We start from the raw sequence: 209,509 nt of genomic DNA, 5'->3' as shown, positions 1-209,509 counted from the left end.
TACAAATGGCTAATACAGATTCATAGTATAAAAGGGAAAGTCACCAAATAACAAGAAGTGATTTCTTGGGATCATGCCCCTCTGTGCCAAATGGTAATCAATCTAGAATAGATATAACCGCCAAACTGTCATGGTGAGTGAAGTAATCAACACATGAACAGGAGGAGAGTTTTTACTGATCAATCAATACACACATTCATCTTTTTTTCTTAACTGCTTATCCAATTCAGGGTAACAGAGGGATTGGAGCCTATCGCAGCTGTCAGGGGGTGAGAGGTGGGCTACACCCTAGACAGGTTGCAAGGAAGTGGTTTGTCAACAGTGATATGTCACCAGTCAAGGCTACAGGGGAGACAGACAAGCGTGAACATGCAAAGTCCACAGAGAAAGGCTCCCGTCAGCTGGCAGATTCAAACCCAGGACCTTCCTGCCTCACCACCATGCCACTCCAAACACACAATGTCACTGTACCAATCAAGATCCTGGAATCGAAATTATGTTGATGCACAGAGCAGGTTCCCCCCATGAGAGACCCAACTAACAGCAAGTGTTAACTTTGTAAAAAAAAAAAAAGAAAGAAAGAAAGAATGAATTAAAAAAAATTTCTTCCAACTGCTGGACTTAAAAGTGAATAAAACGAAAAGTACAATTGTATCCACTATCTCAGTTTTGCATATAGCAATATACTTTAGAGTCAGAATAATAATGTTAAATAAATCTACCAGTAGTTATTCCCTAAAGGGTTATGGTTTTGTGGTTAGGTAGAGTTTATGTAAAAGTACTTTTTTAAATGTCACTTAAATGTAACAAAACTGTATTACTCTATAAATGTACAACATAAATGTGCTTATATGTGTTATATCCCAGCATATACAGGTAAGTCCTTCTAGAAAAAGAGTATCCCTTTTAAAAGCAAAATGAATAAACGTGTTAGTACAATCCTCAAAAGATCAAAGGGACAAACACGAATTATGTTTCGTGTCTCTAGTGTCCATAAAATTAAATGTACCAATACTCTGAATTATTGTGTCTGTGACCTGAGTTCCAAACTTGGTTTTACATAACAGTGGTCTCAGTAGGATATTTCTATTGCTGCACTGATTAATATTTAAATTAACAGTGTTGAGAGTTAACTCTTTAAACAGTAAGTCATGTCTATCCATTATGTGCCTCAAAGGGATAGGACTCATATTAGAATCCCTGAAGGTTAAGTCACATCAGCTCACAAAACTAAATGCTGGCAAATAACTGTCAATGCATGTTTTATGTCTGCGAGTACAACTTTTCATTTTGAGATCTAAGTGCCTTCAAATTGGTGCTTTTATTCTTCCATCACACAGCCATAAAGTGTCGGTTCTGAGGGAAAGGACTTGTTTCATTTCCATTTTGTTATTAGACTAAAGTAGATACCTTATGTTGCCTAAATTTACAGTCATTTGTATGATTCTCACACACTCAAAGGAAGTAAAATCTGTCACAGCAGCATTTTTTTCAAGCATTTCATTTTTTTTTCAATTTACCTGTCAAAAATTACATTACTTTAACATAAACAAATAGCAGTCTTACGATGCACTTGTATCTGTGTGTGTGTATGTAAGTGCATGCTTGCGTATGTATGTACGTGCGTGCCTGCATGCGTGCGTGCGTGTCTGTGTAAATGTGCGGTTATGTTTATGCTTGTGTGGAAGATGAATATTGCAGCACAAATTGATCACTCTGTAGAGTTAGAAATTTGATTAAATGCTCAAGGCTGATTTCCGCAACAGCTCGTGTATAAGTCATGAGAGCACTTTGGGGGAAGTTAAAACTGTGGAGAAAACAAAAGCCATCCATTTACCTCATTAGTGTGCGTGGAAAATCTTGACATGCTTTGAAGAGAACGTGCTTGTGTAGCAAAATCAGCTTAAGGGCCCAAAGCAGACATACAAGGGAGGCAACCAAACATCTTCCCAAAGTGATAAACAACCTCGCCTTGCTTGGGAGGACTGTAAAAAGAGACTTTGCTCCATTTTTCAAGTATTATTATTATAAGTTCCTCAGCTAATCTTCCTCTTTGCCTTCAAGCCAGCATTAACATGGCTGATGACAGGTTTCGGTTGATTCGCTGACGACAGTTCTATCACACAGACATTAGCAGGCACACGCACGCACACATGTATAGGACAAAGACTGACACAAAGCTGTTTGCAAGGGCTGTCTACAAAGGCAACGACTGCATCAATGCCTCTGCAAAATCTCCCATGTAATAACAGAACAAAACCAATTTAAGGTGTTGACTCTTCGGTTCAGTAGAACAAAATCTGAGAGGAAGGAAATTCCCTCAAATGTCAAATACAAAACTTGGCTGATTCCCACGCATGCCAGGTTAATTCTCCGCCTTTTGCATGAAACCCTTGTTTGTTTTGGCAATGAGTGTGCAGCACGCTCCAGACACATCTCTCAATGATATAAGCCTCATTAAAATGATTTGCTCAAGCTCTGTTATTAATCAAGCCAAGCAAAACGACAAGTGGAAAATAATTTTATGGAAGAAATCTCAAAATTCAAGTCCTGTTAAGGGCACAACCTTTCCCAAAATCTCATTTGGTGAGCTATGCTGGTTTTCATCAACACACAGCTCAATCTGAAAACCAAAACTTCGTCATTTAGTTAGTTGAAGACAGAGACAAAAATAACTGTGGCTGCCTGGCAGTAGGCAGGTGAACCATACAGATACACAGCAGTACATTCTTAAGCAGGCCACAGAAGTGGTGTTATATATTCAATTCACACCATGATGATTCCCAGGTTTTCAAGGACAGATTTCCACAGTGCACTTGAAAGTAAAGGCACGCATTCAGAGGTGGAGGTATTCATTTGACCACCACAAATAAAATACCAGTTTAGTAAATATTTGTGATAATTTCCATTCTTAATTCTGTAAGGATAGAAAAAATTGGCAAAACTGATAATTGATGCAAACTGGGGGTTTTCTTTGCAATTTGATGATTTGTGTTTTTAAATTTATGTAAATTTATGTATCACAGCAGAATGAGTAATCTGATTGTTCTTTTCTCTATTTTGTAAGTATCTCTATAAAATTATAAGTATCCAGGGATTTCTAAGAAAATTCTTTTATATTCAGCTGTGTTATTACTCTTTATTCTAAAAACTGCAAAGCCATGCTGTTACCTCTGCTAACCAGAGACATATCATATACAACCACATGATGGCAGTACTGCATCTGAAATATGACAAACCCCAACAATGCTTTTGCTTTTCAAAGAATGATTTATGGACATAGAGGTGTGTATAGTAATGTGAACTTAGGTACCAAATTTGCTGTCACTGCCTGTCATGCTTTACTAAAACATCAATGAAGGCCTTTGCAAGGCTTCTAATTAGGTTATATGCTGAAACTGACATAAATTATGCAGCAGCCTTAATGAACTTGAATCAATAAACATAGGTTCCATAATGAAGTCACGCAAGCTGCTAAAGGCTAAGTGCTTCTTTACCTTGGGGCTACGTCTCTACCAAACTGACACAACTGCCACGAATGGCTAAAACATTTGCATTGATAAAATGCATTTTCACACTGCCTTTGTGTGTTTATACCATAGCACTGCTCTCTAACACATGGCAACATTTCACGTATGTATATTTACTTAAAACACATTAAGGGGTGAAGCAAACATCTGGGTGGTGATGATGATGGACAGGAGATGAGAAAGAACACTGAGAGTTAAAAGCAGATAATGAAATAAAGAGATAAAGCGGAAAAAATATTGATTGATATCAGTTTAAGTATAAAATTCTTGAAAAAACACGGAGCTGAAACACCTCGAACCCTCTAACCAGAGCAATGTGTCTGTAAGTCTGTAATGGCAGATTTTCACAGTAGAGAAAAGTAATATGTGATAAACAAAACTGAAAAATACTATTGGAGAGGTGGGCAAATATTTAAAAATGTAACACTAACACTAATAAAGAGTTGGTTTTTTTGTTGTTGGGGTTTTTTTGGCATGACAATAATGCAGGCAAGCTTTTGCAGTTGATTTGTGTTGCAGTGTTACTCACTTGTTCCTAACAATGCCTTAATACACTGAGCACAGCTTTCCAGTAGCACTGCCAACTCTCTTGGCTGTGCAAAAAAGTCAGATAACATCACACACATGTAATTCAGCATGCTTTGTTAACTAAGTCAATTTCCTTCCCAAAAGCACCCTAACAGTTATTTAAACTCAAGTGCAAGAGTGCAACAGATCTAACAATCTTCAAATTAAAATCAACAGTTTCTGACATTTATGCGCCTTTCCTTATTTCAAAAATTGTCAAAACACACAAAAATGTAGTGGACTTTTCCAACTGGCAAGTTTAGAGACTGAGAAATTAATCCAACATAGAAGCGCCATGGCCACCTGCATAAATCCCCATAGACTTCCATATAACTGCACGGTTTTACACCAGAAAGAGACATGTTTTCAGGCTGGTACAAAACCCAGTTTTGGTGTCTATCTTGAGTAAACATTTTGTTTTGACTCATTTTTTTAGCATGGCCCGTTTGACTAGCTGGTGTTTTCAACTGATCCATCGGCTGTGTGCTAGCCTTGGCCACAGCTAATTTAAGCCACTGAAGTGGACAGTTTGTGGCAACACCTTTGGAAGAATTTCTAATGTTGTCTGTCAAATATCATAGATTTTTGTGAACATAACTGTGCTGACAGCCTGTCTAAAATGCCTGTGCTGCAGTTTTACTGAGTGGAGTTACTTTGTACTAATTAAGTAGGTATCTGCATCTCTATGAATCACACATACAGTCTCTGAACGTACTTTGATAACCAAGCTTGTTAGCATTTGCTGATAAGCGCATTTCCCTCTCTTGTCCAGAAATGCTCAGATGTTTCTCAAAAAAAGAAATGATACAGAAGATCAATATCCTTCAGAAGAGTTTACAAACCAGTGGGTGATATGATGGAGATTATAGCAACACCTCTAAGGATTCTTCACTCAAATAATCTAGATTAATTGCCATGGAGCAAAATGGAAAAATATCTTACATATTTTGTTCTTAAAAGCAAAAGCACAACTTCAAAACCTTTTTTTTTCCTAAAGCTGGTGGAACCTAACCATCAGTTTTTCTGACACAAATAAAGCTGTACAGCTTCAGTTTCCTTCACCTATTCGAAAAAATAAAGCACTTCTTCTCAAACAGAAACAACAAATATGTAGGAGGAACACACTTCATTCTCTCCATAAACAAGTTGAGATCCCCTGCCAGTTTAAAGCTGTTTGGTTTTCTTTATCTATTAAGGTGTATCACGCATCGCAGTCAACCTTTGATTTTTAAAAGCAGCCTTATTCACTTTGGAGTCACCCTCAGAGTTTCAACAGCACTGAAAGCTTTCTCGCCTTCTTTTATTTTCCCGTGGCAGGCAGCTCTCACAAACTCCCCACCCTCCCAAAAAAATGCAGCCACTGTTTTTCTCTCTCCTCCCTTTCAAGGAGAGAGGCAAGCTTTCAATGAATCACCCCCTGCTCACGCCATGTTCTGAACTGTGTCTTCCCTTCGTCAAACAGCATGAGTGATGGAAGTGACAGAGAAGACACCTGCCCTGAACCACCACTGATAGAGAGGGAGAGAAACAAGGAGGGAAGAGGAGGGAGGGAAACGCACTGCCTGATGGGAGAAACACACAACGAGGCAACAAACTTGCAGAGACTATCACTTATAGTGACAGGCCAGGAGGTGCCGTGCTATTAGCAGGCCGTAGGGTAGGCCCTGAGCGCAGCCCGTCCTACATAGGATGGATGGGCCTCTCTCTCGGGACTAAATTAATACTGGGAGTCTAGTGAATTGCTTTTGGAACAATGTCCTCCTAAGGAGCTAATCAGACAGGAGTTATCTAGAAGTGCCTGTAGGCTGGCTGGCGTGGCTGCAGCGCTGTGGCTGCCTGGCAGAAGGCAGGTGCACCACACCGATTCACAGCAGTTCATTCCTGAGCAGGCCACAGCAGTGGCATTATATATTAGACTCTGGGGATGATGAATCTCAAGTTTTCAAAGACAGAGAGATTTCTACTATGTACTGAAAGTGAAGGCACATGTTACAAGAGGGGGAAGTTCTTGTATGAGCATCACAAACAAAATATCAGTTCAGTAAATTTGGGGGATTCTTTAAAAACTAGTTTTTGTTTTTGCAACAAAGGAGAAGCAACTTCGCGCTTGTGAATATCAAATAATTCCCCTTTAAATATGATATTATTGACTTTTATACCCAACTAGGGGGCAAGGCTACAACAGTGAACAACACTGACATGTTTTCACTTAATTGCAAACTAATAACTTTTTCCAGCATCCAACAGAGCAGATTTAGCATTCATTTGAAATCAGCTGCTCCTTTTCTGTCCATTAACTCCAATGCAAAGTGAACAAGCAGTTTGTTAGTAACTCCGTGAGCCAAAAAAAGGAGGCTGTGGCCTTAAAACCCAAAATATACCACAGAGATATGGAGCATGGTTCTGCTGGTCATTGATGACCTTATTTATCTTCTGCATTGTATAGTTTGGTAATATAAAAATATCAATACATGCTCCAACTACTAAATAAATTAGAAAAGGAAAACCAAAGTAGCAAGTTGTAAAGTTTCGATATGCGATGTATGAGCATTTTAGATACAATTCAGAGATTCAATCCGACAAAAAGAAAAAAAACAAACACAACAAGGAAGCAATGATTCAAAGCCAAGAGTGTTTTGCTACAGCATGGTACTCATCTACAGTGAGATATAACTAGGAGCAGGTTCAGCTGTATGTATAAAAAAAGAGAAATGACAGGTTAAAATTAATGGAATGGATTGACATTTATATAAAGCTTTCAACTACAAGCCGCAGTTAACCATATACAAACGCAGGGTTTTATTCTACATATTTTAGCACTCTATGTAGTTCACAGCCAATTTAGGATGACTAGTTAATCTTACATTAACGTGTATGTTGTTTGGCTATACTGTGCTCATTCCTCAAAAAAGTAATGTATCACACTTACTTTTTACTTTTTAAAAAGTAATGCATTATATCTTTTAATTACTCCCCAGGGAAAGTATTTTTTAATTGCATTACTTTTAAATTATTCTGTAAAATGTTCTGAAATGCACTGTCACATAATTACAGTTAACATCATAAATCTTAGGCTGTGGACTCACACGCCAACGCAAATCTTTGTCCTATGCACACAAGCTGAAATCAGCTGACTGAAGCTCAAGAAAAAGGCATGTTTGATGATTTTTTTTCTACCGTTGTGCAGATAACTGAAGAACCTTTGTAACACAGGCACATAATTGGCAAATAACTGTAATGTGATTACTGTGATTTAGGATATGTACATTATTGTATTACCATAATGTGATTACAGTAGGTTTGATCCCTGGCAAGGGCTTTTCTCCATACAGAAAAACCCTTGCCAGGGTTCAAACCAGTAACCTTCTTCCTATGAGGCTACCATGCTAACCACTGCATGACCCTGCAGTGAGCTTAAACAGGTGAGCCAGTGGTATATGCTGAAGAAAGACAAGCAGAGACTACACTGTAAAATCTAATTAGTTCCCAGAACTCAAAAAAATTATGGAAACTCGTTGCCTCAAAAAAATTGAGTAAAGCTTAGCTAAAAATGACTAAGTTAGGACAACTTATTTACTTTGAGTACTCTGTACAAGCTCATTTGTTCCCAGAACTCAAAAAAATTGGATCAAGTTTACGTAAAATGACCAAGTTAGGGCAACTTACTCATTTTGAGTACACTGTACAGCCTTGTTAGTTCCCAGAACTCAAAAAAATTATGGAAACTCGTTGCCTCAAAAAAACTAAGTAAAGCTTACTTAAGATGACTGTTAGGACAACTTATACATTGCAAGTCTGCAGTATTAACAATAACTTGATATTTCTGACTGTACAATACTAATTGTTTACCTACTGACAAACATGTTAAGTTCAACTAAATGAAAAAACAATTTGTGGTAACCTGAATATGATTAAAAATAATTAACAACAATTTTTGTAATGATGTTAAAATGAGCCCAACTTTTATTTTCAAACACAACAAAGTATAACAGCCAACATACTGGACACTGTTCTGCTGAACAACAAACAATTATAATCTTACAATGAAACAAAGTCTCAGATTTAATTATTCTGAAAATAAGTTTAGGCCTACCACAAGTTTGTTTTGTACTTACATTACTTATATAATCAAAATAAAATATTTATTGTTCTGTCACAAGTGCAGTCTCTAATTTAAACAACACATTTGTTTTCCATCCCAACACCGGAGCTGGAATGTTGTATTATTTTAAGGATGCTCGTTTCCAGTCCAGGCATTACTGCCTGAATGACTGTCATGGATCGAGGTGATCCAAATGTAGGTGCAGAAGAAAGTCTTTAACTTCCCTTAAGTACAGCGGCAGTGGATGTGGGTTGGAGATGCAATGAGCTTGAACCTGCAGGCGACCATCTTCACTGACCACACCATCTGTGACGGAGGACTCATCTCTCCTGTTGTCCTGCAAGCAAACAATCATATTTTTTGGAACATGAACTTAATTGCTTTCTTAAAACATTTTTTTCTGCATTTGGTATAGAACAGACTCCAATTTAGACGATCTCAGGCCCCCTCCCCACCGGAGAGGTGACATTCAATGTCCCAAATTGTCAGTCTGGATAGCCCTGACCACCACCCAACACACAATAATGTCATGAAAGCATCATTTTTAAAAAGGGCTATGCAAACATGGCCAATAACTTTCATTCTAATGATGTGCAAAATGATTTTGGGCACAAAACAAATTTTGCTGTTAGAAAACTTGCAGACTTCACTATATACAGTGTAGACCCTCTAAACTAAGTTTGGGGGATGTGATCTTTCAAGAAATGCAGACCAAACTGTTGTTGTTTGTTTACTTACACAGCATGTCTTGTAGAATTAACTGGAGTCACCAGCAACAGCATAGTGCAGTCATATCTCAAGTCTAATAACAGAAGTCAGGAAAAGATCAGTAAAGAAACAACTTCCCCAAACCAAAGCACAAATAAAACAATAAGTAAAACAGGCTGATCTAAAGTATGATTAAAGTTCAGCCTGATTAATATAAATGTCACTGACAGTTGCTAATATATTGGAAAACCAAAATACTTACTGATGTCTTTCTGTCCAACAGCAGGAGTGCTGGTCCCGAGCCTCAAAGACAGTAAGAAGCAAGCAGAGGGAGAAAAAACAGAATTTTTTTCAGAAACTGATTTGATCCTTAATGGCTGTGCAATCATTGTAACATAGAGTTTGCTTATGTTGTTAAATAAAGGCTAGATTTGACATTAATAGATGCCACAGATGTTCTAAAGCTGCCACAAAACATGAAAAAAAAATAGACGTCTCCGAAAACGTCGGAGCATTTTTGCAAATATGTGATGTCTTGATAAATCGAGCAGATATTTGAAATTTACACAGCTACATTGTCGCCTGAAAATATCTTAAAAGTTTATTTTGTGACCCAGAAAAAGTAATAAGTTTTTCAGCGGCGCTCCTCCGCCATTGCCGCGCTTACAAGTAAGCACAGGCTCCGACAACCGTGGCCGACAAATGCGATCCTCCTTTTCCCCAGATTACCCTTTCTGGGTCACAAAATAACCTTTTAAGATATTTTCAGGCGACAATGTAGCTATGTAATGCTCAAATATCTACTTAATTTATCAAAATATCACATATTTGCAAAAGTGCTTCCACGTTTTCGGAGAGCTCTGTTATCCACCCCCCACACCTACCCCACCCCTAACGGCTGCACCTCCCGAAGAATTTTGTCTGGGCTCTTATCTCACTTATTTATTTCAAACAATCAACAGAAAATTTCACCACATAGTTTTATGTAAGGTTTTTAAGGCTGTGGTGCTAATTTTTAAGTAACATGAGCCCAGCGGCAGCAGCAACGCTAGGCTAACACTAACTAGCTAGCAAGATTTTAAACCTGGTGCTAAACTAAGAGAAGCCACAAAATCAGTTTGAATAAGAGTAAACATTTACTCACCAAGTCAGTGTATCAGGTAAAGATCCACAGCAATGACAACAATAATATCTTGAGCTGACGCTTCTCCAGGTTTGCTCAACATATTCCATAAAAAATGCACCGTGAACATGCGGACTGATCCGAGAGGGAGGAGGACGGTAGTGACGCGGCATTTTCAAAACACATCTTTCATCCTTCCGCACTGAGAAGCAAAACTTCCAGCTTACTTAGTTTTTCTAAGTTAAGACAACTCAAATAAATGGAGTTTATCAGCATTTTTGCATAAAAAGTACTGGTAACTTATTTAAATTGAGTTCTAATAACAAATTGATAAAAATTGAGTTCAGCCTATTTAATATTTTTAATTAAACACAATATTACATTTTACAGTGTATGATTAAAAAAACACTTTTCATGCTCCACTTCTTTTATTCTTTTGTATATTCAGCTGCCTACACTCCTTCCTGGTTGAAGAATTGTAAAAAATATTATTTCTATAGTTATCATCACATTTTTACAATTAGCTGACAATGACAAGTGCTGGAGGAATTTTACAGAGCCATTTATTTAGTAAAAGCAATAAAACACTATGAAAACACATCACGACACATAAACTGTGTATTACTGGCATAATGTATTGGAAGTAACAGTAATTATTCTGCAGAAAAATGTTCCTTGTCAGTGTAATATGGATTAATATTACTGCTGCTGATATGTACAGTTGAGCTCATTTTAAATATACAGTAATATATCAAAATCATGTTTGTAGTGCCGCTGTCCTGCGAGGACCGCATATCTCGTAAAAAAAAAAAAAACAGTTTTTACTGCACTTACAAACAAATGCTTTCAGTTTGATTTTAAAGAAGTATATTAAAATACATGAACAACAAAACATCCGCTATATTATAAGGCTTGAGCACTGTGTGACATGGTTAACTACCAATTTCTACAAGGGAATTAAAAATATTAATGAAAAATTAAGATGAGGTACTGGTGAAACAGCTGATTAAACTTGGTAGATTTAAAGTATTTCTAGGAGACGCGAATCTGAAAATGTGGGTGGAGCCTTCACCTGTTCAGGTCACCATGGCAGGACCTAGCGCCTCCGGTCGAGCTTCAAGGCTTTTCTCACTAACGTGCTAAAGGAATTATTAAGTTTCTTACGTGTTGGGCAAGGTAAGACTAACTTATCTGTTAAGAGGTTAGATCACAAAAACATTGTTTACTCTGTACCTCTGTTTCCATACCAGTCGCGAATGATAGTGAGAGCAGTGAAAGCAGAGCCAGCAGTAGCTTGTCTTGTACAAAGATCTTCCATCTCTTTTCCGTCCGAGGAAGGTTTATCCGGCATGCGCATGCGCAAACAACCGCAAAAGCCTACTGGATTCTCAGCATGCACAAGCTTTTGTTAACAGACAGTATAATGTTAACGGGACATGGAAAGACCACTGAAATCGAGAACTGTTACAGATTTCAGTAGAACTGTAGGCGAGCAGAGTTTAACCACCTTCCAGAGACACATTCCAACAGCCACAAGAGGGCAGTAGACTAATTTAAAGGATGAAAAGCTCAATGACTATCACTTAGGTTTTAATTGAGTCCTGGTTTTATATTTCACTGGACAAGGAGTGCCTTCTATGCTGACCTGATAGCCAGGAAAAAAAAAGACATATTAAATTCAAGGCCAAAATAGGGGTGGGGGGGGGTGGCAGTTAAAATTATGTATGATAAGCATTTAACAATTTTTATTTTGTTAAAAACGGTAGGTGTTAAATGGAATAGTAGGAGTTATGAATACATATTTTAAATAGTTTGGCATAATTGATGAACGCTTAGGTGAACGTTATTCCTTAAAGTAAATGATAACCTTAACATAGTCCAGAAAGAAATAGAATTAGTTCATGCTTAAAGGTAACAAAAATCTGAAAGTAATGTATATATGTTAAAGTATGTAAATAATACTAGTGAATTAATGGGTCAGATAAAGCCAAACATTGACCGTGTGACTAGATGAGACCTTTCACTATTTCACTAACTCTAAACACCACTAAGATTCACTTTATAATGAAAAGTAAGTTGATGCTGATGAAGGGACTGGTCTTCACTGCACTGCACCACTGGTTACAATCATTTATCAGGGGCATAAAGTGATTCGATGAGGTCTGAGCTGAAACAGATGAGAAAGCACTGAGACCACACACATGGCTGAACAGTAATTATGTGTAAGAGAATAAACTCCGCTTTCAGCACATAATACACACCCAGTATTACTTATGGCCACTTAACACAAAGTGTTGGTGAAAGAAAGCAATGTCTATGAGGTGCTGGCTTCTTAGCCTGCACCAGCCCAGGCTGAGAGAGAGCAGTGCCTCTGGCAAGCCCCAGTGTTAGCACTGCCTCACCTTCTGGAGGACAGCTAACACATTCAGACTGTAATTCACTGCACAAAACAGATATATCATGGGTTAACTGGCTCGTAACACCCTATTCAGCAAAACCCAGATGTTGCATCTTTTTACCTTGTATAAATGATACTGTATTATGCTGCTTAGAGAAACTCCAGTGACGAAGGAAAAAATTAATAACCCGACATTGTCAAAGCACTTTAAAAGTCATGCATTTTATGCCAGAAGATGGGTTTCTAGTACTGTAGCATAAGCAGAACTTTACTGTTGTAGCTTGGTGATAGTAAGGTAGTCTAAACAAGATGAGGTCATTAAAAGAAAAGAAAAAAACAAAGTCAGGTTTATTTTTTATTTTCTATTAACTATTTCATTACTGTACATCTTTTTTTTTATAACATAATTGATGACACTTTTTTATCCATCCTAAAATAACAAAAGAATGCCTCAACAATCCACTTAAGTACAGAAATTAAAGAATGCTTAAAAATGCTTTTTTTTATTTTATATCATTTACTCATATGTGATGTTTTCTTAGTTCTTTTTTGTAAAGTGTAAGCTACAAAAATACTTTTAATAGTGTGTTGTGCTTCCATATGTTATGACTTAAGTTTTTTTTACCAACCACTGCTGTGTTTCCTGTAAAAGAACTAAAACTCAAAGGACATGATGACATGCAAAACTGCGTCATTCTTTGTGTGGCTGTAACAAAAAAAGCCCAAACAAAAAACCCACCACCATTGAGTATATGAAAACTGGATTTTCACCAACTAAAGTTGGTTGGATTGCATGTTGTGACCATAAAATGTCATCAGCCAGCAGCCTCAGTCCCTATCAGGCAGTCTGCTGCACAGAGCACTCTCCTCTAGCCTTGGGCGCTGGCCGCACTAGCATGCACCCTTCCCCCATTGCCTCTCTTCTCTCTCCTCCTCTGTCTGTCTCTCTTTTACCAGGCTGCAGTGACCCACCCTTCCCTTCCACCCCAACCCCACCACTCCCCTCCATGTCACCCTGCGGCACTTAGCTTCCATAGTGTCAGTGCACAGGCCTCAGTGTTGACAAAGCAGCAGGCCTTCAGAAGACACATCAAACCCTGTCCCTCTACTGTGCTGTTAGGGAGCTCAGCGCACAACAAAAGGACAGGGACTCAAGCTTCAGTCTCAGGCCATTACTAGTCTCAACAACATAGCTACAGACAGAAAAAGGCCCTCGAGGATGTTGTACGTACCAAGACTTACAAACATGAGCTGGATCAGCTCAAACCATTCAAGACTCAATCCATGTTTTCTGACTGTTGTGATGACAGTGCTGTGATGGATGATTGTAAATATAAAACATAAGTCAAGGCTGTGGGTTGATGCCATCATGACACATGCACTCTAATGAGGACTGTGGGTGCTCTGCAATGCCAGGGACTTCCCCCAAGGCACATTGAGCGGGGGGAATGCTATGTGATGCATACCAGATGTGATTGGAGACATCACACTGTTCACGTTGTTACTGCTAACCAAATAGTAGCAGCAACAAAAGCAAAAGATCATTTTTCCTCTGTTTACACATTCAAGGCATGAGGCTGGATGCTTGTAAGACTGGTTTGAGCCAGAAGCAGAATAACACATTTCAGAGGATTTTGTTTTTTCCCCAAAGAACTTCAGAGAGGACTGCACATAGAAATGAAAATTTGGTGACGGATACAAGAGATGACATAAAACAAAGTTACATTATCACCTCTTCTCCTCTGACAAAACAGAAAAAATGTCTAATTTCTTGGCATTTTGGCAAAGTTTCATAAACATTCTCATGTTCTAATTTCATCCTGTACTCACGAATGCCTCTATTACCTGATGACCTCCTTCACAGGTACTTTTTCATCAGTTTGTAAATATTTAGAGCTTTAGACCACATGATGGCAGCAGATTTTGAGATTTTAGACAATTCTTAAAATGTGGAAAATACATTTTCTGCTTCATTAAAATGTCAGATTTCTTTTTTAATTTATCTGATCTATAACACGCCAGAATGAGAGGAGGATATTTTCTTTGCACAAAGAAAAAAAATAAAAATAAAAATACAGGTAATATAATATATAAAATTATCACAATACTGTATTTTTATAATCGATTTATTGGTCTATATGGGAAATTGCCTTTTTTCTGAAATACTTTTATTTAAAAAAATATCCAGTTGATAAGATGTCAAAAAAGGGGGTAGAATATGTAAGATTTTCCATTTTTTAGTGAAGTAATATTAAGTACCATGATGGCATCAAAGTACACTGCCTTTTTCAAGGTTCAGAGTCTAGCATGTTTGGGGTACTCTGCAGGCTTCCAATTGGCTAATATTTAGTAAATGTCTCAACCAATCACATTAAGATTCTGAATAAACAAAGACTGAACTTGACAGCATCAGAGTCATTGCAGTTTTACCTGTAAAAGTGGAACTGTCTCATAACAGCAACTCTCAGAAGTACACAGAGTGTACACACTCTCCTTGTGCTCAGCTTTTTCTGAAACTTAATTGCTGGCATTAAGCACTTGAGGGAATTCTGAGCTGTGCTTGTTAGGTGTTTGTGAGCAACACAACTCCATACGTTCTATTAATAAACTGACACCTTTTTACCTTCTCTCCCTCTCTCTCTCTCTCTCTCTCTCTCTCGCTGAAATAATGAACAATAAGTGTCGCTGCTGCACCTCAGACACACACCAACATCAAGCAGAATGTCAAATGGCTGTAAGAACGGAGCGATTGACAGCAACCGGGCTCCACAAGGCATGCAGATTACTAAAAGCAAGTTCTGAGCGTTCTTTTCAAACTTTCTCCACACGCCAGAGGGGCAAGTAGAAGTGGAATGCTTGAAAGAGATTCTTGCAAATGCTCACATTTAGAAGGGCGGATGTGACTGTATTGTGCCTACTGTTTTCACCTTTGTGCACATGTAGTACAGTTGTGTGGGTGACCTGGGTTATGTGGATCAAAAAAAGGACATGTTGGCCAAATGCCCTAAAGGCTTTAATTGAAAAGTAAGAATAAAAAAAGAGAGAATAAATATTAAAAAATAAACCAATATAACCTATAATAACCTATAATATAAAAGCCTATTTAAAACATTTAATGAAATAATAAGTAGTACAGCATATGGCTTCAAAATGACTGGTAAATGTGTGTTTTATCATTACCCATCACCCTTGTACATTAATACCAACTTTACTGATTAATTATTATTGATGATTACTGACTGTCAGATTCCACCATATATAGAAACAATATTACACCTGGTCCAAAAATTATAATGTACATTTTTATGCAGACGGCACTGTGTTATGCCACTGGCTCTTCCCTTGAAGCACATGCGATCATCTAAATGTATCAGTGAACAGTTCATTAGACCTTTTGAAACACCAATCAAGAAAATGATATTTATATTTCTTATGGTGATATTGTTTATATTGATGTTTCTTCATCCACCTTGAAGCATCTTGATTCTTGCATCACAGTGCATTGTAATTTACCAATGATAAATTGATGTAGGCCTTTCTTACTCTTCTATGAAGAAGTAGGATGGTCAACCTTAGGAAACAGAAAAAAGTGGCAGTGTGTGGTGTTTATTTACAAGGCTCTACTGTGGAATTGCTCGGTTACATGCAATTTCAGGTCACAGAATGTGCTAACATTACCTGTTATTCACAGTGAACCTGGAAAAACTATTTTTCATTACGTCTGTGATGGTTCTCAGTCATCCAGGTCATCGTAGTCTAAGGAGCTTGGAAAGAAAAGCCTCTGGACTTCTGTAAGTTTCCTTGAAGATGTTTCACCTCTCATCCGAGGAGCTTCTGTAGAAACTTCTTGGATGAGAGGTGAAACGTCTTCAAGGAATTTTTTCATTACTTTGCTGCCTACAAATGGATTGACCTATGAAGCTTCATTCTCTGGCTTTATTTGAACATTTTTCAAAGGTAAAATTTATGTTTATGCAAAAACTAGAGGTGGCTGGATAGACCCAGATATTGAAAATATTAATACCAACACTGGCATTGGTATTGAATTGATACTGACAAGTTAGGATAGATACTTTATTTGTTTATTGCCCGCTGAATTCTGTTTATTTATTTGTTTTTACCTCAAACATGCACTATGAAAAATGTCTGAACCTTAAATCAAAGTTATATGTCAAATAGAAGCTATAAATCAAATAGATGTGTTCCAGTCACATCTGTTTGATTTGTAGCTTATAGCACATTTGAACAACAGAAGATGATCCAAAGTGATTTAGTGACGGGCACATTTACATTCCAGGTATCCAAAAAACCCAGCTTTAAAATCCATAAAAGGTGAAAGTTGTGTTCTGTGTTAAATAAGTATTGGGGAAAGTAAAAAATCAATTTGAATTAGTGGTCATTCAAGCGTGTTCTGAATTTGCAAATTGATGATTCATCTTATGAATCATGACACGTGGCTCTCCCCTTGATAAACTGCCTTTATAGCTTAAAAGTATCAGAATCGGCAATACTGACCCTGTATTTGCTTGATTTTAGATCAATACCAAAATTTGCAAATCCCACAGTAAGATCCCTTGTACATGCTTTTTTTAATCCTCTGAGATCCTCTGACCCCAATGCTAGTATCAAATCCAACCCTATGTTTTTGGGGGGGAGGCTGGATTAAAAGAAAAAAGTTGATGTCATAATTGAATATGTTTTTTATACACAGGTTTCTGTTGAAAACGATGTCTTGATCTCAATGAGACAGCATGTTTAAATAAAGGATTTAATAATAGTTAAGCTCATCAGTATGCAGCAGAGTATTCATTGAAAAGGGTTTTTTGTTCACAGTGTTACACCTAACCAGCAGATGGTGCCATGTTCCATCTTTCATTTGAGTAATAAGTATATCCTCCAGATTAAAAAAAAAAAAATACCAGCATGCACTCATTCATTGGTGTCAGATATCTGACCTGCTTGCAGCAAAAAATAAATGTTAAAAAAAAAAAGGTAAGCATGTGTCTGTACCACAAAAAAGAAGGTGGAATAAATTGTTTTTAATTAAAAAAAATAGTACAATTTATCCCTCAGAGGCATAAAGCATACAATACACTGTTGATGCTGTGATTAATATATAGTAGAAAAAGCTTTAAAAATCATATATAATCCTCTTGTGATAAAGCTGGAGAAAGGCACAGCATTGTCCTCTGTGCCACTTTAGGCAACATAACTAATAGCACCTTGCATTTGAACCTAGAGGCAAAGTTATTCTTCTCGGGGTCATGCATTAATTCATATACTTCATTAACATATGTCTGAAGGAGACTTTGAAATTTTGACTGATGTATGCAGTTGAACGCTTCACGTTGCAGCATAAACATCTTGACTCAGATTTGAGCAAAAATCTATGTTCATTTTGTAGTTTTACATAAGTAAACATTTAAAATAATAGAGAAATTATGTGGAATAATCCTTTAAAGAAAACTAGAACAGAGCTGTTATCTCTCTCTGTGCCTGCATCAGGGAGACCAAACATCTATAATCCCGTTACCTGGGTCAAATAGTACAATCAGATCTACATTTTTAACCCTGGAAACGAAGAAAAAACACTAATCGTAGGGACAGTTTTTTGGACGGTTAGCAAAATAGAAATGGAAACCTGTCTGTCTTCTCACTTGCTGAGGTGCTGGTCAGGAGGACAGATGTTTAGATTTGGGAAATCTCAAAGCTGCATGCAAATCCTCAAGATGACCTACTTCTTCCCTTCCACATAGACACCGATAAAATCCATAAATTAAGGAAATTAACTGATGGGGCCCGGGGCCACTTTGTAAGCTATTTAAATCTTTAAATTTACAACATCCCTGCATACTTCATGTAATTGAACTAACTCCGGGCTTGTTTCCTTTAATGAGAAAAAAAATCCCGCTTTCCCTCCAGTCTGTACCTCTGGAAGCAACAAATCTGTGCCAGAGGGGAAGAAGGGAGCGCTTGAGGCACGCTGAGGTCTCTCTAATTATAAAGACTTCACTTGCTTCAAGGAGAGGCGCATTCTCACACATCCATCAGCTTGCTGTCAAATATCACCAGCACTTTTTAATTTTATATTTAAATATCCGTTATTTTATGCCGATTTTCTATAAATCTGTCTCTTTCTCTCTGTCTCTCTCTCTCTCGCTTTGTTATACACACACACACACACACACACACACACACACATACATATATATATATATATATATATATATATATATATATATATATATATATATATATATATATATATATATATATATATATATATACATATATATATATAAGATAAGAAAATGTTAGAAGAGTATCATAGTGATATTGCTTTGGAAATCTATGTGCTTAAAAAGAATGTTAATACTATTCGGTATAAACGAGGCTCCAACATAGTGAGTGAATTGATGTATTTCCTGTGGACCAATAATAAGTTCCTACACTGGTTGGCGCCAAATATCAAGAAACGAATATTACACCCCTCTCACGATTCTGGTACAGAGTAATTACTGGGCTCGATGTTGCATCAATTATTCACAGTTATTTACCCGCAAATAAACAAACATGCAAATAAATAAATAATAGTTTCCTTGGCGTGAGCACCTGCTTGACTCCTTCTTCCCCCTTTTACTTTGTGCTGAAGTGGCGCAACACTTTAGCGCTTCATCACTTGCATTGTGTCTTTCTCTGTTGAAAAATAACAATAATCAGGCACAATCTTATTTTCCAAAAGTCTGGAGGCTGCCTCCTTTCATTGTTGAGTAGAGAGGGGGGTGTTCTGGGCAGATATCTCCATCTAAGCCCTGCGCTATAATTGAAATGGCGCATTTGGCTGCAGGCAGGTTGTGAGGGCGCTTTCTGCAGCAGCATGCATGCATGTCCATAGACGTCATTTGATTTTAATGGCCTGCAGGAAATTTGGCGTTACAACTCCAGACATTAAGGCAAGAGAGAGAGGGAGAGGAATAGAGAGCGGGAACACGGGGGAAAAATCACGGCATGAAAGATATTGGTTCAAGGATATCGCTTCATTTTCAACATATTTTTTCCTGCTGAGACTTTATCAACAAGTTATTGCGTCTTTATTATATGTTGCCTGAGTAAAGGACTATGGCAGCCCGCCCGCTTTAAACTTTAAATTTAGCTTGGAGATGGAAATGGAAATGTAATCCTACTAGCTGGACAGCCTGGGGAACTATTACATCAGACGAAATGACAATGATTAAAATCTGCTTTTTGCTGCTCTAAATCTATTGAGCGACAGACAGTTGCCTGTTAGGTTTCCTACCCCCTCGAAATCACAACTTCACACCGTTAAGGGGATCGGTCTACTTTTTGCCGGAAAAAATAAGATAAGTTATTATATCTATGTAGTCATAATTTCGGGAATAGAGGGTATCACGTTTTCTTCCTTGAGAAAATTGCCTGGGTGAGAGAGTGTAGTTGAGCTAATTGTAGCCTAATCCCTGGCCCAGAGGCGCTTGGGCAGCCCGGAGCAAGATTTTTCTTTTTTAGCTCCGCTCTGTTATTTAGAGAAGGATTATTGGCTTTCTTCTTCTCATAACAAACCACAGGGGCAGTTTCATTTAGGCAAAAAGGCAGACAAGAAGCCGAAATACGAAGCAGGATTCCAATAAGAGCGCACATTTTACGCGTATCCAAATAAGAGCAGAGAAGGGGAAGGAGATCATCTCATCTATGTTCAAGGTAAGGACGCTTCCTGTGCGCTTTGGTACAAAGAAGCTTGGTGAGGACAGGTCGAGCCAGCCTTGCAATTGAGCCTTTAAAGCCACAGAGACTCTTTGCAGTCGATCCTGGCCACAACCTAGCGTCTTTTAAAAGCAGTTTTGTGTGGGATACAGAAAAAATACTTGGCTTTTCCGTGCGGCAGTATAGGTATTGGAACTGGACGGCGGTGTAGTTCGGTGACAAACTCGGGGGCATTTGGAGAAAATATTTGAAAATTTTTGGGGGTTACGCGGACAGCAGCTGGGACTGACCGCCGGCACGGATTTCCTCCGGACTCCCTACAATGTTTGAAACGGTAGGGTGACAATTTAATATTACAGAATCCAATGTTTTTTACGCACAGTGTAGGCTTAGGCTGTACAGTTTTCGGGAAGGACAGTTGAACTGTGCTGGAGAGTCCTGCATAGGGCTACTGCTCGACCAAAGTGTATTTTCTGTCTTTTCTGCCAGACTGTACCCTATAGTTAACACGTGTGTGTTTTATCAATCGGGTCGTGTATTACACGTGTCGGGATTATGCTTTTAATTGTACAGCAGCAATAAGACGCCATGTTGAGCATTTGGTAGATTAAAGGCAGAGCACGGGCTTGTGGTGTTCCTGCGGAGGGAGTGTTGTATCGCACCGTTTCTTTTTCAGAGATTTCTGTGTCCTTTTTCGTGGTTGTTTTAAAGATCAGTCGTCAGGTTTATGTCGCTGTCATTAAGTGTGTGCTCGACAGCAGTATGTCTGAGCAGGGGTCAGCGAAGGGAAGCAGCAAGAAAGCAATTCAAAGAAGGAAAGTTGAGTCTCTGTAGCTGCTGTGATTTTGTGAAGGAATTTATGTGTTGTGTGTCTACGTGTGTCACTCACTGTTTGTGTGTATGTAATAGGGAACAAGGGAGTTGGGAACGACAGAAATCAATGAGAATGTGATCGGGATAGTAAGAAGATTTCTATATTTATTTTCCACATTTGTTCTTCATTGTATATCAGTGTAGGGAATTTATTGCTTAAATGGTGGATAAGTAGGAACGAGGAAGATACCCGCGATGGGACAGACCGATGGGTGTCCGTGTGTGTCTTTGTGTATGTGCCCTAAACTTCTTAAGTCTGTATAAGTTTTTTCTCTGTTCCTGGGTTTTGAAATGTAATCCCGTCTTCTTGTAATCGCATTAAACGAATACGATACTGCTGTGAGGAGGTCTATATAAAAAAAAGTCTCCTGTCTCATAGTGTGCCCACTGGCATTTCTCTCAGAGCCGCGGGGATGAGCTGGACTTTGGCAAAAGGTCTCCCGTCTGTCAGTAATGACAGTGCAACAGCCCATATGTGCAACAGAAAACTGATCAGTTCACATAATTTAGTGAAAGCTGGGATTTTATTATATCAGTCTGTTTAAACACACACATGTGTACTATGAAGCTCCTATTATTGTTTTAGATTTCCTCAAATGGAAGGTCTGTATTTCAACCAGAGCCTGTAGGCACGGACTAGTGGTGATAAAGTGGAGAAACGGTGACCTTTATTTTGTGATTATTAAAGAAAATGGACTAAGAACAGTATATCTTTGTTTACTTTTCCTTTTAAAAAAAATAAACTCAGCCACTGTGATGTACAATATGCTTCGTAACAGATAATAGTAACACTGAAATGTGGCCATACTGAGGTTTTGTGGTTCACCTGCCGCTGTTGGCAAACAAATTACGCACCAGTAGGGTTGGATATAAACGCCTCCTCCGCTCCTCCTGAAGCAGTGCGGAATCAAATGACGGCGTATCGAATTGAAAATATTTTGTCAAACATTTCATCAGATAATCTAATTCAGCTCAGCACTGACCTCGGAGTGTTCCGGCGTGCTCCCAGTAAGCCCCAGTCCCAAATATGTGCACCCACAGTCTGTATACAGTAGGCTCTAGTGCCATGTACTTTACTTGTAAGATTATTTTAATGGTTAATCAACGACACTGAGCTACACCAAGTACGGAATAAGATACACAATAGTTTGGCCTGCAAGTAACATGATACTTCTCCTGGTTTCGACTGAAATCTGGTGCGTTTTTGTGCAGTACATGAGGCCCGTGTGCCTCAAACTATCTGCGGACACATGACAATCTTAATCTTTTTGTGTACTGAATGAATGCGTGTGCGTGTTAGAAGAAAAGTTGAAAGCTCCCTCCCCGTCGAGCTTTCCTTACTCTTAGATTGGTGGTTGGTGTGTCTGGGCGCATCACGTCTAACACATAAGGCGACCTTTAATTAGAATATTGCAGCAGCAGTTTATTTTATTCCCCTGGAGGCTGACACCTAGCATTCCTCTCTCTCCCCCCTCACCCTGTCTCCCTCTCCCCCTCTCTTTTTCTATCTGTCTATCTCCTTCTGTCTCTCTCTCTCTCTCTCTCTCTCTCTCTCTCTCTCTCTCTCTCTCACCCCGATTCTAATAAGCATCCTCCTATCCTCGCCTGCGGTGCTGCATGAAAAGATGCAAACATACTTAATTAGAGCGGTGGCAATAATTTCCAGGCTAAATATGCGACCAGACAGACATGGAAGTGATCTGATACCATTCAGAAAGGATACTATCTACTTCCCTGTTTAGGAGCACTCTGCTGATTTTTTTTATTTCTTCTTTACCTTTATTCCCATGGCTTTTCTCTATACTTGTTTTCAGGAGGGAAGAAGCATGTCAAGGCTGTCTCTGACCCGGTCCCCGGTCTCTCCTCTGGCCGCTCAGGGGATCCCTCTGCCGGCTCAGCTGACCAAGGCGAACGCCCCGGTGCACATTGATGTCGGGGGACACATGTACACTAGCAGCCTGGCAACTCTCACCAAGTACCCAGATTCAAGGTAAGATCAGTCCCTGCCTCTAGCATCGCTGCTGATCTTAATGTATTAATTCATAGCTTATCTATTTTTTATTTTTTTAAATCAACTTTAAGAAATATGAGCAAACTAAAGAGTAGTTTAATCTGTCTCTTGCTGCTTTTGTTTAAAATGTGACACAGTTATGCATTTATTCCAGTTTAACTAAATAATGGAAAATGTTTCCTAAATAAATATTCAGTTAGATTTCAGTCACTTTTTATCTTAGTAGCTTTATGTTGCATTTTTCACAGTGAATCGTTTAAAAAATAGATTTGACTGGCGGTTTTGTTAATGAAGTCTAACAGAATCTGAAATGTTAGCAAGTCATATAGCTGACTGGCATTGGGACACCACCAGTTAAACTTTGGGGACAATTTCCCCATATATCTTTTCAAATCATGTGGGGGCATTTCTCTGCTCTTCATTCTTTCAACTTCTTACATTAAAAATGATACATGTGATTGCTTTTTTGTTTGTTTGTTTTAAAGGTGATTATTTCAATCTTCCAATAAATACCTCCGAGGGTTTTATTTTTTATCTCCTTTCACATGGTAGCTGTTATTGAAAATTCAGCTGCTGTGCAGAACCTTACACATGTTTTACTGCTGATGTGAGTAGTAGTGTTTGTGTGAATTCACACCACGCAGAACATTTTCACACTACGCCCCCTTTTCAAAGTCTTTATTTATTTATTTTATTTTATTTTATTTTTCCCGCAGATCAGAGTGCTGTTTGGAATACTAGAAAAAAAAATAATGACGTAAGCGTCCAGAACCCCCTTAATCAAAGTTGATGTAAAACAGCTTCAAATGTGATTAAAATCATAGCATGTTACAAGTTGTAGGGGGTTTTTTTGCAACCACCATTTATCATGTGTTGCAACATGACCTTATCAATACATTTTAATAAAAAGTTGCATGACTTATCCTTTTATCTTGTGAGCTATTGTTTTCATTATATTTTTTGACGAGTTTAAGCTGCAGCTTGAGCCTAAGAGATGAATGATACCGAAGACAAACTTTGAATTGTTCACCGCAGCAACGACTTTCTGTATATCAGGTACATGTGTATGTGCAAAAAAAGCTCCTCCTGCTCTTTCAGACATCTGATTGTTATAGTCACACATGAAGCATTTGCACTTGTAAGAAAAAAAGCATGATGATTCAGGCTGTGTAAGAGCTGATGGTAATCCACCATCCCACATTTTTATACACATTTTTAGCTCCATCCACAAACAAGGTGCCACTACTAAAGGAAGCAAATTCAAATAATGATAAAATGACTCCGTTTTATGCTGATTTGAATTACCCCTTCCGTATTTTCCTCTAATGCAGTGTGTCATTTATTGCATTATGCTCCCTGCATTTCGGCATCAGCTGAATCCCATGTGGGCCAAGGTAAACATACACCAGGTTGTTAGAAAACCTGCCAAATTGGCTACAGGAAATAATCCGCATAATCCCCTGGTAATAAAGTCTTGATATTCATAGAGTCCGCTGACAGGAAATCCCTGACAACTCTCTTTTTATTCCAGTGCAACATGTCATGAGAAAGATAAAGCTTAAACCAGAAAAGGGTTTATCGTTGTTTGTGTTATTAAGACAATTTTTTTTGTCCACTATTTCAGTGTCATAGTCAGTTTATCCAGTGGACAGATGGTTTTTACATTTCTGTGTCATTTGTATTCGCAATTGTGCATTGCTATTGTGTTCCTGTATTTATTATGCTCTGATGCAGCTTTACACTTTACAAAGAAGTTATTCACTCTGAGATGCACAGGGTCTTTACTCCAAATGCAGCACAGAGTCATGTCAGAGCATCCAAGCAGTGTTTTTACAGTAAAGACCGGATATCAGTGTGAGTGTTGGTTTGGTTGGAGTGCTCTTTCCTCTTTCTTTCTCCTTCTCTTTTTCACACATGCTCCTTTGCTCCTTCCCTCTCTCTCCCTCCCTCTGTCTTGTGCTGTTTCTTTCTCACTCTGGATCACACACAAACACACGCGCACACATGCACATATTCACATGCATACACTCACTGTTTCTCTCTTTCTCCCAGCCTCCTCAGCGTACAGTTGGCCTCGGGGCTCCACTTTCCACTGGAGCCAGTGGAAGGAGGGGCCCTTTTGTGTGAATTAGGATAATGGCTGACAGCAGAAAGCAAAACAATTACACTGGCATAACCGCATATGCTGTGTTCAGCTACGTCCGGTCAAGAAAGGCGCACGGGCAAAACTGAAAACGTGACGACTGAAAGAGCAGGGCTAAAGAGTTTGAAGTTGCTGATTACTTTTAATAGATTGGGTTCTAAATAATGCAGGGTGCCAAGAGAAAGTTAGTCTAGTAACTAATGTGTGGATATTCATCTTCTTCTGTGTGGGCCATATTAAGGGACAAGGGTCATGAAACATTGATGTGCACTCTGTGTAGCTCTCAAAGAGGACAGTCTCAGCAGTCACTTGAACAGAAGCTGAGGAAATTAGGGGAAATGTTCCACAGACAAGGAAACTATTTTGAAAGGACCACTGGACATTTTTCTCTATGAAGACGAGACTTCTATGTCCAGAGATGATAGATCTGTACTGGCTTTATGCTTTTTCAGTGGTCCTCTGTTTCTGGAAATGTACTTTTCTATAAGCTGAGCTCAAAATATGCAACAGAATTTTGGAGTTGTGTTATTTCATTGCTATTTTGTTTCATTATCACAAGCCTCTTCTTTTTTAGTACCAACACACCACCATGAGATAAAGCTGAAGCTTTCAAATAAATCTTTTACTCTGTTCACTTAATGTTAAATATTAACAGGAAGTAATTGTTGCTCCGGAGTAGAAATAGCCGTATTATACAACCATAAAGTAACAGATAAGAAAACAGAGCTGCAGGCAAATATTGGCAGTACCAAAGTGGAGATGTTTGCATTAATACATTCATGTTTATAGTATTTTTTTGTTTAAATCACATAATCTTGCCATTAACCCCCATATGGACAGATACTGAGCAACTGAGCTATACACAGTGAAAGTTATTACCAGAGAACCAACGAATTCTGTTGCTGCTGATTGCTTTGACATGTCAAGATTTTCAAAGGCATTATAGTTAGGCTGGAACTTGAGTTAAATGTTCTCATTTATTTTCCATAAGTCACGATCTTCGGAAAAAGCGAAAGTGTGTTTCCTTATTTTGAAACCTGTATCACCCTTCCTTTGGGAGAGCTTGTTTGGAGAACCATGAGTTTATCTAGTATTTCACAGTTGCTTCAAGCATGACTTTGCGAATCAGAGCCAGGGACTGTAGCGATTTGGTTTTGAACTTTCTTATTTGACTTTCCCTACTCGGAAGCCATTGTGGGCAGCCTTTGATGTCAGGTTGGACAGCCTCACCGAGATCCCTGGGTGTGTTTGTTTCACTTTCCAAGAAGCACTGGGTGCTTTGTCTTCGTTAGGGGTCCACAAGTGATACAGTTTCCACACATTGTCGGTTCAAGTAGAATCAGTGTTACCTGGGTCCTATTCCCAACCTCGCGAGGATGCGTCTTTGGCAGCTCTCAGCCTCTGGCTGGCTTTAACTGGTGAAGCAAACATCCTGCCAGATATTGCCCACCTACTGCCCCACTGCCTGCCCTCGCTTGGCACCACAAGGGTAGGAGATCTGAGCCATCCGTGATAACCTCTAACACCCACCACCTCCCTCGTTTTCAGTGACTAGCACGCATTATCCAAGTTTTTTAGTTCCGTCAAACCTTTTTCTCTCCCACTTTATCTCTCTGCATTTCTCCTGCATTCTGTTTGTTTCTTTCTGTGCTTCTTTTTCTTTTCTCTGTACTTCTGTGTTTTTGTACTTTCGCCTATCGTTGCTTCTCTTGCAATGATATCTCGTTGCCTGTCTCTTTGTTTTTTGGCCCTTCTGTTTGTGTATCTTGTCTCTTAATTTCTCTATACAACCCCCACTCCCTGTGGACACACCCTTTTCTCTCTACCTACCTGTTAAAAACAGCCCACTCTCCAATTCAGAGATTTAACAGAAAAGGGAAAAATGAGGAGACCAACAGAGAAGACAGCGAGACACAGAGAGAGAGAGAAAGAGAGAGCGAGAGAGAAGGGAGTTGGAGAGAGGGAAAGAAAAAGAAAAACAGGCAGCATTTTAATTGCTTTTTAAAAAAGTGGAGATGAAAAACAGAGTTAGCCTGGAGGGGTATGGTGAAATTCTAGCTGGAAGAATTGCAAGACCATATGAGAAAGGAACACCTCGGGCAAAACAGGGAGATGAGTATTGGTTTTTTATAAAGCATTTTGCATCGATTTCCAGAGAGAAAGCAAGTAAGGGAGAAGGATAGAGACAGAGAGAGAGAGACAGAAAGAAGGAAAGTCGGAGAGAGTGAAAAAGAGAAAGGATGGCAGGAGGGGAGAGAGGGGGGAGAACCATCTTTGCTCTCCTTCTTCACACAGTCAAGTCAAAGAAAAGAGACAGAGCAAATTTGATTTGATAGCTTCTGTGTGTTGAGCCAACACATCAGGGTCAGAAGATACCTGATACAGCCAATAACTACAAGCTCATACACTTTTACAAAGCAGCCGATTGTAATTGTAAATTCAAGCGAAATGAGTCTGTGAGTAAAGCCTTGGTGTTTGTTCATTGACATTCCCACTACAGCTCCCTTCCTCTGTCATGTAATAGAGTTTGACAATGCCAGTGTTCAGGCAGTGCTTTGTGTGCGTGTGTGTGCGTGTGCTGGTCGGCACATTTGCAAATAGGTTTTATGATTTTCTTTTGTCGCACAACTTTGTCAGCCAACCTAGAAGCTGTTGTTGTGATTAAAGTGCTGATTACTTCAAAATGATGATAATAACAGCAACATAGCTCCGTGCCAAGAGCTGTTTCTCTGCAAGACGATGTACTGTAAATGTGCACGGAAAACGTTAAAGAGGTTACGTGCAACAGATTTCTCGTGTAAATCAGCGGTACAGCTTATTTACACTGCGTAGGCATTCCAGGTTTCTCTGCTGAGGGTGAGTTTTGTTTAAAAATGAGTCACCAAATTAAATTATTGCACTTCAGACTTCGGAAAGTTTAGCGAAATGGGACACTTGCACATTCTCAATATTAGGGAGATGCTAAAAAACTGTTTTTTAATTATTAAAAAGGGGATATTTAGTACTTGGAAATGAACAAACAGATAAAGTGAAGGTGCCTAGATGAGATCATTAGACCAGCGAGAGAGGAACCTGCAGGTAAGCGGCAGGAAAAGCACACAAATATTAGGGGAAATGAATATCTGTCCAAGGGTATCTCGAGGCGCGGCACCAGCATGGTGTGATGAAAGTTTAAAGATAACAGCAATTTCCACTCTTTGCTTTGATGAGCCCCTGTAGCTGGCTTCAGCCCAGCCCTTAATCTTGCAGTAAACTGAAGGGGTTAAACATGGGATACTAGGAGGCAACAAGTGTTTTATTATTATAGCAAAGTCTTGTCAATATTTAGTGAAAGCTTAAAAGTATATATCTATTTACTGTCTTTAGTTTATCATTATTCACATCATTTGGGCACTGATATTTACATTATCTTTGAAGTTATTGTGTCCTTGCTTCAACATGTGGAAGAGATACCTCTGTTGACTAATATAGTTATTTTAATTCGTTTTAACCAACCCATTTAATAGAGGGAGAAAATGAAAATTCAGCACACTTTGTTGGGTTCTGGTCATGTTTCTCATCTTAAAATGGATTTCTGAAAACAAATTCAAATATTTAAAGGTCAGTCCATTCTCAGTGGGGTGGTTCATATTGACAAATATAAATGTATATGTTTTAGATCAGAATTATCAGCTGGTGCTTTGTCTTTTTATTCTTCTACAAAAAAAACTTGCACAGATTGCAAAGAAAGAAACGCTAATATACTATAATTCCAGCTGCAAGACAATAATCTTCTCACCATTAAAGCGAACTGCAATTACATACATTAACAAAATTACGTTCTGCAATTTTCCCTCATACTAAGACAATACAGCACAAGAAGAGTGTTATTACAAGCTGTAACACTGTATTAAATTAAAGCAGTATGGCCTACAGTAGGATTGAGTCTGTCCGAATTCCCCTTAAATTAATAACGAAATCAAACTGTAAAAGTAAAATATCTTTTTCCACATATTCTCACATTAATATGTGGCCCGTCACCATTTCCTACCTCTGTTTCATTTCCAGCCCTCTGACAGATGGAATAATAGAGCTGTAATGCTACATTCATGCCATTAATTTCTGTAAGTACAAGCAGCAAGCGTGTGTGTTGTTGTAATCTCTCTACAGAAGGGACACTTCAAACAAGTCTGGAATGGAGGAACGGTGCCTTAAGCCCCTTGTTTCAACCTGGGATGCTAATGCATTTCAAGCTTAGTGCTAATAAAATTGAAAAATAAATGGAGGGTAATTGTTTCATGCATTTGAAGGGAACTGGCTCATTCCATTATGTGGTTGTGTTTGTGTGTGCGGCTGTCTGCGTGCGTGTGTTTGTGTGTGCATTTCAATTTCCAGAATCAGTCGTCTGTTCAATGGCACCGAGCCCATCGTGTTGGACAGCTTGAAGCAGCACTACTTCATAGATCGGGATGGCGAGATATTCCGCTACATTCTCAGTTTCCTCAGGACCAGCAAATTGCTCCTTCCAGATGACTTCAAGGTATGTGTCTGCAGCACAATATACTGTATTGTGTGTACCTGTCTGCACCATCAACTCACTGTTTGAACAACATAACATAAAAGGCGTTTGCCCAGACATCAGCTCACACTGTGTGTGCTTCTTTATTTTTCAAAAGATGGCACATTTAGGTGTGAATACTTCTGTATTTATTACAGTTTCTCTGTTCTCTAATTGATAGTGTGTTTTCAAAATAAACCTGATACCACAACAGTACAACTAGTTGTGCACGATACAGCCTTACCCCCCTTAAATGTATCATATGAATTATGTGTAGTAAAAACATAAACAGTAGTTAGGAAACTTTAAAGAGGAAAAAATGGATGCAGCCTGATTATTAAATGGTGGAAAGGTAAAATGGTCTGGTGGTGTGCATGCCAAAGCCTTGAGCTGTTGTTTTTCACCCAGTGTAATTTCTATAGAAGTGGTCCCAGGTGAAATAACCCCTTATGAACTTCTGCTCAGCTGCAGTCCAATGACAGAGCCCCATGCAGACAGTAACTCTCACCCAGAGTCTAGAATTGGAAGGGAAAGGTGCAGTTTAATACCTGGTGCCCGGTATATGTATACTTCTTTGCACTTGCTCTTTTCTCTTTGTGAGACACTGAATCTGCATGCATGTGTGTCTTGTTTTAGTGGCATGTCAGTATCTATTGCAGACAATGTAGGTGCTTTGTCATATTCCTGTATTAAACAATTTAAAGCACATGTTTGGGGCGCAAAAACAAATTGTGAGAAGTTTTAAATTTAAATGTGTTATCTGTACAAGCTTTTTTTGCATTTTCTGTATTTTTGTGTTGTGAAGGTTTCAGTTTGATAGAGTAAACCTTGTGTGTGTGTGTGTGTGTGTGTGTGTGTGTGTGTGTGTGTGTGTGTGTGTGTGTGTGTGTGTGTGTGTGTGTGTGTGTGTGTGTGTGTGTGTGTGTGTGTGTGTGTGTGTGTGTTAGCTGTAAAAGTTGTGTAAGAAGCTGATGTGAGAGAGTGTTTGCAAACTTTAAACATTAGCATTTCACTGAAGTTGTGTTTCTGGACACCTGCCAATGTTAGTCCAATAAATCCAAACTATCTGTGTCTTTAGTTGCTAAATTCTTCCCTATGTTCATTAGTTGACTTTGTCTACATGCTGTTTGCTTCTGGCCAGGTAACATTTAGTTGGTGTAACAGAGCTTTTTTTTTTGCCTCCTGCTGCTACTGCTGCTTGAAATGAGGGTGATGAGAGTGAGGGGTGAGCGTAAACCAAAATAGAAAAGCTACAGGCTGTGAAACCAAAACGATGATCTAAAAGATGCTAAAATGTGTAGTTGACCCTGAAAAAGGCTGAAGAGTTAGAGGGATGATCACTACCTATGACCCCGCTCACATCGCACACATGCCATTTAATCTACTGTGATATAAAAGATAACGATTAAATTTATTTTTGGCACTAGTACAGCGTTAATCTCACCCAACAAGTATTCATACAATCATATGTGACGTTGTCAGAATGATTATCTGCCTACAGCTTCTTCCTTCTCGAGGTTTTCATTCCATGATACAGTTTCCTAGGTGTATTCTACACTTCACTTCACGTCGACCCCACCTTAGTTTTCGTGACCTTTTCACTGCACTGGCACTTGTTCATCATTCTGTACGAGGTAACAAGGCAAAGCCAAGCCACTGAGAGCCAGGGGCAAACTCTTTGGGCCCCACGGATAGTCTGAACAAGAGCCAAACCACAGACAACAGAACATGACATGAAAGCCCTGCATATTTTGGCAAATGACGGCCTGACTCAGTACCGATTAGATTTTCCCTTCTTATTCATACACCCCTCCTCCCCTCTGTTAAATCTTGACAGTCCAATCAGGCACCACAGTGGAAGAGAATGCATTGGACTTCATTGTTTCAACTCATTACGATCCCCTCGCATAAGCCTGTGTTGATCTGCATACCTTTCAATTTGCGTGAAGCCGGGGAAAAAAAAAATGCAAATAGTGCGAGGCGGAATTGAGCATGTCCTTATCTGAACACAATCAGGCTTGCCGTCGCCCCAGGGCTGGGTCTGTTCTGCTGCTGGCAGCCACGGCGCTGTGTGTTTTGCTAAATCAATGTGAAAGTCTGAGCAGAATAGGAAAAGAAATTCTTCAGCCTGCATCACTGGAACAAAATATTCACTATTAATATCCTCCCTCATCACATTATTCAAACTACAATTAATCACGAGAGAGTAAGCAATGCTCAGTCATATTGAGGGCATGGTTATAAACCGGTAAGAGTTACTGTTTTCTGTTATTATTCAGGTTTTGCATTACTCCTTAAATTGATTATTTTTTTTAATCTCAGATGCTGGAAATGACAGAAAGGCACTTTTATAATGATTTTATTTTATTTTTGAGTGACTTTGTTAATCAACAACCTTGAACTTCTGCTTTTTTGGGGGGTCATTTTTGACCAAAACCTACATTAGGTCTTCACTAGTCCTCTAAACTACCTTATAGTGACATTTTCCATCATTTTCTTCTTCTCTTTCTCTGTCTCTCCCTCCCTCCCTCTGTCCTTCCCTGAAATGTTGCCTTGCCAGTGGGCGATCAGGTCGGATCATTATTTTGAAGCTCAAACGGGCTGTCTGGACACAGGATTGGGGGATGAATTGTCTCGTAGAGCTGGCAGCAGTAGCAGCGGCTTCAGCAGCCAGGACGGAGCTGTTGGCCCTGTCTCCCTCTCATCCTCACCTCAGCGCTTAGGATTACTCTGTTGTTTTCTGCTCTACTCAGGATGACTAAAGTGCCTCGCAGACAGACCCCTGTTAAAAACATATCCATCCATGGCTTCAGACCTGTGAAGGATGAGGAGTAGCACTTTGATACAGAGAGCTGCCTGAAGGGGAGCGTCTCAGTATGAGTTTTGTCAGCTGCAGCAAGAAGGCCAGGAGAAAAAAGACAGGGAGAAAGGGAGAGAAAAAGGGAAAAAAGGACCTCCACCCCCTCTTTTCGCATTCTGAAATCTTAAACATTAGACCGTCAGCTTAAGATGTGTTGCGTCAACGCCGCGTCCAGATGGAGTTGTATTTGGGTGTCGTTCACATGCCTCGGATGAAGGCACAGTTTAGATGAAGGGGTAAAACAGTGAGGGAGGCTTTTCAAGGCTAAAGAGTCTGACAGAAGCAGCAGGGTTAATGAATATGCTGTTTGCTGCCATGCTCTGTTTCTGTGCCCAGCAGTGGTCTTGAGAAGGAAAAGGGGAAAAACTCTTTCTAGATCAGGGCTCTCTGCCAGCGCCGACACCCAGACACCCAGAGCCACCAATGATGCAGACTATATGAAACATATGTTGTTTTTGCAGCACAAACACACATTGTCTCACTTGGGTGTTTGGACTTTGTTCTACGCAAAAACCAGCAACCTCTTTCCCGAAAATGGACACTCACTTCTTTGCTTCAGTTTACTATGTCCATTCATTGAATTAAGCTGTCATTGTTTGCCACTGTGAAACATTAATCAGAACACAGATTTATTAATTACTAATTATTTAGCAAAAAGGTTTTGCAGCATTTAGGTGTAACCTAATTAAATCTTGTTCTAATAGGAGCTTAACATCGGGCCACAAGCCTTATTAACATAAAACTCCCTCCATGTGAGGAATACATTAAAAACCTCCTTGGCTGATGATTGTCCTCATGTTCACTTGCACATATCTTTTCCTCACCTCCCGTCTGCCTCCAATAGCGAACCTCCGCCTTCCCGTATTTTCTGTGGTAGTGGTGAATGATGGTGCCATCTGGTCTTGTGGGAAATTAGAGGCAAGAGCGCAGGGGCAAATGGCCCCCAGCAAACCCTGCCCAGGAGGGAGAGGCAGGCAATCTGCTGCAGACTGTCTGTGCACAGGAATGCACCATCCCACTTCACCAGAGCCCTACTGACGGCCTTTCTGGAGTCGGCTCACTAAAACATGCTAAAGGCTAACACCACTCTGCCAAGAGCTACTGTGGAGGAGAGCTGCAGCATGGCTATCCTTTGTTTATTGAGAGTGTTGTCCTGCTGGTCCGAGTCCATCACTGATCTTGGTTTATTGTTCTTCAATCTGGTCGACGTATTACATGAAACCAAATGCATTTTTAATTTATTTTAGCTCACATTTTTGTCTTATATTAAGATTAATTTGTCATTTGTGCAAGTTTATAAATTTAAAATCCTACACTGTTATTTTGCCATTTGTAAAAAAAAATTGAATTTATCCATTCGTCACTGTGCAATTAGTTATTAGATCTTCCATGCGTTACCTTTGCTACACAGGTAACACACACTTCACTACAGTGGAAAAGTCAGAGTTCATATACAGCAAGAACCCACTCTTGGAGTAATTAGAGGTTAAGTGTCTTGGTCAAGGACATCATTAGCTGCTGTGAGGAAGCCATAAGGAGTCCCCCAGATATACTTTCCTCTGTCATATTAATGTTGCACAATACTGTATATGTGTAGGGTTTCTCTGTGACCTTGGTGATGAGTTGCAATCCAGGGAAAGTCATAGTGTGTTAGTCACAGATATAGCCAAGAGGAGTATAATACACATGCAAAGTCACTGCTCTCATCTGTATGTTTGTCTGCCTGTACAGGACTTCCACCTGCTGTATGAAGAGGCGCGTTATTACCAGCTGACACCCATGATCAAGGAGCTCGAGCGCTGGAAGCAGGAGCGCGAGCAACGACGGATGGCACAGCCCTGTGACTGCCTTGTGGTTCGTGTCACACCTGACCTGGGCGAGAGGATCGCCCTGAGCGGAGAGAAGGTCCTCATTGAGGAGATCTTTCCTGAGACTGGAGACGTTATGTGTAACTCGGTCAATGCTGGCTGGAACCAGGACCCAACACACGTCATCCGCTTTCCCCTCAATGGCTACTGCAGGCTCAACTCCGTCCAGGTAAGACACTGAAATGCTTGTCCTTTGTTTGTACTTTTAATTTTTTCTGGAAGCACAAAAAAATCTCCTTCTCTGCCCATGATTTATTTATCACATTCTAGACTTGTGTGTGAAACACATTACAGTGTTTACAGTTTTACTTGAGTTAGATTGTCCTGTGTGTACACCTCTGAGTGTGGTGCCAATATAACAAATATGTGCTGATATCTAACAATGACTTTTATGTGTAGTTATTTTTTCTGTTACATTTATTCACTAATAAGCGTGATATCATGGTACTTGCAGAGAATCAAGAGCAAAATGGCTTTGTGTAACAGAAAGTTTTGATGTGTGTCTAATATGTGACTGCAGCATAGTCACAGTCTTTCTAAAACTGGAGGCGGCATCATGATAAAGGCTGTATTCTGTAGCTACCAAATCAGCTAAGTTAGGTAACTGACAGCTGCTCTTCCAACACCTCCTCACCTCAACTGAAAAGGAATAAACTGTAATCTTATAGATGCAACCTTTAAAACTTTAATTTTTAACTTGAATATGCAAAGATCCAACTTACTGGCTCACTGCTAACAACAAAACTTACAACGTGATCATGAAACTAACAGTGGTAGTTAATATGAACATTGTGCAATATGCATGGGGGAAAAGCCACAAAGTAACTTTAGTGGCGCACAGGAAGAGTCAGAAAGTGTCAAAATGCCTATATGCATTATGTTTCATTATCTTTGCTTACTTTCAACATGAAGATAAAATATTGAATATTTTTTTTATTTCTAACTGTCACATAGTGAAACTGTACACAATGTTTTATGATACTGTGCTTGTACACCCATAAATCTCTATTTTCTTACCAATTCTTTATTTAATGTTAGCCACAGGATGCAGACTCCAAAGAGGAACTTATGTATTTATCTACTCATTTATCCAGCAAAGTATTCTGCTTGGCAAGCAAACCATTTTTCACACCAACTTTCAACATTTTCATAAACATTTGAACACCTGGCTGGGATTTGCTCAACCTGGGCTTTTGTGACCACTCTGCAGATCCACTTAGCTGTTTTGCTGAATGGCACACGATGGCATCTGCTGAGGGAGAGGAGGCTTTCTGTTGGTCACCTTCTGTCTGAGTCCTGTGTCAGCCTGCAGAGTTTATTTTCAGGTTGCTTTCCCAGATAAATGCTGTTATATACACTGATTTTCTTCAGTAACAATAAGCTGGAATTACACCTCAAAACTTTGCTGTAAGGCACTTGGCATGATTTGTGGCCCTCTATATTGCATTTTGCCACAGTAGAGATAATAGCTTGTTGTCAATAACTGGCATAATAGCCACTCTGGAGCAACAGCTGGAGTGTGCAGGTGTACAAAAACCTTTGGAGTTTTTCATTTTGTCAAACGATGGTCTTTCAGTTGGCTGTTGGGGATGAAAATGATGCAAAGCCTCAGCACGGTATTACCATAAAGCAATTTACCGCCAATATCATATCAAATACGTTTGCTTTATGATCTGCATTTGAATAAGTTTGGCACCGGTTTGAAAAATGGTGTGAGATGAACATCCGTCTTTGGTCAAGCAGAGTTGACAATGTTGTGGAGTCAAGTAGTAAGAGATTAAAAGCAACTTCAGAAAAAAATAGTTTTACAGTAGTGTTACCCTGCGAGGTCTGAGAGAGAAAGAGAGGACGGGGGGAAACATAACAGTCTGACACCACAGGCTCGATATAACACACTTGAGTGCCCACAGCCATGAACAAACCTACACATAGAAGAGCCTTCACCCCTTCAGCACCCAGAGAGAGCCTCTCCCAGGCAGGCTAGTGCACTCTGACACCTCCACCTCCTTCCTGCCAGCGTGAGAGACCACCTCCAGGGAGGAGAGCGGAGCGAGTGGGACAAAGCACGTGTGGACTGCGGCCATGTTTTCCTGCGAAAAAATGAAGAAGAGAAATGGAAAGGGGGGGAAAATGATATGCATAATTTACGCTTTACTCCTTTTTAAGACACAGCTCCTTTTTTAAAAAGACTCCAATATAACACCGCTCAAGGCAATTGAAATACACGTATTGCATTTTTTAATACCATACTTACAATTTCTCAAACAGCCTAAACCGGTTTATACTTCTTTTATAGATTTTTAAATGACTTACAATATAATTAATTGGCCGCATCAACTAACACAACATTTTCCCACTCTGTTTACCAGTGAGACTGGTTATGGGATGTGAGCACATCTGACTAACACAATCTGAACGGCATCTTTATTGTTTAGGCATTTATTGGGCTGTTCTTCTGAAGGCGAGGTGAGCTGAAACCCTTTTCTCATACAAACTCGTACAAGGCGGATCTGCGAGGTTTCCTGTAAGCAGCGACCCCTTCTTGTCTCATATTCTGGCCTCTCTGTGGTGTCTCCTCGTGAGCCCTCTTAGATACAGCTCCATGGCATTCGTTAAAAAAAATAATGAAAAGCACAAACACACACACACGTACATACGCACACACAGTGAAGGGGCCCGGCTCATTGAGTCGATGTAGATGAGGACACAAGGAGCAGATGGAGGTGTTTTTTTGTTGTAAGGGGAGATTTTTCCAAACAACTTACTCATTCTGTTCTCTTTCATTGTTGCGTGAAGGAATGAAAAGGTTAGGAAAATAATCCTTGTCTTACCTGCCAGACAATGAGCCTCTGATCTGATTTCAAGCCTGGACCCTGACCCAGGGGAACACACACACAACCACACCCTGCCCACAGAGGAAGTTCAGGGAGAGCATGGGGAGGCTGCGGCAGTACCGTCTGAAACTTATTTACTGTGTGATTGGATCAGTTTCAGAAGAGGTCTTGACAGGAAAGAGATGGATATATGATGACATTTAAATGTGTGCTGTTTTCACTTTATTATGTCAGAGGTGTAGAGATTTTATTGGAGCTGAGGTACTGTTGCTTTCGTGCCCCAGGCTGGACACTGCTAGACCTTGTTATAGTTGGTCACAAAATGATAACACACATTTCTCCATACCTTACTGTACACTAAGTATATCAACCTGTTTTCTAAACATTTAATATTCTGTTTTAATAAGATAAAACATGAGGATAATTCATGAGCATTGAAAAAATTTCCATGACTCAGTTATCATGCTTTTAAAATTGGTGATATATCATTATACTGTATCATCTATTTATAGTTTGAAATGTGGCAGCAGTAATTCTTTGCATGTTGAGATATATATGTAATCTGTTGCCTTGCAAATTTAGCCCCTTTTTTAATCTGTTGTCTTGTGTATTTAAATGCGAGAGAGGGAGAATAAACAAATCCACCTTGGCAAGTAACTCTCCATGAAGTCATGAATGGAATTTCGGGAGTAATGCAAACCACCTGCGCTGTGATGTAGATCCAGCGGGGGGAAACAAAAAGCAGCAAAGGCACTGAATGCAGGGAAAACATTTAGCCAAAGAGCCACAGAGGTGTACACACACGCGTCCCAGTGCTAGAGCTGGGCCTGCTGCTCCATACATCACCATGATGAAGCACTCAGATCAGACCAGAGCCAATCCGTCCTACATCAATGTGACAGCGGAGGCAGTCGTAGAGAAGGGTCCCCTGTCCCCCTGCTGCCCAGGCAGAGAACGCAACACGTCGCAACACTCTCTTACATGTCACACTGCCACTCCATCAATCCTGCGCTGGGTGAAAAGAGAAAGCACAGCTCATCAGAGCCGACACGGCCACACAAACACCTCCGCTGCGCTCCTCAGTGGCCCGAGTGGCAGAGTAAGACATTAACACTACTATGACTTTGGGTCCCTTGACTTTTTGTGTGGCTCTGTGGGTAAAGCACAATGTCAAGATTAACAGTAAGCAAGCCAGTGTGTAGAGAGGATTAAAGCTGGGCAGTTCTGGCTGCTGACAGCTTCAGCAGTTGATGCCAGAAAAATCTTTAAAAAATTGTTCTAATTCGTTTGTTGGACACGGGCTGATTAGGTAGTGGAAAGTAAATCAGAATAATGACAGAGAAGGACAATTCAACTGAAGACAATTAGGTGATTACCAAGTATCGTAGTTTAATCAAATGAAATGAATCAAATATATGGCACTTTTTCCTGTGTTACATTTTATTGATCAAGCATCACAAAATCTTTATCTCTGTAGAAATGGCTCATACAGTAAGTGCACTGTGAATGTGAACATTAGAGAAGTCAAATGCTCCAATGAGAATATGTTTCACTACAAATTAAACTTATTTATTCCAAGTCTAATTTAAGGAAAAGATGTATTATCAACAAAATGAGCTTATAAAATATAAAAAAAGAGATTTATAGAATATTACATTATTGCTTATGGGCTAAGCGATAATTTAATATTTATTATTAATAGCTGATCAAGATAATTGTAACAGTTATATACACTCCAGGATTGTTTTAATCTATAGATTGGATGATGGTTTGCATTTTCTGTAACTGGTGCGGGAGTATAAAGTGGTATAAAATGTAAAGGATTTTAAAGATTGTGCTTTTATGTAGTACATGAGTATATTCACAAAGTTTTCTTTGATGATGGCTTTTAGTGTCTTAAATACGAGAACAAGTAACTAAAATTGAAATAGAAAAGGTCACCGGATGAGTCAGGTGGAGCCCTTGTGTATTTAAGTCTCCTCAGTTTAGTAGTTGAACTACTTGCAGTCCCTTTGAGGACTGACCTAACCCAAAACACCTCTGTGCTTAGCGTGTATTTACTGTGCCAGGGTTAAGTGTTGCATTCCCACAAGGGTCACCTGAGCTAAAAATCCTCGGTGAATCACAATGCTTAAAGACACTTTAGAGTGCCTATTTGTAATGGAGCTCAGTCAGCTGCAAGTACTTTAAGAATAGACTGTTCTGTCAATGTGTTTTTGCTGTCTGTGACTCCTTAAAAAGCTGGCAGATGGCTTAGAGAATTAGAAAGAGTTGGAGCTTCACGGATGTTTTATGCCAGATGCTTGTGATAAGCAGAGGATACGACGCAGAGACTGCAGTTAGTGCTCCTTGTCACATATTGAAGACTGCATAGTTAAACAAAAGCAACCCCCTGAGTGTGGCGCCCATCTCATGCTACAGTGTGTGTGTGTGTCATAATGTGTCAATCATCTCTGTGTCTTGTGCCATGAGGAGCAAGTGTCTTACAACTCCTCCTGAGAAGTCTTGCAAGTGTGTCTGTGCACTCTGGTGGCCATCAATATTGTATTGTGCTCCGGTTTCCAGGCCTGAGACTCATCCACTTTGATGCATGCCTCGCCATCTTGGCTAAGATGCTGGGAGGTTAGAGGAGTGAGGCTGATGTATACCCTCCTGATCCCCGTGGTGACTCCAGGTTGAGTGGCAGCTCAGATAGATGGTTAAATGCTGAATGGTGTGCGTGTGTTTGAGGGGAGATCCCTGTGCGGCCAAGTCGACCGTGCAACCGCGAGACTGATTTCAAATGCAGGATCACTGGAGATGAAGAGGCTGAAGAGACACTTGTATTCAGCTTCAATCACAAAGAGAGGAGAAGACAAAAGGAAGTGCTTGATTTCATAGAACAACTAGAAAACTTTGGTGCTGCAATATCCTCTTCACTGCTATTTTGATTTCCTGTTTTGATTATTGTGGTGTCGTGCTGAAAAGAAGCCTGTCTTTAAGTTGAAAGTGGTGGACATGAAAAGGGGAAAAAAACAAAAAAACAAAACAAAGACTGCTAATTAGCTGTAATCCAATTTCGTGGAAATCACCGTGTTAGAGATGAGGCGTCGACCAATGAGGGTGCCCACATGCAACTCGCCGTTAGAATATTTTGTTATGGTTTCGCTCAAGTGAGGCAGTAAAGGAAGCAAAGAAATCTGCATAAGTACAACATAAGCTGGGATCTGAAAGCCTGCGGTCAGAAGTATGTTCTGCAGAACTGAGAAACCAGACATGTTTTAGCTTTTTAAGAGGGTGCATTACTTTTCCTTGTCAACAGAGACTGATTTCGGGACATTGTCCTGTGGACATTAAAACCTTTTGCTTGGATACGTCTTAATTATTCACTATATTGTTTATTCCCCCATGGCACTAACTCACTGTGTCAAACTGAATGCGAAGGTTTTTTTATGGCATCTTATAGTCATTACAGTATCCTTGAGTCAGTTACAACTATCTATAATAATATCCTTAAGTCTTTTGTGTTGCCATGCATTAATGATAAAAGTGTTTTCAGACTATCTTTATTGATCAGGCCATTCTCCTCTGTGACCAAATTCATTGCTGAACATGATGGAGTCCCACATGCGTTAAGAGATGATGGGGAAAAATGCAATGTGATGCAATGATCAAAGAAGGCTATGTAATATCATTTCCATAATCGTTAGGCTCCTCCGTCGTCTGTCATGGATTTGGGAGTGTTTGATGCTTGGGCAGGTCTCTTAATTAGCCATCCTCACCATCAGCTGTCTGCTGCCCCTTCTGTCTCACAAATTACATAGTTTGTTGTTGTCATTTTGCTAGAGGACAAAAAGGGGGAGGGGGTTAACTTTTGCAAGTGGTCCTTTCTGCTTACAAGTAGCATGTCGGTGCACATTTAAGTTTTAATTTGAAAGCGGATGGGTGCTGGGGTTTTTCAGGTCTGTTCAACAAGTTTGTATGCATTTGTTATATTTTGGTTTTGTACATTTTAATTCTTGCACGTTGTGTGAGGTTATCTGCTCTTCTTCACTGTATCCCCAACTGAGGAGGCTGCGGCCCTTTGACTTGCAGGCCTAAACATTCAACCACAGCACGCCAATGGGGCCTAAGCTGTAATTAGAGAGGTCATCCTTCGCCACGAGTGCACGTATCCATGTGTGTGTGTGTGTGTGTCTGTGCGTGCGTGTGTGTACGAGCATCTGAAGAAATCATTCTGTTTTTCGTGAACTTCTCTGGCTCTCTATCTGGCAGAAAGAGTTAGCCTTCGGCGAGACCTTTCATTTCCATGCGCTGCACACTTCTTTAAAAGGAAGGGGGGATAAGTAAATACACGGCACTCCTCTCACTGGGATTTAGATCTATACCCCCTCCAAAAAAACAACATCCCACATGGATTACCCCAGATGAGGAGAGAAAAGTGATGCTGAAGTTCACGCGTTTGAGTCTGAGCGCATCTCTTGTTTGGACTAGTGTGTGTATCACTGTCCAGACTAGAGGGGTAACATGAACCCCATCTCCTCTTCTCTCCCTGCAGCTCCAACACGTTGTCCACACTCAGATCACCCATAACTCCTTATCGTCATTCCCCACACGTCGCTCTCTCTTTCGCTCACGGACCTCACTTCTCCTCTCACCCAAGCCTCATTACTCAAATTAGGAGCTCCAGTAATCACCACGCTGAGCTACACTCAGCCTCTTAACACACCTCACTCACTCTCAGCTCTCCTCATCCCTTTGAGCTCATGCCCTCAGTTCGGTAGCCAATCTAGCACAAGCAGCATGAATATTGCAGAGATGGTGTGATGTCGGAGTGCCTTCTGGTTTTATCTCATCACTGTGTGCGATTGGAGGTGGGGGAGGGTTAATGACACAGGGTGCATGTTGTGACTGATGAACATCGGAGGTTGATGTCTGTTGACTGGATGTGTAGATATCAAAAACTGGTACTGCTGCTCATTCATTAGTAAAAATGGATAGCAAACTTTATTTTTACAGTGGAAAGACTTGGCCGTGGCCAGACTCTGGAACAACAAAATTGTTATGCAAAAACAAACAAAAAAAGATTTATCACACAAAAAGTTAAAGTTAAAACAATGAAAAAGTCCAATTCTTGGGAAAATACACAAAGTTGTTTAATTGTTGAGAATTACGTTATACGTCTTATATATAAATACTAAACTATAATCAGCACAAAGACAAAAAACAAAAGGTTAGCCAAGGAAATTAACCTACCAGCACCTCTAAAGATGCTGTAATCTGTTACTCTGCACTAAAACTGAAGTATAAACTCAACAAATTTTTCTCATTGGTTACAGCCCAAAGCAGTTATGAGATCATTAACTTTCTGGAGTGTCTGGTGGTGGCTTTGGCAACTGTTCCTCACCAAGACATAAAGCAGAGCACAGAGTAATCCCTTGTAAAACAGGGAATTGTTTTGTTTTTACTCTTTGGATTTTGTGCAGATTAAACAAACAAAATCTAAAGTGTTAGTGAGCTTTTGAGGTGACGGGAGGACAAATTTGTTATTGAACAGAGCTCCACTATTAATCTTTCCATCTTGGCAAGAATAAGCATATTTCACGAAACGTCAAACTATTCCTTAGAGCTGTATAAAACCTGAAACCTGCATCCCTATCTGTAAATGGTTTCATTTAGACTTGTGCTTACTGACATGGTACCTTTGTTGTAAATGCCTTCTTCTCTGTCCTCTCTGCAGGTTCTGGAGCGTCTTTTCCAGAAAGGTTTCAGTGTGGCAGCATCATGCGGAGGTGGCGTGGACTCGTCCCAGTTTAGCGAGTATGTGTTGTGTCGTGAGGACCGGCGAAGTCTCTCCATTAACACGCCCATCAGGATAAAACAAGAACCCCTGGACTAGAGCGTTCTGGGCGAGGGACTGCCAACACCCCCACCTCCCCCTAATACTCCTTCCATCTTCTCACACCACCCCACCCCTGCCTACTCCAACTCCCTTCCTGCCCTAATAGGACCACAACCACCCCCAACATACCTAAGTATTAGCAGAGGCTTGTTAACCTCACCAGGTCTCTGCAAAAACTCTAAGGGGAATGTAGTACCAAATAAAGGAAAAAAAAAAAAGCATCAGCAACAAAAGTTTTTGATTATGTTAAACAACGCCCAAAGAATCTGGGACTGTGATGAAAACAACAATGACAAACGGACACCACAGCAGCTGACAGCTCAACATTTTAGCACAGTGACTGGTTGTTGTTTTTTTTTCCCTTACCTTGTCATAAAAAGGTGTCCTGAGACTCTTGGAGGGACACAGTTTTCCCCCCTCCCATGCCTTGAACTCCAATCCACTTCATCATCAGCATACCACATACACCCCAACCCTCTATCTTTCGTTTCGTCCGTGTCTGTGTGTGAGGCCTCAGTCTTCTCTGACTGGTGACAAGTCTGGTCTATTGTGGGACAAGGAAGATTTGGCAGACAGGATGTTTTTAAGGATGACAACAAGAGGACATGATTTAATGTTGTGAACTCCCACCCCCTCTCCCACAACCCCCAAGATCCCACGACCCTCACCCCACAGGCCTGGCTTCAACTGTCAGGACCTCGCCAAACACGACATCGTTTGCCAACTGATTGTTTATTACAATTTTTCATTGTTGTTTCTAAAGTATGTTCTTCTTGCTCCTTTTGCTGTTCTTATCATGACATAGTGTAAACAATTATTATTAATAGGATTATTTTTAATGTCTCTGTTTTTTCTTTCTCCAATATGAAGGATGTATGAAAATTGTATTCATTAGGCTCTGAGAGCTTGTGAGGGAGCTTTTCTTGGCAGTAGCTGCAGAAACTCAGATGTCTGCAGGCTATGTGGCTAAAGCAATCTGACTGGCAATGCATTCAGAGCCAGAAAAAGTCCCATTGTTCGAACCGGAATGGAAGAAAACCTGGATGTTTTGACATTGTTTTTAGTCAAATGTGTAGCACACATGAAAAAAAAGAAGTGATCCAGAATTTCTGCTTATTAGCTCTAAAACATATCTCGGGTCTCTGATTGGATTCTCTCACACGAGCAGAAAGGATTTGTTCACACTTAGTTAAAGAACATTTGTAAATTTGAAATTCAGGTCAAATTTGCACACGCTCTAAGTGTATTGCAGTTTTGTTGAGTTAGAATGTTAAAGACTTGAGGACCAACTGAGAAAGCTGACGTTTACCAGTATATCTCATAATCAGCACGAGATGTACTTTAAATGCTAAATGTTTCTTTGCACTTCAACATTTCCAACAGAGCTGCTCGGACCTGCTCCCTCAACACACTTGCTGGAGTCCAGTGAACGGCACCAAGTCAAGCTGATTCTCCTCTCGTGTTTTAGGAGACTGTGACATTAAAATATTTAAAAACAGAAAGAAAAAAAACTCCAACTGAACAAACACTCTGGTACCAAAGTAGACAAGGTGCCTGTTTTGTTGATTGTACAAATATAAAGATGTTCTTTGTTGCAGTTTATAGCAAAATAAGACTAAATGCATTATTCAGAGCTGTATGAAGGGTACCAATATTTGATCCTCCAGGCTGCCAGTCTTGACAGTTTTCTTGAGAGTAGCTCACAGAACCTCCAGACCAAGTTTGAAAGACAAGGTCTCTGTTTCAGGATTGTCACTTCTAAGTGAAGATTATTTCATCGGTTCTTCACATGTATGTATGGCAGAACCCAAACTGAACTATACTCACAGCATCAGCATATTATTCACAAAGAGGCGTGTGGGCGGCATTTACTCTATCCTGCTCTCATTCTTTTGGTCTTATTCTCAACATTTCTGGATCAAAGACAGAAACAAGAAAGGCCAAGTTTTCATGCTTTATATTTGTGTGTAACTTACAGATGCTGTTTCTTCCATTCCAAAAGACTGAGGAGAAAAAAGAAGCCCATTCTGATCTTTGTGGGTGCTGGCAGTTTTTTGAGTTAAACTGGGGTTGTTTTTAGCAGTCCATTAAAAATGGGCGGCGGTTGTTCAGACTATGTTGTTTGTAATAGAATATCTAGTTTTTCTGGATGCTGCTGATTAAAAGAGGCCAATTAGTGGGTGAAGATGGACTGAGTATAAGTGTTGCTTCAAGTCAAATGCAGTCCTCCCTGCGGGTCTTTTTTTAAAAATATACAATCAAGCCCTTTGTTCTGACCTGCCAGTGGCCTGCGCCTTTGTATCTAGTCGCCTCAAAGGGAATGGTCAACCAGCCCTTTCATGTGCCAAGGCATGTTGGGCGCTTCACAGTCATCTTCACCCCCCTCTGCTTCCCTGAAGGCTCCAAGCTCAGTGGTGCCAGTAGAAACACGGGTTGTACCCCCTGCTGCTGTGTCATCCCTCATGCCCCATTTTCAAAATGCCCTCCTACGCCATAGCTCGTTGGACCACACCACAGCAAACCAAACAAACTGATGAGTCAAAATACGAACATACTCCGAGCAGACTGTACTGTGCAGCCAGTCCACTTTACTGTGGTGTAGATGCGAAGATCTTTGATTCATGTGATATGAGGTGTGGAACTCCATCTGGGTAGTTTCTTGAGGAAGAGTGGTAAAAATCAGTGATCAGTGTTCTAAAACTACACGTACAAGAACAACTTTTTCAGGAAGGAGGAAAAGAAAGCAGTTTTAGTTTGCCTCCCTGAATTGGTACGTTGAATTATACAGTGGACTCTAAACAACTTCCGAGAGCTAAGGGGTTACGCATTTGAAATAAAAAATAAACAAAGATTTGTATTTGTGAGAAAAAAAGAGTAGATATGGGTTTCTGCAATAAAACCTCAGTATACAAATAGCAGGTTATCTACAGAGACAGGAACGTGTAATTGGACTGGAAAGTTCATAGACATGTTCACACACCACCCATTAAGTTAAAATACTGGTCAGTGTTCAGCCTGTCCACACGGCATTTGCTCCACTTCTGAGGCGGGTCAGTTGTACAGTTATTGTAAATTGAATTATCAGGACGCTGGGTTTTATGGGACCCTCGTGTTTTTAAGAGACATCTCAGTCCTCTTCAGAAAAAGAATGAAAAGAATTCAAAGCGTAACATTGTGTAAATATGGATTAAAACATTTCAAAGGGTATAATAAGGTGCAAATGTATATTATTTAAAGTGTTTAAAAACCATTAGACTGTGGTATTAAAGGGCATGTGTTCATTTACAGTGTCTCCATTTGACTTTTCTTGCATATTTGCGATAATAAAAGGATGTACTGTATATCTGACATGTGTCGCATTGCTCTCAAGTTTTTCAACAACCCCTATAGAATGAGAAATTTCAACTGTGTGTCCTCTCTCACTGAACTGATGCAATCTCACCAGCCTTCCTCTACCCAAGCATGTGTGTGCTCCCCGTTCATCATTTTTGCAAAGGGGGAAGGTCGTCTTCAGGGCTGAATCCAGATCAGCACTCTAAAGCTCCAGAGGGACCAAGGAATAGGCCGAGATCTTGAAAAAAACCAATATGCTCCTAAACCCCAATATTTTGCACTGAGTTAAACGGTTTGGTCTTTTCGAAAATGCTTCTGCTTAATTAGCAGCAGAAACCTAGAGGGACTTTTCATAGTTGAGCAGCAGCGCTTGACTCAGTTTGTACTTAGCATGTGCAATGTTAGAAATGGAAATGAAGCAGGCTGAATTAGTAGTTGACTTTGGTAAAAATGAAAAAGAAAAACATAGCATAGCTCATTCTCCCTTGAAAATCTAAAAGGTGAACACATTGCTTAGTTGTTTTATTATTTTTATTTAGAGACATTTTAGAGTAAAAAGCTCCTACCTACAAAACATGTTTATGCATACGCTGTTAGAATGACACAAGAAACTGGAAAAAGTCGTCTTTTCAGTTTAGCAAACAGCTTATTTATTCCTTTACAAAATAGGTACAAATACATAAGTATTGTTTTTCACACAAACAGGAAATTTTCAAGATATATACAAGAGTTTACCAAAAATAACGTGGTTCTAATAAACACATAGTTTTGTAAACAATATTTACAAATCATCCTTACACTGAAATGTTTTTCCCCCATCTGTTTACACAGGAATATTGTCCTAATATTTTGGCTAAAAAGCTGTAGTAGTAGTAGTTGTTGTTCTAGGAGTAGTAGTAGCAGTAGCAGTAGAAATGCCCTCCTGTGAAACGACCGGAAACCATAGAAATAATTCATAAAATCATCTGAAATCACTACAATAAGTACTGTTGTGCTTGTTCTTAAAACATGGCATTTTAGAGATAAAGTTTATGAAAATGTGTTGAGCATAAAAGACAATCTAAAAAAAAAAGCAGAACAGAAGAAATATATTAATTGTTAAAAAATAAGTGTCTTTTGACAGAAAGTGGCAAATACTGTTTCTCTGCTATAATACAATGACAGCTTTCAGTTGTCAGGTAAAATAGATATCAAAAAAGTGCCGTCGAAATTTACAATGCACGACTTTTGCAAATGTCATCAATATTTAAATAAATTTCAATATGACAAGAAAAGCTGCATAGAGGCCAAGATGTTTAGTTAAATAGAGAAAACAAACAACAAAAGAACATAATGAATGCCATTACATAACACAATAAGGAATGGGGGGATGAAAGTAATACGACGAAAATGCAAGACATGTAGAAAGGACTTTCTGGTCAAATAGTGTTCTTCAGTCAGTGATATTGCAGAAGAAACAACAACAGAAACAAATCAGAGCTGCTTGCTTCAGTTTACCATTAGTTTGTTGCTATGACATTATATTTTGGACCAAATTTCACACAAATATAAATGTTGTGCACTAAAACATCTCATGGATTAATTTTGCCATTCAATTAATATCAAAGTGAGGGTGTGGGTTGCTTTGAAAGTAGTTAAAAAGCGTTTTTGCCAAACATCAGTGATATGCAGAAAGAACTATGAACGTGGAAGATAGAGGAATGTCTGTTTTCATTCTTCCATGCCACTGATGCACCTAGAATAACAGCAAAATTGACCTTCGTAAACCATTACTGTGGGCATGATACCATAAGACACAAATTACAAACAGCTAGTCATAAAACAATGTTCACATTATGTGTTTAAAAAAATACTGACTCACTCAACAAGGGAAACCAGTCTGAAACTGGTGTCACATAGTGCCGTATGTGTTTTTTGTTAAATGACCTTTCAAGAAGGCTCAAGAGGAGTCTCCTTTGTAACAACACTCTACAGAATAAACCATCTAAATTTGACTCTTTCAAAGCACGTGGTTGTACAAAACATCAGGTTTCATAATATTGACACATGGATTATTCCTTTTCTTACAAAGCTTACATGTGATAAAAATATACATGCTGTAAAATAATTCAAAAAGAACTATTTACACATATAGTAAGGAAATTGAATTTACTGCTGTTATTTGGAATCTGGATGTTTCAGAATTATGAGTTGGTCTAGAAATCTGTAAAGTCCCACTTATTAGGTTCAGCTAGACTACATTCATTGAACTGTGTTCAACAAATAACTCATGGATAATATTGTAGGCTGTATCAATGTGCTATTATATTCTCTTAGCCAAGGACATTTCTACTTTAAGGTGGTTCACTGAAGCTTCTGCCAAGAACATCAAACAAACAGCTACCCAGTACACATGGAAGAAGGTCTTGGTCAAGTCCTATGACGTAAACACATCGTTCCTCTGGCAAATCCAACTTCAGCAATAAGAAATGATGGGGCCCTTAAACTGAATGATCTAACTACACACTGTGAAGCTAAAGGAGAAGACACGGAACACCAGTTTTATTTGTATTTTTTTTTCTGTCTATATCTCTCTCGCTTTCTTCCTTGTTATTAAAAGCTACATCAAACATCACACTACAATACATATGGAGACACAGAGCTGAAACATTAGACCTGATCTGAAGGCACGTGGCTGGGAAGGAGGAGGAGGTGGTTGAGGTGGGCGCTGAGTGGAGCAGAGGCTACTTGAGCAGGGCACGGTAAAGGAGGAGCGAGTGGGCGGTCTCTCTCTCCTGCTCCATGTAGAAAATTAAGTCCCTGAGGTTGACACGAGTGATGCGCTGCCGCGTATACTGGCGTGATGAGGTGGATGGGGCGGATGAGCTGGCTGGGGAGCCTGCTGTACTGCCGGAAACCTGGAGACAATGCAGAGGTCGAAAGGTGAAATGAAATAACTCATACAGGATTTGTTGATGCTTTTCATCAAGTGCTATATTATCCATGTAAAAGCCAAGTTCTGCAGTTCTGCAGCAGTAAAACAGTAAAACCCTCATCCAATTTAAGTAAAAGCTACTAAACACTTCAAGGTCATCTCCTTGTGCAGCCATACACTGTTCCCAGCACTCCTGCTACATTTGGATTGCTGCCGTTTTGACCCCTTTTATTTTCACATTTCAAACTTGTATCAAGAGCTAACATCAACTTTTATACCATAATGGTGCAGCTTTCATATTGAGGTGCTACGTCTCTGGCTTCAAATCTGAGACCGGACACACACGTTTTTCGTGGTTCAGTGTGAATATATTTATGTATGTATATGTATATACATATATATATATATATATATATATATATATATATATATATATAACATGGAGTTCCATCGCAATGTCCCGGCATTAGAGGGACATTCCCTGCCCAAAACCTGAACTACACAGCATGTGTCCACTGACAGCACATTTCTTGGTGAAACCAATACAATCATTGACAATGACAAGGCAAACTTGCTAGATTTTGTTTCTTGTGACTTCTTCCCCTAAAATAAAACTCAAATTGAAAGGTCTGTTGTATGACACAGTGGATCCATGCTTTCTAAACAAATTGAAACGTGCATCTTAGCATGTGAGCATTGTAGCAGGCTGACATTATGGCTTAATCACACTAGAATTAAAACAGAACGGTCCCCTTGTAACTAAGAAAAGTTGGTGGTCAATACTGGTTTTTTTGTGTGCATTTCATCACCAAAGAGTTTGGATGATCAACTGGTTGCCCAGACATTGCACATGCAAAACCCTCAAGCTCTGGGCAGCCACTTTGAATTGTGAGGCGACTGCATGGGTCACCTGGGGGTAGGCAGCCTGTCTCTGAACTACTACAGTCCGACTCAGTCTGACTGCAATTACTTTCAGACAGATTGACAAAGATTTGCAAATAACTGCCATCTAATTTATAAATGCAAACAGATTGCAAATACTTTGCAGTAAATCTGGTTCCGTCTGCACTGATAAGCACAACTCATCTGCAATGTGTCTCTTTGCAAAAGGGGACTAAACGCAACTGGTTGCCAGCTGGCTGTATTTTTGTTATATTTCTATATAACAAGAAGCTTGCCATGTGCCTATGCCATTCAGCAGATAAAAAGGTTTGCAATTTTCATTAATTTATCACAGTTAATTGCCATATGGCCACATAGAGACCACACAATTGCTCACTTGACCCCATTCAATCGCAAACTGATAGGATGACAACGGATTTACTTGATCTTATATTACTTTCTAGAAACTCATTTGTGATTTTGTAGGAATCATGTAGCTAAAAAGAAAAGAGAATACTTTTGTTTTTGAATGGCAAATTGTGATGAGTAAATTCGCGGTGTATAATGATAGATTTTTCGCCCCACATTGGTGTCTGTTTACGTACTTTGGCTATGCAAAGAGAGGGACTGTGGGAATTCAACTAATGCGGCAGCTACATTGCACTTGTGCATGTAATGTAGCTGTTGCCATTGGATGTTTTTTTCATTTAAAAGGCTAAAAGCATAACAGATTGCCAACTGGTTGAAAGGTTGGCTTGAACAGAGTGGGACAGACAGTAAAGTCCACCACAAAGAGGAAAAATTGCAAAAAACACATCAAAGATAGCATATAGCTGAAATATAGACAGATTTCATTATTTTTGGTCTCACCTCACTGCAAACAAGCTTTCTGTATGTTTTTTTTCACAGCTAAGCTAAAGTCCCAACTTAACCAAGAGTAGCCAAGTTTAGTGGTTGTTCTGCGTATTTTTGATACTGTCACTTGGTGACAATGCAGCTACAGCTACAACATGTACATGAGGTTCTGCAAAGCCCTGTATACCACCTCCTATCAGTGCACCATCATGCTGTGACCTCAACTCAAACCCCAAACTCAGTATGACTTTTTTTTTATTGTTTCTTTTACTGAGAGTTTTTCCCTCACTTTTTTTTCAGTAAGGACACAAGTCTTTGGAACAGTTTCTATAGTGAAACACAAAACTGTTTAGAGTCAAGCAATATGTGGTTTCCATTCAGAAAATGAAGTAATCTTTGTTCAATGGCAAACACATTGACAGTATCAATAGTAAGGAATGTGGCCTCTAAGCAAGTATACACCTCCAATAAAGAAAAATAATCTGTCTTGAAGAGCTGGATGAGATCAAAAGACACACTAATATTGTCCAGATCTTCAGATGCGGGCAAATGTTCAAAAAAAAAATCTTTAAACTTACAAAACAAAACATTGGCAACATTCACCAAGGGCCAGGGAAATCATAATTTTTACTCATGTATGTTTTATGGCTCTTTACATTGCCTGGACTATGAACAGATTTTTCCTCTAAATAAACAACTCTGCTGACATAGATCTTAGCTGACGTTCCAGTCTGAAATGGAGACCTTGTTGTTTGTATTTGATCCAGGAAAAATGAGAACGATAAAAAAACAGGGAGTGTATACAGAGGCTGATACAAATCAAGAGATGCATTTACATTTGGAAATGAGAAACACTGGGAAACAAATCCAGCGAGTGCCCACTTGAACCCAGGCACAGAGAAATAAGACAGACATTTCAGTCAGGAACACCCTCTCATAATTACATTGATTGCACCACTCTGTAAACACAGAGTACAGACAGGCCTTAATTGCAAACATATGATGGGTATGAATTTACAAGAACAAAACCAAAGTCCCTCCAGTACCCACCCCCTCATATGCTTGTGTTTGTGTACAATGTATGATGATGCCTTGTCTCAAATTACCCTTAGAACACATTTTGTCCCTTTTTGGAAGCTGTATGATGATTGAGGCTAGCCAGACCACTTCTCCTGCCAACATACCTCAACCACATCTAGGGGCAAGTGGGTACAGCATGCTCCTCAGCACCCTGGGGCACACCAGACCCTCACTTTGGGGAGCAACCCCACTTTAATCAGGTCAATCATAGCTGACCACATGTGAAAGATGGGCCTGCCTACTGCCATGCCAATTACTGCCACTCACAAGTAAGGTTGACGACAGGGCCACAGATTTTACCAATCAAAGCCATCCATCCACCTAGATGGATGGGCAGCATTGGCCACAGGCAGGCAGTCAGTGCTGGGGTGGTGCTGTGGCTAAAGTGGGTGATGGTGGGGTGGAGGGAGGCAGAAAGCACAGATAGATCATGGTCTACAGGTAGTGCACTGCAGATCCCAGAATGCCTTATTCCCTTTGGGGACAAGGGCAGTCTTAAGTGATTGAAATAATACAGGCAGAAAGTCCAGCGCTTATAGAGGAATTCATTCAAAACAGCCTCTCCTCTCCCCTCTGTCTTTATATGCTGTCGTCATAAGGAATGCCAACAACCCAAACAGTGGTATGTTGTTGTCAGTATCTATGGAGACCAATGCCTCTCACCAGTACACACAGGAAATAATGTTGCAGAGGAGGGAGGAGAGGGATGGGCAGGGTAAACACCAACGCTAAACAAAGCAGATGGTGGAGTGTCAGTTAGAAAGGGAAGTGAGACATCAATGACTATTTGCTCCTTGTCTAGCAATTACACTGTAATTGTGTTTGAAATTCAATAAAAAAAACAAAATGGTAGACTTTTGTAAGGTCATGGTTAATGAAAAGAAAACATGAGCAGAGGAAAGAGTACGAGAGCAGAGTCACAAAGACAGACAGAGGAGTACAGCAAAAAGGAAAGTCTCAAAATCAGCTTGGCCAAGAAAGATCCATGAGGCAAAAAACAGCATCTGTCATTTTATCTGTGATGGGTGCTCGGAGGCATTATGTCATATGACATATCCATCGTACAGAATGCGCAGGGATACTTCGATACATCTCTTCAGACATTTGACTTGTTTGGAGCGGGGGACAGACAGAAAAAACAAAGAGAGTGCGGTGGATAGAACCTGAGGAGGGGAGAGCAGAGGCTTTAAAGCTCATCTGTAATAAGGCCTCTTTTGCTGGCTCTGGTCTTCAGCACAGTGTGCTGACATACATGACAACGCGCCAATGGTCCAGACACATTATTTTACACTATTTAATTCCCTGTGGTTTCCAGCACATATGTGCATGCACACAAAAGCAGAAACAGCAAGTCTAAATGTGCTTTATCTATCTTGCAATTAGCATAATACACTAAGTGGAAAATAATGAGAGAGCGAGTGACTGAAAGAGGCACTGAAGCACAGAACAAGTCCTGCACATTCTTGGGTTGTGACCCTATAATAAGGCAAAAAATAGTTTCAGCAATTTCTTGTGAAGCTAAACTTCAGATTAGATTTATAAATAGAACATGAACGCATACTTTAAATGACTGAAGGAAGATTTCCAGAAGTTATTCACAATAAATATGGCCTGATATCAGGCAGAATTTTCAACTTGTTACACTCAATTTCCTTCGTAAGTTTGACAGTTTATCCCCTCTAACTGATTTATATGGGAGAGGAGATTTGATTTTCCCTAAACAATGACTAGAGACCAGCTGAATTTAACATCATTTTAAACCAAGAATGGTGCATAGCCACGTCAACATGCTGGTATCACTGTGATTTTAAGAGTGAACTGGAACATATTAAAACCGTTCCACATGTTCCTTCATTTATCTTTTATTTGTTTGTTTAGTAGAGAAACCCACTGTTTCATCTGAGCAGACGGTTTGGCAGAATACACAGATTTCAAGATAATGACAAAGGTAACAACAAATACAAGGCTTGTATTATTTAGTGTTATTATCTTCTTAAGTTGCAATGCAATTATAAAATTATGAGTGAGGGCAGATTTCATCAAAATGACAAGGCTGGTATGTTTGGACATTACTTTTTTCCTACTTTTACATGATAATCAGAGATTCATGAAAAAAATAATATTTTACTAGAAAGGACAAAGTCACCAAATCACAATTTCAGATTATCAGATCATAAATGGACTGCAAAATTCATTTTAACTTTGACAGAACTAAAATGAATTCATATTTTGTTCAATTTACTTTCAATGCATATTTCTATTTACACTCTCTCTGTCTCTCTTAATCTTCCCCTTATTTTTGACTTATTTTCTCCAATTGAACAGTAACAGTAGTGGTGCTTGTATGTGTATGCAATTTACATTCAGTCCTTTACTGTTTAAGAAAGGGAAAGGGGGTAGGGCAGTGGGTTTCTTGCTGATCTGTGTCTTTGAACCCTGAGTGGCACCTGTGCCTTGATGCCGAAGCCAATATTGGATTTGGCCCAGGTCACACCTTAGGGCGGTGGGTTAATGGCCCACTTTGCCAGGCACGCAGAGCTGCTCGGCCCTTCACAGTCCAACCTGCTGTCTCAGCACTCCACTCCTCACGGCAGAAGTTGCAGACAGAAGCTGGTGGTGAGAGAGGGTGTATGTACAACAAAACACACTTACAATCACACTGTATTAACTAAAACTACAATATGGGGAGAAAACACTGCTTAGCTGTCATGCTAAAAGACAAATACTAGACCCTTGGTTAAGAAAAATAGAAGCTGTTCATAATACAACATTTATCTTTTACTTTGGTGGTGAGATAACTCTCATGTCTAAGCCTCAGGCAATGAGGACATATATAGAACAACAGTGAAAGACTGCTGATAACATAGACAAATAAGTGAAGCAAAAGCTAAACCAGGTAGTGTTTTAAAGCTAAAAACAGGGTGGAAGTTAATGATAGCTGCTATTTAGTTGTGAAAATTTTCTCTTTCATATTTCGGTCACTCTTAAGAGCACAAAGTCATCATTTAGTGCTCCAAATATATTTGCATTAGGTGTTTAGATCCTTTAAATTGGCTTGCAGGTCCTACTCCTGTTGGGCTTCCTCACGTGATGAGTACCTGATGTGCTGACAAACTATCATGCATGCTGGCTGACTGAGGGCCTCGCAGATTTGCTGATTGACAAACTGAAGACCTGACTGTTGGGCTGACTGGCTCAGAGCTTGACTGACTCACTGACTGACCGACTCATTTACTGACTGAAGGGCTGACTAACTGACTGCCTGGTTGACTGACTATGTGCCAGGATGCAAAGCTTTCCCACATGTTTTCCTCCATGCTGCATTTCAGTTGGGGAACGCTGCCTCGTCCCTTCAGTGTTTACAGTGTGTAGCCCAGCCGTGGGAGTGCAGCCCCGCTCCATCTCCACACTCGGCCTGAAACGCCTCTTCTCCGGGCGCCATTAATCAGCAACAGAGACTTTCTCTCTCCCTCTCTCGCCTCTCCCTTTTCTCGCTCTTCTACGCCCACAGACATGCTGGATGAGGCCATTTTGAAAGAGTTAACAGATGTCGGCTGATTTGCCCCAGGCTTTCTGACATTGCCCGAGTGATGTATTTGATGTGGAGTTTATTCAGCTCTAATAAACGTATAAAGAATTAGAATAATAATTCACAGATGTACATACCCAGATTATATGCCGGAGCTCCCCTTTGAAGCAGACAAGGCAGCCAAGATTAACAGAACCAGGGGAAAGGATGAAAAGGGTTTTGGTTCAGTCCACCAATAATCACAGAGGTCAGAATGGACTAATACCACAGCTTTATGTTCATGCACTGACGCAGATGGCCTTTGTTCCTATCAGAGGTTTCTAAATAAGAGGCAGCCATTGTTGCCATGCTTTCAAAAATGGAGGCGAGTGAAGCCCATTTGCTATATATTTCTTTTCTTGTCACAAACATGTTTTTTTTAATTTGTCATTTTGTGAACAGCAGAAAGAAAAACTAAAAGAATAAAGGGTAAAACACAATGGGACAGGAGTGAGGTCTAGCATTCTGATCATGGCAAAAAGGATGAGGGAATTACTTTCAAAACAAACAACTTCCATTTGCTTCACAACTAAACAACAACAAATCTCAAAAATGGCCAGTTGCAGAGCATCTTAATACCCACATAAACCATAAAAACAGCTACACAGCTCCATGGCAATGCATAGCAACCGTGCAGAATTTCAGTCAAGGAGAAAGAAGGCAAAAAAACACCTTATTACTTCTAACTCCTGCAAGCCATTTTGGTCTCCAAAGGTTTTAGAGCGCCGCAGGCCATGTGTCTGCAGTGTTTCGGGAAATGACTTGCCTTCGCACGAACACTGCTATGTTCTGCAGCACTGCTGCCCCCAGCATCCCCGCTCAATTTCTGTTTAACCCTTTCCTGCCTTCCCTCACACTGACTCACTGCAACAGAGAGCTCACACCCAGCACAATACTGTCACATTGTTCAGCCTCCCACAACCAAAGCGAATCAGACCAGCTTTTTCACGAGCTAACACATTAACTCCACGTCTAATTTGGCTACTTAAGCATGTGATGGCTCTTGAATAACATGGTGCAGGAAAGGCGTAAGGTTACACGAGGAAGAGAAAGACGAAGAAGAAAAAAAAGTGCTCCATTCCACTTGATCTACTACAATGTGCGACACAGTTTGCACACTTGAGTGTGTATCAACGGTGGATTAAATCTGCAAACTCGTTGACACAACACATAATTAAAACATCTTGCTCGAGGTCAGGAATTTTCTAATTAGTAGTGTACTGACAAAGCTGCAATTCCATCGCCCTGAGTCCACAGGTTACTGCTAAGATGAAAGCCGACCCCGGAGCACTATTCTGCAGGGCTGCTCATACAATTCCTCAGAAGACAGTCACAGGGTCACCAAGCTAAACAGTCTGCTGCACCCGGAACCTTGCTTCCAAACAAAGAACTTCAAACTTTCCTGCCTGGAAACACAATCTTGCTTTTGTTTCCCCTCTCTCTTTCTTTTCAACCTGAAAGAAACAAAAGATTGTGTGAAGGCAACTAGAGGAAGAAACCATAACACCGTTTTTAATCTTTTTAATTAAAATGCTCTAAGCCTGGCTAGCTGAACAACTTGTTAAATAGTACAAAGGCTTTATTAGGTGGGGCTTTGTAGCTTAAGTTGGCAACCCCGTTTAGGATTTGGGGGTAATAACATTTGTTCACATATTGCCAATTATTATCTGCTAAATGACAGGAAAGCCATATTGTCCACAACCAGAGTAGTACACCAGCAGAACAGCTAACATAACAAGGATCCAGATGGTGAGTTTGTTGCTGTTGTGATTAATAAATCAGTTTTATTTGTCTGAAGATCATAATCCAACCAATAACCCACCAAGCAATGTGTTCAATGTCTTGCTTCTCTGGCACTTTAAAAAGTGAGGGATAGAGTGGCTACGAAACTGCTAACAGCCTCCCTGATAACCTGGACAATTAACACAGGCCAAGTATCTTTGGCTACATAAAGTATCAGAAGTAGAACTTTTTCAGCATTAAATATTCAAGGCGTTTCATATATAAAATGAACCCAATTAGAGTTAAAATAGGAGAAGTGTAATGAGTCTCTAGTCAGAATGCTTGTCTTCAGAACTACTCGCTAATGAGCCCTTGTTGGTTTTACACACTTTACTTTCAATGGTGTGGCACTGTCATTTCTGCTGGTTTTTAATTTTTAATTCAAGTTGAATGAGAGGGTGGTGACTGAGTTAATAATCAAGGCATCGGGGTGTTTTGCAGCCGATGGATAGCTGGGAGAAGTTGCCAAATGAGGCTTGTGGTCCACCCTTTGATGTCTTTGCGAAACGTTCCAAATAGGAATAACCAGTTAACAAAAGCCTATCGGTTCAGAATGGTATCAAACATAAATGACCATACTAAGAAGAACGCATCCTGCAAATGGCCTAATTAGGGAAAATGGTACACTAGCAAAATAGCATGGCACTGAATAACACAGAACCCCACGCGCAATAACAGACATGGACTTGAGCACAGGATGAGACACGAAAAGCAGCACAACAGTTCCTGCTGCTCTGCAGACATGTGCTGTATCCTGAGCTGTCAGTCTTCACATAAATCCTCATATGAGCAGTGACACATTTCACTTACAAGAAAAGGAACACACCAAGGAGCCACAGTAGATTTGCAGATGTGGGGTTTTAGAGAGCACATCTATGGCAGAGGTTCACGCTATGAATCGGCCCTTGATCTTAAATTGACATTAATGGGGCCATTTTTGACATCACTTAGCCATCACAGGCTCGCTCCCACGCTGCTGACACTGGTCCCCGTGCACCTGATGCTGCGCCTGCTAAGATGAGCAGCAGGAAAATGGCTGTCTGAAGAGCAGGTCTGATTAAAATCCACGCTCTTCAGGGGAAAGAGTAGAGTTTCATGTTTTATATAGATGGCCCAGAAAGACGAACCAAAACTTAAATAGAGTGTCTCTGTGAACATTCGTGACCCCCAGTGTCATTGCTTTTTATCCAACAAGCTGAAGGGGAGAAGCTGCCAAAGTTTTCAAAGCTATACTGAAACAAATCTCTTTACCATTCTGGAGCTTTATGGTGTTAAATCAACTTACAGTAAAGTTAGAGTAAAATGCCCTACTTATATTGTACTTCTACTAGTTTTGTTGTTAAGCAAAAGTCTTTTGATTAACAATATGGTATGTGACACTTGTCGAAATTCAAGCTGTATAGAGTAATATGCAATTAATTTAAAAAATCCAGATGTGTGGGAGGCGAACGGGGTAAAAATGGTTGGCAGCTTTGCAAAATTTCAACGCAGTTAAGGAGTTCCTCATTATGGTTTTGTTGGCACTTTTCTGGAGGCCTCATTCCTCCCATCAGATTGCTCTTCCACAGGCCCAGAAGGCTTACTTCCTACCTGCACAGCATTTTGGCAACCTGCTTTATTATACCACATACAACAGCATCCTTTTCCAAGCAGCTGTGTGTATATATGTGTGTGTGTGTGTGTATAGTGCTTATCTACATATTGACTTGGTATAAATCCACACTCTTGTCTGCCATAATAATTACACATCTTGTAAAAGGAAGTACTCAATTCTTCCTGCACCTGAGGCGGGCAGCTGCAGGAGCTACCCTTCGGCGCCCAGCAAACACACCTCCGGCGCTGCCTGGTATCCAAACAGCTTCAGCGTGCACCCAAAGCCATTGCCTTCCATGGTGTAATGGCGCCTTTCTATTAGATTCCAAGTGAAGAGAAAATGCCAACGCAAGCACTGGTAAATGTGTTTCTATGTACTGCAGGAACAAAGCAGTTAGGACCGGCTGAACAGGTAATAAAGACAGCAGGGGCCTGTTTTATAGTTGTCAATGAGTCAAGACCACACACGCATAACTGCACATACCTCGATACAAATGTATACGCAAACACACAACAAAGCCATCATGTGTAGTGACAGAGGCCAGCCCAGGAGGTATGTTTGCATTCTGTGGCTCTCTGGACCTTGTGGTATGTGTATATAAAAATTTCTCCAAAGGCCAGACAAGCCTTTTAAAGCCAAACCACACCTCATTGCTCAGAAATGCCATGACATGTAATCAAAATGCTGATGCGGGCGATAGGGACCATAGCCAGCTATTCACAACTCCTCCAAAGTTCTATCAGTGGAGGCCGTTCATTAGTCCAACAAATACATAATTTATGCAATCTAAAATATACATGTGATCATGAATCAAAATGGGAATGAGAGGCACAGAAACACTGAGGCTTTCTGATGATGCCAATTCCTTTTTTTGGAAAAACGAGTAGTGGTCAAATGTTGCCAAACATGCCCAACCGCAGCATCTTTGTTCTCCTTCTTAGAGGCTAAACCAAAGCCAGCCCTGGTAATATTAAAAGTACCAGCAATCTATGGTCATTACAACTCTTTTCTTATTCTGACAAGATTGTTTTGTATTTGTCTATCGTCTGTGTCGTAGTCAAGTACATTATTAAACTCAGAATACACCATTCAGCAGCAAATGTGGAATTTACAGGACGTGCATGTAAAACATATTAAGCCAACCTGTGAGACAGTAGGTTAGAGTGAATGCCACTTGACACAAAAGAGAAAAAGCAAAATTGATGGGAGTTCACACATTTCCAGCAACACAAGCAGGCATCAAAAAACAGTGAAAGAGCCATAAGCCTTTATCCTTTCTTCATTCAGGGCTCATAACATCTATGTGCATGGTGATGTCTGAATTCTGCTGAGATTATTTGTCAAAAATGCCTGAATTTCACAGTTAATTGGCCTCCCTAATTAGCACAGGATGTCTAATTCCCATTGCAGTCAGTGTGCTAAATGGTAAAGCTTTAGCAAGCGGATGCCATTCCTTTTCATTTGAGCAGAGAGACTCCCTGTGCAAACCGAGCTACACTGTACATTACACACTCAATGATCGATTCTAAATCTTAATTAGGGAAACGACAAACAAGCAACGGGACTTAATGAACTGTGTACCTTGTCAAACAGCTGGCTGATTATATTTATTGAGATATATGTTAAATTTAATGATTTGGGCAATTAACTGTTAGACCCCCTCTGTAATCTCTGAGGGACATAAAGAGGCCAGGGAGTTGAGCACAAGGGCCAGAGACCTAATGGAAAGCAGCTGACAAATATTTGTCGTCCCCGGAGTGCTGAAATAGGCATCGGCGACTCAGAAGACCTTGTGCTTCAAAATAAAGATGTCATATACTGAGAGTCAACTCCCTTGTCTGCTTCAATCACTAGTGCTCCTGGTTAACACAGCTCTGATGGTGTAATAAGACATGTTTCAGACACTCCTAGCTTTGCTGGGACCTCAATTCATTTAATGATGTGAGATGTTCTGCACAAACAATACAGAAACATAACAAAAGACATCTGAAAGTGTGCACAGCCTTTATTATCAGTGTCGTTTTTTTCATGGCCATCCATTTCTAACTTTTTTTTCTAAATTGGTCAAATGGAAAGCAGTGAAAAGCGAGGAAAAAAAATTAAGCTGAGCCGAAAAGTGCGACTTGGATTTAATATTTTATAATTGCCAAGGGACATTCTAAGATCAATGAATTTTTGCCCGGGACGCACATCAGAAAGAGATGTACTTCAGTCTTTTTAGGGAACATTGGTCTATTTAATTCCAGTGTCTGATGCATGTGAAATATGCCTTCCATGGCCTCCTTCTTCTTCCCCAGGCACTGCTGCAGGCAGACATTACCACTTTTAATGGGCCGCCATGAGAAGAGGCAAGTCAGCCAATAACCCATCCTCACTAATGGATCGCCTTGTTTGTTCTCTTTTACCATTTTCAGAAGCTAATTTTAGATGTTCTGTTTTCCTGTTAAAATACAAAATAAAGGACACTGTATCACAACAACATTTTAACAAAAACAATGAAACAAATGAAGAACAGCAAGGCAGCTGTAACAGATATGATATTTATGCACGGACATTCTCTGCATGTAAATCATGTGGTTGTTCATCCAGGTTATGAAGGGTAGCTATTGTGTAACTGAAAGCCACAACAGGGTCTGTCTCAGAGAGGGGGGTTACAGAAAAGGCTTCAATGGGCTGTAGTAACAAAGTCAGACTTGACTTATGGTGGGTAGAAAACAGCAGTAGCTTTTAGGAGTAGTAATGATCAGCTGTTTGATTGGTTTAAGCCTGGGACTAAAATATCTGCTTGTCTTAATCTCAATTTAGCCTTAACCTTTAACTTTTTAAATAAATCTGAAGCTTCAGTCTTAGCTACGGATATACAAATTTTTTGTAGACCAAGAATAAATAATATGACTTTACACCTGCTGATACTGATTACTGATATACATACTAATAATAATGAAAATAACAACTTTTTTTTTACTAATTGAAATTAACATAAAAATGCAAAGAGCACAGCTGTTACAGCAGAACTAGAGTACAAGCTCCAAAACTGCTTTACAGTATGAGTAGTCAGGGAATATAATTAACATCAATCCACCTCACAGTTAAGCTGATAAAAGGCACTGAGTGGACACGGGTGGTTAAAATATCCATCAAATATCTATGGTGAAGCTGAAGCCCAAGATGTGTTAAAACATGTTTTTGGTTTTGTTTTCAAAATTAGGACAAGTTCAGTTCTGCCTACCTGCTCAACCAGTGTGATGTTAGTATAATACTGACAATAACCATGATAGGTGAAAATTAAATACACTGACATTGGCATCATGTTAATAATAGAAAGTAGATAAAATCACATAAATTATAATTTAATTGTTCTTTCTATATTGCTTTCTACAGAACCTTATAAATCCCTGAATAGCATTTTAAGTGTAAAACACACAGTAAGGTTGGAGGACATGGAAGAATTTCTGTTTAACTCCCTCATGAATGTTTGTACAATGAAAAACTTATGTTCATGTTATAAGAGTGAAGGCATTTTAAATTATATTTTTAGAAATAGTGACTTGGAGTTCTTAAATATTACCTCGATTAAGAGCAATATATTTTTAATTTTTCTAAAAACATTAGAATAATGTGATATTTGTAGTAAAAATAATATCTATCATGATAGATTATATTAAATTTAACAATGTCTACCTTTTTAAGCAGTTTATAGTATTATTTAAATTTCAAGGGTTCATTTCCACATACATTCCCACATACATTATTAAATACACAAACAACTGTAAATGTATGTCTGTAGGTTACACAGAAACTATTTCTGGCAGAAAAATAGGAAAGTGCAAACTAGTATAGTTCAACTATTACACAGTGAAGACTGTTCTAAATTATTTAGCACTGACCTATGAGTGGAGAGGAACTGCTTACAGGATGCGTGATGTGCACCTCCATAAAGTCGTTGTTCTATGCTCTGAGCAGGCATTTCTAGCATCTAGTTGTAGTTTGCCATCTCTATACATACAGCTACTCTTCCTCCCTTCTTGGCATTCTTCTGCCCTCCTACCAGCATCTTTACTATATTTTTCTTCTTTCTTTCCCTGGGATCAAACCTAAACCTAGACCGCTGACAATGGAGTGCACATAAAATAACAGTGAAAGACAACAAACCTAAATACATAGCAACATTAAAATGCACTCCTCCTTTGTAATGCTAGTGCTGTGCTGCAAAAGGCAATCAGGGTTAAATCTAACAGCATCGCAGGAGGTCCTATAAATAACGACAGTAAGTCACACAAAGGCACAGGAGTTTCTTAAGTGAGCCATAACAAAAAGTACTCTCTATGTATGCCTCTCCAGGGCTCCACCATGTAAGTTTCAGAGGCTCTATGTTGACAACTTTATTAGCAGCTCTTGCGTTCTCGAGTCATTCGATGCCATTCTCACATGTTAAGAATAAGAAACTTGAGGCTCAGAGTTTCCATCTCCTCCAGGATGGAGGAAATATAAGCAGCACAGAATGGCAAAGAGTGATTGAGGCATTTTCACTGCCTATCCCTATGAGTGGTGAAAGCGTAGGATGAGGAGAGTGGGTTTGCACAGTGCGGTATAGCACAGCATGGGGCCCACGATGTTAGGCTGTCCCCATGTCCCTGGCCAGCAGGCTAGCTAGAGAGCCAGCCATTACTGGTCCGCCTCCATAACAGCGAGGCGGAGGGGGAAAAAAATGCAGCAAATTTCATTCTTCAGAAATTTAATTATATCAAGATTAACAAGGGAGGTAATTAATTTCTTTAAGATGGGTATCTTTTAAGTGCCTGGGGCTCAACTTTGTTGTCAAAACTGTATATTTAACCATTATTTCAGGGCAAAGTTTTAAAGGCAGAAATGAGGGGGATATCTACTTTGGCATGAATATGAATATATAGAAGCCTCTTATCTAAATAAGGAGACTACTGTGTTAAAACTACCATGTACATGTATAGATGTATGCTCTATTTAGGAATCACTAACAAAAAGACATTGGAACTTTATAATTATATTTTCAATGTAAACTATATTGAGCTACTTTTATTTTTTTAATGAACTGGTTGTAGTTGTAGGGAAAAGAAAAGAAGGTGATACACCCATATGAGTAAGATCTTATATGCCCCCTAAATATGTTCAAATATGTAGAGGTGTAGAAACAAACAGGAAACAGGCTATTCAGAAATAAAAGTACACTAAACTCAGTTTATTTTAATCCTGCCATCATGTTAAAACAGGATAAGCAACTGCACAAATATTCATAACTATTATCCTAAAGCAAGAGGCCATAAAGAAGATAACAGTTTTTGAAGTTTATCAAAATCTTTATTAGAAATTTGTGCTTATTTATCATCTTAGCAGCACTGGTTTCATGTAAGGCAACGATGGCTGGATAGTTGGTCATTTTGCTGTTCCGACCCTTTGGTGCTGACTGAGATGTCTCAAAAACTGTTGGTCTGCCATTAAATGCTGGACATGCATATAAAATGCCCAGAGGATTAATCCTAAGACTTTGATGATCTTGACTTTTCTTGAATTTCTAGTTAAACATTTTCATATATAACCATGGTGGAAAAAAGTAGGAACCCGAATTACAACTTTGTGATCCTGTGACCTTTCCTGCAGCACCTCCAGCAGTAAAAGGTTTTACAAAATTTCTCAATATCTCAATATCTGCTGGATATGTACATGTACAAAACTGAGTACAAACATTAGTGGCCCCCAAAGAAGCAGTCCAGAGACTTGGTAACAACAATTTTCTCGTGGTGTATATTAAACACGCATGCAAGGTGTATCAAAAAGAATCATCCAATTTCAAACTGTTTTAACTCTAGAGTCCAGTAATGACTGAAACATACTATTAAAAAGAGGGGATTCGTGACTTTCATGTGTTGCCGGTAGGTTGCATAACAACAGCAGTGGCTGAAGTGACTCCAGACATGCTCGCAAAAGTATGTGACAACTGTGACTATTGTATGGAGATATGCCATCCCTTGGAAATCGGTCTATTGTTACCTAAAACTAAGATGCTGGACTTCTGACTATGATTTTGAGCATTTCAGGTCAATTCATATCTACTGATTACATGAATTTCATGTTTTTATGGTTCACATTAGCTCACAATAGAACTGAATGGGAGTGGAAAGAAAAGTGTTTGATATAATTAAAGCAAAAACCAACAGTTTTATCTTTCCATGATATAGCTGTATTTTAAATGCTTTAACCCACAGAACACAATGTTAAAATCCTAGTGGGTACAACTGTGCTCTGTATTGTGTAGGGGAAAAGAAAGTTGGCTAAGTTCACCGTGTTAAAGCTCTAAAAACGGATGGCATCTGGCCAAGAAACCCCTGTAACCATTCGGAAGATTCAACTCTGTCTCCTTTGTGTCCTCACTAGTAGAAATACTGAATTGCCTTGAGACGTAAAGTCAAACTAACATTAAAATCTTCTTGACATTATGAAACCAATAGCAGCCTCTCTGTGCCCTCTTTAATCATATTTATGTAGTATGTAGAGAAGGGGAGCTCACACAGGAATCCTTATGCTTCACTGCATCCTCATAGAAGTCATGCTAAAGTCGTTGCATTCGTCTCAGATCCCACCCTTATTTGCATTAGAGGTGAAAAAAATCTTATAAATGCAAGAGCTAATAAGGGGTTAATGTCAAGGCTCCCAGTGGACTTAACAATAGGCTCTGTTTGGTTAAGGGCAAAAACAGAGCTCCACAAGAAGGTTAAGTTAGCTGTCTTTTCCATTAAAACCGTCCACTTTGTGTATGCTTCGGACTCGGAGAGGAGAACAAGGAAGGTACAAAACAGGAGGCAGCTGCTGTGACTACATTATATTTGCTCATTACTTCCCCTGCTCCTTCAACATTAGCAAGTAGGCACGACTTTCCAACCATATACTAACCCCAACAGATTCTGGACAGAGAAGGGAAAAAGATGGAAAGGAAAAAGCGATGAGGAGGAGGAGCAAGTGTTTTCCTTTATGCTGTGCCTTCTACTATCATTCGGTTGGCCTGTCTCCTTCTTAACCAAACAGCCTGGTTGGTCCTAGTCCTCTGAGTCCTTACACACCCCCTCCAGCTCCGGAAGCCTTGTACTCTCAGAGTTTCCTGTTTGTCTGGTTGAAGACCTGGACATTTCACTCCCAGGCGGCACATTGGGAGGGACATTGGAGGAGGAGGAGGAGTAAGCAAAAGAGAAAAGCACAAGAGAGAAGGACAGAGGGGAGGTTGGCGGGCGAAGGCAAAGGGAGAGACACTGAACACTCCCGAGTTGGGATTGATTTACTTCATTAACCGAGATTACAAGTTTAACTTACAAACCAGAGGTCAAAATTTCTCATTAACAAGGGGACCGTGGAGAACCTCGGGGCTTGGAGACCACTCTTATTACTGACTACACATTTCAATCTGTCTTTGATGTTCCATGTCTGCCTTTCTACCCCCTCTTTCCCCCTCCTATTTTTTGGCAGCGAGGTTGATTTTAATTGTAGCTATAGAACAGAGCATAGTTTGCCTGTAAGCCAGCCTCCACATCTGTAGTGAGTGCAGCTTTAGTGATATTGGGTGCAGTCCATAGCTTGGGGCTAATTTTAATGGTCCCCCCCCCCCCTCCCTCCTTCATTGGAGACTCAGATTGTTTTCCACGTGATTCCTGTTAATTTAGCTGGAGGAAAGGGCATCAGTTTTCCTTGTGCTTTTCCCCCTCTCTCCCCATGCCTCTCACTCTATTGCCTCACTCCTTCTTTCTGATCTACAGCCTCAAAGAAAGAAGGTGAAATGAATTCAAATGGAAAAATAGACTGTGCTCACTATTAAATCGCTCGCCTACCTTTGTCCCTCGCATTGCGCCTGGTTGAGACAGATAGGAGAAAGCCAGAGTGGCTGTACAAACTGGGGCAATTTAGCTGCTATTGTCGCTTTTACGTCAACAAACAAAGCTCTTCCTTTGATGTGATAAATGGCCTAAGTGCCTGGATGATAACTCAGAGCTCATAAATGTGTCAAGGATGTTTCAAAGCTCTGAGCATGTTTAACACTGCAGGACATTGTGCACTGAGGCACAGTTTACATCGCAGAACCTTTAATGCTAACCTTAGATGTACAGAGGAGCCTCTGCCTCTCATAAGCTAGCAAAACAGCAGCAACTCAGTTCAGACAGGATTCACCATATGAGATGAGAGGAGATCACAACATACAAAAATCAATGGGTGGAAATGAAACAGTAAAGTGTTCAAATCGTATTAAATGTGTTAAAGGACGGAGTACAGAGGGTGTCATGGAATAATCATTATAAACAGAGCTATTTTTGACTTGTCTGTCTCTCATCCTTTATTCACTGAACTCAAGTCTACCTTTACCATCTTACCAGCTTTTACATACAATATACAAATGTTGGTGGCTGGAAAAAAGAAAGGAATATGGAATAGAGTTGACTTTTGTTTAGGATGTAGCAGTAATGTGTAGAAGTAATGATCCTAAAAGTTAATTCCCTTTCATTCTATACTTGTTAAAGCATTCATGAGGCCAAAGGTCATTTCTCCATACAACTTCAAACACCCTTTGCTAGCACACGTCATCACAAACTCCTAAAACTGGTAGCTCACCCTTGACTTTTGTGTTGAACCTGTGTGTGCTGATAGCTGGGTAAGGGTTGTAGGATTGGGACAATTAAGCTGGAGGCAGAGTTGGAGTATGTGCGCCTGGGCACCCTCTGCCTGTGTGCTGACCCACCACTGGGGCCACAGCAGGCCCTCTTCCAGCAAGCCAGCCAGCAGCCCCAGCCATTGGTTCCTTGGAACTAATCCACCCCGAGGAGCCCTGTAAGACCCCCTTTGTTCCCTCCTGCAGACTAGATCAAGCTGGAGACAGACACTCTAGTCTTGACTGGCTATCAATTTCACAGCTTCTAGCGATCTACATCCAGGCACAGGCCCAACTGCGGCCAAGCAGCCATCACATTAAAGGTGATTGAAAGGGGGGATCGGGCTGCGGGGAAAGAAGCAAAATTGTGTCACGTGAATTCCGTCACAGTCCAAACAAGGTGGAAAGGTGGTCTGTTTAGTGAAAAAATAAGCAGGAGTAAAGGAATATAAAAAAAAGAGGATTTCAACAGGAGCTATGCCTCTCAGTGAACAGAACAGGATCTCAACAAGGCCATTATCTGGCTCCTAATTTGAGCTCTGGCACAGCACTGAAGGGCTGCCTTTGTCTAGGATTAATGCGGAAAGCTCAGGATGCGATGTCAGAGGGAAATAATCAGCGTGGGCCCTTCATAACGTTGGCTGCTTGTGCTCCTGGCCAGGGCCCCCGGCTCATTTTTGTGGAGATGAAATCTATGACAAGCCCCTCAGTGAAGCTAAGAGCAGGCAACAGTCCAGTAACACCCACAGGCCTCCAGGCATCCTGTGACCCCCTTAGAAAAGTCACATTCACTTTGCTCTGGAGAAGGGAAAGAGAACGCCGCAGGCGATTCCAGCCCATGTGAAATGAAGAAATGTGAGGAGGTGAAAACGAAGTGAAAATAAGTTAAGATTCCTCCTCCGCCCCCTCTGCAATCACTCCAGAGGAGGGGCACACTGTGGCTTCACTTTATTATGCCTTCTAATTAAACATATACAGGACATTAAAAAAGGGAGAAAAACAGAAAAAGCCAACAACTCTGCCATAATGTATATTCATGTTTATGTTGTGTAACTGCATTTAGGAAAACAGTTTGAAAACGCAGGGTTGGGGGTTTTTTTTCTAATGCAGCATGAGGTCGGGGGCTAATACCCATCAGGGTAAAACATTCTGAAAGAGGTTGGCACTGTACCCAAGGACCAGAAATAATGCTTTTATTTTGTTATTTATGCTTTTTTACCGTTTGCATTACCATGCTCCTCTGCAGCATATTGCTGCTAAGCGAAGGATGTGAAGATGCAACTCGATAAGCAGGTTATTAAAATGACCAATTGACATTCAAAATTCAGGCTTATTTTAGATTCATCATATTTACAGATGAATATGTGGAATTTAAATGTTTCCCCAGCTGCCTAAAGGAAAAATATGATTTGGTACAGCAACTAGGCATGACTTCATATATAACCCTGTGCTACAGAAATGTGATACTAAGGTTGTTGCTTTTGGAACCTGCAACGGGAGAGTTTTCTTTGTAATACCAGAGTTCAGGATAATTAAAACCACAACAGGCAAGTCACATGGAAGTGTGTCGCCGTGCTCTCTGTACAGTGCAGATATTTCCTTACATCCATCATGTCATGCTTCCTAACTTTGAGTGAAACAGGTTGAGTCTAGATGTATCTCTAAACTTAAATCATTCTTAACAGTAGAAGAACACAATTGATCTCAAAGATAAAGACAGGCATAAATAAGACCAACAAAACTAGTCTGCAAGACAAACCTGCTTCCTGGTATTTCAAGAAAAGTACTGTCTCATCACTCTAAAGATTAAGATTTTATCCTCTTTATTTACTCACTCCTTGGACATTCCTTTGTAGGTAATCATCGCTGATCATTTGATGCACACCACAGGCCCGATTGTTTTTGAAATGCTCTGTTTCATTCATCTGGTACTGAAAATCTGGCCCTCGTCAGAGTCACTCAGACTAAAACTGCTAATTTCTTCTGCATCTAACATAGTGACTAAAAGAACTGACTGTTCGGAGAAAAAAAAAAAAGTTCCTCTGCTAAAAAAATGAACTACCTGGCTCAAAATGTTCATAATATGTATTAATTGATGTAAATATGAAATAAAATGAATAATTTTAGTGCAGAATGACAATAACCCTTTTGGAACCCATATAAACCCCATGTGAATGTCACACGGTCAATGTGGCTTGTCACTGCTGATCTCGATGCCTGTTGTGTCAGTAGTTCTAAAACTATGCCTGCTTCTAGTGTTGGTAACGTTACTTTTAAAATGTATTCCACTACAGATTACAGATTACATTTCATATCTTGATTTCTGACTTTTTGTTTACATGGTGTTTGGCACTTTGCTAGACTTCATTTACCTCCATTTTTTATTTTCAGTTTCATTGTTGTGTCTTCTTATTCCTTTTGACACTTTAAATACATAATTTTAAGAAACCAAGAACTTAAATAATGTTTTCGCCAATAAAATATTAATAAGTAAAGTAGGTGGTTTAATGAAAACAAAGGATAAGAGGATAAGACAACTACAGAAAAGAGGCCACTTTATTGTATCAGCAGTGACAGAGGATCAGATGTGTCGAAGGACAAGATGTTCACATCCACCGCCTGAAGTGCTCATTGATGTAAATATCTAATCAACCAGCCACAAGGCAGCTACTCGATCCATATAGACATTTAAACATGGCCAAGAAAAACTGCTTAAGTTCAAACCAATGGGGCTAGAAAGGTGATTTAAGTGACTTTAAAAATGGCATGGCTGTTAGTGCCATCTGTGCTGGTCTATGTATTTCAGAAACTACTGATTTACTAGGGTTTTTCCAAACGGCCATCTTTATTGTTATACAAAGAATGGTCCAAAAAAGAGATCTATATATTGCATGGGCTCATTTGAATTATACAACAGAAACAGGGCCATCTGAAGAAAATCTAATATCGCGACACTTTTTGGTAATATCGCGATACATGATATATATCACGATATGTTAAAATAACCTTCAAAAACAAATGTTATTTTCAACCATATAGTGCCTAAAATTGCACTGGTATACTCATTCAAATCACTGAATACTTTTTTTCTACATGGAACACAAAAAATCGATTGAATACATGACTGAATGAATGATTGAGTCTTTAACCATCAGTTGCACACAGAGGTTTTTCACAAATGTCAATACTGTCACAGTAAGTCTCTTTCTGTGGTCAACACTAGACCTTTAACAAACAAACGATCATAGCAACAAAAAAGTACATCAAGCAAGAATTAATGAGAGAAAATAAAACAACTGAAATTTAAAAAGTGCTCTTTGTGCTTATAACATATTAAAATAATAAAATAAAAACGATAATAAAAGTCTAAAAACGACTGACCAAGAACAGTCACAGCTATCACAGCTGGTTTATTTAACGTTTCCTTTGGTGTGTGAGGAGACGTTGACATGCAGAGTTTAAAACAGTCTTCATTTTGCAGTCGATGACTTTTCAGCTGGTGGAATAAATTCGTGGTACTGCTAACTTTTGCGGCAATCGTTTTATGCCACGTTTTGCAAGTTACCGCATTTTGTTCAACACCCTCCTTGTGAAATCCAAACAACAGCGAGTCTCATTCCCTCGCTTGTTTGAAACTTACGCTGTCGCCATATTTTCCCTATCTGGTAGTATATAAACACGCATGCTCAGCGCAGTCTGCCAGGTAGACAATTTTCCGGTTGGATTAATGATGCATTTGCAGCATGTGGGAGAAAAAAGAACTCACAGTAAATTACATGCAGACAGCTTAATATTGCCATGGCAATTTATACTCGATGATTACCATAAAGCTATTTCAACAAACATACATTGAAAAACTCGCAATACATCAAGTATATTCAATATATCGTCCACCCCTAAACAGAAGGTTGGAAAAACATTCCTTTATGAGTCTTGATTTTTGCTGTTACATTTGGATGACATTATCAAAATTTGGCTTAAGCAAGATGAAAGCATGGATCCATCCTGTCTTGTATCAACAGTTCAGTTTTGTGGTATAATGATGTTGTGGATATTTTCATTGAACACAATGGGCCCCTTACCACCAACTGAACAACAGTTAAATGCCACAGTTTACCTAAATAATGTTGCTGACCATGTCCATCCCTTATCACCACAGAATACCCGCCTTTAATGGCTGCTTCCAGCAGGATAACGCTAGATCATGTCAAACTTTTTTCAGTACGACTGTGGAGTCATAATTTGTATTAGCAGATATGACCATCGCAATGACCGAAAGCTCATTGCACTCAGATGGTTTTCACTGTAGCCAAATTGTATTCAAGAAAGCACTTAGGGGTGAAGTTGAACAAGAGAATTGAGAGTCACATTTTTTTTCATAACCTGGCCTCACGTGTTGCATTTGGGTGCCCTCTATAGCAGCTGCATCCAATACAGTTCATCAGAGGCTTAAAATTTGCAATAATTAATTTTTTTTTTCATTACCGAGTGCCAAGTTTATGGCTACCAAAAAAACCTTGAACATTCTGTGAAATGTGAAAAGTATGATTTAACAAAAACATGGTAATTAGATTCAGGAGAATAGACGGCATTAAAAACTTCTCAAAAAATAGAACACCTTAGATGTGTTCCAGCAATCTGACCACCAGCCAGTATCAGAAACCACAACATTACCTGCAGTTATCCATTGTTATTCTTATTCACTGTCTTGCAGATAAGATATTCAGTGACTCATTTTTACTATTGAGTACTTACCGCAGTTGGGGATGACACGACTATGTAAAATTACCACTGAATACTGCCTACACAAGAAATTTAAACAAAAAAGCAATATTTTGGGGAAAAACAATGTCTTTAGGTAAAAATCTAATACGCTGTAATGCTTATTGTTATCATATCAAAAGGCAAAAATGATTTTTTTGCCTTTTGATATGATATGAATTTGGCAAAAATGAATTTGAGTTCAAACTAGTTAGTTAGTTATAATTTAATAGTTAAAAAAATATTTTTACCACAATGAATTGTGCTGTTTGTTTTATTTTTAGCTTATCAGTTCCTCATAAATAACAAGAAAGTGCACAGATTTCTGTCAAATAAGATAACAATGTCATTGCCTAGGCATGTCCACTAACTAGAAATAGTAGAACATGATTGATTAAATTAGATTAAATCCAAAATTCTCTACTGTTAATTTCCCAACGATCGATAGCAAGTCAGCATTACAAACTGGTGATGACAAAAAAAACAATAGAGACAATATAGTTCTCACCTCGGTCCCTGATGGTGTGGCCCCTGGTGAATCCACTTTACGTTTTTTTCGGGGTCCAATGGCGGCTAGTGCTGTAAGGTTGGCATCCCGCTGCCTCATCTGGGCCAGTTCCTGTTGTTGCATCTAGTGAGAACATAACAAGAAACAATCAGACCTTACTATGAACATAAGATTCACAATCTAATATTTTCACATTTTCACATGTTGTTCAGTTCTTCTAAGTCTTATGCACATGATAAATTTGCACCATGGCGGTGCATGCAGGCACATTAGCTTAATGCTCCTCCCAAATGTACTTGCTGTTGTTGTACTTTTTGTTCTTTCATATTGCTGAGAGATCTGTTATTTTATACTTCTTATGATATTCAAGATTCAAGATTCTTTATCTTGAATATCATAAGAAGTATAGAATAACAGATCTCTCATCAATATCACTGTATTGTTTTAAATGTCACTCTCAATGTTGACATATTCCTAATTTAACTGGGCTTGTTCATTGAAAATAAAATGTTGAATCTCGATCTCGAACTCTGAAATGAAACTTTTGACTTGTGCATACTGATGGTGCAAACCTTCAAAATATCACCATCTCCCTGTCATGAACCCAAAACCAAATAAAGGGCCACCATAGCAGTTACCTCTAGCCAGTAACAGTAACCCTCAAACTGCAATTTGCAATCAGAGGCTCAAAAAAACCAACAACAACTGTCACGCACATAAGATTAAGATCAAATATAAGAATAAGAATTAAGGGAGATTGCAAAGAAAAAAAGATCTCTTGAACTTCTACTGCCCGTCCATGTATTGTATAAGTAGAATTTCCTGAGCAAAACAAAATGGTAGACTGTTTTCAGCCATTAACCGAGCTCCTCTCAAAGACTATGTGTGTGTAGTCACATGGTTCTAAGGAAGTGTGGGGGTTGCGGGGAGGCACTGCCCAAGGTAATGTCATGCCTACCCTCGGGGTTGAGGGGGAATCCAGCATTGCTGGGAGCTGCCCTTTATATTGGGTGGAGGTGTGAGGGCCTGGGGCCACGGTACAGAGGGTGTCAGCACTCCCTTCAACATGCAAACAAAGTGTACAGACACACACACACACACACACACACACACGCCTATCAATCTTGGCCACAGCACAGGGAATGCCTACCCACCAGCTTGCCTGCGTGTCTGCCCGCTGGGGGAGAGAGGCCTGGGTTGAAGCGTACAGGGACAATCAATGTGCGCCTTGATGTCTTTCATGTTCTTTTATGTTATCTCTCAGCATGTGTTCACTGGGCACTGGTGTTTGCGTGAGGCATGTATGTTGTCTGATCAGGGGAAAATTTCATGTTACTTTCAGATGGCGCTCTGTAAAAGGTTGCTTTGGTGTACAAAGTCTGATCTTAAATGTGCATGCAGTTGCTTCTGATTTTTTCCTAAAACCCCGCTGGCAAGGCATGCCCTTTAGGGTGTTGCCACTTCACATTTAGCACGGCGGAATGTTGAAAGATTCAAACACGCTGACAACACAAAGTAGGGGGAATAATAGCAGCAGTACCAACCAGCTCAATGAATAAACTACATTTACTTATTCCTTTTACATTGGATAGTGGTCAAAATAAAGATTTTGACTAATAGTAACAATCTGGACAAATGTTGAGTCAGTCTTAAAGTCATGCAAATGTATACAGGCATTAGAATAGAGTCACACACTAGGGATTGTGGCTGGATATGGCAAACAGAGTGGATATGATTTTTGCCCCTGTCTACATGGAAAAGATTGCATTAATATTATCACTGTTATCCTTATTAGGCTTTGCCACAAACAACAGACAAACCTCTTCAGGCCTGACCTTAAAGAATCCCACTGAAAAGTGAGCTGTGACAGAGCATAGAGAGTGAGAGTGAGAGACACAGAAAGAGAGTGAGTGAGGTCCGCTATCTCACTGATGGCACCAGGATGCCGGCAACTCTGGCTGGCAGTTGGCACCAGGCATGGGCTCCCAGCGCCCACAGCAACTGCCTGCATTTTCAGATTTATGACTGTATGATGAATGTAGACTTCATTTTACCATCTGCAACCCTCCAGTCTGCGTTTCCCGTCAGTAAAGTGGCCGCCGTGACAGTGGGAGACTTATTTCTGATTTCAATCTGGTGCCATTATGCAGAGTCTACCTTCCTTTGTTGACTGCCAGTGGATACAAGCCAGAGTTGAGCAGGGCTGGAACAGACTTGCTTTGCCTTACAACTTTCTCTGGCTACCCTTAAATGTTTACATATGTATGCTCATATGGTCACAAAGAGGTGTACAAATGCTATGAACTCCCCTTTTGTCAACCTTTCTTGACTGTCTGTTATATGTTATATGTAGCACCATGGTCTTGAAGGAACGTTGTCCCGTTTCACTGTGTACTGTACCACTGCACGTTTGGAATGACAGTAAAGCCACTTGACTTGAAATGGTAGCAGCAAAAATATTTACCTTTTCCAAGATCTAGTAATAAGGTTCTGACACCATACTGTTAAATACACCGTCAGTCTCTTCTAGTATGTTTTTACAAACAGAGCTATTCATCTTTCCTAATGATGTTCCTGAAAAAGATTTTACAGAGTGACAATGCTGCTGAGGACATCTTTTTCACATTCTTTAATCTTGTAGAAATACAAAAAAAGCAGAACTGTGACTTCTAAGTGCAATAATCGCTCTGAACCTTCTGGAGTACGCTGTTAGCACTGTTAAGCGATAGGTACAATCATTGCCAAAAACTGCAAAGGTCACCATTGGAATTCTTCCCGGACTGGAAAAATAACCAGCTGACAAGATGCATACATTTGCCAAGTCCGATCAATGGTACCACATAAATATCTGCTGTTCTGAAGTCGCTTAAATACCAGTGCTTCCAGTCTGCCGGTATGCCCTTTGTAGGCAAGGAAATGGGACTTGTAAAGTCAAATTATTAGCAAAGGTCAGGAGATGTAGAACATTTCTGAGATAACCCAGAGAATCAATCTACAGCTTTGCTATGAGATTTAAGTTTATATACGTGCAGGTGGCAATTATAAAGTCAGTAAGGTAAAACAGTTAATGAGAATATTACAATTGTTCTAAATAAACTGTTCCTTTGCTTTTGTAAATGTAAATTATGACTACTGGATTTAAATAGCTTTTTAAAAATGATTTATTATAATATTGTACTGCAGATTAAGTTCCCGGGATAAGAAGAAACCTGTTGTATAAGCATGTTTAAAATTTATGAAGTTCACGTATTTTATTACTCATAGTTTTAATAGCAAAAAATAGGAAAATCCTCTTGATTTGATCTGTGATCAACTGTACTGTTTTTTCTTCTTTTCAGTCACCTGCTTCCCAACATCATGAATTATTTACAAGTTAACTCGAGCTCTGCGCCCTTAATAGATTCGTTAAAGTATCTGTCAAGACCTAAGTAAGAAATAACATGGGTTTTTCTTATCACAGAAGAAAGAGCAGTATGCCGCCTTATGATGCAAAAATGTCTAAAATACAGAAAGAACCTTAGAGCGGTCTGACACGCTTGGAGTGAAGAGGAGGATAAGCTGTAGGAGCCATGATGGCCAACCTGCCGTTTTCCATCTCTGCTGTTTTTAACAAAGTCTTTTCTCTCCACTCCCCCTGCTCCTGGCCTGGGGGACTGCTTGCGGCCCTCCAGACGCTTACAGACAGATGTCCTTGCTAGAGCAGAACATGCTCTGCTTGACGTCACAAGCAGCTACGGGGCTGTGAAGGAAGCTAAAGGGCTGTTCGCCCTGCAAAGCCCACAATATAGTGTATAAGGATCATGGGTTTTTGGGTTTTCAGTTAGTGTCTGTCCTAACACCCCCTCCAAACACCCCTCAAAAGCTTTGATCCAATACAACAAAGCAGGCAGCTTTTGACTATATAGACAAAGCATATGTTGTATTTGGTGAATGTCTTTCTTGGACCCAAGGCCCCTGGTGCAAACATTTTTTAAACAGAGATGGGTACAAACTGTGCTGTTTTGCAGTTTCTACATTCATTCTTAATCTTCTAATAGTGTAAAAAAGTTTGAGGGACAAAAGTGTACCAAAATACTACAACCACAGCATATTGTCTTTTGCTCTTTTAAACTACCCAGTCTCAATAAATTTAAAGTGTATCACTTTTTTCTTAAAATACAGCCAAATTGCCAGCATTAAAAATAAGTCATCTGGTGCTGACTGCATAAAAAGTGTTAAATTAATGATAACAGTAGTCAATGCCAGCAGTTTAAGAGAAAGGCAGGAAGGCTTTAACTGGCAGTGTGTCAACTCACTAATTGTAAAAAGATAAAAAGTCTGCACACTGATTTACAGAAACAGTCTATGGTCTGCCTCTAATACACTTGTGGATATATTATACAGCTTCAAGTATATACGTCCACAGGACCAGGACATAATCAAATGCATGCAAAATGTATTTATAAAAAACTATATTTATTCTTTTTTTAATGGAACCATAAGTAAACACAATAAGGTTTTAGTTTTTAGCTTCACTAGCAGTATGGTTCCAGGGATCGCAATGTCAGTCTTACACGACTGAAATTTGTAACATTCTGTTAGACTGTCATGTGACCTTGTGTAGATGACACTATTTTGTATTATTTATTAATGTAGTAATAATAAAATTAATATAAGGTAAAAGAAAAAGTAATAACTTTTGATTGTTCATAAGAATGGTTTGGTATTTTGTAATATTTGCATGAAAGATAACAAAATCTCTGCTAAATCAATGCAGACATTATCACTGGGAAACTATTGCATGCCTATATGTAACTGTGTATAGCAGTGTAGGTCTGCAGAGCAGACAGGATATCTATAGATTTTTGTCTTTTCAACAGACTGATGTTTATTTAGTATTTAATTATTAATAATTAATACAAAACAGAAAAAGGATATGTGCACATTAAATATTTTTGATTATATTATATTCATTTCATATGAATGAATTAATCTGATGCAAAGGCAATGTCTTTTCTTCAGCATGAATTCGAATAATAGATTTTTTTGTTTGTTTGGTTTCTTAATAAAGACTGCTTTTGAAATTCAGGTATTCATAACATTGCGAGTTCCTTTGTCTAAGTTTCCCACTAACATAAGAGTGTGTGTGTGTTGACATTTTATGTATGTTTTTTATGTATGTCTGTAATCCATGCAACTCATTCACCTGACACCCACATGGCCGACATTACGTGAACATCTGTGAGCCGCATCTTGAGGCCTTTCTTCATGTGAAGTGCCTGGCAGTTAGTTTGCTGCAGGCAGAGGGGCCATTTGCAGTAACCAATCAGGTTTCCCTTCTCCATCTGCACTCATACACTACAAAGAGACGAGTTGAGCCACGACCTGCTAATGTAGGCAAGTGTGGATAGAGACATGTTTGGCTTCATTAGACAAACTGAAATGCAAATGGTAGAACGCCATAAAATATTTTGTATTATTATTATTATTATATTGAATTTATATTTAGAGATTTATAATATTTATAACACTTAAAGTTAAACTATACGATATTCAGTGTGCATTACTAATATGTTCTGACACATTATAAACGGCACTTAAAACTTTGGATTTGCACTACAGTTCAGATACTAGTCTTTCTGAATAGAAAGACAATAGATAATATAGACAGATAGATAATAGATAATAAATCACCCCAAGTTAAAAATGTAATAACAAAGGGACATAAACTGTTTTGAAATTCAGTTTCATCATAAATTCTTTGCACATAAATTGTGATTGTGGTATTTTACCTATGGAGCAAAATGTGCAAGATCTAATAGTCTTAGTACAGTGTGTTCCATTTCCTCTGAAGTTGAGTATGTCTGAAGTCCTTCCAGGGCGAAGGACCAATTATTTAGAGCCCTCAGTTGTCCCTGGAGCTAAGGTCATTATGTGAGTGTCACTATCACAGCCCTGTGGTTCTTCTTCATATGCAACTTATTTGCAGGAATTAAAATGTATAAAGGGACACTGCATGAAATACATGAATAAATTGAATGTGTCTTACAGACTTGGTGCCTTTACTTTGGAGTAAGTAATACTTCTATAAATAATAACATTTGCACGACACATTTTGCCAAGGAACGGTGTTTAATGAAGGAGCCAGAAATCAGTGTTAAGCAGATTCTGACAGTGTTACACCGGAGCGACAGGGGAAGAGGAGTGATCATTAAAAATACTGCTTATCTAAGGGAAAATTTCCTACTTTAAATGTTCTCTCGCTTTGTCTCGTTCTATGCTGCTGTGCTTCGTCTAGCAATCTTCTCTCTCCCTGTCTTGCTCTCTTTTTTTAACATTTAGATTCGCCGCTCGTCACCTTCTATTGATCACGCCTAATTTGCATCCAGGAAAAGATGAGAACTCAGATATTCACACTCCGAGAGAGGACGATCTCAATGATTTATTCATTTCCAAATCAAAAAAAAGGAGTGAAAGGAAGGTAGATGAGAAGGGGAATCTTCATAGGCAGCAGGCGACTAGGAGGCTCTGAGGCTGGGCTCTTCTTCCCCACACCGCCCCTAGGCACATGGTGTGCAAGTCCTCCTAATTAACAAGGTGAATCATGCTGCCGCTCTCTAATTAGCCAACATGACAATCTAATGGAAACATGCAGGCCGAGCTGGCACACTTAGCATCACCTCTCAAAGACCCCCGCTACTGTCCTTCCCATAAGATTTCCACAAAAATGACTCTTTAGATTTTAAATGAAAAAAAAGAGAAAGGTGGGGCACAGCAGTTCAGGGAAGTGTATTTTTGGGAAAGGTCAGGAGGGAGAAGGTAGCTGATGTGGGCAAGCTATTTTTTCCCCTCTTCTATCCTCTGTGTGCGGTGTTTGTTGCCTAATTGAAACATGTCCTGCCTCCTGCTTCCCTCTCACTTATATCCCAGGCAAAGGAGGCTGGCACCTCGCCACCAGCATAGCTCAGCATAGCTCAGCATGCCCAATTCCCTTGTCGCTTGAGTCCCAAGGAGTGCTCCGGCGCACAAAGAGAAAAGTGAACCTACAGGCTTGTACAGCAACTAGACGAGTCGCTATCTCCCTCTGAGGCAAAAAAAATCTCCTTTTTTTGTTGTTTTCCTTCTCATTACAGCACTTTGTAATATTCGAAAACACACAGGAACACCAAAGGTACTTTTAAAGCCTGTTTCTATTTTTTTTTTTTTCATGTAATATGTCTTGAGGTGAAGAAAAAAAAAACTGAAGTTGGAACTACAGACAACAAAGCAACAAATAAAAAATAAGGTTACAGTGTACTATTAAGTAGCCTGCATATCTGGAGGACCTACAAAACAGACCTTTCTTATGTGATAATTAAATTATCCATCTTAACCTGTTTTGTGATCTTTCAGAAACATAATTGAAATCAAGTTGAAAACATATTAGATTAAAAGCACTTTTGTTAAATTTTTTTTTTTTTTAGAAAAAAGAATTTTTAAAAAGAACCTAATATATAAAATATACTCAAGAAGCACACATGCATGTTCCTGTAACCATGATTGTGCAAGTTGACCACGATAGCTGCTGCTCAAGTGAAATTAATGTATTGTGTATCTGTAAGGCTAGAAGACAAGAATATAATAACTATGAATTGGGACACGCATAACAGCAGGAATTCTCTTTGAAAGTCAGCATGGAGAGGGAGCAAATGTGGAGGAGGGTAGCAGGCTTTTGCCCTGGGGCCTACCTAATGGGGGACAGCGCTCCTTTGAGCAGAGCAGTTTGAGGAGGGCCAGAGGATGAGAGCCTATGAACTCGGAGATATAACTGGCCTAATAAAAAGCAAGGGGCTGTTACATCGTCTTCTGACAGAGAAGTGTGAGGCTGCAGCTGATGGGGCTCATAGTGTGGGTGGATTCCAGTTTCTCCACGACCTGGTCACTTGTGGCGAAGGCAAGGCCAGTCATACACATGTATACGTGCATTAAGGACTGGCTGAACAATCGGGTACGATCTAAATAACACAAAAAATTAATGCAAACAGTTCTTGAGGATATAGGCAATATATGGGTAAAATATATTCCTTTGAAAAAGGCTCTGCATATCTCACGTGAATAGTGGTCTAACTGAATTCAGATTCTAACATATATGTTTGCACCTCAGGAAGGATATATACCTGCAGGCTTTTAATTGGAGCCATGCAAGGTTCAAAGTTGAGCAAGAGCAGAATTAATTTGGTAGAGGTTCAAGACATTTCAAGCAATGCTGCTGCGTCAAATGGGCAAAAAAAATCTCTCAATGCCTGAAGAAGAAAAAATATTTGAGGAAAATTATTCTAACAAAAACCTTTGAGATTCCCATTGGAGAGCTCTCGGTTTCACACAAGTCTTCTGGAATCACTCTAAGCTAGAAGTGGAGTGTTGCTGCAAGGGCATGGTAATGTGGAAGAATGGAAAAAGAATGAGAGGAGAGAAGAGGAGAGGAGAAGACCATGTACTCCCTTACGCTCCCTCCCACATCATCTAAAGGTCTGCCAGTGATTGGGCTGGCAGTGGGAGACAGACTGTGTTAACCATTTTTTAACCTTTATTTATCCAGGGAAGCTTGACTAAGCCCCCCGCTGCTTTTAAGAAACACCCTGTTACTAAATCTCACCACAGAGTTCTACTGTGGAAACTAAAAGAATTTGAATCAAGTGCTGAAAATGTGCTGAATGTTCACTTTTAGTAGTTTCTTCTGTAGTTTTAGGGCTTTCTGTGGTGTTAATTTCCTTTCCCTTTGTGCATCTCTCAATCCTCCTGCGGTTTTCGTTTGTTCCAACAGCACACAAGCTTCACGTCTGCAGTTGTCCAAGCATCTTAGCAAAAAAAACTAAAATTAAGCCCTCAGTGGCTTAAGTGTTAAAGGTGTTGACCATGAGCTCCCTCAACTTCCCAGCCAAACACCTTTGACTAATGTCATTGTCTTCCCACTTATTTGTTTTTGTATTATTAACAACATCAACTGCCTAATAAAGGCATAAAATGCTGGGAAATCATTTTCAAGATGTATGTAGATCTCTTTTCAATTTAGAGAAGAATACAACCATGTGACGGCAAGTCAATATCTAAGTGTTTTTTGGGGGTTTTTGTTTTAGGAACAAGAAACACTTGTTCGACTAAGTGTAAATCCACATTCACTCTCTATGGGATATCACAGCCCCTTGAAACCGATCTGAAAACATCCTCTATTCAGACCCTTAAGGACATCACTTGTGATGACAAATGTGAAGCACTTCCTGGAAAACATAGTTAAATTTGTTTTTATGCTATTCTATTATTCCTCCACAGGGCTGGACGAGCAAGCTACAAGTAGTCAGTCTGGCTGCCCACGGAGCACAATTTTTTTTAAGTTTTTTTGAAGTTCACCATCATCATCTCTACTTTTAAGATTAGGCTTAAAACTTTCCTCTTTGGTAAAGCATATAGTTAGGGCTGGACCAGGTGACCCTGACTCCTCCCTTAGTTATGCTGCAATAGATGTAGGCTGCCGGGGATTCCCATGATGCATTGAGTTTTTCCTTTCCAGTCACCTTTCTCACTCACTATGTGTTAATAGACCTCCCTGCATTGAATCATATCTGTTATTAATCTCTGTCTCTCTTCCACAGCATGTCTTTTATCCTGTTTTCCTTCTCTCACCCCAACCGGTCGCAGCAGATGGCCCCGCCCCTCCCTGAGCCTGGTTCTGCCGGAGGTTTCTTCCCACTGTCCCAAAGTGCTTGCTCATAGGAGGTCATATATGATTGTTGGGTTTTTCTCTGTATCTACTGTACAATATAAAGCGCCTTGAGGTGACTGCTGTTGTGATTTGGCGCTATATAAATAAAATTGAATTGAATTGAATCATTTTTGAGTAAGATCACAAAGCCGAAGCAGTCTTCCAATGCTGCTTATCTTTGCACACCAAGATTCAGGACAAGGTATGTCCAGTCTGGGGATTGTTCACAATAGGAGAGCCAGCTGAGCATCAGCCAGCTGAGCATCAGACTTGTCCTCAGCTTCAGTATTTAATTCTGGAAAATGCATGTCATATTTCTCGAGATGTTGAGAAAAGTCTTGAGTCCAACACTGAGGAGCTTTGAGATGAAGTCCTTGCTGGTAAGTGGGCTGACCACATGGAGTATATTGAGGGGTTATTTGACTCGGAGCCCTTTGAGAGTGCTAACCAGCCACAGTAGGAGATAGCCAGTTTATCAGAGGATGAAACCTGGTAGCAAAGCCCTGGCTCTCATCTCTTACTCTATATTGGGGAGTGTGGATGACTTCACGCTTACCGGGAGGGAGCCTCTTTAATAGCTTTCAAGTGTGTTGTGAACAATCAACTACTTGCTCCTTATGTAGCCATAATTCTTCTTTCTAAATAACACTTATTTTATAAAGGGCACTCATTCAAGCAGTGGTGTAAAGGACAGAATTATTCAGACTTTTTTAATAGCTTTTTGAAGACATTCTGTCAATTAAAGTCTATTTGGCAAGTGGGTATTTCAGCCTATGATGTTGGGTCTGAAAGAATAAGGCCAGGTGGTTCTGCTCTTCTTAAGTGGGTGTGCTGGCTGGTTAAATTGGAAATAAAGCTTTTTTCAGCTTTTTTCAGCTTTTTTTTTTTAGCTCATTTTAAAAACAGAAACATCGGTTTTGTGTTTTGCACACAAACTCGTCATTACAAACATATGTTTTTAACTCCCTATAATTGTTTTTGTTCAAGATAAGATTTTTATGGATATTTTTTAATATAAAACTGAACTGCTTCTCACTTCCACAAAGGAGGTGGGCAACCTCCATGTTTTATTCTTGGATTCGAATTTCCCCTTGGATTGCCAAGATCACGTTATTTGCTGTTGGAGATCATGGATTTGTTAAGTGTAGGCTGTGTGCAGACAGGAAGAGGACCCAAAGTGCAGACTACGGAGACAGACGTGAACTCAAAACAGCTTTAATGCTGAACCCAAAAGTGTAACAAAACTAAGAATACAAAATACACTTACGTAGACAAAACACACAGCAAGTTAAGGGTAGATCGCGACAATGACAAACTGAAACACAGGGCTTAAATACATAGAGGGAGCAATCAGGGAATGGGCAACAGGAGGGAAACACAGCTGGGGCAAATCAGGACTAACGAGACAAGGAAAGCAAAACCAGATACACAAATATGAAACACGGACTTTCAAAGTAAAACAGGAAACATAACACAGAGACGCGAACTTAACAAGGGGATACAGCCGACAGGGGAGACAGAGCAACTATAGAACACAGAGACATAAACCATAAGACGGAACTCTAAGAAACCCAAAGACTAGAAATGATAAATAATATAATAAACTCAAAAGCCCCGGGTCAACGACCCAGGCATCCTAACAGTACCCCCCCCTAAAGGGCTGGCTCCCAGACAGCCCAAACCAAAACACCAAAACAAAAAACAACCCAACCAGGGCGGGCGGCGGGGGTCTAGGACGGAGGGACCGAAACAAACTAAACACAAGGAGCTAGAAAACAGCAAACACCAAAACCCAGAAAACTACTCCAAACAACCAAGAAAAGGTTCACAAAAGGTGCAGGCGGCCAGGAAAAACAGTTCACACAAAGTTCAGGGGGCCGGCCCGGAGGACGACGGCCCAAGAGTCCAGAAAAAAAGTTCAGGAGGCCGGCCGGGCGGGAGGCACCGGCGGCGACGGAGCAGGTCAGGAGGCCGGCCGGGCGGGAGGCACCGGCGGCGACGGAGCAGGTCAGGAGGCCGGCCACGATGGCGAGGATGCCCAATCATCGGCCTGGAAGGGGGCCGTCCACGACGGCAATGACGTCCAATCATCGGCCTGGAAGGGGGCCGTCCACGACGGCAATGACGTCCAATCATCGGCCTGGAAGGGGGCCGTCCACGACGGCAATGACGTCCAATCATCGGCCTGGAAGGGGGCCGTCCACGACGGCAATGACGTCCAATCACCGGCTTGGAAAGTGGCCAGAAAGGACGAGCAGGCCGGACAGGACGTGCAGGACGAGCAGGCCGGACAGGACGAGCAGGACGAGCAGGCCGGACAGGACGAGCAGGACCAGGACGTGTAATCAGAGGCCTGGAAGGAGGCCGGCGCTGTAGAGGCGCAGGATGTGGTCCGGACGTCGGCGTGGCCGAGGCAGGACCAAGCGAAGCTGTAGCCGAGGCCAGACCGGGCGAAGGCGAAGACTCGGAGGCCGGACCGGGCGAAGGCGAAGACTCGGAGGCCGGACCGGGCGAAGGCGAAGACTCGGAGGCCGGACCGGGCGAAGGCGAAGACTCGGAGGCCGGACCGGGCGAGGGTGACGCTGCAGGCGACGATGAAGCTGGACCAGACGACGGCGGAGCTGAAGCCGTAGCTGGACCAGGCGACGGCGAAGCAGAAGCCAGAGCTGGACCAGGCGACGGCGAAGCAGAAGCCAGAGCTGGACCAGGCGACGGCGAAGCAGAAGCCAGAGCTGGACCAGGCGACGGCGAAGCAGAAGCCAGAGCTGGACCAGGCGGTTGTAGCCGGCCGGACCAGGCGAGGACGGCCGTAGCCGGCCGACCAGGCGAGGGACGGCCGTAGCCGGCTGGACCAGGCGAGGACGAAGTTGCAGGCGACGGCGTGGGAGCCGCAGGTGGTGGCACTGCAGGCGAAGGCGTGGGAGCCGCAAGTGGTGGCGATGAAGGCTGGACGGGCCCCTCGGACCCTCCAGCGGAGGCAGGGTGCTGTGGCTGGACGGGCCCCTCGGACCCCCCAGCGGAGGCAGAAGGCTGGTGCGGTTCTCCAGAACCCCCAGCGGGAACAGAAGGCTGGACGGGCCCCTCGGACCCTCCAGCGGAGACGAACAACGGCTGGTGCGGTTCTCCAGAACCCCCAGCGGGAACAGAAGGCTGGACGGGCCCCTCAGACCCTCCAGGCGAGGCAGACGAAGGCTGGACGGGCCCCTCGGACCCTCCAGCGGAGGCAGACGAAGGCTGGGCGGGCCCCTCGGACCCTCCAGCGGAGGCAGGCGGCTGGACGGGCCCCGGACCCTCCAGCGGAGGCAGACGGTAACTGAGCAGGCGACTGAGCTGAGAGGTGAGCTAACGTTCGAGCTATGGATAGAAGTTTAAGTTTTATTGACTGTTGTAACGATGGTAGTAATGGTGGGTTAGGTGGTGGATTAGCAGTAAGCTGAGCTAGTTCCCCTGAGCCTCCAGAACCTGAAGAAAACCGCTGGACGGGCTCACCTGAGCCTCCAGCGAGGTCAGAAACAGGTGCAGGTACCTGCCGGATACCGCCTCTCCCACCCGAGGAGAAGGTACGGGTGCCGCGACAGGCACCGGAGCAGGGACCAGCTGGACCTCAGCCTCCCTCACCTGAAGCACTGAAACAGGTGCAGGGGAATGCTGGGCCCGAGCTGCCCTGGGAGCAGGAACACAACTGGGCGAAGGAGCAGGGTCAGAAAACACAGAATCCTCTAAAATGTTTTTTAGCTTCCTACCACCACCATGTGTAATAGTCTTAACAGTCTCAGTTTTAGCAGTGTTCATATGATTGTCTTTTTTTCCAGCTTAGAGGGAGCAGAATGAAAACAGTCATTATAACTCACCACGGGAGTGGCTCAGCAGAGACAGAGTGGCGACTGCGTGAACGCCGCTTTCTCCGGGAAGTGGGAGGTGGCAAACTGGGCTGCGAATCCTCCAAAAGACCGGGCTGCGACGAGGAAGCAGAGAGTTTGTGAAGCTCAGAACGTGGCAGACCCAAAAACAGAGCGAAGGATTGCAGCGGAGTGAGTCTAACGTCCGGCGTCACGTAATCCCTCTTCCTCCGCCGCTTAACCTTCTTGTCGGACTGGTAATCCAGGGGTGGAGGCGGAGGTGTAGCGACTGGAGAGAATGAGCACGTGCTCAATCTGATCGCCCGAGGCATAGGCGCCGGCTCGGCCGTGGCCATGGCAGTTTGGAGGCTGCGGGGCCCTCCGAAAGCCAAACGAGACCCATAGAAGGGTGACTGGAGCTCCTGGGCACGCTTAGCCTCCTGCCTCACGCTCTCCTTGAGGAAGGCAGAAACTGCGGGTCGCCGATACCAAACGGAGTCTGCTGGGTCCATAGTATGGTCGCGATCTTCTGTTAAGTGTAGGCTGTGTGCAGACAGGAAGAGGACCCAAAGTGCAGACTACGGAGACAGACGTGAACTCAAAACAGCTTTAATGCTGAACCCAAAAGTGTAACAAAACTAAGAATACAAAATACACTTACGTAGACAAAACACACAGCAAGTTAAGGGTAGATCGCGACAATGACAAACTGAAACACAGGGCTTAAATACATAGAGGGAGCAATCAGGGAATGGGCAACAGGAGGGAAACACAGCTGGGGCAAATCAGGACTAACGAGACAAGGAAAGCAAAACCAGATACACAAATATGAAACACGGACTTTCAAAGTAAAACAGGAAACATAACACAGAGACGCGAACTTAACAAGGGGATACAGCCGACAGGGGAGACAGAGCAACTATAGAACACAGAGACATAAACCATAAGACGGAACTCTAAGAAACCCAAAGACTAGAAATGATAAATAATATAATAAACTCAAAAGCCCCGGGTCAACGACCCAGGCATCCTAACAGGATTTTTATCCCCAGAAGTAGATCTCTATCTAAACAGCACTTTCTTGATGTGCTGTTTGAATTCTTGATTGTCAACATTTATTTCTTCATATAACTTATTTTTTCTTTATTTAAAAAAATGTTAATAATGACTCGAATAAATATCAATTACCAAAACATAAGCATACCTAAATATAATAGCATAGTAAAGACTTTCTCAAAGGCTTATAGTCACAAAGGTCTTCCTTTACCTCACTTTCACATAGGGCAATTTCGATCAAGGCTAATGTAACATCATAGATTCTGTTTAAAGGGATATAAACTTGCATCTTGCTGCACCCTGTTGGTTATCACTGCAAACCTGTCTTTAGTTCCACCATGTGTATGTGACAGCTCATTAGGCAATTCATCCTACCTGTATCAGGTCTATGATGCACTAGTGTGCTTGTGGCTCAGCTGTAGTCTTGAATCCATATCCAATAAAATATGTATTGTACTAGATTACCTAACTTAAAGAGAGGCACAAGGTACAGCAAATAATGGCCCTGCTGTGGAACTGGGCTTGGTGAAGACAGACAACTGCAATGAGTAATGACCCTTAGAAGTTATGTACATGTGTACAGGGGGGGGCTCACATACAGATGACACTGGTCATCTGACTTGATGAATGCTGTATCCCATAAAATATGTGCCTACACTGTTCTCTCCTTCAAGGAACACAAGTTAAAAACAACATTTTTTAACAACATGTACTACAACACATGTGGATCTGTCCATTTAAAACAAAAAAACCTTTTTGACTCTATTGGAAACCTATGTACGACATACACCAAAGAGTCACACTACACACCATTACAAGCCTACTTAAGAACCAATTGCCAAGTATGATCAGGTGGCACTTGAGTTATTAACTTTCTCCCCAATGCAGCAGTTCAGGTAAAAATTACCTGTAGCTGCACAGCTGTAAAATCAATTTCATCCCAAGTCAGCTCGTATTATTATGATTATCATTTGTCCAATTTGAATCGTAGTGGAAGCTGAGTAGGTACTGCATAATGCTTTAGTGACAGTTTTTAATCAACTTATATCAACTGTGCCATATAGTGGAAATATTACTGTTCGTGGCTTTATTTGCTTTCGGGGTCGAACAAACTCAAACAGGAGCTTTTGGCCAGATTTTGGCCAGCTGTAGTAGCCAATTTGTCTTTTCTCTCTTCCCTCGTCTCTCTTGTCCTGTCCTCTCTCCACACCTCTTCTCCACTTCACTCGTTTCCTGCATCCAGTTGTGCCTGCAGACGCGGTTGTGATGATGAATCTGTGGCTGCAGTGTGTCTGTGTTTCTGACATTGTGATGTATCTCCACTGGCCTTAACTCCCTCTCTATCTCGCCACTGCCCCCACCCTCACCCCCAGTATTCTTTTCTCTCCATCTCTTTGTCTCTGTCTCTCTGTCTCCTCCTTTCTCTCTCTCTTCTCTCTCGCTTATTCTCTCACTTTCAATGATCAGGCATTGCTTGGCCCCCTGCCTCAGTGACGGAACAGACAGAACACACAGACCCACCAACAACAAAAACAAACAGGAACTGAGCTCCACGATTTGCCGATTGATTTTCACTGGGGGCATTTCTGAAATAGCCCATCTGACCTTTCGGCCAAATGGTAGTGAATAGAGGAAACAGAAGTGCTAAGCCTATCGCACACAAAACCTCTGCCAACAACTATCTGACCAGACTACACTGCTGGTGACAAGGTTGAGCTTCAGGTTGTTGGTGTATATACATAAGCACAATCAGAGGATTAGCTACATAAATATACAAAACTAAAATCCTGCAGCTCAGCTGGAAACACCTAGAGCATAAGATGTTCATTACAACCCATACCCAATAGAACACTGTATTTTTTTTGTATTCTGGCATTCTTTTTTTTTTTTTTTAGTGAAGTTAAGTCTGTCCTAAGGTTAGGGCTAGAGGAAAAGATTGTTGCATAATTAAAAAGAGAAGGTTTTATCCCCTTAGAAACACAGATCTAGTCTCTGTAAACTTAAGAACAAAGTGCCTAAATTATGAGACAGTCTGAACAAAGTTCGTGTTTTGGCCAGCAGAAAGCTCGTGGATTGTTCAAAACAGAAATGGTTCATCAATTAGAGAACATTTAATAAATGTCGCAGCAATCTGCTTATTAAATTCAATTCTAAAATATCTTTGGTACAAGTCAAAGCTCTGGTCTAATCATGGCACTAATGGCACTAATCAGGCAGTGATGCTCACTCGTCGGGTTGAAGGTAAGTGGGGTCCTCAGGCAAAGATACTATGTGGGGCAAAAAAGACAGGTGCATGCTGGGAAGCTAAATATGGACAATCAGCAGAGACAATGCTGTGTAGTTAAAAACAATTAATTTCTTTGGCTTCAACAGGAGTCAAAAATGTTGTCTCTGCTTTTTGTAAAACTTGGTCATAACACTGATAATGAATGCATATTAAATATACATCCATCTATTTTCTCCTGCTTAACCAACCTATTAGCTGGGTGGGACACAAGGAGAACATGCAAAATCCAGAAAGGCCCCAAGTGGGCCACAACACCAGTGTCCCACCTATTACAATTCTTTAATGGTTTAAATAAGGGTAAGATGATGCAGTTGTTTTATATATGTATCAAACTCTATGAGGCAAATGTGTGATTATAAGTTAACTAGACATTCAGCCTGAGCATTTCGATTCGTACAATTTATTTGTGAGTCATGGTTAACACCTGGCTGTCAGGCTCCAGCACTGATTCAGGTCTGCAAAAGTAGTTTCACAGCACAATGTACCTGGCCTTTTTAAAAACAAATCATGCGCCAGCTCAATTTACATGCCAACACTTGGTTCGAGTATATAACACTCTGTAATTCCATCTCCCCAAAATGATGACTGTTTGGTGGTGGTGGTTGTGTGTGCGCGTGTGCATGTGTATTAGACTACGTGTGTGTGTGTGATCAGGGAGAAGGGCTTAAAGAGAGGCTGGCTCCTCTGCCCGTCGCCTGGAAGAGTAGCTCGGGCTCATTATCCTGATGAAATTTGCGCAGATGTGTGAGCTGCCGACAGACTCTGCAGTGACACAAACAGCCAGCTCTGTCCCCTTGAGCCAGTCAGGTGATGAAAACTGGAGAGGCACGGGGGCTGAGAAACGACGGCCATTAAGCAAAAAAGAAAGAGGTGAGGGAGGGTGGAAGAGGGGAGCTGAATGTGTGTGTGTGTGTGTGTTGGAGGTGGGGGTGGGGGCAGTTGGAGGGGTTGGTGAGTTTTCCTCGTCTCTATCTAGCGGGAGAAAGCATTACATAAAGTAACAATTTCCAAACCACCTTCTTAAAATTCCAGATGAAAATGAAAATGTGCATACATGCACGCGGCATCTCCTCACGAGGCACTAATCTGGCCGTATCCAGATGACGAGCGGACTGCCACTTAACAGGGAGGAGATCCACTTTGATCACATGGCCCCTGGGGCAAACCTATCGCGCTGCCTATTACGCTGCTTCATTTGCATATGTGGGGCTTATGGGAAGGCTGAGATCTAGTGTGAATGTTCTAAACTGCAGCAGGGCTCACTGTTGCTAGAAAGAAATGTCCGGAAGAGAAGAAGAGAAAAGATAGAGTGCCGCAAGTAGCCTGAGGTAAGTGCACTCGTCACTTTAAGGTCACAAGTTCAATATCACACTCTGGCTAAGTACATCCTAAAATTAAATATTCTGGCCAAACAACAATACAAGAGTTTCCGTTGAACGAGATAGATGCAATTCATTTTTAATATAAGTGGCCAAAAGTGTAGAACTGTGTGAGTATAAATGACAGTGTAAGTCAGAAAAGTGCATGCGTGCTCAGTAAACTTTACCTAAATAAACAAAAGGCTTGCTTCAAAAGAGTAAGCAAGTTAGACAAAACCCTGTGTGCTCCTTACATTCTACATCAACAACAACAACAACAGGTGAATGCTGCTCGTTTTATCCTCCTGCCTACTCAGACTTTTCAATGGAAGCTCCACACAGGGCTCTTGATCTTTGTTAGCAAGCCAAGGACTGAAAGCACCCAGTGAAGTTATTCGGGTGTAAACAAAAAAACAAGACAAAACAAAAAAACAAAAAATTAAAAAGGCAAACTTCCGCTGTGAAAGTGCTATTTCCTTTTCCTTTGCGTAAACAACATTAACCATCCACTAAAACACGGTGTGGTCTACTTTCTGAGCTCCACTGGGAATTCATTTTATACAAGGCCTGCACTTGAGATGAAGAGCCCCCGTTGTACAGAAAAGAAATGCACTATACCAGTTTAAACACTTCCCAGTTTGCAGAGCTAAGTGTTATGTCTTTGCCTGTTGGAAAAGGAAATAACTCTTTTTACTACTTTTTACTAAGAAAAGTTATTGCAGACCATGAACTGGTACATCTTAAAACCTCATTCATCATATACTTTTATGCTTTTGCTGAACTATGCATCGCTGCAACTGGACTAATTTACAAACAGATATAAAAAGTTAATCCATTTTGCTCTCTCACTATAAATTCTGTTGCACTGTGTAGGCTGAGATAATCGCACTTTTATGTGGCAACAAAATTTACATAAAATTAATACAAATGTACTTTTAAGATGAGATACAGATATGCCAAAAGTGAGTTGAGAAATTAACAGTAAATAAAGGACACCATCTACCGAAAGACACCGGGCCCAATGAAAAGCAATTAGTCAAAATTTACACTGCTGTGAGACGACACAGATGAGGAAAAGAAAAAAGAAGAGGAGAGGAAGAAGTGGAGGGTGTCTTGGGTGCGCAGAAAATCATTTTCCACACTTGGGCATCAATCGGTGCGAATAATTCTTCAAACTTTTTTAAGTCCGACTTTAAATGGCATTACATATGTAGTGAGGCATGAAAAATTAATACGTTGGAGTCGGGGAAATGTCAAGGGTAATGATCTCCGCTGCAGCTTACCTCCTTAGCTTTCTGTTTCAGTCGAGCTTGCTCTGGGTCTTCTTGCCTGGAGCGACTCTGTGGAGCAAAGGAGGGGGGGGGACACAGGTTAACAGCTGGTTTAAGGAGCCCACAACCTCTCCGCTACTCATCTGTTGCTGCGGCAGCAAAAATAGTGCAAAATGGGAACAGGATACAGAGGTGTCAAGGACATCGTATCTGAATTCAGAGAACAGCAATGGAGCGCCCCCCGGGGGGCAGTGGCCTTTAAACCCGCTCCAAATCCAGCCCTAAATAAGCCGCTGGAGGGGGATTCTAATCAAAAGAGGTTATTAAAAATTCTGCTCGAGCCAGCACGCACACACACGCACACACACAAGGGGGAAAGGATGTTGGTGACTATCAGTGGCAGTGGCTGTCTATGTGTCACTGAGAGCCAGTGTGGCTATCCGTTGCTTGTGTGTGTGTGAGTGTGTGTGTCCCTGGCATAACAACACAGCACTTCTATTTTAATCAGCTGCTAAGATCTGGGTGAATGTATTTGTCCCTGGGAATCCTTCACCACACAGCCAAATGTACATGTACAGCTGACCACTGCAGGCAACAGAGGCAGATTATGGCACTACACAGTAATTGCGTGTTGTTTGTTAATCTGGAAATAATCTATGCATTTGATTTTTTTTCCTATTAAAATGAACATAAGCTGATCGACCCTAACATTTTTGTGCAAACAAAGCACTCAGTTACTGTCTAACCTGATTTTAGTAGCTTTATAATGTCTTCATTTTATTCACTGAAACATTGCAAAAGGTTAATTGTGTAGGTCTACATATGTAGAGAACCTGTCAAATTTTATTTTTACAATACAGCCTGCATCTCAGTGAAGTGAAAAGCTATCTTACTTTCATCTAATTTCTTCAAACAACAAATCAGTTAGAACATGCGCCAGGCCATCCCTATTCCCTTCTTAACATTACCTCCCTTCCTCTCCTTATGTACTCTCTCTGATGGACGGAGACCTGCTCTTCGTAGCCTTACTGCTAATTGGCTTTAAATATATCAGGCAGTTCACGTAGTGGTCGGTATCTCAACTAAGACTAATGTGTTTGCCCTCCAGTCGGCCAGAGCATCCCTCAAGACTTGAGTCATATTTTAAATGGCTGGCATAGCAGAGGGTAAGGCTTGTTGTGAAGGGAGGAGGAGGGGGTGGAAAGGATTATTTCAGTGCGTTTCTTATTCAAGAGGTCAAATTAGCGGGCGCTCGAGCAGCAAAGAGGCAGGCAGGGAGGTGGGTGGAGGATAGGAGGGGTAGGTACAGATGGACTGTTTACAAAGGGCAGTGGTGCCACTGGCATGCTTTACATCTCCTGTGTCAGCTGCCCTGGTTTTCCCACTTACAGGAGTGAACAGAGTAGAGAAGGGAAAAGAGGACTGCGTACTAAATGCTGACAAGCTTTGTTGGTTTTGTGTAATTGAGTGTACTGTGCTTAAAAAATGCAGTGTAGTATAGTATACAAACAGTCTGGGAATGTATTCTGGAGTTGTTTTGTAATGTTGAAATTTCATTTTGTTGCCAAAAATGAATTATGAGAACAATCAGAGGGTTATTTTTCTTTGATTAAGCTCTGGGTTCTATGTGGAAACAGCAAAGTTAACATATTCTCCCAAATATTTAGAGCGAAACTTGTCATACTTCTTTAAGTTACCACTGATAGTATTTATAAATCTGATCAATCTTATTTCCTTTACAAATTAAAGGCAAAAAATAATAATATCCACCAACCAACCGCCGGCATCAAGCTTCACCGTAAATCTTTCTTTTATGAAACTTTAAGTCAATAAACGGCTCACTTATGCAATATGAGAACATAACATTATGGATTATTGAGAGTTTTAACATATTCAGTGATCTATATCTCTCAAATGAAGGCTGAATATGAAATACTATGTATGAAGAAGCTCCTTTACATTTTAGTGAACTGAGCCAAAAACATAACATTTAAAGTGAAATAGTTATTAGAAGAAGTCAGAAAAATCGAACCAAAAATCAAGTTAAATCATCAGCCACTCCCTAACAGTATGTAAGTGTTTTAGGATGGATTTTTCCTGCTTTCCCTTAAATCAGTCTGTTATATTGGCTGCAGAGTATCAAAGCAAGTGTACCATAAAACAGATGTGATACCTATAAAGCTGTAAAGGGAAAAAAAAGCAGGAAAAGTAAAACGAATACATGATTAAATAATAGAGAAAGTACTACAATATTATCAAGCACTGTTTGTGTAGTATATCGTTCAATTTTCTTTCCAAACTTCTCCTTGAACTGAAACGCCATGGCAACAAGAGCCAAAAAGCCACAGACATGGCTCTGAGGTGAAGTCAGACTTTCCTCAACGAAGCTCAGGCAATCCAAACAGCCCCGAGGTAAGCCCTTCTAACAGAACTTGGCTACATTTGCAAAAGTTCTTCAGTAATCCTGTTAATAAAGAGAGCTTTCCAAAGTAAAAAAAAATGATCAGAGTGTTCAACCATGTAGAACTGGGACCTGACAAAGAGGATCCTAAAGCTGCACTTTTTCTTTTTTAAACAACCAACTTTACAGTTTAGTTTCCTGCTGAGGCAATGTCTTTTTATTCCTTCTAAAAAAAAACACAAAACAAAAAAAACAGATAGGTCATGGGGTTTGGTGGCCCTGTTCATCAACTAGAGGATTTTCTAATATCCTGCATGGCAGGACTGGAGCGTAATAATGCAATTAAGACAGTGAGGTGTGCTGCAATGAGAATCTTTACTGTGGGACATTGGCTCCATTCAAAATTAATTAAATTAACCTAGCTTCTGCTAATGTTACACTGCAGGGCATTTTCATTTGCAAAAGATTCTCTTTCTTTTTCTGGTCAGTGGTGATCTTCTTTTACTGAGAGACAAATGTCTTTACATGCAGAAAGCTGAGATCAGAATACTGGCCATGTGTCAGTGCTACTAGCACCCCATTAGTTTTGAGTTTTTTTAAGGCTAGCGCAAGTAGTTCTGTTCTAAATGTCATGTGCTACAATGTTTAACTGGACGAAAGTAACCTTCAATCTGGAACAATTTTAAAGAACAGAGAATTAGGTGTCTAACTATTCTCCGGTTTCATAGTTCACCACCTTTTAGGCTTATGTATCATTTTTGTTTGCTTGTTTATAGAGGAGATAGATCATAATCAAAATAAAACTCCGTTATTGGATTTCCACCTTTACCTTAAGGATTAATTATTACGGCTTTAAAAAGGAAGGCAAGCTTTAAAGAGGGAGTAACAGCTCCACATGACTAACTAGCATAAGCAGGATAATCACATGGCTAATTAGCATATCATTACATAATGCACAGTAACAAGCTAATTCCAAAGCTGCAGTTTATAAAAACACAGTCTTAATTAAAAAAGAAAATTTATAAATCAGCGCGTATTTATTAGGTGTACTTTACCACAAAGACTGGCTAACATACCAGTTAGTTCCCTCCTCTCCCATACTGTCAAACAGAATTTTTGATTTGACTGTTTACAATCATGAACAGAGTTTTGCTGCACTAACCCTTGATAACATGTCTGTATCATGCCACAGTTAGTAACATGAGACCTCAACGGTCATGACGTTATTGAAGCACAATATTCAGATGCCTTATAAAAAAACACATATGTCACTCAAACAGCCTTGAACTGGACATGTATGGAAGACTTTGGCAACAGCAAAGATAGCGTGGAAGGGTATTTTATTAGCACAGTTGGAGCTCCTTGGTACCAGCTGAGCATCATTTGAATGGGACAGCCTACCTGAGTACTGCTGACCATTGCTGAGATAAGATAATGTGCTATGTCACAGAGATAAAAAGGTTAAGTTCACTGTACTCAAATGGCTTCCACAATCATCAGATCCACCAATCCAACAGAGCCCCTTTGGGATATAGTGGAACAGGACATTTGCATCATATGCAATGACAAATCAGGAGCAACTGTGTAGGTATACGGTAAAAATCTGAGCAATGTTTACAGCACCTTTCTAAATCTTTGCCACAGAGAATTAAGGTGGTTCTGAATGCAAAAAATGGTCCAACCCTGTCCTAGCAAAGTGAACCTCATCTGTCATCTGATGAATAGTTAATAGTTAAGATAAAGTGTACTCTACTTGCCAAACCCAACAAACCTATCAGCTTATTCTTTGATGATCTCCACCAATATATTATAGTTGCTATTGTTTTGTAAGTCTGTCAATGTGTGTGCATCATCAAGGCAAAGGCCTGGAAAAAATACTGCAGCGGGAAGTAGCTCAAAGGCAGTTCTGAGTTTTTTGGCAGATGTTCATGGAGACCGGCGACAAATTAAGGAAAAAAAAAACAAAGCAACAATAACACAAAGGGTCTTAGAAAGCTTTTGGGAGAAGTGCTGCCAGAACAGCTTTAACACACCTTGGCAATGATTGCACAAATCTCCTGAACTTCTACTAAAGGGATGGAACATCACTACTCAAACAGTTATTTAAGTTTTGATGATGGTGGTGATATTGTCCCAGAATCTAAGTAACTCCTTGTACCCTATAGATAGGTTGTTAATGCTCTTACCATGAACCATGTAAAGTTTGCTGCAATAGGTGTAAGGCTGCTGGGGGATTCCCAAGATGCGTTGAGTATCTCTTTTTCAGTCACTTTTCTCACTCACTATGTGCTAATAGACCTCTCTGCATTGAATCATATTTGTTATTCATCTCTGGCTCTCTTCCACAGGATGTCTTTTATCCTGTCTTCCTCCTCTCACCCCAACTGGTCACGGCAGATGGCCGCCCCTCCTTGACCCTGGTTCTGCCGGAGGTTTCTTCCTGTTAAAAGGGAATTTTTCCTTCCCACTGTCGCCAAAGTGCTTGCTCATAGGGGGTCATATGATTGTTGGGGTTTCTCTGTATGTATTATTGTAGGGTCTACCTGACAATATAAAGCGCACTGAGGCGACTGTGTTGTGATTTGGCGCTGTATAAATAAAACTGAATTGAATTGAATTAAGACCACTTCCTGGATTAACAGAGCACTATCCACACTTCCTACAACATACTGCATGGTAAGATTGGAACAGCTGTATAGGTGCTTCTGACTTCAGATACATTGTAGCTACTGCAAGGAGATGGCAAGAGAAAGCGATGTTTGATTCAGCCTATGGTAAATAGGGAACATAAGAGGACAGAGGATCGCTGTATAGCTTAAGGTAAACTGAGGTAATTTTGCTTCGTTCAATTTTTTTCTTCTTCCATTGTTTTATAAATCTTTCAGGCTATTTTTTTTTTATTTTTCAATTTCATTTTATTTAGTTGTCTCAAGGCACTTCCTATAAAAAGGTAAATAAAAAACGTTACATTATCGTTAGGGCAAAATGTGCCCCACTATATAACAGTCCCGGAACCCCTCACTGTAGGGGTCAAGTGTTCAGGTTTTCCCTTAATATGTCACTTACTTGTCTACAGACAGAATTTGTCAAAATTTCAATATGCAAAGACATTTTTTTTTTTTTACATGAGATCAAAATTAATTAAGTTTGAAGATATTTGAGGTCTGACCCATGACTACTGAGCACCAGTGGGTAAGACTAGATATTACTGAAGAACAGTCTTTAATTTCTAATGCTACCTTATTCTAAACAAACCCCAAAATGATTAACTTCTTGCACATCATTAGAAAAACATTTGCATGATCTGATTTGACTTGCTGTTTATTTTTTGAAAACAGCTCAGGTGATACAGATGCTCTGTTGCACCTGAGCTGTCAAGACTTGTGATAGAAGGATATTTTACAGGTAATACATGGTGCGGATAAGTGTGTTTGTTAGCTTCATAGTGCATGGGGGTTGTGTAAGGTATGGATTTTTCCCCTCCTTGCTGTGTCCGGGGAGGAAGAGCCAGGACAGAGGAGCCCTTAGGCCAGGAGCCTGGGAGGACACAGGGAGGTCACTTCATCCACTGGTGTCACACTCTAATTCATCTGTCAGGGCCTGCACAAGAGCAACATGCTCACACATGCACACACCGGTACACAAGTTCACATTGTTGCATGGGGACATAACTTTCACACACAAACACACACACACACACAACAGGATGATAAGGCGACAGTAACTTACTTTAGCGGCTTTCAAAAGGATCTCTCTCTCCTGCTCATCCTTCCGCTGCTTCTCGATTCTCTCCAGCTGCTCAAAGAAGCGAAGCTGAGAGCGAACGTCTGCAGACTGCTCGTAGCACTCATCATCCTGACAAGCAGATAGAGATAATTACTGTTTCAATGGTAATAGTTGAACAAGTCCCACTCAGCGGCTACTTCTAAGGCTTTAGCCACATACTTCAAAACTCTGGGTTGCCTTCAGTTCAGATATTTCAAATTGAAAATAAGGTCAAGATGCTTGTGATATCAATAAGAAAACAGAATATTTCAAATGTAAGACACTTGAGACTCTTCCTGCTTTCTATGTTTCCCTGTCTCTGTTTTCAAGTTTAATGTTAGTCTTCATGTTTCACTGTTAATGATTTGTTTATTTCATGATTTACATTTAAGGTCAGTCCTCTCATGTGTCTGCTAGTGTACATCTATATTCCCTGGGCAGCTCATTTAATACTACACGATTAGGTATGTAGGTATTTGGACAGTTACACAGTTTTCCGGTTTTCCACCACCTCAGTGGATTTTAAATCAAACAATCAATATGTGATTGAAGTACAGACCATCATCTTTAATTGGAGGGGTTTAACAAAACTATCACATTAACCATTTAGGAACTAAAGCAAGTTTTATACATTTTTAAGCACTCAAAAGTAACTGGACATGGTAACATAATTTTAAATATATGAACTGTTTTCAATACTTGGATGAAAATACTCTGCAGTCACTGACTGCCTGCAGTCTAGAACTCATGCACATCACCAAATGCTAGGTCTCTTCCCTTGGCATGCTCTTCTGGGCCTTTACTGTAACTACCTTCAGTTGCTGTTTGCTTGTTTTTCTCTCGGCATACAATTTTTTCTTCAGAAAATGAATTTCAACTCTCCAGATGGGACATTGAAGACTGTCCCATCTGCTTTTGCAGTATACTTTGGGTTATTATTCATTCGTAGTGTAAAGAGCTGGTCGATCAGTTTTGCAGCATTTTGTAGAATCTCCACAGACCATGGTCTTGTGCACTTGAATCCTACTAGCAGCCACACATGCCCAAGCCATAACACTGACTCCACCCTATTTGATAGAGAATATGGTATGCTTGGGATAATGCAGGCTTGGCCAACTCCAGGCCTAGAGGGCCGATGTCCTGCAGGTTTTAGATCTCACCCTGGGTCTACACACCTGAATCAAATGATTAGTTCATTACCAGGCATCTGGTGAACTTCAAGACATGTTGAGGAGGTAATGTAGCCATTTAAATCAGCTGTGTTGGATCAAGGACACATCTAAAACCTACAGGACACCGGCCCTTGAGGCCTGGGTTTGGACAATTTTTGGGATAATGCTTCTCCATACTTTTCTCTTCCCATCATTCTGGTACAAGTTAGTCTAGGTTTCATCTGGTTTCGACTTGGTTAGATGATTTGAAGTTACTGAGCTGGCCAGTGCATTCACTCTTTTTGAGAAAGTACCAGGTTGTTTATTTGGTCACTCCTAAATTTTGACATCTCTCTTCACTTACGTTGACGTCTATCTGGACCTCATATTAAGAGTTCTAGTGAAAATATACCTTCCGCAAGTTCAACACTTGGAATCAACTGCAGATGTTTTATCTGCTTAAGCTGTCATGCAATAATGAGGGAACAGTCCTCAACAGGCTGTGGACTGTTGTTATGCAGTGTCACACCTTTTTCAATATGTCATATCATTACTAATTACCTTAAAAACACTGATTATGATTTAATGATGTAAAAAAAACCCACCTAATTTTCAAATCCTTTTTCCCTAAACAGATAGGATATTTATCCAGCGCAGTGACTAACTGTAGTTCCAGATTAACTAAATCTTCTTAAGCTATTGTATAAAAAATTGCAGTAGATTGCCGTGACCATACAAATCTATATTTAAAATCAATTATTTGTTGAGAAGGAGTCATAATTCCTTCACCATTCTTTGGTTAAACAATGAAAACACAACTCAACTGGAACACCACCAGTCTGAACACATCAACAAACTTTTTCTATTTACAGACATTGCGTCTCTTTACCTATGTCACATCACTTCCCACTTGGGAGACGGAAAGGCAAGAGTAAAAACAACTTTTTTAGGCCATCAAAAGTTAATAGGATAATTGCTTATTTCTCATGTTTCTGTGTGACTGCATGTCTCTCATGCATCTCTGTTCTTGCTTGCACTTGATTTCTATATCACTCTCTTCTGTGTGTTTCCATGAGTGGATGAGAGACGCCGAGTGGCACAGAGCACAAAGACACATCAGAGGAGACTCATCACCAGCCCCCTTCCACTCTCCCGCCCCCCTTTTCCTTCTCTCTCTCTCATCCAGCTTCCCTCCTCTTTGTTGCAGCGCTGAGCCTGCACTCTTGCCGTAGCTCCCGCCGCCGCTCCTGCCGAAGCCCGGCTGCACTTTAAGGCCGCTTTGTCTTTCGGTCTTTTCTCTCTCTCTCTCTCTCTTTTTTCGCTGATGTCAACAGAGCTGGGCTCACAGTGCTTCATGCCTCCTTCACACACACCTCATTTACAAAACCACAAAAAAGGCAAAGAACGAATGGAAAGAAGAATCACAAAACAAGACGGGGACAGCAGTAGCAATGCTCTTCCTCCCTCCTCCTCATCCTCCCGTCTTGGCATCAAGAAAAACACATTTTCAAAAGTTTCTCCCCCCCGACACACCCCAATTTCTCATAACGATGCAAAGATATAGCCTTCCAGCGGAGATGAATTTGTGCTTTAATGTTTACCAATTAAATGTGGTTATATAGTTATATTTAAGGGCTACAAGAAGTAAAGTCACCAATAATAACAAAAGTATGCAGCTGTAGGTAGACAGGCACTTACAAGTTCTTTTATAAGTTTTGACTGGCTGAAAACTCTGAGCTCTGGTGCTTTGTATCAACTTAAAGGTAAATAAGATTTCTGACATTAACTTTTACGTGTTTATATTTCCATTTTTGTTTGTGAGTTAACAAGCAAAAGGAAAAAAATGCATGTGCATATGCCAGTGTGTATTTACATGACTGTTGAAGCATACAAATGCCTTCATATCCATGGCAGTTTAGTTTTGCATGTTTGCTATAATATCCCCATGGATTTTATTCCCCATCTTGAGTGTTTTGTAAGTTGTAAGTACAGTGACAGTCTAGCTAGGATTCATTTAGTACCTTTGGTGGTACTTGGTGGTACTTTGTAACATTTTATGCAGCCCTTGAACAGAAGAAGGAAAGAATTGTTGACTGAATCTTTCATTCATCAACAGTTTATGTCATATCATGATAAAGTGGTGCCAAAAATAACTACAGAAGCATTTCTCTTTAATTTCAGCTCTTGTGTTCTGCCCATAAAAGCAGTTTAAGGTTTATAAACACAGCAGGTGCAAGAAACCTATCTGCCCTCTCAGTGATGGCTGAAAAGACTATAAACCAGAACAAACATGACAATTACCAATATAAACCACCATGCTCTGATTACACATTACAATCTCAAACTATACAGGTGTGATGCGTTTGATGAGTTTTTTCTCTCCAGCCCTTAATCATATGGTAGCTACCTAAACAGGCACTTAGTCAGATTGTCTTATAATAAACCGGATGGTACTTGCTGCATGCTGGGGCATGTGTGGTAAGGGTGTGAGACACACAGTCACTCATTATACAGTATTATCGCTATAAAAAGATCTATAAATACTGTAATTCTACAACACATAGGTATATCCGTATGACAGGAAATAATTCCCATAAAAAGGAGAAAAAAATCCCCCCAAATAATCCATTTTTCATTGTCAGTGTATATCATTATTATTCAAATTTAATATATCCCATGTACTCATTTATTCTTCTGTTCACTCTACCCTCATTCACTGGATAAGGGCCACCACAAAAAAAACTCAATACTTGTTATAAAGTATGAGGCTCATAAAATTAAATCTTGGCAGGTGGCTGATCTGATCATGGTTTTCTTTTATTGTGTTTTGTTGTGTTTCAGTTCGTGGTGCTTCATTTGCCTCACTCAAGTGTCATGCAACAGTAACACAAAGGTTTCAGAAATGCAGCTGCATGATTATTACTTTTTTTCATGCTGAAACTGTACTAAGCTCAAAGTGACAGCCCTTGTCAAGTCCCTCAACATATCTTTTTTGAGTGTGTGTGTGTATAGGGGCAGAGCATATTTATTTGCAAACGTCCTACCTTACAGGAGTCCAGTCGGTGCTGTGCAATAGTAGAAACCTTTTCTACTACCGTCCGAAGCCGTGACTGCGTGGCGTGTGAGATGAATGTCACTGTCTCCATGGGGACTTCCGTAATTCCAAACTTTTTAGCTGTGAAAGATATATTAACACACACATTTAGGACAAGATGACATTTTTATGATCAGGTAGGGTTTTGCAAATATTTCTTACTTTGCCCAGGTTTATCAACAACTGCACAAATACATATGGAGATTATTTTCGGATTTTTATTTAGATATTTTTAATTTGTCTGAGAGAATAAGTCATTTTTTTGTATTTGTTCATTTTTTTTGTCACTAGTAAGTTAATGAAACACATTTCCGGTGTTGTGTTTTTTCAGTTCTCAACATTCCTTTCTCAAGTAGGGTCTCCCTCTACAGTTTAAGAAACTCTAACTCCACTATCTTGCTCTGCAACTGGCAGCAATAGCCTTTCTTCTTTGGAGACCCACTTCGAGGTGAAGGGCCACTTCAACCAGCACCTGCGGCAGCACTGAAGAACTGGTTAATGTGCCTTTACACAAAGAGAACAAGGACAATCACTGCCAGGCCAAGAAGGTGAAGTTGGAGTTCATGTGAAGGATGAGAGACTCACTTGAGAGGCCACTGATTGCAAACATAAATGGCGAAGACTCGTGCACATGTGCTCACATATATGTCCTAAAAACAGAATCTAAAACTCTGGGAATCACTGGATTAGTACATCATTAGTGTCAAACAGATGCATCTTTTGGAAACACCAGGTACAGCTAGTACTTTGCTTCTTATAATTTCATCTAATTCATTAAATCCTAAAATATTGATCCTCCACTTTACCAACAAGGACTTTTCTAATGTGACATCTGTTCCACATTTAATTTACTTAAGGTTATAAACAGGTCATAAGTCACTGTTATATCATCACTTAAATTGCTGCTAAGACTTAAGAAAAGCAGCAGATAAGCAGGTAGAAGAAAAACACATACAGTGCATCTGTAAAATATTCACAATGCTTCACTTATTCTACATTTAGTCATATTACAGCCTTATTCTGAAATGGAATCATTAATTTTTTCAAAATTATAAACACAATATCCCATAATGAGAAAGGGAAAAAAAAGTTTGTTTGATGTACTTTCAGATTTATTAAAAATAAAAAACAAATATATAACATATACATACAGGTTGATCCTGTTTCCACTGATATTTTATCAGATGTTTCTAAAACTTGATTGAAGTTCACCTGAGATAAAATCAGTTGTCTGCAAATGATTTGGAAAGACACACATGTCTATATAAGGTCATATCGCTCACAGTGCATGTCAAAGCACAAAAGAGCATTAAGTCCAAGGAATTGTCTGTAGACCTCCGACACAGGATTATATCAAGGCAACGATCTCAGAAAGTGTACAGAAAAACTTCTCCAGCATTTAAGGTCACAATAAGCGTAATGGCCTCAGTCATCCGTAAATGGAAGAAGTTTGGAACGACCAGGACTCTTCCTAGAACTGGCTGGCTGGCCAATCTGAGCAATGGTGGTAGAAGGGCCTTAAAAGAGAAAGGGAGGTGACCTAGAATACAATGGTCACTCTAACAGAGCTCCAGCGTTGCTCTGTGGAGAGTCGAGAACTGTTCAAAAGGACAATAATTTCTGCAGCCCTCCACCAATCAGGCCTGTACGGTAGAGTGGCCATATGGAAGCCACTCCTCAGCAAAAGCCCAATGACAGCCTGCTTGGAGTTTGCCAAAAGGCACCTGAAGGACTCTCAGACCACGAGAAACTCTTTGGACTGAATGCTAAGCGTCATGTCTAGTGGAATCCAGGTATCACTCATCACCCCGCCAACACCATCCCTACACAAAATAACCTGGTCCAGAGCCCTCTGGACCTCAGACTGGGGCAAAGGTTCACCTTTTAACAGTTACCCTAAGCACACAGCCCAAAAAAAGGGGGGGGCTTCGGCACCAGCCTGTAAATGTCCTTGAGTGGGCTAGCCAGAGCCCTTGACTTGAACACGATTGAACATCTCTGCAGAGATCTGAAATTGGCTTTGCACCAACACTCCCCATCCAACCTGATTGAGCTTGAGAGATCCTGCAAAGGCAAATGGGAGAAGCTGCTTAAAAATAGGTTTGCTAAGCTTATAGCGCCATACTTAAAACACTTGAAACTGTATTAGATGCCAATGGTGCTTTAACAAAGTATTGTGCAAAGGATGTGAATACGTCCGTACATGTTATATGTATGTTTAGTATTTTTAATAAATTTGCAAGAATTTGAAACCTCACTTTTTCACTTGGTCATTACGGGATATTTGGTGAAAGTGAACATAATATATTTTGGAATAAGGCTGTAACATGACAAAATCTGGAACAAATGAAATGCTGTGAATACTTTTCAGATCCAGTGCACGAGCTCGCACACCCCTCCCAAAGAAGTCAAGAAATAAAAGCACATCAACAGATGACCACAACCTTCATTGAGTACCTTCACTTATGCACACATATACACCCACTGTACTTACACATTCATACAGAAAAACTGTCTGGATTAGTATGTGCAATTAACTCCCAGAAAGAAGACTCATTGCACAGAAAAGTTAATTTGTTTCACAGTCTTAGTGCAAATTCTCAAGTGGCTTTACCAGCTAAGCTCCTTCAAGTGTGTAAACGACATTGACCATCTCTTTTCATAGAAGGATAATTTAGTTTCCTTGGAGCAAAACTCATCTGAAGTCATAACAAAAGAGAGGAGGACAGACTTTGGTAGGGTTACTATCTGTTTCCAACTTCCTTTTAAATTATTCCATTAACATAATTTTCTCTCTGGCACCCTTTTAAGTAAACCACACCAATTATTTAAATCAGCTGAACAATACATACACTTCTCAGCAGCTAAAGCTTTGAAACGGATGGAGGGAGCCCTGTTAGCCTTATAATTACAGTGGCAATACATGTGGCAAAGTCACAAGGTCAAAGAAAAACGCTAATAGGCTCCTGCTCCCTAAAAAATGCAATCTATCAGGGACATTAATATTTCAGACAAAGTTTAAGAGACTTAGCCGCAGAGAGAGAACAAAAACATATTCTTCAACTTGATACAGATCATTATTCTTCACCTAGAAAAAGCATGTAAAACAGCTAGAAAACGGCTAATAGTCTGTACAGCTTTAACATTTTGTTTAATTTTGACTAAAACAGCATTAAGAATAAAAAGAAGACAAGCACCAAGGACTGTAACACCTCCAGTTGTGTCGTTAATTCAACTCATTTAAGCTACCTTATGTACTATTGTTTTGCCAAACTACTGACACTAATGATGGCAGTGTTGTTCAGAGAAATAAAGAACTGAACATTTATATTGAAAACTGATATACAGATTCTACAAAGGTGACATTACCTCTGACATTACCTCCAATGCCAGTATCTGGAGAAAATTGAATTTATAAACAGATATTGTCAAAACTCACATAAACCCAACTCAAGTACATCCAAGATTGTGTAATTGCCTAACTTAGCATAAATGCAGCCAGGTTCTCAGAGCGCTGTGGTTTTTAAGACCTTAGAAATTCTTCTTCAAAACTTTCTCTGAATTCACAATGTGTTCCACCAAAAAATTGTTTAGGAAAAGATATAAAACTGATTTTTTAATATTTATTTATTTAATTTTTTTAACCACCATCCATGCTTCCTCGCAAGCAGTCTTTTTCTTTCTTGTCTGCATTGACATATTGCTAAAATTCCTATGAGTGCATATGAGTAACATATTAGTATACACAGGATAAGCAAAAAGGTAAACCACACATAAAAAAATAACAGGTCTACAATTCTCCTAAAAGTTTAAAAACCATTAAAAGATGATGACACGTCAATATTGTGTTCAAAACTTATGAGTTCTCTGAGTGGCTCCGTAACAAAAGTCCAGATGGCCAGAAATCCAACTGCAAACAAATAGTATACAACTAAACTCCCTGTTGGAGCTGGTTTAACTAAAAGAATATTTGTCTAAAAAAATAAATTAAATAAAATAACATGCTACACTGACTTCAGACCCCACCGGGTGACCACCTGTCCTGGGCTTTCTTTCCACATTATAACTTTTATTTACATGACACAGTAAAAGTCAGTTTTTAGAGTTTACTAGTCAGTAAACCAAAGTTAATCGAATAGGCTACAGTTTACATATTTGTGTTCTTCACTGCTAAATCTGCATGTATTACATGTCAACTCTGATAAATAAATAAAAAAAACATCATTTGGCTAATTGTAAGTTGTTTATTCATCTGCCAAATACTTTTTAAAACAACAGACATAGTAAAATCTCATGATGAGACTCAACCTGCATTGATACTTGGATTTTTTAGTTCCTGTGAAACTTGCTGGTATTGATTGGAAAAAGAGTCTCCCTGAAAAGTACCTGGCAGTGAAAATGGACAAGTCCCATCTGTTGTAGTTTATATCTAAAATAATTGCAACTATGTCATTCCTTCTCAAAATACACAGCCAGTTTCCATAACTGGTCCTGATATTTATTTCAGCATCCACTGACGAGATGGCCAGACCATAACTGACCACTACAAAGTCAGAAAAAAACTTCTCTACTGCACGTCATGAGTCAGTATTTAAGTAAGACCACAACAAGGACCACTCCATTCTCAAATGACAGAGATGCCATCAGGCAGAGTCACATTCCTGTTACAGGCACACCCATTCTACATATGCTTGATGCCATGCCAAGAATAGACCAAAGCAATTTCTTACAGCAAACGAGAAAAATTTACTCACAAAAGCAAAGTCTGAACACTGTACTACAAAAGCCAAGGAGTTTAAGACAGTCTTCTCTCCTCATCTTATGAAGCAGGTGCAGAGCCGGGAAAAAAAATGGGACAAAGAATCCTTAATTCTTTTCCGCAAAGTATTTCACGAACTAGTAAGAAAATTACAGAGAAACTCTGTTATACTCTGCACCACTATCTGCTCAGCTGTGATGATACTCTGCTACAAATGATGCAACGAGTCCTGATAGTACTGGAAACAACATCAACAATGGAGTTGGACAAGTATTTGCATGTTACACTAAATTTCTAAATTACCCGAAACATGTTTTTCTGCATTATGTTCGGGGGAAAAAAAAAAAAAGTTTTCAACTCTGGTCTTATTAGCATATAGTATCCATCCAATAACACTGGTCAACCAATATCTTAGTTCAGCTCAACTATAAACTGATATAAAAGATGGATGTAGCCACATCATCTGTCAAGGGCAGTGCTCAATGTCAAAACAAAGGACACGGCACCTTCATTTGGCTAACAACATAATAAGTAGATGATAAAGCATGCTTTGTTTTATTGCAATTATTGAGGTCTATCATTTAGAAAGTTAACTTCATGTTATATTTAATAACACATAATTGCATTTTGGCACTCAGAAATCAGAAAAGTTCAGAGAAAGAGAGCAGAGGGCTGTTTGCCAATAGACTTCTATACAGCTGGTAATCTTTCTATAACCACAGGAGTTGCACACAGGAGTTGTAGCAATAGTGATATTTCTTTCACAGAGATCACAAACAAATACTATTAGTGCTAAAAAGGTTAGTGGATTGGCATAACTACCTCATTCCTGTTATATTCTGCATAATAAAGCAAACTTAATAAAACAGATTTGGTAATGTTGCTTAAGAAGGTTCTTGTATTATTACTAAAATTTGCTATTTTGTACAAATTTGAAACAAATTTAAGCAGGCATATGTTCAATGGTTAAATATACTCTAATGCCAACCGTGTCTGTGTTAGCCACTTCAGGGTATGCAAGTTTCTTGATAAAAAGAAAAAAAATTAAAATGGGTTTGCAGCATTAGAGATCATTAACAGCTAGCAGGAAATACTATTTATAGATATTCAAAATACAAATAACAGCCAATAAGCCAGCAAAACATTATTTAATTTCATCTTAAGATTTAGCTTTGTAAAAAAATGAAAAAACAAAAACAACATTTTCAATAAATGTGTGCTCCCTCTGTATGTGTGTGTGTGTGTGTGTGTGTGTGTGTGTGTGTGTGTGTGTGTGTGTACCTTTAAGGTACCAGTGGACTATCATTACTTTGAGGAGCTTTCCTAGAGAACTCCAGCTGTGCCTGTGTTCTGGTTCCTGAGATGGGGGTGGAGTGCTGCTTTTTAGCTTTGCAGCCCCCACCACCACCACCACCACAAGCTCAAGGACAAGCCTGGAGAGTTATGAGAGAAGGGAGACAGGTTTGGGAGGCGAGGGCGGCCCAAGTGTTTGTTTGCAGGGGATAAATGAGAGAGGAGAGGAAGCAAGACACGGAGAGACATGAAGATGAAAATAAAGAAGGGGATAGAAAGAGCCAGTCCCCTCTTGAATTCACAATTCAGAAAATACATCAAAAGGGGGTTAGAAAGGGGAAATTAGGACATCTAAGAAAAGAAAAGAAAAGGAAAGAAAAGAAAAGAAAAGAAAAGAAAAGAAAAGAAAAGAAAAGAAAAGAAAAGAAAGCTACTACAGCCAGTGTTTTCATGGGGGCAACCAGGGCAGGAAAGGTCACAATTAAGTTTTTTGCGGGATGCTCAATGTTAAATCGGAACAAAGTTGGTGCTTTTGCAGGAAAGAAGAGCAGCCGAGCCTTTCTGATTGAATGGAGCTGGCAGGCTCGGTGAGCCTCCCTCGGACTGCTGTCAGCTGGGAGCGTGGAGGGGCCAATCACTGACACAACAAAGCTGCATAAGTGCCACTTCCCCAGCAGGGGGCGCCCTAGCCTCCTGCCCCGTATCATGCTGCGTGCCCCCCCGAGGAAAGATTTATATTTTTAAACAACTCTTCTACCCCAAGGTGACGGGATAACAACCATGCCAAGGGTCCACGTAATGAAACATGACCCGCAGGCCTCCATGCTACACTAAAGATACTTTAATTGAGATAAAAACAAGATGAGGGTGCTAGACTCCCCGTCACGTGGAATTATACTGTGTGTTTTTTGATCTGATGCACAGGAGCAAGATGCTAGGCACAGTTATTTTGAGCAATAATGCTCATTACACGTTTTCACAGGTTTTACTGTGCAGCTACAGCCTTAGGTATATATCAAGCAATGAAATGGATTGCCGCTAGCAAAAAGAGGTAATGAAGACACCATCACTCGTATGTGATACTGCATACAAGCAAGACTTCTCCGCCTATATTGATTAGCTCAAGCAATATCGTGTGCTTTTAGTGGATCTTGACACTCTGATAAGCCGAGAAAGATTCAAAATTTTACTGGCAAGTTACATCCCTCTAAACTCTGTTCCTTTAGTCCAGAGGACAATCTGACAGCCAGCCTTCAAAAGACAAACCCATAAAGTATTTATGCGTGTGCCTGGGGTCCAGTGAGTTCAGACAGCCACTGAAGAATTCATTAAAGGAGGTGAAAGAATTGTTAAGTGTATCAAATTTAAACCAAGGCCAAACAAGAAATGCTCAGTCTAAACCACAGAAGGAGAAAAAATCAAAACTGTCTGTAGTGATGACACAATAAATACAAAAACAACATGGTCCTTACACAAAAGGCAACAGAGAATCTTTTTATCATGACATGACATGAGGAATTTTCCTACTGCATCGGTAACCATTTTTATCTGCCATTAAGAACACCTAAGAGCTACAGTTCTATGAAACAGTATTTGCCCCTTCCTGATTTCTTATTTATTTTCCCCATTTTTGTCACACTTGCGTGTTTCAGATCATCAAGCAAATTTTTATATCAGACAAAGATAACTCGACTAAATAGGAAATTAGGTTTTTAAATGATGAGATTCATTTATTAAGGAAAAAAGGTTAATCAAACCTACCTGGCCCTATCGGAAAAAGTAATTGCCCCCTAAGCCTAATAACTAGTTGTGTCACCCTTGGCAGCAAGAACTGCAATGAAGTAATAACTGGCAATAAGTCTTTGACATCATTGTGGAGGAATTCTGGCCCACTTGTCTTTGCAGAATTGTTTTAATTCAGGCACAATGGAGGGTTTTTGAGCGTGAGCAACCTGTTTTAAGCTCATGCCAACCATTGCAATTGGACTAAAGTCCAGGCATTGTCCAGGCTGCTGGCACTAATCAGGCCTAAGTGTGAATAGTGAAATTTTACTCAGCTTTCCAGAAAGCATGGTTAATTACAGTTAATTCATGATTTAATTTGGGGGGGGGGGCAATTACTTTTTTCCCCACATAGCTTCCCCCCACCCTTAACAAATGAAATCATTATTAAAAAACTGCAAACTGCATTTTGCATTTACTCAAGGTAACTTTGTCTAATATTTAAATTTGTTTGAAATATTCAGGTGTAAGAAATATGCAAAAACAAGAAACCGGGAAGGGGGCAAGTCTTTATATGACACTTCTACACTGTGCGGTCAGGATTCACCTGTTTCTTGAATTCGTCGGTGTAGCAGCCCCGGATGAAGAAAGGCCTCGTCTTTACATGAGCGGATCTGCGTTCCCACGAGGTCAGAGTTGGTGGCGAGTATTCTGGCACTTTCCTCATTCAGGTTCACCCCAGCCATAGAAGCCACATCATTGATGTCATCATCGTCCCTGAAGGACGAGATGGTAGATGGTAAAAAATACGCAAACACACATTTTATTGTGGTACATTTTTACAACACATTTCTGTCGTGCAACGAGACAAAATAGAAACACAAGAGACGTAAAAGGTACATTTTCTCAAAATATGCATCTGTCCAAGTTTAACTTTAGGTAAAGTCCGTGAAATTTCCACAGTTCTCCAAGGGAGAACTTGAGAGGCGCTTGTCACAGCACTACTGACTCCTACTGGAAGCTGTGTTTAAACTATTTCCTCTTCTTTTTAGCTCCAGAATCACCAGGAAAATTCCTTTTGCACAATCCTTAATTGTGTATTCACGCCCTAACATTATATTGTCAACTAGGAGATTTTTCACAGGGATATTTGCCTGGACAAAATTATGCATTAGTTTTGTTACAAGGGGCTATACGTTGCTCATAATGGCACAGAAGTCCCATTCCAGGGTCTATTTGTGTCAACACTTTGAGAGTCAGGGAGATGAAGAGCGTTTGGAAGCTGTGTTGCTCGGTAAGGATGCTCCTGAGAATTGGCAAAGAGCTGCAATGAATCTGGCTATAGACTAATGTCAACAAACTCTATTTACACAATCATGTGCAACACACAGTGATGTATTTTCTCAGAGCACTGGTCATTTCTCATGGGCATAATGCAGACTTCACAATGTTTACACAGTATTACAGTTTAGCAAAGACAAAGGAGTATAAACATGCAAAATGTGTGCTATGGTCACTGTGTTTCTTTGTCAAAGAGGTTTACATATTCTGTAAAAGGCTGTGTGTTTCTTTGTGAGTTGTCACTGGGAAAAATTCCTTTACAATTATTATACTTGGCAAGTAATGATTATGATCCTGGCCTGAATTAGCAGAGCAGTGACATGTTGTGCTTACAGGACTGGCCTAGAGCGAGAAGCGGATTTTCTGAGTGGCTTTGACGGAAAGAACAAAGAACCACAGAACACACACAGAGTGGCCTCTTGCCACTCACTGGCTCACCTCCATAGTCATTTACGTTCATGCCACTGTTGTTGGTTGCGACAGAGTGTGTGTTGCTGTGCTTTTGCGTACACATGTGTGCAGCACGGGGCACCGAGTTCTTTCAGGCGTCTTGGAGTGTGGGCACACACCGTCAGCCAAGTCCACCCCACCGAGGCCCTCCTGCTCCTTAGTGCGGCCACGGAGAGCCGATATGAAACTTGACACCACGGCAGGAGGTTGACAAAGACGATTAGAGTAGCTCCCTGAACTCTACACACCTCAACCTTCTCTCGTCTTTTCCTCCTCTCCTCCAGCTCTCTAATTAAGCCTTCACAGAGAGAATCTACACACCAACGCAACCGTGGATGCATAGGATTATGATCTGTGTTGCACCTCAGGCTGTGCACCTTTCTTTATCACGTCCTTATGGATAACTTGACCTGGCTTAAAATCACACACACACCTTAGGCCATACTCAACCAGGTAAGTAAAGAAAAACTAAAAACTACACATCAGGCCAATGTCCATGATGGAAAAGTGACTACACAAGATCACTCAAAGCCAAAGTAAAATCTCAGTATCAATGGATCCAAAGAGATCAAAAAAATATCTGAACCGATGCAAAAATCTCTACCTGACGACAGGACATAACATCATACATTAGGTTTTGCCTTATATAGACAGCCATGTATCCATTGTCTTCTGCTTGTCTAATTAAGGGTCACAAGGGGGCTAGTGCCTGTGCCAGCTACCCCATCTGGAGTGAGAGGCAGGGTATACCCTGAACAGGTCACCAGTCTGTTGGAAGGCAAAAATGAGACAGACAACTATTCACACCTAGAACTGCCAGATAACCAAATATGTATGTCTTTGGACTGTGAGAGGAAGCTAGAGTACCCAGAGAGAACCCACAAAGCCACAGGGAAAACACACAAACTTCACACAGAAAGGCCCCAGATGACCCGTGGATTCAAACCCAAGAAACTCTTGGTGTGAGGCAGTAGCAGTGCTAACTACCCACCACCATGCCAATTTCACCACAGTCATGTGGTGCACTGAACTCGTGGTTCTAAAATTGATTCCTATTTTACTCATTTTTTTAATCTGGCTTCTTTTAGGTGAACTAAAAACATTGTGGGAAAAGGTACAGGTTATGAAAAGCTTTTCTTCTCAGGGTTGAGAATAGATGAATATATTTCTTGCATACTATAAAGACAGAAAGACGGAGAGAGAGCGAAATCTCATGTTGGCAGAAGACATCACATAGTCTTAGACTAGAAAATCTCTGCAAAACTGGCTAGGCTACTTTTACATGAACCGTTATATTACAGCAAACTGTGGCGTGGGCACTGAGCCACTCCAGGTGGGGCATAGAGCACCAGGGGAAAATATCGAATGAGACTAAGCTGAATTAATATGATTTACAAAGGGAACGATAGCTTCCCAAGCTGTATTCACTAAACTTCAACTTGGATCCATTTTTTATTGTTAATGATTGATGACAAATTAGAAGTGTAGGGCGTTCTTTCGGCTTCTGAAGTTGTGCATGTGAGATAAAGTTTGAGAACCACTGAATTAAATCAAGTACATTCAATTTCAGTACATAAAAAAGTTTTCTGTGATTCTTTTGGTCAATATTACATGGTTTAACAGTTAAGCATTTTATTATTAGTAGTATTATTTCAAATAATTTGACTAAAAATGACAAAGAAAGTTAACTTCTTTGGAATAAAAGAAGAATAAAGGAAAAAGATCTATTCACTGTACTAACGGAGTCTCGTTATCTGAGTAATAAAAAATAAAAAAAATACCATAGGGTCAAGATCTCCAATTTATACTGCAGAAAAAAGTGTTATTTTTAAATCAACAGTAAACTGAGTAAACAGAGTAAACTACCAACAGGGAGATTGGTTGACATTTTGTGTATCGGCAAACAAAATATCACTCAGTATCCAAAAATTCTGGTAATCCTTTTATCTTTGATGATCTGTTTTCAGGGCCATTTGAGATCACCAGGGCTGAAATCAAACGAGAATGCTAAAGACAGGTCTGACATTAAAAGGAGGGAGTGAGATATGAAATGCAAAATATTCCCGACTATATCTCTGCACTAATAAAGCAGATATGTAATTAGCTTCCACGGAAGCTAAAGAGCAGGCTCTCAGTTATTGGTTTGGGTTGGCTCGGGGACTCGGAGCCAGAGGCCACATAAATACATATGCATGTCGTTTCCACATCAAGCTTGTGTTTCAGCGAGGGCAATGCCATAGGAGGTTGGAGAATTGCACTTGCTGTTTAGAGGTTGTGTAGGTGTGGGGTGCATTCAGATCTCCTCCGCCCCCCTCCCCCGTCTCCAACACTACCATCACCACCTTCACACTGATCCACCCCCTTTATCCCTGTGGATAAAGGTCTCTGTGCCCAGGCAGGGGGCCCTGATTGATCCCTGTGACTAACACCCAGGCCATGCATGTTGTTGTGCCCACACTGAGAGACATGCGCCACTGGAGAAGTATTCTCCATAAAACAGCCTTAAGTTCAATGGGCAGCTGACAGGACATGTGTTAATGCCCAAAATGAATGATAGCACAGGCTTAAGAGCCTTCCAAAGACCAGAAGCAGGCCAAGTATTGTTTCATGTTTAATGGGTAAGTGTAATTAATTCATTACCAACACTCAGGCTGTTATTATTCCCAAGCACTTAAAATACCTGGCAAGGAAATGGTGTGATGTAGGTGACGATCTGATCAATGCTAAGAGACCTTTGTTGGATTCGTCAGCTGATAAGTATATTTTGTAGCATTTTAAACTTTCCTGCATCTATTTGGAGTGCTACCACTTTCTTTGGAGTTTTTGAGCATCTTTGTCGGCAGCTGGCCAGAGGTGCAAGCTACCTCTGCTCATTCTGAATGTATTTTTCCCCCAAATCTCAACATAATCGAATCTTGTGGCTGCCGTGCTTACAAGTGGCAACATCAACATTTTTCAGAGATCACTTTTAAGTTCTAATTGACTCAAATTTACTTTTAAAGTTCTTCTTAGCAAAACAGGCACATCACATAGCAATTTATAGATCAACAAAGGATATACCCGCAAAGCATAATGAAGTCAGTTTGCTGGTACATGATGGAAAAGAGCTGGTGGACTTTTGCGTCCACTGGCAACAGTGACTGATGAACAAAAACTTTTGATCCTAATTTTGCATGTGTATCTGTGTGTGTCTTTTCCTATGCAACCATGCCAGTATTTGTTAATGCGCAGGGATGTGTGTCCACCATGAAGCACAGGGTTGGATTTGAGGGGCTGAGGCTGAGCTCGGAGGTTGGCAGAGGGCTGAGGGCCTCGGCTGGCTCGCCAGTGATTACAGCGGATGTCGAGTGTTTACAGAGAGATGAGGAGGGGTAGAAGGGGGGGGCGCAGAGACAGCTGCTTTCACTCTGTACTGTAAACTACACACACATGCGCACACACCGACACAAGCACTTACACAGAAGGCTGTAGCTACATTGGAAACCCCACAAGCCCTGCAGTGTGTATGTGTGTGTTTGTGCTACAGCTGGCCGGCTGGGACCAGCGGTTCAGAGTGACAGCCATACACACATCAGTCCCAGACTGCAGCTGAACATGGTGCAGGCTGGGTGGGGGAGAGCACGGTGGATGCTGACTGACCACTGGTTGTTTTTTTTGCTTCTTTATTACAGTCAACAGATACCTTCTACACCCCTCTAATCCTGCTGTGGAAGCAGTTAGTTCAAAATGGCTTTCTGACCAAATTCCCCCTGATTTAGTTCACTTAGACTTTTTTGTGTGCGCTGGCCACTTGTCTTAATCCTTTTTTGATTTCTAAGTAATTACTGAAATTATGTCAGTGGCACACATTTTTTAATTAAATCTGACCTACTTGACTATTTTATGCAAATGACCTGCTGTTGCTGTTTAAATATTAGCTTCTTTAAAAGGCTGTAGAAACTCAAAATTAACTTTTTTTTTTAACAACTTGTCTGCATTTTTCAGCATGGTAAACATGAAAAACAGCGTCTGCTCACAGACACAAATTAGGAGCGACAGTGAGAAATGAAGATAATTCGATAATACGGAGGTCAACTCATCAAACAGTTAAATTTATATCGGACTCAGAAAAGTCATATGTGACTTCAAGTAACAGTATGATGGCGAGAAAGTTCAGCATGTATGTGTCGTTGGAAGAAAACGAAAGAGACAAATAAAGGGATGAAAACACAATACGTAGAGTGTCTAACGCATAAAATGAAGAGCAGGCAAAATGTCACCTGACCCGGATAAAGAGAAAATAAATTACAAAATATCATTGACATGATTCTTCCGTGACAGTGGTACTGTGTGTTATTGGACTTGTGTTGAAACCAGTGCATTTGTGTGTGGTGGGCCCCTGTGATCACCGCAGGGGGGAAAAAGGTCGCCAGTAACAAGCGAGCCTGACAGCTTAATTACCAACGCAGCTAAAGATTTATTGGTTTATCAATCAGAGCCCAGGGCGCTGCCTTTCCCCTCAGGAGATGGGAGCCATTACCATGAACCCGTTGGCCCATGTGACCCAGACTCTTCTTGCCCTGTCCCAGTCACACAGGGGCAATCCTAAACCTCCGGCACCTGTCAATACATGTGTACAAGCACACTGGATATGCACACACACATACACACACAAATTCTTAGATTTCTGGAATATACACATATGTTCATGTGCACCCAAGCAGAGACACAAACAAACACAGACAAATAGAGGAATGTATGCAAACATAAAACACATAAAGACTCACACAAAACATGGACCACAAAGGCCAGCATGTGGGCGATGAACCTTTTATGTTTCGAGACAAAGGCACAGCTGAAGCAGAGACAAGACCAGAGAGAGAGAGAGAGAGGGAGGAAAGCTGCAGGCTAAATACTGTATGTTTGACTTAACCAAAAGGTATTTTCAGAACCGCATCCAGAAATTCCAACCATATGGGCACAATTATCTTATTTCTAAATTAAGCTGTAGCTCATTTGGAATCCTGTCGATGAGTTGTGACAGTGACACAAGGAAGGCGATCGTGAGGGTGATCTATTAACTGACAGTGTGCTGCTATGTGGTGGGCATGGGAAGTAAGGACCACCGATCAACCAGTCGGGCAGGCAGGCAGCCAGGTGGCCAGGCAGGCAACTCAGATAAACACTCACAGTCTTAGCTGAGAGTGTAGCCTGTAGTCATGCAGAAGCTTTTTAGTGAAATGCTGCCCCCATGTGTTGGCAGCCGCAAATAACATGTTCCACAGTCACTCTCCTGGCGAGAGGAGTTGTACCTGAATGTGCCTCCTCCGGGGTCATTGAGCTTGTTTTTCTGATTCCCAGTGATCTGAACAGGCAGGCCCATGGGACTTTTGCCTGCTTGGATTATGGTTCCCTTTCCCATTGTGCCTGTTAAAGAAAGGGGGGAACAAAGAAGAAAACACTAAACAAAAAGGAAAGGAGTAATGTTATCATTGAAGTGTCCCCTTCTATCTGCATCAAATATTCATTCTGTCTAACGACTACCTTCAGCTGTCTCTGTCATCCTCACAGGGGCAGGGTGAGGGTGAGGGTGAGGGTGCGGGGCTGTCACTCTCCCCAGGTTGGTGCGGAGAGCGTCGCTCTGTCAATATCACTGCACTTCACCGCCTTTCCTTACACTCCTAAACCGCATCCTGCTCCGAGACACGTTTTCCAGAGAGGCACAAGGACTGCCAGAGTGAATTTAAACTTGATTTTAACAGGCATGTTCCTAGCCAAGAGGCACAGGAAAGTATTTTTAGAACTATCCCCGCATTCCAATTTATGGGCATAAAACAACCTACAGATCTTTCACTGCAGGCAATCTTGGGGAAGGGGGCAGATCAAATTTGTATGCACCTCCGATCGTACACACACGCACACACACACACACACTAACACAAACGCACAAGCACAAACAGGTACAAACACATACACTCATTTCACACACCACTTGAGAGCACAGAGCTCTCTTAGGGGAGCGTTACACCCGGTTGGTGTTGGGGCGATATTTGTGGGCTTCTGTGGGAAGAGTGTTTGTGAATCAGTGTGAGTAAGCAGTAGCGCAAATGTTTGAGAAGGCTTTATAACCAGACAGGAAAAAAAAAAAAACACAAAAAAAACACCTGTTCTCTCTATGGCTCCTGCCTGTTTACACATCCTTCAGCCTACCGAGAGAACATTTACGGTTTCACTAATGGCCATCTTAGGCTATATAACCTGTTTTATTGGTTCATTATTTAAAAAGAAATTTAAACTGAGGCTGAAAGTCTTTGAATATTTTTCCTGCAATGGTGTCTTAATCGAAGGATGTAAATATTGCATAACAGAATCGGAAGAAAACTGTGAGTCAAAGTTTCCAAAAATATAAAGAAATGTTTGTTCATTCTTTTATCTTTCTATACTTTAGTCCTCTAAATGCCTGATATAAGAATGGGGACTGTACATGTAATTGAATTCAATCAAATGTGTCTGTAATAGGCCTGCAGATGTCTTACCTTGCGCTCTGATGGACTGCGTAATCACCACAGGCATCCGGACCTGGCCACCAACAGCGCCTCCTGTCTTGACACCCTGAGGAAGCAAAACTTTATTGTAGCATTTCTCAGAAGGAAACAATTGGAGAGAAGGAGGAGGGAAAGAAGGGAAATTAAAAAGGATGAAACTGAATGCCTATTAAAGCATTGCTCCATTTTTGTGTGATCCCCAAAACCGAAAGTGAAAAAGCAAACTTTTTGTCATAGTTGGATAGGAAAAAAACACATAATCTGTAGACCTAGACCCACTTGAGTTTTGTATATTGATTTCTTTTCAATTGTAACACAGTGAAAATACCAGCAGTACAGAATAAATGCATAATACATACAAGAGTGGTGAATTCTCCACACAGTACAGAGAAACTAGAGATCAAATTAAATGCACAAGAAGGATGGATTTCTCCCACTGTATGTGACCTACATTTGCTTGCATTTGCAGATAAGACAAAGGCAATAAAAAGTCAAGGCCACAGTGAAAAAGTAGTTGGGAAGAAGAAAAAGTAGTAGAAGAAGAAGGTGCGGGGGGTGGGAGAGTATGCTGGGCTATTAGAGTCACTTCCTTCCTTGGTAGGAGCTACGGGCCGAGCCTCAGGCTCAGCCATCCATTCCTACCAGTTTGCTTCTTGCTGCATATTTTTTAGCCTTGTTTTCCATTCCCTGACACATGCTATATTACTGTTCAAGCTACTGAAAAAAGACAGAGGCCATTTTTCCCAGAGATCCACTGCAGGGGTCTGCGAGTAAGGGGGGGAAGGGGAGAAAAATACATTCAGAATGAGCAGAGATAGCTAGCACCTCTGGCCAGCTGGCGACACAGTTAAGAGAGGGAAAAACCTCAGGTAAGAAGTTTTAGAATCAGGGGCAGAAGGAATAACACTAAACCTAAACTGCTCATCTTTCATATGATTCATATTTCTTACATTTAACATCTAGAGTGATCTTAAATGTTAGATGTTTTTTTGATTAAAGAATAACATGTTAGTTTTATGTAAAGAGAGACAGATTTTAAACAATAATACAGAAAAATGCATATAAAGCTACGAATTTGCCGCTATTTACTATTTATATGTCTATTTATTATTGATTCATTATTCATTTTCCTTGCTGTTGATGCCCAATAACTTGACCAGCAAAGTTGGAATATATTATTTCAACCTCTTAGCTCAAACATCCATAGAACATCACACGTACTGACGCTGCACACTGTTGCAATGAAGAATGAACTGTTACGGTATGTGGTGGTGCAGCCTACTTACACCTCTCGAGTTTTTATCAAGGCCATTCACCTCATATAAAATTTGCCCCAAGGAAGTTTATGGTCTAGTTCCCATATAGCTTTTGGCACAATAAAAAAAAAAAAAAAAAAAAAAAATATATATATATATATATATATATATATATATATATATATATTATTTAAAAGTATCTAACTTTGATTTTCTAAATAATGTCTTTATCAAGTGGTCTATCCTCCATGTGTTTAGAAACATAGAATACTTCAGATGTTTTCTGCTAAAAGCAAATTTGATCAAATTAAACCCCTGACATTTGAAACACTGCATTGTTTCAAATGTTGTGGGTTCAAAACCAAAATGATTGTGGCTTATTGGATATCCTGGAGCATTAATTGTAATTAAATAAGAAACCTTAAATAATGTAAGCCCACATCTATATACCCTACTTTACTACAACAAGAAATCTTTCCCATACCACTGTAGTATGAACAGATATTTTTTTTAGGCTAATTCAACTAGCGTTCTGGTTTCAGACTGTTGATGTGCCAGCGGCGATCATTTACTAATGTTTTGTGTGATAGCTTATGTTGCCGTTGTGTGTGTGTGTGGAGGGAGAGAGAGAGAGAGAGAGGGAGAGAGAGAGAGAAGGGGGGAGCGAGAGACCAGAGGCATGTTCTGGACATAGACTGCGGCCGCCACATTGCTTTAAAATTGACCTGGGGCTGACCTAGTTACCTCGCTTCACCCTTCAACGGTTAACGGGTAGAGGGAGGGAAAGAGGGAGAGAAATGAGAGGGTGATGCGGGGGCAGATACAGTGAAAGAAGCTGTTGGAAAGAGATGGAGAGAAAGTGTGTGTATGCAAGTGACAGCCCAAGTAAATCGGAAAGAAGTGAGCGAAAAAAAACGGAGGGAGAAGGAAAGAGAAACAGAGAGAGAGAGAAATACAAAAGAGAGACCCCTCTAGCTTGCCCACTACTCTGCCTGCACCACACCAATCTGAGTCTGACCTCACTTGACCCATCTGTAGACATCTGGGCTCTGTGGGGTTGCATGATTCTCAATGTACAAGCACATCTGCACACACAGACACAAACACACGTTCAGTATCCACAACGCGGTTATTATAGTTAACTAAAACTAAACCACAATCTGAAACTGGGGATAGAAAACTAACAGAAAATAACTAACAAAAATGCCAAACCAATTAGAAATATAGAGGAAAGGTCCATATTATTAGTCTTTGCTAATATTGTCATATTATTCAATACATTAAGCAAAAGAAGGCATTGACTCTGAGCCAGGTTTTTGTTCTGCAATACCTTGTCTGAACTTCTTAAATCTGCTCCTGGCACTACCGACTACAGTATTACGATTATAAAGACTAAAATTAATAAACATTTTTTAAAACATTTCAAATATAACTGAAACAAGCAAATCAAATCTGGAAACTAAATCAGACAAACGGTAAAAAAAAGAAAGAAAAGGTAAGGCTGTTGCTTCTTGGTACAGTCCAACAGTTTCCCTCTGTCATCATACTGGGTCTTTGACCCTAAAATATGAATTTTGTTGGGACTTTGAATTCTTTTCTACCTTTAGGTGTAAAACTCGGCCTCTTTTTGTGACACTGACAAACAGACAGGAGGCCAAGCTGGAGGTGGCAGAGTAGAGGATGTTAAGATTTTCAGTAGGAGTCACCAGAACGGACAAGATTAGAAATGAGTATATCAGAGGGACAGCACAGGTTGAGCGTTTGGAGACAAAGTTAGAGAGGCAAGGTTGAGATGGTCTCAACCTTTTCTATAATCTCTTGTGTTTCTCCTAGCCTTCCCCATGGTCTCCCCTGTGTCAAGTTCAAGTGTGTTAGAGTCTTGTCTCTTTGTCAGTCAGTGACTTCCAGGTTTATTTTGGTAGTCTTTTGTCTTCTTGGTCTTGTTCCTAACTGTCTTAATTGTCTTCAGCTGTTCCTCGTTCCCCACCTGGTCCCTATTCCCCTGATTAGCTCTTAGAGTGTGTCAGTTTGTATAAATAGGCAACAATTTCACATTGCCCTTTTGTTGTAGTGTCTGTGTTTCCTCAGTGTGTGCGCTCAGCCCAAGTTTTGTGGAGTTTCGATGTTCTTGTAGATTTACTTCTTGTATTTTTTTTGAAACTCCTGCTTCTTTGACTCCTGTACACAAATAATCATGACACTTTTATAACCTGCAACATATGGGTGTGACTAACCATCACAGAGACTGTACTGCATATCAAGAATCATATCACAGATTTGGAGGACAGATGGTGTGGTGTTAAACTGTTTCCATTAAACTGGGGGAAGGATCTTTAAATAGCCCTTCAGAAAGCTCACAAAGACATATAACACAGTCCTATGTGTTAGGCATATGTATTCCTAGCTTAATGTAACGCCTCCAAAGGACTTCTTTGTGGAATAACTGAACCTTCATGTTTAAAACTACTGTAGTCTAACAACAAAACCCTCCAAATTCACTGACAAATTTTTCAAAATCCTACTAATAAAGACACAAACCTTACGTCATAGCTTTAAAAGGCCTACTATGTGGTGTTGTGTGGGTGTATTGTGCTGCTCTCTCCCTGAATTCAGGTGGCACAGCTGACTTCACTCAGCACTCAGCATTCACGTATAAAAAGCCAGTGAGAGCAGCTGGTCAGCCCAGTGATCGAGCTTCATAAGTGTTGGGAGTTGATATAATGCTTGTGAAGAAGTGTGGTATCAATGAATGATCTGTTAATACTTTATTATTATATATTATTCTGTTAAAAAGTTGTTTTATTTCTCCATATGCTTTCCCTGGCTCTTTTTCCAACCCAGACATTGTTATTAGTCCTTCTCACCTCCCATTTTGAGCAACTTAACAGTGTAACAGCAAAGTTTGTAAACTGAGTACCTCTAATTGGATACTTGTGCTTTGCCATCTGCTATGGTCAGTGCTTCTGCTCTGGAGCCACTTGCACATTATGCAAACAATCTATCTATGGTGTGAATATGTAAGTTACAAACATCTACACATTTTAGGATCGATCTTTGTATTTGCTATGTTTTACTTCAAAGATCACATGTAGTTTTATTTGGACTGTGATTTTGGGGAACAAACTCTTGTGTGTGAACAAAAGAGTTTTAAAAAGCAACTCCCAATTTAAACATTGTGATGACTGTGTCTGCACTGGATACTCTGGGCCACGTTATACATACCATTGCAGCTGCATGTCCGAGCGTCCCAGCGGGCAGTGCACTGGCACCCGTAGTGGTGCTGACACTATTAGGGTGGCGTATGCGGACAGCTGGCCCAGCGACGATGGCAGGAGGGGTGCCACAGGGTGCTGGTTTTAGTCCCTGCTGCGGGGGCTGGGTCAGAGACTGCTGACTATTCAGCAAAGACAGCCTCAGGGCTGGGAGGCTCTTCTGTTGATGGACAGAGGGCAGCCAGAGTTTACAGTCACACAGAGAAATAGACATGCATTACAAAACACCATACACAGCTGCAACAACTACTGCTGTGGTCACTGGCTAATTAAGCATAATGCTATCAAAAAAAATATGGCTATAGACAGCTAAAAAAACATCTGCAGATGCATGTGACCACATGCATGTAGAATGTTTGCACAATGATTCATGTCAGTTTTATTTGTTATTTAAAAAATGCTTATTTGTGACCTGAAATTGTTTAATTTGCATTCAGGATAATAAACCTACAGTATGCTTAAAACTGTATACAGTGTTACCATAAATATTAGCATGATAACTCACTGTCAGTTGACCTAAGGAGCTGATGTCGTTCCCTAGAGACTATTTTAGGGCAGATTTTTGACGTAAATGACCTAACATTGCCTGACACCATGTGTTTGTGGCCCTGTTGGGCGGGTGAGTGCCTTGATGTGATGCTCATCGTGGCTGGCTGAAAAAAACCTGCTGGCTACTGGAACGGCTGCAGGGGCCACCGTCACCGCAGTCAGAAGTCAGGCCAGAGGGAGGGTGTGTGTGTGTGTGTCTGTGTGTGTGTGTGTGTGTCTCATTCAACTGTCAGGCCAGGCTAACATTGACTCTGGTCCCATGCAAAGAACTACTTTAGGGGGATCATTTCAGAAAAATCTATGAGGGGCAGCTTAAGGAGCCAAGTTAGGGAATAATTAGAGGAGAAAGATAAGGGGCAGTTCAGAAAACAATTTTAGGGGTCAATTTCAAGTAGACCCCATGACCCTGAATTGGTTAAGCACAAGAAAATGGATGGATGGATGGATGGATGGATGGGAATTTCAAGTACCTACAGGTGCTATAAACTGAATAATCAGGCCCAAGGTGAAGAAGACTACTTGATGACAGAGGTGTAGGGTTCAATGTTAGACAGGCAGTTTCAGAGACTTATAAAGAAGATGAGCTCAATGAGCCATTGCATTAGTCAGTGTAGGAATCAGTTTTGTGGATGATATAGCTTCGGGAGAAGGTTAAAAAAAGAAGTTAACTAGCAAGAACCTCACCTTGAGAAAGGGTACCAGGTAAGGCTGCGGAGATGACTTGAGCTCTGTCTGCAGTCGGCTGGTGAACTCTTCCGGTTCGATTTTGGCATCCTGTCAGGTTAAGAGTAAAGAAAAAATTAAATTTCAAAAGAGAAGCCGTGCAGTACACCACAGGGTATAAGCACAGTTAGATGAAAGCCCATCACCAGAAGGAATCATCAACCATTCCATCCTGAAACTTCAGGGTACAACTTAAGGTGCACATTGTGTATGAGATGAAAATTCATGACACAGAAAAGAGACTTTTGGAAAGAGTTTCATGCTGCCATCTACAGGTTGGAAATATTTAATACAACGACACAGAAAAGTGTCAATTTTAATGTAAAATTTAAAATATGTTACACCGCAAAAAAAATGGGAAAAAACCCCAAAACAATGGACTCACACTTACCATGTTATGATTTCATTAAATTAGTTAGATGCATGAGTTAAAATTATTTGCCTACAAAAAAAAGAGGTATACGGCAGGTCCTTAGCAGTTTTTCTAAATCAAATACTTGCCCCAAAATTGTCAAATCTAAACAAGTGAAATTATTTTCCTATATGATATGAATAGTGTTTTTGTAAAGCTCACCAGCAGGTCCTGAACAAGAGCCTTGACGTTCTTAGACGTCTCGGGGGACGGAGAATTGTGAGATGCCAGCTTGATAAGTGTGGCCAGGAAATTCTTACACTTCTTAACATTCTCTTGCATTTCCTGTTGAAGACAACAAAATAACGATTCATTTTCTATGAAACGCACACGCACACACACACACACACACACACACACACACACACAAACAAACAAAAAAAACCCAATGACACCACTATTAACAAATCTCAACCTTAAAGTCGCTATGTAAAACAATAGATCACAACATAAGACAGAGAGGAAGTGGCCCTATAACTGTGCTGCATGTCCTTAAATATTAGCTTAAAGAGTGGAATTAACTTGGCTGATAAAAGGGGCTGAAACACATCAGTCACAACTCAGTGAATAGTGTACATTTAGGACATTAAAATGTAGCACCTGGGTTGATAGATATATGTGTGTGTGTGTGTGAGAATATGCATACATGTGACTTCATGGTAAATCTGTGCTTCTATGTCTTTCTATGTCCTTGGGTCAGTATGCAATAGTGTGAATGTATGAGCGCAAGTATGTGTGGGCATGTGCAAGACTCTTTGTCCATGGCCAGCTGTGTGACGTGGTGTAGCTGTGGGTCCGGGTCTGAGCTTGTGACACAGCCAGCCTCCTGGCAGCTGTGACAGTGCCCTCACCCTTTAGGGTGGAGTGTGGGTGGTAGTGGAGGAGGGTGAGAGGAGGGCAGTGTGGCAGAGGAAACAGACCTGGGATGCGACAGAAGCTCCAGAGGCCGTGGCGATTGCCGGCTGTGCAGGCTGCACTGGCTGGGAGGCAGGCTGGGCCGGGGCCTGGGGAGGCAAAACCACGGGGGTCTGCTGCGGAGCCGTCACAGCCACGACCGGTGCCACAGGGCCCTTCTGGAAGAGCAAGGAAGAGACAGAGAGATAAACAGGACGTGACGCCTCGCTCCCAGCAAGGCCACAGAGAACAGGAGGCAGGCGCCACAGCGCTCCTGTCACATCTGGTGTCCTTACTTTGGTGGACATCTCTTAACAGACAAGGAGGAAGAAGGGGAGGAGGTGACAAGCTAGAGGCTGGGAAACACAGGAGCCCATCAAAGCTTTTCTTAATCGTCACCTACCTGACTTGGAAGATCTGTAACAAATGTTGGCTACCCATAATGATGTGTGCGCAGTTGAATAAAATTCATAAACACAATTTTGCTCATGAGAGGAGGTGCCAACAGCAGTCTCTCACTCTAAGGCCCTCATCACCTCTTTTAAATCTCTCAGGGCCTGTTCACACTTGGCAATAAAATACATCTTATGTGACGTGGTCATAAGTGGACAGCTCTAAATACAGGTGTGAATACACCCGGATGAAGGGGACACATTAAGGTCCTATCATTTGAGTGACATATAGATGGTAACAAGGCTACGTGTACAGTTATATTTGTAATGCGGCTATGTAGTGTAGTATGTTTTTGGTTAAATCAAAACAGTCCAAATTCGATCTGGATCAGAGGATTCAGTGCTCTAGTTCCTTGCCAATAAGTGCCAGTATTTAGTACAGGTTATGTATTATGTGTAGCTAGGGCATCAATACAGGGGACTCATACTTTCCTTTTTTTGTCTGCACACTTTGAAAATAAATGGTTTGACCTTCTGAGACCCAAGGTCTTATTCTGGATTCACTTTTAAGTTCTTCTAGGTATTTGCAATTAACTGAACCTGACGTGCATATAATCTAAGCTTCCTCTTTCCTGTAACAACAGCAAGTTGTTACTTTGTTACATAATTGATATATACTTTAAAAAATGTCCCCATGATTTTTTTCTGTTACTAAATAAATTTTAGTTATAGTAGTGAATATTATGGCTTACAGCAGGTATAATATATACAGAAAAGGGTTTTACTAAAATTTCCTCCGAAATACTTGAAGTCATATCAGCTTGTACACAACCTGCAAGTAAACTTTAGACTCAGCCAGCACTATGTCTAGGCAGTTATCTGGGATAGCAAAGGAAGAAAATGCCAGGCAGAGGACTGAATAACATGTCAGGAGGAGTTGTCTCACTGGGCGGAGTGCAGGGCAGGAGGAGGAAGAAGAAGAAGAAGAGGAAGAAGAAGTCTGGAGGGCAGGGCTGGAAGGAGTAGGAGAAGGAGACGGTGCCATCTTGGCTGGGGTCAAAGGACATTGCCTGCTGGTCTGAGAGGTCACAGGAGATTGCTGGAAAAAGGAGAACACAGGAAAAAGAAAGAGGAAAAAGAGACAGAACAGGGAATAAATATATCAGAGGAAGTAGGTGAAGAAGGAGAAACAGGAGAGATAACTGAATACAAGCCATCTTAAAAGATACAAAGGAAGAAAAACAGCAACAGTGATGCTGTGCCAGTTTCAGCTGTGAAAGAAAAGAGTGAGGAGGAAGGATGGCAGCCAGAGAAAAGACGGGGGAAAGTGTGAGAGAGGGAGAGAGAGACAGAGCAACAGAATAAGAAAAGAGCAGTATCGTGCCTTGCAGACAGATGAGAAAAGGTCATGACAGCAGGAAAGAAGAAGGAAGGTGGCAGCATGTTGTCGACGTGAAGATTTAACTCAAGAAAGCACGTTTGGTCAGGTGGCACTGGCTCACAGTGTCGTACTACTGGGGTCTGATTCCAGAGGGGACCTACATCAATCAGCCACGACACTGAAACTACTGACAAGTCAAGTGAATATCCCTGATGATTTCATTACAGTGAAATGCTTTGCTGGGAAACCTTGAGTTATCCATTGACTAAATAAATGTGTGCTTTTACTGGGGAATTATTAGAACTTTAAATATAATAAAAAAACAAAAATAATTTTAAAAAGTAAATACATGTGAAAAATAGGTGGGTGTAGTAGAGGCAAACAAGGTCATACAGTAAGGAGTCTGTTTCGCAAGGACAACCATCACTTGCTGTCAGCTAACAGGTGCAACATGAGGCTCAGGGGACCTGCACGGACCTGTGGAGAGTAAGTGAACAACCAACAGACAGGTAACTACTAATGATCCTTCAACAGGTTCACTTACAGAAGACCTTCTTCTACATAAGTCTTTTTGACCAAAAGTTCACTTTTCAATCTTCTTAGCTCAAGAATTAAATTTTGAGTGAGTCTGAGATTTTAAGGAGGACTGAAAATGCCCTGCTACTGAAAACAAAAGAAACCCTGGAGGTGCTCTTAATCTGTAATACAGCAAACAACACAAACAAAAAGCAAAATCATATTTGAAATTAAACTATAGATCATCACCCAGCCTTAATCTGAGTCCAGAGACTCATGCTGACAGAGAGGTTATAAAAACCCAAATATTGGTGCACACCCAATTACTGCAATGGCACTCCCCAACAGCAGTGGCCTCCCAATAAGAATAATGCCACACTACAAAAACTGCTCAGGATTCAAACATGGCAAAGAGAACCAAGGTGGTGATCTGGCCTTCAAAGGCTGATGATGAGACCCCAGTATAGCACGTAAAGTTCATACATTTATTACTTCAAGGCTGGACTATGTAATTCGTTATTATCAGTATGTCCTAAAAACTCCCAGAAAAGTCTTCAGTTAATCCAAAATTCAATTCAATTCAATTCAATTTTATTTATATAGCGCCAAATCACAACAAAAGTCGCCTCAAGGCGCTTTATATTGTACAGTAGATAGCACAATAATAAATACAGAGAAAAACCCAACAATCATATGACCCCCTATGAGCAAGCACTTTGGCGACAGTGGGAAGGAAAAACTCCCTTTTAACAGGAAGAAACCTCCGGCAGAACCAGGCTCAGGGAGGGGCGGCCATCTGCTGCGACCGGTTGGGGTGAATGCTGCAGCAAGAGTACTGACAGGAACTAGAAAGAGACAGCATATTTCTCTTATATTGGCTTCCCTTCATTGGCTCTCTGTTAAATCCAGAATTGAATTCAAAATCCTGTTCCTCACATACAAGGTCTTGAATAATCAAGCCCCATCTTATCTTAATGACCTTATAGTACCATATCACCCCATCTATTCAACTAATACAGATATTAGCACCTAAATACTCACCTAACCTTGATGATGTCACCAAGGAAAACATGTAAAAACAAAGTGCATCAAGTACAGTATATTAACAGTATCAGAAATTTGAACCTGCCTACTTGATCTTTTAACAGACCACAGATATTTGTGTACAGCACGCCTGAAAACCACTGCAATATTTTAATGTTTTATTAAACTTTATCTGCACTAAGAAGTGAGTTAAGCAAATTAATGGAAGAATAGAAGACCCAACAAACACACAAATGGGTTAGTCAACAAATAAATAAACAGAAAAAATATCACTATTCACTATTAAGTGTCAATGACTGTATAAAACATTCTTATTTTTTATTCTTCTTTGATACCGTCTAGAATTTCCACTGTACATTGTTGCAGAAAAGTAAGGAAATATTGCAAGCAATTTATTAAGGCACACTTTAACAGAGACAAAACCAATGAGTGCAGAAGGATCACACAGAATACACAAGAGGGATTAATCACTCAACGCATACAGACAAATTATATTTAGGGATATTTCAGCAGATTCTCTTTAGTACCGTATTACTCTAGCTCATTAGATTTCAAATGACACATTAACTGGGAGCTTAAATTGCTGACTCCGAGTTGCAATTTGAGGATGTTTACATGCATACTGTTTGTATTATAAACAACAATTTTCATAGCATATTTACGCAGAGCCAAAAGCACTCAGACAACTGGTTTCTCAAATATTTCTTAGATATGTTAACTTGTTTTGTTGTTAACCTAGGTGTAAAAATGCAAAATAGGGGCACAGAGATTATTATAAGGCTGAAAAACCTGAATAAATCAGATGCACAGAGTACATCCTAGCATGAAGTATAAATTCAGGTTAGGCTGCAAAATCTGTGGAATAGGTTCAAAGCACAGTGACATATCGAAATACGGTATGTGCAATCGAATGAAGACTGGAAGAATAAATGGAACTTGACAAATGTAGCATTTAGAAAAGGATTCACGCTAGTGCTGAAATGTGTCGTAACCTAATATTGTTTGCTAACATATGAAAGGCAGAAGAACGAATGAGGAGGACAGTGCCAAGTGCCACAAAGCCAAAGAGGTTCATCTCTTACTCACATACACCACACAGACAAACACACAAACACACACACAAACAAACACACACACACACACACACACACACACACACACACACACACACACACACACAAATGTTCATAAACACTTCCTGGCTGGTTCCCTGCTACCCAGTCTATTAGCCAAAACAACCCAGGAGGGCCTCAACCCCGACCTCTGGCACTCAGCCTTCCATTCACAGACAGACCAAAGCACACTAACAGACACAAATTCATGCACATGATAAACTACACTTGTCACAGACAGAAGAAATGAAACAAAGACTACAGTGCAGAGGAGAAGAAGTGGAATAAGAAAGAAGGAGGAGGGGGTTTGCCTCCACTAAAAGTTTAGTAGGATCCAAATGAATGTTACACTGAAGAGTTGGAGGAAGTGAGTGTATGAGAGATGAGGCGATGGGGGTAAGGAGGGTGATGCTAAGAGCCACAGGGTGCATCCCACCGCTAGCTATGCCACTTTCTCGCTCACTCTCTCTCCCTCAGACAGACACACACACACAAACACACTTGAGAACCAAAGCCTTGTTAGCTTTTTAAAATAATCAGGCAGTTGGATGATGAATGATTTAACAGGTATGGAAGGAAGGAAGCTCAGGATGCCTTCCGTTTCTCCCCTTAGGGTCATGGGAAGAGTGACAGGCCGACAGAGGGGTTGAGCTCTGGGAATAAACACCATTCCCTTTCATTTCCCTGCTACTGCTTTTCCTGTCGAGATGGCAACGCCGCAGCCCACTAATTTGTCATCAACTGTGAGAGGCGATGACAATCTGCGACTTTCTTTTGAAAGGGGTTCGTATCAGGATGGATACAGGTTGGCTGACTATGAGCAGAGAGGATTGTTGTGCAGCTAATGCAGAATTCTGTTCATGACGTTTAAGGAGATGAATGTCTGACCATGCTCTGTGTGACACTGACTCTGATTCACAGTTTACAGTTTTTTACACTATGAAAGTAACAGAGCACCTGAGGTTAAACTTAGGTTTGAAATATATCACATTATGTCTCTCAGTTCAGTCCTAACTACCTGAAAATGTAATACTATACCCACTATAGAGCACAATAACACTAAACACATGAACACTAAAGTTTACAATGATACTTTGCATTATATGTATATAACATTATAGACTTAATTTCAACCTCAGTTCTTCTTGCACCTTATGTAAGAGCAGTCAAACTCTCTTCAGTTTCCATTTTAATTTCATATATATAAAGTTGTAAAACTGATAAAAATCATATAAGGTAGCATGAATGCATATCTTACCATAGCCCAACGTGATCAGCAAACAGTACAAACAGTCGTCAAAATTCAGAGTAAAAGACAAGTCAAGTTAAAATAGGCAATGAAATGCTGCCCTCTAGTGCTAATCTTTTGTCTTTGCGGTTAGGGTTATAATGAAAAGTGCAACCTTGAAAGCCCTGGGGGGGGCAACAACTAGCTATATTAGATTTAAACCTTTGAGATTTATCAGATTAACAGATATGAACCAATCACAACCAGCCAATCATAAGGCAATAAACATTTAGGCATGCATAGAAAATAATCTCCTCAAGTTCAAACCGAGCATCAGAATGAGGATGAAAGGTGATTTAAGTGACTTTGAACGTGGCATGGTTGTTGGTGCCAGACAGGCTGGTCTGAATATTTGAGAAACTGCTAATCCCCTGGGAATTTCCCACACTAACCATCTCTAGAGTATACACCGAATGGTGTGAAAAAGAAAATATTCAGTGAGAGGCAGTTCTCTTGGTGAAAATGCCCTGTTCATGCCAGAGATCAGATGGGAATGGCCAAAATATTTTGAGTTATCACTTAACATGCAAATTTCAGATAATTAAGATGAAAAATAATTATTATTTTAACTATATGTAAACCAGTTATGTTTACCAGTGTAGTTATCACTTAAAGTTATGTTTTAACCAGGAAAAAAAAACTGATATACACTTAACACCACAAATTCCAAGTACGGGGCTCAACACCCTTCTGCCTTCAGGATATCTTTCAGCACACGTTGAGCCCCTTAATATCAACTCCATAGCCTACCTGAGTACTGTTGCTCACAGGTCCATCCCTTTATGATTACAGTGTACCTTCTTCTGAAAGTTGCCTCTAGCAAGATTATCTCAAGCTGGTTCCTTGAACATGACAATGAGTTCACTGTATTCAATCACAGTCACTAGATCTCAATGCAGTACCGCTCCTTTGGGATGTAGTGCCACTGGAGATTCTAATCATGGATGTGCAGCTGACAAATGACTGCATGGACCAAACTCTCTAAAAAGCCCAGTACTAGCAATTTGTAAGTAGCATTGAGTGTATACGATTTTTTTTTCCTGGTTAACAACAGGTCTCAAGGGAATAACTATGTGGGTAAGCATGAGTAGTCTACATATAGTTAAAGTAATAAGCTGGTTTCAACCTACATAACTGAAGTCTATGCATATTCCTATTATTTGAAAAAAAGGATGAAAACTGTATTTTCTCCTTAAAAAATGGTAAAAATATCCCAGTCATGCTGACTTTTCTTTAGAGTAAGGCCAAATCCTCTGTGGTGTGCCAACATTTTTTTACATGCAGACAAAAGCTTTGTATTTAATCCAATACAAATGCTGAAGCAATTACTAATTTAATCAGTTAGACAACTAATTGTAGGTTTTTCACAATAATCGAGATTTTACTGGTTCCAGCTCCAAATATCTGAACATTAACAGACTTGGGGTGTAGTTTGGGATGGGAATAATAGTTATTAGTAATAATAATAATAGTTTGGGAATAATATTCACCCAAAATGGCCTACAATAAAACACATCTTCTCACATTGCAGAGGTAGTGTTTGGCATTCTGAGATCAATAACAGAAAAACTAGCCCAAAGACATTAACACGCTCAAATATTAAGCTGTATTAGTGCTCTATTAGTGCTCTGCTGTCACCAGCCCATTTCAGCTGTCCCACTTGATTTAAAGAGAACTGTGGGGGACCAACTATCAAGTAACCTCATTATTAAAAGCAATTAAGCTTCAAAGGTGTACAGCCACCAGCACAAGCTCAAGTTATCAAATGAATGATGGATCCACAGGTGATAATAAGCAAATTCCAATTAATGATTCAGGAGCTCGTTAAATTTTGATGAGAGGACCCCATGGAGTCATTAAAAAGCCTTGAGACATTAATTCACCTATTAATCTCAGTTTAATCTATAGATTAAAAAAATCAAGGATATTCTTTTGTTATAATTACACAGTTTAACGCATTAATCACACCCCAATTAGGGTCTACAACTAATAAAGTGTTCATTTAATGAGGTGGTGCCCACCCAACATCAACTGTGGGAACACACGTATAATTAGATCACAGTTTTTCAAATCTCTTCAGTCAGATTATTCTTTTACAAAGGTCACCACCTGTGGCATTAACATTGATGGAAATTATGCAGAGCTGGAAAAGCTAAAGAAACCTGAAATGTGCCCATGAGGATTGGAGTTCAATGTTTTTGTAATCCCAGTAAATCATATGCATGGCATTGGTGTAAGCTGAGTTTGCACAAAGTGGAATATCAGCAGGTTTTAGAGGTACAGTAAAGATACATGGCTTTTTAAATATGCTTTAAAGTGAAACATCTCCTTTTTTTCTATACGCTGCTAAAAAAAATAATAAAAAATAATAAAACTCTCTATCACTCTTACCATCAGGCCTTTCTGTTTTATCTGATATTCATTTAGAGGGTTTTTTTTAATTCAGCACCAGGATCTGTCTATAGTCCTACTATATGCCTGCAATCAATTTGTTTTTCTGTTTGTCTCACTGAAAACATATGACTCCATTTCAATTATTTATCTGACATTCATTGATAGATGAACAACATCTGGACACCTTTTACTATGCAGGTTATTTACTTGTTTATTAAAAAAAAGAAATCCCATCTAACTTTTTCTGAAGGTTGCAGAATTATTTATCCAAAAGCAAAATGTACATCTGCATTCAGATGCTTTTGCTGCTTTATGTGATGTGATATATCGCTGTGCTCCATCCTAATGTTTCAGGAGCAGCGAGCAGTCACATCACAGCAGCTAGGAGTCGGCTGTTTTCTTTTTTTAAAGATTATTAAGAGTAGTAACTCATACATTCATGTCTTTTTAGCGTGAAAGATATGAGGAGAAAATGCAAACCAACCATTGCTAGAAATAGAAAGACCTTTACAATTCCAGGTAATGATACCTAAATGAATTTGGGTATACAGCACAATATATCACAACATTCACTGACTGAGGGTAAAATAAGCTACTGTTAAGAAAAATGTGTGTATTATTTATTTGCAAATATAGGCTGCTCACTTGACATGATTCTCCTTGCGTTGGAGACTTGCTGTTTGCATGGCAGGCCATTACAGACTGAAGGACAGCCTGAAAATATTGGACCTACAATTCTCCATCCAGAGAATTGTAGGCCCCTCTTCTTCCTCTACACAAAGACACTTAGTTCTGTTATACGCTTCTGGTTTCTATCATGTGGTTGACACTCGGACATCCTTGCTAGAGCGCCAATCTGAAACTCCAACTGACATGTAAGAATGGATGTGAAATCACCTAAAGCTCAACCTCAAGAAGACTGACCCCTGTTCCCACGGGGAATGAATCCTTCGCTGACACGTTACCATTATGATGATGGTGTTCGCTCAGCTGGCGAGGAAGCTACAAGCGACCCTGAACAACAAAATAGCATTTGCAGCAAATACTGCAATAAAAGATGGCCATCTTGCATTCTATCCTCAACAGTGAGGCATCTGAGGCATCTCCTCTTTTCACACAGGTACCGAACTCTTCTAGGAAGAGTAGCCAACCGAGTTCCACGTGAGTAGGCAGGTATCAAATGTAGTCTTAAACCTGTCAGTTCTGAAATTAAACAAACAAACAAAAAGAAAACAATTACCTAATAGACCTATCAAGTGGACACTATATGTGCTGCCTCCTGTGCACTCCATCCAGATAGTTCCTACACCTAAACCAAAGAGTATTTCAAGCAGTGCATGTGAAATGGACATCAAGACAAAATAACTGATGAAAACACCCTGACACTTTCTAAATTGTCCAAAATTCTTGTGATAATGACCCCAGACTAATAAACTTCCCCCTTTGCTGGAGACAACATTTGTGCCATTAGGCCACGACCATTAGTCCAAGTAGCTGATGTCTGCCTAGTACTTGTATTCCTGCACAGTTCTCCTACCATGTACACCTGTTTGGCTTCCAGTCATTCAAAAATTCTCCTGCTTATCTACATCCCATGAACAGGGCAGCTCCTTCCTACCTCCAAGTCACGGTCAAATATCCCTTGGGTCATCCTATCACTCAAGAAAACCACATGGTCATTTACGACTCTTCTCTGTTCTGGCTCCACAGAGATGGAATGAGCTCCCACTGAAGTCGGGATAGTAAAAGTGATTCCCCAAGGCTAAAACCTCACCTTTTCATTTTATCAGTGTGAGAGCGCAAATGTCTAGACATGTCAGATCAGACATTAAATGGACTTTAACCTGCCAGCTTCCTGGTAGAAAGTCAGAGTAATATCAGAATGAGCCCTTGTGTAACTAACACGCGTAGTTTTCTACAAATTCCTGCCTATTGCTTGCTCTACCCATAATGTGTGTCAGCAAGTTTAGATTGCACCACTTGTGTATGTTTCTGAATGAGAATGACTCTAAACTGAGTGCTGCTAGCTGCAAGCCAAAAAGTGGATGAAGTTCAACAAATGGATGCCAAAAAGAAAAAACAGAGAAGTGTTTCCTTATGAGGGCCAATGGAAAAAATAAATAAATAAATACATTATAAAAGCTCTGCACTATGGCTCAGGTTAAAAAAAACAACAACTTTACATTAAGCTGACGAGAAGAATCCTGATTAGAAATTGTCTGAAAAACACTCAGTTGCTAAAGTTGGTGGCTGTTCCACTTCTGTCCTCTTTACCCAAGAGGACCCTCTTTAGCTGTTCCACACACTGGAAGCGATTTATGGTGACTTAGTGACCAGAGACAAAAAACTGAATAACATTTACGACCTCAGACTACGGAGAAAATGACTACAAGTGCAAGTGCAAAGTGGGTGGACCCGCAATAAACTTTGATGCAAGGAACTGAAGAGATTACTAATGAGAGTGAAGAACACAGTTGATTAACATATGACCTACTAGTAAATACATTAGAGGATCCACACTACAGCCTGGAATATCTGCGAGTGACCAGCAGGCAGTTTTAAAGCAATGCTTGACAAGCAACTCATTTCCAGTGTATAAACAACTTAAGAGCAGATCAGAAGCCATAAAAGGAAACTTTAACCAGTTGTTTTTGCACTTATCCATGTAAATGGTAGGCAATCACAGCAGGTGTGCTGTGGCAAATGTTATCATAGTAAAAATGTAGGTGCATGTACGTTTTACTTTTTCTTGGCTTACTATATCCTTCACATTGATAGGCATGCCATTTGTTCAGTGGTCTGCTGAGATACGTAGAGATACTTTTTTCATACCAGCTCTCTGGACTGAGCCAGTAATGAAGCTGTAATGTTGAGTAATAGTGTACTAGGAATACAATCTGCCATCAAAACTTAATTCTTAACCTTATTTTGGAGAAAATTCACTAAACCTTCGAAGAGCTTTTTATTGGATTTAATTAGTACATGCATTTTTAATGTCCCACTAACTAGTGCATTTAAAGTTATGGGTGTCGGCTGATTCAAGATTCAAGATAGCTGCCAAATTCCCAGAATCACAAATTGCATCAAATGGGAATTTGGCCCCACCTATCCGCAGTTCAAACCCAAACCATCTGTTTGCAAGAGGCAGCCAGTCAGAAGAAGGTTGGCTTGAAGAAGCAAAACTAACGGCTTGTTTCAAACAACTGAACAATCGCCAGTGTAAAGGTCTAGTTTAACAACATGGATAATTTTGAACTGTTAAACCAATGCAACGCTACACTAGTAGAGTTGCAAATGAGTATAATACTCCTTCTAATTTTTCTGTCTTTCTCCTTCCTTTTGTCTCATTTGAACAGCAACACTGTGTGCCATGGTTGTAGCAGTGAGAGTCTACAGCTGCCAGCTATCATGTGGGTTCTGTGGTCTCACCTGTGGAGAGGTTACTCTGAAGGATGTCCCTGTGGTGGGGGTAGCAGGTCGTGGAGAAATGTTGTTCTGGGCCTGGGCTTGGGCTTGAGCTTGTGCTTGAGCTTGAGCCAAAGCCTGCTGGGGAACCATTACCAGCTGTCCTAACTCTGTGCGTACCAACACCATACCTAAGAAAGAGCAGGAAACATAAATTAGAGAACACCACAACATAAATACCGCAGAAGAACAGCTAAAGCAGCCACTAAAAAAAATACTGTATATGTCACGTATTATACTGCAGGTATATCACTGCACTGCAACCTTATAAAACACTGCAATTTAACAAAAGTAACATTTCATGACAGGATCTAGACTTTGTACGATGTTACAGTAGTGCACAAATTACAAAGACTGAAGAAATTGCTTCAGGCTCTGATCACGAGCAAATTACACAAACTCTCTCTTCGTTTTTAAGGACCAGGACTGCAGTTATTATAGCCCCACACCTGGCCATGATAAAATGTTTTATTACACATTTGTTTATCTTTGTAGAATTTCCATAAAGAGAAAAGGACATAAGGTCAATAGTAAGGTTAACAGCATGTTCTGATCATGCTCTTGAAAATGTAACTGAACTATTATTTCTGAGGTCAGATGACTCATTCAAGCAGTGCAGCACAAAAACCATTATGACCACTGTCCTCTGTTATTACCTGCCCTTTTACAGTTACAGAATATGAGCTTCTATGGAGATTACAGTGTTTTAAATATAACAGCTAAATTAGGACTACAAATATGGCTCATCTATTGGGTAAGCTATAATTTGAACTACTGGAATCCTGGCCCACTGAATTGTTGTTGTAATAACAAAAGTTAGCTACATAAAAAAAAAACCAATATCTACTCAAATATTTTTTGACAACATATTGCTGTCTCGAAGCATCAGTGGCTACTGTCTGCACACTGGAGCTGCCCAAAGCATTTCTCCGTGCCTCCCAAAGTTTCCTTAGAGGTCTTTTGTGCTTCTACTCATCTTAACAGTGTGCTATTATTATCCTGCATAAATAAACATTTAAATTGATGTTTTTTGCTCTAGATTTACCACAAACACAAGGTGTGTGTGCTTATTGCATCTATCTGTATAAATACCTTGATTTCTGTCTTTTTCCTCTCAGTTTTCTCATTGTTTTCCAATTACAAACAAACAAACCAAACAAGAAAATCAGGGTTTTTCCTGTTTACAAAAAAAGGATATTTTGACCGTTGTGTAAATGAAAATCACCAGGACTGTAATGAAAATGTTTTACTTAAACATTTAATCAAACATAAAACACAGTTTTATTTAGTAAATGATCAGAAATAACATGAAAAATCCACAAACTTCTGTTATGTAAGGTACAACACTTCTTGCCATACATACAGTGGCTTGCAAAAGTATTCGGCCCCCTTGAACTTTTCCACATTTTGTCACATTACAGCCACAAACATGAATCAATTTTATTGGAATTCCACGTGAAAGACCAATACAAAGTGGTGTACACGTGAGAAGTGGAACGAAAATCATACATGATTCCAAACATTTTTTACAAATAAATAACTGAAAAGTGGGGTGTGCGTAATTATTCAGCCCCCTGAGTCAATACTTTGTAGAAACACCTTTTGCTGCAATTCCAGCTGCCAGTCTTTTAGGGTATGTCTCTACCAGCTTTGCACATCTACAGACTGAAATTCTTACCCATTCTTCTTTGCAAAACAGCTCCACAACTGCCCTGTGACAGCCTCAGAGGTTGTCTAAGAGAATATTGGGAGCAACAACACCATGAAGTCCAAAGAACACACCAGACAGGTCAGGGATAAAGTTATTGAGAAATTTAAAGCAGGCTTAGGCTACAAAAAGATGTCCCAAGCCTTGAACATCCCACGGAGCACTGTTCAGCGATCATTCAGAAATGGAAGGAGTATGGCACAACTGTAAACCTACCAAGACAAGGCCCGTCCACCTAAACTCACAGGCCGAACAAGGAGAGCGCTGATCAGAAATGCAGCCAAGAGGCCCATGGTGACTCTGGACGAGCTGCAGAGATCTACAGCTCAGGTGGGGAATCTGTCCATAGGACAACTATTAGTCGTGCACTGCACAAAGTTGGCCTTTATGGAAGAGTGGCAAGAAGAAAGCCATTGTTAACAGAAAACCATAAGAAGTCCCGTTTGCAGTTTGCCACAAGCCATGTGGGGACACAGCAAACATGTGGAAGAAGGTGCTCTGGTCAGATGAGACCAAAATGGAACTTTTTGGCCAAAACGCATAAAAGCTATGTGTGGCGGAAAACTAACACTGCACATCACTCTGAACACACCATCCCCACTGTCAAATATGGTGGTGGCAGCATCATGCTCTGGGGTGCTTCTCTTCAGCAGGGACAGGGAAGCTGGTCAGAGTTGATGGGAAGATGGATGGAGCCAAATACAGGGCAATCTTGGAAGAAAACCTCTTGGAGTCTGCAAAAGACTTGAGGCTGGGGCGGAGGTTCACCTTCCAGCAGGACAACGACCCTAAACATAAAGCCAGGGCAACAATGGAATGGTTTAAAACAAAACATATCCATGTGTTAGAATGGCCCAGTCAAAGTCCAGATCTAAATCCAATCGAGAATCTGTGGCAAGATCTGAAAACTGCTGTTCACAAACGCTGTCCATCTAATCTGACTGAGCTGGAGCTGTTTTGCAAAGAAGAATGGGCAAGAATTTCAGTCTGTAGATGTGCAAAGCTGGTAGAGACATACCCTAAAAGACTGGCAGCTGTAACTGCAGCAAAAGGTGGTTCTACAAAGTATTGACTCAGGGGGCTGAATAATTACGCACACCCCACTTTTCAGTTATTTATTTGTAAAAAATGTTTGGAATCATGTATGATTTTCGTTCCACTTCTCACGTGTACACCACTTTGTATTGGTCTTTCACGTGGAATTCCAATAAAATTGATTCATGTTTGTGGCTGCAATGTGACAAAATGTGGAAAAGTTCAAGGGGGCCAAATACTTTTGCAAGCCACTGTATATGTAGATTATTCATGCCCAAAGGCTTATTTTGAGCCAGGGAAAATCCGGAGGATGTCACACACAATCTTCTATTATGGGAGAGTCCAACACACACTGAGCCCTTTTAACAACCACAACCAGGATCCTCTGACTTGGTTGTTAGCCCTCCTGCTAACCTTACCTTGTGGGATGGTAAACCCAGGGGGCAGCTGAATGGTGGTCTGCTGCTGAGGCGGTCTGACAATCAGTTGGGGGGTTACAATCCTTTGTGGTGCTGTAAGTCCAGGACGGGGTTGCGACTGTGCAGATGTAGCCACAGCAGGTGTTGGAGAGGGAGCTGTTGGCCTAACCATAGTAATAGTGGTGGTCGCTGATGTGGTCTGACCAGCTCCACATGCTGAAATAGTTGCCATCCCTGTAACACACGCAGCAGGTGTGATGGAGCTCAGAGGCTGAGTTATTGTTATTGTTGTTGTTGCTGCAGCTGTAGTAGTTGTTGGTGGTGTGACAATAGACGAAGAAGAAGTAGAAGAAGGAGGAGGAAGAGGAGGAGAGGAAGTGGAAACAGTATTTACTACAGAGTTGACACCGCTAGACTGGGTTAACATTACAATTTTGGACTGACAGTCGTCTGTTTTGGAAGCCCCAGTGTCTGTGACCATTTTGGTTTGGTTCCCCGGGGAAGCTGAAGAGGTAACGGGTCCTATACGAGCACCCTGCTGGACCAAGGCCGAAACACTGGTCCCGTTGCCGTTCTGGGCTATACTGGCAACAATATGACTCGGGAGTCTATGCAAAGCAATAGTAGGAGTCCCCCTGTCGAGAGCAATAGCCGACTGACCCACAGGCAGGCTCGCGTTGGATAAGGTGAACGTCGAAGTGTTAATAGAGGTTGTGACGGGTCGTCCACAGTTTGGTGTACTTGCACTCGTATCCACTGGGTTAACGTTGTCGACCACCGCTGCGTTGCTGTTCCTCCGCGTTGTTACAGCTGCGCCGTTCAAACTCTTTATCCGCGCCGAAGCGCTCCTCCGCGGCGTCGTTATGCGTTTTCTCGGCGGGGTTGCTCCCGTCGACGTCTCGCCTGTGCCCACGGTAACTTTAGAGCCCCGGCTGGATGTAGTGGTGCTGATGCTGGCTGGCGGCGAAGATGCCAAAGTTGACACACCAGATGCAGTCAGTGTTGTGATGGATGCTCCATGTGATTGCGAGCCGCTGCTAGTGGCGCTCACACAGGCACCCGAAGTGGTGGAAGGCTCGCCAAAAGAAGGGCTGCAGCCCGGTGAAGGAGATGTGACAGTCTTATCCGGGCTAACGTCTTTAGAGTTGATCTCCTGGCGCATCTCAGTTTTATTTCGGCGTCCTTGTTGTTGTTGTTGTTCTAGTGTTGTGGTGCTCACTGGAGCTGGTAGCGTTTTTCCTAAGTGATGGTTAGAGGGGGCCACAGAGCCAGCGCCTCCGTTTTCGTCTGCTTTACCAGCCGGGTTGCTTTGTCCAGCAAGCTGTGACTCCAATGAGCCCACTAGGTCGCTCACAGCTTTTTCATCCACCTCCGAAAAGAGCATATCTTCCAGGGGGTCGGAGGCGCCCGCCATCTCTGATCACAGATAGCCGTCTTCTATTTTTTTACAATGCGCCTGCGTGTTACTAGGCATTGTGGGAATGGATCTGACGTCATTAAACAAGGGGGGTATAAATGGAGGAAGGGGCGTCCTAGGTGTAGCCGTAAGTCTGTGATTATTGTATCCTGTTTATTATGTGTTACCTTCATGGAGTATTAATTAGTAATCATACTAAGTACCGTGCAGTTACACCGCCATCCCAAAGTAAAATATGAGGAGCTGTGACCATATTTAAAGAAAATCATATATAGATGAGAAAAAAATGTTCAAGAAATAAGCAAAGATTATTTTAAAACGATATAAGACAGTTATAATGTACATAAAGCTACTAAGTTAATGAATACATAAAATAGATCTGAAACAAAGCATTTACTCAGAAGTCATATAATTATTAGGTCTGATTTTGATATTGTTTTTTCCCTTTGTCTGTGCATCTTTTGCAAAAGGTCAGATGGGAAATATATCATTTATTATCCATACAGTTAGTAAATTACTTTTTTACAGCAGTTAAAAATGAAGTTAACACAATCTGTAAAATAATAGCCTAAATCATTAGGGTTGTATCTTAAATCAAATAAAAGGAAATGTGGCAATAACTAATATGAAAAAAAATACAATTAGGTAAAATATGACAAAATAAAAATATGAAGTATTAAATTAAATTAAAATGTCTTTAATCCAACATACAAAAAGTAGCTTAAAATGTCTTAAAATAAGATAATAAATATTAATAATAAATATGAGATTTCTCAATCTGGCTCAACATAGCAAGGCAGTGCGGGGTTGAAATGAAATGGCATTATGAGAAAACACTGGTCTATTCTGACGACGAGATTTTGATCAGGACTAATTGGGAATACTTTTTTATAGCAGTTAAAATAACAACAACAATGACAATAATAATTTTTAAAACTTTATGGTAGCTGTATTTGATTGTTGTATGTTGAAAGATTGTAATAAGTTGTATATTGTATTAAGTACAGTACATTAATATTAGTAAAAAGTACAATAATAGTTAAAGTAAAATACTAAAAAAAATAATATTATTAGCAATAATTATGGAGTTTTTTTCTTATCATTTTTTGCAATGTTTGTACATTTTGTACAGTTATAGCTACAGTTTATGTTCTGGCAAAACAAGGCAAAACACACAATAAGTAACGTTAAATAACTTCAATTTAACTGAAAGCATTATTTTTAATATAAATCACAACACTGCAACATTACATCACCACGACATTACTATGAATTTGTTTGGCCAAGGAATAACATTTTGATGAGTTAATATTGTCTGTTTTCTAAATATTTTGACTTTAGTTTATGTAAGTTCTATTTAGTCTATTCTATTTAGTTTTATTGGCATAATAAAGCTAAAGACATTTCCTTTGGGGTTTTTTGTTTGTTTGTTTTTTTATTTTATATTAGTTATTTTATTCTGATTATTTTCAGAAATCTAGTTATTTAGTTATTTACTTATTTGTGGTTAACTAAAAATGTTTTCACAATTAGTATTTAGTTTGAGTTAGCCTAACTATAACTGCTCAGAAGCCTCTGCCTAAAAACATTCACACTAAAATGAAAATAACCGTTGTTATTATTTTTTATTTAAAATTAGTGCCTTGCAGGGACAGCGTCATGAGAGCTGTGGGAGACACGTAAAAAATGTAGACTGTTTAATGGCTGCGAAATTTTCTGCTCTAAACCTTCTCTGTATGTAATCTCGTGTAATATCGCGAGATTTTTTGTGACTGAATCTCAAACCTGTATTAAGTATCCTTATTTAGTGACTTATTTAGTCCCTTTGAGGAAATATTATAATAATAATTACAAAATAAAAGCCCAAACTGCATCAAAAATGTTGGTACAGCTAAAAATATATTTGTCACATCATTCGTTTCTATTTTTAAGCAAAGGCAACAGTGGAAGGGACGATAGAGGTAAAGGAGGCGACTTTAGTTGACTAGGTCGCTACCTATCTCCCAATATCCTTTGCGGCAGGGGAAGGAAAATGAAAACGGCCATGTCGTGGTAGAGATCAGTTGCGAGCGGGCGAGTGAGATTCATAGTGTCGTTGACGATATATGTTATGTAGTCTGAGAACTGCAGGTCTGAAAATAACGCATCCGACGTCTCGTGTGACACAAAACGTTTTCTTTGGAAGTACGTGTGTAAATAAAGTTAAAGGACGAAGATGAGCGGAGGAGGGACACCGTACCTCGGCAGCAAAATTAGCCTCATCTCCAAGGCCGAGATCCGCTATGAAGGAATTTTGTACACGATTGACACAGAAAACTCGACTGTAGCTCTCGCTAAAGGTAAGTTAAGGCACGCAGAGAAGTCTCAAAGAGCGTAAAAGTGTTAAGCGAAGGAAAACAGTATTTTTTAGCGTATTTAGCTTTGTTGGTTAGCTTTTTAGTTAGCCAACAGAGCTAAGTGGCGCTATAGTTAAGCGCTGTAGTCCTTTGTTTACGTTGTAATTGTGGTAAAGTCAAATGCTGTGCACCAAGTGACACATACTTACCACCAGACATACCTTGTTAAAGCACTAATTGGGGCTTATTGGCTCTTTTTAGTGTTTATTTTTTAACATGCGTTTTAGAAACTGATTATAATACTTTGACTGACAGTATCGCTTAGACCTGGTGGGCTGTGCGTATGGGAAGAGTAATAACTTCATCTCAAGTGCTCATATTGTGTGGAGTTTATTATGTTGAATAATGTGGTTAACAAAAATTGATATAACTTGAAGGGTCTGTTTTCTTTCGTCTGTATTCCAACGCAAATTCATAATATTCAGTTCTAACATTGACAGGTAATGTGAAGTCAACAGTGTCTGTTCTTAACGCAAGGATATTCTCTTCCTTAATAAAAAAAAAAGTAAAGTCGTGTAAATTAACCTGTGAATTTTCCCTACAGTGCGCTCCTTTGGCACTGAGGATCGGCCCACTGACAGGCCTATTCCTCCTCGGGATGAGGTCTTTGAGTACATCATCTTCCGAGGAAGTGATATTAAAGACCTAACGGTTTGTGAGCCACCAAAAGCCACCAGTGCCCTGCCACAGGACCCTGCTATAGTTCAAGTAAGTCAGTTGGCGTGCATGCCATTACTATAACACAGCTGTGTAAAGGCTTTTCTTTAGGGCTCTTGTATTCTGGCTCATGGTTGCACAGGCATGGCTTTATTGAGGCATTATAAGGGAGAGACACTGACTAATTATTCTGTATGTAGAGTTTGTGTGTGTGTGTGTGATTTTATAATAATTAAATAACAGCAATTGAGATAACTATTCAGAATTATTACTGAAATAATTGCCTAGAGGCATTCTGTGAGTTGCAAAGCTTGCTTTAAAGAAACTTTGCTGTAGGGCCATCGTTAACATTATTTCTAACACCTGTATTACAAGGATCACCTATAAAGAAATTCAGGTAGAAAAGTGACAACTATTGTATTACTGCTTTTTCTTTCTTTGTTACAGAAAATAAGTGATTATCAATGTTTTTAATTATTGCCCATTTTAAGAAAATGAAAGAAGCCAATTAGAAAATACAGGAAGCAACAAAAAAAATAAAGGGCTTCTACTTGTTGTGTATTCAAAGTAGAGTCTGGCTTTTTTTCCTTCTAGATATGGTATCTTATCTATCTTCTAGATAGGTAACACTTTCTAAGACGTGCATTGGTTTATTAACAGCTTTGTGTCCTAACTACAGTTTTCACATTCGTTTTGCGTTATTTGTTGTTTTGAAATGTAGGCATCAGACCTTTATAATTGTATCTTAGTATTTTCAGTCATGGTTAACAGCTATGTTTAAAAATCTTGTAATGTTTTCAACTGGATGCATATTTGTTTGTCTAGTCATCAATTGGATCCTCAAGTGCTACAGCACCTCCATCATTCCAGGCTCCTGGGTCCTATGCACCTTTCAGCAGGGCTCCTGCCCCATCATACAGCCAGTTTGGTGTTGCACCCATTGGTTCTCAACAGTTTGGATCTACTGGAGCAGTTGGTAAGGAGCTGTGTGAAATAAGCAAGTCAGCCACATTAAAAAGCATTAGGTTGTTCAAGGCTGTCCAAACCCTCTTTTATGGATGGTGTGAAATGTAGCAGATGAAGTTAAATCATTCATTCCTCATATCTGTCTAAATGCTACGTAGTGACCTCAGACAATTAAACAATATTATTGTAAGCTAAACATCTGTTTCTCAAGCAAATTTGGAGCAACACCTGATTCCTGCTCATTTGAATAGAGCACAGCTGCACACTGCTTTGAGTTTCCTGCTACACACCTGGTCCCTATTGTGTTTTGAACTGGAAACAGCAAAGACAGTTATGCGTCATACTTCTAATAAACTGGTGAAGCCTGGACCTTTTTTAAAGTGTTCAAAGGAGAGGTCATGTATAAAAGACACATGTCAAATTTTCTCTCTAAATGTACAGATTCGATTTTTACCTTTTTGTCAGTGAACATCTGTGTCATCCACTGCCAGTAACGTGGAAGTCTGTGAGTAGCTGAAGCTTATCATTCAGCTCTGACAGAATCATCTTCACTGCTACTGTGTATTAAATTTTTAAGTAGATTGGGCTGAATGTTACTTTTACTCACAAATACTCCAAAAATGTTTTACATTGGACACAAATCTATTACAAATACAAGTGAAATGCTTACACTGTGAAGTCCTGCACAAGCAGGACTTTAATGGACAGTATGTTTTTCACTCAACACTTTTAATGTGAATTTTTTTTTTCCCATAAGAGCAGCTACTTTGGAACAGCTTTTAATTGCTGTTTGTTTGTTTGCAGGACGCACTAGTCCCCAGCTGGATTCTATAAGAAAGAGTCCCACCCTGGAACAGGCAGTGCAGGCCCCACCATCAGCTGCCCCAGCTCCACCTGCACCTGTAGGACAGCGGAGTCAGACAGGAGCGGCGGCAGCTTCCAGAACCACCACCACTGGCAGCCAGAAGCCTCCAGATCTCCTGGAGCAGAGAAAAGGTAAAATAGCCAACAGGGTTTGGTCAATTTTCTTACCAGCACGGTCCAGCAGTGCTGTCGGTGATTTTCAGAGTGTAGGCTGTGGCTGGTTGAAAAGTTATTTGTAGTAAGTTCATAACAGAGCAAAAGAGTAAAGTTTGAAATTTAGTTTAAAATTAACATTAATCATTAATGTTGATTTTTTTTTTTTTTAAGTATGCAAAGCCACAGGATGTAAAGAATACTAACTTTCTGATGTCTTTGATTATCAGCTTGTTCTATCTTGTTAGCGTGGAAAGAACTAAAATTTAACACTGGCTATCAAATACTGCTGTTAATAGAGAATCAGCCTAATCAAGCAATTCATAAGCAAGGTGTTAGGCTTTGAGATATGATTAAAGTTTGAATTGGATCTTATGTTTAGTAATGGCTACTCTACAGAACCAAAAGCAAGAGTTTAACGTCTGAATTTATTCTATTTTTAATAAATACAATTAAACCTGAACCTGTGCTGCAGTTGAAGCTCATATTTATGGTCTTCCTCAGTGCCAAAGCCCTGCCAAGTTAAATTGATGACTCTTTTCTTTTACTGTTCAGCTCCTGAGGTTCAGAAGGTAGCGCAGCCAGATAATGAACAGGGTACAGTTGAAAACCGGGATCCCAACAAGCGCCAAGGTGGTGAGTAATTTGCACCTTCAGTCAGTAATGTCCACATCACATACTGCTGTTTACTGATGTGTTCATCGGTTGGTTTTTTGGGGTTTTTTATTTTTTTTTTTTTTATTTTGTAGCCACTCAGTTTTGAAAATTAAATACATAATGAAAAGCTTTACTGGATTCATGTTGGGATGGCAGTGCTTTTCCTGAAATGCTTTAGGCTCATTTCACGTCAACCAAATCTGAAAAGTTCCCTCAGAATGTACTTTTGTAATTTATCAAGTGGGAAGCACTATTTTTCTTTTTTAAAGTTTAACATATAAGTTTGTTTCTGTTGTTTCTCAGCTGGCATTCAGCCTTCTAACCGCCGCGGCCGTGGAAGAGGAAACCGCAGCAGAGGCAAAGTAAATGTGCGCAGGGATGGCACAGTGAAGTTTGATGAAGACTTTGACTTTGAGACTGCCAACGCCCAGTTTCACAAAGACGAGATTGACAAAGAGCTCCAGAACAAGCTCAAACTCAAAGGTACCACTTAAACGAGTCCTAAACTGCAGCAACTAAAACTATATGTACCATGATACAAATGTTAACACTTTTGGCATTTTAAGTTGTTTGATTTTACAACATTTCTTCCTACAGATGACAAAACTGAAAAGGCACTCAATGGGGAGGAATCGGAGCATCCAACCAATGAAGGTGCTGCTGAGGAGGAGGAGGCTGTGATAAATACCTGCTACTATGACAAGTCCAAGTCCTTCTTTGATAACCTGTCCTGTGATGATACCAGGTACTTCAATACGTCCATTTATTTATTTTTAATCTGTTCTGTGGTGCATTAGTTACACAAGGGCATGTTAAGATTTGAGTGACTTAAGTTTTGTCACTTTTATGGGATGTAGGTCGTACGTATACCCTCAAACCAGACCCCACACCATTATCCAACAAGCAGAACACTAGCTGCGCTTGCACTTAAAGACTAAATCTAGACTGTGTGAACATATGAACCATTCACCGCTAGACCCACTTTTGATGAGAGTGAACCTGCTTTTTCTAAACAACTGGTGTTGCAATTCTGCACTGGTACAAGAATAATAGAAACTGAAAAAAGAAAGTCACAGAGCAGTTAATTTTATCCAAGTGTTGCACTGTCTATATCTCTCATGTGAAGTCTCTCGTGTAGTCATATTAGATTTAAAAAGATTCACTTGTACACTTGTGTTTTCAGCCTGGCCAGATTATATATTTAAAAAAATAAATAAAACAAAATCGAAAGTTACACAACAAGCAGATTTGACATGTGAACTGCCAGCAAGGTTCTTCAAAGATGTGTAGAGCTGCACTTAAGAAGAAGAAAAAAAGGTCAGAATCGGTGTTTTTTGTGCCCCTCTGGAGATTCTGCAGTCTGCCTCTGCATAAACTATGCTTTGTATTTAATCAATATGCTGAAAGACTTGTTTCTATCTCTTTCAATAAAACAGGTGAAAGAGGTTTTTCAAAAGGAGATGCATTTTTCTATGTTAGTAGAGGCTTCGCATGTGAATGGGACACCGAATTGCTACTAGTCGGTCCATTGCCGCCTTCTGAAGAACTAAAGATGCTTTGGTTTTTCGTGTGTGCACGAAAATTCTGAAAAAAATAAACTTTTTGATGATTTGTCATCTGCCCAAAGTTGGAACTTCACTGATGTACACCTGCTTTTTTTTTTTTTTTTGTAGTTCTTAATGCTTGGTTTGTTCACTCTCTAATGAATTTTTGATCAAATTTCATGTTAGCCTCTGATGCCTTTCTTTATGTTGTGTAAATTTATTTTCATGTGGCTTTTATTTATTTAGAAAAAAATCTGGATCCTTATTGATGTCTGTGTGTCTCAGGGATCGTAGGCCAACCTGGGCTGAAGAGAGACGAATGAACGCTGAGACGTTCGGCATCCCTCTGAGGCACAACCGAGGAAGAGGTGGTTTCCGTGGCCGAGGCTTCATGGGGCCTCGTGGAGGCCGAGGGCGACCGGTAAGCAGAGGCTCCTTCGGACCACCCCGGGGTGCTCCACCTGGATTCAGAGGCGGATTCAGAGGTGGCAGAGGAGGCCGGGAGTTCTCTGATTTTGAATACAGGGTAAATCCTTTATGAACTCTCATTATAGACGGCATAAGATGGACTTAGCTTCCATATACAAAAAGTGAATTGAACTTTACTAGCGCGTTGTGCGTTCTGTTCAATGGCAACCCTTGTGGTCTTGTAGGGGTCAGTGAGCAACAAAGACTCAGTATCTCAGTAGGCACCTTCCCAATGAGCTTGAGAACTCACTAGTTTCAGGACATTGTCTGAAACACAAAGTTCATCGTGTAAAACATGGCCATTCTAAGAGTGAAAGGGGAGAATTATCCACGATAGAAACTTGTGATGGACAAGTTGTTAACCGATGACCGTCCAGTTTCATTTGACTTCGCTCTGCAGTTATCATGACAGCAAAAATGTTCATCTTAAGGCATCATACCAGGATTTTTGCTCAACAGTGAGGTGTCATGGAGGCTGTGTCCATCTCTTATGCTCTCTGAAGATCTCACATGTATTTTTTTTCTAGCAAATAAAGCAGAGTGGAGGAAATGATTAACTTTTGTTTTGCATTTTTGCAGAAGGAGAACAAGGTGGCTGCGTAGTACTGCAGTGATGGATCCAAGATGAATGGTAGCCAGTCATCATGAAATTATATTCATCCTACAGATTGTTCTCAGCATTCAACAGACAGAAAAAATGAAGACATCTTGTTGGTCACCAGCACCACGGTGGACTGTTCAGGCAGTGAGAGTGCCACTCCCTCTCTCAACTTCACAATGAGGTTTTTTGTTTTGTTTTTTTTGTTTTTTTGCCCCAAAAATATTAGTTTGATAAGCAGTCACCGGATGGACAGGAAGACATGTAAATATACCATGTTTTGGAATTTGTTCTCTTAATTTCTTCCTACAGTATTGTTTGATATTGAATGCTGTATCCAGAGTGCCCTCTGATACTGTGAGCAGATCAGTCGGTGTGATTGATAGCTTTATTTTTATCTTTTTTCAGTTCCCCTCAACCCCGTTTGATATATTTTTTGACACCAAAATTCAATGCATCGCCAGTTGCACTTTTTTTTTTCTCTTCTCAGACTCATGTGTTCAGTATCCTTTCTCGACTTTAAACATTTTATTTTTCATTAATTCCTTCTCAAATGTAGTGAGATCAAAGCCAGCTGAAGAAGCAAAAATCTGAGCTGTACTGAATGTATTCCCATCTCATTTTATTCTTCCTGCTCCACAACAAATTTATTGCCCACCAAAAAAAAAACCCAGTCTCTCCTAGTTTTTAAGACGTGTACTCAGTAAGTAGATCATTCAGCCCTCATAAATCAGATGAGTTCTTTCAGCTTTAGGTCGGCAGCCATTCATTTGATATATGCAGTTTATAGCATTAGGTTTAGATGTATATGTTGACTGCCGTATTTTTTATTATTTTTTTTTAAGTTTCCTGTTATTTGTACCTTTTTGAGGAAATATTCATTATTAGTAAAATCTGTAGAAGGTTTTTTGTTTTTCCTGTAGGGAAGGACAACCAAAAAGGTTAAAACTGACAAAAAACCCAAAACAATGTGTTTGAGCTAAACTGATTGTCTGCCAGATGTGTTATCATTTAAGTATCTGTTAAATGTCCCAAACATGTGGAGTCATCTATTAATTTTTTTTTTAATCAGCTTCCTTTTGAATTGTCTTACAGTGGTGTCCTCTGAATTGTCGTTTCCTTCACCCTCCCTACTGTTACTACAGTCAGATGTGTCAGATTATTTACTGAAAATGGGAAATATTGTGGATTAAATGATGTCTCAAAGCATATGTTCAAACAAATGACAGCGATGCTGATAGGTGTCAGCCCTTCCAGCTTGTTTGTAGCAGTCTTGTTGCATTGTGGTCAGTGTGATTATTCTCTGAAGTGAATTTATTTTTATTGACTTTGAACAAAGGGACAAGAACTGGATGTGGTGGGATGGTTTGTTTCTTTGTTTGTTTTTTATGTTTGTTTGTTTTTTTGCTCTGATTTAGTGCTTTAGGGGAGTGCCTTTAGAGTGGTGGATTTTTGTACAGCTCTCCCTTTAACTAAAAGGTTACCTTTTCAGACAAGTATCAATAGCACTACGAGGTGAAATAGATCCTTTCCTGTAGCTCTGGTTGTTTAGAACAGAACAGTTCAGGTGAAAGTGGGCCGTTTAACTGGATTCATCACAGACAGCCTATCACTGCATGATAGTCGTAAAAAGCATCACTCTATAGGGGCTTTCTCAATAACCAGCAGGATTAAATTTGAGACAAAATATTACTGATCAATTCACAACTGACATGTTTTCATATGTTTGCTACTGCTTCCAGTCACTGGAATTGTAAAACGGGAATAGTTTTCTTGAGAAGCAAAATGGAGTTTTTACGTAAAATAAAGTTGTACAATTTATGTCTTGGTTTTGTTTTCCATGTGACCCTACATTTTTCTCAGAAATCCTGCTGCGAGTTGCACCTAGGTCATCCTTTGTTGCACAAGTTCTTGTACACACTCATGGACACAGCCTGTAAGGTCACGTTTTTAAAGAACTTGCCTATTAGAACATTAAAAAATTGGGTTAATACAAAGCAGTAACCCCTTAACACAAAGTTTCTCGTATTTGATACATGTTTGGAATCTTTACATTATTATTGCACAGAAATTAGCATTATTAAGCAATTAATAGCAAAAATGGTTGACAGCAAATATGCACAACTCACATGCAGATTTGTTTTTCCTTGGCACGATGGTCAATAAAAGATCAAATTTAAAAAAAATAATTCATAATAAAAGAATACACACACACACACACACACACACACACACACACACACACACACACACACACACACACACACTGCTCACTTGATTAGGTAGATATCAAATCTATAGAACCTCTGGGCTGTTTCTGAAACTACTGATTTAAATTCAGATTCTGTCAGTTTGATAGATTTGAGGTAATATGACTTTTTTGGAAAGTAATTAATCTTGCAATTAAAATTACTACTACAGCAGCATAAAGAATAAAACAAAGGATAATCTACAATTTAAACATTATTCCCACAACCAGGAAATGGCCATCTTTGTCTCTTGAATGAGAGATGAAACATCTTTGCAGATTTATACAAGTCCAGTCTCCTTCTTTTTCAAGCTCTTAGGTCCACATTCCGTGTTACACTGCAGCGCTCCAGAAGATGGTGATAAAATCAAAAGATCGTCATGGCTACCCCCAGAGCATCACACTTCCTCCTCCATGTTTGAAAGTTGGTTCCACACACAGTGGAACCATCCTTTCACCTACCCGACAGTGTACAAAGATCCTGAGTGAGGAACTGAAGATTTCAAATTTTGATTCATTAGTCCATAATACCTTCTTCCAGTCTTCAGTAGTCCAATGGTGGTGTTTCATGGCCCAGGCAAGCCTCTCTGTCTTATTCTGACGTCTTAGCAATGGCTTTCTTGCTCCAACTCTTCCTGTCAAACCTGGAGCCCGAAGTCTTCCCTTCACAGTTGAAACTGAGACTTGCTTTCTGCAATCACTATTATGCTTGAAGCTGTTGTCCTGTGAGCCACCTATCACACAAAATGTCGGAAAGACCTACATTTTTAAGTATTATGGTGATCTGTTTCTCTTCCATTGTTAATTGCCTTTTTCTTGCCATTTTTGTAGCAACACAATACTTTCTGCAATACACACTACTGTTCAACTGATGCTCACAAGGGTGAGGTACCACAGTGTGTTCAACCACTGCTTTTATGCAGACAGAGAGGGGGGAAAGTTCACCACTTACCTTTGTACCATTTCAAGTTATTCATTGGACTTGAACGACTTGAATTGCAATAAATAACTGGAAAAATTTGGGTGTTCTAAAACTTTTGCCCGGTAGTGTACATAGTGTAGCCTATAGCACAAGATAAAAGTCCATTCAGGAAAGAAGGATTATCACTTGGAAAACGTATTTTAATTTCACTGAGACTTAAGCAATTAAGAAAATCTTTAAACTGCAATTCTAAATAGGCAAAAATCAGAAGTTAAATCAAAATAATATTTAGAATAGCCCTGTTCAAAACGAGAATTATACACTAGATGAAAAGCTCTGTTTTCCAAGTACTTGCTAGAATTGTACCAAACAGACATTAAGCCTTGGTTGCTAATTAACCAAATACATCCATCCATTTGCTTCCGCTTATCCTTTTCAGGGTCGCGGGGGGCACTGGAGCCTATCCCAGCTATCATAGGGCGAGAGGCGGGGTACACCCTGGACAGGTCGCCAGTCTGTCGCAGGGCCAACACACAGGGACAGACAACCATTCACACTCACATTCACACCTAGTGACAATTTCGATTATCCAATTAACCTATCCCCACAAGCTGCATGTCTTTGGACGGTGGGAGGAAGCCGGAGTACCCGGAGAGAACCCACACAAACACGGGGAGAACATGCAAACTCCACACAGAAAGACCCTGGCCTGATGGTGGAATTGAACTCAGGACCTTCTTGCTGTGCGGCAACAGTGCTAACCACCGTGCCACCGTGCTGCCCCAAATACATATATACCTGATTTAATTTAGCGTAGTGTAACTTTTAATTCCAGAGATCATGAAAACCGATTAAACTGATCAAACAAAGAACATTTAAATAATTCCAATCGAATCCAACTAAAAGGATTAGAACAAGGAGCTGGAAAGATCAGAAATTATTTGAATATAATGTTTCCTGTTTTAGATCCATGTGGGCAACAACGTTTGATGGATTGACCTCACTGTCATTCATCTCTTTTATTGTATGGGCGCAGAAAATGTGTGTCATGTTCACGTAAAAGACCACCTTATAAAATTTGTCCAGCGGAAAAGACAAAGTCTGTCCTCCATGTTATGTGAAAAATCTGCAAGTTATTTCAAACAAATATGTGTCTGAGTTTGACAAATGCCATGAAAATCTGAAGTCTTAGTCTTCGCCTATGTGTTGACACAGACCATGTACCCCTGCTAAGCTGCACCAGAGGATTAGTAACACAAGAATTTATATAGTATGTAGTATATACATTATTTATTTTATTTATTTTTTTGTTTTCTTTTCTTTTTCGCACTACATTAAATAAAATCAAAATAGTGTTGTCAAAAAGGGTAGTATTTTCTTATGTGTGTGTTGTAATCTTTATCTAAAAGAAATTTGCTATGTAGCCGGTCGCTGTGGACACCAATACTGTGTACATTTTAGGACATCCTCCCTCTCAGGAAAAAAGTTGTCAGGTCTCAGACAAAAAGTCCTCAGGTGTCAGACAAAACAATGTCAGGTCTCAGACAAAAAGTCGTCAGGTCTCAGGTGTCAGACAAAAAAGTCATCAGGTCTCAGGCCTCAGAAAAAAAAAGTTAGGTCTCAGACAAAAAAATGTCAGGTCTCAGGCCTCAGGAAAAAAGTCGTCAGGTCTCAGACAAAAAGTTGTCAGGTCTCGGGAAAAAAGTCGTCAGGTCTCAGGTGTCAGACAAAAAAATGTCAGGTCTCAGGAAAAAAGTCGTCAGGTGTCAGACAAAAAACCGTCAGATCTCAGGCCTCAGAAAAAAAAGTCAGGTCTCAGGAAAAAAGTCGTCAGATCTCAGACAAAAAAATGTCAGGTCTCAGACAAAAAGTCGTCAGGTCTCAGGTGTCAGACAAAAAAATGTCAGGTCTCAGGAAAAAAGTCGTCAGGTGTCAGACAAAAAAAAACGTCAGGTCTCAGAAAAAAAGCCAGGTCTCAGACAAAATCCATAAAATCCTGGATCCATAAGTTAAATTTTCGAGTTATTTTCTCGAAATTTTGAGTTAATGGTAAGCCCGTTTCTGCCACTAAAAAATAAATAAAAGCATCCATAACTCGAAATTTTGTTATTTTCTTGAAATTTGGAGTTATTACCTCAAAATTTTGAGAAAACTCGAAATTTCGAGTTAGCGCCACCAATCAGTAATCTATGTGAATGATGTCATTTCTTTGTTACCCAGAAGCTAAAGACCTGACGACTTTTTTCCTGAGACCTGATGAATTTTTGTCTGAGACCTGAGACCTGACATTTTTTTGCCTGAGATGTGACAACTTTTTTCCTGAGACCTGACATTATTTTCTCTGACACCTGGGACCTGACATTTTTTTTGTCTGAGACCTGAGAACTTTTTTCCTGAGACCTGACCTTTAGTGGTCTGAGACCTGACAGCTTTTTGTCTGAGATCTGACGACTTTTTTCCTGAGACATGAGGATGTCCTAAAATGTACACCGTACACCCAAGTTTGTGAATGTAATAACTCAAGACAACTTACACGACAAGACAATGTAGAATTTTTAAATCAATACCATGGTTACATGTACTAAAAGTCTCAGATAAGTTTAAATCTCAGTGACACTGACTTCAAAGCGAGAGGTTAACTTTTCTGAAAATGAGAGGATTTCATTTGAGAGGATCACATTTATACCACAGGTTTTTGTCATGGTAAGCTGTGTAGCAGGCAGGGATTAGACCCAAAAGCAGGACTCTGAGACAGAGACCTTAAAGCAGCAGCTTTTATTTGCTGGCAAGAATGAACTGAAAACAAAATACATGAACACTACAAAATAAATAAAAACTCAAACCAGGACAAATAATGTAAAGTTGGAGTATAAGACCTGACCTAGCAAAAGCAGATAAGACATGACGAGAAAAGGGCCCACAGCTAACGTGGAGAACACAACAACAAGCAGAGGGAGACTAAGGACTTCAATACACAGGTAGGATAACGAGAAGATGGAACAGGTGGGAACACAGCTGGGGACTAATCTGACATAACGAGACAAACGAGCCGAATGCAGGACAAGGACTATCAACATAAAACAGGAAGCATGACAACTATGGAGAAGCGGACAAAGACACACAAGCTTAACACTGAGAACAGGGTGGAGAAACAAACACGGGGACATTACTGACTGGAGAGATGAAGAGGGAACATGAAGCACGGAAAGACAGGGAAGACACTGAGACAGAACCCTAAAGACAAAAAAACTATACATAAGCACAAAAGCCATAAAGACTACAAAAAACATGACTGACACTGGAATATTAACAAAACTCAAAAACATACGAACCCTGGGTCACTACACCCAGGACCATGACAGTTTGTCTACTAGGAAGCTGAAGGGTAGCACTGTATTTTTGAAGAATTACAAACAACACTTAGTTGATGCTTAAAGCTGGTTTATTTAATTAACTTGTATCCAATTTACCTGTGTTAACATGGTGTTTGAGGTCTGATTGAAGGATTGATGGTAAGGTGTCTGCTGCTCAGCTTTGAATATTGCTATGAACTTGACACAGTGATTACTTAATGGATTTTCACCAAAATTGTGCCCAAGTTCAAGACCATATTTGTTGTTGTTGTTTTTAAGGAGTCTCTATAACTCCAGTCCTCAAGAACTTCTGTAATGCACAGTAGTTCTTGAGGACTGGAGTTTGAGACCCCTGTCCTACAGCATTGGCCACTCCAACCATCAGAGGATTCCCTATGAGCAAGCATTTAGCGACAGTGGAGAGAAAAAACTCCCTTGTAATGGGAAAAAATCTCCGGCAGAACCAGGCTCAGGAAAGGACAGTCATCTGCCGCGACTGGTTAAAAGAGCTTAAAATATTAAGCTGTTGTTATCAGATTTAAACGAGTATTGGGTTTGCATTGTAGATAAGCGTTTGCAGTGTATTTCTGCTGTTGATTGCCTTTTCCAACTCCTGCTTGTGGTTTTATCACTTTTGTCTAGGGTCAAAGAAGCACTGCTGGAGACGGTTGTCCTCCTCTGCTCCTCATTTCAATGCAGGAGGAACTCTCAGGCCAGGGTCAAAAAAGGGATCCTTGAGAACCTCCAAGGGTTTGATGCGCTGGTTTGCATCCAAGGCCAACATTCGTTTAATCAGGCTGACCAATAAATCTGTGCCACTTTCAGGTCCTGTTCTAACTGTGATTACTTGTTTGAGGTCATCAAGGTGCTGAAGTGTTATATTTCGAGTGTCCTTGGATTGGTATCCTGTCTCATACTGAAATTGTTCTTCTGTCTTAAATGTCCAGCGCTGTTCGCTGTGGTCGTCTTTTCTGAAATAATATTCGGTGGCCATGCCACAGTCTAGAATATAATCTGGTGGCTGGCCCTGAGTTTCTATAGCGAATTTCAAAACATCATAATCCATTTTCCCAGGGTAGAGTGGCACCCCTGTAGCAAGCTCCACAGCTACCAGCCCAGAGACCACATGTCAATTGCTTCATTATATGGAATATGAAGCATAACTTCGGGTGCTCTATACCAAATCATCTGCACAATGGTACCAGGAATCACTGCAGACACAGGCCAAAGTCAATAACTTTGACTTTGACGAGAGACTCATGGCGGTTGACAACTGTTATGTTTCCAGGTTTGAGATCAGCATGCAGTATTCCCAGGGAACCTATGTGGTACAAAGCATTTGATAGCTGATGTAAAATTGGCTTCAGTTCTCCTATGGGAAGACCCTGGTAATTCTGATCCTTTTATGTAGTCCCACAGGTTTTGATCAAGCAGTTCAAAATTTAAGCACATGCGCTCCCCGTGGAAGAAAGAGTCGTTCCACTTAACAATGTTGCAGGTATCGGCATCCAGGATTAAAAATCCTCCAGGATAAAAATTTCCAATTTTGCCTGTTGCAAAATTTCAGGTCTTGTTGATTTTAATAGCCACGGTTTTGTTGTTTTTTGTATTTTAACATTTGGTTATGAGACCAAAGGTGCCTTCTCCAAGGTAAGCCTCTACCTTGTAGTGGTTTCCCAAAATGCTCCCTTCATATATTTCACATGACATGGTGAAATGTGTTTTTTTTGCTCTTAAATTGGTGAGAAACGTTTGAAAATGGTTTTGGTTGCTGTGTGTGTGTGTGTGTGTGTGTGTGTTAGATATTTGGTAAACAAGCAGTGGATCAGGCATACCTAATCAAATGAGTGTATATGCAAATACACATACATGCACGCGAAAGACATCTTTATCAAGCTGACACCTGACAGTTCCTCCCCAGTTTATTGTTAATCTATCGAAACTTGCAACAAACTTGGGGATTCCTACGTCAAAATTTCAATTAATTTATTTAAAGTTCGACTTAAAAACTACAATTTTTAGGTTATCTTATTAATTTTTAAAACAATGCGATAGTACGTCGCTCTTTTTTTTTTTTTACACATGGATGGCAAAAAAAGACTCTTTTCAGTGGCGGAAACAAGCTTCTTTAATCTATCGTTCAGCCTTCGAAGCAATGGAGTGCTCCATCTTTCTGTATATATCATCTTTGGTCGGTTCCCGCCCCTGACGTTTCCCTCGGCCGTTGGACAGGCGGCTCGCACGCTGGGCTATGCCTGCCTCCCCGTGTGTGAGTCGAACGTAATACGTCCCACGAAGAAGAAGCTCTCCGGTCAGCTGGCGCAGTAAAAGCGGAATCGTTGTAGTAGGATTAAATTAAACATGTCGATTGTGTTTGTACCAAAGAAACTAAGAGGAAAAGCTACAGTCAACCAAGAGACGATACAGAGGGTAAGACACCAGGAACGTATATTTTAGAAGCTTTTACCTTGCTTTTATGAATCGATCGTTCTTGGATTAGCATTTAGCTTGCTAGCAAGTTAATACGTTCACCTTTGTTTGGGGGCAAAATTGGTAACCTTATCGCATTTGGCTGTAGACTTTTTATACGGACTAGTCCCGGTGACAGGTTTAGATAAAAATGTTAAAAGTGGTTGTAGTAGGGCCTCTTAACATGGTTCAATACTCTGTGAAAACCTTTATTTTTTTGCTGTAAGTGGCTTTACACTCTCTAAATTTCTCACTGGTCCTGCCGGATTCTCTGCTTTGTTCCAGTTACTGGATGAAAACGATCAGCTGATCAGATGCATTACAGAGTACATGCAGAAAGGACGCGCGGTGGAGTGTGTGCAGTAAGTTACACAAACCTCTCCTCCACTAATGCTGCTGATTGACATCATAGTGGTGTTATTTATTTTTTCCATTTCCCAACAGATACCAACAGATTCTGCATCGCAACATTGTCTACCTGGCAACCATAGCTGATGCAAGTCTCGACAGTGCAGCTTCCACATCAAATGTAAACGCACACCAGACACAGAAGCAGCAGTAATAATGAGGATGGAGGTGGCTTGTTTCTAATGCTCTATTATTGTCTTCGTTTCTAGTCCACATCTAATGACACATCGGCTTCAGCAGCAGCTGTGAATGGGCACACAGAGGGCAGCTGATTGCAGTTTCTGTGACAGCTGCATTCTTCCTCAGAAGCATGTGATTGTGGTCATTTGACAGCATAATTATACAGAAACTGCCAAGGTGGAGTTCACAAAACTTGGAGATATGGACAAAGGAAGCAGAGGATCCACCTCCTGTTATCTGTCAGGAAAAAAGGTCTCTAGCCTTGGCAGAAAATGCCCTCTCAAAGCACCCTGCCAGTCGAGAATGATCTCATAACAAAGAACTGTGTTCAGTATGAACTGTTTTCAGTGACGTAAACCATTTCAGGGTCATGAGCTGGATATCTGCAGACAAAATTGGAAACAAAATAAAATTTTACTAACTCAAATGGATATTAAATTATATTTACTATTTTATTTACACTAGTCACGAGTGCTTTTTGTCTATTCAGATTTTATATTGTATTGATTCACACTATTACCCTGTTATGCCTGAATTATTCTTCTGCAGAATCTGTAGAACCTATACTCAACCCAACACCTTCCTCAGCATTCATATCTGTGAAAGGTGTGTTAACAGCACTAGGTACTTAAATTTATAAGGAATGGGCACATCAGGCGTAGGGTTTCACAAGGGCTTGCAGTTATAGTAAACCTGAGGTGTAGAGTTCACATCCACTTAAATGTTTTCAGCAGGAGCATCTTTTATCACTCTGGTTTAGAAGACCCCTGTTGTTTTTCTTTCCTCTCTGAGGACTTGAGCTACAACTTGAAAGCAACCACACCTACATATATCCAAGTTACATTATACAGAAACTACCAGCACAGCTACAGTATACCCCCCACAAAGTTGCAGTTTTGTTTCAGAGGAAATCTTTGAGATGGTGAGATACCATTCAGAGGCAGAAAGTAGCCAATCCGAGAGCGTATTTTATCTCTCCTTATTGCATCTCTGGCAGATGGTCCAGCATCACTGCGTGTAGCTATCTGTATGTTTTTCGTTTTGTTCTTAAAGCCCTAAGATGCCACACAAAAGCATATTTAGGGTTTAAACTAACCCTAAATTTAAAAAAAGAGGCTTTTTTTAACCACATTCAGAATTTGCAGTTTTTCACAAGAACGTAACCCCTGCAAATTTTGAGGGTCAACTGTATCTCGTTTAAGAAAGCTTCCTTGTCTTGTTTTGTGTCTTGCAGTAGTTTATTTTAGTTTTTGAGGAAGACTGAGAATCAAAAGGAGTCATTCGAGGTGTTGTGTACACAGCACAGGGAAGAGGCCCTGGGGCAGAACCAGGAGATGCTGGAGAGATATCTTTCGTCTGGCTTAGGAATGGCTGTGTTCCCCCCATTTGGCGCTGGAGCACTCAGCTGTGAAGGGGGAGGTCTGGGCTTCTGTTTAGACTGTTGTCCCTGTAATCCAGACCCAGATAAAAAGCAGACGATAGGTGAAGTAAGAGGGAGGAAAAAATGAAAACCAGCAAGAGAGTTAAACTTATGTTTAAAAAACAAACAGACCAAGAAAAAAACAAAACAAAACAACAACAGCATTTTGAATTGCTAGTTATTTTTATTCATTTTTTGCATTGCTGGTACACTTGGAAAGATTCAGTTGCCAGCTCAAGAGAACAATAAGCAACATAAGCCAAGCAGCCCCCCTTCATATCTTCTATTAGGGCAACATGTTTTTATTATTATTTTTCTCTTTTTTTGTGTTTTTTTTAGAAGCCACTAGTAAACCATTTGACACAGCTGAGAAGCTAACAGTTACAGTCCAAGGTCTGTACTGATGTCTTAAAAAAGGCTGCAACAGTTAGGGAGATAACACAGACAAAAAGCAACAAACCCTATATCTTGATTGTGCAAAGCACATTAACTATAAAAAGATATATATTTATATGTATATACAGCAAACAATTCTCTGTAAACATGTTAAGTATGTTAGTTTTCTGAAAACATGGTGTCATTTCATAAATACAGGCAACATTGGCATCCGCAAACATCACAAAAAGATAACATTCTGGGCTTTTAAATACAGCCCACTGCCATAGGAACCGAGGAAACAAGGGCTTGAAAAAAACAAAACAACAACAACAAAAAACCCACCCTCGTTACACAATGTTTTAGTGTTTAGCATGGCATATTTGGTAACCTTTATAGATCGATGCTGTAGTTAAACTCTGTAGGAAAAACATGTGCTTTTTTCACATATTGGGAGGTGGAAAATAATGTTTTATGTAATATGTCTGCAGGAATACTAACATACAGTATGGTATAACATGTAAGAAAATACAAAAATAAGATTAATACTGTCAATAATTGTACACAAAAAATATTGTATTATTAAACAAAGAAGAAACGTTAGGTTTATGGGAGTTAGTGTCAATCTGGAGCCAACAACTGCCAATTAGAGAAGAGGAAATGAAGATGTTCCCTAATGCTCACATCCAATAGGGTGTTTAACTTCATGTTGATCAATAATCTCAGACTGCCTCTCATCTCTTCAGCACCATTCGTCTTCCGAACAACGCTTTGGTTGGAAATAATATTCTGCAAGTGCTATCGATACCAACATGGCACATAGTTACTGCTATAACTCTTAACTCTGGTCAGTTGTTGAAAAAGTAGTGTATTTCTCTCAAATTACACCTCTGCAGTGACTTACTATATTTATGCTGAGCCTGCTCAAAGCCTCTTAATAAAAAGTACTAAATATTTATATTTCAACTTCACTATTTTACAAGCTATGAAACAGTAGATGGTAGCTGTATTCTGGGTCATCTTGCATGAGATTTGGCAGTTACAGCTATGTAGACACAGTATATTTATTACGGGCAAAATGAGAGCATTTTAAGCCCCTGCCCCCTTGTAATCCCCTTCTCTACACACACACACACACACACACACACACACACACACACTTTTAGCTGCAGAAGCAAGTGGGTGACGGCTGTGCACGTCTCCAGCTCTTGTCTGAGGAAAATTCTGCTCGACAGACAGAGAAACGACCACCTGACTAACTGCTGCCAGCATGACACGCGCACCTCATGGTTAAAACATGGCAGTTTGAAAAACTTCAAAATACATCTTTTTCTGATGGGGATGTTTGACATGGAAAAATATAGATACAAAAAAATGTTGAGCCAGTGTGTATACTTTACGTTGCCTGTGAGGCTTTTGAAATTTTCCAATTCGCTGGGTGTGGAGTGTAATGGCTGTAGCTCGGCCCACTCAGTGGCTCATGTAACAGAGCTACGGGTCCTCTGTGGCACTTCACCATGGACTCGTTAGACATTAGATCGGGATCAGTACTGGTGAAGGTAGGAGGGTCTGTGCTCATGCTTGACGGGGAAGGATTTAAAGCCCTTGGTCATGGGTTTATGTTGCTGCTGTTGCTGCTGCTGCTGCTGTTGCTGCTGCTGGGTGAACGGAAAACCAGAGGAGATGCCGGTGGAGGGGGAGCAGTCGCTGGCAGTAGACCACACAGGAGACTGGAGCATTGGCATGGAGTCGCCCCACTGGGAGGAAGGAGGGATGTTCATCTGGTACAAGGAAGAGCTGGGATTGGGCATGGTGTTGGTGTGGGTGGAGTGTTGCCACGGTGCTTTGGGAGGCCAAGTTTTAGTTTTGCTGTCCTGTGGAGGAGGCCGGAACATGACGAGTCAACATGCAATCAAAAATTGTAGGAATGGTTAAAGGTGTTTTTGTAATCATCTTCCGCTAACTGCTTCTACACCTTCCCCACCAGGGGGCGGCATTTCACCAGTGCTCCTGCTCTTTTCATTACAGCCCTACCCCAATCTCATCAAGAGGTTTTGGCTTTTCCTAGACTGCAATTTTTCTCTCAACAGTCATCTTTTAATGTATGTGTGTAAAACACGGATGTAGTGTCTGGGTTTGAGAGCGAAGAGGAATTGGATGTGACTTAATCTGATATTTGTGACTTCAGTAAGTATTTTCCTGGTGACTTTATAATCTCAATCACTACTTTCAGATCATATTAAACAGAATATTAAGCTCATTTTGTAAATCCAGGTAATTCCAAGAGTCAGAAAGGAGGATTTCATGGGAATTTTCACAGCAATCTATTATGCACTTCTGGAGCCAGTTTCTACCCTTGCTTGAAAACGCTTCATAATAGGACTTCCCTAACCAATCCATGGCTACATCCACTGTGTGTTACCGTTAATGACCTGCCTGGTTATACAGATGTTACACTGACTCATTGCACAATCCTGTGGTGCAAACAGGTATTGCATAAAAGTATGATCTGGGCCTAGTTCAGCTGATACCTAGACATTTAGGACTAAGTCATAGCAGCTGTTTGTTCACATTCGGTTGACACATTTATTATTTTGGGGGAGGTTCCTAAACCATTCTTAAACACAGGAATCCATAATTAGTCCAGCGTAAATTTAAAATGAAGTGTGACATTTCACTGGCACAGAGGGGTTCTAACTTTACCTGGCTATCGTCGCCGATGTGATGGAGAGGTGGTGAAGGCAGAGTGCACACCTCAGGCTCACCACAACTGTGTTTCCTGAGGACAGAGAAATCTACACTGAACATACTCACAAAGAGTATCTGATGAATGCTAAACTGCAGCAGATATTTGTACTTAGATAAACATGATGACCAAACCAGGAAGACAGAACAAGATAAAGACATTCAACACAAGTGGATGACTTTCAGACTTACCGCCTTTGTTTAACTGCAGCTACCAGGTCTGGCCCAGAAAACATGGAGAACAGACTGTCACCATTGGCTGAAGATGTCTCGTCACTAGAGCTGGCCGAGTCCCCCTGATTGGCTGACCAGCCACTGTTTACAGCATCACTGTGGGCACAACCAGAGAAGGTGTTAGCAATTTCTCTATTAGCTACTAAAAATTGTGTGTAACAAAACCAATGAAATTAGACAACTTAAACATATGAATTTAAAGCTCAGTATCTCTCGGCCTTTATTCAAAGCAAAAGCTGCATGAAAGTGACATCCTTTTGATACATTTTTGCATAGGGTTTAAAAGTGAGATTGCATAACTGCCATGATGGCTTGTTTACTTCTATCTGCTTCCACAGATTAATCCGGGAGCAGGATATTGTGTCACATGTGGGTGGAATTAAACAAGAGCACCCAGGATAAACATGCTAAATGCTTCACTTATTGCTGATGTTGGACAAATTAATAACATAATCAAAACATCACATGACACAGTTTGACAGTTTAAAACTTTGCCAGTGCCCACGACAATGAAAGCTTTCACATTACAAAACAAATGTACCATATGTAAAACCCATCAGTAAGCTGGTTCTCAAACTACTAAAAGTCAGACATCCCTTCAAACAGCAAAGCACTGACCAGGACCAAGAAATAAAAACCAATCTGCACTTGTTACATTTGAGAATCAGCAGGATGCTGCATACTGCTGTCATTTACAGCTTTTGGCTTTGAAATGTGAAGTTGCTGATACATGCATGCTTTCTAATGGCCACTAGAGGGTGACCTTTGTTGGTTGCAAAAAGACTTCCAGTCTCATAAAAATCTATGGGGCAAACAGCCCTCTGCCCTGACCTCTGTAAACACTTTACTGTTGACTTCACGGGCTCTTGGCTCTGGAAGCAAAGTCCATTTATTAAATACAGTCTGTGGTTAAGAGTATATGATTTTATCAAGGCTACATCATAGAAGAGAGCAATATTGTACTGCATTTTACTTTATTTTGTATAGTGTATTTGTCTTTTTTTTCCTAAATGACTTTGTGGATGCTGTTTACAGAATTTAAATTAATTGAACAAAAAAAACACCTTTAAAAGTCCTCAAAAACACCTTTGTGGTAGTTGCCTCACAGGAGCACTGCCATAATGACACACACACAGACACAGACTCTCAAAGTGAAAACAATGTCAGGAATGCAACCATAGCTGGCCAACCAAAGGAATGATATCAGTAGAAACAAATGTTTGAGCTAAAAGATGATAACAGCTCCTCAGGCAGATTTATCCAGAGCTTAGGTGTTCCAACAGCAGAACCATGATCTGCTAACCTTAAATTCAGAGACATCAACAGCAAGAAGGTTCTTATCTGCCTCAGGCTGTGCACACAGTGGCAGGGGAGAGCAGCTCTGAGATGCTATCTGAATCCTGGTCACAACAAACCTTAAAGCTAATCACTAAAATCTTATAAATCAATCCCTGTAAGTGCAGTGCTGCTAAAAGACTCCTCCTAAAAACAGCTCACTACCAGTTTGTGTTATAAGAAAAATACTTTGTTTTTATTGAATGTTTGATGTTAAGATTTTTGCCTAAAATAGACCGAGTGTAACAGAATTTTAAGACCAATACTGACATTTGTTGATTGACTGATTATCTTTTGCTTTCTGACATACAAAAAATAAAGAAATTATCTTAACATTTGGTGCGGTTCTTATCACTGGTTTACGTGCATGAATGACCTTAACTATGACAAACTATGCATAGTCAATATTCATACCATGGTTGAAGAGTGTTTCTTTTCTTTAATTTTTCATTTATCAGCCATTATGAATGCTGACAGAGATAGATTGGCACACAGCTAATACTGACATATAACACTGATCGGTCAGATCCCAACTATAAATAAATGACATGCTTGTAATCAGAAAGCTCAATGGTATCAGCTTCTTTCCATTTATCATTTTTTTAAGTATTACATTTCTACAAAGGTTTGTTTGGGTTCAGTTTTAAATAGAAGCATGGAAGGACAAGGATGAAAAACATGCTGACTATGATGACTTTATTACAATTTGTTTATTGATATTTTTGAGTTAAAATGATAACAGAATACCCAAAGTTTTAAAATGTATTTTTTAGTACTGTTGAACCAAAGACCAGCTGTTTTTGAAATAGTAACAGACACATATAAAATGTAATTTATTTGTAGAATTGGTGTTTTTTAACCAATAACATAAAAGCATTTTTAGAATCTCTGTCACATATAAATGAAACAGCATAGGTTGAATAACTAAACCATGCATCATAAAAAGGCCCTTACTCTGATTCTAGTTGAAATAGCGTGGTTGATTGAGGGTCATTATATATTCTTAAACATCCCTATGTGGAACACATGCTAAAATGTCAACTTGTCTGGCAGTGGATGAGTGGTAAAAGCAGATGTATGGGTACCAACCCCTCGCTGAAGTATTCTGGGTGGGACCAGGTCCTGTGCTGCTCATCAGGCATTGGCCAGTTGCTGCGCGTGTTGCTGGGACGGCGGATGTGCTGTACCTGCCGTTTCTGCTGCATGGCCTGACTGACGCCGGCGACGTAACGTGCAAACTCCGGGTCCGAGCCAACTGCGCGTGGAAAGAGAGGATAAACACAACTATGAGTTTGACACCCTCAGCTTTTCTCTTTTGCTCCCTGGAGCTCAATCTGTTCAGCCAGACTGTCTACCATAGCAGAAAAATCACAATAGCCTTAAGTCAACTCTGCACAATGGGCCTCGACGCAATCAAAAGAGTGTGCTGCACTGTAAAAAATATAACTGACACAAGCTAAATTCAGCGCAGATCACCAACTTACAGTTGTAGCCACACTTAGGGGAAAACTTCTCATCCTACCTGACCAATATTGATATCAGGTGTCTTATGTCCCTCTTCAGGTTTTAAAAAGATCTGCTCAATTTAATCGACTTAGAGTGTCTTTTATGCACTGTAGTAATATTTGTCTGGTAGTTGCATCTTTATTTTTGATATCAACTGATGTTTGAAAGCTAATTTTCTTTTATGACACAATTAAGATTTGAATTTAAATTAAAAACTTTTTACAGTCAGCTTGATACACTACCAATATTCTTAATGGTTTCAGCTTGATTGTACTGTAGGGAGACTCAGGCCACCCACACCTCTTTCCTGAACATTTGTCTCCAGCTATAGCTTTCAAAGTGTTAGAGACATTACTAAACTTCTCTGAGGTTTAAAATAATGAAAGTCAGTGCCATCAATGCTGCAGGATTAGCTGAAACTTAACCTAACCAAGTGAAAGAAAACTAAATAAAAGGCTCTTTGGTTTGTTCCCTCATCTCATCACAATAAACATTATTTGTTTATTTAATAAGAACATAGTATGTTAATGGATATCACTACCAAAATGCATAATGCAAGTAACAAAAAAACGGTGAATTTATTCATCCTGACTTTTGTGCTCTCAACTTCTTCATATACTGGATTTGAGTGTCTGCCTTCTTTTTAACTTAAAGAGTTGAGCTGTTCTTATATAAATAAATGTTCACTCTGTTTCATATGGATGTAAACTCAGCGAGGAAACTGTAAGGTAAACATCACCTGCTGGGTCGAAGGGCAATGTGTCCCCCAGGACTCCAAACACTCCCTCACTCTGGTCCCGGTTGGGCCATGTATTGTTACGAGGTCCTTGGGGTTTCTGACCCAGCATCTCTGACATGACACTGTCCATGTAGGTGCTGACCAGGCCCAGACTGTACAGGTCTGAGCTCAAGTCTGGCAGTCCAGATGATGCCCACTGCCCAATGGGACCTAGGGGTGATAGCCCTGCTGGGGGTCCTTGTGGCGGAGGCTGTTGCCCAGAAGTGCCCAGCCACTTGCTTGCCACTCTTTGTTGTGGCAAGACCTGGGGTGGGGTTTGCTGGGGAGGAAGCTGTGGAGGAGGTGCTTGTTGTTGAGTGATGGGCTGCAGGAGGTGCTGGTAGTAGAGGTGCTGGGCCTGTGGGGAGGGCTGCTGAGGTGGTGGAGGAGGGGGTTGCTGCTGCTGCTGGGGCTGTTGTTGCTGTGGGGGAGGCGGCTGTGGATTAGGCTGAGGCTGTTGCTTCTGTACTGGCTGTGAAGGTTGAGGCTGAGGCTGGGGCTGAGGCAGGGTCTGAGCTGGAGGCTGTAGGGCACTGTGAGAGATTGATGAGGTGGCTTGTGAAGGACCACTTGGGGGCTTCAGCTCAGCAGGATTAGCAGAAGCCACAGAGTTCCTCCTCTTGACCAGGGGTGAGGCTTGCTGGGATTTGCCCATGTTGAATCCTGAGAGAAAGTCAATGACATCCTGCATCTCTTGGTCTGTGGGCAGGTTCATCCCCTGGTCCTCAGAAACTGAACCATTGGCCAGCTGGTTTTGTTGAGTGGAGTCAGAGGTACAAGGCAGGCTGCCCATCTGCAGGATGCTCTGTAGCCTCCCATCACTGTGGCCCAGGCCTTTTGCCTTGTCCTCAGAGTTACTGGTTGTTAGCATGCTGCGAGATGGAGTACTAGGAATGGAAAAACTGCCTCCGCTATTTGAGCTGGATGAGACTTTCTTTGTGAACTTGGAAGTCAGCTTTGATATAGTTTTGGGCAGTCCACTAGAAGTCTTGGAGCTGGTACCTGGAGGCAAGTCTGTGGGGCTGCCATAGTCTGGGCTCTCTCTCTGTAGCTGTATCTGAATAGTGGGCAAGGCTTGCTCTCTTTTGTGGACAGGAGAAAAGAAATGTGTGTTAGCCAGTCAAAACATGGAATGAAATAGTTAATCATTAGTAACATTTACTCACTTTCTCTCCTTCCACCTGTTGATGTCAAACACCGCTGTGTAAAGCACATCCACCAGACCAAGTGTCTTCTCTGGGTCCAAGCTTCGCTGGAGTAAGGACATAGTAGCTGGGTCCTCCTTCAAACACCTGAACCCAAAGACACAAATATTCACAACAGGACAGGACATGATCTGTGAGTCCAACAATATGTTTTACACATAAAGGCTCAGGTGAGATGAATATCTGGCATGTGATATTTATAAACAAGAAAAGATCCCACACTTCCTTTTATTCAAATAAAAAACTCAAACTCATCACAAAACTATGTACTGTGACATGACACAGAGGTTTTAAGAAGAAATACTTCCCCTATTCCCTAAAATAATACTTGCTTTGACTAGTTTGACTTGATTTACAACACACATAATATCAGCACTGCATCTAGAGTACATAACTTTTTTTAAAAGTCAGTTAAATAAAAGCCTCTGAGAAATGCTTTCTTCCAGCACCATTATAAAAGTGCTCCGAATCAAAAAACAGTTTGACTTTTCAAACACCACAAATGCCAATGATATGGCTCAGTTTTTAAGTACAGAGCATTTACACAAAAATCTCTTAAATACTACTGAAGTATGAAGGCACTAACCAGCATTTCACTGTTTATTAAATATTGTGTATCAAACACATTCTCAATTCCTTTTGAGCCTTAAGGTTTAAAGTCTGTACAAAACTGTCCAAATCAAGAGCATGTGTTGATTTGTTCCATAATGCCAACTTTCTCTTGCCTTCAACTTTCAACTGTCTCCAACAGTCTAGATTTCTATGTTACTTGTCTGTTTACTAAAGGACTGTACATTCTGCTGTCTGCACAAACCCACATAGAAAAGGTTCAGATACTAATGCATTGATTTATTACCCAAAGCTCAGTCAGGTGTGCTTGAAAATTTACAGCTGATGCTATAAATAATTAAAGCTGAAGTTCTGGAGTGTAAGAGCAGTTTCTTTGTTTTTTTGTCATGTATTTAAACATCAACATTGGCCACAGAATTTGTAAAAGATGAATAAAGCTTCTGAGTCTGAAAAGTGAAGCCAACACATTAATACTTTAAACCTGTATTCTTGCTAATGGCCAGCAGGGGGCAACTCCTCTGGCTGCAAAAAGACTTCCTGTTGTAAAGTTTATAAAAAAAATAAATAAAAAAAACCCCTCCTTTCAGCTCTCTTGGTCTGTGATCTCAGTAAACACTTTTCTGATGACTGTAGACTATGCTCACGTCTGTCCCTTGCGTCATAATAAGATCCAGCCCGTCTCTCATCCTGTCTGGTTCCAGGCATCATAACTTGTCTTCAAAAACTAGTGGCTGGCCTCATCTTTTTTTTTTTTTTTTTTTTTTTTCCCCTCAAATCAGTCTATGGCAGTCTAAAAAAAATCATTTTCCATGGTTAGATGTTCACAAGGTTCCAAGTAGAGCTTTAACATGCAACAAGAAAAAATGGGAGTGAGACAAAACATTTTTTGAGCATGCAATTTATTGAAAACGATGCTCCACCGTTATTGTTGATCACTTCAAAAATTGCAGCATGCTTGATGCAAGCGTTTCCATGAGGTGGGCTGGGAACATTTCTCCAAGTGTTGAAGATGGCTGCACGAAGGGCATCTACTGTCTGGAACTGTTTTCCATTTTTGTAAACTTCCCTTACCATCCATCCCCAAAGGTTCTCAAGAAGTCCCTTGTCCTCTGGGCATTGTGTACTGTAGCGTCGTCTTGTTGAAAAACCCAGTCGTTACCCCACAGATGAGGGCCCTCAGTCATGAAGGATGCTCTCTGCAACATGTGGACATAGCCAGCGGGCATTTGACACCCCTGCACCTCCTGAAGCTCCATTGTTCCATTAAAGGAAAACACCCCAGACCATTATGGCGCCCCCTCCACTGTGGCGCGTAGAAAACATCTCAGATGGGATCTGCTTGTCATGCCAGCAACATTGCAAACCATCAGGACCACCAAGGTTAAATTTTTTCTCATCAGAAAATAAAATTTTCTTCCACCTTTCAATGTCCCATGTTTGGTGCTCTCTTGCAAAGTCCAAATGGTCAGGTCTGTGGCGTTAAAGGAGACGAGGCCTTTGAAGACGTTTTTTGTTTTTCAAGCCCTTCAGCCTCAGATGCCGTCTGATGTTATGGGGCTGCAGTCGGCACCACTAACCGCCTTAATTTGGGTCGAGGATCGTCCAGTGTCTTGACAGACAGCCAATTGGATCCTCTGGCTCAGTGCTGGTGAAATTTCTTTGGGTCTTCCACTTGACTTTTTTGCTCCGTAACCCTCAAGTTCATTTAAGAAATTCCACATGACTGTCTTACTGCACCCCACCTCAGCAGCGATGGCACACTGCGAGAGACCCTGCTTATGCAGTTCAACAACCTGACCACATTCATAAATTGAAAGGTTTTTTGCCTTTGCCATCAGAACGTCATGACAGTGTGACTACCTGACAGAAAATGACAATGAATCCACTTTTTTGTACAGATTTGGCCTTTTAAAGGCATCTGGTCTGAAACTTTTGATCAGCTGTAAAACATTAACTGTTTAAACTGTTTCAGTTTAAGTGTTGTCTTCAATAAAATGCATGCTCAAAAAATGTTTTGTCTCACTCCCGTTTCTTCTTGTTGCATGTTGAAGATCTACTTGGAATCTTGTTAAGATCCAACGATGCAAAATATGATTTTCTGCCATTTTTCAAGTGGTCTTAAACTTTTGATCGCGACTATAGTAAACAGCCCAGGTACCCGTTTTAATTATGATTTCCTGGCAAAAAGGCTGAATAACATGTATACAAACAAAAAATAATGCAAAAATGTATGTATAAATATTACCTATATGCCACGTAAAAAAAAAAAAAACCCCTCATAAAAACTTGTGTGTTGCCTTTCTCACGTTGTACTCACCATGTAGAAGGAACCTGGACCACCACCTTGGATCCCTCCAGAGTGATCTGGGGAGCATAGGCCTCCTTGTTCTCAATCTGAGCAGTATCGACAACCACCTGACAGGACACAGAAACACCCCTTTGTTAGCCATCTTAACCTTTCCTGCCATTTCTTGCCATTATTGTGAATTATCTTCTGAAAAAAGCCTGTGCTGCTAAGTTTTTTTGCCATTTTTTTTTTTTTCCCCACAAAGTTTTTTTCTTTTCAAACTGTTGCACCATTTCCCTCTGTATATCTGTAGCTCTCTTAACTTCGGTATCAGAATATCATTAAAATGGCAGTAAAAACTGACCCAACGTACACTCACGTCTTCCACCCATCTGCAGTGCAGTGGTCCAATGCACTAGGTTACAAAAACTGAAATGCAAGACCGTCCAAAGTGCTACAAATACCGTGGTGGACGCCAGGTAATGTGACGTCAAACTTGGCGAGTATAAAGACACCAACTCTACAAAACCTTGCAGAATACGGTCAGATACAATTAGTTTTACCCAGCTGATTAAAACCCTCCTTTACCACCATGTAACGATATCAGAAATTTTCATTCACAGTTTGTCTCCCCAGAAATATCAGTGAGGACAGATTCTTAGCAAATATTATCTTTGTGCTGATATATTCATATCTGCATTTATAATGGCTTCTAAATTAAAATTAAGGTTAAAATGAAGTTCAAGTAAAGAAGATCTGGGGGAAACACCCTTCAGTCAGTGTCAGTGTTGCATAGTTTGTCCACCAGAGGTCACTCCATAACTTCCCTGTTGGCGCCATTTGAAAAATCAGGCTTAAATGTTTTGATCAACTTCTTCATGCTCCTAAGCGAGCAAATAACTTCTTAAGCAACTTCCCTATTGGTGCCATGTTAGGAACGTCACAAACACAACAATCAGCTGATCTGGGCAGAGTTGGGAAGAAAACAGTAATCCACAAGTTCCTGTGACAAGATTGTTTTTGGCGTAAAAAGATTTCTAAAGTGCACAGTCATATCATCTTAGCAAGGACTCAGAAATAACTAAACATGACAAATGTTTAGTAAATCTACGTATAGTTCAAATGTCTGAGAAAAATAAATATAGTGGCTGATATATTGGAATATAGAACTTTTAAAATCACCAGATATCATCTGTATTGGTCTTGAAAATCCTGTACTGGTCAGGGTCTACATGTCACCAGCTGCTAGCATCTCCTCCTTTCATGCTTTCGTAGCCTGGGTATGCTCAACCCTTAACTGGTGAAACAAGTTTGCCGTTTCCTCCTTTAGTGGGAAGAGTTTTCTTGCCTATTTTGCACTTCTTGCATATTCTTGCTTTTTATTGTGCTTATTTGGAGGTTTGAAGTAGCTCCCTTTTTACCAAGGCTTGCCTAGAGGTTTTGGAGACACGTGACCGCTTACCACGTGACATTAACTTGTTGGCCATTTTTGTACGTGCAAGTGAAAAACCTACTAAACATTATGTAGAGGAGACAAACTCTGGCAACTATGAGTAAAAAACACAAGTGTATATACTCTGTCAGATGAAGTAAAACACTTTTATGACAACCCAAAAAGTTGATTCTGTTCATCTGGACGTAGCATTTTCAGTGGGAGAAATGTTTTGTTACACATCCAAGTGACGTCTTCAGTTTCAGCTGAAGGCAGGTTTCTTTGACTTCATAAACAGTACATTTGCACAATGACTGAAACTAGCACCACTGACGAACAATGGGCTGCGAGGTCATTTTCTTGATCATTAATATGCATTTGTCATGACCATTATCAAAACCCTTAGTTATCCCTTATGTGTCAGGATTATTGGACAGCTGGAATGCATTTTCTCCAAATGCCGTGTCTCTGTGGGTTTCAAACCCCCAAAACGGCCAACTTGAGGTTAGTATCTTGCCCAAATATCCTTGGACAAGATAATAAGCTCAAGTTGTATTCTTGTATCTTGGCAAGAACCAGGTTTCTCTACGACGCATCCATCGGCGTGTGAATATTAGATAGAAAGCACTTAAGCATAGAAAAAAAGCACTTGGGTGAATGAGCACCTGTGTTGTATAAAGCACACTGAGTGCTCAGGTAGAGTAGAAAGCATTTTTTAAAACAGTAGATTTACCATTTACATCTGGCACTTGCCGTCAGACATGCCTGGGCTTGTCGTGTTCTGCCCACTCAGGAAATAAACACATAATGCTGCTACATGACACTTTTATATCATGTAAAAATGTATACCTGTATTATCAGAGATAGTATGATGTGTCACAGTTTAGAAATCAAAAAAGTTACTCTATACTTTAAATATACAGCAACACACACTGACAGTCTTAAAAACCAACCAGACATGACTTATGCTCAAAAAAATGTCAGTCTAATTTAAGACTTTTTTCCAGGCACAGTATGTTGTGGAAAAATAGTTAGAAGTCAAAGGCTAGTTACTGGTACGTCTCATTAATTTCCTACTTAGCAGCGAGAGTTCAAGGTGAGAAAGGTGAATGACTATAATCAACAAGTCACAACACACAGGTAAGCCTTCCTGTCTGCTAGGAGTCAAATATATTTGCAAGTTCTTTGAAAGTGGCCTTGGCTCCTTGAGACCTGAGTAGCTGGGTCATAAAGAGGGAGTGAAGGTGGGAGGAGTCCATTTCCTGTATTGCAGGAAATTACCCTATTGTTATTAAAAAGGCAGGTGCATCCTTAAAAAAGGGGGGGCGGGGGGGGCAAACTATGTGAGAACCACACACAGATGCAGTCAGTTAGTCAGATATGTTGAAACGCACACACAGACACACACAGAGAAGTAATGCAGCAGAACAGACAAGATCGTGTTGTTTTAGTGCACTCTGACAGCCATAAAAAACACAGTGAGCAACATTGCCAGGAACACAAGAGAAATGATGCTTCTCACTGTAACTGTCACATGAGTGTAAAGAAAACAGGGAGGAGAAACATTTCTGTGGGAGCCATGTTTGGTGCATTGCATGACAATGAGCATGTGAGTAAATGTGTGGAGAAGATACAATGTGTGCGAGTGTGGGTGTCCATGCTTACTTGCCGCAAGATCTATTTTGGGTTTGGTGGAAATAGGCTCAGATAAGGAGCTAATGCAAAGCGCTCGTTCATCATATAGGGATTGTTTTACAGTTAGCACGGGGCTGGACGGGAACAAGCTCTCAGTTTTGACACACAAAGCAGGGCAGACCACACAGAGGAAATAAACACTGAAGCATAAACACACTGGTGTTACTCTGAGGAAAGACTTGCTGATGGCCCTCCCCACGACTCTCCTTTTCAACAGGAGGGTGGGGGAGTTTTGTTTGAATTTCGTCAGACCCGTCCAGACGAGCCTATCCTTCACCCAGATGCTGAAGGAATGCTTTTTCCCTTTTGTCTGTCACTGGTGTTTGTTTACACCTCCTGGCTGCCTCAAAGCAAGCAGACAGATCTGCTCATCTTCAGTACAAGTCGGACAAACAATGGGATGCAAGTAGCCAAACCACCAGATACTCAGATGGAGGATTCAGTGGCAGTGAAGCGTCAGTGAAGAGGCCTGTTCACACAGGTATTCCACCTACTATCCACTGTTCTGAGGTACCAACTACACAGTGGATGTTAACAAGACCAGTCATCATTTGGCATAGACACATAAAATAACTTAAATAAATGACATTTCTGGTGACTTTCTTAAGCATTTAGGAAAACTGAGAAAAATCTAGAGGAATATTTATAATAATAAAAGTCACTTTATTTTTTTTCCATTGATTTTGAAATTCTTACAAACACTACTGAATGGTGCCCTGACCTAACATCTATACTCACCAGACCAGCCTGGGCAAACAGTAGCTGGACAGCTGTCTTGCAAGCTCCTCTCCAACTGGATGGGCAGACCTGGTTTAGGACCTCAGTGACAGGAGAGTCATCCCTGGGTGTCACTCCGTTCTGCCCAAGGGCCTCCTTAATGAGCTGCAGCATCGTGTGCTAAAGAAACAAAACATGGGGGTCCATTACCAAAGCAGCCTATCACAAATATTTGCTGATGTCACAATATAGATACCTGTATTAAAAAAAACAACAACAACTTGAGACTTCAGGAGCCTGCATATCTGCAAAGGTTATCACTCAAAACACTGAAAAATGTTTTGATGATGAACTAGTAGAATTTGAGTGTTTTCGAGAAACAAGGAAACCAACAGAATGTAGAGGAGATGAGGATCATACCGTTTTCAACTTGAGGTTTTCAGCTGCTGACTCATTGAAGGACACTCCTTTGAGAAAATGTGAGCCAATTTGCACGGGGATGGTGGGCAGCTCGCACTGAATGGGCTGCGAGGTGGTCTGCATCCTGCCCGCCTGCTGAGCCTCTGCCTCACTGCAACAACCCTGTACAACACACGCAAGGATGTAAACACACAACAGCTAAAACACTCATTACAGCCAAAAAAAAAAAAAAAAAGCGACACATTAACGAGATATGTTCCAAATATTCTTTAATCAACTCCTGTGTCAACACTAAAATGATACAAGTACCATAAAAACAAACTTTATGCTATTGGAAAATTAACAGGCATTAAATCATTGCAAGTATTAGGAACAGTGGACAGCCACCAACTCCAGTCCACAGTGACGGGAGAATTAACTGAACACGCTAAAATAGCAGAAGGGAAGGGAACACACACACAAGCATGGGGAGAGCATGCCACCTTGACATGGAAAGGTTACAATTTGTGATAGTAAACACACCTGTAAGGCTGCCTCCACAGCTTTGGGGTTGAGATGAAAGCCTGCCTTCAGAGCATACTCACTATGACCGAGGCTCTCTAATGCTGCTTTATAAGCCTGGATAGGGAAGGAAAAAATGATCAGTTACTTTAATATGTTACAGTTTTTATTTCTCCTCTCTTGGCACTGCAGGTTTTTTTTAAGTAATTATATTATAGTTTTATAATATAAGACTTAATCTAGTTCCATTGTATTATTCCATTAAAATGAAAAGAAAACCTCAAAGACCAAAGTCCATTTGATTCTTAAAACATACCTCAGTATATGTCTAACTCTGCACTGGAATAACAGCAACTCATTTCCTAGCCTGATCTATTCACTCATACTGTACCTGTAAAGCACTGTCAATCTTCATGTTGAGCTCCTTTAGCTGGTGCTCAGGGATGGTTGTGTTGTTGGAGCAAAAGAGCTGCTGAACCTGGATGCCTGCCAGGCAGCCGTCCCGGCCCCTCTCTCTCAGCCTCGCTGTGGCCTGAGGGCACAACAGCATACAAAAGAGCTCTGGGTCAAATTTACAGCAGGAACACCAATGAAATGTGCACTGCAACAAAATCTCACCACAAGCAAGAAGTACTTGAGAATAAATGTATAATGCTAATATAACACTGATACTGATAGGGTTTTTGCAACATTGAAAGAAAACTATCTTGTGTAGCTTCTGAAATATGAGCCCTCTGGTGTCTCCCTCTATCCAGGCTGATTCCCTCCAGGGCTAACACCCTGCATGCCCGAGTTTAACAAATCAATCAACCCACTATTCTCTTCTCTGCTTCACTGTATACAACAAATCTTGAAAAGGTCCTTGGAGACTGATAAGCCTGGAGATTAGTTGGGTCCTCTTACAAAACAGCTTCTCGTACATAGAGATAGGCTTTAAAGAACATAGCAATGCAAGTTTACAGACAAGCTACAGCCTAGAAAAGAGGAAATAGGAAATTTGGACTGGAAATCATAAATTGTTGGCATTTCTCAGGAATGTGTAGCAAGCTGTTTTTTTTTCACCTCACACAGACAAACCACACATTTCCAAGGCTTAGGATCTGGAAAAGTCCTGGGGCTGTGGCTGCATACCTCAGCTGCACCTTTCCATGAGCGGGAAGCTTCTTCCAGCTCTGTGAGGGGCCCAAGGTCAGAGCTTTGGGAGCGGGCATTGGCACAGCGCTCTTGGGCCTGGGCAAGAGCCTCGGCCAGGCAAGACTGAGCCACGGGCTGAACTTTCTGAAGAGCCTGTGATAGAAACTGGAAATGGACCTGCATCACCGTGAGGAAGCACCGACCTAGTACCTAGAAAAAGAACACAGAGATTACAGTTACAACATACCTTAACTCTAAGAGCACTCATCATTATTTGAATGTAGCTCAGTCAAGATGTTTGAGAAACCAAACAATATGGATGCCCTCAGCATAGAGGTGGAATCCTGTATGTCCACATGCCTCTGGGCTTCGTTATGGTTGATTAAAACAAAACTGCTTGCTGCTTTGTTTGCACCTTTCTAATGAAGCATTTGTCAAGTAATGACTGGTTGCTTTACCAACAAGTTATTTCTCCATCTAATATTTTTTTTTGTATTTGCCTGCCTGTTCAACCATAAAGTTCCAGGAACTAAGAAGTGTGTCAACTATTTTTTATTTTTATTTTTTTAAATACACAAATCATCATGCTTGACAGGTAAACCTCAAAAGCTGTGATATATGCTTGTTTCGGTAAATTTGGTACAGGATGTTGCGCAGGCATGATGTGTTTTGGCTCGAGTTGCAGCATATTAAGATAAATGCTTTGAAAAACATGCTAGCAACAACCATTAAACTGTTTATACACACATACACACACACAGCAAATGAATACCAGGCAGATTAAAGTCTGGCTACTGCTTTCAATGATCGTATGCCCTATTAATCTCAAACTTATCCAACAAATAAACTTGAGTTCTCTTTCAGAAACACTTTGCTGCCTTATTTCCCAATTGCTTTCTACACAAACTTAAAAACTGTAATGTGAAAGATGGCAAGACCAAATCTCTATAACCAATACATCAACTTTCAAAACACAACATTTTACCAGATTTTAGCAAACCTAAACTTTGCGATAAAGTAAACTTTTTTGATAGATAAATAGATAATTTCATAAGAACTTTATAGCGAGGAGAGAAAAATCCACTATTCCACAAATGTGGGAAAAGCATGTGCAAAGTTGACAATAATAACTGACATCATTCCACTACAGAGTATGTCCAAGCAAGTGCTTGCTGAGTTCAGACAAGCTGTTTGTTGTTCAGTTTGCAAAATAAGAGAAATAGGACACCGTGGGTTCGCTACGGTCACAGGGTTTTCTTTTTCAGATACCTGCTGAAAATATCTCAAGGGATAGGCTGAGTTCTGAAGTAAGAAATATGCAGTTGCTTTATGATGGCAGACAGGAACAACAACAACGAAGCCACCTTCATTCTTTAACACAATTCACGGACACCAAAACTAAGATGCACAAATGACTGGAGGCACAAAACCGCCATGACTTTGGAGTTTCATTGGTTTTGTAACAACTACAAAATAGGACACGTTGACAAATAAATTATCGTCTTTGACATGCTCATGACTTTGGAATTTGCTGCCTCATTCAGTGTTTTGCTTTACCATCTAGTGAATTTTAATGGTTGATGGGCCATCGTATCTTGTGATGCTGACAAAAAAAAAAAATGTATCAAACTAACTTAGTCTTAGGACACTTGAGCAGATTCCATTTAAATATCAAATGATTCTAAAGTGAAACTTTAGAGTAATTAAATATAAAATTCAAATGAAATTGATTTTGTTTAAGTTCACGATAATTACAGCGGGAACTCAATGTAGTTCTCGCTGTTATGTGTGAGTACACATTTCATTAACAAGCTTCCAGTCTATTTTTCCATTTTTTCATATGAAGTATTTTTGAAGGCACACTCAATCCTCCATACGATAGCAGTGCTGGACAAATTCAAACTGTGGTATTCCAAGCAGGGCTCATGTTTAACATGCTGGACCTCACAGAAACTGAACAAATTTATATGAGCTTTTCTGACCAGAAATATCCTCTGAATATTCAGGCTTCTTTTCGTGTTCTTTTGCAAAGTTTAATTGTGGTTTGTGCAAAAGAGAAAACCTACGAAGAGGCTGTTAAGCAGTGTCTTTTGCAGAGTCTGAGCTGGCACAAACTCTGATTTCCACTGATGAACTGTTTACTGAGGCGAAAACACACTGAAACATGTGCTTTTATATTTAGACTGAAGAATCATTGCACCTTACACCACGAGGCTCTGATTAGTACCAGTTTGAATCTTTCTATACCTCCCAATTACTGACGCAACTCAGTTTCAACTTATTTTAATTGGTCTGTATCTTCCTGGGTCATTTTCTATATTAAAAATTAAAAAAAATAAAAATAAAAATCTGACCGCAAGACTTTTCAGTTCTTCGGGCACTGACTGTATTCCGGGAATCTCATTTAAAATTATAGATGTCAACATGTTTTCTGAGTCAGTGTGCGCATTGGATAAATAAAGTTCTACCACAGCAAGTCTGAGGTAGAACTATAAAATGAGTTTTCTCATAACAAACATAACAAGTTAGAGAACCTACCTTTCCCAACAATTTTTGCTGGTGTTGCAAAGTGAGAAGTCAGAGGAAAAAATAGAATGAGTTAAATTAGATTAAATTAGAATGTCTGGGGGACTTAAATATTTATAGAAAATTCCAAAGCAATCTACTGAAAATCTGTTGGATATTTAACTGAGAAACCTTTATGGTAGTACTGGGAAAACCATTACTGGATCACTGAAATGAGCAACATTTATCCTTTGAGACCAATAAAAATTGTACAAAAGTCGACAGTAAACTCCAACTTACCAGCAACAGGTGGAGAAGCCAACACTTCAGTCTCTACAGTCCTTAAAAAGAAATCTATAAATGCAAGTTCATGCCAAAACTGTTAGGTCCACTAAACTATGTAGGATAATATGATGCCTATCCCCCTGCCACCTTCAGTCGGAGAGCTGATAAATACCGGCTCATTTCCAGGGTACACTACATGAGAAACACCTGTTGTTGCTGTTGACATGAAGCAACTAATCAGAGGTCAATTATTCAATGGAGATTTAGTATGTTTGCCAAACAGAAAAATAACATAACAAAAAACACACGCAGCCTGATAATGAGGGCTGAGGTACATATCACCAGCATACCTTAATGAAGATAACAAAATGAGCACATGCTGACAACAAAATCAAAAACTACTCTCCTACAAAGGCTGCTATAATCAAGCAAAGAAAAAAAACGAGGACATGGCTAAAGCACAAGATAATGGATAACACATGTGATTGGCTGTGCAGTATCCCACACAGTCATGGAAAATATGAGAAATAGTGAGTGCAGCAGAGCCAAGCTGATGCTGGCCTCCCTCAGAACCAAACAAGGCGAATCATGAATCAATCATCAACATTTATACTTCTATTTTCTGAGAACACCTGCACAATCACCACACCAGATCTGGGAGAGCAGAGTTCCTGAAGTCCAGACCTTTTCTGGGTAAAAGGAGAGTGAAGCTATTATAACAACCAGATGCTTACATAGTGGGGTTGCACTGCTGTCTGATCTACAAACGAAAACAAGCAGCCTACCTCTGTTCATTAATGTCACTGGTCATGCTTTATTTATTTTTTGCTTTCTCCCTGGCTTTTCACTTCTTTTTCTGTATCTTCACCCTTACACAATCATTCCTAAGAAACAGGAAGGTCACAATTATCCTGACCCCTACATTTCTCAGAAGTGGCCTATTACATATTCTAGTATTTCAAAAACTTAAAACAGCTGTTCTGTGGGACTCTAAAGTCATGTGGATGGAACTTCATCAGCTAAATAAGCAGAACAAAATAATCCAATATAATCTCATAGTTTGGTTAAAATGGGGTTCATCTTTAAATGGCACAACAATCAGGCTAAGAGAGATATATAAAGTATCATGCCGAGTACATATAGACCATTTTATTTTTTCTTGAGGTCTAATGCTGGGTTCAGAGTAAATATTAGCAGATCTGATGCAATCAGGATGATGTCAGGTGTGAAAATGAAGAGGTGAAAATGGCCATTATGATCTGACAGAAAAAAAATACTTCATTTCCAATGCTTTCTCTTAGATTGTCAGATTTGAGCAGAGCAGTCTCTGTTGTGTAAAATGAAAATTATATTGCAGATGAAGCTTGGTGTAACTGTTACATGGAGCGCCAGCCTCTATCATACACACTTCTTTGGTTGCTATTGTTTGTTTACACTCTTTATAAATTACTACTGCGCCTTTTCTGAAGACAACATACATGTTGTCAAAAACGGCAAGAATAATTGAATAAAACATGAACTTTGCCATTTCTCTCAGTTGTGAAAAAGCCAAGATTTAATAACTTTATTGACTGCCCAATCTGACATACTGACCATAATAACAATGGATTTTAACTTGGGTGGACTGCCCAAGAATATTTGATAAGTCAGTTTAACATTTCTGAATGTTTATCTTTTAAATTCATCTGAGAAAGACACCATCCACAACTGATACCACTTTTATTTTGAAAAGTTTGAAATGCTACCAAGCTGGCCGTCTTGGTGTTCTCTTAAACTGAAGGTGGTGACAGTGGACCTTGCTCTGCTTTGGAGACCTGCTATGACCTGGAGGCCACTCTAACCAGAGCCTGCAGCAGAGGTAGCAGATTGCAATGCTCCATCATTTATTTGTCAAAATCTAATATTTGTAGAGACCTTATAAATCATATAGTTTGCTTTTTTTTTTAAGTTAGCTCTTTGATGTTTTAAATCCTGTATTGTTTACATCTGTGTCTGCCGGCTTATACTTTTCGTCACACCTTACCAGTGTTAGAACAGTCTGCTTGTTCTAATACAAACAGAAAGAGGACCCACCCTTGGTCAAAAACTCCATGGGGTTATTTTAAACCTTTAATCTGTTTTGGTTTGAACTGGAAACAGAAGGACGCCCAGAAATGTTGTTACACCAACATATGAGCAGCAGGATATGCCATATTTCATTACAAACCAACTGTTGCACATCTGTTTAGGCTGACTGTAGACCTATTTTAAAAAAGAAAAATTAAAATCTCACTCATGAAAGACTGTATGGTGCATGTTGTCCACCTCCCTAGTTTTAACCGTGTTGAAAGGTTTATCCTCAGCGTGTTTTTAACAGTTGAAGACCAAGGTGGTGTTTTTCCAGTGTTTCCATTGTGCACTGAGTTGAGAGTGCTTATTCAGTCGTCTGACTTAAACAACCATGAAGGTCTTTCTGATTGCGGGGACTTCACCATCTGCCTCTGGTCTTTGCGCTGCGGTTTAAACTTACAAGCTCGGCAAACAGCCTCCAAACAAACCGTGACAATTTCGTGCATATTTGGCAGCAGAGTCACTTTGACTGCTCAGAAAGCTCTGCTCTAGTTTGGAAAAAGAAGGTTTGTTTTGTAGACCAGGTCTACAAAACAAACCAGGGGGTGAAAAAAGGCCTGGGGGCAAAAAAAGAAAGAAATAGGAGAAGAAGATGTGAGCAAGGGAAAGAAGGAGGGGGGGGGCATTCACATACCACAACTCTCCAAACCCAGAAATGCATTTGGTTCTTTTTGAAGACCTCATAATAAATCCAGCTGCCAAAAAGCATTCCTCGATTCATGCAGACAAAGGAAAATCCCCTCAACAGTCACAAACACAACACATTGTACGAGACAGACTGAATTAGCTGCAATTACCATGAGCTGGGTCTAAACAAGTCTAATCTGAGTATAGCGAATTCTTTTCTACCAAAGCACACCATGGCCGATAGTAGTAGAGATATTTTGTTAAAAACAATGCACAACCGAAACAAAAACATGAGCCACAGATGACTCATCACAAACCCGTGCACGTATGGTGTACACTTTAATCTGACAACTCTGTACTTTTCTAAATACTGTCCTAAAATTAAAAAATATTTTTCTTTAAGGCATTAACCGCCGAACAGTCTTACTGGATTACTTAACTCAAATATTTTTGTTCACATGGGACATTATACTTCATTTTACAACCATAACATTATTGTGGAGAGTGTTTTCTCTGAGATCAATGTATTGGAAAAAAGGCCATTGTAAAGTAAAATATTAGTACGTTTCTTTCAGTGTTTTAACAAATGTACCTTTATGCCTGAGGCTAGACAGCACATGTGAGTGCCAAGCTGTGCGGTCTAAACTTTCACAGACTTGGGCTTCCTCTAATATTCATCTGTGCATATCCAAGACCACAGAGAGTCAGATTTACCGACTGTGGTGCAGAAGTGTTTCCTGTTTTGGGCTCAGCCACATCCACTGAGGTTCTGCAGGCCCTCCGGTGTCTTGGCCGCTGCAATGTAGCAGCTCTCCTACTACATGATAAAGGATTATCATGTAGCATAGATTGAGTAATATCCCCATAATTTTTGCTTTATAGTGTTGTACTTAACTATACAAAGTCATTTGTGGCACACAGCAATGGTATGGAAATTTGACTAGTCTTGGTCTAAGTTCTGCCAATATTTGTGTGTAGTCTATAAAAATATCTTTACACAAACCACAAAAACCCCAACTAGATGTTTAAACGCTGCTACTCTTGCTATTCAGCAATAGAAATACTGATTACTGAGTAACATTAATTATTCATATTTAATTAATGCACAACACCTAAGATGCTAAAATGTTACACAGCCACCATCAGGAAGCAGCTCCCCTCATTGTGTTAGGGGAAGTTGTAAAAAAAAATAAAATAAAGCAAGATGGATGACAGCCCGACGAGCCAGTGCAAATCTACAGTTCTCTGATCTAGAAAATGAACAGTTGGATGAGGGCTGTGTCGAAAACAAACCGGTGAATAAGCATTGGCGCAATGTGTAACCACATTCTTAATGGGTAGGTGGATGTTCAGCTGCAAATAAAGAAGGCTGTTGGTGTTACCACTGCTAACATTATACACATACTGCAAATTAATTGGACAGCATGTGTGTGCAATGTTACGTATGATGCATGTAACGGAAATGCCACAAATTTCGGTTAAACGCATTCAAACTACAATGTTACAGACGAATGTGATCAGCTGTTTCAAATGGCTCTCGTACAGAGGCAACATTTTTATGGGAAATCTTAAATGTATCCATTCAACTTTTTGCTTTCTCTAACTTTTAGTCTACTACTAAGTATAAGTTTTTTCTCCCATGAAACAATTTTGTGTGTACTTGGGTCTGAATGTCCATCTTGCCACAACGATTTTTTACAGGTTGTTCCACGGGCTCACAACTGTGCATTCAATGCAGGTTAAAGAAGCAGGCATAGCAAACATTAAGAAACATGGGCTTTTTTTCTGCTTGGGTGTGGTGCAGAGATTAAAATTTAGTTACTTGATGCTCACAGCACCCTTGAAGACACTATTATGACAACACAATTACAGCAAAATTGAAAACTGGAATTGCGACGATAAATACCTTATTTTCCATAATCAACTGATGATTATTACCCATTACAAAGGCAAGCACTTGTTTAGTCTTGCCATTTTTTAAATCATTGTGTCCTGAAAGGGACACACATTTAAAGTCTGATGTAATGCAAGTTATTTAACCTGTGTGCAAGAACCTAACTTAAGTTTAGAGTTTGCTGAACAGAGCCTAGATTTAATACAACAGGTTTTTATAAGAACTATAGGATTTGTATGCTGTTATTTTTTGGATTGACAGTTTTATCAGTCTCCAATAGACTTCATATATTTCCTCTTTTGTAGAGTCCTCAACTCTCTTGAGCAGAAACACTGTTTTTATTCAAGATATGACAGATGCAGACCAGGATGCTGTTTGATGAATCTTGCTGTGACAAATCTGTCACACCACTGTGTGTGTATATACATAGCACTGGACTGTTATAGCAAAAAAATAAAAGACAACGTGGGAGACATACAAAAAAAAGACAGCAAGATAATAATGACATTACCAGTGAGTCTACAGACCCTTTACTAAACTTACATAAGGAACACCTCTGCTGCAATATTAACCATTGTGCACTTCAACAAATTTAGTACTGGTGAAAGATGTCGTGGTGACAAAGACTGTTTTTTTCTTCTCACATCCGCAGTGTTTTTCACACCTCACCCTCAGATCTTGACACCAGCTTAACATTGGGAATGAGAATGTTATTTGAGTCAGGAAACTCTGATTCATGAAGCCAGCATTCTAACAGAGACCAGCTAAGCAACTTAGCACCCTCTCCAGAGTGCATAAATATGATAAAGTATGTCATGGCTAACTTTAGTACCCCAGCTTCTGAGCTTATGTCTAAACAAAATTTAGACATTGATGATAAAATTTCTTTGTAGCAGTTTTTTACTGAAGTCAACACAATCTGACAGACCCATTGTCTTTCTAAACTATGTGGACAGAAAGTTCACATAGTAAGATTGCATATGATTTGGAGACTTACCTCAACATCCTGCAGGCTGAAGTCATTCTGGTCTTTAAAGTTGGCGGCTCCAGCGCTCAGCTCCATCAGCATCTTGGCGATCTCAGGCTTTATTGCTGCTGTCAGTCTGCTGGCGGCCTCCATGACGTGTTCCTGCACGTCCTTCAGTTGCATAGCTGCTTTGGAATAGTGAGAGTTCCTGAACACACTGCTGAACAGGTCTGTTAGGAAGGCGCTGGCCCGGCAGAACACGTTGAGAGCATCCAAATATTTTGAGATGCCTTGCTGGATATCGGCAACAGCGGTAGAGGTGCCAGAAGGAGATGGGTGGCAGCTGCCAGACATGCCTACCCCAGTGCCCATGGGTGAAGAGGCAGAGCAAGAGGAGGACAGAGAGGCGCTCAGGGTCCGGCTTAGCTCAGGCATCGGGTACTGCTGGTGCTGTTGCACTTTCTGCTTGGACCCGCCGAGCAAAAAGCGACGCTTGTAGTCCATTTTACTTTCCTGCGCACTACAACAATACATAGGTGGTGCAACAGCACCGGAAGCTCCTGTTTGTAGTTTCTTTTTCCTCACAAAGTGCTCTTGTCCTTTTTAGAAAAAAAAACACCAAATTCAATGGCCCTGAAACTGTTCAAGTTAGGTATAAAGACAGCTCAAGGATTGTACCTGCCAGAGGTTCATCTCAGTATGCCTTGTAGAGAGGCAACTTAGAAGTGGGTGAGGCCGAAGGGTGATCAAAAACCGACAGGCTGAGTAAAATACTCACATGCAGCCCTGCTGCAAAATCATCATGCCCAGCATAAAAAACAGCAAAGACACAGCTCCAGATACTCTGCTTTCAGCTTCAAACAAAATGTTCATAATAGAGGAGGAAAGTATTACAGCCAAGTTTTAAAGTGCATTAACTTTCCTTCAGAATGGGGGTGGGGTGGGGAATCCTTCATACAGTATGCAGAGTATATACACAAATATGTATTTACATATATAAACCTATACCAGCTTCAGCCAGTAAAAGTAGAAAATCCTTTTAAAAGCTGAAAGCAATAATGAATCAGAGGAAAATGACACACTGGTCAACAGCACGGAAGGAAAATGGCAATTTAAAAAGAAAACAACACACAAGCAAGTAAATGCTGGAATCAGAGGATGTGGCTTCGTCTTTTCTTTTGCAGTGGCTGGCAGAGGAGCAGTGGGAGGCGAAGGGCAGACAGATCCAGTCCGTCTCAAATCCTCTTCACAAAGCAGGACACGGCAGGCAGTGAGCAAGCGGCCATCTGATAGCTCTGTCTGCCTGTCAGAAGTCTCCAGCAGCTTCCCGGTTTCTCCCCTGTCTGCTGGCTGAGGTAGATATTACTCACCGCGGAAACAAGTGTGCTTCCAGATCTCGCTGTTCTCTGCGGATGCAGATTAGAGCGACAAAAGCACAAATGTATCTGTAAGGCCTCTAGGTCATTTCCTAAGGGAGGAAAGGGCAGAGACACAGAAGAGTGTTAACATAATGTCAAAGAGGAAGGATGAGCTTAATTTCAACTGCTTTACTGTGACAACCTAAAATAAACTGGCTGCCCCACAAAAATCAAAACATGGCTAATTTCAGCTGATTTCTAAAGTTTTAGGATTGGTATATAGAATGGGTTATAGAATGGGTTGTATAAACTTGACAGTTTATACAACTGTCAAGTAATGTGCCTTCAAACAACAACTAATATTCTAGTATGAAACCTTTAATGGATGGTGACAAGGAAAGCAGTAAGAGAAAGCATGTATACTTTACAATACAATATGCAAGCCACAAAATATCAACTTGCTTTAGTTTTGTTCAGTTGCAGTGACATCCAATCAGTGATATCAAACCACAACCATAAAGTTGTACTACCCATTATGTGTTGTAAACCAGAAGTGACACTCAAAGGCTTTTATTTTAGAAAACTGATTGGGAAGGATGCGTTCAGCCACAATTCCCTGAAATTGCTGCTAATATTGTATTACAGTTTGGTAAAGAGCTGTGCTTTAGTTGTACATTTCTAGACGATTACTAATACCATACCTCACTGAGCGTCTGTGCAAAGAATCTCTGGCAGTGTCTGGTTTAGCAGAACACAGCTGCAGACAGAAATTCCTGCATGAAGCCATTGTTGGAAGACACTGCGGGGTCTGTTGAGCTACACGTAGTAGGAGTCACAATACTCTCATTCTGTGTGACTTTTCCATCTCCCTTTTGGCCTTTTCACTGAATTAGGAATATAATATTTTATATTGTTAACATCAAAGGATTTGGCCTCACTTCTCTTCTAGCTTGTGACTGTCAGAAGATTAGCAATTTAGAAGGTCTCAAGACAAACCACAGTTAATAACATTCCTGACAATAAAACAATGCTAAACATAATCTGGAATCATATAAGTTAAATAAATAAACATTTCATGTAAACTGATCCAAAAGAAACATGCCTTAAATCTACAGGTGTAAAATAACATTTTTCTCATCTTAGGTCGCAGTGTTTTAGGAAGGAACAAAGAATAAATTCCCATTAAACCAGTTCCTTAGCTATGCACTTGCAGATAGCTATGTGGCACTAAAGACTAAAACAGACACACTCTTTATGACAATAAAGTCAATACGACACTGAACATGATCCTGACAGACCATTTTCTTTATGAAACAGCTTTCCATATACCAGGCAGAAATCTGACTGTGTTATCTTGTAACATCACACTGAAAACAATTGTGTTTTGGGATGAAACAGGAACGGCAGATAAAAAAATATTATTCCCAGCTAGGTAACACATCCAGGATGCTGTCACTGTAGGTTTAGCAGCTGTGTGGTAGCCCCACATACAGGGTAGCTTCCATTACGCATCTCCGCCAACATTCTCCTGACCTTCAAAACCTCACTTCCTTTCACAAACAGAGGGGACGCCCAGCAAAAATCAGCCCACCCTTATCTGTCCTGGGCCACTGAGTTGAGAGACAGAGCCAAGGGAAACTACTGACCTCCTCTTGAAGGGACAAGGGAAATGTGCTTTCAGTTTTTTTAACCCTTACATTACAGTAGTTAGTCTTTCAGTTATTATTTTGAAAATGTGCTAGAAGGACACCTTACTTAAAGACAAGCACACAAATGTACATCGTAGTCAGTGAGGTTTCATCTCCAATACTTGTTCAGTGTTGTGGCTAAGAGCAGCTAACTAGTGCAACAGGCCTTTAAATCCCAAGGATTACAGGCACAGTGAGAACCTGCCAGGTGCCCACAATGCCTGCTAGTTGATGTAAGTAATAGGATATAAGCTTCTACAAAGTAAATGTGAAACCTAAGCTCGGCTAGCCTAGAGCTGGTTACTTTTGTTCTCACACATTCACACTATTTTTGGCTAAATGATGGGTGGAAGATTAGTCTTCTTTCAAACAACTTGATGCATATACTAAACAGGTCAGTGAGGAAACCACAGTGAACAAAACTAGCTTGCTAGTCATACAGCATGAAGTGAAGGACCAGGACACAGCTGGAAACAATTAAAACTAATTGTGGACAGCGGTTAGACAGCTTTAGGAATGTGGTTTGGAAAAACAGAGGTTGGATATATTTAATCTTCATGAAATAATTCTTTTTTTCCACCTTTAGATTTGCTGCCTCAAATTGAGGAAGTCAAGTATCTCAGGGTTCTTGTTTACAAATAGCAGAGAAGTAAAGTAAGAGGTTAACAAATGGATTTACAGTGCTATAGATGCATCAGTTTGCTTTATTGAAGGCAAATCTGAATGCAAAGCTATTCACTGACTTGTCAAGCTGCATTACTTCCCTCACAAACTGTGGGTTATGACTAAAAGAAAGACTGCAGATTCACACAGCAGAAATAAACTGTGTCTGTCCCGGCTTCCTGAATCTCCTTAGTGATAGGGTGAGGACCTCAGTCATTCAGGAGGGCCTCCTAGATGCCTCTGAGGTGAGGCATTGCAAACATGTCCAACCCAGGTCAAACTACAGAAACAGTCTCTTGGCTAGCTTGAGAATGTCTCAGTAATCAACCAGAAAAGTTGGATGCCATGGCTGAGAGAAGTCTGGACATGGTTTCTTAAGCAGTGATTATACCCTATTGTGGATACGGACCCAGGTAGCTGGAGACACCATGGATGTATTTAAATTAATGAATTTTAATTGCAGTTCTCTGAAATCCACCTGAAGGGAACACATGCTGCTGGTGCATTACAACAAAGACATGGATGTAACATTTTTATTAACCTCCTAGGACCTGGCATCCACATATGTGGACATCACATTTTGGGTTGTCTAGAACAAAACACAAAATTTTGCTCTACAAGGGCCTGATATCCACTTCCCAGGACATTATACTGCCACTGTTCTATCGAAATTTGAAGCGAATGTCCTCATATGTGCATCTCATTTTTCTCAGAAACAAAAATCAGGTAAAGAAAAAAATAAATAAATAAATAAAAAAAATCAGGTAATTCTTTGTTTTTACATTCATCAGGTCCAAATCAGCCCAAATAGCAAAGAAAAATTAAAAATGCATGCCATGAAAGAGTTTGGGTGTAAGGAGGTTAACAGTGGTAATTAAAAACAAATCTGTCAAACATTCAGAGCAGCACTGTTAGCAATGTTGCCTCAGAATAATATAATAATTATTTTTATTTTTTTATTTATTTATTTATTTTTTTTTAGTATAAAGATGGAGCTATTGTGACGTGACAGGTGAGTCCAGATTCTGAAGTCTCCACACTTCTTGTGGCTGCAGTGATGCTAGTTTTTTTTTCTAGCTGCAATTTACTTTATTTGGACAAGCACATGGAGTGGTTATTTATCAGCCAACACTACTTAGCTTGATTAGCTATCTAGTAATTGGTGAGCTAAGTACAAGACACTTATTGATTTCAGCTCCCTGTGTTAAGACACATGTCAATCAAAGTAACGGTTAAGTCAATAATCCAGGTGGAGTTGGACGAGTTATAAAAATCAATTAATAAATAAGAAAAATCACCTTCATCCAAGTTAAGAATTGGGAACCTATACACCAATACTAAAAGAATTCTTTGACTTTTATTTTGATTGCTGAGTCTATAGCCCCTTTTCCATTCGCGCCTCCTAAGATCATCGGGTTTTCAATTACAATTGAATACCACCTAATGTGTGTGGTCGTCATTATAGCAATGCAGCTGAGTGTTCCGTGACGTAATTAGCTACGGCAAAGGTCGACGTCAAGGTGATGATAAACCTGCTACTCGATCTGTGGTTTTTTGTCAGACTTATTTTAGTGAAAGAGATGCTCTCATGACTCACCACTAACCAGCCAACCAGTCCCGCGGAGTCTGCCGTCACATTTCAGTACCTGCTCAGATCACTTTGGAACCATGGCCAAGCAGGTACTATTTTTGTACTTTGTACCAGGTACAATAAATCAATGGAAAACCCCGATAAATATGGCGAACTGTGGCAAATCAATCCATGTATGTACTAATGGAAAAGGGGGCTTATGTTGACTGACCCCCTTTTGGAGTCAGCCTAAAGTCTATGCCACTTCGCACTTCATCTCTAGATGTTGCCCAGGACAGTGTCATAAGATATGCTGAATCTTATGAGTTTCACTTCCTTTAACAAAAAAAGAAAAAAAAAAAAAAAAAGCAGTGATAGTGGAAAAAATGAAAAAAAAAAAATGCTGATTCAAATAAAATTTTTGTCAATTAACTTCATACTATCAAGATTACCCTACAGTCACAATGGTATTAATCTGAGCCTAGTGTAAAGAATGTGGTTCCATTATCTTTCACTTTAAAAAAAAAAAAAAAAAAGTGAATAACATCATCGCACAATCTAGCACAGTTACAGTCATTTAGCCAGCTTAAAACTGATGACACACTACATTTTTCGGCCAATGTCAGTAAATGTCATCTTATGTCAGTAAATGTCATCTTATTTGGCAGGCCTATCATTCTATAACAGTGTTCTGTAGTAGTTTTTTTTTTTTTTTTTTTTTTAGGGCTGTGAACAACAAAAGTAACAACACGTTAAGTGAGTGCTGTGAGTCAGACTCAATTCAGCCCAAACAACAAAGTGACATTATTAGAGAGTGTTCATGGTCTACATTTCCTTCCTGGCAACAAAACTCTGCAGGCAGAGGATATCCCAAGAGAAGCAGACACAGCATCAATATTAATGAGGCCTGTTGGCTTCTTAGGGTAGCTCTGTTGGCTGACAGCCTCCTGTTGCAGGGCACAGTGTGTTAGAGATTGCACCCAAACAAACACGTGTGATAAGAGCGTCCCTCCGGATGCACTGGAGTTCTGCCAGCCCACTTTAGTGTCCTTCCTCCAGCAGGAGCCGCTTAGGGCTAATGTTAGCCCTACTTCCCCACTCGCTGTACATGTCAGCTGCTCAACTTCAACAGGAAGGGGGTTTAGGTTTCCTGGAGCAAGCTCCCTGTCGTCAGTAACAAAAACTTCAAGCCAAGTATGCCACTGGGCATGTAGTAAAGTCATGGTACCTGTCTTTACAACCTGCTGGCCAAACAACTGCTTACAATGGACTACCTTAAAAGGGAGGTAGTATAATAGCAACAAATCCTTGAAATGCTGATAATAATTCAGAAATGCCACAACTACTTAAATAATACTGTCTGGGCTACACTTGTATTGTAACAGATATTCATACTGATCAGCCTTACCTGACTATTGGCAGGAGTCTGCATTTTATTTTATTCAGTTTCAATACACAAATTTCTCTATAAGTTTTGCAACATTAAAACACCCTTGTGTTAATTTATGCAACCTTCAGGATATACCAGCATTCATAACAGCAGTTACTTTTGGATACTCTGCCATATTTGTGTCACTGTTACTTCACAGCTAGGTGGCTTAATAGCTGTAGATGGGGCAGCTGTTACCCATGTTGACAGCTCCTTATCCATCTGCCACTGTGAGGCAAACACAAGCCCTCTGATGCTCTTGCCACAGGCCTGACATTAGCTCTCTCATGAAGTCTATTTCAGCCTTCATGGGCAAAACAGCTGCCCTGAAAGTCCACACTGCCCCGTTTTTAGACACTCCAAAAGGTTCAGCTCAAAGTAAAAAAATGTCCTCCTCTACATCTGTTGCCAATGAAGCAAAGGAATGCATTTCCCCAGAACACTCTTAATGTGGGTTCATATGAGTGCAGAAAAATAGGCCAGAAAAACTGATATGCTGCAAAACATCTCCACAAAATGTGATGTAAACTTAAAAAGTGCATGTATAAAAAATGATGCACTAATTGAAATGTAAGGCAAAGTTCACACTGTGTGTTTTACTGAAGACATTCCAAAGTGCAGATAAGTCACAGTGGAGTCTGAGAATCGGCAGACAGGTCGAGGAGGTCAGTCCGAATGACAGGACAAGTGCCGTGAGCAACTGTGTGACAGGAGCTGAGCCAGGCTCCTCTTGCCCACAGAGCACAAGGAGAGTATTGTGGCAGCCCTGGTGTTCTCATACCAGCACACAGAAAAAACACACACATGCACACTTGCACATGCAGCTGCATGACTTTGTAAGAGTAAGAGAAAAATAAAAGGTCTTGGCTACAATTTAATATTAATAACAACTTTTTTTTTCCATCAATACAGTCTGTTTCCTTTTTTTTCCCTTTTTTTTTTCCTTTTAAATCTTGGCCCTGTTTTAGGCATTGTGGGTTTTGATTGTTGTAGTTTTGTTCCCATAACTAATCCTGTTTTGGTCCCGTTTTTGGCTCAAAACTAAAAATACATTTTATTTTATACTCAGGTATTACAAAAGACTGTTTCTAAACACTTTTCCAGTTCTGCTAAATTGTATTTTTTGGCAGAATTTGCACTTTATAAAGCAGTAGTGAAACCTTTCCTACTGCTTAAGTACCACTGTTATGAGTTTGCTCAGACATATCAGTCAAGAGGCTGATACAGCTGGCTGGATAATATTAGACTAACCTGTAGTGTCCTAACACACACTGTAAGTAGCTTATGGCTCCAATAAAAATAGTGAACAGGCTGCACTCACAAAGGACACACTCACAGGTCTCATAGGTCTGTGTTGCACAGACTTCAACATGTGCTTTTGACTTAATTAAATATTAATACATTCCATCACCCTAAGAACAAACAAAAAGAATATGTCCCAAATTTATTAAAGTCTAACAGGGGAATCGAGATGACAGCTGACATGCACGCATGAATCTCATTTGATTAAATACAAGTCCCATCTCATCTGATCTAATCTAAGCTTTCGCACAAAGCCTAAATACCTTTCCAATAGTCAACATTAAGCAATCGAAATAAGCTCAAATACCCTCTTCAAATAGCTCTGTACAATAGACCATGTTTACTGTGCCTAACCAGTGGGTTTCAATAAGTGAGAGCTGTGATGAAAGGCTCTGACGTCAGTTCCATTCATAAAAGGTTGGTGGCAACCTGTGGGGATGAAAATGCTTTCCTCAGCCTAAACTGAGCAGACTGTATACTGAGATTGCAGGTTGTGTTACAGCCCAAGCACAAGTGAGTTGTATTTATAGCCAAAAAGAAAGTTAGAATTTACTTTTCCCGTTTAGCCACAATGACAAAATATATAGAGGTGTCACAAAAGCCGTAAGTCTAAATAGGGTAGCAAAAGAAAATCAAGCCAATACAGCACTGTGCATGTTATCATTAAAATAGCTGCACCAATCTAGCTTTTACCACTTCTTATTCGATCTCGAGACCATGGCTTAAGGGATCTTCTTATACCAAGTACTGATTTGACCCCACTGTTAAATAAATAAGCTATATAAATTTATTAAACTGGTACGCATCCCTTTTCTCAACAGCTAATTAATTATCTTGAGTCGATTCAACTGCTATTAGCTTAAAGGTGGGATACAGAGTGACAAACAGTCATTCACACACACGGTCAACTTTGAATCGCTAATTAAGCTAACCCATGCATTTCTTTGGACTGTGGGAGGAAGTGACTGACTCAGCTGCTTTCACAAAGTGTTCTGTTTGTATTGTAATACCTGTTCCGAACTTAAAGTCTTAAGCTGAAAAACACCATTGACATTATAATAATTAAAAAAATGAAACTAAAGTAAACACAACAACACAAATTAAATTTAAATTAACAAAATTCTGCAAACTATTTAAAACAAAAGAGAATTTAAAAAGCCAAAATGAAATGGGAATGAAAACTAATTTTATGGTAAATGGCCTGCATTTGTATAGCGCTTTACTTAGTCCCTAAGGACCCCAAAGCGCTTTACACTACATTCAGTCATTCACCCATTCACACACACATTCACACACTTTTATAATTTTAAAGCTCAGAATTATAAAATATGCATGTTGATCACAATTTGCATTTAAGTTACAGACTTTTGAAGACATTCAAGGACAAGATCTTGGCATCAAGGATGTGAAAAACAACCAAAATGCTGACGCTTTGCTGTCAGCAGCCGGTTCACTGTTCCTGAAGCGTTGCGTAGCAAATACAAAACAAAGATTTGAAGTGAGCAAAGCAACCCCATAAATCAGCAGAGATTTTATCATTCCTAATTCTCACACAGTTACAAAACTCAGTAAATGACAATCCTTTGCACAGAGGATAAAGAAAGGCTGTTTACTGACTGCTACTGAGTGCTTCAAAACAATACAATACATTGCACCTTGTACCATACCTGCCAGACTATGGAACTTTTAAACACTGGACAAATGTTTGATTCACTACTGAAATACCTTACAACAATCTATAAAATCTTTACCATCTCCACTGCTTGATTTTTAGTAACTGACCCCAACTTCTGAGCTGCATATTTTCTGCAGGGATTAATAAAGAGAAGTTTCACATTAGAGTTTCATGGTAGTCTTATTTCATTTGATCATCTCTGGTGCATGAACAGTCATGCTTCTCACTGGGAACATTTGACTGAGGGGCAAATAGCTGACCACAAACTAAGGCTAAACTGGTTTCCCAGGAGACAAGGGTGAGATTTCAAGGAAGAGGCCCCCTCCCTCTCTTTCTTAAGCATAAACCCATGAGCTGCTTCACCCCGACTAACATTGTATTAATTTCTCCCTATTGCAAAAATCAGTAGGCATTTCTGCAATTTTGTCCATTTTGGTGGCCAAAATAGCCAAGTAGTACATGACACTAGAGCTGGGCCATATCATTCCGTTCACGGTAATACCCGTATAACGTTAGGCAATGATAAGAAAATGAAATATCGTGATAGAATATGGGTAAAACGCACATGCGCATTCCCTTATTTTCATATGCACATGACGGAAAAAGCATGGCGGCAATGGAGAATGAGAAGGGCGAAAGCGGATTGTTGAATGAAACAGATGAACCAGAATTGGTTTGTAAAAATGGTGCAACTTTAGTGGTGTGGAACTGGTTTGGCTTTCGTCTGTCAGATACACACCAAAGCACAATTTTTGGGAGAGCATGCAAGCGGACCGTCGTTATTACCGTGTTTTTTGGAAAATAAGGCACACTTAAAATCAATCCTTTGATTTTCTGAAAAATCGACAGTGCCCCTTATAATCCGGTGCGCCTTATGTATGAATTCTGGTTGTGCTTACTGACCTCAAACTGATTTTATGTGGTACACGGCGCTCAAAAATATGTCAAAAAATGTTTTAGTACGACTTTCGTAAGCTACGAAGCCACACCGCTTGATGGATTGTCGGAGCATTATGGCTACCGCAGTCAGGAGCCTCGCAGAGTAATACGTACTGTGCTTCAACATAATATTACCGTATTGTGTGTTAGGGCTGCACGATATTAGGAAAACCTGCGATGTGCGATAACTGTGATCAATATCGCGATAACGATATGACTTGCGATAAAATAAATAGCAAAACAAAAAAAACCCCAAATACATAATTTCCGTTTTACTGCAACAGTTTTATTTAAAGAAAGCTGCTGTATTAGCAGTGTAACAACAAAGTGCACTTTAACATTGAAACATTGCCCCCATAAAAAATTTTCTGAGGCTTGAATTCTAAAAGACATCCTTTCCGGTCTAAATAATTAGTTTTAAATAAACATAACTTAAATTATACTGCAAATTATCTCAATGCAGTTGTTCATCATTTTATCACTCACCAAGTAGTTATGATGTAAGTTAAAACTGGAGAGGAAACTTTACTGTAGTGATTGCGTAGTTTTCAGCTTGGCTCAGTTCAAACATAACGGTCTTGCGGCATGTTTCGTACATTTCTGGAATGGCGACATGGGAAAAGTAGTTTCGTGAGGGGATGCGGTATCTCCGGTCCACTTTATGTATCAGACTGGTGAAGCTCTCTCTGCTAACTGTATTTATAGGCATCATGTCTTTAGCCAAAAAAAATGTGTAATGGCCTCTGTTATTTCTTTGTACCACTTCGACGTTTTCTCATAAGGAGTTCCACTTGAAAAACTCTGATACAGAGACGGCTGTTGGACTGCTGTGCTCTTTGTCTTAACATTAGCAACCTTTGTTTGGCTAGCCCTATCTTTCTGGAACTCTTCAAACAGTTCTCTGTGGTTGTATTGAAGATGATGGTGGAGATTAGTCATGTTTCCTCTGGTGGTTGCCACGAGTGTTCGGCAAGTTTTGCAGAGTACCTGTGTTTGGAGAATGCTGTCTTTATCAAATCCAAAGTACCTCCAAATAAGCGAGGTACTATTTTTTTTTTTTAGCCACGAGTTCATAGTCAGTAGCGTTCTCATCATGCGTCTCGCTCTCAGCCATTACAACTCTGACTCGTTGCTACGTAGGAGGCGGGCCTCTAATCCATTTGATTGGTTAATGCCGTGAAGGGCTCTATTCGACCGGTCAAATGTGTAAAGGGGTTTATTTGATTGGTAAATTCTTTAAAGCACGTGTGTAAACATTTTAAGGCACCCAATTATCGCAGTTTACGCAGTGTTTTGCGATGCTTATATCACGATGACAATAAATTTTCGATTTATTGTACAGGCCTATTGTGTGTATAACCTTTTTTTAAGTTTTGTGGATATTATACATGCTTATGTTCAGGATGTGTCGGCCAATTTCCACTGGAAATGCCTTTTGGTTAAACTGTCAGCGAGGAATTTGCATTTGCACTGTTAAATTTTTATATAGCTTTAATGCACATAAAAAACAGCTGCTTGTTTAAGTGAAAATACATTGACAGGGTATTTTTTTTGCACTAATAAAGTTGTGGAGTTGTAAAGTATTTTGTCTCGCGTCAATTATATCGTCAATTATATCGTTATCGCAAATTTTCAAATATATATCATGATAAATATTTTTGGCCATATTGCCCTGCCCTACATGACACACTAGCAGACAGAGTTGAAACAGCCCATGTAAGAGAAAGAGGTACACCCCAGCCCTCTGACACACATAAATACTGTTAGTTTTGTTCATCCAAAGGAAAATACAAACACAAAGAAAAAAGATTAACAGAATAAAATGGGTTGTAGCTGAATATTATTTAATATGATCAGAGACAAGTCAAATATAAATTGTCCAGTCTGTCCCAAATTTCATGTGTTTGATTAAAGTCAAAGTCTAGAGACATCTATATGTCAAAATCATGTCACACTCACAGCATCAGCTAATGGCAACAGGGGATCAATATTAGGTACTAAACATTGTCTGATGTACATTAACTTTACATTTTGTATTTAAAATAATGTGACTGACTTGTTAATTAACAAATTAGCCATTAAATATTCCAAAAGGTGCTTTTTAGTGTTACACAGTGTTTTACTGCCGTGTCCCAACATTTTTTTTATGTTTTGCTTGCTTATCACACTTTTCTGGATATACGAAAAAACAAATTAAAAAAACCCCAAACACGCTAGCACCTACCTACCAAGGAACTTTTTTACTCAAGCTTAATTACATTTGTTTCAAATGCAGCCGAAAATAACAACAAAATACAAACATTTACATTAAAAAAGGCTCTTTACTTGAGATGATTCTTTGGCTTAGCTATATGTGAGCCAGATGTGGTCCCATGAGTAATTGCCATTAAAAGCTTGTTTTTGAGCTTGGAAAAGCCATTTTTCAATAAGCAATAACATTTCTCAGTTTCAGTATTTGAACTATCCAACTGAATGCAGGATTTAAATCCTACGTACAAAACGCAAATTCTACACAATGCAAATCACTGCAATTTATTTACATTTAACACAGACTCCCAACTTTCTGGAAGTTGTAGTTAGTGTCTACATGACATCCTGCAAATCTTTCTGGTCTCAATGAAAAATTTTAAGTAAAACTCAATACACAAAATGAAGGAATTCCTGTTTATCACCTACTTCCCCCTCAGTGGAAATGTCTCTGTAAGACTCACCTGCATAAATTTGACGGGGAACAATAATCACTAGAAAACTCCTTTGTTTAAGGAAATATCATTCAGACCCATGAAGTGCCTGCACTCCACCCGATGCAAGTGCAAACAGTAATCTTGTGACTGCTGACTTCCTCATACATGTATCCGGATTTAAAGTTAGACTGAAGAAAATGCCACTCCTGGTCATATGTATCACATGTTGACAAACACTGGCAACAAATAATAGTATGAAAACAACTCAAGCCTCAGTGCTAGTCCACCAGCTATGGTGCCCATTCAGGCACATAAGCTATTCAAGGGAGTGAGTTTAAAACAGACAGGAATTTTGCAGTGCAAAGCATGTATTTCCACAGAGACACAGCTGTGGCAGATGCCAACACAAAGGTTCAGGGTTGTTTTAATGACAGTTGTACAAAGCATGCAAAACTCCACAAAAGGAACGTGCTGGCTTTACCATACATGTTCACTTTAACAAATTTTTTTTTAAAACAACAACAACAAAAAATTGAACATCAGTGACAAACACAGTCATCTGAGTGAAAACAATTTTCAATAAAAGTTTAAAAGATCACAGCCTTTTACAGGCATTTCTCAATGCTAACATCTTTACTTTGGAAGGCAAAAATTGTAATTGAAATCGAATTAACTGCACACCCCTATTACCTAACAAGCAAGAAAATATGAATCATGCAATGACAACAATTTTATCAGTCATCGTCAGAGTGGCTGCTCATGGCAAACCTTGCACGTATGAATAGCCAATCAGCGCACAGACATCTAAAATCATAGGTGATATCCTATGCCAAGACACAATCAGACAGTAGTACAGCTTCTCACAAGCACATCCACACGATCTCAAACGACAGACATCTGGCTAGACTGTAGATGGCTACACCCCTCCAAAGAAGTGGGGCAACGTTATTTATTAATACAACTCCACTCATCTTCTCTGTACTGTAGAGACTATATAAAGACATCGACATCAATGTAGTTGTGCAAGTTTCTACTTTACTTATAGTACGATTATTTAAGGTCAATATATAAAAATTAATGCTAACCAAGAGGCGAGTATTCAACGACCATAATAGCATGTCTGAGGATACGATTTCAACACCTCTACAGCATTACTGCTGCTCTGCTCTGTACGTGTTATTAAACACAGCACGGCTACTCTGGGGCTATTATTACAACAGCTTGCTACTTAATCTTGAAACCCCAGAGGGGAAGAAAACCAACTAACTAGCTAGTTTTGTAAGGGGGTTATTGTCAAACACGATCACTATTTAGCAGGAAGGTGTAACAGAATCCCCGCAAGCGCAGTTAGCCGGTTTCATCGAAACTCTGGGATGACATGGCCCAAGTCATGGGAACACTATGTCGCAGCTATTAATACGGCCTTTTAACGCCCTAAACGCGGTGTCGCCGGAAAGCCTTTCGCGGTATCCACACGCCAAGCGCTGGATAAGCGAATGACGGGGAAATGCCACCCCCGGTGGGTACCCACCACACTAGGTCCCTTGCTTTCCCCGGTCTTTAACACTCACCCGCCTGCCACACAGAACCAGACGCTCGCTTTCGTGTTAGCTAGCAAGCCGGAGCACAGAAAGGCACAGAAACATGTATGTAGCCACAGGAACCGTAAATAACGTCCATGTCGCCAGCTTGTCTCTAACGTTAGCCTGCATTCCATCTTTGTGCGGCGGATGATCACCGACTGCAGCGCGTAACTTCAAACCGAGAACGCCCAGGTCCGTTATCGGACATGCAGTCAATCCAGGTTATTACAAAAGCTTAAGGCTTGTTACCTCATTCTCGCACGTAAGAGTGTCAAGACGATGATCAAATCTGAAGCATCGTGCACAGATATAAACACGGGGCAGTGTTAACAGAAACAAACGACAGCGCCAACCAACCGCTCCTCCTTCGCTAGCCGAGGCGGATGCGCTTCATCAGCACACATGAAATTGGGCTTGTGTACATACGAGCGTTCAGTTGCATAAATATGTCAAGTCCTTCTGGAGCCTTCACTGAAAACACTTGTCTGAGCGATTATGGGGTTGCAATATTTTGCTTAACACGACTAAGAAAAATAAGCACGTCACAATAAGATGCGTCCGATAATGGACACATCAGTACTAATCAAGCTAGCTACACAGCTAAGCGAGCTAGCGTTAGCAAACCAGCTAGCTCTCTGCGACACGACTGTAAGCGCTGCTAGAAAGCACCAGCTAATGTAAGCGGCCCGGTGCTGCTCCATCACAGACTCAAAACACGCGGGACTACCGCGGCCAAGACAAAACAAGCTCCTGTGAAACACAAGAAAATTATTACAGTACGCGTTTAGTTAATCAAAGCATCGCTTACCAGCTCTAGGCATCCACCCTCTTGACAGCGAATTCCCTGTCTGTGTGACCACTATCAAAACCAAGTGAATAAACTCACACTTCCGCTGAGACTTTCACAATAAAACCGTCAATCAGCAATATTGTATCAGTATATTTCGTCTTCCTACAATACCGCCTTCAATACCAATTAAAATACCATGTAAAAATAATCTAAGATTGCGTTATCATATTGTTTAATTTAGTTTCTAAACCTTACACTTCAATTTTGTTTTTTGTAATATAACTCTAACTAATATAAATAATAACTATAACTATAAATAATATAAATATAACCAATATAGTAAAAGGCACGAAGTAAGAATAAACGTGGAAAGCATCAAACATCATGATTTAAAAAGTAGGGAAACCTAGTTATTCAAATGAAAGAGAACCCAAATAATGAGCTGAGAAAAAGTCGCATTATATCTTTTGCTTGACGTGTAGAAGAAGTTTGTGACTACATGGAATAAAGATTAAAACATAAAATAAAATCCAGCGCAATTTAATGCTGCTTCTGGATAGGGTTTTCTCGCCCCCTAATGTTTGTTAGAGAATGTTACATCTTGTACTTCATGATTAAACAAGAACACTTGGGGGCGCTAAGGTCCACAAACTTGTCTTTAACGATCCAACCTCTCCAGGTAGCAGATACCTGCACAGCTTTAAAGGATACAGCCTGCACTTGATCTGGATCTGCGGTGTCTCGACAAGGGTTACAACTTTTAGATTTAGATAATTAAAGAGGAGCCACAATTTGCACTATTAGGTCAAGTGGTTTCATCGCTATGTGCTATATAAAATATGCACATACTGGAATCATGCATATAAAAACACATTATGTTACACACATTTACCATGAACTAGCTGAACATAAATGGTCGCCTGTCTTTCTGTGTTAGCCCTGTGAAATATTAGTAAACTAATCTTTATTACTGCTAAGTTATTTTATTTTTTTTACTAGCTGTACAACAGCAATGCTAAATAAGGCATAACTAGTAACAAGCCAATATGCTTTTTTTTTAACTTAAGTGCAGCATACTACAATGCAGGTTTGGATGAGAAACCTGTGAGAAAAGCTTAGTCTGTAGTTTGGATGTTTCTTTTTTCCCACATATTATTGGGCAAGAATATTACTAAATGTAAATAGTAATTAATAATAATTAATTTTATAATAATAAAAAATAATAATAAAAATAAAAATAATAATTAATTTTATAATAAATTAGTAATTTATTATAAAATGAAAATTTGTTGCGTTAATATCATTCCTTTTTACCTTGGGCATAAATGCAACCCTTATACTCAGTTTTAAATGAGTATAAACTGAGTTGTAACTTAACTGAGTTTTAACATTTAAGGCCACCTTCCATTTTTTGTGACTGGCTTCCCCTCACAAACAGAATTTGGAAGGGGCTGCTGTGCTCACTGCTGTGCTCTTTGTCTCTGAGATGTCCACTCTCACTGAAATTTCACAGATACAGAACAAGTGAAAAGAAATTGGAGACTTGATTATGTCATCCACTGACCTTCTTATTTTAAACTTTGGCCATTTTTGGCAATTTGACTACACATTACCTGGCCTGTGTGATGATCCGTGCAGCACAGTGAACTACATGCACTCTAACCCTGCAAGACAGTGGGGAAGTGTGACACGCTCAGGTCATGGATATTATATGTCTCTTGTAGGAGGGGCGAGTTTAGATCTAGACTGGGTGCCCTTCAAAAAGCTCTCTCTCTGACCTGCTCAGTCGCACTCAGCCAAGATAGTTGAGCACAGTGGAGCACAGCAAGCCCCCCTCTCTGGACAGCATGGGACTCACTCAGGACCCCAACTTTCAGAAGCTGCAGGAGTGGTACACAGCCCACGCCCTGGGCCTCAATATGAGGCACATGTTTGAGGCTGACAAGGAGAGATTCAACAAGCTCAGGTATAAAACATGAACAGAATACATTTAGCTACGTTTGATGTATTTAGTAAGTTAATGTTAATTCTGTTTTATCATCTGTTGACATGTTCACATAACAGTCCTCTGTGTGACTTCATTACATACATGTCAAACCTCAACACAGTGACAAAGTGATAGTTTTTGTCTGGATACTGATACTCAGAAAATATCCTCACCTTTTCTCCAATAGCCTCACACTGAAAACTGAGGATGGAGACATTCTTCTGGATTACTCTAAGAACCTCATCACAGAGGAAGTTATGAAAATGTTGGTTGACCTGGTAATTCAATTTACATTTAAATGATCTGTGGCCTTTAAACTGTTTATATTAATTACCAAATCATTAGCCAATCAGTCCTTTTATCAAGCAGAAAGTGGGGGTCCATTCGTCAGATACAACCTTCATCTTCACTTAAGTTGTGTTTCTTTGAAGGACTGCTCATAAGTTTGAAACATCCCAAATTGTTACTGACATAGCATTCATATTTATTGTTTCATTAGGCCAAGTCAAGAGGCATTGAGGCTGCCAGAGAGAAGATGTTTACTGGAGAGAAGATAAACTTCACTGAGGTGCTTGTTGTTAAACAGTCATAACTTCACTTCACACTCTTTCTTTTATTTCTCTTAAAAATGAACACTAAGTACAGTAAATGCAATCTGAAAAACCCATTCACTTCTCATTCACAAGCAGTGTAAGCAGCCAGCAGAAAAATACCCAGTGCTGATAGTAAGAGTCTGTGTATATTAACATTTATCTCCCGGTGCTGTGGAAATGAAGGGCCGTGCTGTGCTCCATGTGGCTCTGCGGAACCGTTCCAACACTCCCATCATGGTGGATGGCAAGGATGTAATGCCAGATGTTAATAAGGTTCTGGAGAAAATGAAGGGTTTCTGTCATGTGAGTAACCCAAAAATAAAGGCACAAAATCACAACAAAAGCTTTTCCACACCACAGTTTAAACAATCCACTATGTCAGTTTTGTAGCCCTGCTCATGAATTTTTGATGCAGCTATCAGCAGTTTATAGACCCACAAAAATAATGTTTGTGATTGATGTGCTGCAGAAAGTTCGCAGCGGCGAGTGGAAGGGCTACACAGGGAAGGCCATCACTGATGTTGTTAATGTTGGAATTGGAGGATCTGATCTTGTGAGTAGATTTTCTGGAAAGATCTGTTTATCTTACATATAATAATTATAATACAAATAGGAATGACTTTATTTTGCTTACCATGACCTGTAGGGCCCCCTGATGGTAACTGAGGCCCTGAAGCCGTACTCAAAAGATGGACCTCGTGTGTGGTTTGTGTCCAATATTGATGGCACCCACATCACCAAAACCCTGGCACAGCTCAACGCTGAGACAACCCTCTTCATCATTGCATCCAAGGTAGCTTGTTCATGAAGAGATGAGGAATATTTATTTATTGTTAAATCTTTAAGCACAGACGGACAGAATGTTCCTTATAAATTGCTACATGATCATCTATGTATTCCTACAGACATTCACCACCCAAGAGACAATTACAAATGCTGAGTCGGCCAAAGCGTGGTTCCTCGAACATGCCAAAGATGTGAGTTTGCAGCAATCCTGCACAGCATAGTTTCAATACTACACTAAAATGATATTTTTCTTAATTAGAAATTTGGTATGTTTCAACAGAAAGCTGCTGTCGCCAAACACTTTGTGGCTCTTTCCACCAATGGTGTAAGTTGTACCAAATTTTTCCAGGGTTAATAAGCCTCTCGCTGCATCTACACATTCTAATCCTAACTTTTCTGTTTTTCAGCCCAAGGTGAAAGACTTTGGCATCGACACGGAGAACATGTTTGAGTTCTGGGACGTGAGTGCCCTTTGAGCTTTAAAACGCACACTGTATACAGGGTTTTCACATCCACACAGTGCCATGGAGCGAGAGTAGAAGCTATAAATAAAGCAGACTTTTGACCTGTGAAGTAGGTGGGACAGACTCTCTGAACAGCAGCTGCCGGGTAATCAGAAGCCCCTCTCTTCAGGCTCAGTTATTATTGGTAGTGACCTTCTCTCTTGCAGAGGTTACTGTAAAGGCTGAGTTGCATCAAAGGTCAGAGAGCTGCATTTGGTTACATTGTTGGTATTTTAAAGGTAAGAGCTATAATGTGGCCTTTATGTCAGGAGAAAATGGTTGCATGCACAAGTCCACAGCAAAGGTGGGCAATCAATTTTCCCAAAGGGGAGACTGGGACTGTTATACAGGGCTGCCACAATAAGCTTATAAAGAGCTAAAATTAAAATCAAATGAAACTCAGTTAAGCTTATTGATGTGGCCCTCGACATCAGTTCCAGTTTCTCATGTGGCCCCTTGGAAAAATTAATTGTCCCCCCCCCCCTAGTCTACAGTATTTTCAGTCCAAAAGAGAGAGGAAGAGAGAAAAAATGCCTAAAAGAACTTTTGGAAAAGATTAAAGACTGAAGCAAATCATACATTTCTTGCTACTACTTATCAAAGCTATAAAGATCAAGTGTGGTGTTTATTTTAATTGCATATGTGTAATTATAACCTTGGCTTCCTTTCATTAAAATGGGACAAAAAATTCTATAATTTTTGTGTGTTTTCTTGTAGTGGGTTGGTGGTCGTTTCTCCCTGTGGTCTGCAATTGGAATGGCTATTGCCCTGCATATTGGTATGTACAGTAAACACACCCACACATTTCAGGGAGCTCGCTGGGGCTTAAACTATAGGAACACCAAGGTTACCTGGGTCCATATTTGCATTTTTATGTCAGTATCTAAAATCATTGCTAAAACATATATGAAAACTTATATGTGTGGACCAGCAATCATATTCATCCCAAGTACAGTGCTAAAAGCCTACAGCATCACTTAACTTTTCTTGTGCATCTGATCTCCAGGCTTTGACAACTTTGAGAAGCTTCTGTCAGGAGCTCACTGGATGGTGGGTACACCATAATGAGATGTTCAAAGTGTCACTTCTTCACATGCCTGATATTGAAAAATTATGATTTTTTATGATGATTGATTGATTGATGAATGATTGTTTCCCTAAAGAATGATACAGAAAACATAAAGGTAAATTAGGTTTACCCTTTCATATATAGGACAAGCACTTCCGTACTGCTCCCCTGGATAAGAATGCTCCCATCCTGTTGGCTCTGTTGGGCATTTGGTACATCAACTTTTTCCATGCTGAGACCCAGGCCATGCTGCCCTATGACCAGTATATGCACCGTTTCACTGCCTACTTCCAACAGGTCTGTCCCCACAGTGCAGAAGTGATCCAAAACATTATTTAAAATCAACTTATAGAGTTGATCATTTTAATAATATAAAAAGTCATTGTATATTGAGAGTGTTTGTTGTCTAGGGTGACATGGAGTCAAATGGAAAGTACATTACTAATCATGGGGCACGTGTGAACTACCACACTGGGCCAATAGTCTGGGGAGAGCCTGGAACAAATGGACAGCATGCCTTCTACCAGCTCATCCACCAAGGTAACTCCACCTGAGAGCAGCAACATTCATTTGATTCAGCCAGTGGTTTTTCTGGTCCTGGGTTGTCAAATATGTAGTCTGTGTACCAAAACCAGTACATTAAAATGTCCAGCTGGGACCGTGGGTGGCTTTGCAAAGTGAGAAAATTACTCAAAATCTCCTAATGCTGCTGTTGTGTGGTTAAAGTATTTCTGGAGGTTGGTGAGTTGTTGAATCATAAAAACAGTATATACTATTGTAGTTTAGTTACAAAAACTCTGCATGTTTAGGTTTGGTGCCTTTGCACTGTTATCTGTAAATTTTAATGTACATTTAATTGACAGACTAAGTGAATGTGGAAATCTGAGCTATATCATTGAAATTGCTGTCAGCTGTCTTAAGACACCTCAGGCTGGTGATTATCCATTTTCTGTTTGTATCACTCAGCATATAAGAAAAAAATAATAATTCACCAAGAAATATACATTTCTATTGTCTAGCAAAATTTGTGAGGGAAAGTGATAAGGTGTGTTTTCATTTAAAATATTATGGTTTCAGTGCAGGTGAAACTCTTCAGAGTAAACTTATATACAGTTAAAGAATGGGAATTATCTTACTGGTCCAGGATCAAATTGGGCTGTATGTATTCCACAGACTAAAGGACTTTAATCCAGTTTGCTACCTGGTTAAGTTTGTCACTAATGCGACTCAACATGTTCATTTCAGGAACTCGAATGGTGCCTTGTGACTTCCTGATTCCAGCTCAATCTCAGCATCCAATCAGAGACAACCTGCACCACAAGGTATCAGTGATGTTAGAGAGGTTTCTGTCTAAAACAGCATTTATGCAGATATCGCGATGTCTGTCTCTTGTTTAGGATATTAAATGAGTTTGACCACATCCTAGACTACTCTACTAGACTGTATAGACAAAAGTATTCAGCCATACCGCTTAATCTTAGAATTACAGTGCTTTTAGTTTCCCTGTAAGCACCTAGCCATGCAGTCTACTTATATAAATATTTGTGAAAGGATGGGTTGTCCTAAAGAATTCACTGACTTGAAATCTGGTACTGTAATAGGATTCCACTGTTGCTACAGGATAGTTTGTGAAATTTCTTTCCTCCGAGATATTTCACAGTCAACCGTAAGCGCTACTTTTCTGAAGAAATCTCAAGCATTGCCAATACACCACCTTTTCAGCAATACAAGCTAATAGGATGTATAATGTTAGTAGATTTAATAAAGCTAGATAAAGAGACCAATTTTAGAGCTGTTTTTAATTGTTTTCAATGGTGGTTGGCGGAGGCTGCTTGTTGGATTTGTGAGATGAAAGTCCAAAGCATAA

The 209,509-nt window shown here is 40.1% G+C and overlaps 6 protein-coding genes across 13 annotated transcripts in view; 4 read left to right on the top strand and 2 right to left on the bottom strand.

Annotated features, from left to right (window-relative positions):
- The first annotated feature begins 10,975 nt into the window (after positions 1-10,975).
- LOC116325601 (BTB/POZ domain-containing protein kctd15) lies at positions 10,976-46,502 on the top strand. Of its 3 annotated transcripts, none has more exons than XM_039612896.1 (5): positions 10,976-11,206; positions 22,835-23,010; positions 29,549-29,693; positions 34,303-34,608; positions 42,993-46,502. In XM_039612896.1, exons 2-5 carry the CDS (start codon positions 22,847-22,849, stop codon positions 43,149-43,151), a joined length of 774 nt encoding a protein of 257 aa, XP_039468830.1. In that variant the 5' UTR covers positions 10,976-11,206; positions 22,835-22,846; the 3' UTR covers positions 43,152-46,502. The 3 variants fall into 3 exon arrangements, with proteins under 3 accessions (XP_039468830.1, XP_031602413.1, XP_039468827.1); XM_031746553.2 differs by lacking the exon at positions 10,976-11,206 and adding an exon at positions 19,390-20,144; XM_039612893.1 differs by lacking the exon at positions 10,976-11,206 and adding an exon at positions 20,158-20,481.
- Positions 46,503-47,128: 626 nt separating this feature from the next.
- Positions 47,129-142,440, bottom strand: LOC116325639 (transcription initiation factor TFIID subunit 4-like). 3 transcript variants are annotated; one of them, XM_031746596.2, is made up of 14 exons: positions 140,983-142,440; positions 137,785-137,951; positions 126,255-126,407; positions 125,497-125,619; positions 124,884-124,973; positions 123,601-123,810; positions 119,114-119,189; positions 117,890-118,004; positions 111,415-111,584; positions 102,984-103,114; positions 98,753-98,878; positions 92,635-92,691; positions 73,094-73,216; positions 47,129-49,384 (listed from the first exon to the last, which is right to left on the bottom strand). In XM_031746596.2, exons 1-14 carry the CDS (start codon positions 142,394-142,396, stop codon positions 49,211-49,213), a joined length of 3,129 nt encoding a protein of 1,042 aa, XP_031602456.2. In that variant the 5' UTR covers positions 142,397-142,440; the 3' UTR covers positions 47,129-49,210. The 3 variants fall into 3 exon arrangements, with proteins under 3 accessions (XP_031602456.2, XP_039468796.1, XP_039468799.1); XM_039612862.1 differs by lacking the exon at positions 47,129-49,384 and adding an exon at positions 70,465-71,520; XM_039612865.1 differs by lacking the exons at positions 47,129-49,384; positions 73,094-73,216; positions 92,635-92,691 and adding an exon at positions 97,561-98,623.
- Positions 142,441-144,416: 1,976 nt separating this feature from the next.
- On the top strand, positions 144,417-152,523 carry lsm14ab (LSM14A mRNA processing body assembly factor b). Its single transcript, XM_031746447.2, has 9 exons — positions 144,417-144,738; positions 145,340-145,503; positions 146,278-146,428; positions 147,223-147,414; positions 147,991-148,071; positions 148,396-148,575; positions 148,690-148,837; positions 149,922-150,162; positions 150,684-152,523. The coding sequence occupies exons 1-9, from the start codon at positions 144,615-144,617 to the stop codon at positions 150,705-150,707; spliced, it is 1,305 nt and encodes a 434-aa protein (XP_031602307.1). The 5' UTR covers positions 144,417-144,614; the 3' UTR covers positions 150,708-152,523.
- Positions 152,524-159,461: 6,938 nt separating this feature from the next.
- ss18l2 (ss18, like 2) lies at positions 159,462-160,737 on the top strand. The gene is made up of 4 exons (XM_031746543.2): positions 159,462-159,655; positions 159,980-160,056; positions 160,139-160,223; positions 160,312-160,737. Exons 1-4 carry the CDS (start codon positions 159,587-159,589, stop codon positions 160,372-160,374), a joined length of 294 nt encoding a protein of 97 aa, XP_031602403.1. The 5' UTR covers positions 159,462-159,586; the 3' UTR covers positions 160,375-160,737.
- Positions 160,738-161,866: 1,129 nt separating this feature from the next.
- garre1 (granule associated Rac and RHOG effector 1) lies at positions 161,867-202,802 on the bottom strand. Of its 4 annotated transcripts, none has more exons than XM_031746619.2 (15): positions 202,723-202,802; positions 187,702-188,491; positions 187,054-187,622; positions 178,634-178,846; positions 177,894-178,034; positions 177,524-177,619; positions 177,002-177,163; positions 176,603-176,761; positions 172,768-172,865; positions 169,842-169,967; positions 168,637-169,757; positions 167,481-167,646; positions 165,015-165,152; positions 164,781-164,856; positions 161,867-163,951 (listed from the first exon to the last, which is right to left on the bottom strand). In XM_031746619.2, exons 3-15 carry the CDS (start codon positions 187,555-187,557, stop codon positions 163,622-163,624), a joined length of 3,330 nt encoding a protein of 1,109 aa, XP_031602479.1. In that variant the 5' UTR covers positions 187,558-187,622; positions 187,702-188,491; positions 202,723-202,802; the 3' UTR covers positions 161,867-163,621. The 4 variants fall into 4 exon arrangements, with proteins under 4 accessions (XP_031602479.1, XP_039468768.1, XP_039468758.1 ...); XM_039612834.1 differs by having other exon boundaries at positions 187,054-187,877; positions 188,156-188,491; XM_039612824.1 differs by having other exon boundaries at positions 187,054-188,491.
- Positions 202,803-204,491: 1,689 nt separating this feature from the next.
- gpib (glucose-6-phosphate isomerase b) overlaps positions 204,492-209,509 on the top strand; it is a 9,136-nt gene continuing 4,118 nt past the window's right edge. The window contains exons 1-14 of the mRNA XM_031746597.2: positions 204,492-204,670; positions 204,879-204,969; positions 205,191-205,259; positions 205,468-205,587; positions 205,754-205,837; positions 205,931-206,077; positions 206,190-206,261; positions 206,351-206,395; positions 206,478-206,531; positions 207,291-207,351; positions 207,580-207,623; positions 207,787-207,939; positions 208,053-208,182; positions 208,888-208,964. Of these exons, the coding sequence (XP_031602457.2) occupies positions 204,552-204,670; positions 204,879-204,969; positions 205,191-205,259; positions 205,468-205,587; positions 205,754-205,837; positions 205,931-206,077; positions 206,190-206,261; positions 206,351-206,395; positions 206,478-206,531; positions 207,291-207,351; positions 207,580-207,623; positions 207,787-207,939; positions 208,053-208,182; positions 208,888-208,964 (1,266 nt within the window). The 5' untranslated portion in view covers positions 204,492-204,551. The remainder of the gene's footprint in view (positions 204,671-204,878; positions 204,970-205,190; positions 205,260-205,467; positions 205,588-205,753; positions 205,838-205,930; positions 206,078-206,189; positions 206,262-206,350; positions 206,396-206,477; positions 206,532-207,290; positions 207,352-207,579; positions 207,624-207,786; positions 207,940-208,052; positions 208,183-208,887; positions 208,965-209,509) is intronic.

Source organism: Oreochromis aureus, linkage group 1 (assembly GCF_013358895.1).
Source record: "Oreochromis aureus strain Israel breed Guangdong linkage group 1, ZZ_aureus, whole genome shotgun sequence".
NCBI classification, from domain to species: Eukaryota; Metazoa; Chordata; class Actinopteri; order Cichliformes; family Cichlidae; genus Oreochromis; species Oreochromis aureus.
The sequence above is the reverse complement of the archived record's forward strand: the minus strand, read 5'-3'. Positions and strand labels throughout refer to the sequence as shown.

What these genes read in the sequence shown, in the direction of transcription:
- garre1 (XM_039612824.1), bottom strand. Translation starts at nt 187,557, where the DNA reads ATGTATTGTTGTAGTGCGCAGGAAAGTAAAATGGACTACAAGCGTCGC. An exon ending in AAAACCTCAAGTTGAAAACG is followed by an intron (nt 176,762 to 177,001) that starts GTATGATCCTCA and finishes TTGTTTCTTTAG; the next exon opens with CACACGATGCTGCAGCTCAT. An exon ending in CCAGAATACTTCAGCGAGGG is followed by an intron (nt 165,153 to 167,480) that starts GTTGGTACCCAT and finishes TTGTGCCCACAG; the next exon opens with TGATGCTGTAAACAGTGGCT.
- ss18l2 (XM_031746543.2), top strand. Translation starts at nt 159,587, where the DNA reads ATGTCGATTGTGTTTGTACCAAAGAAACTAAGAGGAAAAGCTACAGTC. An exon ending in CGCGCGGTGGAGTGTGTGCA is followed by an intron (nt 160,057 to 160,138) that starts GTAAGTTACACA and finishes ATTTCCCAACAG; the next exon opens with ATACCAACAGATTCTGCATC. An exon ending in GTGCAGCTTCCACATCAAAT is followed by an intron (nt 160,224 to 160,311) that starts GTAAACGCACAC and finishes CTTCGTTTCTAG; the next exon opens with TCCACATCTAATGACACATC.
- LOC116325639 (XM_031746596.2), bottom strand. Translation starts at nt 142,396, where the DNA reads ATGGCGGGCGCCTCCGACCCCCTGGAAGATATGCTCTTTTCGGAGGTG. An exon ending in ACCGACTGGACTCCTGTAAG is followed by an intron (nt 98,879 to 102,983) that starts GTAGGACGTTTG and finishes TCTGCTTGTCAG; the next exon opens with GATGATGAGTGCTACGAGCA. An exon ending in TGAAACAGAAAGCTAAGGAG is followed by an intron (nt 73,217 to 92,634) that starts GTAAGCTGCAGC and finishes TGTTCTCACTAG; the next exon opens with ATGCAACAACAGGAACTGGC.
- lsm14ab (XM_031746447.2), top strand. Translation starts at nt 144,615, where the DNA reads ATGAGCGGAGGAGGGACACCGTACCTCGGCAGCAAAATTAGCCTCATC. An exon ending in TGGATCTACTGGAGCAGTTG is followed by an intron (nt 146,429 to 147,222) that starts GTAAGGAGCTGT and finishes GTTTGTTTGCAG; the next exon opens with GACGCACTAGTCCCCAGCTG. An exon ending in TCTCCTGGAGCAGAGAAAAG is followed by an intron (nt 147,415 to 147,990) that starts GTAAAATAGCCA and finishes TTTACTGTTCAG; the next exon opens with CTCCTGAGGTTCAGAAGGTA.
- LOC116325601 (XM_039612893.1), top strand. An exon ending in ACCAAGTACCCAGATTCAAG is followed by an intron (nt 23,011 to 29,548) that starts GTAAGATCAGTC and finishes TTCAATTTCCAG; the next exon opens with AATCAGTCGTCTGTTCAATG. An exon ending in GCAGGCTCAACTCCGTCCAG is followed by an intron (nt 34,609 to 42,992) that starts GTAAGACACTGA and finishes TCCTCTCTGCAG; the next exon opens with GTTCTGGAGCGTCTTTTCCA.